We start from the raw sequence: 277,274 nt of genomic DNA, 5'->3' as shown, positions 1-277,274 counted from the left end.
AATAATGTCACAACCTTCTGCATAAGTTTCATTGTTCACTGAATGAAATCCGTAATATGAGTTAAGAAATTCTATTTTTGTCAAGAAAGACACCCAAATATTTGCATGTTTTCTTTCTTCGAATGGACACAACGTCGAGCTCTAAAATGGAATATCTCATTTACCTTATCTTCTAGTAGAACGCATGAAGTCTTATTTGCAGATACTACATGTTTTCGCTATGAACGCCAAGTTTGAATCAAATGGATTGCGTCAGAGATTCTATTCTACAGCTTTTCTCTCGAATCGTGGTATACAATCACCATAATATCATCAACCTATGCTGTGAAACTGTCTGTGAATAAACTCTCTTGTAGTGTCCTTAACAGCAGTTCGATTATGATATTCAAAAATTGGGGCCACACAGTGGGCTCTCTGGGCACAGTTCTATAATTCTCCCTACTATTTTGTCTGTTTTTCTTTCTCATTGCACTACCCTGCCTTGATAGTAGTCTATGAAACTACAGTAAAAACATCTAGGAACAATTGTTTCCCTAAGCCGAGCGAGCAGAGCAGGCCACCATATATTATCGATTCTCTGGCTATATCTGTTATGACCCCAACCACATATTTTATTTGTATGTTGTCAGTAACAGTCATGGCACAATTAATCGCACCACCTATGGTCTTACACTTCCTAAAACCAAACTGGTATTCATTAAGCCCATCCAGTTCTCTACGGCTATGCAGTCTGTTACATAGGAGATTTTCCTGAACCTCTTCTAAAGTATGAGGTTCATTCAAATGAAACCTGGTCAGTGCGTCTACCTTTGCCTTGTCCATAAGGTGGCACCACATAACTGCGGGTGTGGTGGCACCATCTATTGGTAGAGAGACCGGTGCGTGCGCACCGTTTGATGTTGTGTAGTGCCAGTGTGCTTTCACCCGAAACGCCGAAGAGAAGGTGGTCACACAAGTTATCGTCCACTACCGAACTTGCAGGCGAGTAAACAGGAACAACGAGGAGTGATTCGAGTTTTGGCTGCGGAGGGAGTTGGAAGCCGTGAAATGTATCGACGGATGAAGGCTGTGTACGGTGAGTACAGTCTGAGTCGTTCTAGTGTTGTGGAATGGCGCAAACGATTCCTTGAGGGGCGAGAGTCACTGGAAGACGATGCTCGTCCTGGACAGGCTCGTCGTGTCATCACACCGGAAATGTTTGCGGAAGTGAACGATTTGGTCTTGGACAACCGCAGGAACACCGTGGACGAGATCCATCGGTTACTGGGTATTAGCGTGGGCACCGCCCACACCATAATGCAGCAACACTTGAACTTCCGAAAAATCAGTGCCCAGTGACTGACCGCCGAGCAGCACAATACTCGAATGGCGCTGTCTTTGAGTCATCTGTAGCGTTATCATCAGGAGAAATACGGCTTTCTGCCGCGTACTGTCACAGGTGAGGTGACGAAAGATTGTGTCACCATTTTGAACCGGAAAGCAAGCGTCAGAGCAAGCAGTGGAAACATGCGACTTCACCACCTCCAAAGAAATCAGAGGCCGTGAACACCCGTTCTGGTAAGGTCATGATGTCCTTTTTTGATCACAAAGGCCCACTGTTTCTCGAGCTCCTGGAACGGGGAACCACCATCATTGCCCAGCGTTATCAAACCACTTTAAAAAGAACCTCAGACGACCCATCAAGTCGAAACGCCAAGGCATGTTGTCTAAGGGCGTTATCCTCCTGCATGATAATGCCTGCCCACACACGGCCAATGCGGTGAAGACAACATTGCAGCAGTTTTGGTGGCGAACGCTGGAACATCCACCGTACAGTCCTGACCTTTCACCTTGTGATTTTCATGTGTTTTGACCTCTAAAACAAGCTATTAGCGGGCATCGATTCGCAACGGACGACGAAGTGTGTGACAGGGTCCAGGTCTGGATCCGACAGCCACCCACTAGCTTCTTCAAGGATGGAATCGATTGGCTAGTGTCGCAATGGGATAAACGTGCCAACAGTTTTGGCGACTATTTTTGAGTATGTGTACTGTGTATAACTACATTTTTTAGTTAATAAAATCGTTACCGTTACTTTACACTAGTGACCGTGTGTCATTTGAAAGCCCTTTATGTTTTAAGAACATGGTGTCAAACATCTCGCGAATATTTGAGAAAAGACACTATTCACCACCAAGGGCTACTGATAAAAATTTCTTTATTCTACAACCAGTTTCGGTCCACAGAGCGTCTGCAGGTATCATAAATTGTTTACAACAGCTTCCGATTACTGTAGCGAGATGAGTATGTGAGCGAGTTGCTACAACCGCTACTGGTCAGTCCATGGATTACATTAAAATCAAAATGTTGCGTTTCTGGAAGCCAATTATTAAGGAAGCTGCCGAAAACAAGAAGTAGATAATGTAATTAATCGTGATGGCGGTTTGTTATTCTATAAATTCCTGAGCATTTACATCTACATCTGTATTCCGTGAGCCACTGTGAAATGCATGGCAGCGGTACGTTCCATTGGACCAGTTATTAGGGCTTTTTCCCATTCCATTCACGTATGCAGCGCGGATAGAATGATTGTATAAATGCCTCTGTACGTGCTATAGTTAACCTAATTTTGTCTTCGCGATATCTGTGGGAGCGATATGAACGGGGTTGTAATATCAGGGTCAGACAAATGAAAACTGAACTGCCGCCACGACGGGACCATGGAATGGTTCCATTAAAAAGTAACCACGAAATGCGATAAGACATTTGTCTCACTGGTAGACTAGACGATGAATTCATGTTTCTTCGAAGGCAGTCGGCCGTGGGAGGACCCACAACCTCACCAACTCTAGCACTTCTTCAACCGACTGAAAACGACGCCCACTCATATCTTTCTTCAAGTTGCTAAGGATGTGAAAAGCACACAGCAAGAGATCTGAGCTATACAGAGGATGTTGCAGTGTTTTCCAAACAAATCGCTGATGTGTAGCCTTCGCCCCATTGGCATTGTGAGTGCGGACGTTATCGTGCAGCAGGATGATTCCATCTGACAGCATTCCAACAGCCCGAGGACAATCGGCAAAGTCAGCAGTAGAAACATTCCACATCTCCCCCGCCAAAGAAATCCAAAGCTGTTCACACAAATTCCCGTAAGGTCATGACGATTTTCTTCTTCGACTTCAGGGGCCCTCTGCTCGTGGAGTTTCTCGAGCTTGGAACCACAAAAAAGGCGCTGCATTATGAAGACATTTTGCGAAAACTGTGACGCAACATAAAGCCAGAACGCCCAGGAATACTGTCAGACCGAATCATCCTGTTGCACGATAATGCCTGACCCCACACTACCAACTGGACGAAGGCCGCGCTTCAACGATTTTGTTGAGAAACACAACAACATCCTCCGTACAGCGCGGATACTTCACCGTGTGATTTTCATATAGATGGCGACCCAAAGGCAGATATGTGTGGACGTCGGTTTTTGTCGGACGAGGATGTGCATGAATGGGTGCGGTTATGGATCCGTCAGCGGTCGATTGGTTTCTGGGAAACAGAAACTCATAGTCTCGTCTCCCTGTGGAATAAATGTCTTAAAGCTTTTGGCAATAATTTTTGAATGGAACCATTCCATGGTCCCGTTGTGGCGGGTGTTGCGTTTTCATTTAACTGCCCTTTATACACTCCTGGAGATGGAAAAAAGAACACATTGACACCGGTATGTCAGACCCACCATACTTGCTCCGGACACTGCGAGAGGGCTGTACAAGCAATGATCACACGCAGGGCACAGCGGACACACCAGGAACCGCGGTGTTGGCCGTCGAATGGCGCTAGCTGCGCAGCATTTGTGCATCGCCGCCGTCAGTGTCAGCCAGTTTGCCGTGGCATACGGAGCTCCATCGCAGTCTTTAACACTGGTAGCATGCCGCGACAGCGTGGACGTGAACCGTATGTGCAGTTGACGGACTTTGAGCGAGGGCGTATAGTGGGCATGCGGGAGGCCGGGTGGACGTACCGCCGAATTGCTCAACACGTGGGGCGTGAGGTCTCCGCAGTACATCGATGTTGTCGCCAGTGGTCGGCGGAAGGTGCACGTGCCCGTCGACCTGGGACCGGACCGCAGCGACGCACGGATGCACGCCAAGACCGTAGGATCCTACGCAGTGCCGTAGGGGACCGCACCGCCACTTCCCAGCAAATTAGGGACACTGTTGCTCCTGGGGTATCGGCGAGGACCATTCGCAACCGTCTCCATGAAGCTGGGCTACGGTCCCGCACACCGTTAGGCTGTCTTCCGCTCACGCCCCAACATCGTGCAGCCCGCCTCCAGTGGTGTCGCGACAGGCGTGAATGGAGGGACGAATGGAGACGTGTCGTCTTCAGCGATGAGAGTCGCTTCTGCCTTGGTGCCAACGATGGTCGTATGCGTGTTTGGCGCCGTGCAGGTGAGCACCACAATCAGGACTGCATACGACCGAGGCACACAGGGCCAACACCTGGCATCATGGTGTGGGGAGCGATCTCCTACACTGGCCGTACACCACTGGTGATCGTCGAGGGGACACTGAATAGTGCACGGTACATCCAAACCGTCATCGAACCCATCGTTCTACCATTCCTAGAGCGGCAAGGGAACTTGCTGTTCCAACAGGACAATGCACGTCCGCATGTATCCCGTGCCACCCAACGTGCTCTAGAAGGTGTAAGTCAACTACCCTGGCCAGCAAGATCTCCGGATCTGTCCCCCATTGAGCATGTTTGGGACTGGATGAAGCGCCGTCTCACGCGGTCTGCACGTCCAGCACGAACGCTGGTCCAACTGAGGCGCCAGGTGGAAATGGCATGGCAAGCCGTTCCACAGGACTACATCCAGCATCTCTACGATCGTCTCCATGGGAGAATAGCAGCCTGCATTGCTGCGAAAGGTGGATATACACTGTACTAGTGCCGACATTGTGCATGCTCTGTTGCCTGTGTCTATGTGCCTGTGGTTCTGTCAGTGTGATCATGTGATGTATCTGACCCCAGGAATGTGTCAATAAAGTTTCCCCTTCCTGGGACAATGAATTCACGGTGTTCTTATTTCAATTTCCAGGAGTGTATTTCCTAAGAGTTATCGTTTAAAGTTGATTCTTCAAACTTTGTTAGAAGGCTTTCTCGGACCTCTCCTTAGGTATCTCCACAAGAAGACTTCGCAGTTTAAATCTGTTGACCATAAAGTCGTCTTTGACCAGTCAAGTTCTAATCTGAAAACCAGTCAGCAAGGGAAACACATACTGTCTTTATGGTTTGCGTTTTTATACACAGTCACTAACCTGGCAACAAAGCGTGGTCGCTCTTGCGGCGGCATTGGGGTTAGGCAGAATGTGTGCTCCAACCCGCCGATTGGTGGCCGCTGCATTGCCAGACCCAGCCACACGGGCTTCCGGAAGTCCAGGCAAGTGCCACCCACGTACCAGAGCTGCCCTGTGAACCATGTGCCACGTTCCACTTACCAACAAGTGCTGCCTTCGCTTCGTGTAATCTACTGCGCTCATTTCTTAGATAAACAGTGAGTTTCACACTTCCAGAGGTTGTATAGGTGACTTCATAGATCAAGTTTTACGTAGGAACCCATGTCCAGAAATGATCTGTTTCCATGTTACAAGGAAAACGAGAGCTACTCAATCGCGCGCTAGATGTTTCTTACGCAGTTCGCCTGTTATGGTAGGCTACTCACATTCACGAATGGTATGATGATGCGATGTCACGTTATGTCCTCTGTTTCCATCTACCTTGTTTTCATGCTTCCTGGCGTTACGTCAGTTGACATTACGGTGACTAGTACTGCGGTAACAGGATGCCCGAGTGTACATTCACAGAGCACACCGATATGTTGTTCATTTACGGTGCAGGTCGCGTTAATGGAAGAGAAGCTCAACGTCTGTACTACGAGTACTTTCCAAATCGTGTGACCCAGTCTCATCCGATGTTTGCCAGGATAGAACAACAGCTGCGAGAAAGTGTTGAATTCACAAGCAATAGAGTAAACTGTGGTGCTCCAAAAAGGCGGTGCACTGGTGCATTGGGAGAGGAAGTGCTTCATCAAGTTGAAGAGAACCCATCGACGACAACTCGAGCCACTGCACCTGACTTGCATCTGTCTCATTCGTCTGTCTGGCGTGTTCTGCATGAACAGCAGCTCCACCCATATCACCCTCAGAACGTACAGGCCATGCTCCCGCGGATTTTGTGCCACGTGTCAATTTCTGTACTTGACTTTTACACCGTTGTATACATTTTCCTCAGTTTTAAAGACGAAGTTTGTTCACTGACGAAGCGCATTTCGACAGGGAAGGTGTTTTGAATGCTTGAAATAAACACATTTGGTATCAAGAAAACCCCAAAGCCACGTGTACACGATGATTTCCGCACACCTGCGGCATCAATATTTGGGGAGGTACCTGCAATGTTCATGTGATTGGGCCGTATAAACTTCCTCCCCACCTAACGGGTGCCAGGTACCGTATATTCCTGCAACAAGTGCTGGCGGAGTTTTGGAGACGTGCCATTGGACGTTCGGCTTGAATGGTGGCACGGCGGTATATTTTGCAGTTGGCGCCCCCCCCCCCCCAAACATCTGAACGTGTTCTAGGGGGACAGAAGGATATGTCGAGGTGGACGACATGCTTGGCAGCCGCGCAGGATTAGCCGAGCGGTCTGCGGCGATGCAGTCATGGACTGTGCGGCTGGTCCCGGTGGAGGTTCGAGTCCTCCCTCGGGCATGGGTGGGTGTGTTTGTCCTTAGGATAATTTAGGTTAAGTAGTGTGTAAGCTTAGGGACTGATGACCTTAGCATTTAAGTCCGATAAGATTTCACAGACAGAGTTTATGCGAACTCACTGCTCAGATATGCTGCGTGCACCAAATTCTGTGGTCGTCATACAGACCACCTGTTGTAATATGACAGTGAACAGGAGAGAAATATGTACATCTTATTTTCCTTGTATCATGGAAACGAACCGTTTTCGGACATGGATTCGTATGTAAAACTGGATCCACTTAATCCCCTCTACAACCTCTAGAGGTGTGTAACAGGAATTGTGAAACACCCTGTGCATCAGAGAGACAAATTAACTATAGTCTGTTCAAAATTACTGTGAGATTGATAGCTACGACCGAAGCAGTAGTGGGAGAGCTCACACGGAAAACTCGAACCGCATTCCGCCAATGCCACTCACCCTTAGCCGCAGCAGTCACCACAACACTTCATGCTTGTTTGAGTTTCAGACAGCTTCCTGTCCTCTGTGATTGTTGCACCCCGTGATTTTCGTTGTCGATTTTAGTGCTGCAGGATTTGTTGTCATATTTGTTGCTGCTGTTATGTGTCGTATGGTGCTGAACAATGTCAAAAAGAAATGGTTCAAACGGCTCTGAGCACTATGGGACTCAACTGCTGTGGTCATTAGTCCCCTAGAACTTAGAACTACTTAAACCTAACTAACCTAAGGACAGCACAAAACACCCAGCCATCACGAGGCAGAGAAAATCCCTGACCCCGCCGGGAATCGAACCCGGTAACCCGGGCGTGGGAAGCGAGAACGCTACCGCACGACCACGAGATGCGGGCATGTTAAAAAGATGTTAGTCGGAAGTTATGAGTGCAAAAGTTCTGTGCCGCTTACTTGATCAGGGAATTGCCGTACGAGGGCAGTCGAGAGAAATAATTTGCGAGTTACGTGTCTACTTTAAGACTGAAAAACTTAATGACGGCCCGTTTCTCTCCGTTGACAAGGTAATCGATAGCTCTGCTGTTGTTCTGAACATAAACCAAAACAATACCGTGAATATCAACAAAGAAAAGTTCGAGAAATAAAAAGAAGCTGGAAACACTTCGAGGGTTGAGTCTTCTGGGGAAAAAAACTTCATGTGGATAAGAGGATTGCCAATAAACACTGATCAGCCAGATCATTTTGACCACCTACCTAATAGCAGTGGGTCCACCTTTGACACGATAACAGCGGCGGCGCGTCGTGGCATGGAAGCAATGAGGCCTTGGAAGGTCGCTGGAGAAAGTTTGCACCACATCTGCACACAGAAGTCACCAAATGTAAATTCCTGGTAGGAGGGCGATGAGCTCTGACCCCAACGCGGGTCCCACATGTGTTCAATCGTGTTAAGATATTGTGAGTTAGTGAGTCAGTATATCAATTTGAACTCGCCACTGTGTTCCTAGAACCACTCCATCACACTCCTGGCCTTGTGACATGGCGCATTATCTTGTTGAAAAATGGTACTGCCGCAGGGAAACATGATTGTCTTGAAGGGTTGTACGTGGTCTACAACCAGTGGTCGATACTTCTTGGTCGTCATGGTGCCTTGCGCGAGCTCCACTGGACCCATGGAATTTTCCCCAGAATAGAATGGAGGCGCCGCTAGCTTGTCTCCGTCCCGCAGTCCAGGTGTGAAGGTGGTGTTCCCGTGAAGGACGACGGATTCGCGCCCTCCCATTGGCAGGATGAAAAAGGTATTGGGAATCATCAGACCATGCAACGCTCAGCCATCGCACCAACGTCGAGTGCCGATGGTCAGTTGCCCATTTCAGTCGTAGTTGCCGATGTAAAAAAGAAAAAAAAGTGGTGTTAACAGTTGTACATGCGCATCCTTAGAAGCGTTCGGTGCGCTGTGTGTTCAGACACACTTGTACTCTGCCCACCATTAAAGTCTGTTGCTAGTTCCGTCATAGTTCGCCGTCTGTCCTGTTTTACCAGTCCGTCCAGCCTACGACGTCCGACATCTGTAATGAGGGAGGCCGCCTAACGCCCCCCCCCCCCCCCCCCGCCCGCCGGCCACAGTGGTCTAGCGGTTCTGGCGCTGCAGTCCGGAACCGCGGGACTGCTGCGGTCGCAGGTTCGAATCCTGCCTCGGGCATGGGTGTGTGTGATGTCCTTAGGTTAGTTAGGTTTAAGTAGTTCTAAGTTCTAGGGGACTTATGACCTAAGATGTTGAGTCCCATAGTGCTCAGAGCCATTTTAGCCTAACCCCACGACGTCTGGGCGTGGTTTCGCCCCGTGTTGAAGAAGATGACCACAGCGCTCCTCGAACAGCCGACAAGTCGTTCAGTTACCGAAATGCTCGTGCTGAGCCTCCGGGCCATCACAATCTGCCTTCGGCCAAACTCAGGTAGGCTGACCGCGGTGGCCGAGGGGTTCTAGGCGCTTCAGTCTCGAGCCGTGCTGCTGCTACGGTCGCAGGTTCGAATCCTGCTTTGGGCATGGTTGTGTGTAATATCCTTAGGTTAGTTAGGTTTAATTAGTTCTAAGTCTAGGGGACAGATGACCTCAGATGTTAAGTCCCATAGTGCTCAGAGCCATTTTTTGAAACTCAGATAGATCGCACACCTTCCCCATTCCACACATGGACAACACACTCACTGATACTACGTGCACCGTGCGTGTGTCTGAGTAGCAGTCATTCCTCGTCAGATGACGCTGCTATTGCCTGGATGGATTTATATCGAGGAGATCGGTGGTCATAATGTTCTGGCTGGTCAGTGTAGATCCATTTGCTGTGGATGTGATTCGTCATCATATTTATGGTTATTATCGCAGAAAGAAAAATCCGACAGTCGGCAAGGTGCCGATCATCCTTAAGCAACAAGGTTTTTTTCTGGGCAGTTGCACAGTTTTTTTTTTTTTTTTCGTTTCATTAAATAACAACAGGGACAGTTCTAGTGTTACCTGAAGCATCTGTCATAGCGAAGACGGTGATTTCAGTACATTTTTTCTATTATCGCTACAGAAATGGAGTGTAGTCGAATTCAGCTGCATGTTTTAAGTGCACAATTTATAATGGTAAGTACCTACATAACAAATTATGTTGTCGTAACTTTTGACATTTTAATTAGAAGGTCTTATCAGCAGCTAAGTCCAAGTGAAGTTCGTCTCCAGAATTCAGTCAATGTCACACAAAGTAAATGTTACTGTTTACAATATAATTGCTTCAGTATTGAAGCAATGATTTTTGTATCGTTTCTGTTCTTCCTCCAGATACTGTTTGGCGTATTTAAGACACGTTTCCTCACCGCGATAAACACCTGTAAATTTTATAGTTTGTTTTGTTAGTAGTAAGTAGATGGTTCCGAAAAATTAATGACAGGTTAATTATAATCAAAACGATCCGTTTCTCGCAACAATACCATACAGGTGACTGCTTAGTACCTGACGCGCGAGCGGACCATAGTGCGTCACATTTAACAAACTCTGAAAGAGTTCAGGTTTGGAGTAGATAAAAATTTGGTGTTCAAAAAAAGGTTCAAATGGCTCTAAGCACTATGGGACTTGACATCTTAGGTCATCAGTCCCCTAGACTTAGAACTACTTAAACCTAACTAATCTAAGGACATCACACACATCCAAGCCCGAGGCAGGATTCGAACCTGCGACCGTAGCTGCAACGCGGTTCCGGACTGAAGCGCCTAGAACCGCTCGGCCAAAAATTTGGTGTATTCTTTAGATTTAATTCGAGTGTTTCCCCAACTGCAGTAACAAAAAATTTCCTGCAGCTGGAAAATTCGGTAACGCGATGGAAAATGAATTTTCGTGTACCGTCTTAATAATCTACTGCCGCAAATAAAACTAAAATGGAAGCATTGTGCAGCTCTTCCAGAACACACTGGTGCCAGTTTCATATCTGTACAGCGAATAGTTGTTTGTTTGAGTGAGTCGAATGAAACGTTAAATTACGTGACTCTTCTGTACCGGACGTGGCCTCCAAGCGCTCCTCCCGAACTGTCAATCCTGAGGTAGTTTTGAACAGACTATACATGTGTTAGCAATGGATCAATTAAATAACACGATACTCTGAACCGAACAACCCAATGTTTCATAATTTTGCTCGCAAATATTAAGGAGCCATCACAAAATCGTAAAATACTATGATTATCGGTAGTATATACTCTAGAAAAATAAAATAAAATAAGAAAAGACGTTTTACGAAAGAATTATCCAAATGGGGCGGAAATCGATAGATGTGATGTACATATGCAGACAAACAAATGACTATAATTTCCGAAAATTTGGATGATTTATTGAAAAGAACGAGCTTCACAAATTGAGCAAGCCAGAAACGGGCTGGTCCACCTGTGGCCTTTATCCAAGCAGTAATTCGACGTTGCACTGATCGACAGAGTTGTCGGATGTCCTCTTGAGAGATATTGTGCCAAATTGTGTACAATTGGCGCATTAGATCGTCAATGCCCGAGGAGGGCCCAGCCCATAATGCTCCAAACGTTCTCATATGGTGAGAGGTCCTGGGATCTTACTGTCCAAGGTAAGGTACAGCAAGCACGAAGACAAGCAGTAGAAACTCTCACCGGGTGGGGATGGTCATTATCTTGCTGAAATGTAAGCCTCAGATTAATTGCCAGGAAGGCCAACAAAACGGCGTAGAATATCGTCGACGTATCGCTGTGCTGTAAGGGTGCTGCGGATGACAACCAAAGAGGTCGTGATCTGAAAAGAAATGGCGCCGTAGACCTGGTTGTCGGGCCGTGTGACGAGCGACGGTAAGGTTGGAATCCCACAGTTTTCCGGGGCATCTCCAGACATGTCTTCACTGGTCATCGAGGCTCAGTCCGAAGCAGGATTCATCACTGAAGACAATTCTCCTTCAGTCAATGTAATGAGATTCCAGGCCAAAGACTGTCTGGAGACGCCACACACAGAGGTGGGATGCCAGCTTGACTGTCAGCCACCATATGGCCCAACAACCAGGAATGGAAAACTGGAAAGGAGCGTTTGGCGTCATTGGCCAGGAGGCCCCTTGTGGGGCAGGTCCGGCCGCCTTGGTGCAGGTCTTCTTACATTCGACACCACGTTGGGCTATCCGCGCGCCGGATGGGGATAAAATGATGATGAAGACAGCACAACAGCCAGTCCCTGAGCGGGGAGAATCTCCGACCCAGCCGGGAATCGAAGCCGGGCCCGTAGGACGGCAATCCATCACGCTGACCACTCAGTTATCGGGGCGGACACCACCAGGATTGATGATGTGGCTGCCAACTTTTTTTTTTTTTGTTTCACAGCAGAACCCGTTTGGTTGTATTTCGGGGCACCCTTACACAATGACGTGTCGTCAATATTCTACGCCCCGCTTTGTTGCCCTCCTGTCAAGTCATCTTACGCTTTCATATTAGCAAGATAATGCGCGTCCGCACGCCATGAGGCTTTCTATCGCTTGTCTTCGTGCTTGCCAAACCTTGCCTTGGCCAACCAGGTCCCAGATCTCTCCCCATTCGAGAATGTTTGGAGCGTTATGGGCAGGGCCCTCCGACCAGCTCGGGATTTTGTCGATCTAACGCTCCAGTTAGACAGAATTTGGCTCGATATCCCTCCAGAGGACACCCAGCAACTCGATCAATCAGTGCCAAGCCGAATAGCTGCCTGGATAAGGGCCAGATGTGGACCAACACGTTACTGTCTAGCGCAACTTATGAAGCTCTTTCTCTTGAATAAATCATCCAATTTAAAAAAAAATTGCTATCATTTGTTTGTCTGTACATATACATCACTTCTACAGATTTCCATCCCATTCGGATAATTTCTTTGTGGTACGCCCTTTCTTCTGTCGGAGAGTGCAAAAGCATATCCAAAGCAGCTCACAGGACAAAATATTAGTTACTTCCTTAAAGAGGATGCTGGTCGCTTTGCAGCGCTGTAGATAGTGTAGAACTGGTACCACTAGTACCGCGGCCGTCGTAGTCGGTTGCATGAAATCAGTGGGACAAGAATGGCCGGCATGAAAGTGCGACAGAATTTCGGAAAGGAGCTATCGTGTTTAGACTTACCAATGAATGAAGTTGACGGCTTTAATGGTGAATGGACTGGGACTGTACAGCGTACGTACAAGGTGGTGCACAACTCACAGTCATGTTACATTGCGCAAGAACGCTGGTCGTGAAAAGATCCTTATCAACAGAGACCGGAGCCAACTGACACGCCTTGTCGATAACAATCGGTTTCCAACCCAACAAGGATTGCTGCTGTCAGTGAATGCAGTTTTACAACCCAACAAGGACTGCTGCTGTCAGTGAATGTAGGTCAATCTCAACGAGTCTGAGACCGAACAATGCACAGGGAACTGCATGCAGTAGACTTTTTAGACTTTTGAGTCGGGTTCCTTGCAAACGAACATTTCTCATAGTGGCAGAGAATCTGCGTGTCCTTAGTGAGCCAAACAACTCAGAAACTGGATAGTAACTGACTGGACGTGATGTTTAGTGTGGTCCGGAAAGCCGCGATTTTTGGACTTTTTTGATGATGCAAGGTGCCGAGTACACCGAATTCTCAATAGATGTTTTATCCACAGTGTGTCCAGGGTTCTCGTCATGCCACAGGTTGTTCTGTACTTTTTTTTGTACCATGATCTGTTATTACTCATTCATGTTACTGTGAACTTGAACCAGGATGTATTGGGTGGGTATAACTAAACTGATGGTGTTCCGACTGCTGTACTACAGGCTATAAACATCGCAGGACGCTGAAACATTATGTTCATAAATCAGTGCTCTAGCAGAGTATGCAGAAAAAAATAATAGTTTCACTTTCTACCAGCAGGTGAAAATATGGCGTTGTAAGCAGTCAGGACATGGTGTGGGTAAAGATCAGCATGTTTATTAGGATATGGTTACAAGGTACAGCATGTGTTCGGGATGGTCTCCCGATTCAGCAACATGCTGTATCCATAACACGGCATGGTCTACAGTTGCTCGCAGAATATCCGGCGTAATCAGAGTGATATACCATCATAAGCTATGCTTCAGAGCAGCATACTCCGAGAGCGCTCCTATTAATGAACATAACGACGTTTCAGCATCCCGCGGTTTTTGGAGCCAGGATTGCAGCATTCGGAACACTGTTTAATTATAAGCACCCTGTAGATCTGAACGTTATCGGTGTCTGAAAGACAAGGTCTTTGAGATATACACACAACCAGATGTCACAAGGATTTTGGTCGGGGGATCTGGAAGGCCACACATCTTGAAATTGCCTATAAATGATGCAGTCGTTGTCAAAGATTTCTCAAAGCAAATCTTTCACCACGTAAGTCACATGTGGTGTCACCCCATCTTCCATAAAATAGTGTTGTGAAGCAAAGTTGGAATGTGTTGCACAAGGAGGTCCTTATAAATTGCAGATACGACTCTACATTTGACAGGCACGTGGGTTGGCATCTCAGAGTGAGGAAGCTTGTGAAACCACACTTCACATTTACCTAAGTTGAGTGCAGTGGATGTTCGTCCACAACATGTGGTGGAGTAGAACCCCATAGGCGACAGTCCTGTGAATTCAACGGACCGTGGAGAGTAAAATGTGCCTGGTCCACACAAGGAATATTTTCTGGTCACATGTCACCCATTTTCAACAATGTCAAAAAGGAAGGGCAAAGGTCAGGGCTTTGTGCCCAACTTGTGGCTACATTTGGTGTACATTCTGAAACTTGTAGCGGTTACATTGTAAAATGCACCGCAAAATCTTTTGAAATGTCGACCAGAGATGAGGCAATTCCCGTGACGTACCTCGAGTACTGGCTGTGCAATATAAGACGGATGCTGCACGGTCGGCTATAACAGCAGCAACCTTATCAACAACTGCCATGGGAATAGGCCTACTCACTTTCCCCACTGTACCACCTAATCCACCCATTTGTCAAAACTTTGCGATCATATTTATCGACATGGGGTCTCTTCGCAGCTGTTTCTGTCGGTGATATTCTCGCAATGCAGCACTGTTAGTGCTGTCGTTCTTCTCAATAGCCGTTGTGTTTCGTACGGAAAACTTCAACATTCTTAACACTTTACACCAACAGTCAAGTCACAAAAGAAATCACCACACCATACCAACGTCAAAACAGGAAGCATTTCATATTCTGACTGCTCACAGCGCCATATTTTCGCATTGTGACAGAAAGTGGAACTATTATTTTTTCAGTATACCCTGCTGATGAATGCTATGCCGTCGTACGCTATACTGCAGATCAGCATACTCCGTGAACGCACCGATGAAAGAACATGCTTACGACGTTTCACCATCCCTCATTGTTTGAAACCCGCACTGCAGCACTCAGTACACTGTCTGATTATAACCACCTGTTATATTTCTCGGTGACCAAGTGTTGGCCTATCTTTGACATCTTCATTAACGAGTGTGCTGTGGTTCCTCACGGCTCTGGTGAGATAATGATGATGATGTGGGGCGCTCAACTTCATAGTTACCAGCGCCCGTCTAAATTCCGAATCTTTGCACTATCCAGTCTCTCCACTTCCCGAATGATGACGAAACGACTAAGACAACAGAAACACCCAGTTCCTGGGCGGAGAAAATCTACGTCCAGCCCGGGAATCACCCCCTAGATCCCGTTATCCAAAGGTAGCAATGCTTCACTAGGCTCTGCGGATATGCTTCTGGATAGATAAAGACTCAGGCACCCTATCGCATCTCGACTGGCCTGTTACATCACCCGATTTCAGTTTAATAGAAAGTGTCTAGGACTATTTGGAACAGGGGCTGAAACTTAGCCATCAGCATTACTGCAGCTTCATCTAATCAACAATAAATAGCTACAGCCGGATATGGCACACCTGAAGAGACTTGTGATCTCCCATCCTCCTCGCCTAAATGAGGCCATTGTCACGGCTGGAGTCGGAGTTACATACAGTAGTCCTAGAGTGTTGTCTCTTGAGGGGGCTAACTTCTTGTCTGTTGGTGCTTATAAATTCCACGAGTTGTGGATTTTTCTCGTTATTTCATGCCATTATTTATTTATTTATTTTGGACTGATGCATTTCCTTCAGGTGTAACAGAGACAAGAGACAGCGTTGTAACCCCCCTCCTCCCCCCCTTCCCCCCCCCCCCCCCCCCGTTGTTAAATCTTTAGAAAGAGGTCATTAAAGTATCGTCAGATGCAAAGATGGGAAAACATGTTAAACCCCTGACGATAAAAATGTGTAAATGTTGTTATGTCTTCAAACGCTTATAAACTACTGTAACAAGCAAACAGTGCTAAGTGCTTTCTACGCAAATGTGCACAGGTTATTATGGTGCGGTGTACCATGCTGGTGAAATGGCATTTTTAGCGAACAATCGTTTGAAAACAAAAAAAGAATGAGGAAAACGGGTAATGGAATTAGTTAACCAATTGTGCACAGTGCAGCAACATTTTCAAACAATTTAAAATCTGACTCATCCGCACCTTCTCTCTTGCCCTCCGTCGTCCCTTAATCTTTGTAAATGAGCTGCAGTCAAGGCCTACTAGACCGTCTTTCCCGAGATGCTAGGTGTTCTCCAGCACCAATGAGAAAGAAATTTCTGTGAGTGCTGGAAGGAAACAGTACTTTACAGAATCATACCGTTAGTGTGAGTAGGTAACAGCCAATTGAAATGTGGAGTGGCCCTCAAGGATCAATAAAGTTTTTCACCCATTGTGTAAAGCTTTAAAAGAGCGCAAGAGTATGTTTCCCACTCACAGTCGTGGCACTGCTCGTAATCTTCCAGTTTTCTAAGCGAGTATTGTGTTTAATGATTGCATACAGTCGGTATGAAGAGGCCTCAAACGATAGGTGAGCGCTGAGACGACTGCAGGAGTTGTTCTGTGAACGGAGCGCACGTGGTGAATTGTAACTGAAACCAGAAAAATACATTTTCTTTCATCGAAATTTTATTGGGGTTTGTGTTTATGTAAGTTTATCCCTTTCGACTTTAAACTGTTGTCCTGTTTTATGTTTGTGGAGATTATTGCAGGAGGCTGACAGGAAGCTGGAAGTGCTGAGTGAAGGGTTAACAGTGTAAATCTTACAGTCCGTTGGTGGGGTCTCGGACTCTTTCTGAATGTAATTAGATTGTCACGAGGCATTTATTAGTGATATGAGAGGAGCGTCAATTCTAACGCCGCCTGGCGGGTTGTTGAGTGGTTTCTGGCTGCAGCCGTGACTGGGATTTTGCGCGATGCTGCGGTAGCACTGACGATGGATGAAAGGTACTTTTCAAGACGTGTGCCGTATGGGAACTGTCTATTGTTCATTTGTGGATCAATAACTTGAAGTGAAGGCATTAATTTTGTTTCCAGGCATTTAACATTTAGAAAACTAAGCGTTTGTACCTGTGTATATACAGAGAAGTGATCAAATGAAGTGTGCATTTGAGCTATTACTTCTATAAAAATTAACTAAATATGTAATTATTTCGTTTGTAACTTTCATTATTGTAGGAAACTATAGTAAAAACATTGGAAATGTCATGGGTTTATTGTTTATGGCAAACGGTCATTAAATATTCAGGTATTTAAAGACAACACAATGTGGAGAAGGCTTATGCGATGATGGTTATGGAAAAAAGAAGAATCTGAAATATGCGATACTTAAACAAAAGAGGAAATTAAAGCTGTGCAATCACTTTGAAATTTGGCGTACATTGCAAAATTAAACTTTAAAGGTTCAAAGTAGTTCAGTTTCTCCTTCAAAGGTTACATATGAGCGCCATATGTCAAACCCTTGGGACATGCATTCCTTCTATCACTACCAGCCGTGATTTGAAGTCGCCGCCGATGGCTTCCAGCACAGTGACATTACGAGTATTACCACTATACCTATCCAAGATAAACCATTGGTCGAAGACTATCAGCAGCTGGACTAGGGAGCTATTGCCCCATGAATAGGCTGCTGTTACCACCACAATACTAACGGCTGCTTTTGGAGTGGCGTCGTGTCTGGGAAGTCGATAGGCGAGCTTTTCCTGTACCTTCATCAGTGTGCCTGATGTAATAAATGCAACAGTTTATAACACTATCGCTTTATAGTTAAACCTCTAGTATTACACCGGCATGCAGTTTTCCCAGTGACAACTTTCTCAGTCCTGTCACCAGGAGCCACTTACAACACCTACACCCCAACAGAACAAATAGTCCTGTCACGCGACAAAGCCACGTATAATACTACTCGCGCCGCGATAATGCGCCATTCGACGGCCAACACCGCGGTTCCTGGTGTGTCCGCTGTGCCGTGCGTGTAATCATTGCTTGTACAGCCCTCTCGCAGTGTCCGGAGCAAGTATGGTGGGTCTGACACACCGGTGTCAATGTGTTCTTTTTTCCATTTCCAGGAGTGTATTAGGAAGTCACCACAAAATATACATAATTAAATGCTACTGCCCTCCAGTTAATAGAAAGAACTTAACTCGCAAAGAATAAACATTTCACACCACTCAACTTCTTTACAGTAGATCAAAGACATTTTATAATAAAGAATATACATTTTACATCACCCAGAATTAATCACTACAAATTATTTACAATATTGATTGTAGTGTTACAAGCAGCTGCAAGCATATGAAAAAATAACTCCATCTCGGTTGTTTCATGCTCCTTTAACATTCCATCAATCGCGACATACGCCGCCTAGCAAAAAATGTTTTTCAGAGGCACTACGGTGTTACTCCTGGTGTCATGGTGTGGGGAGCCATTTAATATGTCCTCAGGCCACGGTTGGTAGAGACTGAGGGATCGCTGACTGCACAACGGCACGGCACGGACATCCTGCATCCGCATGCGTTACCTCTCATGTGTGGGCGTCGTGGTGCCATATTTCAACAGGAAAATGCTCTAACACACGTGGTACATGTCTCTACGAACTGTCTCCGAGACAGAACATCTGAGGGACCAGCTCGGACGTCAATTCGCCGCAGTGACAGTATCCAGGATGTCAAGGACCAGTTACAGCGGTAGTAGGCTAGCTTGTCTCTATGGAGATATAACGGCTTTATGACACCCTTTCCATCCGAATCAATGCATGCATCCAGACCAGAGGGGGCGGAACTTCATGCTGATAAGTAGGCCCATACTGCCAAATTCTTTGTAAATTTGACTCGGTTTTGTAAAAACTGAAATAACATCACATGTTGTTGTTGTTGTGGTCTTCAGTCCTTAGACTGGTTTGATGCAGCTCTCCATGCTACTCTATCCTGTGCAAGCTTCTTCATCTCCCAGTACCTACTGCAACCTACATCCTTCTGAATGTGCTTAGTGTATTCATCTCTTGGTCTCCCCCTACGATTTTTACCCTCCACGCTGCCCTCCAATACTAAATTGGTGATCCCTTGATGCCTCAGAACATGTCCTACCAACCGATCCCTTCTTCTGGTCAAGTTGTTCCACAAACTTCTCTTCTCCCCAATCCTATTCAATACTTCCTCATTAGTTACGTGATCTACCCATCTAATCTTCAGCATTCTTCTGTAGCACCACATTTCAAAAGCTTCTATTCTCTTCTTGTCCAAACTATTTACCGTCCATGTTTCACTTCCATACATGGCTACACTCCATACAAATACTTTCAGAAACAACTTCCTGACACTTAAATCTATACTCGATGTTAACAAATTTCTCTTCTTCAGAAACACTTTCCTTGCCATTGCTAGTCTACATTTAATATCCTCTCTACTTCGACCATCATCAGTTATTTTGCTCCCCAAATAGCAAAACTCCTTTACTACTTTAAGTGTCTCATTTTCTAATCTAATTCCCTCAGCATCACCCGACTTAATTCGACTACATTCCATTATCCTCATTTTGCTTTTGTTGATGTTCATCTTATATCCTCCCTTCAAGACACCATCCATTCCATTCAACTGCTCTTCCAAGTCCTTTGCTGTCTCTGACAGAATTACAATGTCATCGGCGAACCTTAAAGTTTTTATTTCTTCTCCATGGATTTTAATACCTACTCCAAATTTTTCTTTTGTTTCCTTTACTGCTTGCTCGATATACAGATTGAATAACATCGGGGAGAGGCTACAACCCTGTCTTACTCCCTTCCCAACCACTGCTTCCCTTTCATGTCCCTCGACTCTTATAACTGCCATCGGGTTTCTGTACAAATTGTATATAGCCTTTCGCTCCCTGTATTTTACCCCTGCCACCTTTAGAATTTGAAATAGAGTATTCCAGTCAACATTGTCAAAAGCTTTCTCTAAGTCTACAAATGCTAGAAACGTAGGTTTGCCTTTCCTTAATCTTTCTTCTAAGATTAGTCGTAAGGTCAGTATTGCCTCACGTGTTCCAGTATTTCTACGGAATCCAAACTGATCTTCCCCGAGGTCGGCTTCTACTAGTTTTTCCATTCGTCTGTAAAGAATTCGTGTTAGTACTTTGCAGCTGTGGCTTATTAAGCTGATTGTCCGGTAATTTTCACATCTGTCAACACCTGCTTTCTTTGGGATTGGAATTATTATATTCTTCTTGAAGTCTGAGGGTATTTCGCCTGTTTCATACATCTTGCTCACCAGATGGTAGAGTTTTGTCAGGACTGGCTCTCCCAAGGCCGTCAGTAGTTCCAATGGAATGTTGTCTACTCCGGGGGCCTTGTTTCGACTCAGGTCTTTCAGTGCTCTGTCAAACTCTTCACGCAGTATCATATCTCCCATTTCATCTTCATCTACATACTCTTCCCTTTCCATAATATTGTCCTCAAGTGCATCGCCCTTGTATAGACCCTCTATATACTCCTTCCACCTTTCTGCTTTCCCTTCTTTGCTTAGAACTGGGTTTCCATCTGAGCTCTTGATGTTCATACAAGTGGTTCTCTTATCTCCAAAGGTCTCTTTAATTTTCCTGTAGGCAGTATCTATCTTACCCCTAGTGAGATAAGCCTCTACATCCTTACATTTGTCCTCTAGCCATCCCTGCTTAGCCATTTTGCACTTCCTGTCGATCTCATTTTTGAGACGTTTGTATTCTTTTTTGCCTGCTTCATTTACTGCATTTTTATATTTTCTCCTTTCATCAATTAAATTCAATATTTCTTCTGTTACCCAAGGATTTCTACTAGCCCTCGTCTTTTTACCTACTTGATCCTCTGCTGCCTTCACTACTTCATCCCCCAAAGCTACCCATTCTTCTTCTACTGTATTTCTTTCCCCCATTCCTGTCAATTGTTCCCTTATGCTCTCCCTGAAACTCTGTACAACCTCTGGTTCTTTCAGTTTATCCAGGTCCCATCTCCTTAAATTCCCACCTTTTTGCAGTTTCTTCAGTTTTAATCTACAGGTCATAACAAATAGATTGTGGTCAGAGTCCACATCTGCCCCTGGAAATGTCTTACAATTTAAAACCTGGTTCCTAAATCTCTGTCTTACCATTATATAATCTATCTGATACCTTTTAGTATCTCCAGGCTTCTTCCATGTATACAACCTTCTATCATGATTCTTAAACCAAGTGTTAGCTATGATTAAGTTGTGCTCTGTGCAAAATTCTACCAGGCGGCTTCCTCTTTCATTTCTTAGCCCCAATCCATATTCACCTACTACGTTTCCTTCTCTCCCTTTTCCTACACTCGAATTCCAGTCAACCACGACTATTAAATTTTCGTCTCCCTTCACTATCTGAATAATTTCTTTTATTTCATCATACATTTCTTCAATTTCTTCGTCATCTGCAGAGCTAGTTGGCATATAAACTTGTACTACTGTAGTAGGTGTGGGCTTTGTATCTATCTTGGCCACAATAATAGGTTCACTATGCTGTTTGTAGTAGCTTACCCGCATTCCTATTTTCCTATTCATTATTAAACCTACTCCTGCATTACCCCTATTTGACTTTGTGTTTATAACCCTGTAGTCACCTGACCAGAAGTCTTGTTCCTCCTGCCACCGAACTTCACTAATTCCCACTATATCTAACTTTAACCTATCCATTTCCCTTTTTAAATTTTCTAACCTACCTGCCCGATTAAGGGATCTGACATTCCACGCACCGATCCGTAGAACGCCAGTTTTCTTTCTCCTGATAACGACATCCTCTTGAGTAGTCCCCGCCCGGAGATCCGAATGGGGGACTATTTTACCTCCGGAATATTTTACCCAAGAGGACGCCATCATCATTTAATCATACAGTAAAGCTGCATGCCCTCGGGAAAAATTACGGCCGTAGTTTCCCCTTGCTTTCAGCCGTTCGCAGTACCAGTACAGCAAGGCCGTTTTGGTTATTGTTACAAGGCCAGATCAGTCAATCATCCAGACTGTTGCCCTTGCAACTACTGAAAAGGCTGCTGCCCCTCTTCAGGAATCACACGTTTGTCTGGCCTCTCAACAGATACCCCTCCGTTGTTGTTGTACCTACGGTACGGCTGTCTGTATCGCTGAGGCACGCAAGCCTCCCCACCAACGGCAAGGTCCATGGACATACCGTCTCCATTTCGTGTCCTCCTCCCCTTGTGAACGCTCACCTTTTTGTCAGGCAGTGTATTTACTCCTCCGTCTAGGTGAACCGACTAGTCATCTCTAAATATGAGACAATCATAACAGTCTTATTGATGCATCAGCATCTTGCTTGGAGCCGAGGTGGCGTCTCAGTGGTTAGACACTGCACTCGTATGCCGGAGGACGAGCGGTTCATATCCTCCTTCAGCCATCCAGATTAAGGGGAATGCCGGGATGGTTCCTTTGAAAGGACGCGGCCGATTTCCTTCTCCATCCTTCCCCAAGCAAAACTTTTGCTCCGTCTCTAATGAACTTGTAGTCGACTTATTTACCTCGTGTGGACTTGGATCCCAAACAGTGGTCTACTGACTTTCGACTACTTTGGAACATTGTGTAATATGCGGGCACAGTTAGGCCGACCGTTTTGGCGGAGCGGTTCTACGCGATTCAGTCTGGAGCCGTGCGACCGCTACGGTCGCAGGTTCGAATCCTGCCTCAGGCATGGATTTGTGTGATGTCCTTAGGTTAGTTAGGTTTAAGTAGTTCTACGTTCTAGGGGACTGATGACCTCAGATGTTAAGTCCCATAGTGTTCAGAGCCATTTGGGTACAGTTAGAAGCGTTTCTTGAGATCCTACTTCAGAGACATCACTGCAATTGCTTTCCTAAGAGAATTCTGAGGGCAGACCGCAAAGTAGTCTCTCAAATGTTCAATGTTCGATTTCGACCCACTTGATTTTCCTAGTCACATATCTTTATATAGATAGCTAATATTTTTGAACTGATGATAACGTCTAAAGATGTTATGTCACTTCCGTAGTCACTGTTGTCGTTGTGGTCATCAGTCCTGAGACTGGTTTGATGCAGCTCTCCATGCGAATCTATCCTGTGGAAGCTCCTTCATCTCCCAGTACCTACTGCAACCTACATACTTCTGAATCTGCTTAGTGTATTCATCTCTTGGCCTTCCTCTACGATTTTTATCCTCCAGGCTGCCCTCCAACGCTAAATTTGTGATCCCTTGATGCCTCAGGACATGTCCTACCAACCGATCCCTTCTTCTAGTCAAGTTGTGCCACAAACTTCTCTTCTCCCCAATCCTATTCAATACCTCCTCATTAGTTGCGTGATCTACCCACCTAATCTTCAACATTCTTCTGTAGCACCACATTTCGAAAGCTTCTATTCTCTTCTTGTCCAAACTATTCATCGTCCATGTTTCACTTCCATACATGGCTACACCCCATACAAATACTTTCCGAAACGACTTCCTAACACTTAAATCTATACTCGATGTTAACAAATTTCTCTTCTTCAGAAACGCTTTCCTTGCCACTGCCAGTCTACATTTTATATCCTTTCTACTTCGACCATCATCAGTTATTTTGCTCCCCAAATAGCAAAACTCCTTTACTAGTTTAAGTGTCTCATTTCCTAATCTAATTCCCTCACCATCACCCGACTTAATTCGACTACATTCCATTATCCTTGTTTTGCTTTTGTTGATGTTCATCTTATATCCTCCTTTCAAGACACTGTCCATTCCACTGAACTGCTCTTGCAAGTCCTTTGCTGTCTCTGACAGAATTACAATGTCATCGGCGAACCTCAAAGTTTTTATTTCTTCTCCCTGGATTTTAATACCTACTCCAATTTTTTCTTTTGTTTCCTTTACTGCTTGCTCAATATACAGATTGAATAACATTGGGGAGAGTCTACAACCCTGTCTCACTCCCTTCCGAACCACTGCTTCCCTTTCATGCCCCTCGTCTCTTATAACTGCCATCTGGTTTCTGTACAACTTGTAAATAGCCTTTCGCTCCCTGTATTTTACCCCTGCCACTTTTAGAATTTGAAACAGATTTTTCCAGTCAACATTGTCAAATACTTTCTCTAAGTCTACAAATGATAGAAACGTAGGTTTGCCTTTCCTTAATCTTTCTTCTAAGATAAGTCGTAAGGTCAGTATTGCCTCACGTGTTGCAACATTTCTGCGGAATCCAAACTGATCTTCGCCGAGGTCGGCTTCTACCAGTTTTTCCATTCGTCTGTAAAGAATTCGTGTTGGTGTTTTGCAGCTGTGACTTATAACCTGATAGTTCGGTAATTTTCACATCTGTCAACACTTGCTTTCTTTAGGATTGGAATTATTACATTCTTCTTGAAGTCTGAGGGTATTTCGCCTGTTTCATACATCTTGCTCACCAGATGGTAGAGTTTTGTCAGGACTGGCTCTCCCAAGGCCGTCAGTAGTTCTACTGGAACGTTGTCTACTCCCGGGGCCTTGTTTCGACTCAGGTCTTTCAGTGCTCTGTCGAACTCTTCGCGCAGTATCGTATCTCCCATTTCATCTTCATCTACATCCTCTTCCATTTCCACAATATTGTCCTCAAGTATATCGCCCTTGTATAGACCCTCTATATACTCCTTCCACCTTTCTGCTTTCCCCTCTTTGCTTAAAACTGGGTTTCCATCTGAGCTCTTGATATTCATACAAGTGCCTCTCTTTTCTCCAAAGGTCTCTTTAATTTTCCTGTAGGCTGTACCTATCTTACCCTAGTGAGATAAGCCTCCACATCCTTACATTTGTCTTCTAGCCATGCCTGCTTAGCCATTTTGCACTTCCTGTCGATCTCATTTTTGAGACTTTTGTATTCCTTTTTTGCCTGCCTCATTTACTGCATTTTTATATTTTCTCCTTTCATCAATTAAATTCAATATTTCTTCTGTTACCCAAGGATTTCTACTAGACCTCGTCTTTTTACCTACTTGATCCTCTGCTGCCTTCACTATTTCATCGCTCAGAGCTATCCATTCGTCTTCTACTGTATTTCTTTCCCCCATTCCTGTCAATTGTTCCCTTATGCTCTCCCTGAAACTCTGTACAACCTCTGGTTTAGTCAGTTTACCCAGGTCCCATCTCCTTAAATTCCCACCTTTTTGCAATTTCTTCAGTTTTAATCTACAGTTCATAACCAATAGATTGTGGTCAAAGTTCACATCTGCCCCTGGAAATGTCCTACAATTTGAAACCTCGTTCCTAAATCTCTGTCTTACCATTATATAATCTATCTGATACCTTTTAGTATCTCGAGGATTCTTCCATGTATACAACTTCCTTTTATGATTCTTGAACCAAGTGTTAGCTATGATTAAGTTATGCTCTGTGCAAAATTCTAACAGACGGCTTCCTCTTTCATTTCTTACCCCCATTCCATATTCACCTACTACATTTCCTTCTCTTCGTTTTCCTACTATCGAATTACAGTCACCCATGACTATTAAATTTTCGTCTCCCTTCACTACCTGAATAATTTCGTTTATCTCATCATACATTTCTTCAATTTCTTCGTCATCTGCAGAGCTAGTTGGCATATAAGCTTGTCCTACTGTAGTAGACGTGGGCTTCGTGTCTATCTTGGCCACAGTAATAGGTTCACTATGCTGTTTGTAGTAGCTTACCCGCACTCCTATTTTTTTTATTCATTATTAAACCTACTCCTGCATTACCCCTATTTGATTTTGTATTTATAACCCTGTATACCCCTGACCAGGAGTCTTGTTTCTCCTGCCACCGAACTTCACTAATTCCCACTATATCTAATTTTAACCTATCCATTTCCCTTTTTAAATTTTCCAACCTACCTGCCCGATTAAGGGATCTGACATTCCACGCTCCGATCCGTAGAATGCCAGTTTTCTTTCTTCTGATAACGACGTCCCCTTGAGTAGTCCCCGCCCAGAGATACGAATGGGGGACTATTTTACCTCCGGAATATTTTACCCAAGAGGACGCCATCATCACTTAACCATACAGTAAAGCTGCATGCCCTCGGGAAAAATTACGGCTGTAGTTTCCCCTTGCTTTCAGCCGTTCGCAGTACCACAACAGCAAGGCCGTTTTGGTTAATGTTACAAGGCCAGATCAATCAATCATCCAGACTGTTTCCCCTGCAACTACTGAAAAGGCTGCTGCCCCTCTTCAGGAACCACACGTTTGTCTGGCCTCTCAACAGATACCCCTCCGTTATGGTTGCACCTACGGTACGGCTATCTGTATCGTTGAGGCTCGCAAGCTTCCCCACGAACGGCAAGGTCCATGGTTCATGGGGGGAGGCCGTAGTCACTATCGAACGTAATATGGAACACGTAACAAACAGCAAAACGCAAAAGTCTGTCTGTTTGGAGCCGCCATCTTTGCTACAGGCACTTTCAAGCGGCAGTTAAGAGGAATACTTACAACCACCTCACAACTAAGCTGACATCTTTGTTCTTTTCTCTAGTATTACATCATTACTGGGCGTCACATCGAAGAGGGTTAAGGGTAATAATAAAATCCCAGTATTTCTCCTGAAAGCCTCAGCACAACATCATTGCTCTCTAACCCACAAAAATACCCAAATTTTATACGGAAGGAACAATCACAAATGTTTATGTACCCGTCCCGATAGCTGTGCGTATAAAGCGCCGCTTCTGGACGGGGGAGGTGCACCGGCCCCGGATCGCATCCGACCAGCGAATTAAGGACGAGAACAGGTGCGTCGGTCAGCCTGGTTGTGATGATGATTATGATGTTTGGTTTTGTGGGGCCCTCAACTGCGTGGTTATCAGCGCCCGTACAATTTCCCAACCTTTGCTCAGTCCAATTTCGCCACTTTCCTCGATGATGATGAAATGATGAGGACAACACAAACACCCAGTCATCTCGAGGCAGGTGCCTGGTTGTGGTTTTTAGGTCGTTTCCTACATCCGAATAGGTGAATACTGGTCTGGTACCGAAGTCCTGCCTCAGTTACACGATTCGCAAACACTCCAGAAACTTTCGCTCACTTCATGTCAATAACACTACACACAGACACCTGGGGTACGCATATTTCATCCCGGGGGAGGGGGGGCGGGGCGTGGAGTGGAGGTGTAGAGGCGGTGGTGGGGGGCGAGGGGGAGGAGGGGTCTAACGGAGTGGCAGCAGGAAGGGCATCTGGCCATTTCTTAAACCAAGCTGATCCAGCACCGACGTGGGGCACAGGCATTAGAAAAAGAAGAATGGCCAGTGTTTATGTGCTCATTCCATGAGATACGCCGCGAATGTTTGATATATAACGGAGAGCATTGACACACACTCTGGAGAATCGAAGTTGTACGCTGTCATCTCTTCACTACTTTTCAGTCACAGTTTCCCCGACAAAACTACCTTCACTGCCGGAGTTTTCGAACCGGCTGCTCCCGTATCAAGAGGTAGCCCTTGCGAGTGCTCACCTGTGGGTATGAAGTCACGCGTGGTTGCCAAGTACTGGTCTGCATCCAGCGTGAGCAAGTGGTCCTTCAGCGCAGGCTCTCCGGCATCCTGCAACAAGATATTTTGCGGCTTTAACTCTGCAGTGCAATAGTCAGATTAAACCAACGGAACGAACTCACGTGGAAGGGAAAGGAGGCTCACCTATGCTGCTCCAGTTTGTTATAATTTTTGGAAAGTGTAGCACAGAAGCAGGGCAGTGAAAGTCGATGTGACTAAAGATGAATCGTTGTTGGTTTGCATAGTAAATAAAGAGACTGAGCATTACAGCAAAATATGTAATCAGAGTTCCGCTACTGCTAGATCGGTGTCCGAATACCAAAAACAGCCAGCCAGAGCTGAATGTCGTTCTAGTCTGTGTCTGTCTGCTGAGTCGGCCTTATAAAGCCTCGTCTGAGTAATTTTCGCCCGGCACCATTCGAATCGTTGCTGAACTTCCGACTGTTTTTTCTTTCTTTTTCTATTCTTGATTCCCTACGATAGGGCGCAAGCCGGGAAAATTTTTACTATATTACTATGGTGGTAAAATACAGTACAATAAAAAATAATAAAAATGCATTTCAAACAAGCATGGAGTAAGTGTTTTTATTCAAAAGCATGTATTGCAGCTAATATTAAAACACTTAATATAGAGATTATTTGCACAATATAACGTTTTAATTAGGCGATAGCTATTAAATACGTGGAAAAATTCATGACGACCACCGTATGATTACTTACTTTATTGTAACCAGTATCAGTTTTAAAGCTTAATGACGTTGGTTGTATGATGTGCGCTCTCATAATTACAATATTTTTCCAAGTTAATTCAATCCCAGTGATGAGAAGCTAACAAGGGGACCACATGTCAATCGGGTTTTTGAGTATTTACAACTGTTTTCAGATAGCAGTCTAATTGTTAACAGTCTCTCTCCACCTGAAAAAGGGGGCATCTGAGAACAACATGATCAGCGGAACCTTCCTCCCATATTCAGAAACTGGTGTGTTACTACTAGCCACTTGGTGCAAATGCTTGGGATATGGACCGTGAGCATACCTCGAGTAACGATGATGTCGCGCATATTGAGTCTGCTCCAAATGCTTGGGAATATGCTGTAAACACGCGTTCCAGGTCTCCTAGTGCCCAATCAGACTGCCATTCGTCTAACTTCCAGGCTCGTAAATGTCTTTTATCAGCAATATGCGATCCTGAGAGTTCGTAAACGCGCTCATATTGTTCATGCCCCAGCCAATACAGCGCTGCCCTGCAACGTATCTCGATATCCATCGGACACATCCCGACGACTACTAGTAAACCCTCTAAAGTTGTTGTGCGAGAGGCACCGGTGAGTCTCAGAGGTACGCTCTGCTGAATTTGTCAAAGTATTGTTTTGTACCTGCCTAACCTAAGGCGATGCGCCCAGACTCTGGCAGCGAACCTACAATGGCGTTGTCAATAGCTTCGTGATGTGACGGCACCACATGCAACTGCACTTTATAATCAGCAGTGCCAGCACGGGCAGTCTTATGTATAATTTTCGCCGCTTTCTAAATAACAGATTTTACGTGTTCTAGAAAGTTTCTTTTCTCGTCTAAAAGAATGCCTAAATATCTACAAACAGTGCTGCGTTTTAAGGTATTCCGTCAAACCTCATGGAAGGATTTATGGTAGCAGAAAGTCTTCGTTTCAGAAGTATGTATGTGGTTTTATGAACAGCTATAATCAGTCTGTTTCTCTTGTACCAATTCTGCATTTGTGCAATCGCATGCTTTTCATCAAGTCTCGCCATGGAGTCTGCAGACACAACTGTTGGGTTGTGATCTGCGTATGCAACTACACCTTCTGTAGTGTCTGCCCCTTCTAACACATATAATAGGGGTTCAATACTAACAAGATCTCCAAAACAGTGGACCACTTATGGAACCTTGAGGACAGCCCTTAGTAACCTTTTTGATGATGATGATGTCTAGTTTGTGGGGCGCTTAACTGCGCGATCATCAGCACCCGTTCAATGTCCCTGTCTTTACACAGTCCAATTTTAGCCACATTCACGAATGATGATGATGATGATGATGAAATTATGGGGACAACACAAACACCCAGTTCCCGGGCAGAGAAAATTCCCAACCCGGCCGGGAATCTAATCCGTGACCCCGTGATCCAGAGGCAGCAACGCTAGCCACTATACCGCTAGCTGCGGACTTAGTAACCTTTTTGATTACCTTGCCCCGCAAGCCACTAGACGCTACGTTAACTACAATAATCTGCGAAGCTCTTATACAGATATCTGGGGACCCTGAGACCTCGAAGGCGTGCGAACAGCGCATGCGCCTTCTACGTCAATCATGGGTGCGTGTGCATACTTCGTTGTTGAATTTTCTACAATGTTAAGAGATCTATTAACAGCATAATCCCTTTCCTGAATCCATTTTGTCACTGGTTTAGACCCAAGAGCTCCGGGTGCGTCTGCAACCGATCACAGAACAGAAGGTCCTCGACTCTGGCCAGTCAACATGATAGCACATCTAAAATCTGAAAGGCAAATGCTTAACTTTCAGTCTATAAGATCAAGTGGATGCTCTGAATATCAGAATAATGTCAATACGTCACAGTAAGCATTTCCTCAGTTATAGATAACGATAGGCTTTTATAAATTTAATTAAGATGAACTTCAAATACAAACGTATATAAATAAGATAAAAAAGAAAAAGAAGATAAAAAGAAAAGACAGAATGCAATGGCCACCCCCCACGAGTATCTGGAGACGAGAGGATTGCGAAGGTAGGCACATATCAGTGTGGGTGATGTAGAATAGTGTAGCGAATTAGGTTTAGAAGTAGATATAGTTTTGGTTAGTCGGCAAACCTCGAGTTCTTCCGAGGCTGCCAGTAACATATTTATCAACTTGAGATGGAACTTATTCTCTTGAAACTTGAGTTAATTCTTTTTATTTTACTTTTTTTTCAAATGTTCCGTTTTATTTCGACATTAATATTACTAATGGTTGCTGTTATCATGAGTTGCTGCTACATGCATAATACACAACATCGTATGTCACCATGATTATTGAATATGGACGACCTTTTCAGAGGTTCCAGATAACAGATATAAAATTCATAGCAATAAATTGCACTGAATCGGATGTTTGTAATTTTTTTTATATTTATGGTACGTGAAGTTCAGCACTCAGATGACAATGTCACACAGCAGTTCAATGTGACTCTCAAAAATTCTCCAGCAAAGCGAATTTGAATTTCTTCGAGTGACTAATTCACTCAACGTAAGGCAGTGTTTGACGGTCAGTGTGTCTCTATCGGTTTGCGTAAGACTGTTAATCTTACGATCGCTGGTTCGAGTCTTGCTTTGGACATTATTATTATTTTTTCTTTATTTCCTTTCAGGTCGAGTATGTACTTCATTTAAATATAAAATTCATCAACTATACAATATTTAACACATATATATATCTAACATTTGTACAAAATTTGCATGTGAGTTTAAGGGTAAACATGACACCACAGAACATTACCATACAGTAATATAATATACACTACTGGCCATTAAAATTGCTACACCAAGAAGAAATGCAGATGATAAACGGGTATTCATTGGACGAATATATTATACTAGAACTGACATGTGATTACATTTTCACGTAATTTGGGTGCATAGATCCTGAGAAATCAGTACCCAGAACAATCACTTCTGGCAGTAATAACGGCCTTGATACGCTTGGGCATTGAGTCACACAGAGCTTGGATGGCGTGTACAGGTACAGCTGCCCATGCAGCTTCAAAAAAATGTTCAAATGTGTGTGAAATCTTATGGAACTTAACTGCTAAGGTCATCACTCCCTAAGCTTACACACTACTTAAACTAAATTATCCTAAGGACAAACACAAGCACCCATGCCCGAAGGAGGACTCGAACCTCCGCCGGGATCAGCCGCACCATGCAGCTTCAACACGATACCGCAGTTCATCGAGAGTAGTGACTGGTGTATTGTGACAAGCCAGTTGATCGGTCACCATTGACAAGACGTTTTCATTTGGTGAGAGATCTGGAGTGCTGGCCAGGGCAGCAGTCGAACATTTTCTGTATCCAGAAAGGCCCTTACAGGACCTGCAACATACGGTCGTGCATTATCCTACTGAAATGTAGGGTTTCGCAGGGATCGAATGAAGAGTAGAGCCACGGGTCGTAACACACCTGAAATGTAACGCCCACTGTTCAAAGTGCCGTCAATGCGAACAAGAGGTGACCGAGACGTGTAACCAATGGCACCCCATACCATCACGTCGGGTGATACGCCAGTATGGCGATGACGAATACACGCTTCCTATGTGCGTTCACCGCGATGTCGCCAAACACGGATGCGACCATCATGATGCTGTAAACAGAACCTGGGTTCATCCGAAAAAATGACGTTTTGCCATTCGTGCACCCAGGTTCGTCGTTGAGTACACCATCGGAGGCCCTCCTGTCTGTGATGCAGCGTCAAGGGTAACTGCAGCCGTGGTCTCCGAGCTGATAGTCCATGCTGCTGCTAACGTCGTCGAACTGTTCGTGCAGATGGTTGTTGTCTTGCAAACGTCCCCATCTGTTGACTTAGGGACCGAGACGTGGCTGCACGATCCATTACAGCCATGCGGATAAGATGCCTGTCATCTCGACTGCTAGTGATACGAAGCCGTCGGGAGCCAGCACGGCGTTCCGTATTACCCTCCTGAACCCACCGATTCCATATTCTGCTAATAGTCATTGGATCTCGACCAACGCGAACAGCAATTTCGCGATACGATAAACCGCACTCGCGATAGACTACAATCCGACCTTTATCAAAGTTGGAAACGTGATGGTACGCATTTCTCCTCCTTACACGAAGCATCACGACAACGTTTCATCAGGCAACGCCGGTCAGCTGCTGTTTGTGTATGAGAAATCGGTTGGAAACTTTCCTCACGTCAGCACGTTGTAGGTGTCACCAGCGGCGCCAACCTTGTGTGAATGCTCTGAAAAGCTAATCATTTGCATATCACAGCATCTTCTTCCTGTCGGTTAAATTTCGAGTCTGTAGCACGTCATCTTCGTGGTGTGGCAATTTTAATGGCCAGTAGCGTATAATAAAATAAATACTAAAGTCCTCTCAATAAAGCATATTGTAAGTAAGAACTTCACTTAGAAGTGTGTGAACACTTTTTACATGAAAACCAATTTAGTTTTCAAATGTTAAAGAACTGCTCTCAATGAAATTTGTAATTTTAAATAAAATGTAAAACAAATGTACGATTGGTTTTCAGATACCTACGTAAGAGGTCTATAGTGCTGCAATTATTTGCACTCCTAATTTGTGGCTTACAGTCAATCAGTTGAACTGTGTACTTTAAAGAATGTGGATCCATGATGCATTTAACACGTCATGTACACGTAAACACGTGGACAAAGGTGCACAGTTACGCATTTCAACATGTAACAAGCGTAAGTGGAATGTTAAGTGTGTGGACATCCCTAGTTGCACAGATGGTTTTCAACTGTATTGTTTCTATGGGTGCTACACCTGTTATTATTTTTAACAAACTTGTGTGGAGTGTGCAATATACTATCCACTGTAATGTCAACAAGACGCACGCGTTACAGTCATAACGGAACAGGACATACTACAATAAGTTTTATGAAGGTGTGAAAATGTAGAATTTCCATTTCTCCATTTGTAATGGCAGATATAAATAATGACTATACATGTACTTTATGTAAATGCATCACTTTAGACAGATCAGAAGATGACACTAGTAACTGTTGAAACTGATCATCCCGAATAAACAGTGTTGAATGCGACCTTCGCTATTAAAAATTTCTTCAAAGCAACTACAGATCGCTGCAACTAGTCTCTAATTATGAGAAATTTCTGATAGCACCCACCCTAAAATTTCTATCGGGGTAATTCTCGATGCCTCGAGGAATCGATACTGTATATTCGATACCCTTGTGGGTAAGAAACTTTCCTTATGATACCACTCATGAGGAGGCTATCGATACTTCTTGTTGGGCACCGTGTTCTACCGGCGTAATTCTCGATATATCGTGGAATGGATACTGTATGTTCGACCCCCTTCTGGGTACGATACTTTCCTTATAAATCCAGACATGATGGAACTGTCGATACTTCTGTTTGAGCACCATGTTCTATCGTTTAAGTCGCGGTACATCGGGGAATGGATACTGTATATTCGATACCCTTCTGGGTACGATACTTTCCTTATGATACCACACTTGAGGGAACTATCGATACGTCTGGTTTGGCACCATATTCTATTGGGGAAAATCTCAATACCTCGAGGAATCGATACTGTATACTCGATACTGTTATGGTTACGATACTATCCTTATGATACCACTCATGAGGGAACTATCGATACTTCTAGTTTGTCACCATGTTCTATCGGTGTAAGCCTCAATACCTCGAGGAATCGATACTGTATAATCGATACTGTGATGGGTACGATGCTTTCCTCATGATACGACTCATGAGGGAATTATCGATACTTCTGTTTGGGCACCGTGACCGCAAGTGCGGCAGCGAGTGACTCACGTGGCCCGCCAGATTGAAGGGCAGCGCGAGGCTCATGTCGAGCGGCGTGGGCGCGGTGGCGACGGCCGTCATGTCGACCCACAGCTCCGGCAGCACCGAGTCGCGCGGCAGCCGGTAGGAGACCTCGGCCAGCACGGCGCCGGGGAAGCCGCCCGCGCCGTCCCCGCTCACGTGGCTCAGCAGCACGCCGTCCTCCAGCATCTTCGCCTCCCACAGCGCCTGCGCAAAACACGCCACGTGCACGAACTCTTCAGGACACCTAAACGCCTCAAAACAGATTTTGCACCACTTACATGTCAGCGAACGTCTGTGGATTTACACCCACATCCGCATCCATACTCTCCAAAACTGCAAAATACTGACACGAATTCCTTACAGACGAATGGAAAAACTGGTAGAAGCCGACCTCGGGGAAGATCAGTTTGGATTCCGTAGAAATGTTGCAACACGTGAGTCAATACTGACCCTACGACTTATCTTAGAAAATAGATTAAGGAAAGGCAAACCTACGTTTCTAGCATTTGTAGACTTAGAGAAAGCATTTGACAATGTTGACTGGAATACTCTCTTTCAAATTCTGAAGGTGGCAGGGGTAAAATAGAGGGTGCGAAAGGCTATTTACAAGTTGTACAGAAACCAGATGGCAGTTATAAGAGTCGAGGGACTTGAAAGGGAAGCAGTGGTTGGGAAGGGAGTGAGACAGGGTTGTAGACTCTACCCGATGTTATTCAATCTGCATGTTGAGCAAACAGTAATGGAATCAAAAGAAAAATTCGGAGTAGGAATTAAAATCCATGGAGAAGAAATAAAAACTTTGAGGTTTTCCGATGACATTGTAATTCTGTCAGAGACAGCAAAGGACTTGGAAGAGCAGTTGAATGGAATGGACAGTGTCTTGAAAGGAGGATATAAGATGAACATCAACAAAAGCAAAACGAGGATAATGGAATGTAGTCGAATTAAGTCGGGTGATGCTGAAGGAATTAGATTAGGAAATGAGACACTTAAAGTAGTAAAGGAGTTTTGCTATTTGGGGAGCAAAATAACTAATGATGGTCGAAGTAGAGAGGATGTAAAATGTAGACTGGCAATGGCGAGGAAAGCGTTTCTGAAGAAGAGAAATTTGTTAACATCGAGTATAGATTTAAGTGTCAGGAAGTCGTTTCTGAAAGTATTTGTATGGAGTGTAGCCATGTATGGAAGTGAAACGTGGACGATAAATAATTTAGACAAGAAGAGAATAGAAGCTTTCGTAATGTGGTGCTACAGAAGAATGCTGAAGATTAGATGGGTAGATCACATAACTAATGAGGAGGTATTGAATAGAATTGGGGAGAAGTGAAATTTGTGGCACAACTTGACTAGAAGAAGGGATCGGTTGGTAGGACATGTTCTGAGGCATGAAGGGATCAGCAATTCAGTATTGGAGGGCAGCGTGGAGGGTAAAAATCGTAGAGGGAGACCAAGAGATGAATACACTAAACAGATTCAGAAGGATGTAGGTTGCAGTAGGTACTGGGAGATGAAGAAACTTGCACAGGATAGAGTAGCATGGAGAGCTGCATTAAACCAGTCTCTGGACTGAAGATCACAACAACACTCTGCAAAACACTGTGAAATAAATTACACAGGAATAGTTCTCGTCTGTCTTCAAGAGCCTCCCACTTCAGTTTCTACAGAACCTCTGTCCCACTGATTAAACAAATCTATGACTATTAGTGCTGCCCTTCTCTGTAATTATCTCTAAACGAGAATTGTAACTTACCACACTTTAGACCATAACGCCTGGGGCGGCGCAAGTTTCAGATGTACTCAACGGGACAACGCTCACCAAGTCTACGTCGAACGCGCAAACGACCATCACTTGCGTGCAGGCGGAATCTGTTTTCATCGCCGAAAACCACGGCGCACCGTCCCATCTTCCAAGTGATCCCCTGACACCACCTGTCGAGTCGTGCACGTCGCTGTTATGCGCGACCACAAGACGGGCTAGAAGTGTGCGTCCCCGTAGTCTCACTGCACGTAGTCTCACTCACGGTTCGTAGCATTTCGTGTTGACACGTCTGGGTTCACAAGCCCTCTCACCTTTGGTTTGGTAGCTGCACCATCTGCCACTGCTGCGTGGCCGCTGTGGCCGAGCGGTTCTAGGCGCTTCAGTCCGGAACCACGCTGCTGCTACTGTCGCAGGTTCGAATCCTGCCTCGGGCATGGATGCGTGTGATGTCCTTAGGTTAGTTAGGTTTAAGTAATTCTAAGTTCTAGGGGACTGATGACCTCAGATGTTAAGTCCCATAGTGCTTAGAGCCATTTGAACCTTTTTTTGCCACTGCTGCCCTTACAATACTACGATCCTGGCGGGTGTCTGTGCTGTGTGGACGTCCAAAACCTCGTCTACTGGTGTGAGAATTTTCACGTGACCACTGATACCAGCTTCGTTGCACAACTAACGCAGCACATCCGACTTGTTTTGCAATTCTCCGAAAGGACCATTGCGCCACACCGAAAGTCACAGTTTGACCCCTTTAAAACTCATTCAGTTGGCTGTAAGGAAGCGCGAGTACGTCTCCGTGGCATGGTTGCCTCCTTACTTCACACTCCTGCACCACACTTAGCCTTCTGGCTGTGAGCATTCCATATTAAAGGCTAGAAACATATGACGCTCTGGGCGCTATGCCATTACGCTACGTGTTAGCGGACGACGACTTTGAAAAAACACATTACATGCAGTTCAGAATTTGTAAGGGGTGTCCTACGAGTATGTGCCTAACGTATGATGACAAGCAGCTAGAAGAAGGGAACAGTGTTAAATTATTAGGATTACAGCTTGATAATAAATTCAACTGGGAAAAGCACACCACAGAACTACTGAAGTGTCTTAACAAATCTCTATTTGCAATGCGAATTGTGTCCGACATAGGGGATATAAAAATGAAAAAGCTGGCATACTATGCCTACTTTCATTCCATAATGTCATATGAGATTATTTTTTGGCGTAATTCATCAAGCTAAGCTGAAGTTTTCCGGGCACAAAAACGAGCAGTAAGAGTTATATGTGGTGTGAACTCAAGAACATCCTGCAGAAGCCTGTTTAGGGAAATACGGATACTAACTACTGCTTCCCAATATATTTATTCTTTGATGAAATTTGTCATTGAAAATATATCACTTTCCCAAACCAACAGCTCAATTCATGGAATCAATACTAGAAATAAGAATAATCTTCACAAGAATTTAAAGTCACTTAGTCTTGTACAAAAAGATGTGCATTTTCAGGAACACACATTTTCAATAACTTGCCAGCAGCCATAAAAAGCTTAACAACCAATGAAATTCAGTTTAAGAGAAGCCTAAAGGATCTATTGGTGGCCAACTCCTTCTACTCCATTAATGAATTTCTCAGTAGTACCAACTGATTTGTGTGTGTGTATATATATAAGTACAATATAACTTCTGCACAATTTCAGTGCAGTAATATGTTCATTGTAAATAAGTGTGTGTGTGTGTGTGTGTGTGTGTAAGTACAAACTAACTTCTGCACCATTTCAGTGCAGTAATGTGTTCATTGTAAATAAGTATTATAGTAGTTGTATTACACGTTTATTACCTTATAAATAAATAAATAAACTTTTTTATTTTAAATTCAGTGTATTAGTATTTGTAAAATGATTCTTTCATATAGTGTACATTAAAAAATGACGATCATTCCACTTGTTACCTGTGGGATGGTACATTAGCTTATTTGTTTGAGTTGTAAATATTTGTCATGTATTGTTGTTTTTCTGACATGTTCTACATCCTGGAGGACCTCCTCACTACGGATCAATTGGAATAAAAGTAAATCTAATCTAATCTAATCTGCCCAGGTGGCATATGCCGTCATCGGATCAAAATCGTATATTTCCAGTTGTACCAACTTTTTGGCGGTCGTGTACGTTTAACATGCCCTGCTGGTCCTATTTGGTACAGATACCACACACTTGAGCAATATTGCAGTATGAGTGGCAAGCAATCTCCTTTCTAGACTGACTGCAATTCCCTAATATTCTACCAATTCAACGAAGTCTGTCATCTGCTTTACCTACGACAGACCTTACGTGATCATCCCATTTCCTATTCCTACAAAGGTATTTCTACGAACTGGCCGATTCTGGTTCCGACTCATTAACAATGTAGTCATAGAATACTACGTTTTTTCATTTTCTGAAATGCAAAATTTAACATTTTTGAGCATTTAAAGCAAGTTCTCGATCTTTTCACCATTTTTAAATCCTATCAAGACCTGACTGAATATTTCTGCACTTTTTTTCAGACAGTGTCTTATGATATATAAGTGTATCATCTGTGAAAAGCCTGAGGTTACTATTAAAGTTGTCTGCAAGATCATTAATATGCAACATGAATAGCAAGGGTCTCGGCATACTTTCTTGGTGCACACCACAAGTTACATTTGCCGATGACTACGTCCAAGATAACTTGCTGCATCCTACCTGTCAAAAAATCCTCAGTCCAATCACAAATTCTGCTTTATAACCCGTACGATCGTATATTTAATAAGAAGCGAAAATTTGGACTGCCTTGATCCATGGCTTTCAGTATGTCGTGTGAGTGTGACATGAGTCACCCATGATCGCTATTTTCGGAATACTTGCTGATTGGTTTGGAGGAGGTCATTCTGTTCGAGATACATATTTACGTTTGAGCTCAGAATGAGTTCTAAGATTCTGCAGCAAACCATGTCAATGAAATTTGACATTAGTTTTGTGGATCACTTCTGCCACCCTTCTTGTAGACGGATGTGAGCTGTGCGTTCTCCCAACTACTAGAAACGATTTTTAGTTTAAGAGACATATAGTAGATTGTACTTCAAAGAGGAGCTAACACTGCTGTAAATTCACTATAGAATTTGATAGTGATTCATCGCTCCCTGGAGCTTTGTTCAGTTGTAGCTCTTTCATCTCTTTCTGTACACCACTGACACTGTAGCGTCGCAAGTTTCTTCCGAGCGAACGTTTGTTTTAGGATAGCTAGCTTCATGTAACTTCGGGGGCTGACTTCTGTCAGCCTAACCGGGAGACACACGCGCATCTGTCACTACCTGCCGTGAGAAAACTATCCAGTGTCTCTTACTGGACGCGTACATTCACAACCTATAAGAACCTAAATAAATGATATTGAATATTATTCAATCTTTTTCAAAATCGGTACACTATCTTTTGACATTCAGGAGAAGATTGTATCCAAATTTCAGCGTTACAATTATCATAGTTTCAAGATAGAAAAATTGCTAAAAAAGTCAAAAACCGACACTTAGGAAGCAAAATTTAGTTAGAAAATATAATAGTTTATCTTTTGGTATAATTGGAAAACCTAAACGGAACTCTCAGTGTGCGGAATTAATTAGCTGAGATTTTCTTATTAAAACTTCAATTATTTTTCGTTTTCGCAATATAAAAATCAGACAAAATTATTATTGGTGTCTAAGATTCTTTTGGGAGTAAATGTGAGTGAATGAGAGTGTGTACGTGGGACATTTGTCAAATTTTAATGTTGCATTACATACCGTCTTAAGTAACCAGCAAGAGTTACACGCAAGCCTGTCGCGGGAAAATGTTCATAGGGAATTTACCCACTTTGCTGATGACGTATGTCTAGGTGTGATTGCTATTGTAACAGAGCGGTTAGAAAGTCAGCTGGAGTAATATCTGTATCTAAAGAATATTACCAGATTTACTGCCTTTTCGTTTTCGTTTATTAAAAATTACTTGAATATTTGTATATCAGAATGACGTAGATGCGTCTTTATGTAAGGACTGGTGCAGGCCAGTTTTGGCGCGAGTATGATGATGAGCGAGCATTCTGGTTGGCAGCGAGTGTGGTTAGCCAATCAGAATTGAGACGGTTCCCGCTCGTTACCTTATAGTTATACTGGGAGTGCGAGTCAAAGTAATGTGCAAAACGAAGGAATATTGAGTTCCTCGCGTGTGATACGTGGCGTGACTAACGCTTATGTAGTTACGGACAGTTTTGTGAAATTAGGAAGTTCCAGAACTGTTTAGTTGGACAGATATTCGCGTGTGGCCTTCATAGGATCCTCGTGGCAATGTTGGAGTATTCAACCACTGAGCAATTTTTGGCAAGTAGTTTCTTTTTTGAGAAATCCACAAGAAGGACCGAATGTAATAACTCATGTTAGTAGTGAAATTAATGACTGTGTGAACGTTGTTTAATTCAGGTCAGGTTTGTACAGATTTCTGGCTGCTGTGCATGTGAAATGAGTGTACGAATTGTGAATGTGAAAAAAATAGCCAATAGTTTAAATTTGGACTGAATAGTACCGTTTCTTTTTTTAGATGGACAAAATAAACCTTTTTGTGTGGAAATTTCGGGCATTATTTTCCAGAAGTTGATCCATTTTCTTACAGCCCCATAAATTTTTTTAATGTCAGTTTTTCTACAGGACTTTATTTTATTACTAGAGTTGCGCGGTCTCAGTAATTGTAGGTATTACATGGCGTTTTCTTTATTAACGCTGCTTTTACATCATCTTTTAAGTATCTACGTTGCCGAGAGGAGGAACATCGAGCAGATGCCGTTCTGAGGTAGGTGAATTCTAATTTGCAGCCTACACACGGCAATACTCAAAAGCCCAGCCACGCCGCAACACGAATATCCGTACCGTTCATCTTTGCAGTGGTGCGAAATTAAATTGGGGCAGTACCTTTGCATTTTCATTTCTAAAGAAACATTTGAAAATTGCGACCACCGTTCTTGCTTTTTCTTTGCTAACCTCAGTTTCAGTCCCTGTCTCGTCCATGAGTGTCTTGATATTCAAATGGCTCTGAGCACTATGCGACTTAACTTCCAAGGTCATCAGTCGCCTAGAACCTAGAACTAATTAAACCTAACTAACCTAAGGACATCACACACATCCATGCCCGAGGCAGGATTCGAACCTGTGACCGTAGCGTTCGCGCGGATCCAGACTGAAGCGCCTAGAACCGCAAGGCCACACCGGCCGGCGAGTGTCTTGATATTAACTTGGGCAACATTTATAGACTTTGTAATTATGTGACTAGAATTTCTTTATGTTTTATGAAAGATCGTTCATGCGTTGCCGTATTGACAGCCAAACGTGTTCCACCCAGCATATTCCTATCTCTATCCCTATGATTTATGCAGTAATCTCTGTTCCTTTAGAAATTTCTTTATATTGACTGTAGGCTTAGATTGAAGGAGTAGGGGGAATGCAGTAACATACTTATGAAAAAACATTACTAACAAATAAAGAAAGACAATAACCAAAGTGCACACCTGTGAAATCAAATACTCAAGTGAGTAGCACTGATTACCGTATTGGTCACCATAGTTGGATCCTCTTTGGAATGTCGTCCACTGAGATCATCCAGTGTGCCAGGAGCTTTCCTGCAACGAGGGACTGGATGCTTCAGTTAGCTCCAGACATGCTCGGTCGGGTTCATCTCAGTATATTGCGGTGCTATAAAGTATGTATATAATGGATTTAAAAGGCTGTTCAAACGCAATCGATGTTTACCTATACCCTCACGTATGTACCTGTAGCATAACGGATACGCCCAACACTCTGCCTACAGCATGTGGGACAACATCAGTAGGAACTAAGAGAAATGCCGAAGACGCCGCCGGGTTCGCAACCCGAAATAAACAGAACTAAACCAGGATTAGATTGTTACTTGTTACAGTTATAATGCACCCCAGATAATACATTTTTATTGACGTTTCGGAAGCATTATTTATATCTTACGTTAATTGTTAGCACTAAATTGGCTAGGCCACGAACTGTTCCCGGAGAGAGAAAACGCAACGTCAGTGGAGCAAAGCAAACGATATACAATAAGTCACCAATGTTGTGTACCTCTGTAATGAAATGTATCGACCATCCGCGAGTGTCGAGACAGAAGTCTTGCGCGACCTCTGCCCAGAATGTCCAAGACGATGTGCTTTCGTGTTCGGTATCGTCTTGTTACCAGCTCGTAAAACGAATATGCGTACAAGCTAATCAGGGGACAGTAAACTCTTCCACGCTACTTCAACTGCCAATGTAATTTTATATTAACTGTAACTCTGAAAGAGTGATTAATGCTTCCAGATGACTGTGGGAGACCGACTGTATATGCCTATGTTTCTTGAAATTAGGAAGCAGCTGTTTATTAAATGTACATATATAGTTTAAATGAAGGGTTATGAGTCGTTGACTCAGTTTTTGGTGCATTCTGTAGATGTGCAAGACCGACTAAAACGATGGCTCCCACTCCAGTGCGATCAAAAGCTTTGCCTGGCGTCAGTATGAGACCGGCTGGGTCACATACAAAGAGCTGTTCTCAGCCTGCAAATCTTTTCTCTGCGCTCACCTGCCGGCGAGCTACTTTCCACTTCTGAACCAGCAAATGGCTCTGAGCACTATGGGACTTAACATCTGAGGTCATCAGTTCCCTAGAACTTAGAACTACTTAAACCTAACTAACCCAAGGACATCACACACATCCATGCCCGAGGCAGGATTCGAACCTGCGACCATAGCGGTCGCGCGGTTCCAGACTGACGCGCCTAGAACCGCACGGCCACACCGGCCGGCTCTGAACCAGCACTCACACTGTTTCTGAGCGTAGCCACAGCACCTAACATTAAAATTGTTGTCTCCTTCGATATGTGCCCCGTTCCATTACAATGCACTGTGAGCCATTCCTTTCAGTTTATTCCAGAATCCTGGAGAATGGTGTTCATGAGGCGGGTGCATTATTCTCTTACATTATCGTCTTGAATAACGAACCTATCACCGAAATGTTGGCTGTAGAGCTGAAAATAGGGCGGGGGATCCTGTCTCAACAACACACAGCCCTCAAATCACCCTCGAGTAGCGAAGAAAGGTGTCCGACACTCATACACGGTACAGGCATAAAACGCGTCTGACTCTCGTTCCATCTGAGCACGTGGTACTACGCACCTGATAACTGCATAGTAACTGCACTGTCTCTGCGTTCTTCGACCACCATCAGCTGTCAGATAATTTTTTCACTCGTCGGAGAAGAGGACCCATTGTCATATATTCAGGTTCCGTTCAAGGTGGTGCCTTACACACCTTCTCCTGAGGGGTTTGTACTATTCTTCTTAACTCTAGATGCCAAATTCATCATACATAGATTGTTGTACACTGTCTGTGTCGACGTATTCCTCTCAACTGCCTCCAAAAAGACTGTGCGCAGTTGTCTTGCATTCTCCCGGGGTAGCTAAGAGGTGTAATTTGTAGGCAGTGGTACGCATCAGTCCATTGCCAGACTGGATGTCTCATGGGTTATTCATAATTGATTTAAAATCATTACTATATGAATTCCAGTTCAACATTAATAAAATAATTAACACTTGTAATTAATAAGATAAATGATTGCGAGGATCAAACCATCTGCTTAAACATTAATTTCTTCTCTTTCCTGGTGGCTCTTGTGCACGTAATTCTCTCTGTAGTTTAACTAGATATGTGATGAGCCAGGCTGGGCGCAATGACACAGGTGAGTGACTTCACGTTCGGACCGACCCTCCGGGAGTTGCCGCCCACCTTTCAGAGGAAACCAAAAGGGGATGAGAGGAAGTGGTCGCGCAGGGCAAGTAGAGACCAGCGTGGCAGCCACTGTCAGTGCTTGTGTCTATAAGACGCATTTCTATGGTTTTTCACATAATGTGTTCTGTGCAATATAGGGTTCAAGGCTACACTCACAGAAGTCATATATCCTGAAATGGTGAACGCCTGCACTCGCGAAGAGTGTTAGTTTTTACAAGCAGAGAACTGGCCAGAATACACTGAAAACGGACCTTCTTTGTGCTGACGAGTCGCCTTCCGAGAATGGAGAACGAAGGGAAGTCGATGACAGATGAAAATTCTCGGCATTCCGTGTGAGGTAACAGACCTGCATTGTGGTCAAGAATTCTTTTCTCGATGAGCTGATTTCCTGGGGCCGTTTTTTTTTTCAGGCTGTCTATTTCCTGGCATAAAAAGTAGTGAGAAGGCTTCTCGTTGGCTAATCTAAAAAAATATAGTAAGAGAAGTCACATTTCCAAGAATTTGGATGTATTCGCTGAAGTAGCAAATTTATCTGAGGAGTGGGAGCGTAACTCTGAATTGTTTAAGAACTGTATGCGGTTGTGTGTAATGATTGGGTAGTGTTTTGCTAGGAGCGAGAGAGTTGTCTCGTTAAAAAAAATCATTAGCCAGCATTTTGCAGAACCTTTTTTATTGGCGAACAGGAATTGAGTAGATTTGTAGAAAGGAGAAAGAACTCTGTTTAGTGGAGAGTGCTCTTTGGCTCGGGACACGATGAAGGAGACTCCGTCCGGGGACTGTGATGAGAACACTTGTCTAGAGATTTCGTCTGGAGATCCGATAGAGAGTGATTCGTCGCAGTCTGTGGCAGATCACGCTTCTCTCCCTAGGTTTCACACAGTTGAGGGCTGAATGTGGTGAAAAACAATAGCGTGGGCGAGCAGGATATGACAATTACCATGCGTTTATAAGCACATTGTTAGGTTTGCCACGTTTATCAAATCCAGTACGTTTCTCGAGTGACTGAAGGTTCATTTATAGCTCACAGGGGAACATCCCGAAGTGTCAATAAATGATTTTGGTGAAGTTTGGCGGGTGTGTAGAGGGGACAAAATAATGCAATACCTATTTTTTTGTTTGTGCCCAATTTCATTTTTAAGGGGCAAAACACACCCAAAAGGGTAATTTCGAATTTTAGGTTAAAAAATGGTTCAAATGGCTCTGAGCACTATGGGACTTAACATCTATGGTCATCAGTCCCATAGAACTTAGAACTACTTAAACCTAACGTACCTAAGGACATCACACAACACCCAGTCATCACGAGGCAGAGAAAATCCCTGACCCCGCCGGGAATCGAACCCGGGAACCCGGGCGTGGGAAGCGAGAACGCTACCGCACGTTTTAGGTTCGTAGGGAACATCTTCGAAACGACGATATATAAAAATGTTTGTAATATTAAAGTTGATATGTAATCTTGAAAACTGTATAATCGATTTTTTTAATAATCTGAAGTTTTTCAAAATACCCTATAATCATTAAGTAATTTTGAAAAACGAAAAACAAATTAAAGAAGCTTTCAAGCGACCATGTGTAATAAAGCTGACTTGTGAAATACCGTTTTTGGAAAAATAATCTGTACCCAATGCGCTGTTAGAGTATTTTCGGCATATATAATTAAAATATCCAAGCAATCATCATTAGTCTATTTATTTATTTTACTTATATTTGTTTTATTTTTAAATCGTTATTTTACGTTCGGCATTCCCTTTCTTTTTTGTATTTTAGTTTACCGTTCGCATAAGCGTATTTTGTTAGTTGAAAATAATTAGCAACTCAATATTACCATACAAAATCATTAAAATAATGATAATCTGTAAATAAATGTTTAAAGCATAACTTTTTCTCACACAATGCAGACAGAATGAACGAAATTTCTGCAGGTGATATACATGACGGAGAACACAATATACAACAGAGTTCCGCAGGATGTCAAATAGTCGTAGGTGATCTCTAAATATCCTGATTTGTACCAGGCGTATATCAGAACACTGCTAAGTCCTGGCGAAAACGATTGATTATGTGCTAGCGACTGCATCTCAATTATATTTTTTCTCGAGTGGAGATTGATATCAAAAGCATTCAACAGAACTATATCTCATAATCTTCTCATAAAGTTCTTCTTCCAATATCGAAAGCCATGTACATTTCACAACAGAATCTGTGCCGTCGAGCCCTGTGGGTCACAAGATGAAAAAGTTCCTCGCCTTCAGGTACGATGTTCTATACGGTTCTTTCGTTCTAACAGCCCTGAGAATCTGACTATAATACCGATTTTTCTCCCTCACTAGGAAAGAAAACATGTTTCAAATATCTTCTGACCCAGTCAGACATATGTTTACCAGATTTAAATGCTGTCACAAGGACATTTGAGGCTTCGAATTCTCGGTTCAAACTCACTATTCGTTTTTTTAAACGGGTAGTCAAAGTGAAAAAACCGCTTTGACCATTGTACCTGAGGACAAGAAATTTGCACATCTGGTGATCCCAAAGGACTCGATGTCACAGGTACATATGTAGTACATATACTGCTTCTGAATTTGGAAGAACTTTGTGAGAAGCTTTTCAGATCTAGTTCAGTTGAATGATTTTGATGTCAACCTCCATTTGAGAAAAAATATAATTAAGCTAAAGTCATTAATAATCCTTTTCGCAAAGGCTTATCACTGTACTGATATATGCCTGATACAAATCACGATATTTAGAGGATCATCCGGGACAATTTGAAGTCCTGTTGAATTTTGTTGTATACTTTGCTCTGTGTCATGTGTATAATGTGAAGAAATTTCGTCCATTTTATGTGCGTTGTGTAAGAAAACGTTATGTTTTAAGCATTTATTCACAGGTTATCATTTGAAACGTCCCCTTATAACCATTTATACATGGAACGTCCCCTTTAGAACAATTTATACATATGAAACGTCCACTTAGAACAATTGTACAAGACTGTGCTTAAACTGACACACAATGTTATTTAGCGCAACGCAATCTGACTTTCAATAATCCCTACAAAACAATGGCCCTGACTAACTATAAACTATACCTTTCAGAAATCACTTACCTCACAAAAATCTTCGTTGCTCGAACTACTGCAATACAGCGAGCGCCACTACTGCCAGCTAAATAAAAGATACAAACTACGGAAGGCACTAACTACTGATAGTCTTAGCAAATGAAAGATTCTAATAGAGAACAAACAATGTATTTACCTCAAGATTCATAATATATACAGCAGTTCATGACATTTTTCAAAACTCCGCCATCTCTCTCCCCACATCCACCACTGCTGGCGGCTCACCTCCAACTGCGCAACGCTACGCGCTGTTCACATCCAGCTATAGCAGTTCATGACAACAATGGCAGGCAACAATGCAAACTAGCCACATACTGCACACAGCACAGCCAGTGATTTTCATACAGAGAGCGCTACGTAACGTTGCCAATAAGAAAACCATAAACAGCAAACTTACATAAAGAAAACATAAACAGCCTACTTACATAATGTAAGTAGGCTGTTTATGTTTTCTTTATGTAAGTTTGCTGTTTATGGTTTTCTTATTGGCAACGTTACGTAGCGCTCTCTGTATGAAAATCACTGGCTGTGCTGTGTGCAGTATGTGGCTAGTTTGCATTGTTGCCTGCCATTGTTGTCATGAACTGCTATAGCTGGATGTGAACAGCGCGTAGCGTTGCGCAGTTGGAGGTGAGCCGCCAGCAGTGGTGGATGTGGGGAGAGAGATGGCGGAGTTTTGATAATTTGTAATACTGGATGTCAATTATGAATATTAAGGTAAATACATTGTTTGTTCTCTATTAATATCTTTCATTTGCTAACTATCCCTATCAGTAGTTAGTGCCTTCAGTAGTTTGAATCTTTTATTTAGCTGGCAGTAGTGGTACTCGCTGTATTGCAGTAGTTCGAGCAACGAAGATTTTTGTGAGGTAAGTGATTTGTGAAAGGTATAGTTTAATGTTTGTCAGGGCCATTCTTTTGCAGGGATTTTTGATAGTCAGATTGCGTTGCGCTAATTATTGTGTGCCAGGTTAAGCACAGTCTTGTACAATTGTTCTAAGTGGACGTTTCATATGTATAAATTGTTCTAAAGGGGACGTTCCAAGAATAATTTTTCTAAGGGGACGTTTCACATTATTGTAATGATTTTGTTTCATAGGAATGACTTACTTATTATTTTCAATAAGCAAAATTCATGGATGTGAATAGTAAACAAAAAACAAAATAAACGTAAAACGTAAAATAACTATTTAAAACATAAAACAAATATAAGTGAAATAAATAGCTAGACTAATCATAATTGTTTAGATATTTTAGTTTAGGCGTGTTGAAAATACTCTGATAGCACATTGTGTACAGATTATTTTCCGAAATATGGTATTTCAGAAACCAAATTTATTATACATGGATGTATGTAGCTTGAAAGATATTTTAATTTATTTTGTAACAGAAGTTTTCGTTTTTCACCGCCCCCGGTAGCTGAGTGGTCACCGCGACAGACTGTCAATCCTAAGGGCCCGGGTTCGATTCCCGGCTGGGTCGGAGATTTTCTCCACTCAGGGACTGGGTGTTGTGTTGTCCTAATCATCATCATTTCATCCCCATCGACGCGCAAGTCGCCCAAGTGGCGTCAAATCGAAAGACTTGCACAAGGCGAACGGTCTACCCGATGAGAGGCCATCGTCACACGCCATTTTATTTCATTTCATTAATGGTGGAAGGGGGGATTTACAAAATTTCAAGTTATTATAAAATTTGATTATACAGTGCTCATGAACGTTAATTACGCATCAACTTTTATGTAAGAAACATTTTTTTATATATCATCGTTTCGAAGATATTCCTTGTAATCCCTATATGCCGAATTACCTTTTGGTGTACGTTTTATCCTTTAAAAGGGAAACTGGACACAAACGAAAAAAAAAACCATATTGAATACCTATTGCATTCTTGAGCCCGCTCTATACACCTGCCAAGCTTTATGAAGATCGCTTATTGACACTTGGGAATGTTCCATTGTCAGTCAATAACATTAGCTGCATTTGCATTTTTCATTCCTTTGCCGGATTTAGGCAATCATTGACTGCCATCGCAGATTTCTCTTCTCATATTTCGCGTACAGATTATGATCTTGTTTTATTCACCTTAACTATACAATATCTGCCAAGATATTCAAGTGATATATTTGTACTGTCCCTTGTCAACAATTCTTGATTTCCTTATTCTCTGCTTTTCTTGTGATCGGACTTACCCTGTAATTATTTGTTGTTCATGCATGCCAGCAGGGGACTACCTAATAAACAGGGATTAATGTGGACCACTGTTTCATTTCATTGTTACATGATCAACTTGTTTCTAATATTTTGTGAGGTACAACAACCACGTCTCACGTTTGCTAGGTTTACCCCTGTCCTATTAGTTATTCGTTGCGGGGAACCTTTAATTAAATGCATATAAGCCCACGGGGAGTGATCTATCGGCCAGACCAACCGATGCGGATAGTTTGGGTGTGTCGAAAGCTCAGCTGTACTCCCACAATAGCTGTCAACAGCTGGTGTCCTTGGCAACAGCCGAGCACTACAAAACAATCTTCAGTGTTTAATATTTCACAGCAGCGGACGTCACTCTGATGTACGCCTAACTGGAGAGGAACTTCTTGTCCTGAAAATCCTTCTTGCCATATAGTATCAATGCGGGCACATTCAAAACTTGAGATAACCCTTCACAGGACGCTGTCAGAGTCTGTGGTGCACAAAAGCTGCCTTCTCACGTTTACGACTAGAGACGCCGCACCCTCCACTAAACCCATTGAGAAGGCAGCTTTGCTTGTATCAGTGTTAAGCAGTTGTCTACAGATAGCGATTTCCTGTGGTCATAGGGGTGTTAAAAAAGACATTTCCGACAAAAAAAATGTGTGAGTGATGAGCACGGTGTTATCTTTTTTCAATAGTTTATATTGTAAGTCAACAGGTTCTTTCAATTGATGAACGCGTAAAAACGCATGTCACCCTTGATTGCTATGAAACAATAATTTTTTCTCTTCTTTTTACATATGCAATTATGTTCATTACTCACTGTGACAGATAAAATCGAATACTATGTGAAGATTGTGAAATAATTATGAACTATGTATATATTGTAACCGCAATATTATGTTAAAAATGAGAACTACTTTGTATAACGATCTAGTAGACACAAAAGCAATGTTGTGGACTTTGTGTTGTATAAATCATGAAACAGCCTGGGTGCTAGCATAAAGCAGAAACTTTGTCGTTATACAGGTCGTCGACATGAAACCTCCCTGATTTCCAAGATCAATTAAGATTAAAAAAACTGTCAGACAAAGATACTTGCGATTTGTGTATCGTGTAAAGCAACTCGAAAACCTTTTATATAGATTTTTTCTACATGATTCCTTTTGTTTTGTTTGAACTGCAAAAGATTTACCAGAAATCAGTACAACTCAAGAGAGAACCGGTTGCGTGGTTTAGTATGCGAAAACGGTATCACTCATTGCTGTCCAAAGAAATTTTTGACGTTAGTCTCAAATGGGGTCACCAGACGTTAAGACGATTAAGGCTTGAAGGCTTGGTATGACAAATTCCTGACCTCTGGAAGTGTAAATAGACAGTCAGGTTCTGGCAGAAATAACACATCTAATGAAATGATAGAGGAGATCAGAGGGAACTTCCAAAAATGCCATAACCTGAACGAAACATCTTCGCACAACAGCTCATAAGGTGCAGCATAAACGACTTGGCACGCTCATAAACTCCAAATTGTGCAAACACTGAAATGTTTAAATGTTCAAATGTGTGTGAAATCTTATGGGACTTAACTGCTAAGGTCATCAGTCCCTAAGCTTACACACTACTTAACCTAAATTATCCTAAGGACAAACACACACACCCATGCCCGAGGGAGGACTCGAACCTCCGCTGGGACCAGCCGCACAGTCCATGCCTGCAGCGCCCCAGACCGCTCGGCTAATCCCGCGCGGCCAAACACTGAAATGAAACGACTTGCAGCTCCACCACGAATTTGCTATTGAGATGTTGTACTGGACTGGGAAAAACCTCAGCTATTTAGTAAATGTTTTTTTCTCCGACAAAGCAACCACCCACATATTTGTGGAACGTTAATCGGCACAACTTTCGCACCTGAGCTTCAGACAACCCTCGCTGATTTTGGGAACATATCATATTCAGTGAAAAGGTGAATGTGTGGTGTGCGATGATAAAAGAGAGCGCAGTTGGTCCATTTTTCTTCATCGAGCAAGCAGTAACAGGAATCCTTTATCTGGATGTTCCTGAGGAATTAGTAGTCCCTTAGTGTGTTCCCTTTCAGCCAAACGGTGTACCACCGCACTGGGGTTTATATGTTCGTGACTTCCTAGACCAAAGTCCCGCGGGGTAGACGTGCGGTCTAGGGCGCCTTGCCACGGTTCGCGAGGCTACCTCCGTCGGAGGTTCGAGTCCTCCCTTGGGGATGAGCGTTTGTGCTGTCCTTAGCATAAGTTAGTTTAAATTAGATTAAGTAGTGTGTAAGTGTAGTAGTGTCTGGCGTGAGGTCGGTCGCTTGACGGCGCGTTCGGCGCGACCCGCCCGTTGGCGCGCCTTAAGGCACGGAGGCTCGCACTAGGGCGTATCGCTTCCAGTAGGGCGTGCCGCGGCAGTCCCCACACGGGGAAGTGATGCGTCTCTTATAGTCTCTCCTTCCCAAGTGGCTCTTTCCGCCTTCCCGTGGTGCCAGATGTTAAGCTCGGCATTCTGCCTTGCGACAAAAGGGAGAGCTGCGACCCAACCCGATGCGAAAGAGAAGGGTGCGTGGCACAGGGGGAGCTGTGTCGAGGGGCTGAACACCAGTCGCTCTCTGTTCGCAGGGCACAGACCATCAGGTGTTCTGCATGCTGGAGATCTCGTTTGTCGGCGTGGGATCGCGGCGCGAGTCGGCAAGGGTGCTTCGCCGCGCCCCTGGGTAACCGGGGCGTGTTCTGCCAAACCCAGGAGGTGGAGACATCGCCTGGGCTAGGTTAGATGAGTCCAGACCGCTGAACGACTGGGTGACCGACCCACCACCTGAGTAGGAGTTGGTCTTTGCCCGAGAGGTGGAAGCTCGGGCTAGTAAGCGGCGAAGGGCGAGAGGTGCATCCGCCTCTCCGGAGTGCAGGGTGCACTTGCCGAGGAGCGTCGGGTGAAATCGACGATGACGGAGCCACTGACGGGGACCAGTGCGCTGGCAACGGCGCGCTGAACCCTGCCCTTGGCCTTGGGGCGAGGCCGGTGGGCGAGCTGCCTTTTTGTCCTCCCCCCCCCCCCATGCCAGAGGAGCCGGTCCGGGGTAAGAGACGGGCTCCCATTTTTTATCACTCGTTTATTCATGATGGCGATAATTGAAACGGGTGATTCGTGTGCGTCGAAACGCGCTTCTACTAGGCCTGATCCCTCTCCCCAGGACGAGCTGGGACAGGCAGAGGGTGAAACAGTGACACAGAGGCACGCCAGAATCTCACTGCTCTTAGAGCAAAATGTGAAAAATGGTAAGATAAGCCAGGCGGCTTTGTCTGTCATCAAAAATGAACTTACAGCATGGGCCATTGCTCATGCAAAACTTGAAGGACGGGTGGAAGAGTTAGAGAAGGAAAACAGCAGATTGCGGAACAAACCGGTCAAGACCTGGGCGGCGGTGGCTGCGCAAGCGCCAACCAAGCCAAACACAACTAAAGAGACAATAGACAAAGTAGCCAAGAGAATATACACTGCGGTCCTTCTCAGGACTCTGCCTGGGCAAGACACCAGTGTGAAGAAAATTCAGGAGCTATTCACGAAAACAATCAACCCAGCAAAAGACAAAATCAGAATAAAGAGAATTAAACCAAGCAAAAATTCGGTAATTGTGGAGGTAGCTTCAGTGGAGGACAAAGACAAGTTACTAAACAACCAAAAACTAAATTCAGTAGTCAAGTGTGAACCTCCAAAGAAGAGAAATCCCCTAGTAATCCTCTACAACGTGCCCACCATAATGACCGATGAAGAACTTACAGACACAATAAGAGAGCTAAACTTTGATAACATAAATGAGAAAGAATTTAAAAACACTTTCAAATTAAGATTCAAGACGGGGCCTCGGGGGCGTGATGTTCATCACGTTGCCGAGGTCACGGCACCAATGTGGAGAAAGATCACAGCAATGGACAGATTATACGTTGGCTTCCATTCGGTCAACGTCAGGGATTACATCGTGTTACCGCGCTGCCACAACTGTGGTGACCTGGACCACATTCTAAGGCTTTGTACCAGGGAGTCGGCTTGTACGAAGTGTGGCACAAACGGACATAACCGCAAAGACTGCAAAGCAGCAGCCGTCTGCATTCCCTGCAAAAGCCGCGGAAAAAAGTCATGTGGAGCAACGGGACGTAATTGCCCAACATATCGAATGCTAGAGCATCGATTGATCTCTAGAATCGATTATGGCTGATCACAGCCCACAAAACAGGATGCCAAAGCGCAAATCCCCGAGAAAGAGGAGGCGGGACGCTATGAGGGCAACCAGATTTAAGAACTTCTTGATGGCGCTCTCGGGCGCCACTAAGACAGAAGTAATAGACAAGGCCATCCAAAAAGGGCCTTACATGATTGACAGCAGTATACAGACAGATCTCCCCGCAATGGGCATAGATCCCGCCCCTCAACGCCGGGGAACGAAGCCGACAGTCCGTCTGAAGCGGCAAGGGCATCCTATGACTGTAACAATCCCAACAGGAAATCAATCTAAAGAAACTCAACCTATTCAAGACAATGCAGTCACAAGTACAAGTCTGAAGTCCACAACACAGAGCACTCCAGTGGTCAGATTGCCACCTGTGGACCCGGTAAGGGTGTACCCCAATATCGAGTACACGATGCAACTGGCTAGGCTGGAAGGGCCGATTACCCTGGCCACTGCCTTACGACATGTGGTCCGTGTAGGACATGAAGAGGGTAGGAAGGAGGGTAGGTAATGGAGGCTGTGAACAGAATTCAGCTAATGTCAGTGAATCTCCCCACTGATTTCGGAGCCCTGTGGGACCTGCTAAAGAAAGTCTTTGAGAGACATGGTGAGAAGTTCGACCTCCAGGACATTTACGAACAGGCTGTACTGGCAAATGGACGAATTGCTTTCGACTGGAGTAAGACCTGGCCAGACGACCACATGCACACATACTTCCCATGACGATTGAAATAACAATTGGACAATTAAACACGCACAATAGCCGACTTGTGATGCAGGAGCTCCGTACAGAGGTGGAGGAGAGGAGACTGGATGTGCTCTGCCTACAGGAGCCGTACTCCCAAGCTGGAAAAATAGCTTTCGCTGCCGCAACATGGCAAATTGTCAGCAGAAGGGAGGACCCAAGAGCGGCGATAGCAGTTACAAATAAACTTCTGGGGATCGCCACGCTCTCACAATTTACAACTAGTCACTGCAAGGTCGTGGAGCTTCAGTCCCCAGTGGGAGTAATTATTCTTATAAACACGTACTTCCAATACGGAGACGAGATTGAGCAGCATTTAGAACATCTGGCAAGAGTTACCACGGCGTTGCGGGGACGGAAGATAGTGATAGCAGCTGACATAAATGCAAAATCCCCCCTGTGGTACAGCGGCACCAGAGATGCAAACGGGGACAAAGTGGAAGAGTTTATCATGGCATCACAGCTCGTGGTGGCCAACGAGCCGGGCAATCCTCTTACCTACGCAGCAGGAGGATGACAGGGCACGAACATAGACGTAACCCTAACATCTCCTAATGCAGCAAACCTCATACAAAACTGGAAAGTCGTGAACAATGCCACCACGAGTGACCATAATTTAATAACTTTCACTTTAGGTGAAAGGGAGTGTCGCTGGACCATGGGGTGGGAAGTACAATTCAATTATAACAAAGCGGATTGGGAACGCCTAGCAAGGGAGTGCGACATTCCTGCCTTACCAGAAGGTGACGTACATCAAGACATAGACGTGGACGAAAGAGCTGAGGAACTGGTAGGCGCAGTACACAGAGCGGTGAGGGCCGCTGTACCAACCAGGAGGAAGGCCATGGCGGCCTCACCGTCGCCATGGTTGGCCGAATTAGAGGAATTACGTCAATCTGTCAGGAGGCTAAGGAGGAACTACCAGCGCAGTGTCGTCTGGCTGGAAAGGCAAATATGGCAGTTGCAATATAGGGAGGCCAAGCAGAGATTTCAGAAGGAACTACGCGAAGTAAGAATGCGTAGCTGGGAGAGCTACGTGTTGAACCAGTTGGCTTTAGACCCTTGGGGTCTCCCCTATAAATTAGTGAGGGAAAAAATTCGCTCTCCCCTGGAGCTATCAACAGTCAGGCAGGGGGACAGGATGACGGAATCTTGACAGTAGATTGCAGAGGTCCTTCTCCGGTCCCTGCTGCCTGACGACAATGCGGATGGAGAAACTGTAAGCCAGCAGCAACTGCGAGATGCGGACCTAGAAGAATACAACAACGACATGGCAATCTACCCCTTCTCGGAGGACGAGGTGGCTGCACAAATAAGATCCCTAAAAAGAGGGAAAGCTCCAGGACCAGACGGAATTGTGGCTGAGGTGGTGCAATTTCTAGCACCCCAGCTAATCGTGCAGCTAACTCACCTCTTTAACGAGTGCCTCAGACAAAGGAAGTTCCCCAGGAGGTGGAAAACCGCGAACGTGGTCATAATAAGAAAGGGACCAGAAAAAGACCCGGCCGAAGTCAAATCATACAGGCCAATTTGCCTATTGGACCTGTTCGGGAAGCTTTTGGAAAAACTGCTGGCTGACAGATTGACGGCTCACCGGGTGCTGCGTGGGATGAGCGACAGGCAGTTCGGCTTCAGGCCGGGGCGGTCGTCATCTGATGCTATCGCTCTGGCGGCTGAGGTCTGTGGCTCAACCCCGCATAAGTATGTCGTTGGCATCATGGTGGATATCAGTGGCGCCTTCGACAACCTGTGGTGGCCTTCGCTCTTCTCCTGTCTGTGGGAGAAAGAGTGTCCAGGGCCGCTATATGGGTGTCTGAGGAGCTATTCTAAGGATCGGGAGGTATGCCTATCATCCCCTAGTGGGAGAATTGGGAAAGTAATTACCAAAGGCTGTCCCCAAGGCTCTGTTCTGGGACCCCTTTTCTGGGACATCCATATGGAACCATTGCCAGACAGACTACAGCAAAGTGAAGAAGTGCTAGGCGTGATAGCCTACGCAGATGACCTCCTCCTGCTGGTCGGCGGTCGCAGCCGAGAAGACATCGAACCAAAAGATCGAAAGGGCCATAGAGAAACTGCACCAATGGTGCCAAAATACAAAGATGAAAATATCTCCAAGTAAATCTACATACTTACTGCTAAAAGGTCAGCTAATCAGGAATTTCACTGTTAGAATCGATGGCTCACCAGTTCTTCGGCGACAGGAGACGCGATACTTGGAAGTCGTAATTGACAAGAGATGGAACTTCGGGAAACACATAGAAACCGTAACCCAGAGAGCTCTCCAACTACTAAACAATCTCATCTCCATTGGACATTAAAGATTTCATCTCCCTCCTCATCTCATAAAACTTTATCACAATAGCATTCTAACCTCAGTAGTGGGTTACGGCTCGGGCGTCTGGGCGCACAGGCTCACGCGGGTCGTGCCCGCCATGACAGTGAGAAGAGTCCAAAGAAGCATGATTTTAAGATCTGTGGGGGCTTACAGAACATCACTGGGGGGAGCTCTGTTAGTCATAATGGGGCTCTGCCCGCTAGATATCAAGATACGTCAGCAACGGTATGGTACTGGGCCAAAAAGGGGAACTGGGAGAAAATAATTGAGATCATGGGTGTGAGCGTGGAGAGTAAGAGAGAAATACGAAATAGAGGGGAGGAACTTTGGCAGAGGGCTTGGGAGGAAGAAGAAACGGGGAGAAGAACCTTCCAGTTCCTACCTGACGTAAAAGAGCGTGGGGGCATGAAATATTTTGAACCTACACGAGGACTTATTCACTTTCTTACTGGTTATGAACCCTATCCGACATATCTATGTCGGTTTGGGAAAAGGGCAACCCCCGAGTGTGACTGTGGCGCGGCAGAGGGAACTCCCGACCATCTGGTTTTCGAGTCCCCTCTCTTCAATGATGTCGCGACAACACTCCGAGACAGACTTCCGAACAATGACACATACCATCTACTTAGACAAGAAGACACTTTTCATACTTTGAATGCTCTGGCAGATGAGGTATCACCGAAAGTGTTAACAGAATACCTGAGGGACCAAGAATAGGTACCAATTCATAGACTAACCGATTGAGACCAAGATCCCATTCCCATACCGCCTGTGCGTGGAATGGCCGACTTCCATCAGTTGGAAACCGCCACGTACGGGACTAGGGGGGGGGGGGAGTCAATACCACCGATTGTGACTAAAGTACCAATTATGACGTAGGTTAAGTATTATTTTGTAGGACTTAGATTTAGGACATTAACTTAGGAAACTGCAGCGAATACCAACTTTGGCCAGCCCAGTGCCAGGGGCATGCTCCACGGGGTTAGCTCGTGGAGCCTGGCTATTTTAAGTAGGTTTGTACTTTACTGGCACACCTGTGACGCTGCAGTTAGTGGTTATTCTAGGTTAGATACTTAACAAGTAGGTTAATTAAACTGCCCATTGTTGTAGAAATTTTCCACACTGTAGTAGTTTAAACTGTAGTTCACTAACATACCTGTAACATTAAGCTGCATTATAACCCAATTTTATGTAGCAATTAGTGGTCCACTAACCATGTTAGGAGGAGGGTTAATATGTATAATTAGTATTGTTGTGGAAATAAAGATTTTAAAAAAATGTTGTGTGTAAGCCTAGGGACCGATGACCTCTGCAGTTTGGTCCCATAGAACTTACCACAAATTTCTAAAATTTCCTAGAATAAACCTCTCAATGGGGTTTACATGTTCGTGATTTCCTAGACCAAACCTCTCCATAGCGATGGATAAGACATAAACGACCAATTAAGTGGCCACTGCGACCTCCGGACACAGCTGCTCAGGATTTCTTGCCATGGGATTGTGCAAAAGACACTGTGTGTCTCTCCCCCGTACATGAACTTGGTGATCTCCACAGAAGAATCGTGGATGCAATAGCCATCATCACGCCAGGCACGTTTGTGCACACTTAGGTTGAGGCAGAGTACCGACTATACATTTTACGGGTTACAAAAGGAACCAATTGTGCCTTGACAGAGCAGTTCATGGTACATTTGTTTTTCCTCCCCATCTAGTGTATCACCATGGCTCTTGTGTTCCTGACACCGCTGGGAGCATGCCTATCAGTTGGTTTTGTAGCTACAGCACCGCGCCGAGGTGAGGTGTGACCATGTGGTACAATGGAAGGCAGTCTGGTCATCCGAACTGCAGTGACAACAACTTCTTGGAGCCGAAAGGCGGTGGACAACAGTGGAAAAGTCGTCAGTGTGGCACCAGCGCCATGCATGGCGCGCCGGCCGAGCTTGTCTGTGTATGGGTGCCGCTCGCCCATGTTGTTACTGGTGACCATCTAGACGGAGGAAGGGGCAGCTGCCGTCGCCATCAGATGGCTGCTGTGGTAGAGTAGAAGGCACTTCGGAATGGTCAGAGAAGGAGAACACTACTAGCAACTTGGAGTACGAAAACAACCACCTGGAGAGACAAAGCAGGAAGCATAGGGCAGAGAAGCGTGGTAGCCTGGTGAATGGACAGCTAATGCTGGTGGTAGCTTGCTTTCAACACGAGGCATCGTTCCAGCTGGAGCAGCGGATGATGCTTGGCCCCACAGAACCAGGGAATACAGAATTCTGCAAGAGATGAGATGGGCGCTGTTGTGTGTTTTCGGATACGCCAGCCAGAGGATGTGTGTTTGGTGTGACTAGTGCTAGGTTGCATATGACTGATTCAGGGCTGACCTGCTTAAGTGGTCTTTAATTACGTTTGTGAAATACAGTGTATTGAGTGTGGGCCTAGTGTGTTCAGTTGAAAATGTTAGATTTGGTCGAAGTATGTATAGTCAGATTTCATTTTACATTGCTGTTGGATTTAATTGTTTTAGTGTTCGTATCTTCTGTGGGTAGCAGAGTGTACGTGGGGTTACTTTCACTGTGGATTTTGTCTCTCTTGTATTGCCTGTCTAGTATTAAGTAAGGTGTCGGCTTTGGTTGGATGCATACTAGGATTTGGTTCTAAGGTTAAATCTTTAATAGGCTATTCTCGTATTCTCCTTTCACTGTCTGTTTTTTGTGTAATTCCTGCTACTTTTATTGTAAGGTTGAATAAATTCAGAGGGGCTGATTTACTGATACTCTGTTCTGTTGTATTTTGTATTATAGTGTTGTTGGCTTGGTATATTAATCTGTGTTCCCTTTATTGTAATGTCGATTGATTCCAGTGCGGTAAGTCACTTCAAGGTATATTACCTTGTATTAGGTCTTAAGTGATATTTTGTTAATTTGAGCTCTGAATTATATGGTTGCTTCTTATTCTGTATACACTTTGGGCTGTTCATACTTGTTAATAAATTGAATTACGCTTGGTTTAGAATTTAGTCTCGCACAACTTGCAGCCATTGTCATTCCCGCCGTTTGGTGCGCCACGCCATGTTGAAGTGTATTCTTTTTTTGTACAAACAGGAACAGGACTCATGTCCTACTATCCTGTACGCCGGTCGTCATGCTATGAACGATGATTATTTTATGATTATCAAAGTTATCAACGTTGCCAGAAAATAGAACTAAACTTTTACTCAGCTTTAAAGTTCAGATAGTTCCTATTAACTCATTCATCTAAATTTGAACATGTTTGCAAGAACTGTTGAAAAGAGGACAATCTGACAAATAACAGTAATCTGTTTCGTATTTTATGATACCGATTGATTTTTGTGCGTAGGTTATTTGAATCGATGTCTTGGCTGCCGAATTCCAGTGATGAAACAGTGTTTTAATGCTTATTTGAAGGCATATTTCAATAAATGAATGTTAAGAATGATATTTAAGAATTTAGAAAGATTTATCTATTGGAGTTCGTCACAGTAAGACTCACGACGATGTGCGCAGCATCATTATTGCCGTGTTGCATACAGTAGTTACAGATTCATTTATTACTCTGTTAATCACCATAGTAAGAAATTCAAAACTATATTTCAAAACTATATTCAAAACTAAATTTTACGACCCTTTAAATACAAAATTTGCTTGTGCACGAATAGTGTCTGAAGTTAGCAGTACGAGAATAAATGATTCTGGTGAGAGCCCAGTTCTAATAACAATTAACTGGCTTAAAAGCAGTCTCTTCGCTTTAGGACGTACTCTTTAGTGCTCTTTAGTATTTCACTGAAATACGAATATTAATCAACCATGCTCCCAGCTAATCAATCAAAACAGAATTTAATCTGAGATTTCTTTTGTTAAATCTTTGTTAAGAAACTGTAATAAATTGTCGCTCTGGTGATTATTTCCGCACTTGAACTTATCATTTAGCTTAGAATTCCACGGAATTTATGTCTTGTTGATTCATGAGGTACATGTATCACGAGAAAAATACACTCTAAGTCAAAAAAAGGTGGTTCATCACGGAGGAATTATCCGAATGGAACGAAAATCGGTATACGTGATGTACATGTACAGACAAACAACTGATTACAATTTTAGAAATAAAACTGGATGGTTTATTCAAAAGAAAGAGCTTCAAATACTGAGCAAGTCAATAATGCGTTAGTCCACCTCTGCCCTTAAGCAAGTAGTCATTTGGCTTGGCACTGATTGATAGAGGTTTTGGATGTCCTCCTGAGCGATATCGCACCACATTCTGTCCAATTGACGCGTTTAGGTCGTCAAAATGCTGAGCTGGTTTCAAGACCCTACCCATAATGGCTCCTAACGTTCTCTTTTGGGTAGAGATCCGACGACTTTATTGACCAATGTAGAGTTTGACAAGCACGAAAACAAGCAGAAGAAACTCTCGCGTGTGTGGGTGGCCGTTATCTTGCTGAAATGTAAGCCCAAGATGGCTTGCTATCAAGGGCAACAAAGCGGAGCGTAGAATATCCTCGACGTATCGCTGTGATTTAAGGGGCCGCGGATGACTCCAAAGGGGTCCAGCCATGAAAAAAAATAACACCCCAGGCTATAATTCCTGGCTGTCAGGTCGTATGGTGGGACACAAGACAGGTTGTTATGCCACTGATGTCTGGGGTATCCCCAGACACATCTTAGCTGGTCATCGGAGCTCAGTTCGAAGCGGGACTCATCACTGAAGACAATTCTACCACACCCAATGAGATTCCAGGCCGAAAACGTGTCTGGAGACGCCGTGGGCAGCGGTAGAATACCAACGTGACCATCGCCCGCCATATGGCCAGATAATGACGAGTGGTGGCCTGGAGTGCCGTTTCTTTTCGTAGCAGGTCGCCGGATCTTCACCCTATTGAGAAGGCTCGGAGTATTATGTATTATGGGCAGGACATTCCAACCAGCTTGGGATTTTAACATTCTAACGCGCCAGTGAGACAGAATTTGATGCGATATCCCTCAGGAGGACATCGAACAACTCTGTCAATCAATGCAAAGCCGAATAACTGCTTGCCTAAGGGCCAGAGGAGGATTAATTGACTTGATAAGCATGTGAAGCTCTTTCTCTTGAATAAATCATCCAATGTTTCTGAAATTGTAGTGATCTGTTTGTCTGCTCATATGCATCACATTCACCGATTTCCGTGTAATTTGGATAATTCCTTCGTGATGCGTCGCTTGTTTCTTATCTTAGAGTGTATTTAAGCATAAAGTGGGAGAGTAGCAGGTTCCGACTGTTTGTAAACGGGATGTAATTTATTAATGTGAAAGTTAATAACTTCAGTTTTAAAAATTTCACGTAAAATAGACAGATCGACTTCGAGAATGGAGGCAGAACTTTCACTCTAACGAGTTACGAACAGACACAGAACTGCTTAGCCACGAGAAAAATAGTAACAACAACAAAGACGGTCCAATAGTAAATTGTGTCTGCATGAAACAGGATATTGCAGATTCTGGCTGGCTCAAATGGTTCAAATGGCTCTGAGCACTATGGGACTCAACATCTTAGGTCATAAGTCCCCTAGAACTTAGAACTACTTAAACTTAACTAACCTAAGGACATCACACACACCCATGCCCGAGGCAGGATTCGAACCTGCGACCGTAGCAGTCCCGCGGTTCCGGACTGCAGCGCCAGAACCGCTAGACCACCGCGGCCGGCTGCAGATTCTGTGCTAGAATTTTTGGAGGGGATAATCGTGTATCATATGGATGCAGACGGAATCCATGAATGTGTCACTGGAACACAGTGATTAAAATGATCCAGGCTTTAACTAGCCGAAAGTAAACAAGAAGAATCAGAATAGAAAGGCTTGAATCCATACATATTACAAATTGGATACATTTACGAGCGTATGTATGTTCCACATCTCTTCCTAAACCGCCGGATCGATTTCAACGGCCGGCCGTGGTGGCCGAGCAGTTCTAGGCGCTTCAGTGTGGAACCGCGTGACTGCTACGGTCGCAGGTTCTAATCCTCTCTAACCATGTACTCCTCTTTCCTGTCTCCTCTAATACTCTTTTCTTCCTTTTCTATCCATTTTCCTCTCCCCCTCTCTCTAAGGACGTAGGACGTAGGTTGCAAGTGCCATTCTGAGATGAAGATATTGGCACAGAAGAGCGATTCGCATCATCAAGCAAATCAGAAGACTGATGATAAAAAAAATTTCGTCCGAAATTCCACTAAATGCTTTTACCGAATTTTATTTCAAGGAATTGGTTCAGGAGCCAACGCTTGCGAAAACATTCAGTGACCATTTGTGACAACTAATTCTGAGCAAATTGGGAGCATCATGACGATTACAAGGATTGTTGTAGCGAGATTGAATAACCTAACACCCAAATTCACTGCGAATCATAGAAAAAAATACCTTGGGCATGGATATGTGTGATGTCCTTAGGTTAGTTAGGTTTAAGTAGTTCTAAGTTCTAGGGGAGTGATGACCTCAGATGTTAAGTACCATAGTGCTCAGAGCCATTTGAACCATTTTTTTTTTTTTTCGATTTCGACGAAACTTGATACACATATCACTTACTGTCTGCAGGAAACCACTGTGGTGGTAAGAACCACATACCTATGAAAGGGGTGAGGGTGAAGACGAAGCGTAGCTCACGATGCGCAAATAGCGCCCCCCCCCCCACCCCCACCCCCCCCACCCACCCCCCCACCCCACCCACAAAATTTTGAAAGGGAAAAGGTTATCGCTTAGTATATTTTCGCTGTTCAAGCGGTGAAACTGCCTAATCAGGCATGACTTTTAAATTATTACTTATTTACTGCCACTCTGTTTGCAACACATTTAACAGATAATATTTACATATACCATTGAATGTAGTTCCTGAAATATATCATTGTACGACACATAGTTCATGTGATACGATGTTATAAACATTGGGCTGCGTGAAAACGAAACAGTAGAACGAAATTCGCTACAGATCATGTGAAATATGTATACAAATATGTCTGAAATATGTTAAATATGTGTAAAGTAGATGAAGTTAAGGAAATCTGCTACCTAGGCAGCAAAATAACCCATGACGGACGGGGCGAGGAGCACATAAAAAGCAGATTAGCACTGTCAAAAAGCGCATTCGTGGCCAAGAGAAATCTACTGATGCCAAATATGGGCCTCGACTTGAGGAAGATATTTCAGAGAATGTTCGTTTAGAGCACAGCATTGTACGGTAGTGAAGCCCGCCCGGTTGTCCGTGCGGTCTAACGCACGGCTTTCCGGGCGGGAAGGAGCGCCTGGTCCCCGGCACGAATCAGCCCGGCGGACTTGTGTCGAGGTCTGGTGAACCGGCCAATCTGTGGATGGTTTTAGGCGGTTTCCCATCTACCTCGGCGAATGCGGGCTGGTTCCCCTTACTCCGCCTCAGTTACACTATGTCGGCGATTGCTGCGCAAACAAGTTCTCCACGTACGCGTACACTACCATTACTCTACCACACAAACATACAGGTTACACTCGTCTGGTGTAAGACGATCCCTGGTGGGGGGGGGGGGGGGTCCACCGGGGGCCGAACTGCACAATAACCCTGGGTTCGGTGTTGTGGACCACTGCGGCTGCGGCGGGGACGGAGCCTCTCCGTCGTTTCTAGGTCCCCGGTTAACATACAATACAATACATACAATGGTAGTGAAACATGGACTGTGTGAAACCCGGAGCAGAAGAGAATCAGAGCATTTGAGATGTGATGATACAGACGAACGTTGAAAATTTGGTGGTTTGATACGGTATGCAATGAGGATTTCTCCGTAGAATCGGCGAGGGAAGCAATATGTGGAAAACATTGACAAGAAGAAGGGACGGGTCGGTAGGGCATCTGTTAAGGCATCACGGAACAACTTCGATAGTATTAGAGGAAGCTGTAGAGGTAAAAGCTGTTGAAGAAGACAGAGATTGGAATACATCCAACAAACAACTGAGGACGTAGGTTGCAAGTGCCATTCTGAGATGAAGATATTGGCACAGAAGAGCGATTCGTAGCATCAAGCAGATCAGAAGACTGATGATAAAAAAAATTTCGTCCGAAATTCCACTAAATGCTTTTACCGAATTTTATTTCAAGGAATTGGTTCAGGAGCCAACGCTTGCGAAAACATTCAGTGACCATTTGTGACAACCAATTCTGAGCAAATTGGGAGCATCATGACGATTACAAGGATTGTTGTACCAAGATTGAATAACCTAACACCCAAATTCACTGCGAATCATAGAAAAAATACCTGTTTTAAAAAAGGAGACAACAGTTCGCTTCACGACTTCATAATACATAATCTTTCCAAACTATGTAAGCTTAGACCAGATGTCACTTCAATTTAAAAAATTAGTATCGACAGCAATCGAGCGATTCATAACAACAGATGAGTAACAGACGGAACTGATATCGCATGGCGCACAAAACATGTCACTGTTGAAAAAGAAACGAAAGAAAGCCACGTGAAATTTAAAACAATACAATATCTCCAAGACTGGTGATGTTTTGTAAAAATTCAAAATTTATCGTACGTGGACAAACCCATGAATAAGAAGCTCCTCTTAAACCACCAAACTTGGTGCACATTTCACTTCCTATCTGGAAAGAATTATTGTGGGGGTAAGGACCAGCTAACTCTTATTCGGTTGGATGTGATAAGGTGGAGACAGAAGGAGCAGATTAAGATGGACAGACAGAGTGGGTGAAAGATGAGATGGATACCGATAGGGAGGACTAGGAGATGCTTAGAGAGAGGGGGAGAGGAAAATGGATAGAAAAGGAAGAAAAGAGTATTAGAGGAGACAGGAAAGAGGAGAGAAAGTGGAGAAACGGATGGAGAGGGAGAGGGGGAGGAAGAAATGGGCAGGGAAAAGGGAGATGGACAGAGAGGGGAGAGGAGGAGATAGAGACAGAAAGAGAAGAGGAGGAGATGGACAGAGACAGGGAGGAGGAAGAGAGGGGACAGGACGAGGTAGACAGAGAGAGGTGTAAGGAGGAGATGCACTGATAGAAGACTAAAATAAATGCCTACCCGAGCAACGCCGAGTACTCAGCTAGAGTTAAACAATACAGTGGAGTGGTTTGGAACGCGCAAAATCTAGGAGTCCGTCGGCAGCCCTCGTCGGGTTGAGGAACCAAGTCGTGGCCCTGTGGGACGGAGGTGCTGTTTTAAAACTGTTACCATTTCGGCAGTCTGAAGTTACTGATCCTTCGTGATTAACCATGTGTCTTATCCGGTAAGGACAACCTACATACCATTCGGAAGTGCGATCTCTTGCACGGGCGTTGAACTCTGCTAAGACACTTCCCTGTTTTTCTCAGTGGGTATTGCGGATTAGTGAGGGCGCTATTGTTCGGTGAAAAGAGGCTCCAGAGAATAGATGCGAATCCTTAGTTAGCTGGAGATGGTTTTCAATAAAAGAAATGGAACTGAAAGGGTAAACACCAATTTATTTCATTTGTTGCCTTGCAATTTTGAGAGTGAAATTTTTGTGTGACTTTTTCCCTATTGATTTAAAATGTATTCCTGTTTTGTTGTGGTGGTGATTATCGGCAAGAGATGCTAGTAACCAGTTAGAAGCGGTGTACAGAACTGTTAACAGTGAACACATTCCAATCCAGTGGTTAGCTCTTGGAATCTTGCTAGAAAGTAAGTACCTACCTAGCTGTTATTTATTGACTTTGGAGTGTTGAGAGGTGTAATTGTGTCTCGTAGGCCATTTTGAGACTGGCGATCGTTAATTAGACTGACTTACACGCGTAACAGAGCAGGTTATGAATCTGGGACCGCCAATAAACGTTTCGTATTAAATCTGCGGAGGCGTAAGTCTCGTAATTTGCCTCTGACGCCGCTCATCACAGATAGGGCATGGAGTCAGTATGGCTTCGCACGAGGGCACGGAAGCTGCGAGCCACGGACGAAAGAAACGTTTCAATCTGTATAGTCTCTAATCACGTCTAAAATCTGTTCTTAGTTTTAATAGGGTTACGATTTTGCTTGAAACAGGCGAAACTTTTGTGTCCGGTAAAGTTTCCGACCTCAGCACTGTCATGTGCAGTGCTTTGCGAAATAGAAGTGCCAACGCAGTGGGTGCTGACATTGCCAGGTTCCCACTGGCGTATTGCCGCTAGAAGCAGCCCAGTCCGTCTGCTGTCAGACGGCAATTAATGTAAGGCTTTCTGAAGGTACAAGACGCTCTGCTGTGGTTGTAAGCGGTGTGCTGTCTTAAGCAAACAGTTTAACTTAACCCAAATAAAACTATCTTGCCCTGTGTAAAGAAACTATGCCTTGTAACATAGTAATAACTCAAATAAGACACCTATTAATGCAGTCTGATTTCGATAAGAGAAAAGATATTTACATGAGAGTTAAATTCGTTATGGAAAGGTATCAGATGCGGTAGTTACAACAGTCAGATATGAAACACAGAATAACACTGGCAGTATGAATTAAAATCCGTTGAATGACGACATACACTCCTGGAAATGGAAAAAAGAACACATTGACACCGGTGTGTCAGACCCACCATACTTGCTCCCGACACTGCGAGAGGGCTGTACAAGCAATGATCACACGCACGGCACAGCGGACACACCAGGAACCGCGGTGTTGGCCGTCGAATGGCGCTAGCTGCGCAGCATTTGTGCACCGCCGCCGTCAGTGTCAGCCAGTTTGCCGTGGCATACGGACCTCCATCGCAGTCTTTAACACTGGTAGCATGCCGCGACAGCGTGGACGTGAACCGTATGTGCAGTTGACGGACTTAGAGCGAGGGCGTATAGTGGGCATGCGGGAGGCCGGGTGGACGTACCGCCGAATTGCTCAACACGTGGGGCGTGAGGTCTCCACAGTACATCGATGTTGTCGCCAGTGGTCGGCGGAAGGTGCACGTGCCCGTCGACCTGGGACCGGACCGCAGCGACGCACGGATGCACGCCAAGACCGTAGGATCCTACGCAGTGCCGTAGGGGACCGCACCGCCACTTCCCAGCAAATTAGGAACACTGTTGCTCCTGGGGTATCGGCGAGGACCATTCGCAACCGTCTCCATGAAGCTGGGCTACGGTCCCGCACACCGTTAGGCCGTCTTCCGCTCACGCCCCAACATCGTGCAGCCCGCCTCCAGTGGTGTCGCGACAGGCGTGAATGGAGGGACGAATGGAGACGTGTCGTCTTCAGCGATGAGAGTCGCTTCTGCCTTGGTGCCAATGATGGTCGTATGCGTGTTTGGCGCCGTGCAGGTGAGCGCCACAATCAGGACTGCATACGACCGAGGCACACAGGGCCAACACCCGGCATCATGGTGTGGGGAGCGATCTCCTACACTGGCCGTACACCACTGGTGATCGTCGAGTGGACACTGAATAGTGCACGGTACATCCAAACCGTCATCGAACCTATCGTTCTACCATTCCTAGACCGGCAATGGAACTTGCTGTTCCAACGGGACAATGCACGTCCGCATGTATCCCGTGCCACCCAACGTGCTCTAGAAGGTGTAAGTCAACTACCCTGGCCAGCAAGATCTCCGGATCTGTCCCCCATTGAGCATGTTTGGGACTGGATGAAGCGTCGTCTCACGCGGACTGCACGTCCAGCACGAACGCTGGTCCAACTGAGGCGCCAGGTGGAAATGGCATGGCAAGCCGTTCCACAGGACTACATCCAGCATCTCTACGATCGTCTCCATGGGAGAATAGCAGCCTGCATTGCTGCGAAAGGCGGATATACACTGTACTAGTGCCGACATTGTGCATGCTCTGTTGCCTGTGTCTATGTGCCTGTGGTTCTGTCAGTGTGATCATGTGATATATCTGACCCCAGGAATGTGTCAATAAAGTTTCCCCTTCCTGGGACAATGAATTCTCGGTGTTCTTATTTCAATTTCCAAGAGTGTAGCTCGAAAGACTTGAATAAGCATTGTTTGCCGGGTCGTACTAAACACCTCGAGATATAGAGGGTGGACAAAAATATGGAAACACCAAAAACACAGAACATTACCATGACTAATACTGTGTAGCAAAAATCGTCGGCATTCAAAACGGCTACCAGTCGTCTTAGGACGGATACATGCCGGTCCTGTATTGTTTTTAAGGGAATCTTATAGATTCTTACTGCAAAATAAGGGTAAATTCGTGTAAAGATGATTGAAGTGGATATTGGTCATACACCCATCTCTCCTAAGTGTACCACCAAGGCTCAATAATATTGTGATCTTGTGACGGTGATGGCCAGGCGAGACGCGTACTCACAAATTCACAGCTGTACGATGCCAGCTGTGTGAACAGGAGCCCCGTCGTCCTGGAACACAGCCTCACCATTTAACATTGTACCATGAGATGGACCTGATCAACCACACTGGCCACATTCCTTTGGCAATAGTGCGACCTTACTGGGTACCCATGGGGTGCATGGAACACCGCGATATGGCTGCGCAAAGCACCACCGAACCCCCGCCATGTTTCATGATTGGGACGCAAGCTCGGCCATAAGTTGGAAACAGTGTGCAACAAGGCTCACCAACCAAATGACTTTCTTCCATTGCTCTATTGTCCAGGTTTTCTAGCTTTGCACAGCGTTTTCCTGTTACGGGTGGTTGTATCACTGATGAATGGCTTTAGAACTTCAGCTGGCCCTGCAATTCTCTGTTTATGTGGCACCCGTGGTGTTATTTTGGTGCTGAGTACCTCCCGCGAGGGCGATATTCAATTCTGCAGTGACTTTTGCATCTGTCATCCTCTTATTTATAGTCACAATTCTCGTCAATGGCCGTCGCCCTCGATCACTCAAAATACATATTCGTCCTCATTGTGAGTTAGCGGATGATGTTTTCCGCTTTCACTTTATGCGATATGAGTCTTCGATACGCTACAGCTTGATACGCAAACACCTCGGCTAACTTGGTTACGGAAGCATCCACCATACAAGTGCCAACCACTTACCCACGTTCGAATTCACATAGCTCTGAGTTAATGGACTCACAAATATATGTAACAAGGTGCTGATCACGACTGACACTTGCGATATATTGAGGACATTGCAAAGGTGCCGTTCACTGTCAAATACACTGAAGCGTCAAAGGAACTGGTATAGGCATGCGTATTGAAATACTGAGATGCGTAACAGACAGAATAGGGCGCTGCGATCGGCAACGCCTATATCAGACATGTCTCAGGTGCAGTTGTTAGATCGGCTACTGCTGCTACAAGGTGCATTCAAGTTCTAAGGCCACCGATTTTTTTTCTCCGGACTGGAAAGACATAGAAACATGCGCATTGTTTTAAAATGAGGCCGCGTTCATTGTCAATACGATGGCAGCACCGTACGGAAGATGGAATTTTACCGCCAGCGGAGAGAATGAGAACTGTTTTAAATACTTAAAATGGCGACGTTTTCCTTACTTGAACAGCGTGCAATCATTCGTTTTCTGAATTTGCGTGGTGTGAAACCAATTGAAATTCATCGACACTTGAAGGAGACATGTGGTGATGGAGTTATGGTGCGTTCGTGGGTGCGACAGTTTAATGAAGGCAGAACATCGTGTGACAACAAACCGAAACAACCTCGGGCTCGCACAAGCTGGTCTGATGACATGATCGAGAAAGTGGAGAGAATTGTTTTGGGGGATCGCCAAATGACTGTTGAACGGATCGCCTCCAGAGTTGGCATTTCTGTGGGTTCTGTGCACACAATCCTGCACGACGACCAGAAAATGCGAAAAGTGTCATCCAGGTGGGTGCCACGAATGCTGACGGACGACCACATGGCTGCCCGTGTGGCATGTTGCCAAGCAATGTTGATGCGCAACGACAGCATGAATGGAACTTTCTTTTCGTCGGTTGTGACAATGGATGAGACGTGGATGCCATTTTTCAATCCAGAAACAAAGCGCCAGTCAGCTCAATGGAAGCACACAGATTCACCGCTACCAAAAAAATTTCGGGTAACCGCCAGTGCTGAAAAAATGATGGTGTCCATGTTCTGGGACAGCGAGGGCGTAATCCTTACCCATTGCGTTCCAAAGGGCACAACGGTAACAGGTGCATCCTACGAAAATGTTTTGAAGAACAAATCCTTCCTGCACTGCAACAAATACGTCCGGGAAGGGCTGCGCGTGTGCTGTTTCGCCAAGACAACGCACCCGCACATCGAGCTAACGTTACGCAACAGTTTCTTCCTGATAACAACTTTGAAGTGATTCCTCATGCTCCCTACTCACCTGACCTGGCTCCTAGTGACTTTTGGCTTTTTCCAACAATGAAAGACACTCTCCGTGGCCGCACATTCACCAGCCGTGCTGCTATTGCCTCAGCGATTTTCCAGTGGTCAAAACAGACTCCTAAAGAAGCCTTCGCCACTGCCATGGAATCATGGCGTCAGCGTTGTGAAAAATGTGTACGTCTGCAGGGCGATTACGTCGAGAAGTAACGCCAGTTTCATCGATTTTGGGTGAGTAGTTAATTGTAAAAAGAATCGGAGGCCTTAGAACGTGAATGCACCTCGTACAATGGCATGTTATCAAAATTTAAGTGAGTTTGAACGTGGTGCTGTAGTCGGCGCACGAGCGATGGAGTAAAGCATTTCCGTGGTAAGGATATAGTTGGGATTTTCCCGTACGACCATTTCACGAGTGTACCGTTAATATCAGGAAGCCAGTAAAAAAACAAACCTCGGACATCGCTGCCGCTGGAAAAAGATCCTGCAAGAACGGGACCAACGACGACTGAAGACAATCGTTCAACGTGACAGAAGTGCAGCCCTTCCCCAAAACTGCTGCAGATTTCAATGCTGGGTCATCAACAAGTGTCAGCGTGCAAACCATTCAACGAAACATCATCGATATGGGCTTCCGAAGCCGAAGCCCCTCACGTGCACTCTTGATGACTGCACGACACAAAGCTTTACGTTTCGCCTGGGCGCATCAACATTGACATTGGACTGTTGATGGATGGAAACATGTTGCCTGGTCGCACGAGTCTCGTTTCAAATTCTATCGAGGGGATGGACGTCTACGGGTCACTAATCCATGGAACGTGCGTGACAGCAGGGGACACTTCATGCTGTTGGAGGCTCTGTAATGGTGTGGGGCGTGTGCAGTAGGAATGGTATGGGACCCCTTATACGTCTCGATACGACTCTGATAGGTGACACGTACATAAGCATCCTGTCTGATCACCTGCGTCAATTGATGTCTATTGTGAATTGGTGCATTCCGATTGACATTCCAGCAGGACAATGGAACACCTCACACGTCCAGAATTGCTACACAGTGGCTCCAGGAACACTCTTCCGAGTTTAAACACTTCAGCTGACCACCAAATTCCCGAGATATGAACATTATTGAGCATATTTTGGATGCCTTACAACGTGCTGCTCAGAAGAGATGTTCAACCCCTCGTACACGTAGGGATTTCTGGTCAGCCCTGTAGGATTCATGGTGTCAGTTCCTTCTAACACTGCTTCAGACGTTAGTCGAGTCCATGCCATATTGTGTTGCGGCACTTCAGCATGCTCACGGGGGCCCTGCAGGATATTAGGCAGGTGTACCAGTTTCTTTGGCTCTTCACTGTATAACAGTGCAAACTGCAGACTTGGCTAGCTTCTGCATGCATTTTCGAAGAGCCATTTCTCGCAATGTTTTCATATTTTTGTCAAACCCCTGTACTCTACTTGAAGTAGTTTGTGAGACACGAACAAACACACTTTTGTGGAACCAGCCTCAGCTTCACTCCAACCAGCATTCGTCGTCAGAACCTACATTTGTATCTGAAACTGCGTGCATGAGCCGGCCGGTGTGGCCGAGCGGTTCTAGGCGCGTCAGTCTGGAACCGCGCGACCGCTACGGTCGCAGGTTTGAATCCTGCCTCGGGCATGGATGTGTGTGATGTCCTTAGGTTAGTTAGGTTTAAGTAGTTCTAAGTTCTAGGGGACTGATGACCTTCGCTGTTAAGTCCCATAGTGCTCAGATCCATTTGAACCATTTTTTGCGTGCATGAGATTGGAATATTTATCGGTGAAAGTATGAGGTACCATTTGAGAAGTGAAATATTTACTGGGATTCATCTAATGGATAGTGACTTGTGTGAAAGGTTGCGTCTCATAACTCGCGATCACGAAATGGTGCAGGTCAAACGTTTGTCCCAATTCACACTTAAATACTGAATAAATGAGGCGGGAAAGTAGAAACGACAAATAGTAGTTATACTGAAACTGTACTGTTGACCTAAAACGATCATAATATTGAAACACATGTCCCCTTGGCGTCACAAAGACACGTGATCAGCTGCATCGAACGTGACACCTTCACATGAAATCAATTCCATAGACTACTTACAGTAAACCATTCAGCGAACTAAACTGATGAAATAACGTTTGAAATTCTTGTACAATATTTAGGATTTAGTGACAGAAGTCCAATTCTGTAACCAGGTTCGAATCTAGTGACGTCACACATCGTTAGCTGCATCGCGCGATGAATACATATTCGCTTCGCGATTCGTATCGAGTTTAGCAGGACGAAACCAATGTAAATCTAGCCGTAGCATGAAGAACCTCACGAATAATTTAACAGTGCGTCTTTGCACACGAACAGTCTCTTCATAAACCGAAATACACTCCTGGAAATTGAAATAAGAACACCGAGAATTCATTGTCCCAGGAAGGGGAAACTTTATTGACACATTCCTGGGGTCAGATACATCACATGATCACACTGACAGAACCACAGGCACATAGACACAGGCAACAGAGCATGCACAATGTCGGCACTAGTACAGTGTATATCCACCTTTCGCAGCAATGCAGGCTGCTATTCTCCCATGGAGACGATCGTAGAGATGCTGGATGTAGTCTTGTGGAACGGCTTGCCATGCCATTTCCACCTGGCGCCTCAGTTGGACCAGCGTTCGTGCTGGACGTGCAGTCCGCGTGAGACGACGCTTCATCCAGTCCCAAACATGCTCAATAGGGGACAGATCCGGAGATCTTGCTGGCCAGGGTAGTTGACTTACACCTTCTAGAGCACGTTGGGTGGCACGGGATACATGCGGACGTGCATTGTCCTGTTGGAACAGCAAGTTCCCTTGCCGGTCTAGGAATGGTAGAACGATGGGTTCGATGACGGTTTGGATGTACCGTGCACTATTCAGTGTCCCCTCGACGATCACCAGTGGTGTACGACCAGTGTAGGAGATCGCTCCCCACACCATGATGCCGGGTGTTGGCCCTGTGTGCCTCGGTCGTATGCAGTCCTGATTGTGGCGCTCACCTGAACGGCGCCAAACACGCATACGACCATCATTGGCACCAAGGCAGAAGCGACGCTCATCGCTGAAGACGACACGTCTCCATTCGTCCCTCCATTCACGCCTGTCGCGACACCACTGGAGGCGGGCTGCACGATGTTGGGGCGTGAGCGGAAGACGGCCTAACGGTGTGCGGGACCGTAGCCCAGCTTCATGGAGACGGTTGCGAATGGTCCTCGCCGATACCCCAGGAGCAACAGTGTCCCTAATTTGCTGGGAAGTGGCGGTGCGGTCCCCTACGGCACTGCGTAGGATCCTACGGTCTTGGCGTGCATCCGTACGTCGCTGCGGTCCGGTCCCAGGTCGACGGGCACGTGCACCTTCCGCCGACCACTGGCGACAACATCGATGTACTGTGGAGACCTCACGCGCCACGTGTTGAGCAATTCGGCGGTACGTCCACCCGGCCTCCCGCATGCCCACTATACGCCCTCGCTCAAAGTCCGTCAACTGCACATACGGTTCACGTCCACGCTGTCGCGGCATGCTACCAGTGTTAAAGACTGCGATGGAGCTCCGTATGCCACGGCAAACTGGCTGACACTGACGGCGGCGGTGCACAAATGCTGCGCAGCTAGCGCCATTCGACGGCCAACACCGCGGTTCCTGGTGTGTCCGCTGTGCCGTGCGTGTGATCATTGCTTGTACAGCCCTCTCGCAGTGTCCGGAGCAAGTATGGTGGGTCTGACACACCGGTGTCAATGTGTTCTTTTTTCCATTTCCAGGAGTGGAAGTCGAACAATCTCATGAAGAAACTGCAAGTTCGCGGCAACTGCAATTAACACAAACTAGCTGTCTCTACGAAACTAGGGCGTCGATGACCTCGCTGTTTAACGTCCTATTTCAAAAACCACCACCACCACTATCATCATCACCATCATCCAGGAAGCTCCTAGAACAAGATTATTTGAAAGCAAGTAGGCAGCGTTCGTTCCAATTGCCCGAGTGCCGATTGGTCAGCTCCCCTAAAACACGTGACCAACGGTTCCCCTACTAACACTGAGAGGCACACCACTAAGATCATGATTGCCTGTTGTCGATGACGGCTATAGAAAAATATCTGGAAAGCACTTGCAAATACTTCTCCCCGATATAAAGAAAAATTGAAAGTACCTATTTTAACAGGCATCCTTAAAGAGTTCACCCTAAGAAGAAGCAGTTACGGCGCACCTTGTGGAAGGCGGCGACCCCACCGTCGCGGTGGTGGTGGCCGTCGTTCTCGGTGACGAAGTGGATGTTCTCCCCGAGGCGGAAGCTGGCGCCGCCCACGCGCCCCGACACGCGGCCCATCACGCCGCTCAGCGACAGCGCCGAGTGCTCCACATAGTCTGCGCCACCACAACAACACCTCCACCACCCTCGTCTCATAGCGATAGGGACTGCAAGGCAAATCACTGGGAAGTTCATTGGCGTTTATCTGCTACCACTTCATATCCTTGTAGCTCTCAGTGAGAAACGAATAAATAAATTACGTGCTACATGGCCAAAAACTCTCTGGTCATCCCTCTTGGCGTGCCCTAAAGGATCTCCCAAAACTTTGGCATCATAAATTATGCATCAGAGCCAATTGACAAATACTGAAGTATGAAGCTAACTTTCGCATGACGTGTCACGGCCAATTAGAACGTAGCGGTCGTGCGTTTCCAGACTGTAGCGCCTAGAACCACGCGGCCACCCCGGCCGGCGAGCCTACAGACAGGGATAAATTAAAACGACGATATGAACCACACCGAAGGTCGAAGCTTGTAAGCGAATGATACCAAGTGTTTTTTGAAAGTGACTTCCCCCTCCATTGCCTGAGTTCTTGCCACATAAGGCTGCAGCAGAAGACAGCAGGAGTCATTACGTTTTAGACAAATTTTGATGTTACATAATTTTGCTTTTCCAGTGCTTTATTGCACAGCAGAATAGTAATTAAATGTAATTTTGTTAGAGCCGACTGGAATGACGATAAGTGGAACACGTCCGCCGGGTACGCAACGGCGGCGTAACTAATGTCAACACTAGCAAGAATTAAAGTACAAACAGGCAGAAGGCTTATTATCTCGCGAGAGAAGATCAGGAACACATGATTCAGCACTTAGACGACAGTGCAGAGCGGACACAATGCTCTTCTGTAATGGGGGTGCATGTAGTAACTTCACCAAGGGTTGACACAATAATGTCTTTCAGGCTGCAAACCTTGGCCCTGAAGTTCAACATTGGGTCAGCCAAGAACGCTGATGGGTTTAGAAAACGGGGGCACATTCGGTCACCATTAGAGGGGGAATGACGTCATTGACTGCTGTAAAACCCTCGCCTTCCTTCCACTCTCACTCAGATTTAGGCCATTCCATCTGCATCACTTATACCGATGGCAGGTGAGCTCTATTTTTTGCAGATTTCCCTGGTGAATACAACCAAGAGTCTACAGCCAACACCGTCTTGGAATCCACTGCTATGAATCCTCAGCCGTCTGACTGTGGAAGGAACTTCAACTTTATGAGTTGCACTCCTGCTGATCATAACGGGATATGAATGACGTTGTGGGATTGGACCAATTTTCCGTGAATGAAGAACCGATCTGTCCATCTGCGAGCTGTTCACCTTCGGAGCAGGGCGCCTTTGCTGCCATATTTTGGCAGTACAAGGACCCCCTTACCTGCTGTATGCTAGAACCGCCTCTCGGGCTGCCCTTCATACGACTTATAGGTTTTCCGTTCCCACACCATCTTGACATCTCGCAACAGGGGTATGCTGACTTTTGGGGCTGAGCTTAAGTGCACCTTCATTCAACGACAGCACTGAGGCCCCAGGAGACGTCTACAGCCATGTCAGGCTGTAACAACGCGCTTGTTCCCGGACTCTCCAACGACGAGGCGTGGTACTGACTCAGACAATGCCAGAGTCAATGCCTGCAAATTCCTTGGCGGATGCTGATGTGCTGCCTTGCGCCTTCGTGGACCAGTGGCTCACCACGGGCTGCTGCTAGGCAGTACTGGGAAGAAGACAGAGTTATTGTAAAACTCAGGGAAATATATGTCTGTTAAGTGAATGATGTCTCATTGGCGCCCTGGTGCTCCACAGGACATCACCACCGCACCTCCACTTGTCTACACTCCACTCATGTAGGAGGCCACTTCTGGTAGGCTCTGCAGCATCACGATTATATACGTAATATAGGGGTCAAGAAGAATTTGCGATTCTAACTGTCGGCTTTGACCAGTGATGTAATGGTCATGGATGCTGTGACACGACTTCTTGGTGCTCATTTTGAATTGGATTTATTCATATATCATTGTTTGTTGTTATATTTTAGTTGGTTGCGAAATTGTATTTCTAAAGTCTGCTGTGCATGGGAAACAAAAACTGTCTCTTGTATTTCGGCGCGAATTGAATATTTAGTCGATTTATCAGTCTTCCTTTCATTGTGATATGTTACAAATTCCTATTGTTTACCGTGGTCTCCTTCCTACTAGAACTGTAGTCACTTTTTCCGATATCTACTCTGTTTATTTCTTTTTCGACAAGTAGTTTATTTCTCATGAGTACATATATTCGGAACTGAGTATCACAATCGCCACTTGAGATGTATGGCTAAAGTCTATTTTTCTGTATTAACTTCGATTTATTTACAAGAAAAAGTTTTTTTCAATTTGTATTGTGTATCATGATTTCCACTAGCGCTACAGTCTGTTTTTACGAGACTCGATTCGACTTCTCTCCGACAAATACGTAGTTAAAGCTCTTACCTCTTTTCGACTTGCTACTGAAAATTCTGTATCTTCTACCTGCGTATGGAATTCTCCATTTGCCTTAAATAAGTGAAGAGTAATTCCCGATACTACCCACGATTTATGTAGAGGAAATATTTTTTTGTGCGCACTCCGTCCCTTTAGTCCAAAAAGTCACGCGACCACCACTTAACAGTGTCTCCACACAACTGATTGGTCAAATTTGTATCTCCGATCATAGTTACTGTGTAAAGTGGCTGTAATTTCGCACCTTACAAGCACTCTTCCACATACTCTGCCGCGATCTACAACCACATTAGGTATTATTTGACAGGTAGTACATCGTATATATGAATATTTAAAGGAGACTGACATTGTCACGTACACCTTGTAAATAATTGTTAACGCCTATTGCATGAAAGTGACAGAGTGTCTTTACTACCATACTAGTAGAGGTTGGAACACCAGTGGAAATGAAATGGCAGGCGGAACTCAAGCCCTGGGTGGAAGGCCCACACAGGTGTGTTGGTCCTGCTTAAACACAAGAAACAGCAAGACGGATGTCGTAGCACCTAAGCGCTGGAGCACAATAGAGTTGCGACCGCCCGGTTTTGTAGCCGAACCAGAAGGATTATACTTCGGAAACTACGGAAATCTTGGACGCAGGTGGGAGGAACGAAGAAGCGGCACCTCGGAAACCGCGCAGGCTGAATTATTTCCAAGGATTTCTACTCAGAAGCGTACCATTGTACGAGTATAGGTTTTTCCTCGCAAACTTTCCGCGTTGGATGTCAAAAGACTAGAGTCTGGTTGGTCGGCGTTCGGAAGAATCTGAAGAGAGGGAGAATATTCCGAGGTTTCGGGAATATGGTTCGTTTTCGGAATGACGATGGTGGGGAGCCTAGCCTTGCTGGGAAGCCAGCGTTGGAGAGACGTTGTCTTCCATTTTTGAGCTCCCGGGTGTGACGGTCGCTCAGTATCAGCTTCTTATTGGTACGGAGGGACTTGCTGTCTCTGCTCTCACGAGATTTTATAGTTGGAACTTTTAGGCACTGTACTGTTGTGAGCTTACACGATTCTGGACTTCGCCTCCGGGTTGGAAGTCGTCGTTGAGTAAGCAACGTTCAGCGATTGAGAGTACGTCTTCTGCCTATACTTACGTTGAGACGTTATCCGTCCTTGTGGCTGGGAGTTCGTGTTTCTCGTCTGTAGAACACAGAGAGGAGAAGACAATATTAGAGTATAGTAGTCAGAGGACCGCCTTCAGCCGTCCTACTCTTTGAAAGAGTTTATTTTGTCGCTGGAGTTCTTCCACCATCGCAGACGTGTACGAGAACCATCACTCCGGCGCACCAGACGCAGTACATACGGTGATATTGCTAATTGCTTTGGCTTATTAGGGGCTATATGGCTAAACAGCTGTGATCACGTAGGATTTATTTCCACTAACGTTGCACTCCATTTTAGATCATCTTTAAAAGTAGTGTCTTCTTGTGTTTGGTACATAGATGATGTCAGTCATTTCGCGTTATTTATATTAGATCGCGCAGTCATAATAAAAGAGCAGATTTGTTCAATGGATCAGTAATTTTAGTTAGGAAATATAAACATTTGTAATAAAGATTGTTTTTAATATAAAATAAATGTATAAGCAGCAACAACGTTTATCATTATTATAATTAGTTCCCTTAATCATTCATTTCTGTTTAGGTTGGAATTTATATGTTAAAGAGCATTAAGAGATCCTAAGATATGCTTCCGGGGGTAGACAGACAGGGCCAAATCTTCATTTTAGCGTTTATTATTTTCCGTTGCCCACAGTCATTTAACACCCGCCTGCAGTACATTCTTGGAGCTGCACTCACGTCGCTTACTCCCCAGGAATAAAATCATTCTCGTATCTTTCTGTACGGATGCTTGTAAGATACCAGGTCACAACGTCGCCTAATATGACAGTTTTGACAGTGACGGCGCTGTGTCGTCTGCTGTTGAGTCGTAAACATAGGAGGTAAGTTGCGAGGTGATTGTCGGGCCACACAGATAAGCGCGAACAGAGTGAATGCTGCCTGGAATTCCCGACGAGGGGAGAGAAGAGGAACTGAGAAACCGCCAGCCAAAGTACGCCAAAATAGTGAGTTTGTGGTTGTACTTGAGAGTAAAATATAGACCCACCAAAAATACTAAAATCGCGTCCACAAGAACTACAATAAATCTGAGAACGGTTTTAAAATCGCTAGACACGGACAATTCCTTGAAAATTATTACCGTGTTTGTACCACTTCTACAAAATAAATTATTAACAATTGTACGTAAATCATTCAGTTATAACAATAGATACCAACATTTTGCCTGTGCATGAAACCCGTTAACAAATGAATATGTTCGGCATAAGGGTAAGTTAAACCACCTGTTTATTATAAACAGAATTCTTCGATTACTACTGCTGTGCGCCCAAAACAAAGTTCTCCACATATACACCAAATAGTCAGCCTCTGCAGGGAGAGTTTATACTAATATTTGTCCGTGTTTATTTAATGCTAAATCTGCGTGTTAGTATTTGTAAGAAAGCATTTGATTAACGTAGAGCGGAACCGGCGAGAAAGAATAAAGGAGCACTTTTGACTAGCGATGGCGGTTCCGATTTATGCAACGTTAAAAGTGTAAGTAGAAAATGAGTCATATGACAATGTGTAAATTTAAATACATGTGTACAAAATTATATGCTATATGTACATGAAATATTTAGAGCTTGCGAAATGACTGTGTAAACTAATGATGGTCAGGTATATAGATATTCATTTGAGCAAGGTGATACGTCGCGTGACAGCGTGTAGGGCTGGTATCTTTGTCAATTGGTCTTTTGCTGTTGATAGTTGCTGGGTTAAGATCGACAGAGTAGCGAAGGCGGAGCTCGTGTTCGATGGTGTTCTGAGTCATGCATGATCCTATATACGTTTAGTTAGTCATTTTCCTTACATCGGTTGGTGATTTTGAGACATAGAAACTGCGAACGTTAAGAAAGTTAAATGACCTACATTCAAGTGATGAACTGTTTATTGCAAGGAGCTTTGATTGAATTGGTAAAGTGCTAGGAAATTTGTGGTTTTAACTGAATTTAACAACGCTTTTGGTTTATGGTAGGCATTGCCTTCAAGTGCTCTACTCGCTCTGCTAGAACAATTGTTTCTGATTTAATCTATACTACTGTGAATAGTATTACCCTGTGCAGGGCCATCATTCAGAGAAAATTTGTCTTTTGTGAGTAAATCAGCACTAAAATTCAGACATGTGGTCATCGTACATTATTATCTTGAGGGATTATTACCTTAATTCCCTGTTATTTAATCACTTATATTTTATTTTTGTTATTTACTTATACCTCCCCCCATGAACCATGGACCCTGCCGTTGGTGGGGAGTCTTGCGTGCCTCATCGATACAGATAGCCGTACCGTAGGTGCAACCACAACGGAGGGGTATCTGTTGAGAGGCCAGACAAACATGTGGTTCCTGAAGAGGGGCAGCAGCCTTTTCAGTAGTTGCAGGGGCAACAGTCTGGATGATTGACTGATCTGGCCTTGTAACACTAACCATAACGGCCTTGCTGTGCTGGTGCTACGAACGGCTGAAAGCAAGGGGAAACTACAGCCGTAATTTTTCCCGATGGCATGCAGCTTTAATGTATGATTAAATGATGATGGCGTCCTCGTGGGTAAAATATTCCGGAGGTAAAATAGTGCCCCATTCGGATTTCCGGACGGGGACTACTCAGGAGGATGTCGTTATCAGGAGAAAGAAAACTGGCGTTCTTTTGGTCAGGTGAATATAGGACTATAAATACAAAATCAAATATGCGTAATGCTGGAGTAGGTTTAATAATGAATAAAAAAATAGGAGTGCGGGTAAGTTACTACAAACAGCATAGTGAATGCATTATTGTGTCCAAGATAGACGCGAAGCCCACGCCTACTACAGTAGTACAAGTTTATATGCCAACTAGCTCTGCAGATGACGAACAATTTGATGAAATGTATGATGAGATAAAAGAAATTATTCAGGTAGTGAAGGGAGACGAAAATTTAATAGTCATGGGTGACTGTAATTCGATAGTAGGAAAACGAAGAGAAGGAAATGTAGTAGGTGAATATGGAATGGTGGTAAGAAATGAAAGAGGAAGCCGCCTGGTAGAATTCTGCCCAGAGCATAACTTAATCATAGCTAACACTTGGTTCAAAAATCATGAAAGAAGGTTGTATACATGGAAGACGCCTGGAGGTACTGGAAGGTTTCAGATAAATTATATAATGGTAAGACAGAGATTTAGGAACCAGGTTTTAAATTGTAAGACATTTCAAGGGGCAGATGTGGACTCTGACCACAATATATTAGTTATGAACTGTAGATTAAAACTGAAGAAACTGCAAAAAGGCAGGAATTTAGGGAGATGGGAGTTGGATAAACTGACAGAACCAGAGGTTGTAGAGAGTTTCAGGGAGAACATAAGGGAACGATTGACAGGAGTGGGGGAAAGAAATACAGTAGAAGAAGAATGGGTAGCTTTGAGGGATGAAGTAGTGAAGGCAGCAGAGGATCAAGTAGGTAAAAAGACGAGAGCTAGTAGAAATCCTTGGGTAACAGAAGGGATATTGAATTTAATTGATGAAAGGAGAAAATATAAAAATGCAGTAAATGAAGCAGGCAAAAAGGAATACAAACGTTTCAAAAATGAGATCGACAGGAAGTGCAAAACGGCTAAGCAGGGATGGCTAGAGGAAAATGTAAGGATGGAGAGGTATATATCACTAGGTGTAAGATAGATACTGCCTACAGGAAAATTAAAGAGACCTTTGGAGAAAAGAGAGCCACTTGTATGAATATCAAGAGCTCAGATGGAAACCCATTTCTAAGCAAAGAAGGGAAAGCAGAAAGGTGGAAGGAGTGTATAGAGGGTCTGTACAAGGGCGATGTACTTGAGCACAGTATTATGGAAATCGAAGAGGGTGTAGATGAAGATGAAATGGGAGATATGATACTGCGTGAAGAGTTTGAGAGAGCCCCGGAAGTAGACCACATTCCATCAGAATTACTAACAGCCTTGGGAGAGCCAGCCCTGACAAAACTCTATCATATGGTGAGCAAGATGTATGAGACAGGCGAAATACCTTCTTCAAGAAGAATACAATAATTCCAACCCCAAAGAAAGCAGGTGTTGACAGATGTGAAAATTACCGAACTATCAATTTAATAAGTCACGGCTGCAAAATACTAACGCGAATTCTTTACAGACGAATGGAAAAACTGGTAGAAGCCGACCTCGGGGAAGATCAGTTTGGATTGGATCACGTGAGGCAATACTGACCCTACGACTTATCTTAGAAGATAGATTAAGGAATGGCAAACGTACGTTTATAGCATTTGTAGACTTGGAGAAAGCTTTTGACAATGTTGACTGGAATACTCTCCTCCAAATTCCGAAGGTGGCAGGGGTAAAATACAGGGAGCGATAGGCTATTTACAATTTGTACAGAAACCAGATGGCAGTTATAAGAGTCGAAGGGTATGAAAGGGAGTATCGTTTTGGCATTAGCGACTCTCCAAGTTCATGAAGACCTTCGGTGTTTGATGAAGATTGTTGGAACCAGAGCAGGCCACGGTGTACCAAACTTCACGAGTGCAGCGTGTGCTGACCGTGTGGGGGCGAAGGCACGGCCTGTCACTCGGAAGTACTCGGAACAGTGCGACATTTCATTTAGCATTACAGAGCGGAATTTTTCGGTCGCCAAAACTCTCTGAGAATCGTAGTTTCAGCGCTGTTTGCAGTTCGCTATTTGTTCGTGATATGAACGACGTCCACAGGTCCTGCGGCTGCTTGCAGAAAAAGAGACAGTCTGGAAATCTGTCTTCACAATCAATTAAAATGAATGGGAATGGCAGAACAGGGAGGAGAATTCTAAAATCGCATAAGCGACAGGTACTATATATTTTCTACGAAACGACTTTACAGTACCATGCAGAAAGAAATTAAAGATTTAGTTGACAATGAAAAAGCAAAAAATTGCCAGACAGGTTCCATTATTCTGTACATCAAGAAGCACCATGTGCCAAATTCAGAGGCATTGAACACGTGATGAAATTGGTGTTACGAACAGTAAAATTTCTGAAATCGCACACATTGTCCCATTGCATTTGCAACAGTTTCCAATGGAACTGAGTGAGGGTACGCAGACTTTACATATCACTGCATAGTACGTCAAAGTACGTTGGTTAAGTCAGGGAGCATGCCTCGAACGATTTTTAGACTTAAAAGTAGCTATTGTTGAATTTATGAAGGAAAAAGGAGTGCAGAAAGGAAAATTAGAACATCCGGAATGGATTGCAGACTTCAGTGCACACTGCCCACAGCATGACATTGCAAAGTAAGTATTTTCTGATTTGATGGGAACGCATTTAAAAAGAAAATCGCGTTGTAGGAGGGACACATTTGGTTTTGAGGACACTGTCAGTCTTACATCTATTTTCCAGCTGTTTTCGAGACAGTTCGCCGTTTCAGCTGAAAGCACCCCTTTGCATGTGAAGATGTAACTGACTGACCTGCAAGGTAATTCCAGTTTTAATGACAAATATTTTTGCGTTCAAACTGTTCAGGACGTCTACATTACTTTCTTTAGGTAGAGTTTCCAAGTCTCCATAACAAGGTTGCAAAAGAGCTACTATATTTTGATGGACATATTTATGTGAAAGACCTTTTTTCGAGTATGAAACTAAGTAAGGCACTATTACGTGGCAACTTGAGTGCGGAACTCTGTGAAATCGTCTGCGTCTGTCAATACGCCGACAGTCTATGGCACATAAAAATTATATTATGTTTGCATAGCGGCAAAAGTAATTAAATAATACTGAAAGTTTCCTTCATGAGCCGGCCGGAGTGGCCGTGCGGTTCTAGGCACTACAGTCTGGAACCGAGAGACCGCTACGGTCGCAGGTTCGAATCCTTCCTCGGGCATGGATGTGTGTGATGTCCTTAGGTTAGTTAGGTTTAATTAGTTCTAAGTTCTAGGCGACTGATGACCTCAGAAGTTAAGTCGCATAGTGCTCAGAGCCATTTGAACCATTTTTTTCCTTCATGATCCATATTGTTGAGAAATGTGAAATATAAAACAAGGTCTTATACAGTGCAATTGCAAGGAAATTTAAATGTGCCGAGTTCGCAGCTTCCCCTCTTATCTCTCGTCACGTTGAGACAGCGTGCCGTGGTGAGGGAGGAAACGTGAAGCGAGGCTGATCGTATGGCACTGTTGCCCGGGCACAGCCTGTGAGCCGAAATCTTGACTCGCCCCTGGTTTAAATGCTTTAATCCAGAATGATCCATGTCAGTATATTTGAGAACTGGGAAAAGTGACGAACTGTGATCATTCCACTATCATGCGCCATTTGCATGCAATGTGGAAGGTCAAAAATTGGGCATACGGGTGCCGCATGCCCTAAGCCAAAATCACGAGGATCAGCGGGTGGCCATATGGACATCTCTGTTTTATAGTCATCAGTTGGCTTGTGAACAAGACCGACCATTCCTATCCTGTATTGTTATTGATGACAAGAAATGGTGTGTTTATACTGACATAAGGAAAACAGGTTGAGCCTAAGCAAAGCAGAAATTTTCCATACAAAGATGTGCGCACGTGCACAAAAGATCATGTTACGCATCGAGTGGAACAGCGACGGTGTGATGTTGTACTGCCGCGCCCTTGTGGCCGAGCGGTTCTAGGCGCCACAGTCTGGAACTGCGTGACCGCTACGGTCGCAGGTTCGAATCCTGCCTCGGGCATGGTTGTGTGTGATGTCCTTAGGTTAGTTAGGTTTAAGTAGTTCTAAGTCTAGGGGACTGATGACCTTAGATGTTAAGTCCCATAGTGCTTAGAGCCATCTGAACCATTTGAGCTACTCCACACACTTCTGCTAGACTGACAAAAAGCACTATGCTGGAGTTCGGTTAGGAGGTCGTTCCACATTGACCTTATTCACCTGACTTTACGCCCTCAGATTTTTACTCTCCCCGCTCTCTATCGAACAATCTTAAAATAAGAATGAGATTTTCACTCTGCAGCGGAGTGTGCGCTGATATGAAACTTCCTGGCAGATTAAAACTGTGTGCCCGACCGAGACTCGAACTCGGGACCTTTGCCTTTCGCGGGCAAGTGCTCTACCAACTGAGCTACCGAAGCACGACACACGCCCAGTACTCACTGGTTCGCAGGAGAGCTTCTGTAAAGTTTGGAAGGTAGGAGACAGGGTACTGGCAGAAGTAAAGCTGTGAGTACGGGGCGTGAGTCGTGCTTCTGTAGCTCAGTTGGTAGAGCACTTGCCCGCGAAAGGCAAAGGTCCCGAGTTCGAGTCTCGGTCGGGCACACAGTTTTAATCTGCCAGGAAGTTTCAATATTAAAATAACTTCGTTTTCGGAATAAAATGCTCTCCAAACATGGCTCGACAAGTTTTTCTCTTCAAAGCCACGTGATTTCTACAGTAGCGGAATATAAAAATTATCGAAGGGTTGGCAGACTGCTGTAAACAGTGAAGGAGAATATATAATTGATGACTAAAGTCTGTGTTATGTGTACCTGTGGTGTTTATTAAACTTATAGAAAAACGCTACGAACTTATGCACCAGCTTTCCAAGCAATATTTCTCTTTTTTATATATGACTGATCGTAATAGCTGTAATTCGAACTATCTGTTTTCCCAGTGTAGTAAATCCTCGTACGAAAACTTTCTCTGTTGTTGTGTTTCAGAATATCGGCAGTGGTTTGACTTTATAGCAGTCAAGTTGTTTACCTCGTTTGTCACACGTTCAGTCTGTCACTGGTCGAAGCCGACGGCTAGTATAGCATTTTGCTGTTTATCGTAATATGGTAGACAGTGTTGTTTGCTCTATAACAAACCGCTGTTGTAATTGTGTGGGATAGAAATTACCGGCGGTAATTTAATAGAATGATTGCCCATCGAAGTCGCGGAATCTAATCGATACATATCGAACGTGCGATTGTAAAACGATCATGCGACTCTGGTGGCGGGCGTTATGATCGTCATTTTTATCTTTTTTCCGTCGTTCCCTTAGTTTCTCTAAGTTACATACCTCCGCGAATTATTTGTGAGTCGCTAGGGAAACCCAGACGAATTATGTCGGTAGTGAGTGGGATGTCTGGTGTTCTTGACGTTTGTTCGGCGGATTCTCTCATATGGAAAAATCTAATTCCATGCGTATCCAGCGTAGAAAATTGTTTCACTTTTTGTCGGAAATATGGAGTACTACTGGACGAGGAAAGAAGGTACTGTGAAGACTGTGGTGGTGCGGAGTGTGTAAAACTTCATTAAGAAGCGTTTCGATGCTGAAATCCCGTTAAAATTTCATTGCAGACAGTGCGGAAAACTGAGTACCAGCAAGAATACACGGTTAGAATCTTCCAAATTATCGATACAGACCAGCGTAATTCTTCTATCTTGCTGGATTCGAGATTACACCTTGCAAGGAACAGTATCGGAAACTGAGTTACCTGCTACTGTCGTGTGCGACTATTCCGGGTTTTGCAGAGAAGTGTGTTATGTGGTAGTGGCGAACGACAGTGTACCTATTGGTGGACCGAGTAAAGTTGTTGAAGTGGACGAATCTCACATAGCAAGAAGGAAGAACCATAGAGGACGACCTTCAAAGAGTGAATTCGAACATATTACGCTATTCCGTGGAATAGAACGACAGTGCCGGAAGTGTCACAGTATTGTGCAGAGACAAGATCACTTTAGGGCGTCTGGTGAAGGACTTCATACTGCCTGGTAGCAAAGTCATTAGAGACGGGTTTCAGTCCTGCAAGACACACAAAGCAGAAGGATTCGACCACGAGTTCGTCAACCACTCTGTAGAGTTCGTGTGTTCGGATGACGCCAGTGTGCACGCGCAGAACATCGAGCGACTATGGAAATCCGTGAAGTCTTCCATTAAAAGAGAAGGGCGTTCAGGACAAAGAGACGGACTACACTTGTTTCAGTAACTCTATTTCCAAAAACTGCGTTTGCATGATATTGGCAGAGTTTACCCAGGCTATGGAAAACGGGGAATTGTTCCCGTAGCGTACACATCACACGGACTTTCACATGACGACAACACCGACGACGAGTAAGGTAAGTCGTCTCCTTTGTAATTACAAGTATTTTTGTAACGTTCTTCTCTTGTCGTTGCTGTAGTGACCACCGTAAACATACTCATAACGCCCGCCACCAGAGCCGCAGGATGGATTTACAATCGCACTTTCGATATACAGGGACCGAGCGAGGTGGCGCAGTGGTTAGCGCACTGGACTCGCATTCGGGAGGACGACGGTTCAATCCCGTCTCCGGCCATCCTGATTTAGGTTTTCCGTGATTTCCCTAAATCGCTTCAGGCAAATGACGGGATGGTTCCTTTGAAAGGGCACGGCCGATTTCCTTCCCCATCCTTGCCTCACCCGAGCTTGCGCTCCGTCTCTAATGACCTCGTTGTCGACGGGACGTTAAACACTAATCTCCTCCTCCTCGATATACAGGGTGTCCTAGCTATCTTGTCCACCCAAAATATCTCTGGAACAATAACAGCTATTGGAAAACGACATTCACCGGTATCAATGTAGGGCTGGGGCCCATGAATGTACATATTTGGAAACATTCTAAAACGAAAGCATATGTGTTTTTTAACACAAACTTATGTTTTTTTAAATGGACCTCCTATATTTTTTCTTCAGCAATCCATAGCATGACAAAGAACATACACAATGGCGTTGATTGCATCGCAATATTCCCATTACATCCCGAGATATTGAGACGCGAAGTTGACGCTTGAAACACCCGACATGCGCTGCTAGCGCACGTCCTGAAGCTCAAGCGTGAACCCCATGCTGCCCGTAAACGCGATGTGATTGACATGTGTAATCACACCTCCATACTTATCAAGAGGTCCGAAACGAATAATACGGTCTGCTGCCATCAACTCTCATAAGCACATAATGGTTTCCCTCTTGCACGTTTTACGTATCTACGTACACAATATCAACCAGTACCGATCGGTGTACACCCGTCAGGTTGTCTTATTTATCCTGCATACCCAAAATAAGGTTTATCTAATGCGTTATATGACCCAAAGTGCCTGTCATGTTACAGAACCGCATCACCCCTAGCCTATGTGATAAATACCTGCTGGAATGTACGACTTTAATGCAGGATGGCAGCAGACCGTATTATTCGTCTCGGACCTCTTGATAAGTATGGAAGTGTGATTACGCATGTCAATCACATCGCGATTACGGGCAGCATGGGGTTCACGCCTGAGCCTCAGGACGTGCGCTAGCAGCGCATGTCGGGTGTTTCAAGCGTCAACTTCGCGTCTCAATATCTCGGGATGTAATGGGAATATTGCGATGCAATCAACGGCATTGCGTATGTTCTTTGTCATGCTATGGATTGCTGAAGAAAAAATATAGGAGGTCCATTTAAAAAAAACATAAGTTTGTGTTAAAAAACACATATGCTTTCGTTTTAGAATGTTTCCAAATATGTACATTCGTGGGCCCCAGCCCTACATTGATACCGGTGAAAGTCGTTTTCCAATAACTGTTATTGTTGCAGAGATATTTTGGGTGGACAAGATAGCTGGGACACCCTGTATATCGTTTGACCTCGACGACTTCGATAGGCAATCATTCTTGGAAATTACCGAGGCAGTGGAGTGAGCAGTGGCGGTGAGACCTCGCAGGCTGTCAAAGCCGAGCACGATGTCCTCGACGGCGCCTCGGCGGTCGGGCAGCGAGAGCGCGGTCACGGCGGCGCCGAGAGTGACCACCTGGAAGGAGAGGCCGCGGCCGCTGTCCAGCGCGAAGCGGCGCACGGCCTGCCGCTCGCCGGTCCGCTCGTCCTCCAGCACGCCGAACCGGTCCTCCGTCACCGTCAGGCTCGTCGCCCCCGGGCACCGCCTCGACGTCATCATGCCTGCCCCACGCCTGCCGCTGCCAACGAGCTCTTCTGTTGCCGGGCGACCTCACTTCCAGTGCACACTAATTATTACGCGAATACAGCGAAGCAGCGCCACTGACCCTGTGTCTTTATCCTCGAAGATATGAGGGACAGTCAGCTGAAAAAGGGACAGACGGAAAAAGTAACTAATCTGTTTCAAAACGCATCGCCATAATTGTTACTACATTTATCCCACTGTGAGACAAGACGGTCACTGTCTTCGTGGAAAAATGATTGCGGTTACCTGAGGAATAATGACAGAACCCAGGCTTGCACCTCATCGTCCGAATCAAATCGACGTCCGCGAACGTCTTTCATGAAAGCTCCAAAAATACGGAAACCGAATGGCGAGACATCGGACTGTAAGGAGGATGTGTAAGGGCTTCCCAGCGAACTTGTGCAGCGTAGTCGACATATGTGGACGAGGCCACACGTTGCCAAAGTTATTTCGACTACGCTGCGGAAGTTCATTGTGAAGCCCTTACACATCCTCCTTACAGTCCCGATGTCTCCTCATGCGTTTCCATGTTTTTGGAGCTCTGATGAAAAATGTTCGCGGACGTCGATTTGATTTGGACGATGAGTTGCACACGTAGGTAGATCATGATTCCTCAGGCAACTGCAAACGTTTTCCATGAAGGCACTGACCGTCTTGTCTCACTGCGGAATAAATATACACTACTGGCCATTAAAATTGCTACATCAAGCAGAAATGCAGATGATAAACGGGTATTCATTGGACAAATATATTATACTAGAACTGACATGTGATTACATTTTCACGCAATTTGGGTGTATAGATCCTGAGAAATCAGTACCCAGAACAACCACCTCTGGCCGTAACAGCGGCCTTCATACGCCTGGGCATTGCGTCAAACAGAACGTGGGTGGCGTGTGCAGGTACAGCTGCCCATGCAGCTTCAACACGATACCACAGTTCATCAAGAGTAGTGACTGGCGTCTTGTGACGAGCCAGTTGCTCGGCTACCATTGACCGGAATTTTTCAGTTGGTGAGAGATCTGGAGAATGTGCTGGCCAGGGCAGCAGTCGAACATTTTCTGTATCCAGAAAGGACCGTACAGGACCTGCAACATGCGGTCGTGCATTATCTTGCTGAAATGTAGGGTCTCCCAGAGATCGAATGAAGGGTAGAGCCACGGGTCGTAAGACATCTGAAATGTAACGGCCACTGTTCAAAGTGCCGTCATTGGGAACAAGAGGTAACCGAGACGTGTAACCAATGGCACTCCATACCATCACACCGGGTGATACGTCAGTATGGCGATGACGAATACACGCTTCCAATGTGCGTTCACCGCGATGTCGCCAAACACGGATGCGACCATCATGATGCTGTAAACAGAACCTGGATTCATCCGAAAAATGACATGTTTCTATTCGTGCACCCAGGTTCGTCGTTGAGTACACCATCGCAGGCGCTCCTGTCTGTGATGCAGCGTCAAGGGTAACCGCAGCGCCGGCCGCGGTGGTCTAGCGGTTCTAGGCGCTCAGTCCGGAGCCGCGCGACTGCTACGGTCGCAGGTTCGAATCCTGCCTCGGGCATGGACGTGTGTGATGTCCTTAGGTTAGTTAGGTTTAAGTAGTTCTACGTTCTAGGGGACTGATGACCATGGATGTTAAGTCCCATAGTGCTCAGAGCCATTTTTGTAACCGCAGCCATGGTCTCCGAGCTGATAGTCCATGCTGTTGCAAACGTTGTCGAACTGTTCGTGCAGATGGTTGTGGTCTTGCACGCGTCCCCATCTGTTGACTCAGGGATCGAGACGTGGCTGCACGATCCGTTACAGCCATGCGGATAAGATGATTGTCATCTCGACTGCTAGTGATACGAGACCGTTGGGATCCAGCACGGCGTTCCGTATTACCCTCCTGAACTCACCGATTCCGTATTCTGCTAACAGTCATTTGATCCAACGCGAGCAGCAATGTCGCGATACGATAAACCGCAATCGCGATAGGCTACAATCCGACCTTTATCAAAGTCGGAAACGTGATGGTACGCATTTCTCCTCCTTACACGAGGCATCACAACAACGTTTCACCAGGCAACGCCGGTCAACTGCTGTTTGTGTATGAGAAATTGGTTGGAAACTTTCCTCATGTCAGCACGTTGTAGGTGTCACCAGCGGCGCCAACCTTGTGTGAATGCTCTGAAAAGCTAATCATTTGCATATCACAGCATCTTCTTCCCGTCGGTTAAATTTCGCGTCTGTAGCACTTCATCTTCGTGGTGTAGCAATTTTAATGGCGAGTAGTGTATTACAGTTACGACGGTAAGTTTTGAAATAATAAAAAGTTTACTTAACGTTTTCCGTCTGTCTCATTTTCATTCATGAGAAGTTCTTTGACGAAGAAGGATAGTATCGTACAGTTTGGGGACATGAGTTCTCGGAGCACTGTAACCCAAGGGGCCACCATGATGTCACGGAAGATCCGACAAAACTCGACTGGTAGTCCATCGGGACCTGGAGACTTATTCACAGTATCCTTGTCCAAGGAGTTCCCCAACTCCTCAGGCAAGACTTCCTTCATTATTGTCATCAACGTTACCATGTCGATAGTGTGTGTCACCTATCGTCTACGGCTCTTTCTTGGTAAAGGGGACGAAAGTGATCTTCCGTGGCTTTCACTACAGTTGCTTGGTACGTGCGGGAGCGACCTTTTTGTGTCGTAGGAATGTAATAAACTATCGGCGGTGTCGGTGCATTTCCGCCACATTGTGGTACATGGTGGGGACCTCTGCAGCTGTTCGATCGTGTCGTCTCAAGTGGACTATGGCGCCTTCTAAGCGATAATATGTGAGTTTGATTCAGTGTCGTTCTCATACTCTGTCCAGCGATGGAGGTGGAGCGTCGAGGTCTCTGAGCGCTGCATAGTTGAAGTCCAGGGTCTGCCGGTGCCTGGCAGCTGTGTCCTTGCTGAACTGCGTAAGTGTCTTGCAGATTGTCTATTTGGCACAGTGGAGCCACCGTGTCAAAGTCGAGTGGTATCGGGAGTGACGCCATTCACAGTTAGCCCAAATTGCGGCGACTTTCCGACGGCGTCCTGGATGTGTGCTTCCAGAGGCTGTTACTATGCCAGATTTGCTGAGGGTGTACATGTATCGTTCGTATGCGGCCACTGTGATCAGGAAAGGGCAGAGGCCATTGTTCGGCGGCCACCACTACGTGTGTAAGACCTTGTGGTACCTGTATGTGATGTAGTCGGCTCACTGAATGGGGACACAAGAAATTTGTGTCACAACTTGACCGAAAGAATGGATCAGTTGATAGGGCACATTCTGAAACATCAAGGGATCATCAGTTTAGTACTGGAGGGAAGTGTGGGGGATAAAAATCGTACAGGGAGACCAAGAGATGAATGCAGTAAGCAGATTCAGAAGGTTGTCGGTTGCAGTAGTTATTCAGAGATGACGTGACTCGCACAGGATAAAGTACCATCGAGAGCTGCATCGAACCAGTCCTCGGACTGAAGACCACAACAACAACAACTACGGTAGCAGATGACTTTCTGTCTGGGCAGCAAAATAAGTACTGTGGCCAAAGTCGAGAAGACATAAAATGTAGGCTGGCAATAGTAAGGACAGTCTTTCTGAAAAGAGAAGTTTGTTAACGGAATACGAATTTAAGCATATTTGGCTGGTGTGTAGCCCGGAATTCTTCAGAGAAGAGTAGAACAGTAAATAGAAGATTAGTTGTGTAGATCGGGTAACAAACGAGAAGCTACTGAAACGATTTGCAAAAAAAAAAAAAAAAAAGACGGCACAAGGTGAGTAAAAGAAGTGACTGGTTGACAGGACACATCCTGAAGCAACAAGGAAGGGTCAAATCTCTAATAGAGGGAAGACTGCGAAGTAAAAGTTGTACATTAAGACCACGGTTTGACGCCGTAAGTTGATTCAAAAGGATATAGGTCGCAATAATTATGCAGAGATGAAGACGCTGGTACAGGATAGACTAGTGAGGAGACGGGAATGTAGTCACGTTCGGAGTGAATCCAAATTAAAAGCTACGTGAAGTTCCTGCAATAATCAACAGACGCTATATTCAAATGGAACAGACTTCTAAAAGATATCATGGAAAACAATGAAAACGTGATCAGTATTCTTGGCGGCGCGTCTGGGTTGAAACGAGGAGTCTGCTGAGTATCACTTATCATGCTATACAGAGGAATAGTCAGACCAGCCTTTGACTGTAGATGTGCATACTGCTGATCGACGGGTCAGCACAAACTGATGTTGTTGTTGTTGCGGTCTTCAGTCCTGAGACTGGTTTGATGCAGCTCTTGGCGGTAATCCACGGCGTTCCTCAGATAGTTACAAGCTGTGGGGCACTACCTTCTGAGAATATGATGCTCTTGTCTTGTATAGTTTCGATAGAAGATACGTTTCCTAAGTGCGATAAACCGTAATGTTGCAATAGTGTACTAATGCTGAATCTGCATGTTAACTGCAGAATCATTTGAAAGTAGCTGCAAATCTGAGCGCTTGCCCAGAAGGATATAAAATAACAAGAAAGTTACGAAATCATTATCATGTATACAAAGCCTCAGATCAGTTAAGCATTGTGGCTGTTCAACCAGTAAGCGGCGCGTGACTGCTGAGTGATTGGCATGTTTCTCGCTAACGACCATACTCATTAGTTCGTTCCGTCTCTGGCTAACAGCCACGCTCTTGTTGGCGCTGCCGCCTCAGAGAATCGGTCTCTTGCCAAAAGTATTTGACCACAAAAGTTTCCGTGACGTGATCTGAAACCCTCTGATTACTAATGAAATTAAAGCTTTCCCGAGTGCCATACTACACTCACATTTGAAAAAAATACCCATGATCATTGCGACATAGGCAGCATCCAAGCTTCCATGGACTTCTGAAGGTCTCTGGAAAATCCAAACAGATGCTTGACCACGTCTCCACGACGGTCTCTGGCACCGTGCTTTAAGCATACACAGTTACACTTCGGAGTGAAATTTCACATGCCTCACAGCCAAGAGAACGTCCCCAGGGCGCTGTGATCTATCAGGTCCGGCTAGAAAGGACTAAAATAGTTGCCCCAATTAAAATCCGAATCACATAAAAATTCCTCTGAACTCTCGTATGAACAGGCCCTAGAATGATATGTTACACATTAGCCTCCGACGACTGCAACATCAGAACGAAGCCCGGGTTAACGTGGATGACAGAGGAACCAGATGTCTAAAGTTATATTATATGCTCACACGAGTCAGTATTGAGCTACTTGATGACATTACCAGCAGTTTACATTTAATAAACTGCCTCCTTCTTTTATTCATGATGTAGAGGAACTCGGGCTGTAACAGGATATTTATTTTTTGACAGTTTATGTGAAATAAAGGAGCAGAAGATAACACTACTTAAATGTATAAAGAAACACCTTGTGGTATAGGCTAACATACATTACTTGAAAATAACTCAAAACTGTATGTTATATATATTTTACATTTTTCAAAGAAATACTTGCTTAATTCCTGTGCCATCCTACCCAGGAGGCAAAATGGAACAAGGCATTTTTTGTGAAAGTATTGCTTAAACGTTGAAATTCTTATGGCTATCAACTAGAACTCAAAAAGGATGATTATCAACAATTTAAACAAGGAATATGGGATCCTTAAAGTAATCGTTAATAACACAATAATATTTTATTGCCATTGTAGCGTTACGCGCACATAGGCGAGCTAATCGGGCGCCTAGAATTGGTACGACGGAAGATGAATCTGTTGCACGGCTTAATGCTAGTGGATTTGACAGTAACTCCCATCAAATATTAATACAAACATGAATACATCTATGATCTCAGAAAAATGAGACACATTGAATGATACAACAATATTTCAGTATCTTCAAAACTACAGGAGTTAATATTTCGCACTGAATAAATATTTACACAATGAACCTCTGAATTAAGAAATTTTAAGCGCTTTATGCGATTTCAACACACGCTACCACAGATGATAGCATTGCGCTATAGCTATCATGCCTGAATGCTACGATCTGTATGTATTTTACTTATATGATTGCGATGTCTTTTATATCTGTTTATTTTCAAATATTTGTCACAACTTCGTATTCCCCACAGTTACACAGCAAATGAATGCAGCATGAATACTTCACATTTTGTCATGCTTGTGTTTTTATTTAATGAATAGTTTACTATCGTGCCAGCAACTTTATTTAAATATTGGTTGCAAGAGCTATTAAAAAACTTTGCTAATTTAAACATGGTCAATCGTGTGTGTTAGCGGATACAATAATTGAAAAGAGTGCCTTACACACTTCTGTCAAGAAGGCATGAATAACTGTTTAAGCAATTTTAGCGACAATCTGTTGTCATTTAACGTAAGCGCACTTGTGCAAGGATGCTGGCTTATTTGTTAATAAACAAACCTTTACTTATATGTATTGTAAACTCTCTGAGTGCGACATAATGTTTATGACATTTCTTTATTTAAATGTTGCTGAAATATGTTACTTTAGTCTGGGAAGTATTCACGTCGAATCAAATCGTGTCTGTCGAGTTTTAGAACGATGTATTTTTGGTGGGGATGGCCTTCAGAGTTGGACAGAGGCGGAACAATACTGGCGTCCAGTGGAGATTCTGGAGGACTTCATGTCGAGCTACTGAATATGGCAGACCTGCCTGAGGTAAAGTGCGTAATTCGCTCGTCTAGGTGATTGATTCTGGGCGGTGAACGGTCGCTACCATACTTTAACTTCTGAAGGGATTTTATATTTCGAGAGGTCTGAATGTGCTCCAGAGTAGAACTAACTTTTGCCGCTTGATTTACGGAACTAAGGACACACAGTATGAGTTACTATTCTTTGTATCACGTGCGTCACTTAGCGAACCATCATGTTGAACTCTGAACTGTTTCGAGTTGGTGAATATTTCGTGTACTGTGATGTTTTCGAGAGTCTTTGATGACAGTTTGGTTTGAGGATTTTGCTATCATTCTCGTATCGTCTTCAGCGTAATTTCACCGCATTTGATAAGGGTATTTCCTCTCTGCATTTTAACTGAATATCGCAGGGTCACTTACCGTTGATTTGAGATGTTCTTTCTTGAACAAACATCATTCAAACCAATTCTCTGTCTTCTAAATTAACTGCAGTGTTAGAATAAAACCCTTATAATTAAATTAATCAATTAGCTTTTACTTTTTTTTCGGTGTAATATATTAATTCGCAATTCTAGCCAATGGATAGCCAATGCATAGTCTATTTGACTGCAGGATCACAGCTACAAGTTATTATTTGCAGCGAATTAGCTGCGGGGCATGAAAGTCGAAATGCGCGGCTCGACGCTATGGCTACATCGAGTTACTCTTTTTAAACAGAGCCTTGCATAGCCCCAGTACCTAAGGTACGTGTAACCATAGGTAAAGAACCAACTGGTTTGCTCGTATGGACTGTTGTTTGGAAGAGCAGCTGTACTCAGCAGCAGTAACCGTTAGGTACCATCACACTATTTTTAGAAATATACAGTTATTTTCAGTGCTAACACCAAATTACTGTTCATGTTACTTATTGAATCCCATCGTTCGTGTACCAAAGTAATCCTGCAAATGGACAGCATAAGACGTCTAGTAATAAATCCGATACTCAGCCCTGCCTAGCAAGACAAGTTTCTTTGTCAAATTCTGCTAGATAATACACTAATTATCTGACAGTGATACGTTTCATCGTTGGACTAAAATGCGTCGGGCATCAGTAGCCGGCCGCGACCCAAGCAGCAACATGGAAGTAACCGATTTTGTGACTTTTACAAGTTCCGAGCCAGGAGGAGTGAATTTTATAACATCATCTGTGTGCATTAATAGTTTAGTTTCTTGTGTTTCTGCGTGTTTATTTAACATCCAACAGCCACAGTTCTCGCGTTTTCGGTTGCGTCGGAAAGTAAATCGATTTTGTGACATATTACAAGTTCCTAATGAGGGGCGAATTACACTCCTGGAAATTGAAATAAGAACACCGTGAATTCATTGTCCCAGGAAGGGGAAACTTTATTGACACATTCCTGGGGTCAGATACATCACATGATCACACTGACAGAACCACAGGCACATAGACACAGGCAACAGAGCATGCACAATGTCGGCACTAGTACAGTGTATATCCACCTTTCGCAGCAATGCAGGCTGCTATTCTCCCATGGAGACGATCGTAGAGATGCTGGATGTAGTCCTGTGGAACGGCTTGCCATGCCATTTCCACCTGGCGCCTCAGTTGGACCAGCGTTCGTGCTGGACGTGCAGACCGCGTGAGACGACGCTTCATCCAGTCCCAAACATGCTCAATGGGGGACAGATCCGGAGATCTTGCTGGCCAGGGTAGTTGACTTACACCTTCTAGAGCACGTTGGGTGGCACGGGATACATGCGGACGTGCATTGTCCTGTTGGAACAGCAAGTTCCCTTGCCGGTCTAGGAATGGTAGAACGATGGGTTCGATGACGGTTTGGATGTACCGGGCACTATTCAGTGTCCCCTCGACGATCACCAGTGGTGTACGGCCAGTGTAGGAGATCGCTCCCCACACCATGACGCCGGGTGTTTGCCCTGTGTGCCTCGGTCGTATGCAGTCCTGATTGTGGCGCTCACCTGCACGGCGCCAAACACGCATACGACCATCATTGGCACCAAGGCAGAAGCGACTGTCATCGCTGAAGACAACACGTCTCCATTCGTCCCTCCATTCACGCCTGTCGCGACACCACTGGAGGCGGGCTGCACGATGTTGGGGCGTGAGCGGAAGACGGCCTAACGGTGTGCGGGACCGTAGCCCAGCTTCATGGAGACGGTTGCGAATGGTCCTCGCCGATACCCCAGGAGCAACAGTGTCCCTAATTTGCTGGGAAGTGGCGGTGCGGTCCCCTACGGCAATGCGTAGGATCCTACGGTCTTGGCGTGCATCCGTGTGTCGCTGCGGTCCGGTCCCAGGTCGACGGGCACGTGCACCTTCTGCCGACCACTGGCGACAACATCGATGTACTGTGGAGACCTCACGCCCCACGTGTTGAGCAATTCGGCGGTACGTCCACCCGGCCTCCCGCATGCCCACTATACGCCCTCACTCAAAGTCCGTCAACTGCACATACGGTTCACGTCCACGCTGTCGCGGCATGCTACCAGTGTTAAAGACTGCGATGGAGCTCCGTATGCCACGGCAAACTGGCTGACACTGACGGCGGCGGTGCACAAATGCTGCGCAGCTAGAGCCATTCGACGGCCAACACCGCGGTTCCTGGCGTGTCCGCTGTGCCGTGCGTGTGATCATTGCTTGTACAGCCCTCTCGCAGTGTCCGGAGCAAGTATGGTGGATCTGACACACCGGTGTCAATGTGTTCTTTTTTCCATTTCCAGGAGTGTATATAGTATCACCTGAGTGCTTCGGTAGTTAGGTATTATTAGACACAGTTCCTGCGTTATCGTCAAGGTCTACAATAGAGTTGCGCAGCACGTGCCTATAGTCCGTTTATCTGCATTGTTTAGTTTTCCACGTCTTTAATATGGACAGGGACTGCGACTTTTGTGTGCGGATGAGAGCCGAGTTGGCTACACTTCGCTCTCAGCTTCAGGCTGTGATGGCTTCGGTTACACAGCTTCAGGCTGCAGTGGATGGGCGCCACTCTTGTGAGCCGGCCATGGGGATCCAACGGACGTCCAGCACGTCAGAGTCCTCCGATCGGTCCTCACCGGTGGCCAGCCCAGTTACTGGTCGCTCTGAGGGTGACCCCTCACCTGTGGTCGAGTGGGAAGAGGATAGAAGAAGACGCTACAAAGTCCCAAGAAAACGCAGGTGGTGGATGACCACAGTTTTCAGAAGCAGAAAAAGATAATGTGGGAGTGAGTTGATGGATGACTTGGATGTTGAAAACATACAATTCAAGACATTTTGCCATATGTCCACATCAGATTTTGAATATCTGATAAATTTGGTAGGACCGAAAATATCAAAGGCTGACAGCAAATTTCGGAAAGCTATACCAGTTGCTCAGCAGTTGGCACTTACGTTCAGATACCTAGCAACTGGCGATCCCCACACCAGCCTCAGTTTTTTATTTAAAGTCTCCAAGCAAGTGATATCAAACATTGTTCCTGAAGTATGTGCAGCTCTTACTGGTAGCTTGAAGGAGTTTGTAAAGGTAAGTTAATAAATTATACAAATTTTGTTATTAATGCACTTTTATTCATCAGGTAATAAGCAAAACAAATAAAAACGTTTAGATTTAAAGAATGAGAAACAATTAAACGCCAAGATTATTACTTTTAATTATTATAAATCAAACAGATCCACAAAATGTGGAGAGCCTTGTTCAATGTTGTCACAAATAGAAGTAGATGTCTGCTGGAAGTTGCATTGCATCTGCTCATGGGCATGAACTTGTTGAGTTGAAGGAAGCGGTAAATGTGACGAGCAACTGTAGACGCTGTTGGTTGAACTTGGTCTAGAATGTTCGAAACAGCCGCTTTCTGCTCTGAAAATCGCGTCGGAAAATTCTTTTTTAACAAAAGCACGTGTTGTGTTGTCCATGGACCGTAGAACGTTCGCTATGTACTCTCCATAGCCGTCAAACTCGTCTCTGGTTTTAGATAAAGCAGTTTGTAGTGCATTATATGCCTCTCCTATACGAGGATCTTCGGCCCCTTTTCTCTGATTTTTTTAGGCGAAGCATATACTTTCGTGCGTTTGTTTGGTGTGGATGGTAGTTTTTTGCCTCTCGTTGTTTGATGATCTACATCTTGATTACTAATTTCTTCGCAAGTGCTCGCTGTACCTTCCTTTGTAACCATGCCCGCAACCCTCTGTTCTTCCAAATCCTCCTTAAATTCCACCTAAAACAAAGCGACGAAAAAGATTGATGTAAACAATAGCAAAGCAAGTAAAATAAAAAATAAAAGAATGGATGTAGGAATAGGAATATACACGATAATAATCGTAAAAAAATTAGGAACAATGTCAAGTTGATAAGTGAAATTCAGAATATTTGTTATGATGATTACTACCTATTATTACGCAAAATTACTGATTTTAATTATTATTAATGTTCATAATTATTAGAATGTACATTATTGTATATGCATTTAATAATTATTTATATTATTAGGAGATATTAGTTTCTATTTACTTTTTTGCAGATGCCACAGGCACAAGAAGAGTGGTTACTTTGTGGCAGAGGAATATGAGAGAAAATGGAACTTTCCTCATTGCCTCGGTGCGATGGATGGCAAACATTGCGCAATCCAAAGCCCAGTTAATTCTGGAAGCGATTTTTTCAATTATCAGCCTTTTTTCAGTATTGTTCTTTTTGGTCTAGTGGATGCTGACTACTGTTTTTTGTATGCTGATGTCTGCTGCCAAGGTCGAATTTTAGACGGTTGTGTTTTTCAAAATACATCTTTTTTTTAAGAATATGAGCAATGGTACCATCGTTTTTCCAGACGATCGTACCCTCCCAGGCAGACAGAAAAAAGTACCCTATGTTATTGTCGCAGACGACGCGTTTCCCCTCAACAATCATATCATGAAGCTGTATAGTGGACAACAACCACAGAGGTCAATGAAAAGAATTTTTAACTACAGACTTTCAAGAGCGCGGGGGATTGTGGAAAATGCGTTCGGAATACTTTCTTCCGTATTCCGGATACTAAGAAAGCCTATATTACTACAGCCTGAGAAAGCCCAAAGTGTTATGACTTGTATATACCATCATAATTTCTTGCGAAAAAGTTATGCTTTCAGACAAATTTATACCCCTGTAGGAGCAGTGGATCATGAGGAGAACGGGCATGTAAAGCCAGGAACTTGGAGAAATGAGATCACTCCTGCTACAACGTTTACACGATTAGCGAACATTCCACGACGTTCAACGCAGACTGCCCAAGACATTAGCGATGAATTCGCTGCTTATTTCATTTCCGAAGAGGGAATGTTGCCATGGCAAGATGATTACCAATAATTTATTAAAGAATTTTCAGCTGCTAGCTACGTACGAACTAGTGACTGCCTGACTGCACACATTTCAACTACCTATATATGTGAAGTTTTACCTTTATTAATTCCTATTTTATTATTTTTATTTCCTCAAAAAAAATAATATACAAATAAAATACATATAAATGTACATGTGCTTTCGTATACTGTGTTAGAAAAATAAATGTTATTCGTTATTATTTATTCATTTGTTACTAGCTGAGTACAAAGCGTTGCCCCAGTATGTATTCCAATCTTGTCACTCCATTTCCTCCTTTCCCCTCTGTGACGTTGAGAACTCATTTTGCCATAAACCCTATAATTTTATCATAATTAGAGCTTCTTTTAATTTTTAAATTTGAAAACTATAAGCAATTACTAGCTATATTCCTAATAGAAATTGTAGTAAGCTAAAATAAATATGAAGAAATATCTTAAGAAATGATATGATTAATGGTATATAAGGGAATAACACCAAAAAATTTGAAATTAACAAATGAGCAGGGACCGACATGTAAACTGAGAAAGATAAGAAGTTAGGTAGCCGTGGAGACAGAACCAAAAAGGTACTGAACCCCATTTAGTTTCTTAATAGTCTGTTTATACATTTCCAAAAATAAATATATTTTACTTACATCTGTGTTGATTGTCTCCCGCGGCTGATATTTGCAGTTCAGAAATTCAAATGCTTTGAAAGCGAACCACTTTGGAGCGTTCACTCCCTCAACCCCAGCGTCAGACTTCCCAGGCTCAGTCTTCTTCTGGCGGACTTTCCTGTAAGTGGCTAATAAGCTGGTCTTTTTTTTTTTTAATTCGGCCACATCCACGCCGAGTTCTGTCGCGATGGAATCCCACGCTTCACCTTTTTTAAATTTTATCTTATATTGGGAGTTTGTTGCATCTCGCAGCACAGGGTATTTATGAATTTAACGACAAAATCGTCGGTCCACTCCATTTCAAAAGAAAGACCGATGTCCACAACACAGAAAAAGAATAGTACCGAGACCAAACTGTACGAGTGCAGCGAGCCAACTGGTTAGTGCTTTGTTGCCGTCCACACCACTCGCGCAGCTCGCCGCGCATTCCTTTGATGTACCGACAACAGCAGTAGCCAGACGAGCCATAAGCTCGGGTGGTTCACAGGCCTGTTTCGCGGCGAGCCCTCGGAGCCTACCTCCGTCCACATTACTCGTAAGGCTCGCAAGTCTCACAGGTACACGAGCCACACGAGTAGTGTGGACGCACCTTAAGGGGCTCCGGAAAGGCTCAAAATCATGAAAAGTTCAATTTTTACTTTTTTGCGTTTTCTGAATCTGCAGACTATTACCTTTTAATAGATATATAATTTATTCAATTCCGAAGACTACAACTATTTTTAAATTTTTTTTGAAATGTGTTCTACATGGGCGTGACCCACTGTGGCGCTGTTAAACTGCTGTCAAATGGTGTTATTATTAACGTCCGTGTTCAACAGGTACATTTTAGTGATGTGAGATAAAGTATGTGTTGTGGCTAACCTGTGATGGTTCAATATATATCGCTGGTGTGATTGTCGATTGTTTCATGTTTATTTACTCTGTCGTTATCTCGAAAATATTCGTAATTAATTCTGTTTCTTGAGTCTCTGTTTTGTTGAAGTATAATAATGAGTAAAAGTAAAGTTGCTGTTGCGACTTTCAATGATGGCAACATTGTAAGGTGCAAGGTATTTAGAAATATGGGAATGAAGATAGGTTCTAACATGGTACGAGCGATGCTTGCTTTAGACAAGGAACGCCTTCGGGCTGCAGACAGGGCTGTAAAGAGTCTAGAAATACAAGCAAGAGTAAACAGAAGGAGGAACAAGAGGAAGCTGGAGGAGGAGTTTGCAGAGGATGAAGATAATCCATCCTATGGACCTGGAATGCACTAAAAAGTTAATCCAATCTTTGTCGCTCGATTCCCAAAACTTTTATTTTCTCATACTAATTACATGTTTTCTAAGGATCTTCCAAACATATTTGTTTCAAACTTTCAGTAAATGTTACACAGTACCTTCTGCATAATTTAACACAGCCTTTTTCCAAAAAACTGTATATTTTTGAATATATAAATAAAAAATTGCAAAAAAATGTTGTGAATTTTCATTACAATTGAAAAAAAAATCATCTTTAATAACTGAACTAAAATTTTGTAAAATCCCTGTGTTAAGTTGTAGCCCATATTCCAATAAATAATCTGTAAAAAGTTCAACTTCCTACCTCAAATACTTTGTGAGGAAAGATGTAATTTATAAGCGTTATTTTAACATTGCAAGTATAGGGCGTTCCGGAGCCCCTTAAGGCCTCCCCGGTTTGTCTGACAAACAGGTTCCAGGCGTTGTCTGTGGCTGACGCTCTCGCTGAGTCAGATGCTGTCGCCTGTCCTGTTTCAGAGGACATCTCTCAGCCTGCAAGATCCGGACAATCAGAGGGTGGGATCATTGATTGTTGGGAGGTCCAACGTTAGGCGCGTTATGGCACCCTTTAGGGACATGGCTGCCAAGAAGGGAAAGAAAACCAATGTGCACTCCGTCTGCATGCCAAGTGGAGTCATTCCACATGTAGAACGGGTTCTCCCGGATGCCATGAAGAGCACAGAGTGCAGCCAACTGCAGGTGGTTGCTCACGTCGGTACCAATGATGTGTGTCACTTTGGATCAGAAGAGATTCTCTCTGGTTTCGAGCGGCTAACAGAAGTGGTAAAGGCTGCCAGTCTTGCTTGCAAGATGGAAGCAGAGCTGACCATTTGCAGCACAGTCCACAGAACCTAACGCGGACCTCTGGTACGGAGACGGGTGGAGGGTCTGAATCAGAGGCTCAGACGGTTCTGCGACCGTGTAGGCTGCAGATTCCGCGACTTGCGCCAAAGGGTGGTTGGGTTTCGGGTACCGCTGAATAGATCAGTTGTCCGCTATTCGCAGGAGGCGGTTACACGGGTAGCAGGGACTGTGTGGTGTGGAATGGGCGGTTTTTTAGGTTAGAGTGTCCCGGGAAAACACAAGAAATGCTTCAGCCACAAGGGGTGCAAGCCGAACGCAGGAAGAACGTACATACAGGAACCATCGGTATAACAGTTGTAAATTGTCGTAGCTGTGTTGGGAAAGAACCACAGCTCCAAGTGCTAATAGAAAGCACTGATGCTCAAATAGTTATACGCACTGAAAGCTGGCTAAAGCCGGAGATAAGCTCAGCCGAAATTTTTGCGAAGAACTTAACGGTGTTGCGAAAGGATGGGCTGAACACGGTTGGCGGTGGCGTGTTTGTTGCTGATAGAGTAGTTTATCTTGTCGCGAAATTGAAGTAGATAGTTCCTATGAGTTTGTATGGGCAGAGGTCATTGTTGGCAACTGGAATAAAATAATAATTGGATCCTTTTACCGACCTCCCAATTCAAATGATACAGTTGCTGAAAGGTTCAAAGAAAACTTGAGTTTGATTTCAAACACGTACCCTACTCATACGATTATAGTTAGTGGTGACTTTAATTTACCCTCGGTATGTTGGCGAAAATGCATGTTTAATTCCAGAGGTACGTATAAAACATCATCCGAAATTATGCTAAACGCGTTCTCTGTAAATTATTTCGAGCAGTTAGTTCATAAGCCCATGTGAATAGTAAACGGTTGTGAAAACACACTTAACAAATAATCCTGAGATAATAACGAGCAGGGATTAGTGAACACAGGGTTGTCGCAGCGAGACTGAATATTGTAACCCCAAATCATCCAAAAATGAACGAACGTACACCTATTCAAAAAAACAGATAAAAATTCACTTGATGTCTTCCTGAGAGACAATCCCCCCATCCTTCAATATTAATGATATAAGTATATTCCAGATGTGTCTTGAATTCAGAGAAATAGTATTGGCAGCAATTGAGAGATTTATAGCAAATAAATAAACAAACGACAGAGCTGATCCTCCTTGGTACACAAAACGGGTCAGAACACTTTTGCAGAAACAACGAAAAAACGTGCCAAATTTAAAAAGAAGCAGATTCCCCAAGACTGGCGATCTTTTACAGAAGCTCGAAATTTAGGGCGGACTTCAACGCGAGATGCCTATAATAGTTTCCACAACGAAACTTTGTCCCGAAACCTGGTAGAAAATCCAAAGAGTTTCTGGTCGTATGTGAAGTATGTTACTGGCATGAAACAATCGATGCCATCTCTGCGCGATAACAATGGAGATACTATCGAAGACAGTGCTGCCAAAGCAGAGTTACTGAACACAGCCTTCAGAAATGCCTTCACAAAAGAAGACGAAGTAAATATTCCAGAATTCGAATCAAGAACAGCTGCCAACATGAGTAACGTAGAAGTAAATATTTTCGTTTAATGAACAAAGTAAGAGCATATGGACTATCCGACCAATTGTGTGATTGGATTGAAGAGTTCCTAGAGAACAGGGCGCAGCATGTCATTCTCAATGGAGAGAAGTCTTCCGAAGTAAGAGTGATAAGAGTGATTTCAGGTGTGCCGCAGGGGAATGTCATAGGACCGTTGCTATTCACAATATACATAAATGACCTTGTGGATGACATCGGAAGTTCACTGAGGCTTTTTGCAGATGATGCTGTGGTGTATCGAGAGGTTGTAACAATGGAAAATTGTACTGAAATGCAGGAGGATCTGCAGCGAATTGACGCATGGTGCAGGGAATGGCAATTGAATCTCAATGTAGACAAGTGCAATGTGCTGCGAATACACAGAAAGATAGATCCTTTATCATTTAGCTACAAAATAGCAGGTCAGCAACTGGAAGCAGTTAATACCATAAATTATCTGGGAGTACGCATTAGGAGTGATTTAAAATGGAATGATCATATAATGTTGATCGTCGGTAAAGCAGATGCCAGACTGAGATTCATTGGAAGAATCCTAAGGAAATGCAATCCGAAAACAAAGGAAGTAGGTTACAGTACGCTTGTTCGCCCACTGCTTGAATACTGCTCAGCAGTGTGGGATCCGTACCAGATAGGGTTGATAGAAGATATAGAGAAGATCCAACGGAGAGCAGCGCGCTTCGTTACAGGATCATTTAGTAATCGCGAAGCGTTACGGAGATGATAGATAAACTCCAGTGGAAGACTCTGCAGGAGAGACGCTCAGTAGCTCGGTACGGGCTTTTGTCAAAGTTTCGAGAACATACCTTCACCGAAGAGCCAAGCAGTATATTGCTCCCTCCTACGTATATCTCGCGAAGAGACCATGAGGATAAAATCAGAGAGATTAGAGCCCACACAGAGGCATACCGACAATCCTTCTTTCCACGAACAATACGAGACTGGAATAGAAGGGAGAACCGATAGAGGCACTCAAGGTACCCTCCGCCACACACCGTCAGGTGGCTTGCGGAGTATGGATGTAGATGTAGATGTAGAACTAGTGAAGCAACTTAAATCACTTAATAACAGCAAGTCTTCTCGTCCAGACTGTATACCATTTAAGTTCCTTTCAGAGTGTGCTGATGCATGAGCTGCCTAGTTGACAATCATATACAACCGTTCGCTCGACGAAAGATCCGTTCCCAAAGACTGGAAACTTGCACAGGTCACACCAATTATAGTAGGGGTAACCCACTTAATTCCAGGCCCATATCATTAACATCGATATGCTACAGGATTCTGGAACATATATTGTGTTCGAACATTATGAATTACCTCGAGGAATACGGTCTATTGACGCACGGTCAATATGGGTTTAGAACACATCGTTCTTGCGAAATACAAATATCTCTTTATTCGCAGGAAATGTTGAGTGCTATTGACAAGGGATTTCAGATCGATTCCGTATTTCTGGATTTCTAGAAGGGTTGTGACATTGTACTACACAAGCGGCTCGTAGTGAAATTGCGTGCTTGTGGAATATCGTTTCAGTTATGTGACTGGATTCGTGATTCTCTGTCAGAGAGGTCACAGTTCGTAGTAATTGACGGGAAGTCACCGAGTAAAACAAACGTAATTTCTGGCGTTCGTCAGCGTAATGATATAGGCCGTTGGCTGTTCCTTATCTATATAAACGATTAGGAGACAATCTGTGCAGCTTTCTTTGGCTGTCTGCGGATGATGCTGTCGTTTATCGTCTAGTAAAGCCATCAGAAGATCAAAACAAATTGCAAAATGATTTAGAAAAGATATCTGTATGGCCCGAAAATGGGCAATTGACCCAAAATAATGAAAAGTGTGAGATCAACCACGTGAGTACTAAAAGGAATCCGTTAAACTTCGGGTACATGATAAATCAATCAAATCTAAAGACCGTAAATTTAACTAAGTACCTCGGAATAACAGTTACGAACAACTTAAATTCGAAAGAAGTTGGTTGTTGTTGGTTGGTTTGGGGAAGGAGACCAGACAGCGTGGTCATCGGTCTCATCAGATTAGGGACGGATGGGGAAGGAAGGCGGCCGTGCCCTTTCAGAGGAACCATCCCGGCATTTGCCTGGAGTGATTTAGGGAAATCACGGAAAACCTAAATCAGGATGGCCGGACGCGGGATTGAACCGTCGTCCTTCCGAATGCGAGTCCAGTGTCTAACCACTGCGAAATTCGAAAGAACACATAACAAAATGTTGTGGGGAAGGCAAACCAAAGACCGCATTTTATTGCCAGAACACTTAGAAAATGCAACAAATCTACTGAAGAGAATGCCTATACTAGGTTTGTCCGTCGTCTTTTGGAGTACTGCTACACCGTTTCGGTTCCTCACCAGATAGGATTAACAGAGTTCATCGAGAAAGTTCAAAGAAGAGCACCACCTTCTGTATTATCGCGAAACAGGGGAGAGAGTGTCACTGAAATGATACAGGATTTGGAGTGGACATCATTGAAACAAAGGCGTTTTTCGTTGCGGCGGAATCTTCTCACGAAATTCCAGTCACCAACTGTCTCCACCGAATGCGAAAATACTTGGTTGACGCCGACCTACTTTGGTTAAAGCGTTCATCATAATAAAATAAGGGAAATCAGAGCTCGTACGGAAAGATATAGGTGTTCGTTCTTTCCGTGCGCTATACGAGATTGGAATAATAGAGAATTGTGAAGGTGGTTCGATGAACCCTCTGCCAGGCACTTAAATGTGATTTGCTGAGTATCCATCTGCTGGCCGGTGTGGCCAAGCGGTTCTAGGCGCTTCAGTCTGGAACCGCGCGACCGCTACGGTCGCAGGTGCGAATCCTGCTTCGGGCATGGATGTGTGTGATGTCCTTAGGTTAGTTAGGTTTAAGTAGTTCTAAGTTCTAGGGGACTGATGGCCTCAGATGTTAAGTCCCATAGTGCTCAGAGCCATTTGAATCATTTGAGGTAGATGCAGATGTAGATATGTGATCCCCACTGACTACAGGTATGCTACTAAGGCCTCTTCCGCAAACTTAGCGACCTTGATTTCCCCGAGAGATTCGTACGTCTCATACACTCGTCATCACCAACAGATGTTTTAGAACTGGCAAACAACACGACACGTTATTCAAACTGGAGTACCCCAAGGCATCATGAAGGGGCCCCTCTTGTTTTATCTGTATATTAACGATATTCCAACTACAGGAAACACGATGGTTGCCTTTTACGCAACATTGCCATCCCAGCACAAGATCGGTAACTATCGAACATAAATTTGCGTCTGCAGACAGCACTAAGAACAGTTGAGCCTTGGCTGGAGAAATGGTGTATGAAAGTAAACGTCAACAAGTGCAAAGCTGTTTTGTTTACGAGACAAAGACAGCTGCACAAACACCATCTCCGCAGACAAGTAACACCCCACACACGCACTGTACGTTTCAGTGAAAAAGTCAGATACCTCGGTGTCTGAATGGATCGGAAACTCACATGGGGGGACCATATACAACACGTCGCCAACAAAGCATACACGAGGCTCAAACAACTATACCCTCTGCTTAACAGGCAAAGCACACTGAACAGGAGTGTGTCGAGGTCCATGTACATTATGCTGGTTAGACTACTGATGACACACACTGCTCCTGTCTGGGGATATGCAGGTCCAAAACATCTGCGCCACCTGCAAGCCATACTGAACAAATTGCTACGTCAATGCTCCACGACAAATACGCACCACGGACCTTCACAATGAGTACCGCCTTGAAACCCTCTCGGTAGTATTCAAAAACCTCGCCACACGACTGTAGAGGAACTCGAGATGCTCGAACAATCCCTTCATCCTTAACCTGAGCAAGTACTATCACAGCCACAGCTGGAGGCATAATCGCCCACACACACTTCTTCTTAGGGGTAATTAACCACCTATGCTAAGTTCAATTTAAACACACACAGACAACGCAATGTCGGAGAGCTCCTGCAATACAGCAATTCTAAACGGCACTGCCAGCTGAGTGCACACAGCCGACAAACCGGTACAGAAGGGAAGCCGAACCCCCATGAAACGCGAACAAACCCCACTCAACGTTTAAACAGAGAGGCCAATTTCCTTGACCAAATCGACCATTCAGATGACACTTAGCTTATCACAGATAAATTGAAGTTGGCCCAGAAGAAGTCGTCGGTGCCCACTCACATCGCTACATTTCATGGACCGGATTGACAATCATATGACGAACATTGACTGTGACACTGATATCGAGCATTGCACGATACTCGCTACAAACATAACCACACCCTTGCATGATCTGTTGCAGACATCAAGAAAAACGCTACTGCTCTTATTACCCAACCCACACTAGCTCAGTGGTTTTTTCCCACGGCTGCTTTCCATGGCATGTTTTCCTTTCTGCCCTTAAAACCACTATTCTCTTCTTCAGCGAAGCGCCGAAGAAAATCATATAGGCATACGTATTCAAATACAGAGATATGCAAACAGGAAGCATACGGCACTGCAGTCGGTAACGCCTATATAAGACAACAAGTGTCTGGCGCAGCTGTTACAATGGCAGGTTATCAAGATTTAAGTGAATTTGAACGTGCTGTTATACTCGGCGCACGAGCTTAAAGGTAGCGACGAAGTGGGGATTTTCCGGTACAATCATTTCACGAGTGTACCGTGAATATCAGGAATCCGGTAAAAAAGGATCCTGCAAGAACGAGACCAACGACGACTGAAGAGAATCATTCAACTTGACAGGCGTGGAACCCTTCTGAAAATTGCTGCATACTTCAATGCTGGGCCAACAACAAGTGTCATCGTGCAACCATTCAACGAAACATCATCGATATGAGCCGAAGGCCCCTTGTGTACCTTTGATGACTGCACGACAGAAAGCTTTACGCCTTACCTGGGCTCCTCAACACCGGCATTGGACTGTTTATGACTGGAAACATGTTGCCTGGTCGGACGAGTCTCGTTTCAAATTGTATCGAGCGGATGGACGTGTACGGATCTGGAGACAACATCTTGGATCCATGGACCCTGCATATCAGCAGAGGACTGTTCAAGCTGGTGGAGGATCTGCAGTGGTGTGAGGCGTGTGTAGTTGGAGTGATATGGGACCCCTGTTACGTCTAGGTACGACTCTGACAGGTGACGCGTTCGTAAGCATCCTCTCTGATCACCTGCACCCATTCCTGTCCATTCTGCATTCCAACGGACTTGGGTGATTCCAGTAGGGCAATGCGACACCTCACACGTCCAGAATTGCTGCAGCGTGGCTCAAGGAACACTCTTCTGAGTTTTAACACTTCCGCTGATCATCAGACTCCCAGGCATGAACATTACGGAGTATATTTGGGATGCCATGCAACGTGCTGTGCTCCACCCCCTCGTATTCTTACGGATTTATGGACAGCCCTGCAGGATTTATGGTTGTCAGTTCAAGTATATTTTTGTCCATACTGAGATACAGAGTCCTAAAGTTAAAAGATATGAAGGGCTTATTTCAATAGTGGTACAAGTCCATTTTTGTTCATTCTGAGATACAGAGTCCTAGAGTCAAAAGAGCGCTGAAAAATCTGCAGTTGAGATACCAGAAATATTCAAGCATATATGCTTAAATATTTCTGGTATCTCAACTGCAGATTTTTCAGCGCTCTTTTGACTTTAGGACTCTGTATCTCAGAATGAACAAAAATGGACTTGTACCACTATTGAAATAAGCTCTTCATATCTATCCAGTACATGGTCAACTATTCTTTAAAACTTGAGCCATAGTTCCTCTACATGCTCCTGCCCTGTGCTGAAAGTTTGAAGTTCCTCATTGAGATATTACACTACTAATTTTTTAATCTGGTTTACTGAACAAATATATCTTTCTGCTTGTTCTGGTTGTCCTTTGTACATCATTACTGCTACAAACGCGTCATGGTCACTGATACCAGTTTTGATGTCCTCAAAGAGGTCAGTTCTGTTTTCTGCTATTAGATCCTATATATTTCCATCTTGAGTGAGGTTCTTCTAAGAAGTTTTCAGAGAAATGACGTCACGTGTGCCGGAAGTCTTGTGAAATGAGCATGGTAATGAGAGTTACCCATACAGAACTCGTCAAAGAATAGTTATGTTACCCAGACGAAACAAATTGCTTGTGATGCTGAGATGCTATGCCACTTACGTTGTGAGTCGTAACCTCCTTGTCCGTATCAGCATGATAGGAAGGTGTCGTCTGCTGTTCACTGATGTCCACAGGTATTTTAAAGCTTTAATACTTGTATGTCATCGGATACTTTTCATCGTAATACTCATAACAGCAAGATAAACATATACTATGTTCGTTAGTTTAGTTTATTATATTTATTGGTTTATTAGAAAGACGAAAAGAAATTAATTAATGCTATCTGATTTGAAGCCTTTAGATTTCGAGGTGGGAGAATCTGTTTTGTTTGGTTACTTAGCAAATCCCTCTTTCATAAATTAAGTTTCTGCTTCAAGACAATATCTTAAATGTCTTGCGGAGAACACTGTCAGACTATGTTTATGCTGGAAGCGATTAATACAACATTTTTGTTCGATCCGTCTCCTGAATGTAGCTGGTGCGAGAACTGGCACTTAATCAACGCAGTATCACCAAACTGTTCAGTTGTATGCGTTTCCGCGTCAGATTTCGTCGTGACATCGAGGAAGATAACGAATTTCGCAGCATTCTATCTCAGACGGTAATTAGGTTTCTTAACGGAAGTAAGTGAAAATGTAGGTATTGGTGGAATTTCTTAATATAACTGCCTGAGAACTAAGTACAAGGCGGAATATGAAACAGTCTGGACCGTGAAGATTCCAAGTCATATCTACATCTACATCTACATCTACATGGACACTCCGCAAATTACATTTAAGTACCTGGCAGAGGGTTCATCGAACCACCTTCACAATTCTCTATTATTAAAATCTCGTATAGCGCGCGGTAAGAATGAAGACCTATATCTTTCCTTACGAGCTCTGATTTCCCTTATTTTATCGTGGCGATTGTTCCTCCCTATGTAGGTCGGTGTCAACAAAATGCGAGTACTTTCGCGTTCGGAGGAGAAAATTAGTGACTGGAATTTCGTGAGAAGATTCCGTCGCAACGAAAAACGCCTTTCTTTTAATGATGTCCAGTCCAAATCCTGTATCATTTCTGTGACACTCTCTCCCATATTTCGGGATAATACAAAACGTGCTGCCTTTTTTTGAACTTTTTCAATGTACTCAGTCAGTCCTCTCTGGTAAGGATCCCACACCGCGCAGCAGTATTCTAAAAGAGGACGGGCAAGTGTAGTGCAGGCAGTCACCTTAGTAGTTCTGTTATATTTTCTAAGGGTCCCGCCAATAAAACGCAGTCTTTGGTTAGCCTTCCCCACAACATTTTCTATGTGTTCCTTCCAATTTAAGTTGTTCGTAATAGTAATACCTAGGTATTTAGTTGAATTTACGGCTTTTATATTAGATAGATTTATCGTTAACCGAAGTTTAACGAGTTCCTTTCAGCACTCACGTGGATGACCTCACACTTTTCGTTATTTAGGGTCAACTGCCAATTTCGCATCATTCAGATATCTTTTCTAAATCGTTTTGCAATTTGCTTTGATCTTCTGATGACTTTATTAGTCGATAAACGACAGCGTCATCTGCAAACAACCGAAGACGGCTGCGCAGATTGTCTCCCAAACTTTTATATAGATAAGGAACAGCAAAGGGCCTATAACACTACCTTGGGGAACGCCAGAAATCACTTCTGTTTTACTCTATGAGTTTCCGTCAGTTACTATGAACTGTGACCTCTCTAACAGGAAATCACAAATCCAGTCACATAACTGAGACAATATTCCATAAGCACGCAATTTCACTGCGAGCCGATTGTGTGGTACAGTGTCAAAAGCCTTCCGGAAATCCAGAAATGCGGAATCGATCTGAAATCCCTTGTCAATAGGACACAGCAGCTCATGTGAATAAAGAGCAAGTTGTGTTTCACAAGAACGATGCTTTCTGAGCCCATGTTGACTGTGTGTCAATAGACCGTTTTCTTCGAGGTCATTCATAATGTCCGAACACAATTAAAGTTCTAAAATCGTGCTGCATATCGAAGTTAACGATATGGGCCTGTAATTTAGTGGATTACTTCTACCAGCTTCCTTGAATATTGGTGTGACCTGTGCAACTTTCCAGTCTTTGGGAACGGATCTTTCGTCGAGCGAACGGTTGTATATGATTGTTAAGTATGGAGCTAATGCATCACCATACTCCGAAAGGAACATAATTGGTATACAGTCTGGACCAGAAGACTTGCTTTTATTAAGTGATTCAAGTTGCTTAACTACTCCGAGGATATTTACTTCTACGTTACTCATGTTGGCAGCTGTTCTCGATTCGAATTCTGGAATATTTACTTCGTCTTCTTTTGTGAAGGCATTTCGGAAGGTTGTGTTTAGTAACTCTGCTTTGGCAGCACTCTCTTCGATATTATCTCCATTGCTATTGCGCACAGAAGGCATTGTTTCTTGACGCTAACGTACTGCAGATACGACTAGAATCTCTGGATTTTCTACCAGGTTTCGGGACAAAGTTTCGTTGTGGAAACTATTATAGGCATCTCGCATTGAAGTCCGCGCTCAATTTCGAGCTTCTGTAAAAGATCGCCAATCTTGGGGATTTTGCGTATGTTTAAATTTGGCATGTTTTTTCGTTGTTTCTGCAACAGTGTTCTAACCCGTTTCGTGTACCCAGGAGGATCAGATCCATCATTTGTTAACTTATTTGGTATAAATCTCTCAATTGCTGCCGATACTACTTCTTTGGATTTAAGCCACATCTGGTCTACACTTATATTATTAATTGGGAATGAGTGGAGATTGCCTCTCAGGAAGGCGTCAAGTGAATTTTTATCTGCTTTTTTGAATAGGTATATTTTTCGCTTATTTTTATTGGAATTTGGGGATTACAATATTCAATCTCGCTACGAAAACCCTGTGTTCACTAATCCCTGAATCGGTTTTGATGCTCGTTATTAACTCAGGATTATTTGTAGCTAAGAGGTCAAGTGTGTTTTCACAACCGTTTACTATTCGCGTGGGCTCACGAACTAACTGCTCGAAATAATTTTCAGAGAATGCGTTTAGCACAATGTCGGATGATATTTTATGCGTACCTTCGGAATTAAACGTGTATTTTCGCCAACATACCGAGGGTAAATTAAAGTCACCACCAACTACTATCGTATGAGTCAGGTACGTGTTTGAAATCAAACTCAAGTTTTCTTTGAACCTTTCAGCAACTGTATCATCTGAATTGGGAGGTCGGTAAAAGCATCCAATTATTATTTTATTCCGGTTGGCAACAATAACCTCTGCCCATACTAACTCACAGGAAGTATCTACTTCAATTTCGCGACAAGTTAAAACTCCTTCTGACAGCAACAAACACGCCACCGCCAACCGTGTCGACTTTGTGCCAGATGGGACCACTACTATTCAGATTTCCTAAGGTTTTTATTGTAATAGAGGGTACGAAAATGTAATTCTTTGAACTATTCCACTGAAATGTGGAACTACTCTTACTTGATACTACGGCCAGTAGTAACGAGAGAGGAGGAAAATTTAATATAGTCATCTTTTCTAACATGTTTTTCTTGCAACAAGACTGCATAGACTTTTGAAGAATGAATGTCAATTACACTTCGTCACTTTGGTATAATCGCAAAGGCATTCAATTTCGCAGTAACTCAGAGGCGGTCCACCTTGTCAGAAGCCGCAGCAATCTAGGTACTGGTGGTTGGTTTTGCTTTCAGTTAGGAGAGGTACAAAATCTCTGGCAAGAGTTACATTATGTACCCCCTTTCCCCTCCCCGCCCTCCTATATCCTTTACATTTCGTAGTTAATGTTCGACTCTCCTGGTTAAGTTTTCTGTGCTTTTCCTAAACCTTTTTGGCCAAATGACGAGATGGTTCAGCAGTGGTACGTCCATGTTCGATTCCTCGCCGTATCTTCCTTCAACTGGGTGATTGCTCTGTCTCTGACGACCTCGCCGTCGACGATGCATTAACCCTAGGTAAGATCACTGCGTGAGCAGACATTTATAGTAGGAAGAGTTCAGAATTCTGTCCCCGCGTGGTTCCGTTTACAACTGATTGAGTATTATCCTTAATGTGTTACACCATTTGCAGTCTCACGTACATAATTAAACGTGCGTCGATACTGATAACAAAATTTCGATAAACAATAGAGGCCGAATCACCCAAAAATTGCACTCCTTTTATTTCGTGAACGATTCAGAATATCTAAACCAGGTTTTCTTCAAATGGTAGCACGCAGAGGGACACTAATTTGTTGTACAGCAGTGCACTTAACTCTTGTATCAACCGAGACACTGTAGCAACTATCGTATGTCCCTTTCCTTTTTTTTTTTAAAAAAAAAAAAGGAACACTATTCTGAAACTTTCTGGCAGATTAAAACTGAGTGCCCGACCGAGACTCGAACTCGGGACCTTTGCCTTTCGCGGGCAAGTGCTCTACCATCCTTTTTTTTTTTTTTTTTTTTTTTTTGCATTTTGTTCGTTATTGTTCGTTGTGTTTGGTCGTTGCGGACGTCGCAAGACATCCTGTTCAAGTTCGGTGGTTGATCCTTCCACTCAGTTTTTTATTACAGAGGCCAAACGGCTCTCTGACCGAACACGCTGAGCTACCGTGTCGGCGAACCATCTGAGCTACCGAAGCACGATTCACGCCCGGTCCTCACAGCTGTACTTCTGCCAGTATCTCGTCTCCTACCTTCCAAACTTTACAGAAGCTCTACTGCGAACCTTGCAGAACTAGCACTCCTGAAAGAAAGGATATTGCGGAGACATGGCTTAGCCACAGCCTGGGGGATGTTTCCAGAATGAGATTTTCACTCTGCAGCGGAGTGTGCGCTGATATGAAACTTCCTGGCAGATTAAAACTGAGTGCCCGACCGAGACTCGAACTCGGGACCTTTGCCTTTCGCGGGCAAGAGTGAAAATCTCATTCTGGAAACATCCCCCAGGCTGTGGCTAAGCCATGTCTCCGCAGTATCCTTTCTTTCAGGAGTGCTAGTTCTGCAAGGTTCGCAGGAGAGCTTCTGTGAAGTTTGGAAGGTAGGAGACGAGATACTGGCAGAAGTAAAGCTGTGAGGACCGGGCGTGAGTTGTGCTTCGGCAGCTCAGATGGTAGAGCACTTGCCCGCGAAAGGCAAAGGTCCTGAGTTCGAGTCTCGGTCGGGCACACAGTTTTAATCTGCCAGAAAGTTTCATATCAGCGCACACTCCGCTGCAGAGTGAAAATCTCATTCTGGGAACACTATTCTGTCTGACGGCATTCGAAAGTATTTGAAAAGACTAGTTGAGTGATACAACGCCTGTTGATGGTGACGATGAAAAAAAAAATGGTTCAAATGGCTCTGAGCACTATGGGACTTAACATCTGAGTTCATCAGTCCCGTAGAACTTATAACTACTTAAACCTAACTGACCTAAGGACATCACACACATCCATGCCCGAGGCAGGATTCGAACCTGCGACCGTAGTGGTCGCGCGGTTCCAGACTGAAGTGCCTAGAACCGCTCGGCCACAAAGGCAAGCGGTGACGTTGCAACTTTTGACAGATGTATCCGAGAAAAATATAAACTTGACAGGCAAGATGGCCATAATCGGCTACGGTGATATAAGCTCCGCAAGATGGGGATATCATACCGAGCTTTGACGTTATATGCAGCCAGAGGATCTGATCAAATGTATCCGGACACCTACCTACTGTCGGCCGGAGTGGTCGAGCGGTACTAGGCGCTACAATCTGGAACCGTGCGACCGCTACGGTCGCAGGTTCGAATCCTGCCTCGGGCATGGATGTGTGTGGTGTCCTTAGGTTAGTTAGGTTTAAGTAGTTCTAAGTTCTAGGGGACTGATGACTTTAGAAGTTAAGTCCCATAGTGTTCAAAGCCATTTGAACGATTTTTGAACACCTACCTACTAGTGGACATTTATATAGGGTGTATCCGTTCTTTCGTCTTTCTGACGGCTTGAGCTCTGCTGAGGACATTTTCAGTGATGTATCTGATTGTCCATGGAGGAATGACAGCCCATTCTTCCTCAGAAACTAAACCTGGAGAAGGTAGTGATGTTTGGTGTCGGGGTCAGAAATGTGTGGCTTATGAGAGGCTGTTAGACCATTGTATCCTATGACGATGATGAATTCTTCTCGGGTTATCAGTCGAGTTGTGCGGCGTCATGTAGTAATGTTTCGGTGAATTTCGTACCCATCATCTTCTGGCGAGGTGAAGAAGATGATGTATACAAAACTCATCGAAACGTTGCGACAAGACGACGCCAACACTCGGCTGATAACCCGAGAAGAATTCATCATTGGAATACGCCGAGAAAGACTGCAATCGCATATGCTATTACATCCTATTATATTTAACCCCATACTCATAGTCACTGTGCTAGCTGGATTTCTGATAGCACTTTGGAACTTACGAAAGATTCCTTCAGTTGATTACGTGCAATTTTTTACAGCCACGCTGTGCGATGATCGATGGTCTCAGTCCGCCAGTATATGATGACTTGGGCAGCTGTGTAGACGGGTGGGAATGTACGTGGTGGATTTGTCTAATGGATTTGTTACTCAGGTGACATCCAATGATTTGTCCGCGATCACAGCCATTGAGTTCTCCTGTCCGAGCCATTCTGGTGTTACTGCTTTTCAGCTAACAACTCATCAGTACTCCGCGATTTGCTTTGTACTGGCGGGTTCGAATCTCGTGGCATCTAGTGGCCAGTTTAGCATTACAAGGAGCTGTCCGGGGAGTTTTGATCAGACAATGTAAGCCCACACTACTAAGATAAAACGTATTTCGTCTTGGCACTGCTTTACGTGACATAGATATAGGGGGAGATACAATCACAGGAAATGTGTTCGCAGTTGCGAACATGAACTATCTTCGTCTGTATACTGGAATTACGGCAGTAAAAATTTGTGCCGTACCTGGAATCGAATCCAGATTTTTCGCTTTTTTTTTGGGGGGGGGGGAACAGGAAGGCATGGTAAACAAACAATCTTTATTCGTGCAATTGTGCTGTCCTAGGGATAAGAAAAGTATCGAGACAGCAAAAACAATTTGGAAACCATAAAATGAACGCAAAGGCCGCACTCTTTTTTTTTCTTTTTTTTTTTAACAGGAATAAAGTAAATGACAATCCTAGTCACGGGCGGGAGTGAAAATGAAGTTATCATCTGCATCACAATCCCTGCAGCACGCGGTGTCGCATCATAAACCTGGCAGAAAGCCATATAATCTTGACCATTTCTGCCAGTGTGGGCGGTATTTATTTCTCCTGCGTCGACCATTCGAAGGACCATTATCTGAGGCGGTTTCGGTGTTTACCATCGTTGTGTGTGGTTTTTTTTCCGCGTTAACATAATGCAGTCATAACTGGCGCCAACAGGTAGGGGCCAGTTTTCTTCTCAGTGTGCTATATGCCAATATAATTGAACCGCGCAGTACTGTCTCTAGTCGTTCTGCTGCAGGAGTCTTCCCAGTGCTGGGACACCCCAGCTGTTGGGTGGATTGTGAAAAACACTTCCTAAAAAATTGGAAAAGTAAGTCCTGTATTTCGAATGACGCCGTATGAGCTCGTGTTGTTCTTGTAAATACATCCAATAATCCATCACGGACTTAATATCGTACGAATACAAATATTTCGTCGCATGTCCAGCGATCCAATTGACCGCATACGTCTTTTGTTTGGGAAAAAAGGTCTTGTCCGGTAGAAAAAGTACATCCGATGTGATTTCTGTGTAGTTAGTGCGCCGAAGGAAGGCCAGTATTCGACGCGTCAGCATCCAGACGTCCCTCGCTGCGCCACACACTAAACCATGTTCGTCCGTTGCTAACAGTCCACAGTTTGTGCAAAGAGGAGAATCGACCATATGAATTGTATGTAATCGACTCCTGGTCACAAGTTTACGGTTTATAAGAATATACCACATCGATCTCGCTGCTGTTGACAGTAATGGAGTATGCACTGCACACCAAATGTGGTTCCACGTTCTCGACGGGTATTTGAATTCCATTATGTTGCGGCCATGGTGATCCATCAAGCATCTATAGATCTCCCGAGTCGTGGGTAGTCTCGTCGAAGGTACTTTCAGACGAACATAACTGTAATCAACAAGAAATGAGGCAATGTGTGCAAGAGAAGGCGAAATATTGCCCACCGCAATAGGGGGTTCGTACGAAGGCGGAACAAGTACTTCTATCAGAGCTGACGTTATGGTATGCTTTCTTTGTTGCCAATTTCGTATCATCGCTCGCATGTAAAGCGCCAGAGCTTTGTTTCGCACGTTTGTGAGGTTGAGGCCACCGTTCCGGAACTGTAGCGTTAACGTATCATATTTGATCTTAAATAACATCCCAGTACTAACATAGTAACCAAAGGCAGCCATGAGGCGGTCTGCGATACCCTTCGGTATTGGTAGGATCTGCGCTAAATGGGGCAGTCGTGACGCTATGTGAACGTTGGTGTATGCCACACGTTGGATCATGTCAAAGGCTCTCAGTGAGTTGTTCCGTATCGTCAGACGAACATTCTGCAGAAGCCGCCGAGAACTCGCCGCCGCTGACCGCCGTAGTGAACGGGTAAATGTAATCCCCAGACATCTCAGCGATTCCACCGTCTGAAAAGGTCCCGGTACGTCTTCCAGACTCCGTCCAATGTGCATAATTTTGGATTTCGTCATGTTAACGACACTGCCTGCCGCCGTCCCGTAAGAGTCTAGATGTTCAACAGCCTGACGCACTTCATGTCCTGATCTGACAAGAAGGATCAGGTCGTCCGCATATGCGCGACAAACGAAAGAGTTCTCATTAAGCGCTATCCCAGTAAGTGAGCGCCTCATAACACACATCAGCGGCTCAAGCGCTATCGCAAACAGCATCATGGAGAGTGGGCACCTTGTCGGACTGAGCTGTTAATAGGAATCGAGCCCGCTTCCCGACCGTTTACAATCACCTTCGATGTAGCCCCTCGTATTAGCCTCATAACGATGGAGATGAAAACAGGTGGAATCGCCATTCGGCTCATGACTGACGCCAAGAAGTCATGGTTTATCCTGTCGAACGCACGATCGAAGTCCACAGATATCATCGCTGCTCGCATTTTACACGTTTCCGCCAGGGCGATAACGTCACGGTATTCACTTAACGCCGAGGAGATGTTGCTTCGCATCCCTAGGCAAGCCTGATCAGGGGATATTGTCCTGGATATCGCCAGCTTGAGACGAGACGCTAGTAGTCGTGCAAAGATTTTATAGTCGGTGTTTAGCATAGTGAGAGGCCGATATTGATTAACACTGAGACTCCCCGCCATCTTCGGGATGGGAAGAAGAAAGCCCGTCACAAAATCCGACGGTAGGCGCATGTCCGGACGCATCGCCTCATTGTACATCGACACCAACTGTGGCATCATCATGTTCACGAATTCTCGATAAAACTCTAGCGTAATCCCATCTGGCCCTGGTGATTTATGGGCCGCTCCTTTTGTGAGTGCCACTTTTATATCGTCTTCTGTGAGTGGCTCCATAAGCGCTGCCTTATCCGTCTCTGTCAGTGTCGTTTGCAGATGTTGCAGTATCTCTTCCCCCACCAGACGGTCTGTCGGTGTACCGGCATAGAGGCGGCGGAAGTGCTCTAAAAATTCATTTGCAATGTCCTGTTGTGTTGTCAGTTGACGGCCATCTAAACCGTGGAGCACTGTTACCAATGTCCGGCGGTAACGTTTATGTTCCCGCGACACATGGTGCATCGAGGTACGTTCCCCAGTGATGGTGTCGAGACATCTTGCCCGTATTGGGATGCCATCCAGTCGTCGTCGCGTGATCGATAGGATTTGTGCCTTGACACGATGAACTGCCGCATGATGTTCTGCCGACGGCAACTGGAAGGACAGCTCACGAAGCATTGTGTAATAATAATCAAGAGTGTCTCTTTGCCATCTCGTCTTATCGCGACCATACTGTATGAGAGCTCTTCTTATTGCCGGCTTAGTACACTCGAGCCACCATTGAAGCACGGAGGTATATGTTGGTAGACGGCGTTGACATGTGGCCCATACCTCCTCGACTCTCTGACGACATTCGGGGTCCGCCAAAAGTGACGAATTGAGCTTCCATGTCCCGCGGCTTCTCCACACACTTTGCCTAGGGAGTGATATGGTACAAATGTAAGCCAGATGATCAGTAAATGCCGCAGGCCATCGTTCCGCGTCGACCACCTTATCCTGTAGGCCAACCGAAACATATATGCGATCGAGTCTGCTCGCCGAGTGACTGGTATAAAAAGTATATCCCTCACGGTTCCTATGAATCATGTCCCAGGTGTCGCGTAACTCCAGATCCCGGTAGAGCACATGCAATTCACGACAGGTATTGTAATGTGGAGTCTGGTCTTTTTGGGCTAAAACACAATTGAAGTCACCACCTATAATGAAATGATCGAATCTGCCGGTAAATAAGGGCACAATCTCTTCCGAATAATATCTCGCACGCGCCCGTCTGTTGTCTGTGCCGGAAGGGGCATAAACATTGAGAATGCGAATTCCATTAACAGTTATCGCCAGTCCTCGTGCCGAAGGTAGATAAGCCAGGTCTCGAACCGGAATCCCGTCCCGGACCAATATTGCCGTTGCACTGTCGTTGTTCGAGTGCGGCGAGGTGTAGGAGATATATCCATGGACTTCCTGGAACTCAGGAATGTAAATTTCCTGCACCATCAGTATATCCACATCCGACGCGTATATCATGTCCCTAAACAACTGCTGTTTCACGGGCGATCTAATGGTATTTACATTCACTGTCCCTATTCTGTATACCTGGGGTCGAGTAGCCGTCATCTCCACATGATGTTAAAATGACAAAGTTTCACCGTATCGATAGTCCCTTTGCACATCCGCAGAGGGTCGCCCGACGGACGTGTCCCTGTGACATTAGGTTTCTTGAGATGCGGACGGATGCGAGTCCCCACCAGTAGAATGGTCCGCATCGGTGATTTCGTCGTCCTGCTCATACCAGCTGATATTATTGGGCTGCTCTAAATTTTCCTGTGCGGCAGTGATGTGTGACATCTGCTGTTCTTTCGCAGCTTGAGACTCCACCGCAGAAGGGGTAGCAGGCCCCTGAGCGGATGCGTCTTCTGAGCGACATGACATCTTTTCACTGTCCGAATTCATATGGTCTGCGACATCCGAAGCTTGTGGTTCCAAGTCAGACAGGTCCATAGTGTTAGACTCATCTGGGCTCCGAAGAAGAGAAGGGAGCGTCTCCGCAGAGTTTAGTCGGCGCTTCTTGCGGCGCTTTGGCGAGCGTTGTTTGCGTGCCCTAACCTCGGCTTCTGGTGTTGGCGAATCTTGCATCACCTGCGCTCTCGCTGCCGCCACAACGCCCTGGGGCCGTTCCACTTCAGCTTCCATGACTGTTGTGATGCTGTCATCCTCTTTCTGCACCACCTGTAATGTCTGGGATTGGAGGTTGGTCTGAGCCATTCCTTCTTCAGTGGGGTCCGAAGGCGCCTCAATCAACTGCGGCGTCGGTTCGATAGTGCGCTCCGATCTCGGCGTCACCTCCCCGCGAAGCGCCGCCACGTAAGTCATCGGCAGTGACGTTGGTGTAGTCGGATTCTGGAGGTCTCCGTTGGGGAGTTGCACGAGTCTCCTCTGCATACACGCAGATCGAAGATGTCCTTCACCACCACACCCGGAGCATGTCCGGGGCTGTCCATCATAGATGACAATAGCTCGACAGCCGCCAATGTTGATGTACGATGGCACATGTTTCGTGAGCGCAATTCGCACCTGTCGGACACCATTGAGCACTGGATACGTGCTAAAACTTGCCCAACGTTCGGCCGTATGACTGATAACTCTGCCATATGGCTGGAGCGCTTCAGTGACCAAGGATTCTGGTACCTCGAAAGGCAGCTCGAAGACTCGAATCGTACGCACGCCCAGGCCCGAATGAGCGACTAAAACTTCGCCAATATGACCATCGGAGTGTCGGAACTGAAATCCTCGTTTGGCGGCTTCAATGATCCTATCGCATGCTGCGTCGTCAATCATCTTTACGTAAAGAGTGCTGCTCACGAGTGATAAATGAATTCCAATAATCTCCGTGTAATTAAGTTGCACTTCGTCCCTCAAGAAACGTTCGATTTCGAAAGCCTTCGGTCGTGCGTACTCGTTACAGAACGTGAACTGTATCGGGGTTTTTCGGAAATTGTGTGCCATTGCGTTCGATTCAAACAATAACACACGCGAGTGACGACGGTGTAAACACCGCTTCTTCCGCGAACGTTCGCAGCCGGGACGTAAACAAGTCCGAGCTGCTCCGCGGCTAAAGCCGGACTCCAATCAGCGTTTGGTTTTTAACATCCAGCCATCACGAAACCACTTCGGCCATCCGAGCACGAATGACCACCAGACCCAATACTCGATATGTCGTCATCCACGTGTTACAACGTGCCCTCGTACGTTACTTATATCACTCTTAAGGAAGAACATATTTACTGAGAGTCGAGAGCTTGGTAATTGCGAATAGATACGAAGTAGAAGTGCCTGTATTACACTACTGGCCATTAAAATTGCTACACCACGAAGATGACGTGCTACAGACGCGAAATTTAACCGACAGGAAGAATATGCTGTGATTTGCAATGATTAGCTTTTCAGAGCATTCACACAAGGTTGGCGCCGGTGGCGACATCTACAACGTGCTAACATGAGGAAAGTTTACAACGGATTTCTCATATACAAACAGCAGTTGACCGGCGTTGCCTGGTGAAACGTTGTTGTGATGCCTCGTGTAAGGAGGAGAAATGCGTACCATCACGTTTCCGACTTTGATAAAGGTCGGATTGTAGCCTATCGTGATTGCGGTTTATCGTATCGCGACATTGCTGCCCGCGTTGGATCAAATGAGTGTTAGCAGAATACGGAATCGCTGGGTTCAGGAGGGTAATACGGAACGCCGTGCTGGATCCCAAAGGTCTCGTATCACTAGCAGTCGAGATGACAATCATCTTATCCGCATGGCTGCAACGGATCGTTCAGCCACGTCTCGATCCCTGAGTCAACAGATGGGGACGCGTGCAAGACCACAACCATCTGCACGAACAGTTCGACAACGTTTGCAACAGCATGGACTATCAGCTCGGAGACCATGACTGCGGTTACCCTTGACGCTGCATCACAGACAGGAGCGCCTGCGATGGTGTACTCAACGACGAACCTGGGTGCACGAATAGCAACATGTCATTTTTTCGGATGAATCCAGGTTCTGTTTTCAGCATCATGATGGTCGCATCCGTGTTTGGCGACATCGCGGTGAACGCACATTGGAAGCGTGTATTCGTCATCGCCATACTGGCGTACCACTCGACGTGATGGTTTGTGGTGCCATTGGTTACACGTCTCGGTTGCCTCTTGTTCGCAATGACGGCACTTTGAACAGTGGCCGTAACATTTCAGATGTGTTACGACCCGTGGCTCTACCCTTCATTCGATCTCTGGGAAACCCTACATTTCAGCAGGATAATGCACGACCGCATGTTGCAGGTTCTGTACGGTCCTTTCTGGATACAGAAAATGTTCGACTGCTGCCCTGGCCAGCACATTCTCCAGATATCTCACCAATTGAAAACGTCTGGTCATTGGTGGCCGAGCAACTGGCTCGTCACAATACGCCAGTCACTACTCTTGATGAACTGTGGTATCGTGTTGAAGCTGAATGGTCAGCTGTACCTGTACACGCCATCCAAGCTCTGTTTGACTCAATGCCCAGGCGTATCAAGGCCGTTATTACGGCCAGAGGTGGTTGTTCTGGGTACTGATTTCTCAGGATCTATGCACCTAAATTGCGTGAAAATGTAATCACATGTCAATCTTAGTATAATATATTTGTCCAGTGAATACCTATTTATCATCTGCATTTCTTCTTGGTGTAGCATTTTTAATAGCCAGTAGTGTATTATAAGAAGTACGATGCAATGTTCCTTCGGACATGTATGCATGTACGTACGAGTGCAGGTAGTGACATACAGACGACGACATATGGAAGTTTGGTTCTTGCAGTAATTCGTGCTCTGAAAGCCTAAGCGTTTAGGTGACCACTGGCATAAAGCGTTAATTCCGGGTTCGAGTCCCGGTCCGGCACAAATTTTCATTGCCGTGATTCCAGTACACAGCCGTAGGTGGTTCACATTCGCAACTGTGAATACATTTCCTGTCTTTCTTGATGGCTGTAGTCGCTTCAGTGCCTGTTTCTTCGAACATGTATACACCATACTTCTTGAGAACACAAGCACTGCTGTTTCGTATCAGATACAATTATTGTAAATGGAACCACATGCTAGATTTCTACCATAACAGAAGCTTGGGGAAACAATCTCAGATGCTTGCACATACTAATGTTTAAAGGAACAGCTTTTATAGAAAAAAGTAAACAGTGGAAAGGCTCGATACAACCGAGGAGCCTGGCATTAGGGCACCATTTAGCGATGTTTACGCCACAGCTGCCGTTTCCGGCTTCCATTGCCCCTCAGTTTAGCAAGTTTCTAGGTATATTGCGAAAGGCTTCAACAAGAACATTAGCAATTGTTATATCACTATACTCTTGTTGTCATGAGCTTTCCAATACCTTTAAAAAGCACGTCTTTCGTTAAATAAAACCCATATCTACTTCAATATCTCGGTTCATACAAGAGTTAAGAATGTTACCCATACAACAAAACTACGTGCTGCTCCGCCTACTATTATCTACCGAAAAATTCATTTCTGTGTCCTGAATCGTTCTCGAAATAACAGGAGTGCAAGTTTCAGGTGATTCATTCTGTGTTGTTACGCTAGAGACGGAGGATTCCTCTAGAGAAATACCAATGTTCCACTCATCTCATCTGCCACACTCCAGGAAAATAAAGAGCTCTATTGATTGAGAAACATTCATAGCCCATGAATGTATTAAAATTCATTTCCCACTGTTTGGTAATACGGCGTCAATCTTATTCGCAAAGTAAGGGTACCAATTCCTTATATTCGCAGGGAATTGGTTTCCTGTTGATGTGAGTAAATATTATCTGCTCTCTGCATACAATCTTTCACTATCGCCAAAATTAATATAACAGGAACATAAGATCGGTGTGATAAACTCAGTATTGGTCTGCAACACTGACATTTAGAAGTGTGACTTGACAGCGTGAGCCAACACGACAAATTACAGGAGCAAGAAGAGGAACTTTATCACTATTTTCAACTGACAGTATGCGAATGAAGAAAGTGCGTGAGAAAAGGCCTGTGTTACATCCGTGACAACGAAATATGTAGCACAAGGGCAGAAATTACAGACAACTATCGTGTTCGTAACGATCAGCCTAGTTCACAGCAGGAAATAATAAACTTTGCTGGTTATCGATGACTTCCATCAATCATCCAATCCTCCGTTTGTTTGCGAACCACTGCATGGCCTCGTGATGAACGCACAGACCCGCTGTTTCGCCAACAGCAGGCCCGGCCGGCGGTAGTTCTGCTTTATTGTTGCTATTATTTATTGTCTTTCGGAACGTGCCGATACAGCCATCTCAACACAGGAAATATGATTCTGCAGTTTGTTTTGGCAATTCAGAATGTACATTAGTTTAAGTCGTACCCTGGTTACGAAGTTACATAGGCTTAACAAACGACAGATATCGTAATAAAACAAATTTTACATCCACAAGATACTGAAACGAGTAAACAAGTAAAAAATGAAACACGGGATGCTCAGAGGTAGTATGCTATAAGAATCCTACGGGTAACACAATAAAAAATCATAAAACACCGCTGGTACACGTTTGGGACACTTCTAGTTCAATCTGTATTAATGACTTTGTATCTAAATTAACTGTTAAACATTCTCTTGGATGTCCTTGAAGAAGTGTTTCAAAAACTGCGGATAGATAACAGAATATTTGTGCAGGTTTGTAAGGACCATCTAGACAGAACATGGGAACAGCACGTAATAACCAGGTCTAGGTATTACAGCCATGCGTATAGAAACACTTGCATTCAGACACATACATATGGGAGAAATATAGTAAGATACATTTATAGCCTGAGCGTTCGCATCCTGCTGAACAGCAGGTAGGGGGTTGGTTGATTCAGATGATACACACCCTTCGCACCTGCGGTCCATACTAGTATAGTATTGTTCGAATGTCAGAAGGACTTTCCGTAAAGAATCCATTCTAAGTTTCCATCAAGAGGCATTCATTATCCTGGACCAGAAAAGAAAAACAATAACACTATTTTTTCTTGCAATGGCTGGAGTGACAACACTGTAATGTAGATTACAGACTTCTTTTCCTTAAATGTAGTGGCTTTCGAGCCGCGCCCATTCAGCCATCTCAGTATTGGAATGACAATTATGACGATACGAACTTAAGGACGACACAACACCCCGAGCGGTAATAGTCTCCGACCCGGGCGGAAATCGAACCTGGGCCTCTTCGCTCAGCATTCCGCAGCGCTTACCGCGCAGCTACCGAGGCGGACGTTTCCAAACCTTAGCGACGTGTGATATTCACAAGTCCCTCATGACGTTCTGGGTTCGTAGCACGGCGTGGTAATGAAGAAATGAAGAAGAAGCGCTAAAAACCTTGATCTCCTACTGTTACAACGAAGGATGGTGTCATTCAACGAAATTAAACTCCTAGTGAAAATTGTCGTTTAACCAGCTGCTCTCCAATCATTCGCTAGCTCAGTTATCAGAGCGGTAAACCGTCGAATTTTGTAAGACGATGTCCGTAGATCTCTGGCCCGAATCTAATCTGAAAGAACATTTTAACTTATTTGTAAAATGACTCGACAGTCCTCTCATACGAAAACCTAATCACATTTACAAAACTTCACCACGCCGATCAGAAACAGAATATTATTGTGTTTTTCTTGCTGTTTACATGCGGTTACATTTGCACTCGCTGTTCACACACGCCATGTTCAAACGTGACCAAACACCTTTTACTTTATTAGGAACAATGTTTTTATCTTCGTACTGTCCAGCTAAGATCCCTATTGTTTAAAATTTTACAGATTCATCGTTTTACATAAAGATGACGTAAGTCTGCTTCAGACGCCAACTTTAATTTACACTCACAAACATCACAGCCCTTACATTTGTATCACTTGTATGTTGTACACGCTTTATCTCTTTCCGTATAACATCATCGCCCTACACCTCGTTGTACTGTGGACGTATGGTGATATCTTCACTACTAGCAATCCTTCCCGAAATAGTGAATTGTTTGCTCGCAAAGTAAAAGCATTTATCCTTCGTTGTCTTCTCAGGCTGTCTGCAGCAAAGTCAGCCTATATCAGCTGCTACAACCAGTTCTTGCTAACGCTTTTTCATATTTAGTGTAAAACTTTTAAAAATATGTAACGTCTTTCGGTGCAGTCCAATGCATGCGTTGCGCCACGGAACGCGTGCTGATGTAATAACTCTGCTGAGTGCCTTCTACACAGGAAATCAGCATTATATTTTGCCAAGAATACTTTTGTCGTGCTTTGGGTCGCAGCTTATGAGTGATAGACGACAATTCAGTTAACAATATACGAACCCATTTGCAAATGTTATACAGTTCCTTAGTTTTGAGCGAGTTTAATTACATTGCAGGGAAAGAATGTCCGGCATTGCACATATCGGCGCTCTAAATGACAGGAGCATAAACGTATCAACTTTCGCAAGGCTTCCAACTATCAGCGTTCACAAAATTCCTTTCTATTGTTCCTTAAAACCTGTAATTGTGTTTTCCATCACTAAATAGCTAAACTGTTTGCAGTAAAAGTACGTAAAAACCTCGTAACGTCTGCTAACGCTCCAATAACACAAGTATAGCTTCATATTACTCCTAGCCTGTGACGTCACCAGAGTTATTTGATGAATTTCATAGCATTTCATTGCATCAGCCAATAACAGAGCGTTGTCGATCACATGTACATTGAATTTCAAGCTTCAATTACATAAAAATAACAGATATTTTGTGAGAATATTGACAGCAAAAGCCATTTAAATGTTATGATCAATCAGAATAATAACTATCCGAACCATATTTTTAACACATTTAAATAGCCTATTCTCGGTGACATCGTAAACGTCTGCGACTAAAGCGGTGCACACGCTGGAAGCGAAGTCGTACGACTAAACCGTTGCTTGACATCGTACGATCTGAATCGTGCCAGTTGAGCTCGCTCATTGCAAGCATATTCGTCGGACTACTGCATGTTTAGCAGTGGATATAATCGATTTCTCCTCCATGACAACTCTCTTTTGCTGAGGCAAAGGCTGACATCGGAAAGGGAAGAAGGAACACGTAAATTTGATGTATAAATAAGAGACATATTTGATGAATTTCATAGCATGGCCTAAGTAATAATCAACATAGCTTCCGCAATTGTTTTATAATGACTCTAGACTCTTGTTGTGTGATTCGAAAACCCCAAAATAAGCAGTGACGGAAGATATTTCGAATACGTCATTCAGATATAAAAAAATTGCATCCTGTTCGGCCTGAAATGCGCCCAAATGTGCCTTAGAATGTTCACTGGTGGATGGCCTTCGTCATGGGATCGTGATGAAGTAGTAGCTCTCCCAGCAACATGGAGGGGGGGGGGTATTGTTCGCTGCGTTCGTGGCATTCGATCAGCCATACATGGCCCCAGATAGTGCTAGATGGCAAACACCGTTGGGAGCTCAGCATTCATTTCCTCAGGATGGATTTGGAAAACTCGTGTATCCTGAGCTGGAGACTGGTGAGCGCCCCACTTCTGTGTAACGGTAGGTTCTGTGCATGCTAAGCGACCACCGTGTGGCGTGGCAATGAAACTTCGAGAGTCACGGAGAACTGGGATCTTGGCTTAACCGTCCAGGTAGCGAGGATGGTGAAAACCTCTATAAAAAATCCTTCACTCTCAAGGTGTGGTGTGCGCCGACGTGATGCATGGCTGTCGAGGTAGAACATTCTTTAGTGGGCAACCAATGACGAAACAGCTGCACCTCAGAGTAAGGCTTACCCAGGAAAGCTGGCTTCTGTCTGGGTGGACCTTTATTTCCCTAGCTGCTCATGAGACGGAAATGGAATCCTGGAACTTATATATTTCACTCCTGGTGGAATGGGGCTACCCTTGGAAGGTATCAATGCTCAGCCAAACAAGAGGGATCGTGTCACTAGCTTATCAAGGCTGGTTTCCTTTGCTTAAAAGTTTAGCCTTACGCCTCCAACGCAGCCCGCTGTTTCAAATACCAGCACTTTGGGCACACCACACCGGCGTGTAAGGGCGCAGTTACTTGTGGTAAATGTAGTAAGGTTGCCCACGACGGCGTCATTTGCTTCTTTCCTCCAAAATGTGTAAATTGCCCTGGGAATCACCCTTTCTGAAGTAGAGGCTGCAGTCTATACCTTGAACAAAGGAAGATACAAGAGTTCAAAACAACGAAGCGCATACTACACAGTGAGGCCAAGAAGATCTACAAGACCACGCAATCTCCCACATTCATTACTTCTTTCGCTTCAGCTCTTAGAAGCCTGTTCCAACAGCTGATGCCACTACACATTCGGAGGTTGGTAGCTCAGCACTACTAACTGCATTTGTCATACACTTGTAAAGGTTCTCTTATTTGGAACTCAATAGCACCTCTCAGAACATCAGAAAAAGCCACAGTTGCCAATACTGGGTAGCTCCCAGTACCTGCAAGGCAGGGGTCCATAAACAGACTGCAGTGCCACTACCACTGCTACAGTCGTTCCTACAGAACCTCCTCAGGCAAACAAACCAAATAGGAAGCTTAACCGCAGACGAAGGCAGGAAGTAAACTTTCTGAACATATCAACCTCATTACATGTGATGGTTCTAGTGATGCCGCATTGGAACCAAAAGAATACGAAGTCCATCTGGGGCCACCATCCAGACCCCAGACTAAACCTCCATCCATTGAGAGATCGACACGCTATCAGAGAGGTAGGGTCAAAGTAAAACCTCACCAATAAATTGACTCCCATACGACAGTGGAACATTAATGGGTTCAGGATGCACGTGGAGGACCTGAAACTCCTAGCCCAGGAGCGTCCCCTGTGCTTGTGTTTACAGGAGACACTTTTTAATTTTAAAATTAAAAAATGGTTCAAATGGCTCTGAGCACTATGGGACTCAACTGCTGTGGTCATAAGTCCCCTAGAACTTAGAACTACTTAAACCTAACTTACCTAAGGACATCACACACATCCATGCCCGAGGCAGGATTCGAACCTGCGACCGTAGCGGTCGTGCGGTTCCAGACTGTAGCGCCTTTAACCGCTCGGCCACTCCGGCCGGCTTTTTAAAATTACTTATACCCCTACGCCACAAGGATGACTTTCTGGGAAGTGGGCCGTGTCAGTAACACACATCACTCCTCTGTTCTCTCCTTGGTTAAGGACCCACAAGCAGTTGCAATTGAAGTTCATGTGGGTTAGAGGATCACTATCTGTTCCACAAGATGCAACAGTCTCTGAGGCTCTCACAGATCTTATAGAACAACTCCCCAAACCACCTTATAATTACTGATGACATTTATTCCAGTAGCCACTTTGTACTCGGGATTCACCTACAAGATGGAGCAATCCTTGAAACGTCGCCACCAAGATGGATGATCTGCAGAGCTAACTGGCTGCTGTTTTGCCATCTATCTGGGTTTGACCGCCGAGGCAGCATCTAGGATTCAGTGGAGCACATCACACAAGTGAGCCTCCGTGCCACTGACTTGTCCATCATTAAGTCCTCAAGTCATCTTAGGAGGCAACCTGTACCTTGGTGGACTGATGAATACCACTCAGCAATTGGCTTAGGTGTGCAGCTCTGTGACAGTTTTAAGTGCTCCCCAACAGCAGAAAATCTCATAGTCTTTCGATCAGCGAGGGCCAAGTCTCGATGCATAATCAAGGAGAGCAATAAAAGGTGGTGGTAAGCAATCCTGGAGTCTGTCAACAGCTTCAATTATTCTATGAAGTATGGGAAGCCATCAGGATGATGTCTAGTAAATACAGTTGATTTCATATACTGCAGTGCTGAAATAGGGTGTCTCCAAACAACGCCTGGAGACATTGTCCAGACAATGACAGAGCTTTTTGTGGCGACTACTGTCACTGCTACTCAGGATCCAGCGTTCTGTCATTACCTGTCAGAATGGACAAGGGTGAGTTGGACTTCATGGACTTCAGGTCCTACAATTGTGGGTCCTACAATCATCCATGCTCCATGTGGGAGCTGGATTCGGCTCTGTCTGAGGCCTGTTACACTGCACCCAGTCACGACCAAATCCATACAGCATGCCACAGAACTTGCAAACAGTGTCAAAGGAAACCTTCTTCCAATCTTTTAATTTGATTTGGGCAACAGGCCAGTTTCCCGAGTCGTGGATGGAGCGAATTTTGAGGCATCTGTTCAAATTAGGAAAGGACCATACGTGTCCCAGAAGTTACTGGATCATCGCGTTAATGTGATGTGTAGTGAAAATTTTGGAGCGAATGGTCAACTGTCGTCTAGTTTGGATATTAGAGACCAGGCAGCTTCTTGACCGCTCCAAGTGGGGATTCAGTAGATGTCAGTCCACTGTTGACAATCTTACCTGGCTAGAGGCGAATATCTGGAAAGTTTTCCTGTACAAATAGCATTGTATAAGTATATTCTTTAACATCAATAATATGTGCAACACTACTTGATGACATACTAAGCTAGGAGAGCTAAACCAGTGGGGCTTCCATGGCCACTTCTCCATCTTCATTTGGTCCATCTTTAACTAAGTTTAGGTACCGAGTTGGTCACGTGCTGCCGAACAGTTTTGAGCAGTCGAATGGCATTTCCCAAGGATGTGCTTTAAGTGTTACCCTCTTTACCACATCCATAAACAGTATAACGTCTGCCGTAAGGAGTCCTGTACAACGTTTCTTATTGGTGGACAATTTTGCAGTTTACTGTTCCTCTTCCAGTACTGCAACTGGTACTCTTCAGTTGCAAACTTACAGTGAAGAGGTTAGAGTAACAGTAAGTTTGTGTGTGTGTGTGTGTGTGTTAATTTTAATCATTCTTATTGTTCACTAACTTTACCTGACTTGCATATGTGTGGCACCACACTACATTTTAAAGGCTCAGTGAAATTTCTGGGACTCAGTTTCGATTCAAGGATGTCGTTGTTATCACATTTAAGTACTTGAAGCCACGGACACAGAAAGTACTGAATAAGACAAAGTGCCTTAACCACAGGTCTTGGGAAGCGAACAGATCACGTCTGCTTCAGTTTTATAGAATTTTTGTGAGGTAGCATTTAGATTAAAGGTGTGTGGTATATGGATCCGCTAGATATTCTTGCCTGAAGATTATTGACGCTATCTATCATGAGAGAATCAGCCTGGCCATGATTGCTTATAGGACCAGCTCCATACCCAGTCTCTGTGCTGAGGGTAGGAACCACCAATCAATCTGGTGGCAAATCTGCATGGTGTGTCAAGCATATAGCATCCTCATTGCTCCCAGTTCATTAGCAAATCATATGTTTGTACTTCCAGATATGGAACAAACTTTTTCTCCAACTGCCCATGAGCAATAAGCCCATTTGGGATCCATGTGAAGTGTGTGCCGGAGTCACTTGGTCTGAGGCAAGTACAAGTCAAAATCTGGGGTTTCAATCGACTGCCATCCTAATTACTGAAGAGGCTAAAAGTAATTTTAAATTTATTACGATCCAGGAGATGCTGTATTTGTTTTTACTACATTATTTTGTGACATTTTAAATGCACAACACAACTATGTAGCTGTAGTCTTGGATGAGTCTGAACAGGAGCATTCCGTTGGCTGTTTTGTTGTTTTCCCTGGCCATGTCATCAATTCACTGTCTTCGATTCAGAATTATGTGCAATCTTGAGGTTGCTGGAGCAGGTGAGATATTGTGAATGCTGAATTCCCGGTCTCTTGTGCCTTCCGATGAGTCCTTAAATTCTACAACGCTTGTATCCAGCAGATAAAAGAGTCCAAAATACCCAGAACGACCTTCTCCACCTATAAAGGCCGGAGAAAGAAGTGTCTTTCTGCTGGGTACAAGGGAACATGGGTATTAGGCAGCCAAGGCGACACGTCGCAATCAACAAATAGCTCAGTGTGCCATTCCACTCACTGCATGCTCGTCGTTGGTGTGGTGCAGAGTTATGCATCAGTGGGAAGAAGAGTGGCTAGAGAATAAGCTACCTAGAAAAGTGTACAACTCAGCCGTGTCCTACCTCCTTCCGGCCATGCAGACAAGATGAGATCCTTCTCAATCGTTTTCGCATAGTACACAGCCCTGTCACGCATGGCTTCTTGCTCCGGCAACAGGACGCTCCAGTGTGTGGTGTTTATGCCATACAAATCATGGTGTGTCTACGTCATGATAAATCTAAGCATCATGACGATAGTATTCTCTCTTCAGTCACTGCAAGAAAAAGTGTGTTCAGTGCTCTCAATAATCAGCCCAATGATAAAATGTAACAACCACTATCTCTCAACCGAAAAATTGAAACATTTTATGTTTACCTTTCCACGTGTTGCAATAGGGATCTGTGAGAGATTTTGTTGAATAGGCGAAAGGACACGCGTATCAAGGAGGTTAGCAAGTATCACTGCCAGAAGTACGCACTGTCATCTCTAGCTACAACGCTCTACCTGTCAGAGTGCCCTGTAAGAAAATTTCGTCTAACATAAAACACCGGTAGATTCGTCTTAGAGAAAGCCTAACTGGACAACTTTATGACTTACGTGTATTTGAGAGAGACCAGTTGACGAAGCTAATTGTATGAAAGATACTGAAAGACGGACGAGATTCTGATTCCCCATAGGTCAAGTACAGCTGGGAACATTGTACAATCACCAGTTAAAATGTGTTGTTGCTACTACTGTAACAGATTTGCTTAGAAAGAGAAACAGATCTAATTCAAAATAAATATGAAGCGAGAAACGAGATCGGTGAACAAGGAGAAGAGAAAGCACATGCCCAGATACTGAAAGAAACAGAAACGAAGATGTGAACTCTTGCATAAATTTTTGCCAGTGTCTCACGATGATTTTCATTTTTTGCTGAAATTGGTTGTGGTATAACAATTATGACACAGAAAGAAAAAATGCACGTTAAGTTTAGCATTGTTTCAATCCTTTTCACACAGCTAGAAAACCCTAACTTCAGAGAATCAAAAATTTTCTGCGCCTATTTTTCAACTTCGTCAGAGCCATCATCACTCCATCCTGCTTCATTTTTCTGACTTGCTAATTCATTCGACATTGCAGATTTTGTAGTTTTCTGCTTACTTCCTCAACATTTGTTTCTAAGAACTGTAATAGTTTCAAAAGCTTTTCGTTCTCTGTCTCTTTACTTTTTTGAATCAATATACCGCAACTCTGGATGCATTTCAAACAAACTACATGTTTATTCAGTGTTGCGTACAAAACTTGTCAAATCTCCGAAGTACTTCGGTGAAACATTTGTAGAGCGCCAGGTCTACTCGTAAACTGACTAAAAAAATTAGGCTGCTTTCGCTAAAGTGATGGAACGACGTGCTGCTGCCCATAGATTTGCCACTCTGGCAACGGCGTTAAACTGTCTCGACTCTCTCGTCGGTGTTACACGGGTAGACTCGCCAGAGAGCTCAACCTAGAGCAACTCTTCAGCTACACCCAATGTACTGGCACCTTTACAAATGAAGGGACGGAAGGAATACATGTGACACCTTGTAATGGTCGCCTGGTCGTAGATATTGCTAATTGCTATAATCGCAGTATTTCACTCCCATTTACGGAGCTTGTTAGCACTTTATGTTAGGTTGGCGCCATTAAAATGCATTGTGTTGTAGTAATCGCTGCTACTTGCTGGATCGCTGCTGTCTCTCGATGCTGATGCTGGCTCTACATCTGGTTGTCTAGGGTTAAAAACATGAGGTCCCGTATTTTTTATGTGCTTTTGATGATAAAGAACGAGCGAAACCAACAAATATGTAAACTTCAAATATTTATTACTCTGGTGGCCATCTTAATTCCACTGTCCACCAAAGACCATGACACAACACAAAGTAGTATTTCCGTTACATGTTCTTTGCATTGTTTATCCACCTCAAACAATAACACACAAACACACTTTACCAAAGTGACATTCCGACTGCCTCTCAACCGTTCTTGCTACTTGTATTTATAACATTGTCAAAGAACTACTAAAAAGAGATATAGTTTACAAGTCACATGTACATCTGTTATCATAATTTGTGCAGAAAAATTATTAATTTGCATCGAGTGACATAATTTAACATGTTATTAAAATGACAGACAGATTTGTTGACTTGACAGAATAATTCTTTGTTACAAAAAGGCCGTTTTTTAGAAGTTCGTCAATTGACTTCTCTAATTTGCATAAATAGGTAAATAACATGAATTATTAAGAATTACATTGGTTTTCGTCTAAAACAGGACTGATTTCGTGAATACTGAGTGAAAACTCTCCTAGTGAACAAATAGGTTTCACTGGGTGATTTTTATTTAAGGAGATCCAAAATACCTAAGTTGGCCACTATTTCTCGTACTTCATATTAATTATTTAAGATGAACTTAGTGTTTTTACATGATGACATTTGCTGTATCAGTGATCAAGTGATATAAGCTTTTGTGTGGGTCAGTTACTCAGTATAATTTAATGGGTTGACTGTTTATGCAGACATGTTATGCAATCATTGTTAACATACACAATAACTTTTCTATAATCATAAATACTCGTTAAACTGGTTGAATTTGGAGGGTATCGCATACTTCGGTACAGTAAAGCCTTTAATATGTTCCATTACAATACCCCCCTTGTGTAATATCATTTACAGAATGTTAATGATATTAGCCGACTAGGACAAATGTGTCAAATTCTTAAAATTTGGAAAAGTACTACTTTAATAATTTTTTTTTGTTTTACTATGCATAATGTGTATGTATACAAGGACCGTTACAACGTTTCAAAATGACTTTTTCCTGCAAATATTTTAGTTGTGTTGTTTCAAATGCACTTTGTGTTATGTCATTCAGTGTGACAGCATAATAAAAATATTTAGTAATATATGAAAGTAAAAAAAAAGTTAATCTTTGCTCCTAGTGAGCCACATGGAAAATGATCAAAAACAGACACAAATATATCACATACGATTTTAAGATTTATAAAAAATATATGTAAATTATTTCAAAGTCAGTTCTCATTGAGTCACAGATTAATCAAGATAATAGAAGGAACATAAATATATTACATAGATGGACAGGTCATATGTCCATAGGAAAATATTGCAACTGTCTGCTCTTTTTGAGCCACATAAAAGAAATGAAAACAAAGAACAGAGTTATAAGTATGGACATGATATATAAACACAAACACTAGAGAAATCACATGTATGAGTATAATATGCATTTGCAAAAAAAAGAAGAGTTTTTTAAATATTGTCTCCCATTGAGACACAGTCAGGATAGTACAAGAACATATGAATACCAAAATTGGACACTTAAATTGGTCACAACATAACACAAACATCAAACTTGGTGAACATCTGATTAGCTGTAGAAAATTGTAGACAAATCTTATGCCTAAGAAAAGAATAGTAACAAAATGATGGGTCTTGCACAACAATTTTTTTTACATTGTCTTTTATTTGGTGCAAGTATGTCCCATTTTCAACAATACAAAAGGAAAGTAATAAATGTTTGTCACCTTCTTGCCCGTTGCAAGTAAAGAAGATGTCTCAAAATTTAATATTCAGTAGTGACAAAAAAATACAAAAAAATTCTCTCAGAGATCTGGAACTTTTCCAGGGTCTGTAGGATGAGTGGTAGTTGCTATTTGACACACCCAGTAAAAACTTTGCTGATAACATGCTTTATGGAAAATGGGTAAGTAACTGTATTCAAACGGGAAAATGTGCTTAATCATGTTTATATGGTTTCAATTCAGTGATGTTTCTTAATCCAAATAACCTTCTTGATCTGGGAAAGATAAGTCTATACGCATTAGGATGTGGGCTTTCTTTTATTTCAAATGGACCAATGTCAATGTTTACTTTAACGTATGGACAACCTAGCTCAACATCTTTGTCTATTTCAGTATTTTCAAACACTAGATCATTTTCAATTTCTTTAGTTCCTAAGTCTAATGTCTCTTTCCTACACTTAGACACATCCCTCTCTGTTTGCAAAGCATTGAGATTTAAACACAAACCTTTGTTTTCACCTGTTCCTTTTAACACTGTGTTGTCACTTAACAAACTACTGTTTTCACCCCCTTTTTTATAAAGTCCACTATGGATTCTTGTCCACCATGTAGGATACAAGGTTGCACTTACCTTTGCTAATTCTTTCCAAAAGGCATCTTTGTTTATACAGTTTCCATAGCTGTTCCACAAAACTTCTAAAAACTTTTCCCCTTTCTCTTGAAAACATACATTTACATTCCATCCCTTTATATTTTCTTTAATATTATTATTATTACCATTCTCATAGATTAGTGTTTCATAGTTCCCAATAGGCAATAGCTTGTCGTCAGATACACATTCCCTAGTCTGCATTTCACTTACATCAACCTCATTATTACCTATGTTTGTCACATCACTTACCTTTACCACATAATCACTTTTCAATTCTACAAATACTTTTATTTCTTCCTCCACACTCTCATCAATAACATCACTTGATTTAGGATCATTATTTAAATGTCCCTCTATTACTTCTTCCTCCTCCTCCACAACAACCCCATCTTCAGTTTCCCCCCTATGTATCTGAATCTCAGCAATTGAGTCTTTGGCTCCATTAAACACTTCGTCATCCCCCTTCTTATCAAATAAACCCCCCAAAATAGATTCTATTTGTGGTGTGTCTGAAGTATTTCGTTACATGTTCTTTGTATTGTTTATCCACCTCAAACAATAACACACAAACACACTTTACCAAAGTGACATTCCGACTGCCTCCCGACCGTTCTTGCTGCTTGTATTTATAACATTGTCAAAGAACTACTAAAAAGAGATATAGTTTACAAGTCACATGTACATCTGTTAACATAATTTGTGCAGAAAAATTATTAATTTGCATCGAGTGACATAATTTAACATGTTATTAAAATGACAGATAGATTTGTTGACTTGACAGAATAATTCTTTGTTACAAAAAGGCCGTTTTTTAGAAGTTTGTCAATTGACTTCTCTGATTTGCATAAATAGGTAAATAACATGAATTATTAAGAATTACATTGGTTTTCGTCTAAAACAGGATTGATTTCCTGAATACTGAGTGAAAACGCTCCTAGTGAACAAATAGGTTTCACTGGGTGATTTTTATTTAAGGAGATCCAAAATACCTAAGTTGGCCACTATTTTTCGTACTTCATATTAATTATTTAAGATGAACTTAGTGTTTTTACATGATGACATTTGCTGTATCAGTGATCAAGTGATATAAACTTTTGTGTGGGTCAGTTACTCAGTATAATTTAATGGGTTGACTGTTTATGCAGACATGTTATGTAGCCGGCCGAAGTGGCCGTGCGGTTAAAGGCGCTGCAGTCTGGAACCGCAAGACCGCTACGGTCGCAGGTTCGAATCCTGCCTAGGGCATGGATGTTTGTGATGTCCTTAGGTTAGTTAGGTTTAACTAGTTCTAAGTTCTAGGGGACTAATGACCTCAGCAGTTGAGTCCCATAGTGCTCAGAGCCATTTGAACCATGTTATGTAATCATTGTTAACATACACAACAACTTTTCTATAATCATAAATACTCGTTAAACTGGTTGAATTTGGAGGGTATCGCATACTTCGGTACAGTAAAGTCTTAAATATGTTCCGTTACAACCTATAAATGAAGGTTTGCACGTTCTAGTGTGTGTACGGTGCCGAAGTGCTTATTCGCGTTTCACTGGTTATTTGTGACAACTTGTGAATGTACTTTTAGTACGACCATTCAAAAAAGATTAAATTAATGTTAGTAGCAGTTATGATTAACGACGCATGGAAGTCCTAATTGTAAATTCTAATCAGGTTTTCTACGTTATTCAGCACACAACGTGTCACGATAACTCGAATTTATAGAATGGTTTCCAATCGATTAACGTAAAATATTTCCGGCGTTTATCAGAGCAATTATATAAACTACAAGAAGGTTGCCAGACACCACACTTCAATATTTTACTGAACAGTGACAGATCACGCATTTTTCCTGCATATTGATATATTATTAAAACACACGTCACCACAACATAGATCCGTCCGATCGTGCTGATTTTGAAGTCACTTTATATCTTTGCATAAGGTTGGTATTACTGTTGAACATATGTGATAAGTAGAGCCAAATTTAATTCCACGAACTGTAACCGTGTCGATATATTGTCACACAACATGCAGGACTTGCTGGTTAACATATTGATCCGTAGCATTCTGATATTTGTTCCGCAGGTCAGTTGCGCTGCGGGCATTGCCACTGGTTATTTACGGAAAGCTATCAAGGCCGCAAGAATCTATGGGGCTCCAGCCAGTAACACATTGTATTTTCGATTTGGATGGACTTCTACTTGGTAATTGTTATGAAATAACGAAGTCTACGTAATTTTCGTGTCAGTTACAGTCTTTACTACAATAAATTCTAGAGCTGGTGATGAAACAAGTTTTTCTTTCTGAACAGGCGTCTACGTGATCTCGCTAAATGTGTAACCTTTACATAATTCTCACTATTATGTGTATGAAATACCGGTCGAACTACATGCCGAGAACTGATTAACTATGGAATTTATGTGTCAAAAACTAATATACATACCAGCTACCAGCGTTATATTGAAAGCGTTTTTCAACGCCACGAACATGACTCAAAAGTTATGATAGATTAAACTGCCCATTCAATAAAACCATGACGAGGAGATCTTAGAGACGCAAAAATAATTTTCATATAGACTTTGCGACCTTGTCTGGTATACAGAATCGAATAATGTACTGTGGTGGAAAGATAATAAACAGGCTTCTTTCCAGAATAAACAAAAAAAAAAAAAAAAAAAAATTGGGAATATATAGGCTACCAATTCAAAGGGAAAGTAAAAGCATACTTCATTAACTAACAGACCCAATCTGTATTACAGATGTTTTGTGTATATTTTCAAAAGAGGCTAAACATGATATGTTGGTCATAGACGTTTAATGGTATGTTTTTGGATTGTCACATATTTAGCTTGTTAGATATGAAACTATAGTACTTGACCTTAGTTCCCAACAGTTTAAGTTTCTTGTGATAGTTATTTTATTTGAATGTTTAGAATATGAAAAACCAATGATGCATTCCTTAAAGAAAAAGTCTTTGAAACTCAGCTTCTTCAACACAGACATTTCACAAAATGATGACTTAAACAAGAACAAACAAAGAAATGCTTGTATATCTATTTAAATAGTACATGTCATTTTGCTTATAATAAGCTGTTGTAAGATTGGTTGGTATTCAGGAGTGCCCATAAGTGGGCTAGTGTCCAAAACTAGTCTTGACCCTGTGTGTGTGAGTAGCACTAAGCAAGATAGTGATAGTTTGTTGGTAATGTGGTGTAAATATATAGTTTCTGTTACATCCTTGTTTTTGTTAATGTGTACCTTGACTCATTCCTCATCCCTGAAAGTTGTCCTTATTGCTTAGATCTACAGAACTCCAGGAATGCGAATCTGGACATGCTGGAAAAACAGAAGCAGATATGTATTATAAGGAACTGAAGCACTAATGATCCTTTCACAGCTGCTGAGTGAAATGGTGCTAAAGGACACTTAAGTAAATATTAATAATAAGACTCACCCTATTCTCATTTGGAAGTAATGCAACACTTGTCAAAAATATGCAAAAGTAAACAAGCTTATGTGTGTACAATGAGTGAGGGTAGCTATGTCAGAAGGGACTAGATAGTAAGTATTTGTTTCACACTCAATTAGTGGGATTGGTGTTCAGTTATATTAGTGGAAAATACTGAGGTCTCCAATTGTGGTTGGAAACTAAATGCCTGAGCCAGATGCTACGTTTTAATTTATAATTTTCACAGTAAAGCTTCCAAAAGGATGATGAATTGCCCACAAGAATTTGTTTGTATCAGTGTGGTCAATTAAAACGATGTCCAGTTTTAGCTCATTATGTTTTTTTTTTTTTAAGCACCTTCCTTTTCAGAAACTTTAAAAGATCAGTCTGTGGTGTCCCATGGTTATCACACCACATTGAGTGATTGATCCTTTACTTTTTCAGTTACTTACGGTTACCTGTTATATTGATATTATGAATTTAAGTTTCCGCTAAATAAATTCAGATGAATACCATGAAGACTTGAATATTACCAAATATTTATCCGTACAGTGACATCCGTGTTGTTGAATGTAAAATCATCAACTTTTTTTTTTTTTTATTTAATCCTAGTGATTGCTGGATGTAATACATACCAGCCTGTATTTTCACTGTTGTGTGTTCTGATGGAAGAAGTATCGTCTATGGGTGTCTTTCTATGTTTGTCCAGATGGTCTAATTTTATATTTCAATCACAATTCTCTTAGACTATCAGATGACAAAGAGTTCTGTGCTGTTGAAGAGGTGATAACTAAATACTAGAACTCTCAGTTTTCATATTCAGAATACAGTCCCCCCACTCATAAAACAAGAACCATTACTTCTACTTAGAAAAATTGCTGTGTCAGAAGCCAAATCTTCATCCAGAATACTCGTCAATTCGCTAAAAGGTGTTTGGACCACCACTTTTACTTGTCTCCTAAGCAGAGAGTGCTGGAAGCAGTAGTGTGCTATCAGCTTGTCTGTTATCGTATCCTGAGACAAGCTACCGCCTCCTCCTCCTCCTCCTCCTCCTCATCCCCCACCCACCCACCCACACACACACACACACACACACACACACACACACACACACACACACACACACACACACACATACCACCCCTCACCATCTCCCAGAGCAGCCAACCTTTAGATTATAAAAATAAATGAACATGTTATGGTGCAATGTTTTGCAGAATTGGCACAGAATTTGATGGCAAATTGTTAGAAAGACCAGGTACAGCCTTCTTGCTCATTTTTGAAAATAATATTAATAATCATTAAACATAACATTTTACATGAATAAACACTACTCCCAATGGCTGTTTATTGCAAAGTGCACACTACTGTTATGTAGCTAAAGTTGACAGAAAGTGTAAACATTCCAGAGCGGCTTTGAGTTAGCCAGTTTGCACCGATCACAGAGGGACTAAGATATGTGCAACCTGTATGGGATGAGATACAGTGTTTGTTTGGTGGCTAAACCCAGCTATCCTAAAATGGCTGCCAATTGGGTTGCCCTGTTGCCACTGGAGTGAAATAAAACTGTGACATCTGTTGCCAGTCAGTGTGGGGACATTTCTAGCAAGAACCTTGTGGATGTGCCTGCTTATTTACATAGTGTAGGTGCAATGTAACAGTATGCTGTTGTTAAGCAGTCATTAATGGTAATTTATTTATTATTTGTTTAGTCATCCAGGGTCATCTAAAAATTTTACTGGTCGTAATATAGTGAAAATAAACTGCTCAAGATAGGCATACTCACAGAATATATAAGTAATTTTTTATGAAGATAGAACATGTGGTTGGCTGTGGCCTTTTAAGAAACCATCCCAGCATTTACACAAAATGATTTAGGAAAACCTACATCAGGGTGGCCAGACAGGACAAACTCCTTCCAGAGTCTTCAATGTCAACTGGACAAGGGGTTCGTGCTAGAGATTTTCAGATCTGATGAAACTTAATGGGAATGTTCCACAATGTATTGGATGGTTATGTACAAAGTTACAACTTGATATCTCCTTTGGTTCCATTTGTACAGCGTGCTGCAGGTGGGGGTCCCCAAGTTTGCACCATCTACATGCATGCCAACGTACCAAAGCCCTCCTGCTTTAAACAAAATCAGAGTAAGCAAAGATTCCAGTGGTGATACTGCATTCTCGGTTAATGAATTTAAAGCAGATGAAGAAATTCCATTTGTTTCATCTACAACGTTAAGATCCAGGCAGAATGTTGCCTGTATGTATGATAATGGTTGGTGATAGGAAATGTATATGATTGTTGTTGTTGTTGTTGTTGGTGGTGGTGGTGGTGGTGGTGGTGGTGGTGGTGGTGCTAGTCTTCGGTCCAGAGACTGTAGCTCTCTGTGCTAGTCTATCCTGTGCAAGCTCCTTCATTTTCAAGTAACTACTGCAACCTGCAGTCTTCTGAATCTGCTTAGTGTGTTAATCTCCTAGTCTCCCTCTTAAGTTTTTTATGCTCCATGCTGCCCACCAATACTAAATGGGTGATTCCTTGATGCCTCAGAACGTGTCTTACAAACTGATCCGGTATTATAGTCAAGTTTGCCACAAATTCCTCTTCTCCCCAATTTGATTCAGTACCACCTTGTTAGTTACATGATCTACCCATCTAATCTCCAGCATTCTTCTGTAACACCAGATTTCAAAAGCTTCTATTCTGGTCTTGTTCAAACAATTTATTGCCCATCTTTCACCTGGCTACACTCCATACAAATACTTTCAAAAAGGACTTCGTGACGCTTAAATCAATACCCGATACTAACAAATTTCTCTTCGTCAGAAATGCTTTCCTTGCCATAGCCAATCTACATTTTATGTCCTCTTTACTTCGTCCACCATCAGTTATTTCCCTTCCCAAATAGCAAAATTCTTGTACTACTTTAAGTGTCTCATTTCCTAATCTAATCTCTTTCAGTTCAGCATCAACTGATGCCATTATCCATGTTTTGTTTTCACTGATGTTCATCTTATATCCTCCTTTCAAAGTTGACATAATCTCCCTGCAATATACAAAATTGGGCACCAAAATGTGTTTATCAAATTTGCAGGTTGTTGTTGTTTGTTGTTGTTGTTGTTGTGGTGGTCTTCAGTCCTGAGACTGGTTTGATGCAGCTCTCCATGCTACTCTAATCCCGTGCAAGCTTCTTCATCTCCCAGTATCTACTGCAACCTACATCCTTCTGAATCTGCTTAGTGTATTCATCTCTTGGTCTCCCCCTACGATTTTTACCCTCCACGCTGCCCTCCAATACTAAATTGGTGATCCCTTGATGCCTCAGAACATGTCCTACAAACCGATCCCTTCTTCTGGTCAAGTTGTGCCACAAACTTCTCTTCTCCCCAATCCTATTCAATACTTCCTCATTAATTATGTGGTCGACCCATCTAATCTTCAGCATTCTTCTGTAGCACCACATTTCGAAAGCTTCTATTCTCTTCTTGTCCAAACTATTTACCGTCCATGTTTCACTTCCATACATGGCTACACTCCATACAAATACTTTCAGAAATGACTTCCTGACACTTAAATCTATACTCGATGTTAACAAATTTCTCTTCTTCAGAAACGCTTTCCTTGCCATTGCCAGTCTACATTTTATATCCTCTCTACTTCGACCATCATCAGTTATTTTGCTCCCCAAATAGCAAAACTCCTTTACTAGTTTAAGTGTCTCATTTCCTAATCTAATTCGCTCAGCATCACCCAAGTTAACTCGACTACATTCCATTATCATTGTTTTGCTTTTGTTGATATTCATCTTCTATCCTCCTTTCAAGACACTGTCCATTCCGTTCAACTGCTCTTCCAAGTCCTTTTCTGTCTCTGACAGAATTACAATGTCATTGGCGAACCTCAAAGTTTTCATTTCTTCTCCATGGATTTTAATACCTACTCCTAATTATTCTTTTGTTTCCTTTACTGCTTGCTCAATATACAGATTGAATAACATCAGGGAGAGGCTGCAACCCTGTCTCACTCCCTTCCGAACCACTGCTTCCCTTTCATGCCCCTCGACTCTTATAACTGTCATCTGGTTTCTGTACAAATTGTAAATAGCCTTTTGCTCCCTGTATTTTACCCCTGCCACCTTTAGAATTCGAAAGAGAGTATTCCAGTCAATATTGTCAAAAGGTTTCTCTAAGTCTACAAATGCTAGAAACATAGGTTTGCCTTTCCTTAATATATTTTCTAAGATATCTCGTAGGGTCAGTATTGTCTGACGTGTTCCAACATTTCTATGGAATTCTAACTGATCTTCCCCAAGGTCGGCTTCTACCAGTTTTCCCATTCGTCTGTAAAGAATTCGTGTTAGTATTTGCAGCTGTGGCTTATTAAACTGACTGTTCGGTAATTTTCACATCTGTCAACATCTGCTTTCTTTGGGATTGGAATTATTATATTCTTCTTGAAGTCTGAGGGTATTTCGCCTGTCTCATACATCTTGCTCACCAGATGGTAGAGTTTTGTCAGAAATGGCTCTCCCAAGGCCGTCAGTAGTTCTAAGGGATGCTATCTACTCCCGGATCCTTGTTTCGACTTAGGTCTTTCAGTGCTGTGTCAAACTCTTCACGCAGTATCATATCCCCCATTTCATCTTCGTCTATATCCTCTTCCATTTCCATAATATTGCCCTCAAGTACATCGCCCTTGTATAGACCCTCTATATACTCCTTCCACCTTTCTGCTTTCCCTTCTTTGCTCAGAATTGGGTTTCCATCTGAGCTCTTGATATTCATACAAGTGGTTCTCTTTCCTCCTAAGGTCTCTTTAATTTTCCTCTAGGCAGTATCTATCTTACCCCTAGTGAGATAAGCCTCTACATCCTTACATTTGTCCTCTAGCCATCCCTGCTTAGCCTTTTTGCACTTCCTGTCACTCTCGTTTTTGAGACGTTTGTATTCCTTTTTGCTTGCTTCATTTACTGCATTTTTATATTTTCTCCTTTCATCAATTAAATTCAACATTTCTTCTGTTACCCAAGGATTTCTACTAACCCTTGTCTTTTGACCTACTTGATCCTCTGTTGCCTTCACTACTTCATCCCTCAGAGCTACCCATTCATCTTCTACTGTATTTGTTTCCCTCGTTCTTGTCAATTGTTCCCTTATGCGTTCCCTGAAACTCTGTACAACCTCTGGTTTAGTCAGTTTATCCAGGTCCATCTCCTTAAATTCCCACCTTTTTGCAGTTTCTTCAGTTTTAATCTACAGTTCAAACCAATAGATTGTGGTCAGAGTCCACCTCTGCCCCTGGAAATGTCTTACAATTTAAAACCTGGTTCCTAAATCTCTGTCTTACCATTATGTAATCTATCTGATACCTTCTAGTATCTCGAGGATTCTTCCATGTGTACAACCTTCTTTTATGATTCTTGATCCAAGTGTTAACTATGATTAAGTTATACTCTGTGCAAAATTCTTTCATTTCTTACCCCCAATCCATATTCACCTACTATGTTTCCTTCTCTTCCTTTTCCTACTCTCGAATTCCAGTCACCCATGACTATTAAATTTTCTTCTTCTTTCACTGCCTGAATAATTTTTTTTTATCTCATCATACATTTCATCAGTTTCTTCATATGCAGAAGGAATTAGTTATATTTTTCTATATTTGGTCACAATTTATTTTTAACAAGAATTTGTTGTTAGGACTCCATAAACAAAAGTAAACTTTTAGCGAGTTTTTAATATTTTTATTTATGTTAATTTTGTTGGATTAAGAGACCTTTGACTTCTTGATTCTTGTCATTTCTTGAATTTTGGGTGCTACAGTCAGTAGTATTTTTACCATTCAATAAGATATTATTGTCACATAATATGAGAAGTCACTTGCATGCTGACTGTACAGTCTTTGAAGCTTTATTTTTATTATTTTAGAGATTCTTATTAGTCTTGAGACATTATATGCCAGGCTTGTTTCCTTACATGACATGCAGTTTGCATTTGATAACATGTTTAAAGTTTTTTCAAGTTGGAGTTTTATTACAAGACCGTGATATCATTTTAACTGTTTTTATTGTAAAATTATACATATACTTTGATCCATGACCCACTTACCTGCTTCTGAGTTACTCCTCAATAGGCTATGTTTGTGACTTTTCTACAGTCCTGATATATTTTTGGCAAATTACAGTAATACACGTAAGAGTAAGGGAACTTGGCATTGACTTCAGACCTATTTCCATGCTTTTTTTAACTCTGTTGTGGACTTACACTTCTTGTGTCAGTCAGAGGATACTATAAATGTGCTACCAATGGGAATCATTAATACTACTAGTACAAATTACCATCCGCATATTGGAAGACTGTAATGTAGACAAATCACGTGCTTGTAAGTACAAAACAACACAATACAAATTCTATCACACCCATTATTATACTACATTGAAATTAAATAATGGTATTTAACTATGAAGCTTCTTTCTCTGCTCTTCGCAGGTACTGTGTTGGGGTGATTTGTATCTTTAATTTTACAGACATATTTTTCTTAATATGTTTTGTTATGTATAAGCTTATTATATTTTCTGCAGATACTGAATCAACATATTTGAAATTATATACGGCTATTGCTGCGAAATATAATAAGGAATATCCCTGGTCTGTTCGCATGAAACTAATGGGTACATTGGAAAGAGATTCGGCAAAAATTATGGTTGAAGATCTTGGTTTGCCCATAACAGTGGATGAATTTTTGTCACAACAACATGCTGCTCTTCAGAATGTTCTTCCAGAAGTCGACCTTCTGCCAGGTAGTCATTAGAGCTCTGTACTAATTTAAAATATTATAATGACAAAACCCTGTTTGGAATACTTTCCTGCTCCTCTCCCCATGTAACCTATTTCAGCCAGCCGGTGTGGCCATGCGGTTCTAGGCAATTCAGTCTGGAACCGCTTGACTGCTACGGTCGCAGGTTCGAATCCTGCCTCAGGCATGGATGTGGGTGGTGTCCTTAGGGTAGTTAGGTTTAAGTAGTTCTAAGTTCTAGGGGACTGATGACCACAGATGTTAAGTCCCATAGTGCTCAGAGCCATTTGAACCATTTTGAACCTATTTCAGACTGTGATACGACATCTTCAGATCCAAACAAAAGGAGAAAGAAGAAAAAAGGCCAATCGTACAAAAATAATAGTCATGTGACACAAGACCAATGAAACCATCAGTGTTAGACAATAACACACTGCACAACATCCATAGTTTGTGTTTCATTGTATAACTATAAACATTGTTGGCCAACATTGTCAGTGACCAAACAAAAGCACTGTTCAAACAGAAATTTTTGAAATTATGCTTTAAATTTTTTTTAGCTTCTAGTAACTTTGTGATGCAGACTGGCAGTCTGTTGTAAAGTGTAATACCACTATGGCTTCCATGCATCTGTATGTCTGTTCTTTTTGTTCGCTAAGTATATAGTGCTGTGCTTTTCGGGTATTACAGCTATTAAAGTCTGCTTTTATCTGGAAATCTGATATATTGATTGACGATATAAGAAACGTGTGTGTGTAAAAAATTCAGAAGGAGGCTTTTTGGCCAAAAGCTTACTTGTTTTGTAGTCATTTTGTTGTGCCTGTCTGTAACTCAACATTTCTGTTATAAGGTGAGTAGCAATCTGTCCTTTTCATAATATTGTCATAGCAACAAAGATGATAGATAAGGTAATGTACTAGTTAGACTTAGCTTCTGACATCTCTGCCCATGATATGACATTCTAAATACAGGGTGATTCAAAAAGAATACCACAACTTTAGGAATTTAAAACTCTGCAACGACAAAAGGCAGAGCTAAGCACTATCTGTCGGCGAATTAAGGGACCTATAAAATTTCATTTAGTTGTATATTTGTTCGCTTGAGGTGCTGTTGACTAGGCGTCAGCGTCAGTTGATGCTAAGATGGCGACCGCTCAACAGAAAGCTTTTTGTGTTATTGAGTACGGCAGAAGTGAATCGACGACAATTGTTCAGCGTGCATTTCGAACAAAGTATGGTGTTAAACCTCCTGATAGGTGGTGTATTAAACGTTGGTATAAACAGTTTACAGAGAATGGGTGTTTGTGCAAAGGGAAAAGTTCTGTACGGCCGAGAACGAGTGATGAAAATGTAGCACGCATCCAGCAAGCATTTGTTCGCAGCCCAGGAAAATCGACTCGCAGAGCTAGCAGAGAGCTGCAAATTCCACAATCAACTGTATGGAGAGTCCTACAAAAAAGGTTAGTTATGAAACCTGAACGTCAACTACCCGAGGCGATGGATCGGCCGCCAGGCAGCCCGTGACAGAGCACTTCATCACTGGCCTCCAAGAAGCCCTGATCTTACCCCCTGCGATTTTTTCTTATGGGCGTATGTTAAGGATATGGTGTTTCGGCCACCTCTCCCAGCCACCATTGATGATTTGAAACGAGAAATAACAGCAGCTATCCAAACTGTTATGCCTGATATGCTACAGAGAGTTGGAGTATTGGGTTGATATTGCTGGAGTGTCTGGAGGGGGCCATATTGAACATCTCTGAACTTGTTTTTGAGTGAAAAATCCCTTTTTAAATACTCTTTGTAATGATGTATAACAGAAGGTTATATTATGTTTCTTTCATTAAATACACACTTTTAAAGTTGTGGTATTCTTTTTGAATCACCATGTATACTCCAAGCAGACCACAAGAGAAAAGTCTTACCTAACGACAGTCTTAAATCAACCACAGTGCACTGTGAAAGACTATTCTTGTATACCATGGAAGGCTGTACGCCATGAGCAGGCATTATATGGTACAATCTGATAATTCAGTCATGGATTTACTGCCCTGTTTAATGCCCTTTGCAACAAGTGGTGTCCCTCAGGATTAAAAGTAAATAGAGCCTCTGTTTTCTGGTTGCCTGTAGAACTATGTTGGATACATCAACAAAAACAATCATTTTTGAAAAATATAATGGGATAGGTAAAAAAAATTACTCACTGAGTTGCGGCAAGAGAAAATGCTACTAAAAGTTGAGGAAATGTATAAGCTTTCCAAGCCCAGTGACCCTTCATCTGTCAGAAGGATTGAAGGGGCAGGAACAGGGATGAAGGAAAAGGACTGGTAAGATTCAGAAAATAGGAAGAGTTAATGGAAAAGTCAGCGAGAACACTGTGTCAGAGGAGATCAACCAGACAGGATGAGAAGGAAGGACTGGTTAATGGGGAAAACTGGAGAGTTTAAAGGTGGAAGATAGGGTAATAAGCAAGACAAAGTTTACTGAGAAAACTTCATGCAATAGTTAGTAAGGGTGGGAAACAAAGTGCATTATTGTATTGTATTGCGTTTGGGGGGGGGGGGGGCAGTGGAAGACAGATCAGAAAATAAAAGATGTAGAAAACTAAAAGGGAGTGAAAAGAGGGACAGTTACTGAAAGGAAAGGTTGAAACCAAAGAAGTTAATGTAAATTAGGGCCAGATGGGTGGCGAGAACCAAGGACAAGTTGTAACACCAGTTCCCACCTACATAGTTCTGAGAAACTGCTGTTTGGGGGGGGGGGGGGAGGGTATATCCAGTTTTCATGTGTGGTAAAACGCACCAGCATCATGATTGTCATGTTGTAGATCATGCTCTGCAACAGGATACTGTGTGTTGCCCATGTCATACCCACAATCTATACCCAGTCATCCTAACTGATAAGTTGGTGGTAATTATACCAATGTAGAAGGCCAAATCATTTTTTTTTTTTTTTTTTTTTTTTTTTTTTTTTTTTTTTTTTTTTTTGTAACAGTTGGTATATGACGTGTTTTTTCACAGATGATTCTCTGTTTGGTATGCCAGTTGCAGGATTGGTATAGGCGGTGGTAGGAGGGTGCATAGGGCAAGTCCTACAGTGGAGACACTCACAAGGGTAGGAGCCATAGAGTAAGACTTAAGGATCATAGAGTCTGACCAGTATGTTGTGGAGTTTGAGAGGGGCAGGGGAGGATGATGTAACGGAAAGCTATGCTAGGTATGGTAGGCAAAATGTCAGACAGAGTAGACATCATTTCAGGGCATAATTTTAGGAAGTCATAGCATTGTCGAAGTAGCTAATTAATACATTCAAGACCAGGATAGTATTCGGATAGTACCGAATAGCAAGAGGTGTTCTCCCAAATTATTTTTTGGAGGGATCAGTAGCACCAGGTTTTAATGCGATGCCTGGAAAATCTGCCTTTGAACTAAGCTGGTAGGGTAATTTCGTCTGGTGAAGGTTAATGTGAGAATGGGGGCGTATTGCTGTAAAAGGTTTGCATCTGAACAAATGTGTTTGCCTTGAATGCCTGCTGTATGGCAGGGAAAGGATGGCATCAAAGATGTCATCGATGTCGCTAACCGGGGGCTGAAGGCTAATGGGTCCCAGAAAAGCCATTTCCAAGCAACCCATTAAAATGTTTCCATAGGAAAGGAGCCATTCTTGTTTCCAGTTGTGCCCCGGTTCTATTTATATGTCTGATTCTCAATGGTAAAGTAACTGTTCATAAGTAAAAAGGCGATTAAGGTTAGCAAGAAGGACATCTTCAGGTTTTTGTTCAGTTGGGCACTGGTTGAGGTAATGTTCAACAGCAGATGGACAATGTACATGGTGAATATGGTATAGAGTGGTGACAAGCAAGGTGTGTGGTGAGAGTCGAACGGGCACAGATTTCAGATGATATAGGAAATGGTTGTTGTCTGTAACATAGGAGGGGAGGCTTCAGGCTGTACATTGCAGGTGTTGATCAACTAAGGCAGATATTCATTCAGTGGTGCTTTGAAGCCAGCAACTATGAGGCAGCTAGAGTGATTGGTTTGTGGATCTTAAGAATAAGGTAAGAGGTGGGAGTATGTCGTTTGGGTGGGATAAGAAGTTATATGGACTTGAGATTTTACTGAGGAACTGTAGGTCACTTTTTATCACATGGATGAGATCTTGATGGCAGATGCTGTATGTAGAATTGTCAGAAAGCTGGTATCCACCCATACTTATATACTCCCGCTGGTCAAGAACCACAGTCTTAGATCCCTTGTCCACTGCGAGAATGATGATGGATTCATCAGTTTTTAGGGAACGAAGAGTCTGGAGTTCTGCAGAGGACAGTTTAGCGTCATATTGCAGGGACCCGAGAAAGGGTTGTGAAACAGTGCTGGATATTGGGACTTCTTGGAAAGCTGGGAAGGGATGATTCTGAGGTGGTGGTGCTATATCAAGTTGGGCTTTTGGCTGGAACTGGTCAAGGCAGAGTTCAATGTCAGGTTTGCTGTTGAAAAAGTTTTGACATTGGGTCCCAAAGTGACATTTCCAGTTGACAAGACATATGAAGGAAACTAGGTCCTTAACCATAGCAGCTTGATTAAATGCAGGTTTGTGGCAGGAGGGGAGAGGGCCTTAGATCAGAGGTTTAGAACACTGTACCACTATGACTGGTTCTTGTGATCACTAGTTACCACAGCTCAGGGAGGCACGGAACTTGTGAAGGCTGGGAGATGTTAAGAAGGTTGACCAAGCTTGGTTTGTTGGAGAGAAGTGGTGGTTGATGGTGCAGCTGCTCATGGAGCTGCTGAGGGGCAAGAATGGAAACACCACTTTTGAGGTCTAGGAAAACGTACATAGCTTCTTTAGGTGAAGCATGGCATGTTGTTGCAGTTAGAAGCTTGGTGGATGATACTTTCCAAATAAATATGAGGGGCAGATGATTGCAGGATTTTGTAGGAGAGAAGTCTTATGGAGAGGAAATTGGCAGATGAATCATATAAGTCACTGATGAGGCAGGTAAGTGCAAGATACTGCCATATTTGAAACTGTGAAAGGTGCTGGTGTAGAGTGCATTTATATCCAGAAACAGGAACTTTCAGTGTGAGGCCTTTTGGGGTAACTCCCAGGGGACAAGCGGGTTTCAAGTCAAGTCAAGTCAAGGTCTGGATATAATATGTGATGATATTCATCACGATGAGTTTTAGGAAGCACAAAAAGATAGATGGAAGAAGAGAGCCTTGCTGCTAGGTAGTAGCTGTGGGAGGCTAACATTGCAGTGGGCATTGTGATCACTGAGTTGAGTGGGCTCCTGCTGGCTGTGTTGAAATACCATACAAATGCAGTGCCTGTTGCTACAGTTGGGAGATGAGGATATACTAGACATGGTCTACATCTGAATAGGAGAGACTAAGATAGGTTGGCTGAGCTTCTTGCAGAAAAATGTACAGAGGACTACCATCACAAAAAGCAAGATCCCTGTGGTTAGTGATGTCGTAGGGTTACCTTTTGCATGTAAGAATCAGGATTCAGCACCCTCATGTAAAAGAAGTCAGAATAACAGTAGATATTCACAAAATACTTAAGAATGCACAGAAGAGTAAGGTTAACTTATATCATTAGAATACTAGAGGACTGAATAATAAAGTAGAAAACTTCTTGCCCGTTTTGAAAATTTAATGAGCTCTCAAAAGATAAGACATCCTCTGCCTATCAGAGCACCACGTGACCACATGGTTAGTTTAGATATAGCAGCATACTCATGCAGAACTAGTATGGGAAAACGAGGAGGTGTTACCTATATTAAGACAGAACACAAGTTCAAAAACATTGAGACCAGTAGATTTTGTAGTGATCAGCACATAGAAGTTTGTGCTTGTGAATTAATACTGGAAAAGTAGTTCTTTTAATTGTAATTGTAGGTTGGTCCCCACAGGGAAATTTTGAACTATTTATCAGGATGTGGATTCCTTACTGTGTTCAATGTCTGACACCAGCAAGCAGTTAAGAGTTCGTGGTGACTTCAATGTAGACTTTCTTCAGGATAGTAACAGGAAAATAAGTCCAGGTAAATGTTAGTAGGACTCATACACAAAGGGTTCTGAACAAACTTAATATTGTTACAAACTTAATTGTGTATATAGATTATTCATTCATCTTGGGAATCTAGAATCTTGATAATTATTGCCTGTTATTGGTACTGATACAGGAAAGATATGTCTACCCGTTTCTAAGAAAAAGTTATCTTAAGAGGAGAACAGACAGACAGTTGGAAAATAAATAACAAACAAAATGCTTTTTGCATAATACAATTACAAATTTTTAAGTTTTTCCTTTGCTTACTCAATGAAACTTTGCTTCTTGCCAAATATGATGATTCTAGGTGAATGGGAAATACCATGTAAGTTTTGTTGAGTGAGTTTGCGACTATCAAAATACATGATGTAAATGGCTGTCTTTTGATTGCACTGGCTTGCAGGCTTATATTTATTACATTACCAAGGGACTATAGATTTTGGTATGCAACAAAAATTTAAAAGTTTCATCATGATACGTCTACTCATTCCTGAGAAAAAGGGTTTTTAAGAGTCGGACAGACAGACAGACGGACGGACATCAAAGTGATCCTATAAGGGTTCTGTTTTTACCGTTTGAGGTAAGGAGCCCTAACGATCTGGGAACCTTATTTAGATCCTACAAATTCCAGCTCAGCTATTGATCTTCCAGCAAGGGTGGATAAAGAAAGTAGAACTGTAATTGACAATGATTTCTTTGGTGAAGCTCTGAACAAGAAAATAACTGTTTACCCAGTAACAAATGCTCTCTCTGACCATAATTCACAGCTATTTACGATTAATAAGATGCCTTACTCTGTGGAAATCGGTTAGAATAATTAACGACTCTGGGACAAGTTTTCTTACAAATAGTTTACAGCAGATGACCTAGAATGAAATTTGTAGTGAACCAAATGCTAACATTAAATTTTATCTTTTTCATGATAAAAATTCATATCAATATTTGAAAATAGCATTCTGCAGACGCTAATCAAGAAAGATGGAAACAGCCATATGAAAAAACAATGGATCACTTTAGGGATTAAAGTATGTTTTGAAAGAAAAAGGGAAATTATCTGTTGGCAAGAATGATTAGAGATGCGGCAGTAGTTGCACACTACAAAAAGTATTCAAAACTATTAACAAAAGCTTTAAAAAAATTAGTAATTCTGACAACAGACTTACGGCTGTATGGAATGTACTGAAATGAGAGACAGGATAACCAGGCACAGAATAGCATAAAATCTCTATTGAACTGAATGGAAGGGTTGTAAATGATGAGTTACAGTTAGCAAATGTATTTAATAATCTTTTCTTAAATATAGTCGAAAGTACAGGGACAAACAGTTCAAGTAAAATATCATGCCAGTTTGTTGAAAAAGCAAATCTCATAAAACTCAAACATATGAATACATCACAAACTACTACTCCTGAAATTAAGAAAATTGTATATTCTCTCTGTTGTGACTCGCCGATCTTTCAAAGTGCCGCCGCGCAGTTATGCGCGTCCTCTATATGCGGCGCTGCCTGTTAGCCATGCAGCAGCCACGCCACCTAAGCTGCCAAGCAGCCAGCGGCCGTCAGACTTGGACTCAGTGCTGATTTGAATGTTACCATGTTCACATGTCTTGCTTTGTCAACTTGCTCTGTGACTTACATGTGTTGTGTCTTTTTTGAATTATATGTGTTCAACTTGACATTGTAACAATTGGCGACGAGGTAGTGGATGTTTCCTTTTCATCGTTGACCCACCAGGTTTCCATGGATACTTTAGAGCAACTATTGCAAGGTCTCATTGAACAGCAAACGCTTCTCACATTGGCGATTCGCGATTTCGGCGCGGCATCCATTGCGGGCCGTTTCTTGTCGTAGTATATACCTCCTTTTCCTCCTCACGATGAGACGATGGAAGACTGGTCTGATTACAAAAAATGTCATTGACAGCACTTCTTGGCTTTTCATGTCACGGACGAACAAACATGTAAGTCTCTGTTCCTTTCATGGATTTCACCTCAAATGTATCGATTGTTGTCGCAATTGGCTCCTTTGAAAGATCCTGCGTCTTTGTCCTTTGCTGAAATGTGCTCACTTCTGTCCGTATATTTTCATAAGCAAATGTATGTGGTAGCCTCTCGTGTTGCCTGTTATCGTTGTCAAAAACAACCGAATCAATGCTATCGCGCTTGGGCTGCTGAGCTTCATGGCCTCAGTCGAAAGTGTCAATTTGTTACTGACGTTCACAAAGAATCCTACGCAGATTCCATGGTATGGGATGCTATTATCCAGTTGGCGCCCGACAAAGAAGTGAGGCAATGTGCCCTTCAGTTGGCAAATCTGACTCTAGATGAAGTCATATCCATCGCACAATCTTTAGAAATTTCTCGCGCAGCTGGGGCGCAAATAGAGGCGTGGGGTGACGTCGGGGAAATACAAACTCTGTGCGCTGTTGACGACGCGTGTGGCATGTCCCCGCCGGCCAACGTGGCTGCAGTACGCTCCCACGTGCAGCCTCGGCCTAACCGTAAACAACCCTCTCAGAAACTGCAGCAAAACCCCCGGCAACTTCCTTCATTTCCGCGGTGTTTTACGAAACATTCACGCGAGGAGTGTCCCCAACGTTGGGCCGTGTGTCACAATTGCTAAAAGAAGGGTCATGTGTCTTCCGTTTGCAAATCCAACCGCATACATGATGTTCATGACTGTGACACTGATTCTGCTTCTGTCATATCTGTCAGTTGCACTTCTTCCCTTTCAGGGAAGTTATTCCTCACAGTCCAAATCCTTGGTCGGGATGTTCGCATGCAGGTGGATACTGGTTCTGCTGCCACTATCATTAATTCTCAGACATATTTTCAGTTAGGTTCTCCAATCCTATCACCTGTCACTCGGCAATTACGGACGTACAATAAACAGAAGATATCTCTCTTGTGAAAATTTAATGCTGAGGTATCTTACAAATCCGTCGTTCGCACTGTTCCCATATTTGTGGTTGACCAGAATAACGCAGAAAATCTTTGGTTTCGATGCCTTTTGCCTTTTTTTTTGTTCTCCATAGATGACTCTGTCGATATCGTCTCTGATGCTATTCCTTACGCTCAATTGGATTCCTTGTCGACGACATTTTCGTCCCTTTTTTCTCCTGGGTTAGACCGTGCAAATGACTTTAAAGCTCATATCATGCTCAAACCCACTGCTCGGCCTAAGTTTTTCGGGCTCGGCCATTCCTGTGGCCCTTTATGATCGGGTAAAATATATTGGCCACACCATTAACATTTCATAACCACTTCTACAACCCTTTAGATCACATAACATCAACAGATACAAAGAAAGTAAATTGGAAAAAGAAAACACTACATGGCAAGCACCCGTATCATCTAACACAGTCACACATCGATCAAGACGCATCCAACACGTGGCTAAGAAAAGGCAATATATGCAGTGAGACGGAAGGATTCATGATTGCAATACAGGATCAAACAATAAACACCAGATATTACAGCAAGCATATTATTAAAGATCCCAATACCACAACAGATAAATGCAGACTTTGCAAACAACAAATAGAAACAGTAGATCACATCACAAGCAGATGTACAATACTAGCAAATACAGAATACACCAGAAGACATGACAATGTAGCAAAAATAATACATCAACAACTTGCCATACAACATAAACTAATAAAACAACACGTCCCCACATACAATTATGCACCACAAAATGTACTGGAGAATGATGAATACAAATTATACTGGAACACAACCATTATAACAGATAAAACAACACCACATAACAAACCTGACATCATACTCACCAATAAAAAGAAGAAATTAACACAACTAATCAAAATATCCATAACCAATACAACAAATATGCAGAAGAAAACAGGAGAAAAAAATTGAAAATACATCCAACTGGCTGAGGAAGTCAAGGACATGTGGCATCAGGATAAAGTTGACATTATACCAATTATACTATCAACTACAGGAGTCATACCACACAATATCCACCAGTACATCAACACAATACAGCTACATCCAAACGTATATATACAACTACAGAAATCTGAAATTATTGATACCTGTTCAATTACCCGAAAGTCCCTAAATGCAATGTAACATATACCGTACAGTTAAAAGTAAGTGACGCTTGATCAAGGTCCGCGTCACTTTCCATTTTTAACCAGACATAACGTCTGAGAAAGGAAAGAAATTGTAATAATAATAATAATAATAATAGTAATGATAGTAACAATAGTACCTCTCTGTGCTGTGCATATTGCATTATTAACTTGTTATATACTCAGTTTAATTTCTTGATCAGATGATAAATATTCTACTTGATCATATTTGATAATGCAGATGCATACGAACTTTGTCAGTCTTCATTAGCTCCATGAAAGTCAGCTTCAGTTCCATAGCTACATTTGTAGTTGTTCAAAGTCTGATATCTCCTAAAACTATGCTTTATTTGCTTTCATGTAAAGCTATTTGATATGAGCCATTTATGAATATAATTTATTATTGTCACAATTGCATCATACGTGAAGTTTAGCCCCTGTTCATGATGATCGTTTAATTGGCAAACATGTACCCCTAGGAATAACTAAACAAATTTTTTGGGCGAAGTGTTGTGCACTTATCTACATTCAGAACAAGAACAGTTATAACAGCCTGACAGATTTTTGGGCAAGGTGCTGTGCATGTGTAAACTATCCAAACAAGAACAACTGGAACAGTCTGACAAATGCTGTGAAAATTGTTAAGTGAAATGTGTTGTCTAATTGGTATGTGTGACAGGTCTAAATCAGATTTTATTTTGAGAACCAATAAGCAGACAAATCATAATTATTCTAGTGTTATTATTATTATTATTATTATTATTATTATTATTATTTTGACTGATTCATTTTTACACTGACAGTTCATGTTATAAGTGGAAAGAACATGAGGCCAAGGGGTTGAATCTTAACTGATGCTGTACTTAATATTTTTCTTTACCTGTGTCTATTGGTGGTTCATGGTGTGGGTTCCTGTAGTCATGTCCTAGTTCATGAACCACGGGCAACGTATGAGTGGCGAAGTAAGTGGTCCTGACAGTCGGGATACCAGTTACTTTGGAATAAGGCTGGGCATCTCGGACATATTCTGAGTCGTGGTCACCTTTGTGCTCATACGGCAAAGACTACCAAATCCACCGGTTAGTCCCTCAGCCGTTAGGGGTAAAACCCAGTGGGACTCGGGGCAAGTAAGGCTAGCAACCTGCTTCCCTGGTACTTTAAATATGATGCTGGCAACAATCAGAGCAAAATGCCTCGGACCCTTGGAGGTGACAGAGTCCCACCTCTAACTGACAAACCAGGGACTCCTAAGATACGACTTGGCAAACAATGAGATGGGGAGCTATTAATATCAATGGGGGCTACTCTGGGAAGAAGGTAGAGCTGGCAGAGGCTGCAAGTAAGATGGGGCTGGACGTTTTAGCTGTTAGTGACATTCGGGTAAGGGGTGAGAAAGAAGAGGAAGTGGGAGAATACAAGATCTACCTGTCAGGAGTCAAAGCAGGAATAGCACATTAGGGTGTAGGGCTTTACATCAGGAAAGAAATGGAACCCAGCATAGTTGCAATAAGGTATGTAAACGAATGACTGATGTGGATAGATTTGACAGTGTCTAGCAAGAAAATTAGGATTGTGTCAGTATATTCGCATTGTGAAGGGACAGATCAAGATAAGATGGATAGTTTTTATGAGGCACTCAGTGATGTAATTGTTAGAGTAAAGAACAAGGACAGTGTTCTGCTCATGGGTGATTTTAACGCCAGGATTGGAAATCGAACAGAAGGGTATGAAAAGGTTATGGGTAAATTTGGAGAGGATATGGAGGCCAACAGGAACGGGAAACAACTCTTGGATTTCTGTGCCAGTATGGACTTAGTAATCACAAACTCCTTTTTTAAACATAAGAACATTCACCGGTATACTTGGGAAGGCAGGGGAACCAGATCTGTCATTGACTATATAATAACAGATCAGGAATTCAGGAAGGCTGTGAGGGACACACGTGTATTTAGAGGATTCTTTGATGACACTGATCATTATTTAATCTGCAGTGAAATTGGGATTGTGAGGCCGAAAGTGCAGGAGGTCAGGTCCTTATGTAGGAGGATAAGAGTGGAGAAACTTCAGGATAAGGAAATCAGGCACAAGTACATAACAGTGATCTCAGAAAGGTACCAGTTAGTTGAATGTAGTCAATTACAGTCATTGGAAAAGGAATGGACAAGGTACAGAGACACAGTACTAGAAGTGGCTAAAGAATGTCTTGGAACAGTAGTGTGTAAAAGTAGGATGAAGCAAACAGCTTGGTGGAATGATACAGTCAAGGCAGCCTGTAAAAGCAAAAGGAAGGCGTATCAAAAATGGCTACATACTAGAACCCTGGTAGACAGAGAAAGTTATGTTGAAGAAAGAAACAAAGCCAAACAGATAATTGCAGCATCCAAGAAGAAATCTTGGGAAGACTTTGGAAACAGGTTGGAGACTATGGGTCAAGCTGCTGGAAAACCATTCTGGAGTGTAATTAGCAGTCTTCGAAAGGGAGGTAAGAAGGAAATGACAAGTATTTTGGACATGTCAGGAAAACTGCTGGTGAATCCTGTGGATGCCTTGGACAGATGGAGGGAATATTTTGAAGAGTTGCTCAATGTAGGTGAAAATGCAATCAGCAATGTTTCAGATTTCGAGGTAGAATGGGATAGGAATGATGATGGAAATAGGATCACATTTGAGGAAGTGGAGAAAATTGTCAATAGATTGCAGTGCAATAAAGCGGCTGGGGTGGATGAAATTAAGTCGGAACTCATCAAATACAGTGGAATGTCAGGTCTTAAATGGCTACACAGGATAATTGAAATGGCCTGGGAGTCGGGACAGGTTCCATCAGACTGGACAAAAGCAGTAATCACACCAATCTTCAAACATGGAAACAGAAAAGATTGTAACAACTACAGAGGTATCTCTTTAATCAGCGTTGTGGGTAAAATCTTCTCAGGTATTGTTGAAAGGAAAGTGCGAGTATTAGTTGAGGACCAATTGGATGAAAATCAGTGTGGGTTTAGGCCTCTTAGAGGTTGTCAGGACCAGATCTTTAGCTTACGGCAAATAATGGAGAAGTGTTATGAGTGGAACAGGGAATTGTATCTCTGCTTTATAGATCTAGAAAAGGCATATGACCGGGTTCCTAGGAGGAAGTTATTGTCTGTTCTACAAGATTATGGAATAGGAGGCAAACTTTTGCAAGCAATTAAAGTTCTTTACATGGATAGTCAGGCAGCAGTTAGAGTTGACAGTAAGTTGAGTTCATGGTTCAGAGTAGTTTCAGGGGTAAGACAAGGCTGCAACCTGTCTCCACTGTTGTTCATATTATTTATGGATCATATGTTGAAAACAATAGACTGGCTGGGTGAGATTAAGATATATGAACACAAAATAAGCAGTCTTGCATATGCGGATGACTTAGTTGTGATGGCAGATTCGATTGAAAGTTTGCAAAGTAATATTTCAGAGCTAGATCAGAAATGTAAGTACTATGGTATGAAGATTAGCATCTCCAAAACGAAAGTAATGTCAGTGGGAAAGAAATATAAACGGATTGAGTGCCAAATAGGAGGAACAAAGTTAGAACGGGTGGACGGTTTCAAGTACTTAGGATGCATATTCTCACAGGATGGCAACATAGTGAAAGAACTGGAAGCGAGGTGTACCAAAGCTAATGCAGTGAGCACTCAGCTACGATCTACTCTCTTCTGCTAGAAGGAAGTAAGTTCCAAGACTAAGTTATCTGTGCACTGTTCGATCTTTCGACCAACTTTGTTGTATGGGAGCGAAAGCTGGGTGGATTCAGGTTACCTTATCAACAAGGTTGAGGTTACGGATATGAAAGTAGCTAGGATGATTGCAGGTACTAGTAGATGGGAACAGTGGCAGGAGGGTGTCCACAATGAGGAAATCAAAGAAAAACTGGGAATGAACTCTATAGATGTAGCAGTCAGGGCAAACAGGCTTAGATGGTGGGGTCATGTTACACGCATGGGAGAAGTAAGGTTACCCAAGAGACTCATGGATTCAGCAGTAGAGGGTAGGAGGAGTCGGGGCAGACCGAGGAGAAGGTACCTGGATTCGGTTAAGAATGATTTTGAAGTAATAGGTTTAACATCAGAAGAGGCACCAATGTTAGCACTGAATAGGGGATCATGGAGGAATTGTATAAGGGGGGCTATGCTCCAGACTGAACGCTGAAAGGCATAATCAGTCTTAAATGATGATGATGATGATGTGTCTATTATTGAAACCTGTGCTTCATGTAAGTTCCAGATGATGCCACATTACAAGGTCAGTTCAAAAAATTCTGGAACACTTTTTCACAAAATTTTTCTACTCTTCTCTTTCACTTATTGCGCACTGGCTCCTTTTAAATACTCACCTCCACAATTGATACAACACTCCCACTGCTGTTCCAACTTCTGGGAGCAGTCTTGGTACGCCTCTTCATCTGCGGATTTTCTTTTAGCTTGCCTGTCATTGCAAATCTTCGTCCTTTCAGTAGAGCTTTCAACTTCGGAAATAGAAAAAACTCCTGCAGGAACAAGGTCTGGAGAGCATGGAGAATAAGGCAGCACAGTGATTTCGTTTTTTTGTGCAATAAGCTAATCTTGACTCATGAGCTGTGCGACAACCTTGGCAGCAACATGATGTATTCCAGATGCTGTGTCAGGATATCATGACATGATCCAACTGAAATGTTACGTTCTTCTGTGTTCTTTCGGACAGTCAGCCTTCAATTGGCATGCACAATTTCATTGACTTTACTGACATGAGCGTTGTTGCTAGACATCAAAGGGCATCCTGAACAAGGGTCATCTTGAACTTCTGTCCGGCCATTTTTAAACTTCGTGAACACTTCGTAACACTGAGTGAGTACAGCTCAAGCACTCTTCATCATAGGCTTCCTGCATCATTTTGTGTGTGTCTGTAAAGTCTTTATTGACTTTCATGCAAAATTTAATGCTCCTTTAACTCTGCCATCTTGAAATTCGCCAAGTGTGTGTTACAATGCTCAATACAGCACTAAACAATAACTAACAGACATACAACAGGAAACTTGTGGCAGTCACACATTAAACACAGGCGTGTGCAGGTATGCCAACCACATTTTGCTCCAGCACATCATTGGCACGAAATTACAAATGTTCTGGAATTTTTTGAACAGACTTTGAATGTGAGATCTGTATTTATCTTTAAAAATGATTGTGGTTTAAGTCGGAAGCACTCACAAACCTACATGAAAATGCCCTTTGAAAGGATGTTGTTGTTTAATTTACCTTAGAAAAAATTTGATATGGCTAAAAATGGGTTGTTCTGAAGCTCCTCCTTCATGAAACTGAGATTATGACATGTGTTTACCCAGCCATCACATTCTGTTAATCACGTAATGCAGGAGAGCCTTCCTGGATGTGCAGTGAGTCAAATTATTCATTAACAGACAAAAGCTGGCATTGCACTCAATTTCTATTAAGCACACCATCAATAAATTATGACTACTGCTGATCTACTTACACAAATAATTACTTTGTACTTATTAGGAGTACAGAAACTGTTTTGGAAAAGAAGTGACTGCTCATTCTCTGCTGTTTTTTTTTTTTTTTTTTTTTTTTTCCTATTTTATAACTGCACTGCTCTCAGGGACTACTATCAACTAAGTAAACTGGAAAAGTTTGTAACTCATTTTCTATGATGATTAGTGTTGGCCAGTATTTACACCACTGAGTTCTACTACTCTGATAAAGTATTGGTGGAGTTTCCAGTAAAGTACTGTTTTTTAATGGCGTTTTGTTCAGTGTGCTCACGATTCTTATCACTAGCAATCATTTCAAATACATTAAAGTAGAAAACACAGGAACAATAAAGAATAAAAAATTGGTCAAAAGCCTAGAAACTGACAGTTACATGCAGTGCTAAGTCTTTAACAGTGAAAGCTGGCCAAATCACTCCTCATCTGCAATATATTATCAGGAAATTAGAGCTCGCACAGAAAGATACAGGTGTTGGTTTTTTGCGCGTGCTGTACGATTTTGCAATAATAGAGCATTATTGTCAAGGTAGTTCGATGAACCCTTTGACAGGCACTTAAATGTCATTTGCAGAATATCCATGTAGATGTAGATGTTACCGGTCTACATAAATGGGAATGAGCATTCAGTATTCACTCGTGTCTCAACGTGATTTTATTGTTATTCAGTGATTTTAATGGGAAAAGTTGATGTTATTTAACATACTGTTTTCAATGTAAAGAGAAGTTCTATAGGTCAACTAAGGTGCAGTAATTAGTGTCTGCTTTTGCTTGAATAGCTCTAAAGCTTTTTTACATGTTCCATTCAGTGTTTACTTTGTTCAATTTTTTATTCGCTGTACAAAATGCATGATTTTGGCTTTACTGATTATAGGAAATTTAGTTAAATATGAGTGTTTAATTTAAGTGTATTGCTTGGTTTCTACTAGCTACCTAGATGGAAGAGAGTAGAATTATAAAATCTTATTGATTGCAAAATAATTATAAATGGAAAGACTAGTGGAAGAAGTGACCCTTGCCTTCTTAAAGGAACTGTCACAACATTCACGTGACATTGTTTAGGGATATTGTGGAAAACCAGCCCAGGATGGCTGGATGGTGATTTGAACCCTGCACCTTTTGCGTAAGTCCATCTTTTTAACTGCCATACAACCTTGCTCACTTAATGGCTCTATGTTTTAGGTAAGTGTAATTCTTTTTATGGATGGAGTTATGTGCCTTTCTCATTTTCATGTGTGTAATCTTTTCCTTGTCTTAAGGGAGACTTGGATTCAAGGTTCTTGGAGGAACAAATTCAACGGTGTAGTAAATTTGCAGCTGCCAGTTGTGTTACGTACATCTCTCCTCTGTTCTTATTAGACTGTATCAGAGTATTAGCGAATTGTTGCTTATGTCTGTGTGTCCATTTGTGGACAATCAGTTACTAGTTCCATGTTGGCAAGTTTTCAAAATTATGACGTTAACAAAATGAACATAGAGATACTACACTTTCTGAAAGTGCTACAGAAGTATTTAATGTTACATGACAATGAACAGACATAATGTTATCAACATTGATGGAAAAGGAGAGATGCATTTGTGACCATGCTGTTAAACTTGGAAGAAAATAATCAAGAATATAAAAAAGTTGTATGTTTCCTCCAAGTGGTAAATTGTGATGAATAAACCTGCTTAAAGGTGAAAAGAATGTGTTTAGTCTTCATAAAATTTAATAGCAGTTTGTGTCTGTTTCATATCCGTATGAGGGTTGCATCTCCTTCTGCAACCAGATCTCAAGGAAAGATCTTTGAAAGAATCCCATAAAATTCTGATCCTGTATAAAATTTCTTAGCAAAACAAAAGCACACTATGGAATCATTCATTGATGAATTCAATGCATACAGCAGAATATCACATAAATAATTCTGTTTTTAAAAGTTACTTTAAGCAAGAAATCATACTGTACCATCACTTTTGACACTACCAAAGAAACACGCAAAAGGGTGGTGTGCGAAAGAAATTGATGCTGGTGAAAATTAATAAAATTCTGAAAATATTGTGCAAAATTAGTAATTTTTTGCTTTTATTTATAATAAATTGCGTGTGCAGTGAACAGACTGATGCAGCTAGAACAAAATAAACCAGAGTAAAGAAAAGATCGACCGCCTTTGGTATTCAAAAACATATTCTTGGTTTGAATACGATGATTCCAGATATTTATCAGGAACAAAGGAATTGTTAAGTGTGTCTCCAAGAAATGTATGAGAGACAGTTATTATGGGAGAAAGGGTTATGAGGAAGGGATGGGGACATGTGGTTTGTCATTCTTCTTTGATGAAAGAGGTCGGTTTCGTAGCTGAGCTACAAGCACCAACATGTGATTTACAAGCTTTATTAGTGTTCAAGCTTCATCTGTTTTCTTATGCCATCTCCATTCCAACACCACTCTCAACTTACATCCAGCTTAGACAGTTTATAGTAGTTTTCACACCTATCCATTTTTTTCTTGTCTTCATTTTTCTATGTTTTATATGAACCAATGAGATGCTGGATCCTGAAAGTCTAGAGTCTGAAGTTAGTCAGATAAAGTTATGTTTACATTTCCTATTGTTACACTTATAACACTGAACCTGTACCCATAAGGAAGTTGAAATATTCTATAAAACGTACCAATCATGAGAATTTTGCTGTTTAGACAGTGACAACTTGTCTTTATGCACATGTGTTTAAATTTTATTTTAAACTAAAAATAGTATATGTAAATTAATTGTTAATGCTTACGTATTTGGATAAGACTGAAGATAAAAGAAAAGCATTAGAAACCAGCTGCTGATGGTCTGTCAAGTGTCATTACTGATTCCTGTTACTTCACATAGAGAGAGTGTGTGTGTGTGTGTGTGTGTGTGTGTGTGTGTGTGTGTGTTTGTTTGTTTGTTTGTTTTGGTCCTTGGTTGAAGTATCTCATTCAGTTTTGCTGTATGGAAACACTCAGTGTCATTGTTAGTCGTACTGATTATTTACAAGTTCTCCACGTTCTGGATGACTGCTTATGATATTTACCCTTTTATATTGCTAGAAGTTTTGTACTTAAATAGCTGTTGCTGTGAAAGTTTGATTTCAGCATATTAGTGCAAAATTGTCAGTCCTTGTGGTCTAGTGGTAAACATTAATTAGCAAAGCAGAAACTTGTCGGGACTAGGGATTGATGTTTCAGTGGGTTGACTGTAGTGAGGAAGCCAGTTAAGTGTCAGATGAGATTATCCCATGGAGCTGTAGATTACCTAATGTACGCAAGCTGACCTGTACGGTGATCAGTATGGTTGAAAATGAACATAGTCTGTACATTCCAATTGCAGTGTAGATATTTTTATTGTTCCAAGACGACCAGTTCCCACAGTCTTATGCTCCCATCATATGATCTTGTGGAACTTGTCATGAAATTGCCATGTTACATTACATGAACTTAAAGCATAAAATGCATTCTACACACACACACACACACACACACACACACACTTTATTTATATATATATATATATATATATATATATATATATATATATATATATATATATACCTAAAAACAAAGATGATGTGACTTACCAAATAAAAGTGCTGGCAGGTCGACAGACACACAAACGAACACAAACATACACACAAAATTCAAGCTTTCGCAACAAACTGTTGCCTCATCAGGAAAGAGGGAAGGAGAGGGAAAGACGAAAGGATGTGGGTTTTAAGGGAGAGGGTAAGGAGTCATTCCAGTCCCGGGAGCGGAAAGACTTACCTTAGGGGGAAAAAAGGACGGGTATACACTCGCACACACACACACATATCCATCCACACATATACAGACACAAGCAGACATATTTATATATGTGTGGATGGATATGTGTGTGTGTGTGCGAGTGTATACCCGTCCTTTTTTCCCCCTAAGGTAAGTCTTTCCACTCCCGGGACTGGAATGACTCCTTACCCTCTCCCTTAAAACCCACATCCTTTCGTCTTTCCCTCTCCTTCCCTCTTTCCTGATGAGGCAACAGTTTGTTGCGAAAGCTTGAATTTTGTGTGTATGTTTGTGTTCGTTTGTGTGTCTGTCGACCTGCCAGCACTTTTATTTGGTAAGTCACATCATCTTTGTTTTTAGGTATATTTTTCCTTCGTGGAATGTTTCCTTCTATTATAACCATATATATATATATATATATATATATATATATATATATATATGGTGTTACAAAGGGGTACGGCCAAACTTTCAGGAAACATTCCTCACACACAAATAAAGAAAAGATGTTATGTGGACATGTGTCCAGAAACGCTTAATTTCCATGTTAGAGCTCATTTTAGTTTCATCAGTATGTACTGTACTTCCTCGATTCACCACCAGTTGGCCCAATTGAAGGAAGGTAATGTTGACTTCGGTGCTTGTGTTGACATGTGACTCATTGCTCTACAGTACTAGCATCAAGCACATCAGTAAGTAGCATCAACAGGTTAGTGATCATCACGAACGTGGTTTTGCAGTCAGTGCAATGTTTACAAATGCGGAGTTGGCAGATGCCCTTTTGATATATGGATTAGCACAGGGCAATAGCCGTGGCGCGATACGTTTGTATCGAGACAGATTTCCAGAACGAAGGTGTCGTGACAGGAAGACGTTCGAAGCAATTGATCGGCGTCTTAGGGACCACGGAACATTCCAGCCTATGAGTCACGACTGGAGAAGACCTAGAACAACGAGGACACCTGCAATGGACGAGGCAGTTCTTCGTGCAGTTGACGATAACCCTAATGTCAGCATCAGAGAAGTTGCTGCTGTGCAAGGTAACGTTGACCACGTCACTGTATGGAGAGTGCTACGGGAGAACCAGTTGTTTCCGTACCATGTACAGCGTGTGCAGGCACTATCAGCAGCTGATTGGCCTCCACGGCTACACTTCTGCGAATGGTTCATCCAACAATGTGTCAATCCTCATTTCAGTGCAAATACTCTCTTTACGGATGAGGCTTCATTCCAAAGTGATCAAATTGTAAACTTTCACAATCAACATGTGTGGGCTGACGAGAATCCGCACGCAATTCTGCAATCACGTCATCAACACAGATTTTCTGTGAATGTTTGGGCAGGCATTGTCGGTGATGTCTTGATTGGGCCCCATGTTCTTCCACCTACGGTCAATGGAGCACGTTATCATGATTTCATACGGGATACTCTACCTGTGCTACTAGAACATGTGCCTTTACAAGTATGACACAACATGTGGTTCATGCACGATGGAGCTCCTGCACATTTCAGTCGAAGTGTTCGTACGCGTCTCAACAACAGATTCGGTGACCGACGGATTGGTAGAGGGGGACCAATTCCAGGGCCTCCGCGCTCTCCTGACCTCAACCCTCTTGACTTTCATTTATGGGGGCATTTGAAATCTCCTGTCTACGCAGTCTTCATGCTCATATTGTGGACGTCTGTGATGCAATACGCCATTCTCCAGGGCTGCATTAGCGCATCAGGGATTCCATGCGATGGTTGGTGGATGCATGTATCCTCGCTAACGGAGGACATTTTGAACATTTCCTGTAACAAAGTGTTTGAAGTGACGCTGGTACGTTCTGTTGCCGTGTGTTTCCATTCCATGATTTATGTGATTTGAAGAGAAGTAATAAAATGAGCTCTAACATGGAAAGTAAGCGTTTCCGGACATACATCCACATAACATATTTTCTTTCTTTGTGTGTGAGGAATGTTTCCTGAAAGTTTGGCCGTACCTTTTTGTAACACCCTGTGTGTGTGTGTGTGTGTGTGTGTGTGTGTGTGTGTGTGTGTGTGTGTATATATATATATAATAGAAGGACACATTCCACGAAGGAAAAATATACCTAAAAACAAAGATGATGTGACTTACCAAATGAAAGTGCTGGCAGGTCGACAGACGCACAAACGAACACAAACAAACACACAAAATTCAAGCTTTCGAAACAAACTGTTGCCTCATCAGGAAAGAGGGAAGGAGAGGGAAAGACGAAAGGATGTGGGTTTTAAGGGAGAGGGTAAGGAGTCAGACCAGCGGAAAGACTTACCTCAGGGGGAAAAAAGGACGGGTATACACTCGCGCGCACACACACACACACACACACACACACACACACACACACACACACATCCATCCACACATATACAGACACAAGCAGACATATTTAGGATGGATATGTGTGTGTGTGCGAGTGTATACCCGTCGTTTTTTCCCCCTAAGGTAAGTCTTTCCGCTCCCGGGACTGGAATGACTCCTTACCCTCTCCCTTAAAACCCACATGCTTTCGTCTTTCCCTCTCCTTCCCTCTTTCCTGATGAGGCAACAGTTTGTTTCGAAAGCTTGAATTTTGTGTGTTTGTTTGTGTGTCTGTCGACCTGCCAGCACTTTCATTTGGTAAGTCACATCATCTTTGTTTTATATATATATATATATATATATATATATATATATATATATATATATATATATATATATATATAAAACAGAGGGAAACATTCCACGTGGGAAAAATATATCTAAAAAGAAAGATGATGAGACTTACCAAACAAAAGCGCTGGCAGGTCAATAGACACACAAACAAACACAAACATACACACAAAATTCAAGCTTTCGCAACCAACGGTTGCTTCGTCAGGAAAGAGGGAAGGAGAGGGAAAGACGAAAGGATGTGGGTTTTAAGGGAGAGGGTAAGGAGTCATTCCAATCCCGGGAACGGAAAGACTTACCTTAGGGGGAAAAAAGGACAGGTATACACTCGCGCACACACACACATATCCATCCATCCATCCATCCATAGGGATGGATATGTGTGTGTGTGTGTGTGTGTGTGTGTGTGTGTGTGTGCGCGAGTGTATACCTGTTCTTTTTTCCCCCTAAGGTAAGTCTTTCCGTTCCCGGGATTGGTATGACTCCTTACCCTCTCCCTTAAAACCCACATCCTTTCGTCTTTCCCTCTCCTTCCCTCTTTCCTGTCGAAGCAACTAATATATATATATATATATATATATATATATATATATATACTCCTGGAAATTGAAATAAGAACACCGTGAATTCATTGTCCCAGGAAGGGGAAACTTTATTGACACATTCCTGGGGTCAGATACATCACATGATCACACTGACAGAACCACAGGCACATAGACACAGGCAACAGAGCATGCACAATGTCGGCACTAGTACAGTGTATATCCACCTTTCGCAGCAATGCAGGCTGCTATTCTCCCATAGAGACGATCGTAGAGATGCTGGATGTAGTCCTGTGGAACGGCTTGCCATGCCATTTCCACCTGGCGCCTCAGTTGGACCAGCGTTCGTGCTGGACGTGCAGACCGCGTGAGACGACGCTTCATCCAGTCCCTAACATGCTCAATGGGGGACAGATCCGGAGATCTTGCTGGCCAGGGTAGTTGACTTACACCTTCTAGAGCACGTTGGGTGGCACGGGATACATGCGGACGTGCATTGTCCTGTTGGAACAGCAAGTTCCCTTGCCGGTCTAGGAATGATAGAATGATGGGTTCGATGACGGTTTGGATGTACCGTGCACTATTCAGTGTCCCCTCGACGATCACCAGTGGTGTACGGCCAGTGTAGGAGATCGCTCCCCACACCATGATGCCGGGTGTTGGCCCTGTGTGCCTCGGTCTTATGCAGTCCTGATTGTGGCGCTCACCTGCACGGCACCAAACACGCATACGACCATCATTGGCACCAAGGCAGAAGCGATTCTCATCGCTGAAGACGACACGTCTCCATTCGTCCCTCCATTCACGCCTGTCGCGACACCACTGGAGGCGGGCTGCACGATGTTGGGGCGTGAGCGGAAGACGGCCTAACGGTGTGCGGGACCGTAGCCCAGCTTCATGGAGACGGTTGCGAATGGTCCTCGCCGATACCCCAGGAGCAACAGTGTCCCTAATTTGCTGGGAAGTGGCGGTGCGGTCCCCTACGGCACTGCGTAGGATCCTACGGTCTTGGCGTGCATCCGTGCGTTGCTGCGGTCCGGTCCCAGGTCGACGGGCACGTGCACCTTCCGCCGACCACTGGCGACAACATAGATGTACTGTGGAGACCTCACGCCCCACGTGTTGAGCAATTCGGCGGTACGTCCACCCGGCCTCCCGCATGCCCACTATACGCCCTCGCTCAAAGTCCGTCAACTGCACATACGGATCACGTCCACGCTGTCGCGGCATGCTACCAGTGTTAAAGACTGCGATGGAGCTCCATATGCCACGGCAAACTGGCTGACACTGACGGCGGCGGTGCACAAATGCTGCGCAGCTAGCGCCATTCGACGGCCAACACCGCGGTTCCTGGTGTGTCCGCTGTGCTGTGCGTGTGATCATTGCTTGTACAGCCCTCTCGCAGTGTCCGGAGCAAGTATGGTGGGTCTGACACACCGGTGTCAATGTGTTCTTTTTTCCATTTCCAGGAGTGTATATAAAAAGAAAGATGATGAGACTTACCAAACAAAAACGCTGGCAGGTCGATAGACACACAAACATACACACAAAATTCTAGCTTTCGCAACCAACGGTTGCCTCGTCAGGAAAGAGGGAAGGAGAAGGAAAGACAAAAGGATATGGGTTTTAAGGGAGAGGGTAAGGAGTCATTCCAATCCCGGGAGCGGAAAGACTTACCTTAGGGGGAAAAAAGGACAGGTATACACTCGCGCACACACACACATATCCATCCACACATACAAGACACAAGCATGTCTGCAAACTTAAATTTTTTCAAGGCTGTCCCTGACTTGTCAAAGTATTGGATAAACTGAACCCTGTCGAAAGCCATGGCTATAGTGATGTCAGTTTTATACTGAACTCATAGACACAGCCAATTCCTCTTTATGAATTCAAAGGTAAATTCCTGTCAACAAGATGAGATTGAACACAAAATCAATGATGTACTTTGTTTTCCTCTGTGCATTTAAAAAGCGGAAACCTTAGAGTTTTAAGAGTGAGACCATAAAATCTCTGGTCCAGAGCAACACAGTGGCTCATCAAATCCTCCTCCTGAACTTCAGTAAAAGTTGCTTGAAATCATCCAAGTTTGACACCTCCCCCTTTCTTCACTTGTTCCCACTGTTTATGGTATCTTGTTGAAATGTTACTTTGGAAAAGAAAGAGTATATTTCATAAGTAGGAAATAACAGCCTCCTTGTAAGCATTTTCACATTGTGTGTGCAGTATTGTTTTCATACAAGACTTTTCTCAGTACTATATCCCTGTTGTGTATGTTACATGTGCATATTTTATATCCAGAATGAATTTTCAGTCTGCAGCAGAGTATGCCCTGTTTTTAAGCTTCCTGGCAGATTAAAACTGTGTGCTTTACCGGGACTTGCCCGAACCTAAGACCTTTGCCTTTTGTGGGCAAGTCCTCTATGGACTGAGCTATCCAAGTGTGACTCACTAGCCACCACTCTTACAGCCTTACTTCTGCCAGTACCCCAGGGGGATTAACACTCCTGGAAGGTAGAAATTGCGGAAACATGGGTTAGCCGCAGAATTAATTTACACTCTACAGGGGAGTGTGTGCTGATTTGAAACTTCCTGGCAGATTAAAACTGTATACTGAATGTGGACTCGAACCTGGGACCTTTGGCTAGGTCACAGGTTTGAGTCCCAGTCCAGCACAAATTTTTAATTTGCCAGAAAGTCCCAAGACAATGTATATTAGTTGCATTATGTATGATTATAAAAACTACATTGCAGGAGCTGAGAGGCTTATACGTCATCTGCATAAATCCAAAATACCAATTGCTATTGCAACAAGCAGTGGAGAAGATAGTTACAATCTTAAAATAACTCGTCACAAAGCAGTTATGAGCATGTTCCATCACAAAGTGTGTGGGAGTTCAGACACAGAAGTTAAAAAAGGAAAGCCAGCGCCAGACATATATCTTATATGTGCTTCAAGATTTGCTGAGAAACCAAAGCCAGAAAAGGTAATTAATTTGTAGACAAATATGTCATGTAAATCTTGTGATGATTGAAATTTTCCATGAATGTGAAATATTGTTTCAGTGCTACTACATAGGCAGAAAAGACTCTTCTTTTTGTGCGCAAACGGTAGAGCCACTATTTATCTGTCATTGTCTATTTCAGATTTTTAATTTTACAGCCAAATTTGTTGATGGGAAACAGTTATCTGTGTACAGATAAAAATCTTGCTTGCCTGCATTGCCCCCTACTGTGCTAAGAAGGATAGGGCTTCATAGTCCCATCGTCAAAATTTTCTGATTTTTAGGAGTGGCAAATGAGTTCTTATTTTTTAAATGTGTGTCTTCTATCAATTTCCATAATCTGTATGTATGGTTAATTTATGGAAAACTAGCTGACCCGGCTAACTTCGTACCGCCTAACAGTCAATGAATGTCGTGTTACCTTTTAGCTGAACTAATTTAGGCTTTGATGAACGTAATACAATGATACAAAATAATATTAATATAGATAGAAATATAAAAGTATTTTATTTTGATGAATGATGATGAATACATACAGAATGAGAATAAAAATTAAAAAATAATAATAATTAAGTATTTCAAACACGTCAGAAAAAAATCATTGAAAACTATGTTGTGCAGGTTGGGATACACTCTGATTAATTCATTAATCGGATTTTCATTCAAGCACCTTGTGGTAAACGACATTCTTTGTTTTTTGGTCAGAACAAATAATGCGGATGGTTTGCCGACACGTGAACATGCCACGTACAATTGACCATGAGAAAAACACGCATTTTCTAGATTGAGGCCACAAATAGTCAAGGATTGGCCCTGTGATTTGTTGATCGTCATGGCGAAGGCAAGACGAATCGGGAATTGAATTCGTTTAAACTCAAAGGGCATATCTGTTGGGATCATCGGAATCCTTGGAATAAGAACTTCCTCATCTTTAAATTTTCCTTTAAGTATCGACACGTGAATCACATTGCTCATCAGTTTTCTTATCACCAAACGCGTTCCATTGCACAGTTTTGGTTGGTTTAAATTTCTAAGCATGATGACTACCGAGCCTATCTTCAGTTGTAAATTGTGCGGTGGTAAACCAGGCACATCCAAGGAGTTCAAAAATTCAGTTGGATAATTAGTGGCTTCTTCTTCGTTTGTTACACAGTCGATAGATTTGAATGAATACAGAGTACCTACGATTTGATTTTGAATTACAAAATTGAGGTCATCTACATCTTTATTTTTAGCCGCCAAAATTGCTCGCTCACTTAACCATTTAGTATTTTTGTGGTTAGCAATGATATCCGGAAATACTTTGTTCATAAGCTCGTCTTTTGATGAGACGAAATTGCAAAAATTTGGAGGAAATGAAATCAAACCGCTCGATTTGTCAACAGGAACACGGCCATTACCGATGGTCAGCAATTGCTTCGAGAAATCATCAGCAGATAGATTGTTCAACAAAGCAACTCTCATATTTACAGACAGTTGAAGTTTGTTTACATATCGCCACAGATTTGATGCTTTGAGGCAAGCGTTTATTTCGTCGGCAGCAGTAGATCTTGGAATTACTGGTAGTATTTGTCGGAAATCGCCAGATAATAAAATCATTGAACCACCAAAACATCTCGAGTCATTGCGCAGATCTTTTAATGTTCGGTCTAGTGCTTCCAATGCGCGTTTGTGCGCCATTGTGCATTCGTCCCATATGATGATTTTTGATGCTACTAAAACTTTGGCGATTGCGGAGTGTTTCGAAATGTTACATGTCGATTGTTCAGTAGTTTGAAGGTTTAATGGCAATTTTAACGCTGAGTGAGCCGTACGGCATCCGTCTAACAATGTGGCCGCTATTCCAGAAGAAGCAATTGCTACCGCAATTTCGGATCTCGCACGTACAGTGGCCAAAATCAATGACATGAGGAATGTCTTCCCATTTCCACCGGGGGCATCCAAAAAAAATAAGCCACCATTTCCATCATCAATTGCATTAATCAGTGTATCATAGACTTCCTTCTGCTTAGGATTCAACAGTGGTACATTCGTTTGAACTGATTGGATTAGTTCATGTGGATCATATTCACGTTCACGTTCCAATTCTCTATTAAATGCGTCATTCATTCCGCGATCTGGCACTGGCATTCCTAACCTGACTAACAAACTGCCGCACATGAGGTAACACATATCTTCGATCAAGAGCAAAGCCTGGTTATGCATCTCCTCATTCGCCTCAAGATCGGGATTTCTTGAGCTGACACGAATTCGATATAAAATGTCTTCTGACATGTTATCTTTGTATTTGTTCCACAGGTCACGTGGGTTCGATGGGAAGCATGTCGAAATGATGATAGCAAATAATGTGCGTATCTGACTTGGAGATGCAGAAATAATTGCTTCAGCAATTGTCGTGTCCCAATGAGTATCGTTTTCAAGCAAATTCAGCTCTTGACATGCTGCACGAAATGTGAGGCACACTATACCATTAACAGTTCGTAGTGATTCAAATGATGTTGGCCCTGGAACATGTACCAGCAACAACTGCAAATAGAAACATTCATCATTCTTCGGACGACCAAGAGCATCAGCAGAACGCATATCTGGATGACCAGGAACTGCATCGCCTTGCTTCCAACGTTGAAATTTCTTCGATGTAGCGTTCCAAGTGTAATAACGTGGCATTTCCGAGTAAAGCAACGTTTGTGCGAACGGATCGTTTTGACAAATCGCAAAGAAACTGGTCAGTGTTGTCGCCGGAGGTGTTTCGGCACGTTGAGCAGCATTCGACGCTGTGAAATATACTCTGACCGTTCTCTAGATGCACCCCCAAATGTACAACAGTGGGATAACGTTTGTGAATAGGGAATGAGAATATACGTCAAATTGCTTCATTGCAGTTCACATATCTACCAACTTGATAGCGCATGATTTCATCGTTGATATTGGATGTTTGGATACCAAACACCGCCATGTCGCTCCCTTTCGTGACATATTTGCAAATGTATTTAATAGATTTGACCGAATTGCAATACTCAACATTACAATGTGCCTTGAATGTTTTGGAAAGAAGTGGCGAATATGGAACAATTCAACTGTTGTCAACTATGAAATCGTTTCCTTTCACTTTAGTTGTGATAGTTCTACCATTATCATCGGGCGATCGACGCCAATACAATGGATAACCATCGTTGCCTGTAATGGTCTCTGCCGTGAATTTTCGCGCATACCGTTTGGAACACTTGCCGTCGACCATGCACGGTGATTGGCGGTTGATAGTGCCACATGGTCCATGAATCATATTCGTGATTACAACATCATGTAGGTCTGGATCGGTTTCAGGAGCAGGAATCTCCGCACATATGATGTCATCTATTTGATCTGGCCGAATTCTGTCTACTAACCAAATTAGAATGTGAGCATGCGGTAGGCCTCGTTTTTGCCATTCGACTGAATACATCCAGCATCGAGTAATCCCAAAGACGTGTTGCTTAACAATGTAATTTATTAGTGACCGAATTTTTTGCTTGAAAACCCGTGCGGTGATGTCGTGTCGATCACTTGATGTTTGTCCGGGAAGCAGAATTGAATAATTTCCATCCATTTCGGACTACATGTAAATGTAATGAATAGATCTGGCCGACCATAATGACGAACATATGCCATTGCATCTTGCGCATATTCATGCATATGACGCGGGCTACCTGTGTATGTCGCTGGTAAAATAGTCAATCGACCAACATTTTCTGAATCTCCTTCTGTGCTTATTGCATCGCGTAAATGAATATACTCTTCCGAGCGCAATTTAGCTTGATTCAACCGGTTGAAAGTCAGGCGCTCCGTTTCGATTTTAACGTACATGTCAACGCAGTATTGTTGAAGCAGTCGACGAAATAGCAACAAATAATTGTCAGAATTTTCACGAATCATCAAACGATATGCGTAATAATTCATCGAACTAACCTTCTTGGTAGTTTCCTCACCTGAAACAAATACAGTAAAAATTGTATTTTAGAACCTTAATAGGTTAACGACTCTTACAGCTACTCTCTACTAAATTAGGAGTGACAACTTTTTGTGTGTACCAAAAGCAAACAGAATAAAATGTATATCAAGTTAAAATGAAAACAATGATATTGATCTTACCATTCAATGGATTAATCATTTTGATATTAAAGTGATATCCATCGTCTCCTTGCCAAAACATCAGCGGGTATTGTAATGCGCCATATGAACGGTGTGTTTCATAAATTCTTTGTAGTTGCCCAGTATTGCGTCGTGTAAGCACAATATCACGTGAAACTTCCTGGCAGATTAAAACTGTGTGCCCGACCGAGACTCGAACTCGGGACCTTTGCCTTTCGCGGGCAAGTGCGGCAGTTTTAATCTGCCAGGAAGTTTCATATCAGCGCACACTCCGCTGCAGAGTGAAAATCTCATTCTGGAAACATCCCCCAGGCTGTGGCTAAGCCATGTCTCCGCAATATCCTTTCTTTCAGGAGTGCTAGTTCTGCAAGGTTCGCAGGAGAGCTTCTGTAAAGTTTGGAAGGTAGGAGACGAGGTACTGGCAGAAGTAAAGCTGTGAGTACCGGGCGTGAGTCGTGCTTCGGTAGCTCATTTGGTAGAGCACTTGCCCGCGAAAGGCAAAGGTCCCGAGTTCGAGTCTCGGTCGGGCACACAGTTTTAATCTGCCAGGAAGTTTCATATCAGCCCACACTCCGCTGCAGAGTGAAAATCTCATTGTGGGACAATATCACGTGTTTCCAAGTTTTCACCAACAATCAGGATTGCCACTTCATCGATTGTTGGAGCATTAAATGTGCGTTCATGTGTTCCAGCTGGTCTTTTATCTGCTCTGATTACAACTTTATAGTCATCACTTGGCATGCGCTCTAAAGCAGTCTTGAACAGCCTGACCAATGCATGATGTTCATGAAGCATTTGCTGCAAATCTTGGAGAATTGCTCTTTTCGTAGCTGTGTTGATCCCTTGATGCCGGTCAAGTTGTTCTTCCATATTGCCCATGAAGTACATTTGCAAGAATTTGTGCTGTGCACCTTCAATAGGTTGCAATGATCCAATGCGATGGCAAATCTGGCCTTGAATCTGTAAATTCAAAGCCATAGTTATAGTTAGATTTACAAACACTTTTTTTTTCAAATAATAACATACCATTTTTATTTTAGAGACAAATACAGAAATCTAACAAACTACATTCCAAATTTTTTTACAATCATAGAAAATAAAGTTTTTAGCGTAAATTATCTTAAATGTCGGATTATATCCGTGTTCTTCGATAATTTCCGCCCCAATTGAAGTCATTTGGAAACAGACATTGTATTTGTGAGTGTTCGCTAGAAAATGTCATGATTCTAGTGTTTCGTCATAAAGCAGGGAACGCAATGGCTCTGGTGGCGGGACCACTAATGGCAATGTCACTTTACTACTAAGGCAGCACAAACCAGGCGTTTCACCAGCAAACTTCAATGCGCCACAATGCTGGCAAACAACGTCCATTGGACCAATGCAAACTAAACTATGCAAGCTGTGGTCGATGGTGCAATCATATCGAAACGCTGCTCGATTCAAATCAATACTTGAACCATTTCTTCTTGCACTTCGAAGATTATTCCTCTGTTCATCTGTACGATAAGCTCGACGATTTCTCGTTTCTAATCTAGCCGTTTCACGGGCTGCCTCTCTTTGCTCTTGTGTTTGAGAAGCACGAATTAAGGCCCTTCTTTGCTCCATCCTAACGCGGCGCTCTTCTCGGGCAATTTCTCGTTCTTCGTCAGATAATTGACTCGCGATATTCCATTGCCTAATTGCATTACGGCTCCGCTGGGAAAGATTAGATCTTCTAGGACGCGGCATTTTTATTAATAGTAATACTGAATATGCACTCGCACAAAACCACATAAAACAATCGAGACATAGACAATAGCTTATCAAGAAAAATCATAGACAACCTATGAAAAGACATTTACACTTTTGTTAACCTGTAGAATAAATCTTTAATTAATTTAATAAATAATTTACACAAATTAATGTCTAAAACAAACAAATATAACAGTACCTACCTAACTTTCGAGACATTTTACACAAAATAAATTTCTGAACGCACACATAAATAGTTGTTACAGTATTTGACAGGATTGGACAACAAATGTTTGACATGTAATAAACAAATGAGCATTTATTGAAATGATTGAGTATTCATTACACATTTCTGAACGCATGCATAATATTTTTCAATCTTTTTTTTTTTAAAAAAATACGCATAATAGTTTATTCATCCATTTTAAATAGTTTATGAGCACATGCATAAATGTCAATCATTACTTACAGATTTTGACAAAAAAATTTGACAGCTCCGAAACTAAATAACTTTTAGGGAAAATAACGCATTTTTCAAGTATTCGTCAATTTTTCATTATTTTTAAGATGTATTCTGCTATTCGGGGCGGAGACAAATCCAACAAATCAAAAACCATGAAAATTTTGATTCGTCAATTTTTCATTATTTTTAAGATGTATTCTGCTATTCGGGGTGGGGAGAAATCCAACAAATCAAAAACCATGAAAATTGGTCCAGCAGATCTCGAGTTATAAGTGTTGTAACAAACCCGACTTTATTTTATATATATAGATGTCTGTGCAATGAAATAAAACCTCACTCTGAAACTTAGATGGCAATGAAAAGTTGATATGAAAATTATGTGGATATCTCTTATTGAAGTGGTTTAAATGTTTTAACTTTTACTGTAGAATCACACTGAAATTCCTGAGATTCTGGTCCATTGTGACATTCCAAAAAGAAACATGTGGATGAGATCTGATCTAGACTGCAGTTGCAGTTTTCAGTAATATGTGACTGTTAAAAACACAGAATTTCATTCTCTAACTCACACAGTGTTCTCTTGATTTAAACCATGAAGCCATGAGAAACTCTCATGTTTGTTTGTAATTTCAGAGGAGGTTGAGCCTTAAGAGTGATTGTGATTGACATTTGGAAATTGTCCTCCTCCAAAATCAGTGGTATTTCATTGGCTCAGCTATTCAGAAAATAAAGTAATTCTACAGAAGATGAAAGTCTGATTCAGTATCAAGTAAGAAATGCTATTAATGATAACATGTGGTGTCTTCAAAGAATATAGAAGTGGACACTTTTTACCTCAACAGCATACTCAAGTATTCTCTAAGTAGAATCAACAGCAATGTTCTGTATCTCCCAAACAGTCTTCATCCATTGCATGGCTTGCATATCTATCACAGGCTGTAGTAATATACCTTCTGTTGTGAAGCTGTTTTGTAGTCAGCCTGTTTGATACATGCAGTTCTATTGTTATAAATTATAAGTTTTGTAGTGCTTCCCTTCTAAAGCTGTTGAACTGTTAACAGCTCTCCTGTCACATATGGGTGTGCCTATGACAGTATTCTTGTAACAAAACTATCCTAATACATAGTGCAAGAGTACAGCATATAGTAAATATAAGGCACCATGTAGATTGGGGTACATTAGTAAGTAGGGATGATAAAGTAATTACAGTTATTAAACTGTACCATAATGCTTGGAAGTTGATTTAAAGAATGTGTCTTGCACTTTGTACAGAACCTAAGTGAATCAAAAATGAAAGCTACATGCTACATGAAATATCAATAATACACTGGTGTCCAGAATTAAAGCAACAAACCAATATTTCCCTGTCCTGTGTCTCATTCACGATAGAATTGTACCAACAGTCAACAGGTGTACATACGGTCATGTCCTGCCAGTAGATCAACAGACAGCCACACCAACGATGATATCAGGGCACCTATCAAACGGGATAGCGTTTGCTGGGTAGTCCAACAACCACAATTGCTGTTTGCACAGTCACAGACTGCACAGTATGACACAGAGAAGACACCTACCAGAATCTCTGTAGTGGAGGGCCATGGGAAGAATGGAAGCCGGTCAGTCACAAACTGATGTTTCCCAATGGCTTACTATGAATCGTTCTGTTGTTTTTTGGATGTGGCAACAGTTTATAGAGATCAAAACTGTATCCCAAAGACCAGGGCGGGGCCAACCACATGTAACATCAAAAAGAGGGAAGCATTATTTGGCTGTAAGGGCACAAAGGTACTGCCTTAGTATTTCACGGAAATTGACATCTGACCTCGCAGCATCCACCGGACATGTTATAGTGAGGCAAACGGTGTACAGAAGGCTTCGCCAGAGTGGCCTTCATTGTCAGAGACCTGCTGTACGTGTACCTCTGATGTGTCTTCACAGAAGGGAATGTCTACAGTGGAGCCGTTCACGTGCCACCTGGACTGTCAAACAGTCGGCCAATGTTCTTTTCACATGAGTCCCAATTTGGTCTGTATAGTGATTATCAATGGATTTGCATCTGGAAGGGACTTGGAACATGACTTCAGGTCCTAGCCGTTGTGGAAAGAGACTAATGTCGAGGATGATCTCTAATGGTGTGGGCAGTGATTATGTTCACCACTCGAACACTCCTTCGTGAAACTGTATGGTTAAACTGGAAAGGTTGAACTGCTGTCAGATATGGAGACAAGATCTTGGGACCTCATGTGTGGTTGTTTGCAAGGTGCTGTGGGATCCCCAAACTTTGTATTGCTGCCTCAATATGAGATTGATGACACCATTTACAGCATGCCCCATCATTTGTCAGGCCTGTATTGTTGTCAGAGGTGGTCACACCCCATACTGAGCACATTAACCAGTTGTGCAAGTAAATTCGTTAAGTTGGGAAAAAACGAAGAAATTTTTTGTCTACTGTTATGCACTTTGCAGTTGTTTATGTTCTGTATTCTTTATACTGTTTCTACTTTACTGTCACCTTATTTTAATGTTTGTGGCAAAATAAATGCAACCTTGCAATATCTCAGTTTGTTGCTTTAATTTTGGACACCAGTGCAGTTTGATTTCTTGGAGTACAGGAAGTGCTTGCACTCTAAAGCTTTAGATGAGGTACTTCAGATATGTATCAGTTATTGGAAACTAGATTTGTTGTGACAAACCATACTTTTTGAGCCTCTACATTATTAGGTTTGGATTTTGCTTATATTGATGAAATTGTTTTTGTGGTAAGTGGTAAGTTCCTATGGGACCAACCTGCTGAGGCCATTGGTTGATGAAATTGTTGCTCAAGGACTTCCAAATTGAGAAAAAAGGCCTACATGTTAATCAGACTGGATTGACACTAGTCTTTGTCATACATCTGATGGTGGATGAAATATTTGATACTGGAAATAATTTGTAGAGGAAATGTGGTGACTGTGTAAGTAAGCCTTACACTGAGGTGACAAAATTCATTGGATAGCAGTATGTACATATGCAGGTGGCGGTTGTATTGTGTACACGAGGTACAAAATTGCAGTGCGTTGGTGGCACTGTCATTTTTACTCAGATGATTCATGTGAAAACTTTCCAGTCTGATTATGGCTGCACAATGTGAATTAACAGACTTTGAATGCAGAATGGTAGTCGGAGCTGGACATATGGGACGATTCCATTTCAGAAATCGTTACTGACATCAATATTCCGAGATCCACAGTGTCAAGAGTGTACTGAGAACACCACATTTCAGACATTACCTTTACTATGGACAGCGCAATGGCTGACGGCCTTCACTTAACAACAGAGAGCAGTGGCATTTGAGTACAGTTGTCAGTGCTTACAGACAGGCAACAGTGCCTGAAACAACCACATAAATCAATGTGGGGCTACGACAGTTGTATCCATTAGGAGAGTGTGGTGAAATTTGGTGTTAATGGGCTATAGCAGGGGACAAGCGACCCGAGTGCCTTCGCTAACGGCACAACATTGCCTGCAGGGCCTCTCCTGCACTCATGTCCATATCAGTTTAACCCTAGATGACTGGAAAACTGTGACCTGGTCAAATGAGCCCTGATTTCTGTTTGTAAAAGCAAATGGTAGGGTTTGAGTGTGGCACAGACCCCATGAAACCAAGTTGTCAACAAGGCACTGTACAAGCTAGCGGTGGCTCCATAATGGTGTGAGCTGTCTTTACATGGAATTGACTGGGTCCACTGGTCAAACTGAACTGTTCATTAACTAGAAATGGTTATATTTAGCAACTTGGAGACCATTTGCAGCCATTCATGGATTTCATGTTCCTAAACAATGATTGAATTTTTATGGATGACACTGCACCATGTCACCAGGCCACAATTATTCTCAATTTGTAAAGAACATTCTGGACAATTTGTGAGAGTGGTTTGTCCACCCATATTGTCCAACATGAATCCTATCAAACATTTATGGGACATAGTTGAGAGGTCACTTCATGCACAAAATTATGCACCATAACACTTTCACAATTCTGAACAGCTATAGAGGCAGGTATGGCTCAAAATTTCTGCATGAGACTTCCAACAACTTGTCGAGTCCACGCCATATCAAGTTTCTAAAGTATGGTGGGCAAAATGAAGTCTGACACGATATTAGGCAGTATCTCATGACTTTTGTCGCCTCAGTATAGAAAAATATGAACTAAGTAGAATAGTTAAAGATTGCAAAGATAAACTGCTGAGCCAAAACATTATGACCACTGCCCACCATAAGACTGAATGCCACCTAGTGGCATTGTGGGCACGTCGCACACTAAGAGAAGTGTATAAACGAAACAAGGTGAGTGAGGACTTCTTATGGCCCAGCACCTTGGAAGAAAAATTTGTGTGCCACTGTCATAGCATCTGTGGAATAAGATTGAAGGATGGTGAAAACCACCCATACCACACCTAACAAGAAAGTGACCAGAAATGACCTATATGCCACTTACTTTTTCTGTTGCAAATTACTAAAATCTGCCCTATGATTGAATGTAATAAGCAGTCTTGAACAGAACAGGCTCACCCATGAATGCAAAACACCAGCCTTGTGAAAATAAATTTTTATTCCTTACACATGTTATTGCAGCAACTTTAGGTAAAGGTGACCAGTCAGATTCATTGTGTTGTATTTCAAGAAGCTTTTGATTTAATACTGCTCTAGCAGCTACTACAGAAAATAAATTAATATTTGATATGCAGCCACATTCATATCTTAAATAGTGTGTCCTCCAAAGATATGTAAGTTTTTTCATATGTTCCCCAGGGAAGTCTAAAGGATTAATGCTATTGATACACATGTTGTTTTCTTTGACATCAGACATTTTACGATGTTTAACTTCAAAGAAGTGTTTCTGCTAAAATAATTGAAGATAGCATACACCTCCCATAATCTGTTAATATTGTTAGAAATCCTTCTTGTTTCCTACATATGACATCAGTTTAATTACCGTATTTACTCGAATCTAAGCCGCACTCGAATCTAAGCTGCACCTGAAAAATGAGACTCGAAATAAAGGAAAAAAATATTTCCCGAATCTAAGCTGCACCTGAAATTTGAGACTCGAAATTCAAGGGAAGAGAAAAGTTTTAGGCCGCACCTCCAAATCGAAACAAAGTTGGTCCATTGTAATATGAGACACAATTTAGGTCGAATGAAAGACGATACAGCTACAGTAGTTTGGTTCGAGTCGTAAGCTTAGCAGTTAAGCTTTACCAGGTAGCCATTGCTATGCGTCAGGCGCTCCGTCCGTATTTATACGGGTACCCTTCCTTTTTCACGTGCTTCGTCTGGTTTGAATCGATTGCTTATTTTGCTTTGATCTGATAAGTGCCGTTTTCTTTGTTATAGGTGTTTACGTCACTCTAAGCTGAAAATGCATTACTGTACTGTGTCGTGCATTGTTTGTCGCATTCTGATAGTGCATATTTACGGCCTGTCGCCGCTCGCGGCATGACTTGCTTTATGCGCGCTACTGCCGCCTTTTTTTTTTTTTTTTTTTTTTTTTTTAAAAAAAGAGGAATCGTCTCATTAGCGAAACAATGGCAAGAGACTGCTATTTGTTGTTACTTACACTGCTGCTTTATTTGATAACCAACAAGAACCAAATAATAGACTGCGTATGATAGAACATGTTCTGAACGAGAGTTAGGCGCAAATTTTTCTCCGTTTGAAAATGTTTGCGGCCGCTTATTTAGCACATCATATTCTGCACAGAAATTAGTCATCTTTCATTTAAAATCGAGTCAGTTGCCGTGCTTCATTTCTGACAATATCACTATTAGGCATAAGAATAATACGAATATAAACATGACACGATACGTATGTTCTTCCGCGTTTGCTGTTGTTTCACTCTAGTTTCGTAGTTTATTAGGCATGCAGGATTTAAATGAGATAGCAGCAATCACGAAAGAATACATGGCAAAATGTTTATTTTCGTATTATTCTTATGGTGAAGAGAATACTGCATGTGATTCACATTTCATTAGGTTCCTATTAGCAACCATCTCTTCTCACAGGTAGGAAAAAACTCGGAACGTAGAGTTGGCCATATTGACAAACATCCCTAACAGTCTTGCCAGTCAGATTTTCGTAGTACATTGAAATTCTGCTACATTCGAAGATGAACAATACGGAATTTGTAATTACTTCGTTGGATAATGTAAGAAAATGCAGTGGCCGAAACAAGGGGCGGAGAAGAAAAGTTTTGGCGCCAGTATTTATCTTTGTGCCCACAAAGCATGCTTGTGTAGCGCTACATATATTCGACGGCAGAAGTTAGATGTGGCGGCACCTACCAACATTTTTCAGAACCTCCGCTTGCTTTGCACTAGATTCTAAGCCGCAGGCGGTTTTTTGGATTACAAAAACCGGAAAAAAAAGTGCGGCTTAGATTCGAGTAAATACGGTACAAGAGTAAAGGAAGCAAGGAAGGGAAATTAGGGTGCAACATTCAGTGATAGTAAGCTTACTAGAGACAGAACACAAGTTCGAATTAGGCAGTGATATTAAGAGAAATTGGCCATGTTCTTTCCAAAGGAGAGATCCTGTTGTTTGCTTTAGGTGATTTGGGGAAACCATGGAAAACCTAAATCTTTATTGCCAGATAGGGATTTTAATGCTATTTCTCATGAAGGCAAGTCCCATATTTCATACATTGTGCTACCTTATTTGATAACTACAGAATTAATGAGTTCATGATCAATTGTAGATATAAGTGCAATGTAATAATGACATACAGGTAAGTGCACGGGGTCCAGGACAGTGATTTATTGAGGGAGAGACAAATTGTGCATGAAGATGGGGAGTGAAAAATATTGATTTGACAGAAAATTGCTGCAAAATCTATCTTGTAATAAATGAAGACACTGTCACACCAAAACTATTGACATTATGAGAAGAATAGTCTGATAACAGATCACAAAAAGAGCTATAAGCAGCTTTATTTCTCCACCCTACATGTGGTCTTAATAATAAATTCTGTTTTTCTTGTGACTGAATTTGTTGGATCAACCGTTTTTCTCGTCATTACTAAGATTCAGTTTGTGAGTATTTTGAAGAATTTTCTGGATCATCTATTCATTTTGTTGTTACAGTGCCTCGTTTTTGAAGATTCACCAAATGGAGTGAAAGCTGCACGTGCTGCTGGAATGCAGGTTGTAATGGTTCCAGATGAACGAGCTACTGATATTGAGAAGAAGGAAGCTACAATTGTTCTTCGAAGCTTAGAAGATTTTAAACCAGAACTGTTTGGTATTACTCCATTTTAAAATTCATGGTAAATTAGTCTCCTGAGACTACGCAATATGGTGCTTTTATGCAGTTGTAATTTTGGAATTTATAAAAATAATTATACTAAATGGAGAGTTGTAGCTCTAGCTCTAAATAAAATGCTGCTGCTGAAGTTAGTTCAATTTCTGTGAATTTGAATAATTGCTTCCTTTATTTAACATTCCATGATAGTGTTATGACAAATACAAATCGAAACTATTATAACTACTACTACTACTATTACTACCACCACCACCACCACCACCACCACCACCACCACCACCACCACCACTTCTGTGATTTGTAATGTCATTTCAGACTGGTAAAGTCTCAAATACATAGTTAATGATTTAACTTGCCAGTATGATGCCTATGGGATGGAAGATTTCATTTTGTGTTAAGTAACTTGAGAATAGTTGGGTACAACACTAAAATAATTACAACATAAAAGCAGTAATGACTTTAATGCATGGCTCCAATAGCAGGACAGCTGCTGAAGTTTCATCATAATTCAGCAACAGCATTTTTGGTAGCAAAAAAGTTACATTTTTGTAGCTAAATTAAATTCAATAAAGATATAAGAAACTAAAAATGTTCCATGACAAAACAAAGTGCAAAATAGCTGTCCAATTGTGTCATTTCTTCGGTTAATTGATCCATAGCCAGAGTTCTCAACCACCATACACGGATAGAATAATACAATTACTTTACTTTTTATATTTGATGACACAAGTCAAGGAATTTGATTAAGACTGTTGACTGGGGTAGTTTCGAGTAATGTGTCACCAACCCACTCACCTAAATAGGAGAAGTATATTTTGTGAGAGAGTAACATCTGACCAAAATTAGTTTAGCCAGACCACTTGAGAAGATAGTGCTCTGAGTCACTGTGTACTATCTAAAGGTGGCCATCACATATGATAATTATAATCAGTCTTCATCAATAGAAATAAAAGAAATTATTATTTAGACTGTTGCTATTTGTTCTTCAGGTGAACTACTTTAGTGTTCAACTGGTGAAGGCTTTTATCATCCTACACCAATGGTTCACATCTGCTCTGAGACCATTGCACGTTCTTGTACCCTCACCTACCCCTCCCTGCATCATCAACAGCAACATTAGTGGCTTTTTAAACATTAGAAAGAAAAAGAATTTTTTGAACACTTTCATTTTTAAAATGGTGAAAGATAAATGGCTGTTTAGCTTTTCTAGGTGTTTTAATAAACCACAAATTAATTAGTCAATGAGAAAATTGGTACTGCTTGGTTCTAATAACCTTTTATTATACAGAGTGTATCAGAAATAATCATCCAATTTGGCATGTATGTATTTCCGAAACTAATAAACATATACAATGAATTTTGCTTTTTGGTGGACGGGAAATTCAAAAAGCCTCTTTTTCAGGTGTTCAATATGCCTCCCTTGAGATGCATAACATATGTCAGTGCGGTATTCAAATTGTTCCCATACTGCAGTGAGCATTCTTTTGTTACTGCTTTCACAGCTGCTGTTATTCAAAGACTCAGTTCATTCATTGTTGTTGGTAATGGAGGCATGTAAACAGAGTAATTTATAAACCCCCACAAGACATAATCACATACAGTCAGGTCTGGTGACCTTGGAGGCCAGTAATGTAAGGTTGAATCATTTGGTCCAATGCAAGCAATCCATCGTTCAGTAATCCTTTGATTTAAAAATTCCCACACTTCCAGACTCCAATGTTGCGGTGCCCCATCCTGTTGGTAAATGGAGTCGTTCGAATCAGTCTCCCACTGTTGGAAAGGAAAGTTCTCAAGCATATCAAGACATGTGCTTCCTGTAACAGTGTTCTTGGCAAAGACAAATGGACCACACACCTTTTCCCATGAAACTGTACAGAACACATTAAATTTTGGAGAGTCCCTCTCATGTTGTACAACCTCATATGCTTGCTGTGTACCCCATATTGTGATGTTATAATGATTCAGCTTTCCATTTAAATGGAATATTGCCTCATCGCTATACATTAAGCATGAAAGAGAAAGAAAACTTATCACCCTCAATCTTGCCAAGAATGAAATTACGGAACTCCACACACTGTACTATGTCACCTTCATGAAGAGCTTGCAGTAGCTGAATTTTGTATAGTTTCATGTGTACACGTTGATGCAACGCACGTCAAACAGACGTCGGGGGCATGTTGAGCTGTCATGCTGAATGGTGAATGGATTTTTGCAGACTCCTTGTGAAACTATGGTGGATGCGTTCAATATCTGTATCGGACAGTCTGGGATGGCTGGTGATTTGCCTTTACACAAACAACCTGTTTCTCAGAATTGTTCATGCTGTCGTGTAGTGCTCTCTGCTGTAGGAGGATCCACACCATACCTACTACGAAAATCGCACTGAGCAGTTATTACTGACCTGCACTAGGCAAAACAGAGAACACAAAATGGTTTCTGTTGTCCCTACACCAATTTTGCTAGAACTGAAGTGGTCACACACTGCTACTACCAAGTGGGAACCATGTAAAATTCGAGGTTTGCTCTTTCCAACAGTATGTTGTTCATGCACACACATATATCAAATAACATATAATTATGATTTTTTAAAATCAGACGATTCTTTTTGATACGCTCTATATACTGATGAAGTGATTCTCAGTGCATCTCAACCAGAAAAGAAAGCTTACAGTTGTCACAGTAGAGTACTGTCCATTACATAGTTAATTACACAGTTTATCAGTTGAGAAGTGAATAATTAAACAATTTTTGGCTGATTTTCGGAATGACCTTCAACTCTAAGTGGGCTTTTGCATGAGATATTTAAGCATATGCAACATATAGGTCTCAGTTTTGTTGTAATAGATGCATGGTAAAAACTAGAAAGTGTGTGTAGTATGTGGGCTATGGGAGGAAGATAGTATTCGTACATTCGTTTCACTAGCTGCAACCCCACCACATGGTGTCATGCATTAGGCTAGCATTGGAAAAAGAATGTAATTATTGGTAACTTATTTAATCAGTATTACTGTCTTATGAAATAGTGGTAACAGTAATGAACAATTATGAAAAGGATAGATTGCTACTCACCATACATATGAGATGACGAGTTGCAGACAGGCACAACAAAAAGACTGTTACATACTAAACTTTGGTAAAGCCTTGTTAAGAAAAGAAAGGAAAACCCAAACATATTCACACATGACCACTATCTCCGGCTGCTCTGTTAATATTCATCACTTAATAAATAGTAATGATCTTTTCAAAATAGCGTTGTGACTGAAACACAATGAAAACTCCTTGTATTTACCCCTCAGAAAATTTCATTTTGCTCCTCAGGGGGTAATTACCCACGGGCTGAAAACCACTATTCTTCACAGTAATCATCCGCACTGTGTAATTTATGAATGTTTTTTCTTTGAGGAGATTTGGGGGGGGGGGGGTGTTGTTGAACCAGGTTCCCTGAGCCATATGAGACCAAATGAGGAGCTACTTGAATAAAGAAGCAGTGGCATCATTAGGCTTCATCTGCTGGCGATAACTGCTGGAGGGATTGGCAATGTACCATGATCACAGAGCGCTTCTTGTATTATGATATTTTTTGTTTGTTTTCTGAGTTGGCAGTTTCATTTTTTGGACAAATACTTTAACCACTGACCTTGTTCTGTGCTCCAAGGAGTGACAGTGTATGTGCTCACCCAACTAGATTGAGGTTCTGTTGCCTAGTTTGAATCCAGGGATCACTCAATGTAAGTTCATTACCTTCTGCCCCTTGTTTCGGGCGACTTACAGCTTCTCATTGTATATCAGCTCAAATGGCTGATGTGACTGCTAAAACCTTAATGAGCTGGGTGACAGATTCCAGAGCTTGATTAAATTGGAACCTCCATCTTTGTTTATAAGGTTTCCTGATGTCCTTTCAGAAAGATTCCATAATTATGATTTCTCAGAAACTTGAAGCCTACACCACAGTACTTGCTTTGTCATATCTTGTTTTGTGATTATACTCCAGGCAGTACTTGGTGAGAAAAAAATATTTGTGTGACTTGTTTCAGCCAGGTGGCCTTCCTCAGCCTCCTCGCCCTCTCAGATTTCATTATATATTGAATATTAGGATGGACAGAATTTTGGTATTCCAAGAACTGTGACAGCTCATTCTCTCCCCTCGTTCTCATATCTGGTTGTTTCCTTTCATCAAAAGGTCTGAGTGATATGACTCTTCTTCTCACTCTCTCCCTCTTACCATTGTGAGGAAGAAACCAACAGTCCTTAAAGCTAAGAATAGTTTTTTTTTTAATTTTTTAGTGTGTCTGCTGGTGATATTGAAATTTTGCATCCTGAAGGTAAGTACGTACCACCAAGTCTGCACCTTGCAATTTTGTAATAATACTCTTACGCATTTACTTAATGCAAATGGCTAGACTTTCCCTGATTCTCCTAGTGTGTAGATGAGTTGCCATTTGTGATGCATTAACAATAAAGCAAAGCTTATTACTTGCTTTACTTACCGTAATAACTTCTGCTGCAATTACTATGAGTTCACATTGTTACTTTTAGTTACCTGCATTGCATCTGTTATTTATTGTGTAATCACATTATTTGATATTTATTAGACCCAGATGGCTAGTATCTCCCTATTTTAGAACAATTTGTTAGTTTTGCGTGATGGGGAAATGAGAGTTTGTGCATGTGTTTAACTTTCCTCAGAATAACACTTTGTTTTAAGTAACTGTTATTTCTGAACTTCTGACAGTAAGGTTACAGCTGATATCTGCTAAGTTGTAATTGATGGAAAAGCCAGTAGTGAGATATAGTAGATTCATTTTAGTATTTAGATCATTTGTGAGCATCACTGTCAACCCATTTATTGTGTTCTGTGAGGATACAGTTGTCTTTATTCTGTGTGTTTTTTTTTTTTTTTTTTTTTTTTTTTTTTAAAAACTGTGCCTTAAGAAACTAGATACTAACAACATACAATATGCAGATGGTAGTCTGACTAGATGTTTTATGATCACTGGAAATCTCTCCTTCGTATATCATGTCCTGTGAACTTTGATGTGAAGATAGGCAACCCACAACATAAAAAAAGGTTGAACATATAAAGACAGTTTTTTGTTACTGTAACTCTTGCTGTCAAATGTGAGTTCATCATTTTAATTATATGTTTTATGTATGTATCAGGTGCTCAGTTGAAATAAGCAGTTCACATATTATGCAAAAAAACTGGTGATTTCTCAAACTGGGGAACAATCAAAAATGTGGTGCCGTAAGGTTCGGGCTTGGGTCCTCTGCTGTTCTTAATATATATTAATGACTTGCCATTCTATATTCACGAAGATGCAAAGCTGGTATTTTTTTCCGATGATACAAGTATAGCTATCACACCCAACAGACAAGAATTAACTGCTGAAATTGTAAACGATGTTTTTCAGAAAATCATTAAGTGGTTCTCTGCAAATGGGCTCTCATTAAACTTTGACAAAACACAGTATATACAGTTCCACACAGTAAATGGAATGACACCATTAATAAATATAGACTTCAATCAGAAATCAGTAGCTAAGGTAGAATATTCAAATTTTCTAGGTGTATGCATTGATGAGGGGTTGAACTGGAAAAAACACACTGAGGATCTGCTGAAATGTTTGAGTTCAGCAACTTATGCTCTTAGGGTCATTGCAAATTTTGGCAATATACATCTCAGTAAATTAGCTTACCATGCCTAGTTTCATTCTCTGCTTTCATATGGCATCATATTCTGGGGTAACTCATCATTGAGTAAAAGAGTGTTCATTGCATAAAAGTGTGTAATGAGAATAATTGCTGGAGCTCATCCAAAATCATCCTGAACACACTTATTTAAAGAGCTAGAGATCTTCACTGTAGCCTCACAATATATATATTCACTTATGAAATTTGTTATTAACAATCCGAACGAATTCAAAAGTAATAGCTGTGTACATGGCTACAACACTAGGAGAAAGGATGATCTTCATTACTCAAGGTTAAATCTAACTTTGGCTCAGAAGGGGGTAAATTATGCTGCCACAAAAGTCTTTGGTCACTTACCTAATAGCATCAAAAGTCTGACAGAAAGCCATATAGCATTTAAAAGGAAATTAAAAGAATTTCTGAATGGCAACTCCTTCTACTCATTAGATGAATTTTTGGATATAGTAAGTGGGTAATTTCCCCAACCCCTACAATATTAAAAATATTAAGTGTCATGTCATATTTTGTGTAATGTAATATCTTGTATAGACACCTTTTATTAACCTGACATGTTCCACATCATTACGAAGTGTTGTATTAATGATCTATGGAAAAAGTACTAATCTAATCTAACCTAATCTATGTATGGCATGCATTTGTTTCTGTACACCTGTGTTTGTATTTCAATCTGACAGGCAAGACTACATTGACTAATTGCATAAAACATATTTTTTATGATATGTCATGACTGTTAAAAAGTTATTATGGAAGGAATGAAGAGAAAGAAAACCAGTATCCGTAGAGGAGAACATTTTTTTTATGCATGTACTTCAGTGTTTACAATGATGGCAGAGACTGATGTGGTATTTATGCAAGCAGGATCTCCTCGTAGGGTACTTTACTGGTGAAACTGGTGAGTATCCTTTCAACAACCTGCACAATTGTCTCCTCTATGGGTGCACGAATCTCTTCCATCACAATTCGCCAGTTTTCATTGATGAACTTGTTCATTGCATCTCCTGTAAAAAAAATTCAGCAATATGAGTTAATGGTGTTAAAACTACTGATGCTGAGGCTAATAGGTGGGTGGGAAACTTTCAGCCCTGCCAAATCGCAGGATGACTTTAATGATTCATTTGCTAGCATAGGTTGGGCTTCAATGCATGTTTAGAAACTGATACTCTTAATAATTTGTAAAACATCATTCTTTTAGGAATTGTTAATCATGCTGAAATTGAGAACGTGACACCATTTACCATGGTAACAACACACATACTTGATGATTCATGTAAACCAAGAGAAAGGGAACCAATCACCTGTAGTGGACTGATGTATGAAGAATGAAAACACATAAAAGGAAACAATGTCCACACCACTGAAAAGCTAGTTTCCTGATAAGTGTTTCTGTTCTCCACACACCAGTCCCCTATATGTGAATGGCTACCTTCCATTAATTTACTTATTGCTTCATCCAGGAATTTGTAGAATAGTTACTTGATCATTTCCTTTTTCATTTTTTTTCATACATTTAGTAATTCGATAATGTGGTAGCAGTGTGCTAGCTTAACACAGATACTGTGTACACAGCTCGCTCATGTTCAACAGTGTTCTTCCAGCTACTTCACTACAGTATTGCAGGATCTCAAAGATTGGCGAGGGGATGCTAAAGCAGATTTGATATTTGACTGAAGACTTTCAATTTTGGTGATTTCTGTTGACTGAGGACTGGAGCAATACTGATAAACTGCTTATTTATAGAATAATGCCTGAAGTGGAAAACAGATTTTGCATACGTTAAACCATTTCACCTTACTTTAATTTCCTGTTATTAAATCCCTTAAGTGATAGTGCTGTATCTCATATTGAAAAATCTGCAGTTGATTTTGGTGCCAAATACGACATATATATTGACACTTTGGAGCTATTTAACTAAGTAGCTATTTGAAAATTCCAAGTGAAAGAGCTGATGGAGAGCACTGACATTCCTTCCTATTTGGATATTTTGAAAGCTGTTTTCAAAATGTGGCTTAGAATATGTATTGAATTATTGAAACAGTGTTGAAGACATTCATGACAATGGCAGTGACTGCAGAATGTTTTGAAAGCAGTTCCTGTGCATTAAAGATAATAAATAACTACTTAAGGTTGAATATAAGTAAAAGAGTGTCAACTTTAGCTATGTTATCAACAGAATATGACACACCTGTTAAGCTTGACTTCAGTGACATAATCAATGAACTGAGTTTGCTGAAAGCAAGGAAATTCAAAGTAAAATTATAATAACAACACTATTCCTGGAAAGTGATAGTTTCCCAACTATTCATTGTAATGCTTTTTCCTTAATTTGTAATTGGTAATTTACACTATTTATCATTTATGAGGAACAAATAAAATGTTTTCATTATTATAGATCATACAAAAAACAATTTACAGTAGCTCTAAACATATTTATATTTTTAGTAAGTTTATACAAATCGTAATTCATTTGCTACAGTGACACATTGTTGTGTGAAGTATTTCGTATAAATATAGTTCCTTTAAGTAATATTTTTCATTTATACTTCATTTCTATTATACCTATGAACAATACAAAAAGTTGCTAAATCTGTGCAGCAAAACATTTAGAAAGATATTTTATATGTAGGGGGTAGGGGTGCGGTTTTGACAGTTCTGTCAGGGAAACAGGATCACCTCAATACTACTCTTTCCTTCAATTCCTATCTTCATACAGGTCCTTGAAACTTTTTAGGTAGAACTGTGCAGGATGGACAGAAACTATCTTCAAATGTCTGCCATTCCAGGTTTCAGCATTTCTGCAACACTCTCGCATTAATCAAAGAAACCTGTGACCATTCTTGCTTTCCATATTTATATACATTGAATATCCTCTGTCAAACCTAGTTAGTATAGATGGCAAACATTTGAGCAATATCCTAGGATATTGCTGTTGTAGAATGACTGCTTTTTCTTAGGATCCTGTCAGTGAACTGAAGTCTACTGCCTGCTTTACCTATAACTCAAACGTATTTGATCATTCTGTTTCATATCTCCACAAATAGTTAGGCCCAGGTATATATAAGTATATTATCTGACTAATTCTAATTTAATTCTTTGATATTGTAGTTATAGTATACTATATTTTCATATTATGTAAAATGCACAGTTTTACAATTTTGATCATGTAAAGCAACTTGGCAATTTTTGCACAACTTCGAAATCTTGTAAAGATCTGACAGAATATTTGTGTAGATTTTTCAGATAGTACTTGACTATTGATAACTGCACCATCTGTAAAAGAGAGAAAAAGGGGGGAGTGGGGAGAGACTGTGGTAACTCTTAACGTTATCTAGTAGGTCATTAATGTATACATGTACAGCAAGTGTCCCAAACCACTTTCCTGGCACATGCATAAAGTTACTTCTACACTTGTCTATAACTCCATGCTTTGTCTTCCCTGCGAAGAAAACCTCAGTCCCATCACAAATTTTGCTTGATATCCCATATGGTCACACTTTCATTAAAAATGTTGGTGTGGTATCCAGTCATAAGTTTTCTTAACTCAAGAAATACTGCATCTATCTGTATGTCTTCCAGGATGTCATGAGAGAAAAGTGCGAGTTAGGTTTCGCATGACTGTTGGTTTTTGTGTAACTGTCAATGGTCATTCAGTTCCATGTAGTTCATTATTTTCAAAGTCAGGATATGTTCTAAGATTCTAATATTGAACAGCAGTTTTGTGGGTCACTTCTGGTACACTTCTTATAAACAGATGTGACCTGTTCTTTCTTCCAACTATTAGTCACAGTCAGTCAGTGTTTTTGCAGCTGTATCACTCACCTTTGCAGAAATGTGAAAATAAACAGTGACAGGTCTTCTGTGCCTTTCTTTTTAAAAGAGTGTTTGACAATGGAGTACTTCACTTTGCTACCCTCAATTGTGGTTCGTGAGTCCGCCAGAAGTGTTTGGATATTACATTTTAAGCCATTAACAGCCTTGACCAATATTTCTTTAGTTTTGTGAGAGGTCTTTCAATAATATTCTTCTACAGTAGTTCTTGAAAGGTTTAGATATTATTCTTTTGACAGCCAAATGCTTGTCATTTAGCATATCTGTATCTGTAGCCCTACACTTTGTTTTACACATGTTCTGCAATAGTCACTGCTTACGGAGAAGCTTCTTTGCAGACACTGTATGCCCTGAAGGATCTCTCCCATCATAAACTGTTCTAAAATGTTCATACGTATCCAGTGTTTGGTGTACTATTTTTGTAATCTTAGTTCCTCTATTTGTTCATGCTGAAAGGTAAAAGTATTAATTTTGTCCTTGTGATACAACACTGTAACCTCTTTATCTACTTTACTGAGCATCTAAATCCATCTACTTGTTATAAATTCCAGTTGTGCTTTGGTGATAATTGTTGCTACAACTGCATCATGGTCACTCATTCCAGTTTCAATGTGGACATCCTTAAACAGATCAGGTCAGTTTGATGCCATTAGATCTGATATATTTCCATCATAAATGGCCTCCCAAAGTATGTGTTCTCAGTAGTTTTCATAAAAAAAAAACCATTTAGTTTTGTATCATGGGATGTCCTGTCATACCCACCACATATTATCTTCGTCAACGACAACAGCATCTACCACAATACACTTATCAATATGTCTCTATTTTCCCCAGTGTTCAGCTTTGTGGAGTAGCTGGCCCCATGTTTGGTGGGTCTTCTCTTTTATCTGATGTATCCATCTTCTCAGTGGCCGTCCCTGTAATCTTTTTCCTTCGACTTCGCCTTGGATGATCATCCTTTCCAAGTTATCCCCCTCGTGTTGAATTATATGATGAAAGAACTGCAGGATTTACAGGAAACAAATACTGGATAACCTCTTCTCCACTCTCGATTCTTGAAGGATTAATTTGTTGGTTTGTTTGTCAGCAACCTCATATATGTCCACATCTCAAAAGCATCAATTCTTTTGCAGTCCCCTTCAGTTACTGTCCATGTTTCAGCACCCTAAAAGAAAACTGGAAACACCATAGATTTCAGCTCTGTCAATTTAGTATGTATAATTAATACTCAGTCTTCCCAAATCACTCTCAGCTTCAATGCAGCATCCCTACAGAACAATTCTTCATCTTATTTCCTGGGTAGAACCCCACCCTCTTTCTGAACCACTGAGGCCAGGCAGACGAAGTGATAAACTTCTTCATATTCTGATCGTTCATCAGTAGTTGGTAGTGACTCACCTCTATCAATTATTATGATCTTGATTTTTTTTCGTATTAATTGAAAAACCAAGTTTCTCACTTTCTGTCTCAGCTCTATTCAGTATTTCTTTCATTTCCAATTGTTACTCTGTGCACAGTGTGCTGTCATCAGCAAATCGTAAATTGCTGATTCTTTGTCATCCAGTTTGGATTCTGCCAGTACAGACATGAACATTTTTTCTCTTAACATATTCCCCATGGATGTTAAATAGAACTGGTGATGGAATACACCCCTCTCAGACTTCTTTTCGTGCTTTAAAAGGAGTTGAAATAGTTTCATCTAGTCTGATTATTGCCTTACTATCAGATGTCTTGAGGACACCTTGGAGTCACCTACAGTTGTCATTATCTGGACTGCATGGGTAGTTGACTAATGTAAAAAAAATCCTTTGTGTGTGTACCTCACACAGAATGTTAGTAGTCCCTGACCCATTTGGGAAGACCATACAGTTCTCAACCCTGTAGTGCAAGTCATGAAAATGACAGCTATGCAGGTCACAGAATCTTCAAAGTCTCCGGTTGAGGCCTTCCAAAGAACTCAGAAACAGAGGTCACCAGGGGTGGCTTCTGAGACAGTGCCACTGTGCAGTGGCACCACTTTTATAAAAAAGAAAGGAAGAGAAATCTATCCAAACTGTGCATAAAACATTGTTTCGGAGTATGTGTTTTCTGATCTGAAGAGGCGCGTTTCACCGCGCGCTCTCTTGGGGTAGTTTTCTGAAGCTTGGAGCCAACTGCAGATTGGCATCATTTGCCCTCATAAAGTTCTGTGAGAAAGGCTCAGCCGTTGGTTTCTACATGCTTCTTATGGCAGAGATGGAGCCACAGCTACTCTTACTCAGAGCTTTACATTCCTTCTGCCAGAGAGCAGTAAAGTGCAGAACCTACAGAAACATGATCTGCCATCTAGCAATCCTGTTAGAATACTTGTAATCCAGTTTTACAATCTTTCTGCAAGTTAATGCTAATGCATTCCTGAATGCTAATTAATCCTTAATTAAATTGAATACAGAAATAATACACTTAAATAGTGTTATTTATAACGATATGTAATTTGAATATGTGATCAAAAGTATCCCGACACCCCCAAAAACATAGGTTTTTCATATTAGGTGCATTGTGATACCACCTGTCAGGTACTCTATATCAGTGACTTCAGTAGTAATTAGACATTGTGAGAGAGCAGAATGGGGTGCTCCGCCGAACTCACCAACTTTGAACGTGTTCAGGTGATTGGGTGTCACTTGTGTCATACGTCTGTACGGGAGATTTTCACACTCCTAAACATTGCTAGGTCCACTGCTTCTGATGTGATAGTGAAGTGGGAATGTGAAGGGGCACGTACAGCACAAAAGCATACAGACTGAAGAAAACAGTGCTGTGTTTTGTTTTCCTTGTGTGTTTTTTGGGGTTGAAGTTCATTGGTGTAAGACCGGAATTACTGATATTGGACATATATGGTCCAAAATGAAAGTACAGGAAATTTCAAAGTGACACACAAATAATGTGCTTAGTCTTTTATAGCTAGGCAAAACCAACATTCAGCAGAAATCAGATTCACAATATAGACAAACAATTGACAGCTACAACAAATGTGTAGAAAAGAATAGATGTATATTGAATTTCATTGTAAAACGTATTCGGTTCTGTGTTTTGGAACTGGCTCTCAGGGGCCACAATGAATCTGATGGGCTCAAAATATGGGGGTTTTACGAGAGCTTGTTCAGTTCATTGCGGAACAGGATAAAAATCTTAAAGTTCATTCCATTCAAGCATCAATGTTCAGAGGCATTTGTAAGACTGTTCAGAACGAATTACAGCAATTCACGTTGGAAGTGTACCATGATGAAGTTGGTCAAGAAATAAAACGTACCAATTATGTTGCAATAATCGCGGATTAAAGCATAGATTTGTCCTGCAAATTTCAGTTGTGGACTTGTATGAGTTATGTTCCATTGTGATCATGAAATAAAGAAAACTTCCATAGTACAAGCTGGTCAGTGATCGAAAATAAGGGGGAATATTGCACTAATCCCGTAATGCTTTCTCTGAGAATTACTTTGAACAATTAGTCCATGAGCCCACACGATTTGTAAAAGGTTGCGAAAACACAGTTGACCTCTTAGCTACAAATAATCCTGATCTAATAGAGAGCGTCATGATGGATACAGGGATTAGTGAACACAAGGTCATTGTAACGAGGCTCAAAACCATATCAACCAAAACCACTAAAAATAAACGCAAAATATATCTATTCAAAACAGCAGATAAAAATATTCTTGATGATGCCTTCCTAACAGAGTGTCTCCATCCTTTCCAAGCTAATTTTGTAAGTGTAAACTACATATGGCTCAAATTAAAAGATACATTATCGACAGCAATAGATGGGTTCATATCGCATAAGTTAATAAGAGACGGGACTGATCCACCATGGTACACAAAACACGTCAGAACACTGTTGCAGAAGCAACGAAAAAATCATGCCAAATTCGGAATAACGCAAAATCCCCAAGACTGACTAAGTTTCACGGAAGCTCGAAATTTAGTGCGGACGTTAATGCGAGAAGCTTTTAATAGTTTCCACAATGAAACATTGTCTCAAAATATGGAAGAAAACCCAAAGAGAGTCTGGTCCTTCGACCATAAATATAATAGACTGGCCCTGACGTCATTTTCGTGGCTCCAACATCTCTGGGCTGAAGTCACGTGAATGTTGGCAAAACATGGTAGTTTCGTGTTGCGCTTATGGCTGTACTCAGCGTTTTGTTGGGGAAATAGCATTACATTTCACGTGTAAGTGTGTCTAAGATAGTGCAGATGCGTTTATTGAAATCTGCTGAAGTGACTTTTATATGTTTTTTACACTTGAAATAGAGTATCACGTAAATTAAAGTGTTGAAAGTGATGCCTGTAAACTCAGACTCATATTACATTTTGGAAAGTATCTGTGATGATTCGGTTACAGAAGTAAGTATAACTGTTTCTCGTTCCGACTCATAGGTTCTGTAAGGATGAAAACCGAAGGCAGCTTTGGATACAGGCCTTGGAACGGAAAAACTTTAAGCCGTTTGCACATACGCGCCTTTGCTCGAAGCACTTCGAGGAGAAGTGTTTTGATAGGTTAGTTATTATTTACAATGTATATCTATAATTTGTATTTACAGTGTCTGTCATTTTTAAACCTAGGCTCCAAAATTATTTTCTGAAACTGCAAAGTCTCACCTTTCATCTAAAATATCATTTTTTTAAACTAATAGTTTAAACTTTTGTAAAAATAGTGGGAACTGAACCTTTGAAGTGCACCTAAAATTGATACTTTAAAATGGACCTGCTCCTAAAGTAAACAATTTTGACACCTATAATTGACATAATTCCCATAGCCCATTTTCTTTTATAAGTGACTAAAGCTCGAAACGTGGCGAATACAATGTTTAAAGTTTTGACACGAGCCCACTCTTACTGTTTAAAAGAATTTTAACGACATTTTACTATAATTGATAGTTTATAGTAATTTCGTCCCACTGCCCACCAGAGTGGCGTTCGATGTATCTGTTAGATTTTATAAATGGTACTTTGAACAAATCCAGGTCAAATGTAGTTCTGGCATAATTTTTCACAAATAAGAAAGTAGTTTTTGTTGGAAGCGTTTGGCAGTCAATTGAGAAATGTGGGGAAAATCCGATACAAACATAGGATGGCAGACCGCTGATTTGAAATCCCGCCACGTTTTGCCAACAGTCACGTGGTTTATGTTGGAGCCACACCAGCCGTATAGCTTCTGCACAGCAAGGCCAGTCTACTAGTATCTATGGTCGAAGGTCTGGTCGTATGTAAAGTACACCGGTGGCAAAAAACAGTCAATACCGTCACTGCGCGATAGATACGGAAATGTTACTGATGATGGTGCCACTAAAGCGTAGTTACTAAATACAGTTTTCCGTAATTCCTTCACGAAAGAAGACGAAGTAAATATTTCAGAATTCGAAACCAGAACAGCTGTTAGCATGAGTGACATAAAAGTAGATATCTTAGGTGTTGCGAAACAACTCAAATCACTTAAGGAAGGCAAGTCTTCCAGTCCAGATGGTATACCAATTAGGATCCTTCCAGAGTATGCAGACACAATAGCGCCTTTCTTAGAATTCATATACAACCACTCACTTGACGAAAGGTCTGCTCCTAAAGACTGGAAAGTAGCACAGGTCACACCAATATTCAAGATAGGAAATAGGAGTAACCTATTGAATTACAAACCTATATCACTGACCTCAATTTGCAGCAGAATTTTGGAGCATATATTGAACTCGAACATTATGAATCACCTTTAAGAAAATGACTCATTGATACATAAACCAACACGGATTCACAAAATATCGTTCTTGTGCAACACAGCTAGCTCTTTATTCCCATGAAGTAATGAGTGCTGTCGACAAGGGATCTCAGATCGATTCCATATTCCTAGATTTCCAGAAGGCTTTTGATACCGTTCCTCACAAGCGACTATTAATCAAATTGCGTGCATATGGAGTATCGTCTCAGTTGTGTGACTGGATTCGTGATTTCCTCTCAGAGAGGTCACAGTTCGTAGTGATGGACAGTAAATCATAGAGTAGAATTGAAGCGATATCTGGCGTTCCGCAAGGTAGCGTCGTGGGCCCTCTGCTGTTCCTGATTTACATAAATGATGAAAGTGATTATCTGAGCAGCCCCCTTAGATTGTCTGCAGATGACGCTGTAATTTACCGTCCAGAAAATCATCAGAGGATCAATTCCAATTACAAAATGATCTAGAGAGAATATCTGTATGGTGCGAAAAGTGGCAATTGGCACTAAACAAAGAAAAGTGCGAGGTCATCCACACGGGTACTAAAAGAAATCCAATAAATTTTGGGTATACGATACATCGCACAAATCTAAGGGCTCTCAATTCGACTAAATACCTAGGAATTACAATTCCGAGCAACTTAAATTGGAAAGACCATATAAATAATATTGTGGGGAAGGCGAAACAAAGACTGCGCTTTGTTGGCAGAACACTTAGAAGATGTGACAGACCCACTAAAGAGACAGCTTACATTACACTTGTCCGTCCTCTTGACGGAGGACATCGAAAAAGTGCAAAGAAGGGAAGCTCGTTTAGTGTTATCGTCCAATAGGGGTGAGACTGTCACTGGTATGATACACGAGTTGGGGTGGCAGTTACTGAAACAAAGGCGGTTTTCTTTGTGGCGAGATGTATTTACGAAATTTCGATCACCAACTTTCTCTTCCGAATGCGAAAATATTTTGTTGACACCCACTTACGTAGGGAGAAATGATTATCATTATAAAATAAGAGAAATCAGAGCTCGAACGGAAAGATGTAGGTGTTCCCTTTTCCCACGCGCTATTCGAGAGTGGAATGGTAGAGACGTAGTATGGAAATGGTTCGACGAATCCTCTGCCAGGCACTTGAGTGTGAATTGCAGAGTAACCATGTAGATGTAGATGTAAATACAGGGTTACTAAAAAGGTTCGCCACAACTTCAATGTGTTATAGCACCCAAATTAATTGAGATATTCTCACAATATTTGATTTATGTGACAGACAAACGCTGTTTTCTGAATGAGATTTTCATTCCGCAGCGGAATGTGCGCTGATATAAAACTTCCTGGCAAATTAAAAGTGTGTACTGGACCTAGACTCGAATTCGGGACCTTGGCTTTCTGCGGCAAGTGCTCTACCATCTGAGCTACCCAAGCACGACTCACGACCCGTCCTCGCAGCTTCAATTCCACCAGTACCTCGTCTCCTACTTTACAAACTTCACAGAAGCTCTTCTGTGAACCAGGCAGTACTGTCACTCCTGGAAGAAAGGATATTGCGGAGACATGGCACAGTCACAGCCAGGGAGATATTTCCAGGATGAGATTTTCACTCTGTAGCGGAGTGTGCGCTGATATGAAACTTCCTGGCAGTCTCGGTCCGGCACATAGTTTTAATCTGCCAGGAAGTTTCATATCAGCGCACCCTCCGCTGCAGAGTGAAAATCTCATTGTGGAAACATCCTCCAGGTTGTGGCTAAGCCTTGTCGCCGCAATATCCTTACTTCCAGGAGTGCTCTCGTTCTGCCTGGTTTGCAGAAGAGCTTCTGTGAAGTTTGGAAGGTAGGAGACGAGGTACTGGCGGAATTGAAACTGTGAGGACGGGTCGCGAGTCGTGCTTGGGTAGCTCAGATGGTAGAGCACTTGCAGTAGGCAAAGGTCCCGAGTTCGAGTCTCGGTACGGCACACAGCTTTAATCTGCCAGGAAGTTGCAAACTCTGTTTTGTTTGTGTGTTTCTTAGGTTGCCGTGAGTGAAGCACAATGGTAATGGTTCATGAAAAGACTCAGCGTGTGGAATGGTCTATTCAGACCAAATCGGACATGCACGTTCAAAGGAACTTCGAAACATGGCATAGAAAGCACTCATCGTTGCAGATGTTGACACACAGGCTGTACAGGCCCTACCAACTACAGCTGTTACGTGCATTGAAACCAGACGACAAGCCACAACATATGCTATTTGCTGTTAGTGTTCTTCAGCGTTTAGAGATGGATGGAAATAATCTAAACAACCTGGTGTTTTCTACTGAAGCGACATTCCACATTTGTCGTAAGGTAAACAAATATAGTATTCACATCTGGAGCGCAACCAAATCATATAATGTGATGGAAGAACTATGTAAGAGCCCAAAAGTAAACGTGTTGAGTTGTTTGATGGTTGACAGTATTGTGGGTAAATTTTTTTCCTCAGAAAACAACAGTTAATTCTGATAAGTTCCTTGATATGCCAGAGCTGTTTGGGAAGAACTGGCAGACTGCCAAGACATACAGTCTCCAACAAGATGGTGCACCGCCACATTGGGCTCTGACTTTGCGAAATGCTCTAGACCAGGCACTTCCAGATTGGTGGATAGGCACGGATGATCCCATTTCCTGGCCTCCAAGGTCGTCTGACATTGCACCAATGGACTTCTTTTTGTGGGGGTATGCTAAGAACCATAGACCTTGCCGTTGGTGGGGAGGCTTGCGTGCCTCAGCGATACAGATAGCCGTACCGTAGGTACAACCACAATGGAGGGGTATCTGTTGAGAGGCCAGACAAACGTGTGGTTCCTGAAGAGGGGCAGCAGCCTTTTCAGTAGTTGCAAGGGCAACAGTCTGGATGATTGACTGATCTGGCCTTGTAACAATAACCAAAACGGCCTTGCTGTGCTGGTACTGCGAACGGCTGAAAGCAAGGGGAAACTACGGCCGTAATTTTTCCCGAGGGCATGCAGATTTACTGTATGATTAAATGATGATGGCGTCCTCTTGGGTAAAATATTCCGGAGGTAAAATAGTCCCCCATTCGGATCTCCGGGCGGGGACTACTCAAGAGGATGTCGTTATCAGGAGAAAGAAAACTGGCGTTCTACGGATCGGAGTGTGGAATGTCAGATCCCTTAATCGGGCAGGTAGGTTAGAAAATTTAAAAAGGGAACTGGATAGGTTAAAGTTAGATATAGTGGGAATTAGTGAAGTTCGGTGGCAGGAGGAACAAGACTTCTGGTCAGGTGACTACAGGGTTATAAACACGAAGTCAAATAGGGGTAATGCAGGAGTAGGTTTAATAATGAATAGGAAAATAGGAATGCGGGTAAGCTACTACAAACAGCATAGTGAACGCATTATTGTGGCCAAGATAGATACGAAGCCCACACCTACTACAATAGTACAAGTTTATATGCCAACTAGCTCTGCAGATGACGAAGAAATTGAAGAAATCTATGATGAAATAAAAGAAATTATTCAGATAGTGAAGGGAGACGAAAATTTAATAGTCATGGGTGATTGGAATTCGAGTGTAGGAAAAGGGAGAGAAGGAAACGTAGTAGGTGAATATGGATTGGGGCTAAGAAATGAAATGGGAAGCCGCCTGGTAGAATTTTGCACAGAGCACAACTTAATCATAGCTAACACTTTGTTTAAGAATCATGATAGAAGGTTGTGTACATGGAAGAACCCTGGAGATACTAAAAGGTATCAGATAGATTATATAATGGTAAGACAGAGATTTAGGAACCAGGTTTTAAATTGTAAGACATTACGAGGGGCAGATGTGGACTCTGACCACAATCTATTGGTTATGACCTGTAGATTAAAACTGAAGAAACTGCAAAATGGTGGGAATTTAAGAAGATGGGACCTGGATAAACTTAAAGAACCAGAGGTTGTACAGAATTTCAGGGAGGGCATAAGGGAACAATTGTCAAAAATGGGGGAAAGAAATACAGTAGAAGAAGAATGGGTAGCTTTGAGGGATGAAGTATTAAAGGCAGCAGAGGATCAAGTAGGTAAAAAGACGAGGGCTAGTAGAAATCCTTGGGTAACAGAAGAAATATTGAATTTAATTGATGAAAGGAGAAAATATAAAAATGCAGTAAATGAAGCAGGTAAAAAGGAATACAAACGTCTCAAAAATGAGATCGACAGGAAGTGCAAAATGGCTAAGCAGGGATGGCTAGAGGACAAATGTAAGGATGTAGAGGCTTATCTCACTAGGGGTAAGATAGATACTGCCTAGAGGAAAATTAAAGAGACCTTTGGAGATAAGAGAACCACTTGTATGAACATCAAGAGCTCAGATGGAAACCCAGTTCTAAGCAAAGACGGGAAAGCAGAAAGGTGGAAGGAGTATATAGAGGGTCTATACAAGGGCGATGTACTTGAGGACAATATTATGGAAATGGAAGAGGATGTAGATGAAGATGAAATGGGAGATACGATACTGCGTGAAGAGTTTGACAGAGCACTGAAAGACCTGAGTCGAAACAAGGCCCCCGGAGTAGACAACATTCCATTGGAACTACTGACGGCCTTGGGAGAGCCAGTCCTGACAAAACTCTACCATCTGGTGAGCAAGATGTATGAAACAGGCGAAATACCCTCAGACTTCAAGAAGAATATAATAATTCCAATCCTAAAGAAAGCGGGTGTTGACAGATGTGAAAATTACCGAACAGTCAGTTTAATAAGCCACAGCTGCAAAGTACTAACACGAATTCTTTACAGACGAATGGAAAAACTAGTAGAAGCCGACCTCGGGGAAGATCAGTTTGGATTCCGTAGAAATACTGGAACACGTGAGGCAATACTGACCGTACGACTTATCTTAGAAGAAAGATTAAGGAAAGGCAAACCTACGTTTCTAGCATTTGCAGACTTAGAGAAAGCTTTTGACAATGTTGACTGGAATACTCTCTTTCAAATTCTAAAGGTGGCAAGGGTAAAATACAGGGAGCGAAAGGCTATTTACAATTTGTACAGAAACCAGATGGCAGTTATAAGAGTCGAGGGACACGAAAGGGAAGCAGAGGTTGGGAAGGGAGTGAGACAGGGTTGTAGCCTCTCCCCGATGTTATTCAATCTGTATATTGAGCAAGCAGTAAAGGAAACAAAAGAAAAATTCGGAGTAGGTATTAAAATCCATGGAGAAGAAATAAAAACTTTGAGGTTCGCCGATGACATTATAATTCTGTCAGAGACAGCAAAGGACTTGGAAGAGCAGTTGAATGGAATGGATGGTGTCTTGAAGGGAGGATATAAGATGAACATCAACAAAAGCAAAACGAGGATAATGGAATGTAGTCGAATTAAGTCGGGTGATGTTGAGGGTATTAGATTAGGAAATGAGACACTTAAAGTAGTAAAGGAGTTTTGCTATTTGGGGAGCAAAATAACTGATGATGGTCGAAGTAGAGAGGATATAAAATGTAGACTGGCAATGGCAAGGAAAGCGGTTCTGAAGAAGAGAAATTTGTTAACATCGAGTATAGATTTAAGTGTCAGCAAGTTGTTTCTGAAAGTATTTGTATGGAGTGTAGCCATGTATGGGAGTGAAACATGGACGTTAAATAGTTTGGACAAGAAGAGAATAGAAGCTTTCGAAATGTGGTGCTACAGAAGAATGCTGAAGATTAGATGGGTCGACCACATAACTAATGAGGAAGTATTGAATAGGATTGGGGAGAAGAGAAGTTTGTGGCACAACTTGACCAGAAGAAGGGATCGGTTTGTAGGACATGTTCTGAGGCATCAAGGGATCACCAATTTAGTATTGGAGGGCAGCGTGGAGGGTAAAAATCGTAGGGGGAGACCAAGAGATGAATACACTAATCAGATTCAGAAGGATGTAGGTTGCAGTAGATACTGGGAGATGAAGAAGCTTGCACAGGATAGAGTAGCATGGAGAGCTGCATCAAACCAGTCTCAGGACTGAAGACCACAACAACAAACAACAACATGCTAAGGACAGAGTGTCCTAAACCCTTGTCATCCACGTCAATGATTTAAACAACCGAATTGTTGCTGCCATTGTCAAAGTTGATGCAGATATGTTGTGCCAGATGTGATTAGAGCTGGAATACAGACTGGATGGTGTGTGTGCCACCAGAGGTGCACTTGTTGAAAGTGATCGAATTGCATATAACCGTTTTGAGACAGTGTGTCGCATAAGCCGAACATGGCCCGAGTACCTTAATTAGTTTGGGTGCTATATCATATTCAAACTATACCGTACCTTTTTGAGACACGCTCTTGCTACTAAAGTTAATGGAATACACTGATATAACTCACAACATCGGTTTACTGCAAAAGAAGCTTTGCACAAAAATTGAAAGATACCGTAACTTCTCAAAAATATAACTAATTTCGCAGATGTATTCTGAAATTAGGAGGAACGATTATTTGAACGAGGAGACAACTGCAGAAAATTGTAGAAAACACAAGTATAGTTTGTAGCTAACAAGAGGTGCTAATTTTACACATCACTTGCAATCGTTTCAAATACACGATTTATCACAAATACAGTTTTTAATACAATCGATGAAAGATATAAGGAAACGACAAGAAAATTTTAGAATTTCGAATGAATTTCCCGCTCGTACAAGAAGGAAAAATAAGAGTCGTCTTATCTATATTTAGCTAAGCCTACGAAATACACCAATTTTGTACGTAGGTGGTTTAGTGACAACTTCTACAGCAGCTTACGGAAGATGTAGGCTGTATCGTTGGTAGTCAGTTTGTACCATTCAAAGCCGGCCGAGGTGGCCGAGGGGTTCTAGGCGCTACAGTCTGGAACCGCGCTACCGCTACGGTCGCAGGTTCGATCCTGCCTCGGGCATGGGTGTGTGTGATGTCCTTAGGTTAGTTAGGTTTAAGTAGTTCTAAGTTCAAGGGGACTGATGACCTCAGAAATTAAGTCCCATAGTGCTCAGAGCTTTTTTTTTTGCCATTTAAAACATTGAAAATCAGAGAGCACAACAAAGCATATGATGTTTGTTACAGGATTCTAGTGACAGTCGTTTACGAGGTATCGTAGTTTGAGAGGTTCCAATGCTGAAACTTGGCCATACCTGTGGTAGCACACACTAAAAAACAGTATAAGTGAATACACTAGTTATGTGGATTCCGACCAGTGACGAGACAACTGACCGTCACAGGTTGCGCTGAAAATGTCCAGTGACAGCAACAGTACACGCTTCCAGTCTGGTAGGGAACGACTGCTGCACACGTGCTAGCGTTTCAGAGGAGATATCCGAGCAGGCTGGAGTAATAAGTCATTGCATATCATCGGATGTAGTTGGTAGGGCCTTGTAGACAGCATCTTTCAGCTTTCCCCACAAAAAAATCTACAGGCATAAAATCCGGGGAACGGGCCGGCCAAAGTTCAGGTCTCCTGCTTCCGATCCCCCATCTATTTGGAAACAATTCATAAAGACATGCTGTGGTGCTCCGTGCACTATGGGCTGGACAGCTGTCATGTTGGTACCACAGGTTCCTCCTAATCTGTAGAGGAACGTGGAAGATGGTGTATTAGGAGGCTGCAATACTTGTGCGCGTTAAGTGTTCCGTCTATGAAAAACTATGAGCTGATGGTTCATTATCCCACACCACACATTTACACTCTATAGACGTTCCACCAGACGAAGCCAACGGGGATTATCAACAGACCAATAGTGCATGGTTTGGCGGTTTACCTCGCCATAACTGGTAAACGTGAATTCATCACTGAACAAGCTACATGTTACTTCTGGAGTATCCTGTCTTAATGCCTTTGTGTAGAAGTTAAACCGATTCTCATAATCGTTTCCATGCAGCTTAAAATGTTCAAATGTTTGCGAGTTCTGAAGGGACCAAACTGCAGAGGTCATCGGTCCCTAGACCTACACACTACTTCCTAAACTAACCTATGCCAAGAACAACAGAGGGCGCTTGCATGAGCCATGCCACTTCCTCATGCGACTGTGTGGGAGCTAACATGCGGATGAACTGCAACAGCAGGAAGAACCTTTATTTCGCCCCTCTTCTTTCGTCACTTGTTTTCTTCTGTTACGTTGTCTAGGTCCTACACTACCATTTTTAAGTAGCTGGGTGAAGAAGTTGATAAATAAATGCCGAGATGGTTGATGTCTATATCCTGCAGCATACACCGTACAAGAACAAACTGCATTCTTACTATACTCTCCATACAACATGAGCATGTCAGCTTTCTATGCATTGGTAAATCCCATCGTTCCCAAACGACCTACTGCATGGACTGTCGTATCTGACTGACTAGCAAGTCACAATCACAATGCACTCAAGGAACAAAACAAGTTCGCTGTAAGCAAAAATAACATTATCATACCTAGCAACTACGCAGGCTGAATAGCACAAAGAAGTGTCGGTGTGGAAACTAAAAAAAAAGAAAAAAAAAGGGTATCTCGTAAACTACTCGCTATAGAATCCAGCAACAAACACCACTGACATTCTTATTTACCCTACTTTTAGTTGTTAATATGAATAGGGATTGTTCATTTTTAAAAAGTATGTTTGCACAAAAAATACACTTTCTAAGTATTATTACGAAGTTTATTGGCAACATACGAGCCCTTGACTACCAATCCATTCTGTGAAAACCACACATAAACAGCACTTTCCATTTCCGCAATATTTGAGGTGCCCGTTTTAAGTGATTCACTCTGTATATTCTTAAAATATATTGAAACGGGTTCTTCACCGTGCCCCAGTGAAGCATTTTGATATGAAGGCGTTTGTGAAAATCTTTTTAAGGCTTGTGTTAATGCATACCTACTACATGAGTCCAACAGTTTGTAGTTCGTCTACGCTCAAAATGCACTTCTGCTGGCAAGAAAGGAAGTCTGTATAGCTTGCGTAAGATATAATGACGTAAGGAAAAACTCGGGATAAATTGGAAAACACGATGAATCACATTTGAATGAATAGTGACGTCTATTTGGCCTCGAAATCCTAATGAAAAAAACAAGTGATGATTATTAACACAGTGAACATGGCCTTAGAAGTCAGTGAGAAATTCCATTTGGAATATGAATTGTGGCACTTAAAGAAAACCTTGATAAAAAATGTTGAAGTAAGCACACCTGACAAAATACTAGCCAACCCCTTACAACAGTACACTATAGTCGCTTTGGAGCACTGTAAATGGCGTAGAACTTGTTCTAGGAGGTCATGTGACATTTCACAGCTGACTAAGTCATTGTAGTGAAGTGACGTTTATTTCCAATCGGTTGTATGCAGTCTATGTAGTAAGAAGAGTCGCTGTGAAGACCTGACAGAAGAGACTAGCAGATAGCGAAGTTGGAAGTGCCCATGACCACACTGTGAATGAAGTTGCCCGATTCGTTAGAGTACCGACGTGGTCTGTCCAACGTTTAGTACAAGAAAACCAGCCATGTAATACGGTGCAAAAGCAGTGGAGATGTATACAACGCCTTGGCAATGATAAATAATTGGTATCAAACCCAACAGAGAGACCTGCTGTCAGTGAAAGGAGGTCCATCTGAACCAGTTCCCAAACGAACGTTGCGAAGGAAACTGCTTGCAGTGGACATGTGGAGTCGGAGTCTTCGCAAAAGGCCATTGCTCAGGCAGCACATAAAGCTCCACGCCTTCTGTGGGCCAAACAACACAGAAACTGGTTGCATGTAGTGTGGTCTGACGAGTCGAGATTTTGCCTCTTTTCAAATGACGCAAAGCGTGGAGCGGACCGATGGCCCAACGAGACATTTAATCTGTAGTGTATGGAAGGTGTAGTGCAGACCATAGATAATTCTGTAATGTTTTGGGGTGATTTTCGTACACTGACTTGGTCTTACTCATTCAGGTTAACGTGAACACGTACCAAGACGTTTATCTCAACATTCTCGGCGTTGTCCTATCTTCTACAACTTTATGACGAATACACTGTGGGCACTCACGTCAGCCGAGACGATAACAGTGATGTTCACAGGGCTGCAGACATAGTTTCTGGTTCGATGAAGGCTTAAGTATCCTATCGCTGCTCGACTGGGCCACCAAATCAGTCAGTGTTAATCCCACGTACAATGCCCGAGACCGTTTGGAACACCGGCTCAAATGCAGCAAACAGCATCCCCGCAATTTGGTAGCTGTTGGGGATCTAATCATCAATGAGCAGCTTTAGTTGAATACGGCATCCTTGAAGAAACTTGTAGACTGTCTCCCTCACAGAACCGAGACTATAATCCAGGGCGGAGCCTGAGACCTTGTGTCTTTAACTTCAGAGGTAATTGACACCATGCATATCACTTTGAGAGAAACAAATGTGTACCGCAGCCATATAAAGAGTACAGTGATTGGAGTTAGTCTGTTGCAACAGTTAAGTGTTGCCTCTGATCAGTACGTAAGCAGACTGCTGCAACAACATTGCACATCATATGTTGTCATCATTTCGAGGGGTGGAGATCAGGAATCCGTAAGACTTTTTGATGACAGATGCCGAAGCCACGTCAGAACTACTGCGCTGAAGGCCAAGGAGAACCTACACTGTGTTAATTAGGTGGTCATACTGAAGTGCTCATTTAGTGTGTGTTTAAGGAGCTGAAGTTTCAAAACTGAGCGCGCAATTTACCCAATCTTTTGTCGCCGTTGAAGAGGTTGTCCAGGTGCGCACTGCCCCAGCCAGCAGTCAGCGTCAGTGAGTTGTTCTTACCCCTGATGTACTGCTTGCCATCAGCCTTCCTGACGAGGTCGTGTTGGAACGTGTAAGACACACGCACGTCGTCTGAAAAACGAAGGAAACATGGGGCTGCTTATTATCTCAGAAATCCGTGACGCCAAGAAACTACTTTTCTGAGTTTAGATGTAAGTGCAGGACGGAGATTTACTTACCAAGGGTTATGTTTGCGTTTCCCTTTCCGGTGATGGGTAGTACCATTATTTTCCCCTTCACTACGTATTTTCCCAAAATTTCTATGTGCGGTACAGTAAGGTTGACAATCACGGTGTCCTTGGGAAGATCAAGGCTAAAATACAGAGTAAAAAAAAAATCGTTATTAGATTGTGAAGTTACAAACGACAACTGCGAAATCAGATACGCGAAGTTCTTTTTAAGACTCAAACCATATCGAGAGCCTACTTTCTCATTGCGCTGAATAATTATGGAAGTTCGCAAATTACTTCATGTCCTGTAAACCACATGCATCTCAGCAGAAGTGCCTGAAATGGCAGGAGTAATATAACCGAAATAGGCTGTAGTTTGACTTCTCCTGTCACCAGAGTATGTACCTCTTCGATTCAGTCGACGCATCTAATTATTTGACACATATTACCAATAGTCAAGTATCCCTCCATTTCCTTGCCCACAGTAAACATGTCTCATGCTGTCACATGCTCTCTGTGTCTCAGCATTTAGAAGACAGCGTTGTTTGTAAATTTGATGGTAAAAAATTCGTAAATGTAAATGGTCCATTATTTCACGTATCTGGCATTGTTATACATAAGAGACATGTCCACGTTGTAAAGATCATTGCTTCCTCTCGTGTTTCTTAAGCTATTGTCACGCTGTGGCAAAATTTGTTAATCATGGTCAGTCGTCCATTCGTGATTTGAACCATTTATTTTATTTTGTGTTTAATTCTTTAGTCTGTCTGTCTCTACAATAGGAAAGTAAAATTGTGTGTCCTTCCCGTCTGTGAACTGTATGACTTTTGTTCAGTATGTCTTCATATTTTAACTGTTTGTTTTTTGCGTCTCTGGGGTCTAAAGACTGGAAATCCCTCTAAAAATACATTCCCGTTTACCACACAAACGGTTGTTAAAAAGCAAGTGGATTTGATCAGTGTCGTGCAAGTTTACTTGCTGTTGTTAAGCTAATGCATGTACATTACAGACTACTGGTATGATGTATTTGGCTTCAATGCAATCTTTTTCCACAGTCGCTTATAGAAGACGTACGTAAGAAAGGTGTTAAGGTTCCATTACTGACTGCACTAACTCCTGCGTAAAAACTGGACAGAAATGCATCTAAACCTGATAGACAAACACTTGAAGGGCAAAATCTGGCTCTACTTAAAATTAGTGAAAGGACAGTAGGGCAGAGCTTTAAAACATCATATAAGTAACACATTACTCGCCGCATTTATTTATTTATTGCAGTCACAAAACTTGCCTTCTGTGTGTCTAAAACAGGATGTAGGAATCAATACAAGCAGTAGGCTACACCAAAAATTCTCTACTTAACAGTACACATTTTTATTGACTCTAATAATGTAATGTTAAGATATTAATTTATACAATATACTTACACATATAGAAAGAAACTATAATTATTTGGAAAGAATATAAAAAAATGAGTATATTACGTTACTTCTCACGTATATTTCTCTAGCTGACCTTCGGATTGCAGTACCTCGCGAGTTTTGTCTACGCTGAGTGGAAAAGCAGCCTATTTCCTACGTCTGTCTGAAATATTTAAAACTATAATTACAATGTGGACCCTCTAAGTTACCTTCAACGAACTTCGAATTGATTCCGACAAAGTGACGAACAAGAATATCTTCTCTCTTCCTTGTCCAGTACACTAAAATTTTCGAATGTCGCTTAACACCACGGAAAGCGGAGGCAAAAGAGTAATGCACAAAGAACATTATCGTTGCAGCTTAGTTGTGCTGTGAATTAATCCTAGTAAAAATCAGTTGTACAAGTATATAGTCTGCCTGGATTATGAAGCTGTAAAACTAACACTGGCAATTGGCGAGATAAAATGAGCAAACTGTTGTGTCAGAACCGATAAAAAACTAACGCCTGCGTGAAAAATGCACAGAAATGCATTTAAACTTAATAGACAAACACTTTAAAGGCAAAATATGGCTCAACTTAAAATTAGTGACAAGAACGTAGGGCAGAACTGCAAAACACAATATAAGTAACCTTGTTCAAAGAAATAGCTGTCAGACTTCACGAGTGTTCTGATTGTCCAACTGCTTCGCTGAGCGAGCTACTTCGACAAACGATTTTTAGGCGAGCTTTGTTAACAATGGAAGTAATCAACCTCAGAGTAAAATACTGTGGTGCAAGTTCACAATAATTCGTGGCAGACCATTAACGGGACAAAACATGTAAATAAAACTGTTTTGACAATACTTTGCACATAAAATGCTGTTTTAATGAAATATACTTACGTCGAATGTATTTTTCACATATTCGAAAAAATACCGTCAGTCCAAAATGTTTCTGAGCCTACGTTAATAAAACACAGAGGAAAGTTAAGATGACGGGTTTAATGCTTCAGGTGTTCTACGCAGCCTCCCCCCTTCCCTCCACTCCCCTCCTCACCACCTGAGTACAATGCACAGGCCCTTCATAAAACCATGTGAAACTGTCAGAAGAGTCCTTCAACTCGCACTTCACATTGGCGTGAATGTCGGTTATGTCGCCAAAGCGTTTAGCTTTCATCTGAATTTCTGCACTTTGTCGTTTTGTGGTAGGTTCATGTCGATAACACCAAGTATCGTCATTGTTTTTGTTCGGTAATCGAGGTATGTTCGCTAAGGAGTTGAACGCACATCCGTTGTTTGCAGTCATTAGTTCAAGACGCCGCTGACGTCGCGTATATGCTAGGAATAATATCAGTCAGGTAACTTTTTGGACTTAGGTTGTGCACAGAGTTTTATGCCAACAACCTGTTATTTCCACTGCTTTAACAATATTGCTCAAAATTCGCTAAAGGTTAATTTTCCCCCAGACAAGCTTGGTGGAGCGGTTGTAGAACCCATAACAGCGTGGGATGCGTATCATGTTCCGCCTGTGTTATTTGAACAAACCACCTCTGCAGACTACTTATACTGACTAATTCGTAAGCTCCAGAGTATCGGCTGCAATCGGGCATAAGGTCTTGGTCCAAGGCATAATTCTCTGCCTAATGTTTCGTCTTCCATTGCTGGAGACATCATCAGAGGCTTTAACGACTCAGAATGCAGTTACAGACTAACAAGGTCAGCAAGATGAACATGTATCTACTCAACGGTCGGTTCGTGCCGTCATCAAACCACAGCCTAAGTTGACGAAGGCTCGCTGACATACACTATGGAACCTGTTATGCAGAAAAGTTTGCACTGTTGTATTTTACACTAAGGCCCACAACTTGTTTAATTTCAATCCTTTTGAATTTTTATGGCCTTCTAGGGTCGTAATTACTAGATCTTATTAAACCGACAGTGTCAGGGAAACGAATTTCGTAGTTTCACGGTCCTAGTGTATGATCTGCTACTGCTGATTTATCCGTCTTGCCCAAGCGAGAACTGCTCTTGCGTCCCTTAAGGCGGGTGTTACTGCTTTTTGTGTTTCCTATGTACACCTGGTCACAAGTGCAAGGGATTTTGTGTACTTCTGCTGTGGCAAGCGACGGGTGTTCGGTTCAAATACTGGATGAACACCGTTTTTTTCTGACTGCTTTGCTGATGCGATCTGTGACAGATTTCAGAAATGGAAGGAAAAATTTTCCTTTAGTTGATTCTTTTTTATTAGAAGCTCTACATTCTAGACCTTTTAGGCTGTAATGCCCTATTTACCTCTTTGTCAGAGCGGTCGTTTCTTCTGAAGGCAATTCTTAAACTATCGAGCTCGCCCTCCAAGTACTGTGAGTGTCAAATTCTTTTATTCCGGTCCACCAATGATTTTATCACTCCCCTTTTCTGCCTGGGATGGTGACTGGAATTTTTGTGCAGACAACTGTCCGTCTGATTGGGCTTTGTGTTGATTTTATGCCCTGCAGTGGCGTCACGTTTTCTAAGTACCTAAACATCCAAAAATGAAATTTGACTTCCTTTCTTTCTCTTATTCCACAGTGAAATTTATCTTATAGTTAATATTATTCAGAAAATTTAGAAATCGAGAGAATTCTTTTTCTACACGAGGCTATATAGAGAAAGTATCATCCACATGCCAAAAACAACATGAGGGTATCTTCTTCGCCGTCGGAAATCTCCGCGGTCTGATGACGTCACGAACCGTTGTTGCGTGGGTATATACACAGTACACAGTTAGGCATACTGATATGCTTCTGAGTCGTTAAAAGCCTCAGACGATATCTCTAACATTGGAAGACGAAACGATAGGCAGTTATTTACGCCTTATCCATAAAACAAGGATCGGGGATTACGCCAATACCGGCCGCGGAAGCCTGTATTGTATGATTGTCACGTTATTGTTGAAGGAGCGTTTGATATCATGTCGGCTGTGCGGCGTATAGGGAAATGTCGGGCTTGCTCGACGGCGGGCATCTCACACTATGTTGGCAACAATATAAGGTTTGTGCAGGTACTGACCGGACGCTGTTGATGTCGGTGGCGTGCAGGCCGATGACGTCGACGTCTCGGAGAGCGAGGCTGAGCCCGCGGCCCTGCTCCAGCAGCACCTCCGTCAGCCGCAGAGGATCCAGCGGCTGCACGCCGAACTTGCGGTCGCCTGTCGGAAGAACGCACGCAATTAGGTAAACATTGTTACCTGCCCATATGGTATCAGACACAGTTAGGTCGTTGCCTCTTCGCATCAAGCGTAAAGAAAAGCAGTACGTTATTTATTGCAGTTCAAATCCACTTAATTCGGCTCTGGAACTGAGTGGTAATATTGATGAATTGCGAAATGGAGGGCTCGGGTTTGATGTTTCTGGTCGTTTGAGGAATCGAAAGTGATCCAACCAGCATCGTGACTACAAATGAGGAGCTTCTTGAAGGAGAAATAGCAGCTCCAATTTGGGAAAACCGACATTATAAGTAGAATGAGAGCTGTGTAGTCGCAAACTCCTCTGTTTTAATATCAATTGACGACTTCAAGGCCCTTGTAAGCGATCAAATTTGATTGTAAAATTCACTGTTGGCTTCCGACACGTTTATCTACATCTACATCTACATGATTACTCCTCAATTCACATTTAAGTGCTTGGCAGAGGGTTCATCGAACCACAATCATACTATCTCTCTACCATTGCACTCCCGAACAGCGCGCTGGAAAAACGAACACCTAAACCTTTCTGTTCGAGCTCTGATTTCTTTCATTTTATTTTGATGATCATTCCTACCTATGTAAATTGGGCTCAACAAAATATTTTCGCATTCGGAAGAGAAAGTTGGTGACTGAAATTTCGTAAATAGATCTCGCCGCGACGAAAAACGTCTTTGCTTTAATGACTTCCATCCCAACTCGCGTATCATATCTGCCACACTCTCTCCCCTATTACGTGATAATACAAAACGAGCTGCCCTTTTTTGCACCTTTTCGATGTCCTCCGTCAGTCCCACCTGGTAAGCATCCCACACCGCGCAGCAATATTCTAACAGAGGACGAACGAGTGTAGTGTAAGCTGTCTCTTTAGTGGACTTGTTGCATCTTCTAAGTGTCCTGACAATGAAACGCAACCTTTGGCTCGCCTTCCCCACAATATTATCTATGTGGTCTTTCCAATTGAAGTTGTTCGTAATTTTAACACCCAGGTACTTAGTTGAATTGACAGCCTTGAGAATTGTACTATTTATCGAGTAATCGAATTCTAACGGATTTCTTTTGGAACTCATGTGGCTCACCTCACACTTTTCCCTGCCACCTGTCACACCATACAGCAATCTTTTCTAAATCGCTTTGCAACTGATACTGGTCTTCGGATGACCTTGCTAGACGGTAAATTACAGCATCATCTGCGAACAACCTAAGAGAACTGCTCAGATTGTCACCCAGGTCATTTATATAGATCAGGAACAGCAGAGGTCCCAGGACGCTTACCTGGGGAACACCTGATATCACTTCAGTTTTACTCGATGATTTGCCGTCTATTACTACGAACTGCGACCTTCCTGACAGGAAATCACGAATCCAGTCGCACAACTGAGACGATACCCCATAGGCCCGCAGCTTGATTAGAAGTCGCTTGTGAGGAACGGTGTCAAAAGCTTTCGGGAAATCTAGAAACACGGAATCAACCTGAGATCCCCTGTCGATACCGGCCATTACTTCGTGCGAATAAAGAGCTAGCTGCGTTGCACAAGAACGATGTTTTCTGAAACCATGCTGATTACGTATCAATAGATCGTTCCCTTCGAGGTGATTCATAATGTTTGAATACAGTATATGCTCCAAAACCCTACTGTAAACCGACGTCAGTGATATAGGTCTGTAGTTCGATGGATTACTCCTACTACCCTTCTTAAATACTGGTGCGACCTGCGCAATTTTCCAATCTGTAGGTACAGATCTATCGGTGAGCGAGCGGTTGTATATGATTGCTAAGTAGGGAGCTATTGTATCAGCGTAATCTGAAAGGAACCTAATCGGTATACAATCTGGACCTGAAGACTTGCTCGTATCAAGCGATTTGAGTTGCTTCGCAACCCCTAAGGTATCTACTTCTAAGAAACTCATGCTAGCAGCTGTTCGTGTTTCAAATTCTGGAATATTCCATTCGTCTTCCCTGGTGTAATGGAACTGACAAATAGACGTCATTTTATTTCATTATTCATTTCATTATTTATTTCATTATATACTAAAGTCGTGTAAAAAAAAAAGGTTTCACTTAAGATAATACTAAGTTAGGTGTTGCGATCAATATTGGAATTGTATTGTATTGTATGTTCTTTGTACTTTATGACTGCGATCTTTGGTCGACAACGGTTTTTCGGCCACTTGTGTGTTGGCCGCGGTTGAGTGTGGTTGTGCATATAGTTCTTGCAATAAATGTGTTTGATACAAAGAAACCGTGGAATACTGCGTCATTTTTCGATAGTCCAGTAATAATTAAAAAACCCGCACCTTTTTCTTGGACCCAAGGCAGCCAAGGAATCATCGCCTAGACAACAAGAAGCCACAAGGACAACGCAGACACAGCAGCATCAACAAAGGAGACATCATGGCCAGCTCTACTAAATTACTTTACAGCCATTAGCCACACCGTAACGGTGTCCTTATGGAATTAGCTTATCCTGCAAAGTAGAGACGGTTCGTGACAACTGGGGGCTCGTCCGGGATCAAGACATTGATATGTACTGGATTGACGAAATCTGTTTTGCAGAAGTCTAATGACCACGTGGTACGAAGAAGTGCTATACATGGAAGTAAAGGGAGACGAAACGAAACAGTAAAGTGGACTAACCACACGAGTGAGGACCCAGACTGAAAAGATAAGTACATTTGTTTAGTGCTGTTTATTCCTTTTATTATTTTGTGTGTGAAACTTCACGAAAATGACCATTGTGAAAGAGGAAAGTGGTGCTGAATCCGAACAGGATTGTGAAAATTTGTTAGTGTTTGGGGTCGTAGACATGCCGGTAAAAACGGAAGATGAGTCAGTCAAAGAAGCGGATCAGAGTCTTAATTCATCAAAACGTGAGACGTCGGACATTAAATCACTATTACAAATGATGGAACAATCGTTAGCTTTGAATCAGACTGTTGCAGCCCGCTTACAAGCTAATGAAGAACAATTGCAAAGCATGAATCAGACGGTCGCGGACAGTTTTCGGGTTATAAATCAGAAAGTGTCGCGTCTAGAGGGAGCTATGAACAAAAAATTTGATAATGTCTTACTTTGGGGTAATAAACTTCGCAACGATATTTTAAAGATAGACAAGAAACTTAGCAAGGCAGAAACAAAGATTTTGGCGGTAGAATCTAAAGTGGGAGAAGTAAAATCTAGTCTGAGTAACAAAATTCAGTCTGTAAAAAATGAACTGGTCACAGACAGAGAGAAAAATGCAAAATGTTTTGTTAATGTTAATAATCAAATAGATACAGTTTGTGTAAATGTAAAAGCTATGGCAGTAGATCTTGAAAGTAGAGTAGATTCTAAACTAGATGTTGTGAATGATAAAGTGGAAACAGTCAGTAACACAGTAAAACTCCATGAGATTGAAACTAAGACAGACGTTAGTGAATTAAAAAGTAAAGTATCAGAGTTAAACCAAAAGTTTGAAATATTTAGCAATGATGTAGCTAACAAAAATTTTTCTATGAACACATGTACCTTAGTATCCAATATTCCAGTTAAAAACTTTTCTAATGAGTGTAGTTTGCATCCTGTTGACTTTCTGCAGAGTTGTAGAGACAATTTTTTGCCCAATATGAGTGAAAGTGTCAAAATTAAGTTTGTTAAAAAATTTTTGGAGGGAGAATCTTTGTCATGGGCCAATCAAAATTTTTCTATGGACATGTCTTATGCAGAATTTGAAATTGAGTTCTTAAAACGGTTCTGGTCTGAAACTGAACAAGCCAGGATAAAGAGTGAGTTCCTGAATGGGCCAAATTATAGAGAAACACAGGGGACTATGAAACAGTTTTGTAAGAATCAACTGAAGAAACTTGTACATTTGAGCAAACCCTTCGATGAGCTCACACAGATAGATGCTTTAAAGAGAAGGTTGCCAGCAGATGTGCAATGGGACCTAGTGTATGGACCAGATGACAACATTGAACAATTTCTAAACTATGTGGATAAACTTGACAGGATTATAGACAAAGTGGGGAAACCAAAAAACTACTTCAATCATGCACAAAGAGGTGGGGATCATAGTTGGGGAAACACTAGTTTTAACAGGAGGGAAAACAGTAGGCCCAACAACCATAGTTTTCATCATAGGGAACAAAATAGTCAGAATATTAATAATAATTTCCATTCAAGGGAAAACTATAATTTCCATTCAAGAGGACAATCTGGGAACAATTGGAACAGAAGTAATTACAGGGATTCTGAAAACAGGAATTGGCGTGAACATAGTGACACCAGGAGTCAAAATGCTATGGGAAGTCATGAAGTAAAAAACTAGCATGCGCTCCATTGTCGGTCCACAAGGTAGGGGCGAAAAGCATAGATAATAGATGGACCAATAACAGTGACTACGTTGCACCAAGAGATACGTCTCAAGTAATGAGTAGTTATCTTATGAACGTGTACTACCCTCTAAACACAGTACCTGTTAAGGATGAACACATTGGTTGTAATAAAGAGCCAGAGAAAATAATTGACTTAGTTGAATTTTATGAATGGGCAGAGGCTTGTAGTTTGTCAGAGGACCAGCAGATTAATGATTTAAATGATTTAGGAATTGATGCACTGATGAGGAAACCAAGTGAGCAAATTGTTGACACTGATTTAACGAGCAAAGAATCAGAAACACTTGGGTGTGAAAGCAACGTTTTAAGTTTTCGGGAGAGAGAGGTTGATGATTGTAGTATTTGGGAAAATGAAGATTTAATGATACATGATGATGGTGAAAAATATTTTGTTTGCTTGAAAGAGGAAATGGAGGCATTGGGTGTTGTGGGAGATACTGGTATGCATGTTGTAGATGTACCCAAGGATGTTATTAACAGTTTAAGTGGTGTTAATGCCAGTGTCACAACCAATAGGCTCTGTAATCCAACATCTTATGAAGGAACCTGGGCAGTTGATAAAGATTCCCTGAACAGTAAAACTGACTGTGCAAGTAGGCTACCATTTGCAATGAACAAAGGTGAATTATTTCTTTATAATATGTGGCTAAATAGTGATGCAATTAAAAATGATAGCAATTTTAGAAAAATGATTCTTAATATGTCTCAAATTTTATATCCTGATTGGTGGCAAAACACTAAACATATTATTGTTGAACAACTGAAGGATAAATACCTTAGTGGTGAACAATGTTATATGGGTGAAAATATTTGGATTAATGAAATTATCAATGCAAGTGACAGTGCTAATGATGTGTGTGTTAATGTAATGACTGTAGATAACAAAGGTGACAGCAATATAGATATTTGTAAGTCAGAAAGTCATTGTTTCAGTGAAATCCAAAATGATTTATTGTATGAATACGTTCAGCCTGAAAAAGGTGATGACATAGGTAGTCCGTTCATTAGAGCAAAAGTTGGTACCTGGGAAGGCAAGTGCCTTATAGACACAGGGAGTCAGGTCTCAGGAATATCTGAAATTCTAAGCAAAAAGCTGAAGTGCGAGAAAGATTACATTGAAATGCCAGTCATTGGGGTGAAAATAAGAGGGGCTACAGGAAAACATAGTAAAACTGTGAAAAGACAAACTTTGTTATCTTTTACAATTGAGGGAGTCACATTTACACATGGATGCCTAATTATACCAGGCCTCAGTGAGGACTGTATTCTTGGGATGTCATGGATTCGGATTGTAGATGCAAGATTTGACTGGGGAGGACAAAAACTTACCATAACAACACCAAATGGGGGGTGTATCTCCACCAAGTTTGTCAGATCAAATACAGTTTTGTGTAATGATAAATTTAACACTATAAATCTTGTAAAGGAGAAAAGATATGTTGACAAACACATAACGGAGCTAGATTTAAGTGAAGTAGATTTCAACACTCTGGTAAACACTAAGATTTCAGAAGCTAGCGGCCTAAATGATGAGCAAAAACAGGAACTAGAGTCTTTGTTATGGGAATACAGTGATGTCTTTAGCAATATTCCAGGGAAAGTTAGGGGTTACGAATGTACTTTGCTAGTAAGACCACATGACCCATTTTTCATAAAACCGTATGGTGCGCCCATAGCAAAACGTACAGCAGTTGAGAAAGAATTACATAAGATGGAAGTGTGTGGCATTATTGAAAGGAGTATCAGTGCTTATAATAACCCACTGGTAGTTGTGTCAAAAAGGGATGGTGGAGTGAGAATAGTTCTTGACTCAAGGCCTTTAAACAAGATCTTATACAGAGAAACAGACCACCCTGAAAACATTGATGAGCTGTTGCACAAGTTCAAGGACATAAAATTAATGTCAAGTCTAGACTTAACCTCAGGCTTTCACCAAGTACCCCTGGCACCCAAATCTAGGAAATACACTGCTTTCCTTTACAATGGCCGTTGCTATCAGTATTGTGTAGTCCCATTTGGCTTGAACTCATCGGTAGCAGAATTCATTAGAGCTTTAGACCATGTGCTTGGGCAGGAACTTGTTTCCAAATTAGTGATTTATGTAGATGACATTTTAGTAACGGGACAAGATTGGAATGAGCATGTTGGGCTTTTAAGACAGGCTTGTGAGAAACTTAGAAGAGGGGGAATGACACTAAATCTAGAAAAGTGCAAATTTGCAGTACCTGAATTAAAATTTTTGGGACATGTCATAACAGAAAAAGGAATTTTGGCTGATCCAGACAAAATTAAAGCTATTGCAGAGTTTCCTATACCCCGTAACAGAAAACAACTGAAATCATTTTATGGGCTATGTGGTTTCTACAGAAAATTTGTAAGTAAACAAAGCTTAAACACACCCTGTCTAAGTAACTTGTTAAAGAAGGACACTGTTTGGATATGGAGTAAAGATTGTCAAGAGGCTTTCGACATAATAAAAAAGGAACTGAATAACCAGAACCTGTTACACAGACCAGATTTCAATTTACCTTTCTGTTTACATACTGACAGCAGTGATTATGGTCTAGGTGCTGAATTATTTCAAGTAAAAGAAATCAATGGGGAGACAGTTCATGCTACAATTGCATTTGCAAGCAGAATGTTACTGAAGCATGAAAAGAACTATACAGTAACAGAAAAAGAGCTATTAGCCATACAGTGGTCATTTTCAAAATTCAGGAACTATTTACTTGGACATAAGGTAATAGTGTACTCTGATCATAAAGCCTTAAGCTATATACAGGAATGCAAGCTCTATCATGATAGGCTTACAAGATGGGCATTGTATTTACAACAATTCAACTTTGAAATTAAGTATATTAAAGGCACTGACAACATAGTTGCAGATGCTCTATCAAGGCTACCAGTAGGAGGGGAAACAGAAATTTTTGATCAGAATGAAGAAAAACAGTTTAAAATGAGGTATATTAAAGGGGTCACAGATGAAAAAGTTGTTAGATCATTGTGTGATAAAATCAGGAGGAACCAGAACCGTGATGCAAATTGGAAATTAGTAAAGAGCTGTTTAGGGAAAAAGAACTATGAAAAATTAGATAAGTACTATAAGGTGTTTAAAGGTACTCTGTTTAGGAGAACTGACTAAGACTCGGACAATTGGAAACTATGCTGGCCTGAGGAGGAAGCTGAGAGGTTAATTAGATATACTCATGAGAGCTATGGTCATTGTAGCATACAGAAGTGTATGCAGAAATTACAAGAAAACGTATACTTCTACAATATGGCCAAGAAAGTTAGAAAGGAATTGTCAACTTGTGATAAGTGCCAACGAGTCAAAGTAAGTAACAGAAAATGTCAAGGTGAAATGCAAAACATTATTCCTGCACAACCTCTAGACTTAGTCGCTGTTGATTTCTATGGGCCACTTCCAAGGAGTAGGAGTGGGCACTGCTACATTTTTGTCATGGTGGATGTATTTTCTAAACTAATCAAGTTGTATCCCGTCAGAAAAGCCACAGGTAAAGAGATAGTTACAAAAGTTGAAAAAGACTATTTCTTAAATGTTGGGAAACCAAAAGCAATCTTGTCAGATAACGGTTCTCAGTTTTTGTCAAAAGTTTGGAAAGCCTTTGTTGATAAATCAGGAATCAAACATGTTCAAATATCTGTATATAATCCATCGTCAAACCCAGCTGAGAGGTATATGCGCGAGATTGGTCGTTTATGCCGTACATATTGCAGTCATAAACATCCTACATGGTACGACCACGTACGAGACTTTGAAGATGTTATGAACAGCTTGCAGCACACTTCCACAGAATTTTCACCTTATGAAATTATGTTTCATCTAAAACCAGGCAACATTATCACTGAACTCGTAGAATTTCCACCATGCACAATGATGACTATGCATGAACGTGAAGCCATAGTCAAAGAAACAATGATAAAACAGGGGGAAATTAGAAAAAGACGACATGATGGCAAGATCAAAGCAACCAAGTTTAAAGTAGGAGATTATGTTTTAGTAAAATCACATGAGAAATCAAAAATTCTAACTTCTGAAATAAAGAAATTCTTTGATATATACATGGGTGCATTCGAGATTGTAGAGAATCCACACCCAAATGCATACCTGTTGGTGTATCCTAAATCCAGGAAAGTTCTCGGACTAAGGAATATTGTTTCATTGAAATTGTATAAACAAAAGGGGTAAGACTATTCTGAGAAAGTTAAAAGGTGACTCAACAAAAGTTTTTAACTTGAAATTTTATCTATAAAAAATTGTCTGATTTTGATACAGTTTCGTGCCCTTGAAAATGTTTATTATTTGTTTAATATGTATTCACTGTATGAAGTGGTTGCAATGAATTTTCTGTGTAACATGCTAGCCATGTTAGTTTTTGATATTTCTGTATGTTTATGCAATTTGATTGATGTTTGATAATTTGTGTAATTTTAGTTTGTGTAACTCTCACACAACACTTGTTGAGACGTCATTTAAAATGCAAAGTTTTTTTAAATTTTTTACTCTTAAAGGCAGAATCCTAATTACTACACACTTAAGTGCTTGAAATGTCCAACTCTACAAGGAGACAATCATTTTCAGTAAACTACATGAATTACTGTATATTTCTCTCTCAACCACTGCAAATGCATAATATTTTTTAATTTTGATAGATGCATACCATTCCAAAACTTTCATTCATGATTCCACCTTTGCATTTTTACTGTGAAAATGAACCCCTGTAACAAGCTGCCTGTAACTTTACTTTTGAAAACAATTTAATTTTTTATCCTTGGAGTAATGTCTTTGTGATAAGATATTTTACACCCAATATGTTAATGCATTTGTATTACATGTTTATTGAATTTATTATGATTTGAAGAATCTTTTTTTGGACCAGTTCATATCTGTGTGGTATCACTCAGACAGATACTGTAAACTTCTCCCACTAGATAAACATTACCGGAAGGTTAACTATGTATCCTAACCATGTACTTACATATATACATTATGTAACCAAAAGGTGATCTCTGTATGTGATTTTTAGATAACATGGCATTATAGTCAATGAAGCTATACAAACAGCTAAGCTTTGGAAACAGACGCACTGCAGGACAAGCAGAAATCAGACCTTTTAACGGAAGTCACCTATGTGCAGATGGACAATGTGGGACAGACTGTGAGTAGTGTGAAAAGTGGGCAACAAAAGAAATTAAAACAAGCCTGCAGTTAAAAGTTACAGTCTTTCAATGGTTTCATGTGAAGTGCTACAACATTATGGGCTCTTCTAAGTGAAAATTGTCAATCTTCTTTCGTATTTCATTTACTCTAAGGTTAAAAATTGTGTGTTTTCCCTTACTGAGTATAACAATTTCAGTGTTAGAATAATTCAAAGGAAACAGTCCTATTAAAAAATTTAAATTTATTTAAAATTATATTCTTGGTAGTTCCATTATTCTGGTGTCAGAATTTTGTTCGTATTTTCATACTTACAAAATTCTTGGGGGGCTATTGTAATGGAACTGACAAATAGACGTCATTTTATTTCATTATTCATTTCATTATTTATTTCATTATATACTAAAGTCGTGTAAAAAAAAAAAGGTTTCACTTAAGATAATACTAAGTTAGGTGTTGCGATCGATATTGGAATTGTATTGTATTGTATGTTCTTTGTACTTTATGACTGTGATCTTTGGCCGACAACGGTTTTTCGGCCACTTGTGTGTTGGCCGCGGTTGAGTGTGGTTGTGCATATAGTTCTTGCAATAAATGTGTTTGATACAAAGAAACCGTGGAATACTGCGTCATTTTTCGATAGTCCAGTAATAATTAAAAAACCCGCACCTTTTTCTTGGACCCAAGGCAGCCAAGGAATCATCGCCTAGACAACAAGAAGCCACAAGGACAACGCAGACACAGCAGCATCAACAAAGGAGACATCATGGCCAGCTCTACTAAATTACTTTACAGCCATTAGCCACACCGTAACGGTGTCCTTATGGAGTTAACTTTTCCTGCAAAGTAGAGACGGTTCGTGACACTGGTGAAGGAATTTCGGAAAACTGCGTTCAATAACTCCGCTTTAGTGGCACAGTCGTCGGTAACGGTACCATCGGCACTGCGCAACGAAGGTATTGGGGTGGATTTGGAAGAAACCGTATTGAGCCTAGCTACAACGACCTTGTGATCACTAATCCCTGTATCAGTCATGATGCTCTCTATATGCTCTGGATTGTTTGTGGCTGAGAGGTCAAGTGTATTTTCGCAACCATTTACAATTCGCGTGGGTTCGTGAACTAACTGCTCGAAATAATTTTCGGAGAAAGCATTTAGGACAATCTCGGAAGATGTTTTCCGTCTACCACCGGTTTCGAACAAGTATTTTTGCCAACATATCGAGGGAAGGTTGAAGTCCCCACCAACTATAACAGTACCTGAAACCTATTTGTCAGATGCACCGGGGAGGCTTTCTGATCAGCCTCCGGGGACATCTTTCGCTGCCTGCCACGCCTTGGAACGACCTCCCAATCAACCACAGGCGAGGGCTCAGCCCCACTGCGGGCAGCAACCGGGGCAACCACAGCGGCAGACCGATCTGGGGACAGACGGGACGAGGTTGACATCCCTGTGATACCCAAGTCCGGCTCCCCACAGTGGTGCCCATTGGCAACAGCCTCAATCTGCGCGACCGAAGTCAGCGCCGCCTGCAGCTGTGAGCGAAGGGATGGCAACTCAGCCCTCATCCGAACACAGCAATCACAGTCCCTGTCCATTCTAATCGATGTTGAACAACAGTTGCTGAAACACGAGTCCATGCCTAGATAACGCAAGGGAAACACGCAAAGAATGTATGAACTAACCTGTACAAATGCCTAATGACTGCGCTACAATCTGCCTGAATTTACGATTACAGTAACTAAAACTCGAAATTACACCTCCTATACGAAACTCACACGCAATTTAAGTAAGAATCTACGAAGTAAACACAGAAAAGAAGCTATATACGTATCTTTGTGCGCTGTCGATGTGCACCAACTGGGAGCTCAGGCCAAACAAGTTTGCGATTGTATGAGCACAAACCAAGTTTATCACTTTTGAACCAGTTCTCGCGCTGCTTGTGCCACGCTGTGTAGTATTTTGACACAAGCTGGAATGGCAGGTAATGCAGACAAAGCATTTCTTCCTTTGCTTTTGCACTGTGTATAAAGAAAAAGAAAACAACACGCTGGTGCAGAGAATGATTGACAGTGAGAGGTAGATGCAATATATCCATCAAAAGCTGCTAAAAGAAAAGTTGTTACACTCAGAATCTGATGATTAAATGAACTCCCACCGAATGGACAGTCAAACTTTTAATAAGTGTCTCGAGGTAATTTTGAGCATTTTTTAGAGAGTACTGAATTGTATGGGTTGGCTACAGTGACTGAAAGATCCTGACACTGAAAATCGGATATGTTTTTGCAGTTCTACGTATATCAACTAACGAGAATTTTTTGAGAGTTGTGTTGATTATTGGGAATATTAGTGATGTTCATTCGTTTAATCAGTGATTAACGACTTCCGTAAACTGTTTGGACTTAATTCCATGTAACAGGTCAGCGACCAATTGAGTGATTTAATTCATTCCATTTGGAGACGTACAGTTTGATATTATGGGTATGAAGAAAGTCATTGCTCCCACGACAATTGTTGTTTTCAGGACACTTTTGCCAGAAGGGCGCTACAGACAGCATCAGATTGCTTCCAGGCTCAGGATCTCGTAACAGGCAATGAATAATATTAAAATCTGTAAATCTAAAAACTTTGTTGATCAACAGCAATGCGTCGGCGGATGTCAAAGAAAACCAAAATGGAGTCGTAAAGAGATGAGAAAACGGAAAAATCTGGTCGTTTCCAATCGTAAAGCTACAAGTATGGAACTCTGCGTGCAGATGGAGGATTATGGAGTAATTGCGTCAGCTAGAACTGTGAGGAAAGTGCTGTGCAATGCAGACCTGCCAGCACATCGACCCCCACTTAACCCGAAGCTCACCCCAGGAATGGCCTTAAAGCAGTTAAACTGGGGAAAACCCCTACAAAACTAGACTGTTGATGACTGGAAAAAGATATTTACTAAAAATTTATGCATTAGTACACATTTCATTAAATAAACTGATTTCCAGATGATGCACTTCAACAATTTATGCATATGGTCAACATGACTAGCAAAACTTGCCTATGGATACAATAAAAAAATTTATTATTGCAAAGTGTGGTAGTAACAAAAGGTTTAATATTTCTTCTAGATATGTTTCAGTGATGAATCAGTGTTCTGCGTCACAGACGAAAGCAGCCAGTATGTGAGGAGCAGGGAATCAGAGGAGTTTCTCACCAAGACTGTGTACGCGAAACTGTGAAGCACCCCACTTCAGGTATGGTCTGGAGTGTTTTCTCAAGGGTGGATACAGGAAACCCATACATTGTTGAAGGTTCTATGAATCAAGGGCAATAAATCGAAGGGTAAATAGACAGACCGCTGCCTCAGACTAGAGAATGATTTAGTGGTGAAGATCATGTTTTTATGCATGATGGAGCACTACGCTGTATGGCAAAGAATGTGGGAAATTTTCTGGATGAAAATTGTTTTACTGTGCTCCAGTGGTCTGGGAACAACCCAGATATGAACCCAATCAAAACTCTACGGGAAATAGTTAAGAAAATGATAAGAATACAGAACGTCACAACGAAGGAGTGTTTGATTAAATTGCTGGCACAAACGTGGTTACAGGACCGAGATATTCAAACCAGTTGTAAAAAAACTAATGGAAAGTATGCCTAAAAGAACAGAGATGTTAATAAAAGCTAAAGAAATGCAAAGAAAGTATAAACAATTGTAAATGTACACATTTATGCATTCATCTTAGTTTTCAATAAAAAGTATCAACTGAATTTGATTCACAGAAGTGAAATGAAAATATCAATGTGGATGAAATCAATGCAGATGCAATGACATGAAGTGATGAAACTTTCTAGTAGATTAAAACTGTGTGCTGCACCGAGACTCGAACTCGGGACCTTTGCCTTTCACGGACATGTCCTGTGCCAACTGAGGTACCCAAACAAGACTCACGACTCGTCCTCACAGTTTTACTTCTGCCAGTACCTCATCTCTCTGAAAACGTGAAATAATGCCAATGAAAATATTTCAGAAATGCTAAATGTAATGAACATGTTGATGTTTCACAAATTTTCATTAGTGAAGACATATTCATTACGTCTCGGGTTCGGCATGACATTGCATTTTAATTGGTTTCATCCCAAACGACCCTTTGCCTTCATTTCACTGAAACTAACTGAATTGCTCTTCTTATTTTGTCGAAGCAATTTATTTGGGTTTTCGAGTCAAAGAGGATCACGATCCAGATATTTCTACCCCTGAAAACGCACTCAGCATGAATCGAAAACAAGAGCGCTCGCTAATACGTCAAGGAGACGATAAATCGAAGCGTAAGTTGAAAGAATGAGGTGAAAGCTGCTCAGCGGTACATATTTGATCTTGGCTTCCTCCTTACCCACTATTATCATTGTGATTTATTTCGTACAGTGCCGACAGTGAGTCTTATATTGTTAATCCGCACATTTTTCAATAAGCTAAGTGTAAGACATTAGTCTACTTAATCGGGAGATTTTAGTCATCAATAAACTCGTGACCTACGTTCCTGTTATGTATAGCTTTCATTATAAGGTGGAATTACACTACTGGCCATTAAAATTGCTACACCACGAAGATGACGTGCTACAGACGCGAAATTTAACCGACAGGAAGAAGATGCTGAGATATGCAAATGATTAGCTTTTCAGAGCATTCATACAAGGTTGGCGCCGGTGGCGACACCTACAACTTGCTGACATGAGGAAAGTCTCCAACCGATTTCTCATACACAAACAGCAGTTGACCAGATTTGCCTGGTGAAACGTTGTTGTGATGCCTCGTGTAAGAAGGAGAAATGCGTACCATCACGTTTTCAACTTTGATAAAGGCCTGATTGTAGCCTATCGCGATTGCGGTTTATCGTATCGCACCATTGCTGCTCGAGTTGGTCGAGATCCAATGACTGTTAGCAGAATATGGAATCGGTGGGTTCAGGAGGGTAATACGGAACGCCGTGCTGGATCCCAACGACCTCGTATCACTAGCAGTCGAGATGACAGGCATCTTAACCACATGGCTGTAACGGATCGTGCAGCCTCGTCTCGATCCCTGAGTCAGCAGATGGGGACGTTTGCAAGACAACAACCATCTGCACGAACAGTTCGACGACGTTTGCAGCAGCATGGACTATCAGCTCGGAGACCGTGGCTGCGGTTACCCTTGACGGTGCATCACAGACAGGAGCGCCTGCGATGGTGTACTCAACGACGAACCTGGGTGCACGAATGGCAAAACGTCATTTTTTCGGATGAATCCAGGTTCTGCTTACAGCATCACGATGGTCGCATCCGTGTTTGGCGACATCGCGGTGAACGCACATTGGAAGCGTGTATTCGTCATCGCCATACTGGCGTATCACCCGGCGTGATGGTAAGGGATGCCATTGGTTACACGTCTCGGTCATCTCTTGTTCGTATTAACGGGACTTTGAACAGTGGACGTTACATTTCAGATGTGCTACGACCCGTGGCTCTACCCTTCATTCGATCCCTGCAAAACCCTACATTTCAGTAGGATAATGCACGCCCGCATGTTGTAGGTCCTGTACGGGCCTTTCTGGATACAGAAAATATTCGAGTGCTGCCCTGGCCAGCACATTCTCCAGATCTCTCACCAATTGAAAACGTCTGGTCAATGGTTGCCGATCAACTGGCTTGTCACAATACGCCAGTCACTACTCTCGATGAACTGCGGTATCGTGTTGAAGCTGCACGGTGCGGCTGATCCCGGCGGAGGTTCGAGTCCTCCTTCGGGCATGGGTGCTTGTGTTTGTCCTTAGGATAATTTAGTTTAAGTAGTGTGTAAGCTTAGGGACTGATGACCTTAGCAGTTAAGTTCCATAAGATTTCACACACATTTGAACATTTTTTTGAAGCTGCATGGGCAGCTGTACCTGTACACGCCATCCAAGCTCTGACTCAATGCCCAGGCGTGTCAAGGCCGTTATTACGGCCAGAGGTGGCTGTTCTGGGTACTGATTTCTCAGGATCTATGGACCCAAATTGCGTGAAAATGTAATCACATGTCAGTTCTAGTATAATTTATTTGTCCAAAGAATTCCCGTTTATCATCTGCATTTCTTCTTGGTGTAGCAATTTTAATGGCCAATAGTGTATTTTGCTTGTTCTGGGTAGAATGTTAAATAGTCACCTAACTCAACTACTGTAGAGCAACGAGAATAAGAATTGAAACAAGTTGTATTACTGTATTACTTCTACGACTGCCTAAATTCCATTCGTGATTCAGAGAAACGAGTTTTACGAATCTCATTAAAATCTGCACGTATCGCCGCATAATTTCATTAATAGTTGGAATACTAAAATAACAAACGTTTCGGTCATGTTGCAGAGGCATTCCCCTGAGCATAGAATTATTTAGCTGAGGTTGCGTGCTACAACAAATTATCTTTCTAACCATATTGTAAGGCCATGGAACTTATTGTATAAGATTTTATTTGCCCTACAGTATCACTGATCACTGGTAGAAAGGAAAGAGGAATTGGTATCCCACCGCCATTAGGTGAGAAGCTTCTGGGGGCCTTCTTTTTCCTGCTGTTATTCGCGGAGAAACGACTCCAGTTCCCGTCTCGAAAAGCTGAAGAGCTAGAGAAGGAACTGAAATGGGTTTTACGTTTCACTTTATACCCATACACAATACGAAGCACACACTACTAGCAAAATTGTAGCGTATACTGTAATTTTCCTGACAACTCGTTAGTTACAGATAGCATTTCGTATTCCTCCCACTTTGCACTTGTTTAACTCTGGTGGTACGTCGGAATACGACTATGAAGTGGAAGTAAGGGTTGGTATGAACCTGAGGAGGGCACATTGCAGCTTCTTGATAATTGGTAAAGAACAAGACAGTTTGAAGAGCTACGGAATTTAACACGTCATTGTGATGATTAGAAATGTTCGCTGGCACCTCTGCAACTTACAAGTGAAGCATACACACAACGGATCACCGATATTGCTGATCTTCCGCACGATTGTAGTACATCCAACGACGCGCTTGTCATGCCTTTTCAAGAGATCGAAGTTCAAAGATTTACAAGGCTATTGAATACTATACGAGAGGACCAGGCGCCGTGTTGCGGTATAAGCGCTACTCAACAAGATTAAGGTGGCAGTTTGTACTTACTGTGTTCGAGTCTCGTCAGTTGTTTTTTAGTATCTTCCATTAAGCCCTTGTATCGCTAATAAACCAAGCGTTCTCGGAAAGCAACAACAATAGTAATGCCAATCATCGCGATTCATTCGTCGCTATGTATAATCGATGAAAAGTAAGGAATAGTGGCGAAAGGAATATCTCTTCATCAATACATTTATGCGCGTGTATCGTGGTGAGGTTGTGGAACATGTTTCATGCTCAAGAATTAGGACATTTTTGGAGAGCGAAAATATCTACATAAAAATCAACATGGATTCTGTAAACACAGATCTTGCGAAACTCAACTCACTCTGTTCATCTATGAGAGCCATAGAGCTGTACACAGTGGCACTCAGGTTGACGACGTGTTTCATAACTCCAGGAAGGCGTCTGACAACGTCCCGCACTGCCATTTCGCGAAAAAAAAGGAGGTTACCGAGTATCGGACCAGATATGTGACTGGATTCCAGACTTTCTTGCAGATATAACTCAACGCGTCGCTCTTAACGGAACAAAACCAACAGCCATAAAGGTAAACACCGGAGTACCCCAAAGAAGTGCGATACGACCGTTACTGCTTACAATATATATAAATAACCTAGAAGAAAGCGTCGGGAGCTCCTCAAGACTGTTCGCAGATGATGCGACTGTCTATAAGAAAACAGCAACCCCAGAAGACAGTATAGTTTCCCTAATTACCTTTAGAGGATTGATGAATAGTGCAGGAACTGTAAGATCACCCCGAACGTAAATAAGCGCAACATACAGCTCATACATGGGAAGAGTAATTCACGTCTGTATAACTGAACTATCGATGACAAATTGCTGGAATCAGTATCTGCTGAAAATATCTAGGAGTAACTATCCAGAGAGACCTTAAGTGGAGAGATCACATAAAACAAATAGTAGGAAGACAGATGCCAGTCTGAGATTCGTGGGAAGAATCTTGAGGAAATAAGGAAGTGGCTTACAAGGCGCTTGTTCGACCGATTATTGAGCACTGTTGATCAATCTGAGAAGGGAAAAAATGGTTCACATGGCTCTGAGCACTATGGGACTTAACATCTGAGGTCATCAGTCCCCTAGAACTTAGAACTACTAAAACCTAACTAACCTAAGGACATCACACAAATCCATAGCCGAGGCAGGATTCGAACCTGCTGCTGTAGCAGTCGCGCAGTTCCGGACTGAGCGCCTAGAACCGGTCGGCCACCGCGTCCGGCTCTTACAAGGGAGGACTGATAGAAGATATAGAGAAGATCCAACGAAGAACGGCGTACTTCGTCACGGGATCGTCTAGCTGAGAGCGTTGCGGAGATGCTCAACAAACACCAGTGCTAGACGTTACAAGAGAGGTGTTGTGTATTACGCAGAGGTTTACTTTTAAATTTCGGGAGAACACTTTGCAGAAAGAGTCGGACAACGCATTACCTCCTTCCACATACATCTCGCGAAATGACCACGAGTGGTAAATTGGAGAAATTAGAGCTAATACAGAGGCTTATGAACAGTAGTTCCTTGTATGCACTATTCGCGGGTGGAGCAAGGAACAGGGTGGGAAGTTAATAATGCCGTAAGTACCCTCCGCCTCATATTGTTAGGCTTGCGGAGTAAGATGTAGATGTAGGTAAGATCATGCCGGGCTGTAACGGCTTCGAATAATGTACACTGTATTTGTGGTGCTTTTGGAGCATCAATAGAAAGCAGCTGTGTCCCCTATCTGGGGTATGAGGCAGGATTGCCTGCTTTCTGTCTGTTGCGTTGCGGGCCACGTCATTGGCATTACTTCAGTCAGTTAATGCCGACCCATCTCAAACAATCTGCGAGTGAACACAGCGAAGGAAACTGTATGCAATTAACATTTGTAGTCGGGTACCTCGCAGAAGCCCATTGCTCACGGCGGGACATGCGAGGTGTGGCTATAAAATAATGGGACTATTGCTGTAAAAAATGTTTCAGAAACATACATACGAGGTGTGATTGGAAAGTTTTAAGAATGGACTTGTAATTGTACAATGGTCGTACTTACATGTTACTGTGATACATATCCTTCAAAATAGTACCCTTCTGACTGAACACGCCAACTCCAACGAGGTTTCCACTTTTGGAAACATTCCTGAAAATTTTTTTCCTGAAGTGTGTTAAGGACACTCTCCATATTTGCCAGGATGTCTTCAATCGAGTCAAATCGCTTCCCGTTCAGTGAAAATTTCAATTTAGGAAACAGGCAGAAGTCCGCAGAGGCCAAATCAGGGGAATATGGCAGTTGTGGAGGCACACGAATTTTGAATTTGGTCAAAACTTCAACGATGGAGAAGACAAGACGAGCCGGAGTATTGTCATGGCGTAGCACCCAACTCCCTTTCCACAACGCAGCCCTTTTCTTCCGCACCTTTTCGCGCAAACGTTCAAGGACATATTTTTAGTATTCCTGGATAATTGTCTGTCCTCCAGGGGTAAATTCATGATGCACAATACCGGTAGAATCGAAAAAAATTGTCTTCAAAATGGTTCAAATGGCTCTAAGCACTATGGGACTTAACATCTGAGGTCATCAGCCCCTAGACTAAGAACTACTTAAACTTAATTAACCTAAGGACATCACACACATCCATGCCCGAGGCAGGATTCGAACCTGCGACCGTAGCAGCAGCGCGGTTCCGGACTAAAGCGCTTAGAAACGCTCGGTCACAGCGGCCGGCAACATTGTCTTCACCTTCTTCCGACTTTGCCGTGCTTTTCTCTGTCGTGGTGAATCTGGAGTCTTCCACTGCGAAGACTGCACTTTTGTTTCAGGATCATGTCCTTAGACCCAAGATCCGTCACCTGTAATTACCCTGTTTAACAAATCTGGGTAATTTTTAGTCCCATTAATCAGTTCTTGGCGTACTTCAAGTCGGTTTTGTCTCTGGTCACGTGACAACACTTTCGGAATGAATTTTGCGGACACTCGACGCATGTTCAGATCTTCGGTTAAAATTGACTGAAGTGCATAGAAACTTAAGTTCATCAGCCATCTCCTTAATTGTAAGTCTACAATCAGAGCGCACGAAGACGCGAACTTTCACAACATTTCCATTCGTTTTTGAGGTGAAAGGACGGCCGGACCGTGGTTCATCTTCAAATGATTCGCGGCCATTTTTGAATATGTTGAACCAGAGAAAAATATTTGACTGGCTCATACAATTATCTCCAAAAGCTGTTTTTAATAATTCGTAAGTGTCAGAAGCTGATTTCCCGGTTTGAAAACAAAATTTCACACAAATTCGTTGCTCCATTTTTACGTCCATTTTGATGCAGACTGAATCCAGGAACAACCTCTAACAGGCCCGCACTCAACCAGCTGCCGCAACGAACTGAATAAAGGCAACGCAGTTTCCTGTCAGAGGGCGTTCAAGAACAAGGCAATGACTCACTGAGGAGTGTACCTGCCCGCCAAACTAGTAATATCCCGAGCACGGGGTCCCGGGTTCGATTCCCGGCGGGGTCAGGGATTTTCACCTGCCTCGAGATGACTGGGTGTTTGTGTTGTCCTCATCATTTCATCATCATCCAGGAAAGTGGCGAAATTGGACTGAGCAAAGATTGGGTAATTGTACGGGCGCTGATAACCACGCAGTTGAGCGCCCCACAAACCAAACATCATCATCTCCAAACTAGTAAGCAGTGGCTCTGAGCACTATGCGACTTAACGTCTGAGGTCATCAGTCGCCTAGAACTTAGAACTAATTAAACCTAACTAACCTAAGGACATCACACACATCCATGCCCGAGGCAGGATTCGAACCTGCGACCGTAGCAGTCCCGCGGTTCCGGACTGCGCGCCTAGAACCACTAGACCACCGCGGCCGGCACTAGTAAGCAGTAGCGCATCCATTCTTAAAACTTTCCAACCAAACATTGCATTTAGTCGCCCTCAATATACTACCCTTATCTATCCCCAAAAAAGCTACACGAGAATTTTCCATTGATGGAAACAGTGCTAGAAGTTTATCTCTGTGAGCTCCTTCATGATGCATGCCGCTTTTCTCCCCATTACGTCAACGGAGTGAAATCTTGTTCCTTTTAATGTAGATTTGACCTTGGGGAATAGATAAACGCCACATGGTGCTAGGGCAGGCGGATGAGGTGGGTGGTCTAGCAATGGGACGCTGTATTCCACTAGAAACATCGTCACAGACAAAGCTGTTTCGCGTTGTCTTGATACAGAATCCATGTCTTGTTATTCAGCAATTCAGGGCGTTTTTTTCTTATTTTCTCTTGGAGTTGAGCAAGAACCTCAAGGTAGTAATGATAATTAATAGTCGGACCTTCAGGAACCCAGTGAAGATACAGAATTCTATGAATATCGAAAAAATAGTCATCGTTGCTTTGAATCTTGATTTGCTCATTCGAGGTTTTTTTGCTCTGGGTGAAGTTTGGCCCTTCCAGTGCGTGGACTGGATCTTAGTTCTGGATCATAAGTGAAAACCCATGATTCGTCAAATGTTATCACGCTTGCCAGGAAATTTAGGGTATTTTTCACTGTTATTCAAAGTGTCAGTATTTTCATGAGCTCCTTTTTGTTCGATTATGAAAATTTTCAGTACCATTTTCGCACACACTTTTCTCATGTTAAAACTGGTTATGTAAAACTCGCCTTATGCGTTCTTTGTCAATTCCTACAGTTTCAGCAATCGATCAAATACTTAACCTACGGTCGGATGTAATCAGGTTACTTACTTTTTCGACATTTTCACCCGTTTTTGATGTTGACAGGCGTCCCGAGCGTGAATCATCTTTGACGTCATCTCAGACATCTTGGAAACGCTTGAACCACTCAGAAGCTCGCATATGCAATAAACAGCTTTTGCCATACACTTAATTTAGTAAAAGATAGGTTTCCTTAGCAGTTTTTCCAAGTTTCACGCGAAACTTCACGACAAGTTATTGTTCTGTTATTACACTTACCATTTTTCCTGGAAAACAAAGTAACGGCTGTTACACAAAGGACGACCACGGCCACATTGATTGTCTGCGGTCACTAGAGATGCCTTATTCGACTGCGAAGGCTTGACGCTTCACAGCTATTCGTCTTTCATCTTTGACTCATGCATAATTACTTTGCGGCAGCATCAGTCCCCTTATTTTATAGTCATGCCTCGTATACGATGGGTCAAACAACGCAGGAACTGGCCGAGTCGTGATTCTGCGTGTTTCTAAAGTGATGCGTGAGCGTCGAGCGCTCCGCCAGGCCCGATGAGGTGTTTAACACACAGTGTAGGGAGGGTGCAGGCAAGGCTGGAGACGGTTTTATGATCTTTGGGCGTGTTTTTCGTACCGTGACCTGGATTTCTATGAACGTGATTCAGGCTGTTTATTTCAACACTCTCGGTGGCGAAGTACGAACCCACCAGGGTAGCCGAGAGCGCTAACGCGCTGCTTCCTGGACTCGGGTAGGCGCGCCGGCCCCGTATCGAATCCGCCCGGCGGATTAACGACGAGGGCGGATATGCCGGCCAGCCTGGATGTGGTTTTTAGGCGGTTTTCCACATCCGGCTAGGTGAATACCGGGCTGGTCCCCATGTTCCGACTCAGTTACACGGCTCGCAGACATCTGAACACTTTCGCACTATTCCATGGATTACACTCGACGCAGACTGTTGGGGTACACTAATTTCGTCCCGGGGGGTACGTGGTGGCGGCAGGAAGGGCATCTGGCCACATCTTAACCATTAACATGCCAAATCCGATTAACGATGGCTGACCCTGCGTAACTGTGGGACAAGGCTCAAGCGATAGATAGATAGATAGATAGGTGGCCAAGTACGATTATTCTAGAGACTCGCATCTTCCAAAATAAAAGGGGTGCATTTACAAGTTTCTAGTTGGACGTACATACAGGTACCACATCGCACCTCAGCTGACCCATTAAATGACACGAACTCAAGCCCGTGGGAAATGTGTGGAACGGTTTAGAGCAGCGGGTGAAAGAGGTGGTCAGCTTCCCCGTAATATGCTAGCTCCATGGGGTCTAACCATCAGTGAGTGACTTAGCTGAAGAAACTTGTGTAAGTTCTTCTTCGTCGAACTGAGGCAACTATTACGGGTAGAGGCGAAGTTACACGGTATTACTGTGACTCATTGTTTGTTCGATGTGTTAACATGTAGATGTTCACGTAGATTTGCGCTGGTGCTCACCTTTAATGATGCCGGGCAGGGCGGCTCGCGCGCTGCGAAGAGCACACTCATCCAGATGGATGTCGTTCTGGGAGCATGGCTTTATGTACGGCGCTGCAACACAACACAACACCTCTGAGAAAGATGAGATAAATCCAGCAGTTTTTGCATATGTAATAAATAAAGTAATACTTATTTTGAAAAAGAAATTAGTAAACTGTATACTACATACACTGAGGTGACAAAAATCATGGGATACTTCCTAATAATGTGTCGGACCTCCGTTTGCCCGGCGTAGTGCAGCAGCTCGACGTAGCAAGAACTCAACAAGTCGCTGGAAGTCCCCTTCTGAAATAATGAGCCATACTGCCTCTATAGCCATTCACAACTGCGGAACTGTTGCTGGTGCAGGATTTTGTGCACGAACTGACATCTAGATCGTGTCCTGTAAATGTTCGATGGGATTCATGTTGAGCGATCTGGGTGGACAAATAATTTGCTCGAATTCTCCTGAATGTTCTACTAACCAATTGCGAACAACAGTGGTCCTGTGACATGGCACATTGTCATCCATAAAAATTGCATCGTTTTTTGGGAACATGAAGTCAATGAATGGCTACAAACGGCCTCAGGTGGTAAACTCAGCCGACATCAGCTTGCACAGTGCCTGGTTGACAACTTGGGTCCAAGGCTTCGTGAGGTCTACGCCACATGCGAACCCTACCGACAGCTTTTACCAACTGAAATCGGGACTTATCTGACCAGGCCTCCGTGTAGGGTCCAATCGAAGAGGCCACGAGCCAGGAGGCGCACTGCAGGCGATGTCGTGCTGTTAGCAAAGGCATTCGCGTCGATCGTCTGCTGCCATAGCCCATTAACGCTAAATTTCGCTGCACTGTCCTAACAGATACATTCACGGTACCCCCACGTCGATATCTGCGGTTATTTCAGGTAGGTCGCTTGTCTATTAGTACAGAACAACTCTACGCAAACGCCGCTGGCCTCAGTCGTTAAATGAAGGCCGTAAGAGCTAATGATTGAAATTTCCTGTTATCGGCACACTCTTGACACTGTCGATCTCGGAATATTGAATTCCCAAACTATTTCCGAAACGGAATGTCCCGTGAGTCTAGCTGCAACTACAGTTCCGCGTTCAAAGTCTGTTGATTCCCCGTGCGGCCATAATGACGTCGGAAACCTTTCCACATGAATCACCTGGGTACAAATGACAACTCCGTCATTGCATTGCCTTTTTATAGCTTATGTGCGTGATACTACCGGCAAAAAAAAGTGTATCTCTGGAATTACGAATGCACAATGAAAAGTTGATTAACAATAAATCCTCTCTCATTTCGATGCCCTTTCACGCAGTAACAATTAATTTTAGTCAGTCTGTAGAGTTTATCTACATTTTACAAATCTCGTTTTTTTCAATAATTTTAGACAATACTCCTACGGTCGTCAGCGAATGATAATTAAAAGCTTAATCTTGAAAGTGTCCAGGTCGGATTTCTTATTTATTCTTGGTGTCTGATTTTGGTTAAACTGTCTACAAACCATCTCTTACACAGAACAATCGAATAGGTCATAAAATGTGAGGCATGGATAGTGTCGTATTGCACCGCCACCCATCAATCCAGTGGTCATGAAACTCTTTTGCCCCCAGAACCATTGGTGCGGTGTCTCGGAGCGCATACGTACCGTCTTATTATTAATTGGTTACCTGCACAAATTAGTATGTTATGAGCCCCCTGTATACTAGCTATAGTAAACGCACGATAAACTGACCACTGGTCATCAAGTACTGTACAAGCACTATTCGGAACATTCCGTACGACTTTTCCGTTTCAAATTAATGCCACCTTCGACGACCACGAAGCTGCGACGGTGTGATTGCCTAACGAAGTGCTGTTGTGTCGTCTGTGTGAGCGGATTATTAATTGATTAACGCTTTGACTGCCCACCACGTAAGTGTTGCCGTTTCTTAGAATGCCGGCTATTTTTATGTTTTTTCAGTATTTTTTTTTTTTTTATCAAGAGCACTAGCTAACATTTAACTGTGATTCCAACCTTTTAATAAACCTTGAAACTACTTCTTCTGGGTCACATATATAAATTGTTACACATTGTTTCCATATATATTTTATGTTATACAGTTTGTAACAAGGTTTCTTGTACATGGCTATTGTGCACTAGATGCAGTGGTATGCAGTGTCTTTTCAGCACCCCGTCCTGCCTATACCAAATACAAAAGCGTTCTATGGTTCGGAAAATGAAGAAACATTAGAAAACAACGCAGTGCTTCGTCCAACGTTTTACGAGATCAAAATTACATGTTCCTCGCAACACAATGAAGACCGACTGAGCCCGCCAAGATACATGTTGCGCTGCCATTTGTCGGGATCGGCAGTTTGCGGAAATTTTCGCGTCCCATCAAGTTACGAGACTGGCAGCCAGAGTATTTATAACAGTAATTGTATTTATTTTTAAATGCAGGGTGCTATATGAGACACGAACACAGATGTTTCCTAAATGTTTTGAATGTAATTTTTTTTTCTACTCATTTCGTTGCATTACAAAAGCCTTAATTTAATTTCACATTCCTTGTTACAAATAAGTACTGTATATGAAGATGACTGTCTCTACAACGCGCATTCACGAGTCCATGTTACTTTCAATTGAATTAATGTCATAACGGCTGATCGGTACGTGGCACATACGCCAGTGAGTTGTCAGCACTTCCAGTAACTTCCGGTAACCTCGCAGTGGCCGCGCTACAGAGGTAAGCGGCCAACTTTACGTAGCTCACGGCTAAATTCACCAACGTCAATTAAAATTAGTCACATCTTAAAATTTTACTTCCTCTGTAAGTATTTTTGTTTGTTACTGAGCATGTGAACTACACTCTTAAGAAGCTCATAACGTTATTTGACGTTTTTGAATTAGACTGTTCGTTCTTACATGGATATTGTTAAAAAATCTGTCTGAGAATAGCAAGCAGCACAAATACTTGTTTGGGGCCGTGTGCAGTTCGCAGGCTGCAGTCTGACGACCAGTGCATTAATCTGTTTAGCTATTTGATTCTCGATAGCGTTTGTGTTGCTAGTTTTACTTATTTTTCCAATGGATTAGATACTCACGTTACATCTATGATGCATCCGCAATTGTCACTCGAGACAAACTAGAAGATATGTAAAGCCACCTGCATCAGTGTCTGTTCGATTCCATACTTCAACTTCGTTGGGTGCACTCTCGTTAATTTTATTAATATTCTGTGAGACGTTTTGTAAGTCTAATAAAAGGTGACTTACACAAAAAAGAATTCGACTTATCTATAATACTTGTAAAAAGTTACTCACCTATTCAAACCAGTCCTAGTAAAATGCAAAACGTATTGCAGCAACTGAAGGATTATCGTAGTCAACTTTCTAAAGTGATAAAAAGATTTTTGTTGACATCAAAACTCACATGTGTCAAAAATGGTTCAAATGGCTCTGAGCACTATCTGACTTAACTACTGAGGTCATGAGTCGTCCCCTAGAACTACTTAAACCTAACTAACCTAAGGACAACACACACATCCATGCCCAAGGCGGGATTCGAACCTGCGACCGTAGCGTCCCCGCGGCTCCAGACTGTAGCGCCTAGAACCGCTCGGCTACTCCGCCCGCCTCACATGTGTCAGAGGATGAATGCGTGGGAGACGACAAGCTAACTGGAGGAAATTTTAACTAAGGATTTAAGTAACGCTCCTATTGAGCAACACGAAGTACTGTAAATCAACTTTGGCTTTAGACATTTTAAATATTAAACATACCTTGCAGAATATAAAATACAATTTAGAAATTCTGCACATAGTTCCTAAAACTGTACTGTTTAGCAATCTGAAATAGGAAGAGAAATTAACAACCACCATAAGAATAAACCTGAACGTTTGTTAAATGAGAAAACTCAAAAATGGTTCAAATGGCTCTGAGCAATATGGGATTTAACATCTGTGGTCATCAGTCCCCTAGAACTTAGAACTACTTAAACCTAACTAATCTAAGGACATCACACACATCCATGCCCGAGGCAGGATTCGAACCTGCGACCGTAGCGGTCACGCGGTTCCAGACTGAAGCGCCTAGAACCGCACGGCCACATCGGCCGGCTAAATGAGAAAACTGACTTCAGAGAAAAAATCTAGAATCTTCTGTCTGATTTACTGAAATTCGTATTTTAATTTCAGTTGTTAATAGTTGCTCGTTCGTCTTTCTTTTATTAAATTACAGTTTATATATAGTTCACCTATCTTTTTACGTTACATTCTCCTGTAAGCAGGCACCAGAAACATCCTTTATAAACCGTTTTTAGGGGCACGACAGGTATTTACACATCTTTACCGAGCGAGGTGGCGCAGTGGTTAGCATACTGGACTCGCATTCGGAAGGACGACGGTTCAATCCCACGTCCGGCCATCCTGATTTAGGTTTTCCGTGATTTCCCTAACTCGCTCCAGGCAAATGCCGGGATGGTTCCTTTGAAAGGGCACTGCCGACTTCCTTCCCCATCCTTCCCTAATCCTATGAGACCGATAACCTCGCTGTTTGGTCTCTTCTCCCAAACAACCTACCAACCTACCTACCCATCTTTATCTTAAGAAAATTCTTTAATAGTGAATCGTATAGGTAGCTGATATTCTATTATGATAAAAATCTTATTATATTTACTGCCCCGAAGATCTCATCTCAGCAGCGTTTTGTGACGCTACGATATCTGCAATAGCCTCAAAGTGTTGATGGTCCATTCTAGGTAGTTGAGAAACATCCTAACATCGAACATCTTTACTTCACCTGTCTCGTAAAGTCGTCACTATGGTAATCACACAACTGTCTGTTATCAACTTTTGCCGTAGCCAGATAGTTTGCCGAATTTACATCAGATGCTGCAGTTGAGCGTATACTACACAAACAGCAAAGAAGCGCCAATGTACATTGTAACCCAGGTTAAAGAAAACTGGTAGACCCGGTAAGAGAGATTCGATTAGTACTCTTCAGAGTACTGAGGACAAAATTCTCTGAGCTATCTACGTATACACCACATCATATTTACTTGCGGTAGAACTAGTATACTCTCGCTTCTGTCGATTTCGCTCACTGAAAACGATTTACAAGGTGACATTTGCTGAAAAAGCTCTTTCGAATTGCATGCCACGTGCAAGGTCCCGAAAATAATCTCGGCCGTGGAAGTAGCTGGCTCGAAACCCATTGGTAGAGAAATTTTTGGCTCCGATATTTCACCACAGTAAAGAGATACGGTGTTGAACTATGGTCCCCCAACACAAGATTGTACGTAAAAATGCTGCCTTATATCCAGCCTTCATGACGTGACAACATGTGATAGTCTTCTCAGCGTTACACTCCTTGGATGGTTACCAAGCGAGATGAGGGAATGCTGACTCGCATTCGAGAGAACGGTGGGTCGAATCCCTTTCCAGTCGTGCAAATTTTTATTTTCCGACCTTTCCCTAAATCTATTGACGCAAATGCTGGAGTGATTCACTTTAAAAGGACACGGTCGACTTCCTTTCCCACCCTTCCCAAATCTCTAAGTTCGGTTGCGTCGTTGCTGCTGTTCACTAATAATGGAAATTTCAGCGTAGATATATCTTGTACCGTCTTTTCAGTTCACTGACGGTTCATAAAAATCCAAGCACTTTACAAACGCTTTCAAATATACGCTGTATACACCAGACTGAAGAAAGGAGAGCGACCCTGCCTAAATACACTGTCACATCCAAATCACAGTTAAGTCCAAATCCGAAGCCAGCATCGTCAGTGAAGCACAACACCTAGGAATACATGAAATGTATTCGCAACTGTGAATATGGAGAACCATCAGCTCCATAATGGAACGTCGACAGCGAAAATTTGTGCCGGACTCGAACCCGGATTTCCCGCTTATCGCGAGTCATCGCCTTTCCATTTGGCTATCCCCGCCCGACTCACAGCCATATCCAAACTTTCATATGTTGTCAACTACGTGACTACAGCCTGTACTCGTACATCCGTTATATATATTCCCGTACAGGGTGTAACGCCGGAAATGCATATCCTCCTATTTCCATCTATTCCACTGCAAATTTTTTTCCTTATTTTGTTACCTGAAGATATAACATTTATGTGTCTTTGTATATTGTAATTGTTTTACTATTTGTACATATATGCATTTATGTCGATGTATAATTGGTTTGTTTTGTGAATATTATTTGTATTTATACGCTGGGTCTGGCCTAGGGAAAACTATGCTATCGAACGAATACATCGATAGGTCGTGTGGAGAACCAAAGTGTTTAGGATCTTTGGTAGTGTTAACTCTGCCGCGTGGAGTGCGGGCAGAGAGAGAGTCTGGCTGGGGTAGTGCGGCGGAGCAGGTGTGTTGTGTGACGCTCCCGCGAGTTGCCGCGCTTTTGGGGTTTGGCGGCATGTAATTGCGCTCGACTTGCTATGATAGTTTCTGACACGGTGTCGCGGACGGGAAGCATTAGCTGGCGCACATCAAGAGCCCGTTTCGCCTGGTGACCGTGTCGAGAAGAAGGCGCGCCAACATCCAGCTTCTGCAACAGCGACGGCCGACAATGAGTGACTGTCGCCACCTCCTCGATCGACGGCTTCAAACCTTCAATCAACCAACAAAGAAGACTGGAAGCACGTAAAGTTTCAGACCTGTATGGCAGACCTCAGCTTTTCAAACTGTTTCATTTTCATAACAAAATTACAGCAACATAGCATGAACCTTTGTTGCTCATTGTCCCAATTGCATTACCAAGCAGGATCCCTTCCTTTTCCGGAATGAACCCGAGTGTCGTTGAAATTCAAACGCCAGCATCATTCGATTTCACTGCTTTAATTTCAAAGTTCAGCTAAGGTATTCACAGCTGGCTACAATATTTAGATTACACAAGCACAAATTAAGAGTGCGAGTTTTGTTACCATATTTTAGCTTACCTGTGACTGCAGCTCAGCTTGGTACGTACTAAATTTTACTATTGTTAATTGTTCAGAATCATTTAATTCAAGTTCAAAGTTAAATCTCTTATTTCTAAATTGCGTAGATTCAAGTAGCTTTTGAAATGATTGTTGAGGTAGCCCAAGACTAACCGTATTTTACTGAATTTCGATGTGCTCACTATTGATTTCAGTCACTAAATTAACTTTCAGTTTTCCGGTTTATTTAATTCTTTTGCTAAATTAAGTCAGAGTGTAGCGAAATTTATTACTTCTGACAAACATTCAGTTTTCACACAACACGTGTCAACCTTCAGTTGCCACGCTTTTAGTGCTAATTGTATGTGCATTAACCTTTCTTTTTCAGTTACTATAGTAATTGTCCATAGGACTGGCGACCGTAATTTCCCCCAAATCTCAAATATCTAATTACCGCTAGTTAATTGTTAACGTAACGGCCGCACATTTACTTTCTGTATTAACTTTACCCCTTTTCAAAATTAATTTCCATCAGTTTCATTTGCATTTTTCCTTTCATTTAGATGTAACCCTTTCCTCCCTCTTTACCGACAGATTAACTTCGGTGACGATTGCTTTTCCCAAATTTCCATTAGGTACACGTGGTTTAATTTTTCACTCTCATTAAGGTCGATAAGTGAAGGGGAGGTGAAAATTTGTGCCGGAACGGGACTTGAACCCGGATTTCCCGCTTATCGCGAGTCATCGCCTTTCCATTTGGCTATCCCCGCCCGACTCACAGCCATATCCAAACTTCAATATGTTGTCAACTAAGTGACTACAACCTGTACTCGTACATCCGTTATGTATATTCCCGTACAGGGGAGACGTTTTACTTGGAAGTCGCTCGCCCGGAGTCGGCGGATAAATACGATGTTAGCAGCGCCTGTGTTATATTCCCTATTACAACGCAATATGCCTTCGGACATGCTGGACGAGCGAAGTCAAAGTAAAATGCCTCCCCCGTAGGGGACTATACATATGGATGTAGGAGTACAGGTTATAAACACATGGTTGGTGACATATGGAAGTTTGGATGTGGCTGTCAGTCGTACTCTGATAGCCATATAGTAAGGCGACCTTTCGCGATAAACGGGAAGTCGGGGTTCGAGCCACGGTCCGGCACAAATTTTCACTGCCGACACTCCATTATACAGCTGACAGTTGTCCATATTCGTAAATCCGAATATAATTCATGTATTTCATAATGGCTGTAGACGACGTATGCATGTCCGAAGGAACATTGCATCGTAATTCAGAATAACACAGATACTGAAATATCGTACATTTTACAAAAGGAAGCACGTTTATTACTGACACAAACGTGCTGACAGAACAGAACTGATCTGCTGGATGTAGAGTGCAGCTATTTATACAAACATCGAATATTCCATAACGCTGGCATTTATATAGATATCGAATATTTCAGAGTATACAAAAAAATAAAGATATTTAAGAACCTCCCAGAAAAGATAAATTCTAAAAAAAAATATTCGTGATTGTTTGGATTTGAACTGGTGTCTCTGACCTGCAACAGGCCGGCTAGCGACGTTAACGACTACACCACACAATCACTACGGCAGCTTTTGCCAATAATTCAATAAGTCACAGGGACGTTCGTTACAACATTAGGGATTAAACTGATCAATACTTTAGCAGTTCACAAAACTCAACTAAACGGAGAAACTGATCTGGTGGGAAGAAGAAAAGGGCGTTGTACCTCCAACACATGAATGTGCAATTTAGTACTGTGACATTTAAAGTACTCTTTGCTCTCGTGACTATCATAAATCAAAACATGCTGTTTTGTGGAGTGGTATTTTTGTCTCTAACTGTATCATCATCCTCCACTACTGCAGGTCCTCTACACTGGGATATCCGATTTGAGCCCTGGTGATGGAAGAAATTGTCACTACCAGTATTTGTCCAGTAAGGGAAGAAGAGAATCCTATTTACGAGACGCCATTATTCTGGATCACGCAGTGTATAATGGAGTGAAGTGGTCTTACACTATTGATGGTAAAATGGAAATGAGCGTTTGGCGTCATTGGCCGGGAGGCCCCTGACGGGGCGGGTCCGGCCGCCTCGATGCAGGTCTTATTACATTCGACGCCACATTGGGCGACCTGCGCGTCGGATGGGGATGAAATGATGATGAAGACAACACAACACCCAGTCCCAGAGTGGAGAAAATCCCCGAGCCAGCCGGAAATCGAACTCGGGCCCCTTACAACAAAAGCCGTTACGCTGACCATTCAGCTATCGGGGCGGACACTATTGCTGGTGAAAGTTGGTCAGATGGGGACGTTAAGACCGATGCTGTTCGAGAGGAGTAGCCTATGGTCCGGCACCAGCTATCACGCTCTCCGTTCCCTCTTCATCACACAAGACGAACATGAGATCACGCTAAACACACAAACATTACTTTCGTCTTCACTCAATGGACACACCAGAGACAGGTCTCATGCAACACACGGTTTTCATGGGATCATTGTGCGGGAAAACCATTACCGATTAAGTGGCTGAACAACCCTACTGGGCCTCCCAGCCAAGAAAGCCGCAAGACTCTTTGTAGCCGCATTCTACCGTGGTTGTTGAAATATTACCTTTTGGACGTACAATGGCTCTCGATAATTCCAAGTTCAAAGGACTTAACAAAAAGCTTCGAAAGACTGAGAGTTCGAATTCAAGCGAGTTTGACTGATTTCAGTAAAATTTGGAAATAAAAGTTTAAAAAATGGAACAGCAGTTTCAATAACATAATTTTCTTAACGAATAGGGAAGCGGAAAGTAACAACTGGAGTTCAATATAAACTTTTTTTACCAGCGTTATTATTTTATATTTATTTTAATATCTCAAACGAAAGGTACACAGATGTGTCCAAAAATATGCAAGGAAAAATCATTTTACATTCTGAACAAACTCTCGTAATACCAAGGCGAGAGTGGGAAATTTTATACGCGCCTTTTGAAAATATTGTAATCAAGTGATGTACTTTATACCTTAAGATTTTGAAAAAAAATTGTTGTTTTTAATGACTTCTTAAATCAGATTCCATAATTACTTCGAATTGTCTACCCCCGGTAGGTGAGTGGACAGTGCGACAGAATGTCCATCCTAAGGGCCCGAGTTCGATTCCTGGCTGGGTCGGAGACTTTCTCCGCTCAGGGACTGGGTGTTGTGTTGTCCAAATCATCGTCATTTCATCCCCATCGACGCGCAAGTCGCCGAATTGGCGTAAAATCCAATGACTTGCACCCGACGAACGGTCTACGCGACGGGAGGGCATAGTCATACGACATTCTTATTGCTTAGAATTTTCCAGTAAAACGTAACACAAAAAATTTAAGCCTTTTAAGACTTTTCGCAGCAAATGTCATATTCAGATTTTCAAGCCATGGACCATCGTTACATATCTATATACATTTAAACAATATATTGTGAATAAATCTCAACGATAATTAAGGAAATCTGTATTTTTTAATTTTTTGTGATGAGCATTAAGTACCTTCCGTGCATATTACAGAAAATACGTTGGCACTACTAAGATTCTGCTAAAAGATGTTTTCGGTTTCTGGACCCTACGTTTAATTTATTTTGTCGTGGGCATAAAGTACCCGCCGCCCCACCGTAATACGACTTATGGAAAATAAGTAGATGTTGTTAGGGTTAGCGCTCCCATTTTCGACCACAAAAGCAAAGATAAGCTCCGCGTTCTGGCCCACACGGACCATCGTGACCAGCCGACCACCGTGTCATCCCCTGCCAATGGCGTCAGCATACCGCTCTCCCGTCCGCTGTTGGCTTTCTTGATCTTGGAGCCGCTATTTCTCACTCAAATAGCTCCTAAATTGGCTTCACGAGGCTGAATGCACCCCGTTCCAGTCCTCCCAACAAGGCGGTACTGAGAATAGAACTCGAATCCTCCGCATAGCAGCCAGAAACGCGGACTACGTTTTTTTTAGGGTTTTTGTATCTCCGTCAGTAAAAATGGAACCCTTATAGGATCGGTTTGTTGCCCGTCCGTCCGTCTGTCTTTCTGTCCGACTGTTAAGAATACATTTTTCAGGAACGGGCCGACGTATCAAGTTGAAATTTATGTCACATACTGAGGTCTATGGTCTCTCGGTGGAGCAAAAAACTTAAGTCAGTGAATTTAAAAGATACGGCCATTTATATCACATAGTTTGATACTAGTAAACTCACTCATCAAAATGTATGCTGTACTTCCCGTTGACATGGAATCATGAAATTTGGCAAGAAGCAAGGTTTCACAGTACTACTAAAGAAAAAAAGTCCGAGTCCGAAAATGGTTAAATTATAATTGATCACGCAAAAATATCTTTCTGCCATTAAAACTTACATAGCATTCATAATCCGTACAATTCACAAAAGAATTATATTATAGCATGCAAATATAATGCCAACGGCCGGCCGGTGTGGCCGAGCGGTTCTAGGCGCTTCAGCCTGGAACCGCGCGACCGCTACGGTCGCAGGTTCGAATCCTGTCTCGGGCATGGATGTGTGTGATGTCCTTAGGTTAGTTAGGTTTAAGTAGTTCTAAGTTCTAGGGGAGTGATGACCTCAGATTACAAGTCCCATAGTGCTCACAGCCATTTGAACCATAAAGCCAACGGCCATGCCGCAGTGGTAACACCGGTTCCCGTCAAATTATGAAACGTCCCCTTAGAACAATTATACACGACTGTGCTTAAACTGACACACAATATTTTTAGCGCAACGCAATCTGACTTTCAAAAATCCCTACCAAAGAATGGCCCTGACTAACATTAACCTATGCGTTTCACAAATCGCTTACCCCACGAAAATCTTGGTTACTCGAACTACTGCAATACAGCAATCGCCACTACTGCCAGCTAAATAAAAGATTCAAACTACTGAAGGCACTAACTACTGATAGGCATAGTTAGCAAATGAAAGATTTTAATAGAGAACAAACAATGTATTTACCTTAATAATCATAATATATATGCCATCCAGTCTTACAAATTTCAAATCTCCAACATTTCTCTCCCCACATCCACCACTGCTGGCGGCTCACCTCCAACTGCGCAACGCTACGCGCTGTTCACATCCAGCTGCCGATGCCCAACACTACAATGGCAGACAACAATGCAAACTAGCCACAGACTGCACACAGCACAGCCAGTGATTTTCATACAGAGCGCTACGTGGCGTTACCAATAAGAAAACCTAAACAGCCTACTTACAAAACTACTGAACTTAAGCGCTGTCGGGCTGGGCTAGCACTGGGATGGGTGACCATCCGGTATGCCGAACGCTGTTGGCAAGCGGGAGCGACTAAGCCCTTGTGCGGCAAACTGAGGAGCTACTTGACTGGGAAGTAACGGCTCCGCTCTCGTGAACTGGCATACGGCCGGGACAGAGGAGAGCTGACCACATGCCCCTCCATATCTGCATTCAGTGACGGCTGGGGGCTGAGGAAGACACGGCGGTTGGTCGTTACCGTTGGGCCTTCTAAGGCATGTTCGGACGGTGTTTATTTTAGTTTATGCATATATAAAAAGTAAGTTGTAGTCATGTTTTAGTAAGTAAATAAAAATATTTCATTAAATTCTCTCTCTCTATGCATACATAAACTGAAGTCCCCTGCTCGCTTTTCTTTGTACGTCCGGACAAGTCTTAGGAGATACTGTAGAGATTTTGATACAGTCTTGGAATTCCTGGAACTGAAATTCTGACAGAATCGATATCGATTAGAGGCAAAAATGGTCGATTCCCTGGATGGGTGACCTGTCTGTATACATAATTAAGTTTGTACGGAAACCTCAGTCTACGAATCATAATAGCCTTTAGCCATTCTTTTTTTTTTGTCGTCTTTCTTTTGTTGGTTGATTCGGGGGAGGGGACCGAACAGCGAGATCATCGGTCCCATCGGATTAGGGAAGGATGCGGTAAAAATTCGGCTGTGCCCTTTCAAAGGAACCATCCGGCATTTGCCTGGAACGATTTAGGGAAATCACGGAAACCTAAATCAGGATGGCCGGACGCGGGTTTGAACCGTCGTCCTGCCGAAGACGAGTCCAGTGAGCTAACCACTGCGCCACCTCGCTCGGCCGTCTTCCTTTGTATACGTTTCTGCGCACCGTTCATTTTTTCGTCAGTGGTTTTGTGTGGATGCCACATGACTTCTTTCAAACTCCGCCGGTGAAAGCTTCAATCAGTTTTTATATGATCCGTAGTAGCAGCGACTCTAAGCTACGGGTTGTCAACAGAAGTGTTAAAAACAAAGTTATATTTTCCTTAAATCCAGTGAGCTACTCCTAACATCTGTCGAACCCTTCAGTGCCCGCACTAAGAGCGAATGCCACAGAGATTTTTTCCTATTACCTCCGACAGGTACACTAACGGGAAAAAAATCGCAACTCCAAAAAACAATAAACCTAAAGAAATTTCGGGAATACATTTGTTGAGATACAATAGTTAAGTTCCCATAAGCTTCTTCCTTATTCCATATCTAAGTGATTAACATTGCAAGATCACGGGTTAAGGTCAATATAAGAGCGTGAGAAGCAAATGTGAAATGTTGGTTCATTAACAACCAGTGTAACCGCCAGAATATTGAGCGCAAGCATGCAAATACGCATGAATTGTGTTGTAAAGGTACCAATGTCAGTTTGTGGGTTGGAGTTCCATGCCTGTTGTACTTGGTCGGTCAATACACAGACAGTTAATCATGGTTGTCGATGACGCTGGAGTTATCGTCCGATGATGTCCCATATGTGCTTCTTTGGAGACAGGTCTGGTGACTGAGCACGCATAGGCAACACCTCTACACTCTGTAGAGCTTGTTGAGTTACAATATCACTATTTGGGAGAGCGTTATCCCGTTGAAAACTAGCCCTGGAATGCTTTCAGGAATGGCAGCACAACAGGTCGAACACCAGACTGACGTACAAATTTGCACTCGGGGCACGTAAGATAACCTCTAGAGTGCTCCTGGTGTCATACGAAATCGGACTCCAGACCGTAACTCATGGTGGAGGCTCAGTGTGTCTGGCGCGCAGACAGATTGGCTGCAGGCCCTCAACTAGACTACTCCTAACTAAAACCACAGCCATCATTGGTGCCGAGACAGAACCAGCTTTCAACAGAAAATAAGACAGACCTGCACCCTGCCTTCCAATGACCTCTCGCTTGACCCCACTCAAGTAGCAAATGGCGGTGGTTTGAGGTCAGCGGTATGCACGCTAGAGGGCTCTGAGCTCTCTTTGAAGTAACAGATTCGTAACAGTTCGTCCTGTCACTGTAGTGCCAACTGCTGCTCAAATTGCTGCTACAGATGCAGTACGTTGCTCCATAAGCCAAACACGATGGTCTTCCCTCTCTGTAGTGCCACGTGGCCGTCCGGAGTCCGGTCTTCTTGCGACCGTACATTCTCGTTATCGCCGCCGCCAGCAATCGTGTACAGTGCCTACGTTCCTGTCAAATCTTTCAGAAATATCGCAGAAGCAACATCTAACTTCTCGTACCTCTATTACACGACCTCGCTCAAACTCAATGAGGTGCTGATAATGGCGTCTTTGTCGCCTTAAAGGTATTCTTGACTAACATCAACCCACTACGCCCATCTCAAATGTAACTAACACTCACGACCGTTATAGCTTGCACTTAAAACTCTGAGAAGCTCATCTGCAGAAACCAGCATGGTTTTAGGAAACAGCGGCCATGCGAGACACAGCTGGCCCTCTTTGTGCATGATATACAACATGCTCTAGATACCGGCTTCCAGGTTGATGCCATATTTCTCGACTTTCGAAAGGCGTTCGATTCAGTTCCGCACTATCGCTTGCTCCAAAAAGTGCGCGCTTACGGTCTATCCGATGACGTATGCGGTTGGATAGAAAGTTTTCTAACAGACAGGGAGTAGTATGTCGTCCTGAACGGGGTGACTTCAACAGAAACAAGCGTAACTTCAGGTGTGCCCCAGGGCAGCGTTAATAGGTCCGCTGCTTTTTACGATTTGCATGAACGATCTGGTTGATGGTATTGACAGCGGCATTAGACTGTTTGCCGATGATGCTGTAGTCTACAGGAAAGTAGTATCACACGAAAGTTGTGAACAAATCAATGAGGATTTGCTGAAAATAAATGCGTGGTGTAATGACTGGCAGTTATCTCTCAATATTAGTAAGTGTAACCTACTGTGTATAACAAGGCAAAAATCCCCATTAATGTACGAGTACAAAATAAATGTCCAGTCTTTGGAAGCGGTAACATCCGTCAAGTACCTGGTGTGACTATTCGAAATGATCTCAAATGGAATAATCAGATTACACAAGTAACGGGTAAGGCAAACTCTACATTGCGGTTTATTGGTAGAATCCTGAAGCGATGCAGTCCTTCAACAAAGGAAATAGCTTACAATACGTTAGTTCGTCCAGTCTTAGAGTATTGTTCGTCTGTATGGGACTCTTACCAGTTGGGTCTGATTCAAGAGATTGAGAAGGTTCAAAGAAGAGCGGCAAGATTCGTGACTGGTACATTAAGCCATCGCGAGAGCGTTACAAATCTCATAGAAAGTTTGAAGTGGGACACACTTGCAGATAGACGGCGCGCTAAACGGAAGGGGCTGCTCACTAAATTCCGAAATCCGATTTTCACCGAGGATGTAGAGCATATGTTATTACCACCAACTTTCAAATCGCACCATTCAAAGATAAGGGAAATAAGAGCTCGAACTGAAGCGTTCAGACAGAGGGGGGGGGGGGATATGACTTTGGCGCGAATTGTGCCCTCCGCCACACACCGCTTGATGGCTAGCGGAGTGTATATGTAGATGTAGATGTCAAGCAAACCTGATCTGCATCCTCGTAGTGGCGCTACTAGCGACCCTCTTCTGCGACTGGCACGCAGTTGGAATAGACATCATCTTTCATACGTACAAATACGCCTACCAGCCTTCGTTCATGTCGCCTAACTCCTTGGTGTTGCGATTGTTTTCCCATCATTGTACGTTTTCTCCTCTATATTGGCTAAGTCATTTATTACCTCCGACATATACGTTTTTTCCTCCGCATTGACTATCATCCCATTTATTACCTAAGACAGATACTTTTTTCCTCTGCGTTGACTAACACATTTCCAAAGCATTCCTTAGGAACTGGAAACTCACCTTGCCGGATCCGTTTTCTCCCCCCCCCCCTCCCCCAACCCTACACCCCAGTGATAATTTTCAAATTTTCAGCAATCTCATCTTTCTTTGACTCCACATTCCATAGACTGAATTACCCGTTTCATTTTTAAGAAATTCAAACAACTTCTTTGAAGACGTTTTTACAACTGTTTTATGTTGTTCGTGATACTTTATGCATTTTTTGGAAATAAAACCATCTAGATTCCTTAACATATTTCTTTATTTATTAGGCCGTTTCGGCTGTTGGAATCAGCAGATCTGTGTTTAAGATTTAAGTCACGTAAAGAACTACGCGCGCTTGTTACACATTTTCAAGCTACAAAAGATGAAATATTGTCAAGTTTAACAATTTTAAAAAGTTGGTTCACCAAAACTTGTAATTTGTAAAACAAGGTTCAACACCAGTATCAATAAAATCTATGCCTAATCGGGTCGCCAACTATCAACTAGGCTCAAACAATTGTACAACCATATGAATTCTAGCCGACGGGTAGCGCTAATGTGGTGGACGCTGCCTTCAACTTCTTTTCTCCTTCATAGTTATAAAATGACAGACAGTTTTAAAATTACAAACATTCAAAGTCAGATTACAAGACACGATTTAAAGGAGTACTGTTGCTCATTTATAAAATAATTTGACTTTGTGCTGTCCCTTATACTTACCTCTATGTATAATTTTTTTGAGCCAAGTTGACAGTTGACCCCCCGATTAGGGAGAGCTTTTATTGATACTGACACTGAAATCTACTCTACTCTGTAGGAATCAGCATGGGTTTCGAAAAAGACGATCGTGTGAAATCCAGCTCGGGCTATTCGTCCACGAGACTCAGAGGGTTCCCACGTAGATGCCGTGTTTCTTGACTTCCGCAAGGCGTTTGGTAGAGTTCCCCACAGTCACTTAATGAACAAAGTAAGACCATATGGACTATCAGACCAATTGTGTGATTGGATTGAAGAGTTCCTAGATAACAGAACGCAGCATGTCATTCTCAATGGAGTAATAAGAGTGATTTCAGGTGTGCCGCAGGGGAGTGTCGTAGGACCGTTGCTATTCACAATATACATAAATGACGTGGATAACATCGGAAGTTCAATGAGGCTTTTTGCGGATGATGCTGTAGTATATCGAGAGGTTATAACAATGGAAAATTATACTGAAATGCAGGAGAATCTGCAACGAATTGACGCATGGTGCAGGGAATGGCAATTGAATCTCAATGTAGACAAGTGTAATGTGCTGCGAATACATAGAAAGAAAGATCCTTTAACATTTAGCTACAATATAGCAGGTCAGCAACTGGAAACAGTTAATTTGAAAAAAAAAAAAATGGTTCAAATGGCTCTGAGCACTATGGGACTTAACATCTATGGTCATCAGTCCCCTAGAACTTAGAACTACTTAAACCTAACTAACCTATGGGTGTCACACAACACCCAGTCCTCACGAGGCAGAGAAAATCCCTGACCCCACCGGGAATCGAACCCGGGAACCCGGGCGTGGGAAGCCAGAACGCTATCGCACAGTTAATTCCATAAATTATCTGGGAGTAGGCATTAGGAGTGATTTAAAATGGAATGGCCATATAAAATTAATCGTCGGGAAAGCAGATGCCAAGCTGAGATCCATTGGACGAATCCTAAGGAAATGCAATCCAAAAACAAAGGAAGTAGGTTACAGACACTTGTTCGCCCACTGCTTGAATACTGCTCACCGGTGTGGGATCAGTGCCAGATAGGGTTGATAGAAGATATAGAGAAGATCCAACGGAGAGCAGCGCGCTTCGTTACAGGATCATTTAATAATCGCGAAAGCGTTAGCGAGATGATAGATAAACTCAAGTGGAAGACTCTGCAAGAGAGACGTTCAGTAGCTCGGTACCGGATTTTGTTGAAGTTTCGAGAACATACCTTCACCGAGGAGTCAAACAGAATATTGATCCCTCCTACGTATATCTCGCGAATAGACCATGAGGATAAAATCAGAGAGATTAGACCCCACACAGAGGCATAGCGACAATCTTTCTTTCCATGAACAATACGAGACTGGAATAGAAGGGAGAAGCGATAGAGGTACTCAAGGTACCCTCCGCCACACATCGTCAGGTGGCTTGCAGAGTATGGATGTAGATGTAGATGTAGATGTAGAACCTTGTTTTAGAAGTTACTAGTTTTGGTGACTGAACTTTTAAAAAATTTTTAATTTTATTTTTCATCTTTTGAAGCTTGACTACGTGTAACAATCTCTTGTCGTTCTTTATGTTCCTTTAATCTTAATTATAGATCCGATAGCAGTAGCCGAAACGGTGTACTAAACAAAGAAATATACAGTGCCCAGTGACATTAATGTGACCGCCTATCAAAAGCCTGGATAGCCACCTTTTGCAGCGTGGACCGCTGCGAGATATGGAAGAAGGGAGTCCATGTGGTTCTGACGTTCTAACAGGAATGTGGAGCAGTGCTGACTAACAGGGCCATGGCCAGCTGCGCTGGGTTACTCGGTTGAGCATCCATGGCGCGATCATCCCGATCGAGGTGATCCAGCAGATTCTCGACTGGGCTTAAATGCGGGGAGTTTGGTGGCCAGGGGAGTACGGTAAACTCATTCCTGGTGCTCTTCGAACCAGGAGCATACACTGCAAGCCGTGTGACCCGTTGCATTGTCCTGCTGGTAGATGCCATTGTGCCGAGGAAAAACTACATGTAATCGTGTACATGGTCCCCAAGGATAGATGCATGCTTGTGTTGATCCACTGTGCCTTCCAGAATGACGAGATCACGTAGGGAATGCCCTCTGGCCTTGACCCTTCCGACGATTGTTGCAGGGTCTTTGCATTCAGGCGTTTCATGCCGTACATGCCAACAGCCCTCTGTCATAAAGCGTGATTCATGTACAAAGACCACTCATCGCCACTCAGTGGTCGTCGAGTTGCGGTACTGGCGCGCAAATTCAAGCGTTCGTCGCCGGTGAAAAGCAGTTACCACGGGTGCATGAACCAGACTCCTGCTGAGGAGACCCATACGCAACAACGTTCGCTGAACGCTCCTTGAGGAGACGCTATTGGTTGGATTTTGGTTCATCTGGGCGGTCAGTTGCTCAACCGTTGCACGTCTATTCCTCCGTGTCATCTATAGCCTATGGTGCACCATATGCGCTTCGGCGCCGATTTTGGATAGCGTCATTTTCCCATACACGGCATACTTTAACCACGGCGACACGCTAACAGTTACAAACTTAGCAGTATCGGAAATGTTTCCACCCTTGGCCCGAACACCAATAATCATGCCCTTTTGGACTTCAGATGAATCTCTCCGTTTCCGCATTGCGACAAGGACTGCACTGTTTTCCGCGTCCCCTATAAACTTTATATACCCTCCACTGCTAGTGCTGCCGCCTACCGTCTGTGAGTGGTTATTGCACGATGACACCGTACACAGGCGGAGGTTATGTATTAAGCGATCTAGACCAGTTCTATTCACAAAACATTCACAAAGGTCGCGGACTCGTACAGGAAGTTATACACCGTTGAGCAAACAAATGAGTATCACGAAGAGTTGAATGACGAACCAACCGAACCAATTTGTATTAGCGAGTGTTGGATAATCGCTGACGTCGAATTATTATACGGTGTCCGCAGTGCGGTCTGCAATGACCGTCGTTTCCATTTCACGATTCTACGGAAACGCATGTGACTTCTTCAATTTATCGAGGCTTTTTCGAGGATATTGGCAACCGGTTCGATTTATCTAGTAATTAGATTCGTAGAGTTTCGAATTAGCAGCAGTCGACTGTGCGACAGTTTGCAACAGAAACAATAAAGAAATGTTGACGCATGAATGAACGGTTGATGTGTGTCCACTTACGCAGTTTGTGCGAGGCGAGGACGGCGGGCACGAACGCCACAACGAGGGCGGCGGCGGCCAGAGCGGTGAGCGCGGTGGTCCTCTGCCGGGGAGACATGTTGACGACTGGGAAGAGGCGGTGCGCCAGCCGGCCTTTTATTGCGTACCGTCTCTTCTCGCGGGAGCCTGCCACTCACCCTGTGGCGATCACTGATTTCACAACGCGACGCGACAGCGCAGTCGCCGCTTCCGCCACATGAACGCGGCGGCACTCCACACTCGCTACCGCTGAGGTTATCTAGTTTCCTCTACTTTTCTTCCTGATCGGTGGATACGGGCCTGATGCAAAAGCTCTTAACGTTTCTTGGAGCGGTAGTTATTTTGTATCGCGTTTTGGACACGGTAATACCTTATTGCTCACAACACCTATCGACACCCAGACTTGCAGCTTTCCGCCCATGGCTGCACCCTCTCATGTCTGTTTCCATGTCCAAATAAGATTTCAGAGCAGAGTTACATAATTAAATTGATTTCCCCTTCTCTATGCTCTCTCTCTGTTGCTGCTTCCAACGCCTGCAAGAAGTGGTGTACAATCCCATACCTAGGACAGATATCACAGAGCATAGCAGAAACATTGAAATCCTGCAAATATACGAGAATGCCACAGCCCAGTATATTTTCAATAGCGAAGGTAAGACCTAATTACTAGTCAACAATGGGCTACACAGAATTATTTGTCGTGTGATAAGTTTTGTGTTTCTAGAATGAAATTTTCACTCTACAGCGGAGTGTGCGCTGATATGAAACTTCCTAGCAGATTAAAACTGTGTGCCAGACCGAGACTCGAACTCGGGACCTTTGCCTTTCGCGGGCAAGTGCTCTAACAACTGAGCTACCCAAGCACGACTCACGCCCCGTCCTCACAGCCTTACTTCTGCCAGTATCTCGTCTCCTACCTTCCAAACTTTACAGAAGCTCTCCTGCGAACCTTGCAGAACTAGCACTCCTGAGAGAAAGGATATTGCGGAGACATGACTTAGCCACAGCCTGGGGGTTGTTTCTAGAATGAAATTTTCACTCTACAGCGGAGTGTGCGCTGATATGAAACTCTCCTGCAAGGTTCTCAGGAGAGCTTCTGTAAAGTTTGGAAGGTAGGAGACGAGGTACTGGCAGAAGTAAAGCTGTGAGGACGGGGCGTGAGTCTTGCTTCGGTAGCTAAGTTGGTAGAGCGCTTGCCCGCGAAAGGCAAAGGTCCCGACTTCGAGTCTCGGTCCGGCACACAGTTTTAATCTGCCAGGAGGTTTCAAGTTTTGTGTTAGTTACTCAGACAGTGCAATAGCAATATATTGGTTGAACATGAATGCAGCTAGAGGCTGCTGAAGTATGACTCCTCATTTGCAGAGGATGTACTCAGCGATGGCCGCAGCCACCAGCCACCGTCCTTCATCCTACACTTAGCAAACAAAGGCCAATAACTCATCCTGTTGGAAGCCCTGGAAATCAGCAAACATCTGGACCATAGTCCATATTTAATACTAGCTGTACCCGGCCACGCTTTCTGTGGCTCAGTCTGCTTAATTGCAAACGAAAGAAAAGAGAAGGCAGATGTTTCCAGTATGTATGGACATTGAATATACTTCCTCATCTCCTTCTCTCCCCTGTCTGAGTCCGCTTTCCCCTTAACCTGTCTTTGTCCATCTTCTCCTCCTCTCCCTGTCTCTCTCCTCCATCTCTTCCCCTATCTCTGTTCTCGGATGGCTAGGGCAGTTGCGAAGTACTGCCAGATGCTTGGTCCACAGTACGGCGATTCTCCCTAGCGGTGCTCAGGTGTGGCCGACCTGAACCTCACTGTCCCATGCAGTCCTACATCCGGCCACTGTTACACCCGAATGCCTCACAAATCTGGACATTACAGGACTCGACCACCCGCCCAAATGGAGACTCATAATGAGACCCCTTTCATATTCCTGGCAGTTGTTGTTAACTTTGTCTCACAAGAGTATGCGATATCTTCAAACTTTTCACAGTGATTATTGAGCATATGGCACTGTTCACGTTCCTTACAAAACCTATCAGGCCTGATAAGAACACTAAACAGGAAAAACACTGATGTACGAGGTCTGTTCAAAAAATTCCGGAACTTTGTCCACAAAATGTTTCTACACTTACCTTTTACTTATTGTGCATGGTCTCCTTCGAAATACTCTCACCAAAATTGATACACCGCCCCTAACGCCGTTTCTACTTCCGGAAGCTGTCGTGGTACGCCTCCTGCTGGATCGTACGAAGCGTCGTCTGCGGATTTTCTTTTATCTCGTCTGTCGTTGCAAATCTTCGTCCTTTCAATAGGGTTTTCAGCTTTGGAAATGAATAAAGGTCCGTAGGAGCCAGGTCTGGAGAGTACAGAGGATGAGGCGGCACAGTGATTTCGTTTATTGTGCAGTAGTCACGCACCAACAAGGATGAATGTGTGGATGTGTTATCGTGATGCAAGAGGCATGAAATGTCTCGCCTCATTTCAGACCGTTTCCTTCTCACATTTTCTCGCAAGCGTCGCAACACGTTCCGATAGTACCACCGATTAACAGTTTGTCCCTGTGACATGAATTCACGATGAACTAATCCTTCGAAGTCAAAGAAAACTATCGGCATGGCTTTGACATTTTACCTGACCTGACGAGTTTTTTGGTCTTGGAGAGCCTTTCCCGATCCATTGCGAAGATTGAACCGTGGTCTCAACATCATAACTGTCGACCCACGTCTCATCACCAGTTGTGATTCTCTTAAGGAACAACTCGTTCTCATTTGCACCATCCAAAAGCTCTTCACAGACCGCGAAGAGAAGGTCTCTCTGGTTTTGACTCATGAGGCATTGGACGAACTTGGCGGCAACACGATGCATTCCGATATGCTGTGTCAAGATTTCATGACATGATCCAACTGAGATGTTAGATTCTTCTCCAGTTTCTCTGACAGTCAGTCTTCGATTGGCACGAACAATTTCGTTGACGTTCCTGACATAAGAGTCCTCGGTAGACGTCGAAGAGCGTCCTGAACGAGGGTCATCTTTAACTTCCGTCCGGACATTTTTAAACCGCGTGAGTCATTCGTAACACCGAGTACGGCTTGAGCACTCATCACCGTAGGCTTTCTGCATCATTTGGTGTGTTTCTGTAAAGGTTTACTGAGTTTCCTGCAAAATTTAATGCGGACGCGTTGCACCTCTAACTCTGCCACCTCGAAATTCGCAAACCGTGCGACACTCGACACAACATTCTACTCAATACAGCTCTGAACTATTACTAACAGACGAACAACAATGAAACTTCCAGCAGTTACATATTAAACACTGGCGTGTGCAGGGATGCCAACTGTATTCCGCTCCAACGCACTGTTGTTGTTGTGGTCTTCAGTCCAGAGACTGGTTTGATGCGGCTCTCCATGCTACTCTATCCTGTGCAAGATTCTTCATCTCGCAGCACCTACTGCAACCTACATCCTTCTGAATCTGCTTAGTGTATTCATTTCTTGGTCTCCCTCTGCGATTTTTACCCTCCACGCTGCCCTCTAATACTAAACTGGTGATCCCTTGATGCCTCAGAATATGCCCTACCAACCGATTCCTTCTTCTAGTCAAGTTGTGCCACAAATTTCTCTTCTCTCCAATTCTATTCAATACCTCCTCATTAGTTATGTGATCTACCCATCTAATCTTCAGCATTCTTCTGTAGCACCACATTTCGAAAGCTTCTATTCTTTTCTTGTCGAAACTACTTATCGTCCATGTTTCATTTCCACACATGGCTACACTCCATACAAATACTTTCAGAAACGACTCCCTGACAAATATATACTCGATGTTAACAAATTTCTCTTCTTCAGAAATGCTTTCCTTGCCATTGCCAGTCTACATTTTATATCCTCTCTACTTCGACAATCATCAGTTATTTTGCTCCCCAAATAGCAAAACTCCTTTACTACTTTAAGTGTCTCATTTCCTAATTTAATTCCCGCAGCGCTATTGGCGCGAAATTATGGACGTTCCGGAATTTTTTGAGCAGACCTCGTACACTTGTGGCCGTTCTACCTATTGCTGAGAATTGTAACTCTAATCCTTTACATATTCGCCTATGGGGCGTACGTGTTGGAAGTTACACTGATGTCTGACCAAATCTTCTAGGTGCTTCACGTTCTATTCAGACAGTGTACGTATTTTTGTTATCATTTTTCCAATTTCCCTTAAAATATACGCGTGGTCATCATGCAGTACTTTCCTAGTAACTGGGTGAAACATCAAAGAAAGGAGCAAATGAAGCGCTGGGAAGACCGTAATGTTATTCAGAGGGCTGCAGTTGCAGCACTCCAGAGCGGCTTTGTGGGAGATGTGCATGACATTTTTCATCCGAAGTGATTTATTAATCGGACTAATTTAGTGCGTCGGTACGAGCGAGATATTTTCTTGCTTTCCTCCCATTCATTCAATTGCAGCGGTACCTGAACAACACTTGATCAATATATTATGAAAACTGATGGATTAAAGAAATTTATGTATGTTTCTGTTTCACCTACATTGCTTGTAATTAAAATATAAGAATAGGGTTGGAATGCATGAGCGATGAAACATCAGGCCCAAAGACAGTGTGATGACAAGACCGCTCAATAGATCCCGTGGTTAGAATGTGAAGTCCGTTACTGAGAGTATTCGTACCTCATATTAGTTCGTGAAATACTTGAAGTGTTGACAGGAATATATGATCACTTAGCCTTTAGTGTCTACAGTGTAAATTCAGTAATCAAAGACTGAGGAGTCTTAGAACAACTCTGTTTATTCCATTTCCCACAAGGTATATACAGAAACGCCTGTGAAATTTGGAAAGTAGGAGTGGTGTTCTAAGAAAGTGAGGCTATGGATGATTTGGCTGGGAGAAGCGGAAGGGTTGAGGGAGAGGGGGAGGGGGGGGGGAATGGAAATTGTGAGTCTGCCTGACTAACTCAGTCAGTAAGAACATTACCTGCGAAAGGTAAAGTTCTGGATCTCGTCACGGGCCGGCACACAGTTTTAATCTGAAGAGAAGTTTCAAACGTAGTTATTTTTCGACAGGCTGCCTTAACTCCGTACACGGCTCTCGTAACTCCTATGCTAGGTACTGCTTGGGCAAAGCGCTTTCCAGGTTTCCTTTTCTACTTTGTATCATTTACGGTTTGTTTTGTTCTTTTACTATGTATTTTTTCCATAGCAAAATAACATGAGATTAATCGACAACAGCTATTAATCGACAATCGCTATGAGAAACTAAGCCGGCCAGGGTGGCCGAGCGCTTCTAGGCGCTACAGTCTGGAACCGTGCGACCGGTACTGTCGCAGGTTCGTATCCTGCCTCGGGCATGGATGTGTGTGATGTCCTTAGGTTAGTTAGGTTTAAGTAGTTCTAAGTTCTACGGGACTGATGACCTCGGCTGTTAAGTCCCATAGTGCTCAGAGCCATTTTTTGAGAAACTGGATTTGATACGAATCCCTGCTTGTCTCCTACAATAATGACGGCGGCACCCCATCCGAGATCGAATGCCTAAACAAAGGAAATGCTGTACTCCTGTATGTGTGCATGTTCCCTCAACAGCGATACGTAACTCACGGAGATTACCCGGACAGACGGCGCAGACTTGGCGCCCGACGGCACACCAAATGTGCCAAAATGTAATAGATGTCAGGTGGCTTAGAGGACCACTAGGTACCTTCTTGTTGAGGGGATCTGCACTGAGCCATTCCATCAAAACGCGGCAGAAACGCCACAGTGCACCGTCTTGCGAAATGCACATATCTGCAGCAGTAACAGCGCAATGGTGAATGTCATTTACTACAGCATTTGTTTTTCCAGGTGCATTGCCCTGTTGAAAGTATGTATCTACAACAGTAGTAATGTCGTAGTGCATTTTATTGCTGAATGAACAAATCTAGTGCATTAGTTATCCAGCGCACCACTGTCGCTTAAACGGCTATGGCTGCTGGCAAATTACAGAAAATGTGTGTTACTGAATAATGGACTCCTTTATTAATGAAAGCAAGCGAATTCAAATTTTTATGAAGGTTACTCTTAGTTTTGATAGTGATTCCATCAACAAGGCTGTCGCTTTGAAAGAGATATATATTATTGATGAGACCTTTCGTTAAGGAGTCAATGTATTGGGAATCAGTAACTAGCAACCACAGTTCTCTGCATGACGTTCTTGAGTTCACACCGAAAATAATTCATACTACACGCTTTTGGTTTAGTGGCTTGCCCTTCATGAGTTACGCCAAAAAATGATCCAGGATGACATTATGGAATGAAAACAATCGAAGTATGCTAGATTTTTTATTTTTATGTCACCTATGTCAGACAACATCCACACACTAAATAAAGATTTGCTTAGGCGCATCTGCAATTCTGTCGTAGGCTGCTCCGAACTGAATTTATTAAAATATTTGATATATTCTTGTTTTACACATGTTCTACATTCTGAGGATCTCCTCACTATGGAATCAAAAGTACACCTAATTTAATCTCTGTTGGTGAAACGACCAGTACAAAGTGTCTGCAGACACTATTGTAATGTTTTAATACAGAATCACACCGTATATTGAGAATATACGAGAGCGTGCTGAAAAGTAATGGCTCTGCCTTTTTTGTGTGAAAGTTCTTTGAGCTTTTTAAGCGAAACAAACCTTATTAATAATATGCATCCTTGTTCTTCACATCCGCTTATTTATTTCTCAGCATAGCCATCCTGGCGACGAACAAATTTCTCCCATCGCTGCAGACTTCATTGGCAGAGCCACAACCTCACTTCCGTTTGCACAACTTCATCAGTATCAAAGAGAAGTTCTCGAAGTTGTTATTGAACTTTTGGAAACAGATGAAAATGGGATGGGTCAAGTGGGGACTGTGGGGAGGATGATCGATAACAGTGAACTCATGTCGTCGTATTGTTGTGGACGTCGCAGCGCTCGTGTATAATCTGAGATTCTCATGCTGAAGGAGTTGAACGTCCCAGAACACTGTGAGCATGACTTTGCCTGCTAATGGCAGATCTTGAACTTTTTTGGCGTCGGTGATCCTTTGTAGCGGAATTCCATTGATGGCCTCTTGTTTTCGGGGTCAAACAGGTGACCCCTGCTTTGATCACCTGTTGCGATGTTGATAATGAACCAATCACGCAACGTTTCCTGTGATTAGACACTCGATAATAGAAAGCTGTTTCTCACACACCGACATAGTTACACTACACAGAACCATGTTACGCGCTACAACTCGATGGCCTCTAACAGCAGAGGGTTGCAAATTGCGTCAGCGAAGAGGGAAAGACGACCGAGTACTATGCATGACACACAATACCACAACCAATACTGAGAACAGAATAAAAAGTTCGGAGACTTTGTTTTTCAGCGCGCCTTCACGTATCTGTCAGCTATTCACGAGTGTAATAATCGCTTAAAGTGATTTGACTCTCTCTCAGCATCATTTGTTATAAATGTAGCGATTCTTGTCGACTGACGACGTTTCGATATTGCTAGGAAATCATGATTAAGATACGACATTAATTTCACAGGTCAGAAATAAACATAAAAAATTACGAGTCTTTCAGATTAATCTAAGGACATTATTATCACAAAACTAGTATTCTATGAAATGAATACGACTCGTATAAAGAGCGTCGTAGAATGCGCCTAAATTACTGTTGGAAGTTTTCAGTAATGTTGCATTCCACGGTGATTTACAGAGAACAGATTTCCTCGTAAGTAATTGTCTGGAACAGTGTTAAGCAAAGATGTGTGCTAAAGCTATAAACTTATTAGTGATTTTTATTCGAGTGTTCTTTACATCGACAAGAAATCGAGTGACACATGTGAGAGATACGAAACATTGTTGTGACGAAGAAACGAAGACTATCGATAATTTATTGAAATTCAGGACTCAGCATCCGTTACGACTGTAGTTTAATGCAGAAATATGTATTATTGCGTATAGACTGACGATACCAGGCACCTGTAGTGATTAATGAGAAATGGAATATCGAATGAACTAGTTTACAGAAAAGGAGGCGACAAAGGTAGACAGGTGAAGAGAAGAACGAAGGGAGAAAGGGAAGTCGGAGGTAGAGGGACAGTGGGGCCCTTCTGTTTCTTGGTGATCGCTTCCGTGGTCTTGAATGCCCTTTTATGCGGAAAGTTCCTAAGCTGGAAAAGTTATATGCCTGTTAGCTGTCATCATATACACATTCAGTAACTGAGCGGAGGTTTGGTTCCTTTAATTACGGGTGTAGTTAACGACATCCACGTTCATTAGGAGTAGCGTCTCCTGAAGAGGTGGAAATGCATTTACAAGCTGTTACTAATTATACACAAGCTGTTGATTATGTACGCAAAGTCTCTCTTATTTAGCTGTTAGTATAATATGATATGACACGATTTATTGAGAAAGTGCAGTGAAATGTGCGCTTATATCTTTTCAGGCTAATTCTGCGATGACGCATACAGCAAAAATACATTAATTTTCTTCTCAAATTATGGCGCAATTGGTTCTGGAGCTTTGTGTTTAGAAACTTCATGTTAATCTCTTGACTCCTGAGACAAAAAAAAGCAAGAAATTTTTCTTTTCATATTTTCCAGCAAAGTGATAACCGAGTATGACTTAATTGCAAATGAAATATATTTTTGGTGATTCACTAAGGCATAAATGGAAGTTCACGCTTGTGGACCACAAGCCTCACTTACCATGAGAACATCCTAATCTTGGCTTTGTATTTTATTTCCCCTTTTTTTAATATCAACATTTTGTTCAGTGATATATAATTTTATTTTGGAATAGTGAATTGTATATGCTAATGCACGCAGAAAAAAGGGTTATAATTATTTATATTTTTTCGAATATATGATTTCCAATACAGGTTTTTGTTGCCACTCTAAAAAAACTTAATAAATGCAAGAAAATAGTAGTCATACAATACTTTCTGGCAAATAATAATTTGCTACGGCCAGTAAATAAATATTTGTGTTACATTTTATGATAAGCATCAAAACAATTATGTTTCGCAATACATAAATAGCCAGGTTTGCCGCATTTGGGGCATTCCTTGCCTCAATAAATTTTGCTAGTTGGTCAAGATTTTAAAACTTAACTTCTGAAACTGGTTGCAACACAGTTCTTCTAGAATTTTTATTCACTTTTTCTACATCATTCACATCTTCGCTGTCAGAAGAATACACTGTACGGGGACGTCCTCTTCTAGCAACTAGCAAGACACCGTAACGTTCTTACTGTTCACCAGTTAGTTTCATCAAACTCAGCAGGACAATCTTCCGTCAAAAACGAGATTTCGTCGTATTCCCAATCCGATAATTCCACGTTGCTATCATTCAGAAGAGCTTCTAATAGCTCACCAGTTAATATTTCATCCATTGCTGCAGAATGTAAAAATAACTGTTATTTAAGAATTCCATTATCGAACGCCAAATTGAAATGAGCAAATATGCATTATGACATAAGGTACACGTGCGAGGACCTTCAGAAAATGCGTAATTTCATAATAACAAACAAAATTTAAGCGAGTCTCAACTAATTCTCAACATCTAGAATAGTTAATGAATGTTAGGTAAAAAAACCAGGTTCTCAGTCTAATATTTAGGAATAATAATTATTTACATGCCTCTACGATTCGTAGAAGTAATCATTTTCTGCGTGCAACCAGCTGCAAAAGAACGCACCAATCGTTCCTTGGAAGATACTGCGTTCTGGTTTTAAAACTAAGAACTAGAAGGCCCACTCGCATGGATCTTCGGTCTATAAACGGAAAAATACATCTGCTTACAGAGAAAACAGATGAACGAAGGTCCACATGTGTGGACCAAGGGGATGAAGAGGTTAAGGGGATGATAAACTCTGACTTTCTTACTATTTTCGTCTATGATGGAAAAGGAGCAACGTTAGGTTTTAATTCCCCGCCGACGAAGAGATAATTAGAAACTGAAATGAAGTTCGGATTAGCGTAGTATGGGAAAGAAATGAACCATGCCTATTTCAGTGAAACCAAACCAGAAGTCGCCTCGATCTATGTAGAGGAACACCCAAACACGAATCTGGACGGTTGGAGAGATTTTATCTCACCCATCCAGAATATGAGTCCAGTGTCTTAACCAATGTTCCATTTCACTGGGTTCCAAAATTTGCTTTCCTGTGAAAGTAACCAGTGAAAATATAAATTTTTGTGGACGAATCGAAGATTTTAAACACACTGAAGTTCGATTTCTAAAAACTGAAACCAAATGCTGAAAGCTTTTTACTGATATTTAAGTCTGTCGCTTTACTTATCTTTTTGAAGTCGATAATAAAAGTCTGTCACCCCAATCAGTATAGCACAACTATTGCACAAATCCAGCTGGTGGATTTCCTCAATGTAATGTGATGGATTTGATGGCTGCTGCCCATTCCAGGTCTTAGGCACGAAAGTTCAGTTTTGTAGTCACGCCTCATAAGTATTTGCAATGTAGATGTTGATACATCGAAACACGTCTTTATTGTTTAAATTCATTTTGACAAACAGTTGCCAGAAGTCGCTTATGACTAATATCGGACATGACTTTACATTGCTGACAGTTGACATCTGGTTGACATTCACAAAAATTAAAAATATTGCAAGTCTGCATGTCCTAGCACTTCATCAGTTCACTCTCAAGTGACGGTTGGCGCCCACACAAAATGAATTGAAAGAATCCCTCTCCCCACAAGTTTTCAGATTGTGATATTACAAAACAAAGCATTTAATTGTATTACTGAGCCGCCAGAAGGCTATTTCTGTTTTCATTTATATTACTAACAACTTAACTTTTTCTGTTGCATATTAAGTGTGTCTCAATATATGTTAATGTGGTAGCAATCACACTTGAGTCCACTATTATAACCTCAAATCTGTCTATAACCTTAGAAAAATAAAATGAGTGAAATTTTTATGAAATGTACAACGACTGAGAATTAACGTTTAATATGTCCCATCGTAAAGTCATGGATGTCTTAATATTCTGATTAATATATTATTAATACATGATCCTTTGTCGTCTACAATCTACTGAATAAAAGGTTCTTCTCAGAATAGTCTTTTAATTGAGTCTGAATATTACACAACATATTCCTTTTTTGTACGTGATACAATTTTGGGACTAGCCAAATGATTTGGTCCATCCTGAAACCTGTTATGCTATTCTGGTCTTTAGGTGCTCTAGATCCTTAATTCCTGATATTAAAATATGGGATAACGTATTAAAATGGCTACAACATTCGGAATACACATTCCTTACATGAATCCTGACTTACAGTGAACTGTGCCTATTGTTTGCTCTGTTGTTGGTACAAATTTTCATTCGTCGCTTCAGTCTGCATATATACGCCATAGATGTTGAGACTTGAAAAGTTCTCTGGGACCATATAGTTTCATTTGATTTAATACTTTCTGATTAATATACAATATAATTGCACTTTTCCAATTTCTGAATACATTAATGATACTGTATAGATGTAAGAATTAAGAAAAGCTGTTGAGGCCGAAAAGGTATAGATAACAAAAACAAATATATACTTACATTGATAGATGTTTTCAAGTCCCGCAACTCTCGGTGTTTTGAGCATTCGACGTCAGCATAAAGTGCAGCACGTTGTTAGTTTTCATTTTTCAACTCACAGCTTGGCGAACGCAAATTGTGTGCCTCTTGATGACGGCAGGTCTGTGCTTCAGAGGGATACATAGTGGTTCATATGCTCGTCGTAAATGTACATTTATGTAGTTATTGCTGCTAACGGATTGAACTTGCAGTCTCTTGACCTAATGCAGTTTGTATAAAACAAATATTGTACAAATATTAAAGCATACGTTCATACAAGCATTATTTGATCTTAAGTAACTTGGATATAATTAGAATAAAGTATCTTAAGAACTTATCACCTATCCCCTCAAAACTATATATTAGTATAGTGTCACTTTGATTAGCTGTGTCATATGCATATATATGAATTAGGACCTGGTATTCCTGGAGCAAAAAGCCCTCCAGCGCTCAGAATCTGTACTTAAACATTCAAAGAAATTAAAGTTTAACTGCTCTCGATAACTACACATATTACTGCAATCAGAGTACTGCTAAATTATTCTGTTCTTTCTTTTCCTTAGCGTCTATCCTGGATACTGTGGATTTAGCTTCTTCAGGATTTGGCAAATTTTATTTCATTATTTAAGTTTATGGATCAGTTCCCTTCCTGATGCCATATTCTTCAATTAATCCAAGGGAACGAAGACGTCATCTGTCTGTGAAAGAAGGTAGCGTGGGAAACCACTTAGAAACCACTCACTCTGGTCGGTATACCCGGCCACAGTCGTAAATCTTCCCTGTCTCACGAGCTAGCACTTAGCACGTTACGCTGAACGACCAGGTGTTAATAAATTATTCTGTACAATGTTAAATTATCGGTTCCACTAGATATCTTTATGACACGAAATTGTTTCTTTCTCTGAGCGTGGGATGGCTGCCGTGTCATCAGGAAAGTTTCCCTGGTGTCACATCGGTGGCTCTATACCCTCACAGTGGGACTATGCCAACATCCATCCCAGTCTATATTTAATAAATTCATCACATTCAAAAAATACATTCACAGTTGCATGTGTGTGACCTAATCTTGTTAATTCTACGTAAATATACGGGATATGGGCCATGTCCTTTAAAAATCATGGATGCTTGGGAAAGAAGCTGTGCACCCGCCGTGCTGTAGGGGGTTAACACCCTTTTTGGGTGTGACACTTCTCAGAGAGATATTTCTGCAAATCCATGGGTTGTCGGTGGAATAAACGACTTTCCACAGGTAACATGCAGGCAAATGGCCCTCATACATGGGTGGACTGGTCAGCCAACTCGTCTGCCTAGTGGGTCTGCCCCAACACGCTCGCCGACCTTGGGTCGGGACCCTGGTCCATGTGCGTCAGTTTAACCGGAGGACCCCCTTCCGTCAGCACAGGCAGATAGGGTCCGCCAAGCAGTCGCTGGTGTCCACACATAGTCCGATAGGTTGGCGAGCGGATCGGTGGACGGTCAGCGGGCCAATTGGGCTGTGAATGGGCGCCTTTTGGCTCCACTGAATTGTCAACGCATTCCACTTCCCTACAAGTGCCACTCCACATGATTTTCACAAACTTGTGCTGTACTTTACATGTTCCAGTGACACTGTCATTCGGCAAGCATCCATTCCTATACTTGGGTATTGGCAGTGACGTACTGGCAGTAATGTCTTGTACTCTTATTAGAAGATTACCTCTCCACATCCTAACAAGACGAAGAGTGCTTTGGCAGGCGGTTGTACTGAAACCGCCTGTCAACCTGAGCCATATTCGTCTCTGTATGCGGCGCAATTTGTATGCAACACGCTCACTTCGTACTTGCGAGCCCCATACACTCGCGGGGGCGAAGCTAATTATTGCTATCAAAATGGCATCGTAATGTACCACGCGGATATTCGTATAGGTCGTGCAGGATAAAATGGGCGATGCGCAGTGTCCAGTTTTCGTCCAAAGAGCTGGGGGAGTTCATTCATTTGTTCAGAAGGGGAGGTCGACAAGCGTTTGCCACCTTTCGACCGGTCGGCGATGTCGGACCGACGCGCACGCCCTACAGTCTTTCTCAAACAATTTTACAGAAGCTATTTGGTACAAAAATTTCATTTTCGCATTATTTGTACCTTTGTGTGGCAGGTTCATTGCGATGTGCCCATCAGTTCGTTAATGGTCATAGTAATTGCGATATTTACAGGAAGTAAGATACAGCGCGAAATTCGAAAAAGTTCGCAATGAAAAATAGGGGTCGCTATGACTTTGCGTCTGGTGTATGTTACATAGTATGTTGCTGCGTATGAAATGTAGCTAACATGTTCAATTTTTCCTTAGATGTGGTTGAAGGTCTCCGTCACCAATCTTGAAAAAACTGATCTGACGTAGCGCATTCATTTGCGATCGTACCGCCCCAACGTTATAGCCAGAGTGAAATATCCACAACATTCTCCATATTTCATAAACGGTTTGAGATAACGAAATGAGATTTTGGCAAATGGTAGCACACAAAGAGGGAAGTATTTTGCCATGTGGTTATTGAGCAAAACTTCATTATCTCCCGTTCATTGCACTAACTACAGACATTTCCGATGAAAGAATGTAATTTTTAAGAGCCGTCGACGGTTGGTGAAACGAGAAATGCTATGAGTTTTGGAACAATGTAAGTGAAGTCATTGCACGTTTATTTTGTACCGAGGATGTGCTTTTTCATAAAATGCTGACCTTACTTTTTTCAGTTCCTCACTTATTTAACTTAATAAACCACTGTTCCAGAATCCTCTCGCGATTGCGACTGTGTAAAATCCGCTGAGTTTTGGAAAAAGAAGCACATTTTAACATGGCAGCAAGAGAAATGTGTAGGTTTTACTCAAAATTCCCCACTCGTGACTGAAAGCTACAAATTGTTTACAAACCAGGCGAAAATAAATCGCTGCATTTTCGACGGAATTCTTTTTAGATACTAACCAAAGAAGAGGTGCCAGATCTTTTTGAATGGTCACCGTGCAAGTGTGGGCGTGGAGGCGCCACGTTTAATATTTACCAAAAATGGGAGTGTAGGCTTCAGTTTAGAACGGCATTTCCCCTACAGCTTCTGAGCGACCTCCCACCTCAGGTGCTCTCCTGTGCTTCTCCAGCCAACTGCGCACCTAGCGGCCACGACATTTTGCGCGCACTATAGCCGGTGTTTCTCTGTAAATAGAGTCACAATCTTCTGCATAGGTTCCGTAGTTCTCTAATATTGGTAGTATGAAATACGTTAAGAATGACACT

General features: G+C 42.5%; 3 protein-coding genes, 1 non-coding gene and 1 pseudogene across 6 annotated transcripts; 2 read left to right on the top strand and 3 right to left on the bottom strand.

The window, feature by feature from the left end:
* Positions 1–5,120: 5,120 nt before the first annotated feature.
* On the bottom strand, positions 5,121–89,312 carry LOC126155272 (galactose mutarotase-like). The gene is made up of 6 exons (XM_049916217.1): positions 89,078–89,312; positions 74,770–74,927; positions 34,067–34,285; positions 27,461–27,548; positions 5,292–5,442; positions 5,121–5,181 (listed from the first exon to the last, which is right to left on the bottom strand). Exons 1-6 carry the CDS (start codon positions 89,310–89,312, stop codon positions 5,121–5,123), a joined length of 912 nt encoding a protein of 303 aa, XP_049772174.1.
* On the top strand, positions 87,628–87,700 carry Trnaa-cgc (transfer RNA alanine (anticodon CGC)). The gene has a single exon. It is a non-coding gene; the product is annotated as a tRNA-Ala (tRNA).
* A 10,339-nt stretch (positions 89,313–99,651) lies between the features above and the next one.
* On the bottom strand, positions 99,652–102,304 carry LOC126155255 (uncharacterized; annotated as a pseudogene).
* A 38,717-nt stretch (positions 102,305–141,021) lies between these two features.
* LOC126161993 (probable pseudouridine-5'-phosphatase) lies at positions 141,022–188,836 on the top strand. Of its 3 annotated transcripts, XM_049918194.1 has the most exons (5): positions 141,022–141,142; positions 141,286–141,404; positions 149,223–149,441; positions 174,831–175,063; positions 188,525–188,836. In XM_049918194.1, exons 2-5 carry the CDS (start codon positions 141,350–141,352, stop codon positions 188,696–188,698), a joined length of 681 nt encoding a protein of 226 aa, XP_049774151.1. In that variant the 5' UTR covers positions 141,022–141,142; positions 141,286–141,349; the 3' UTR covers positions 188,699–188,836. The 3 variants fall into 3 exon arrangements, with proteins under 3 accessions (XP_049774151.1, XP_049774153.1, XP_049774150.1); XM_049918196.1 differs by lacking the exons at positions 141,022–141,142; positions 141,286–141,404 and adding an exon at positions 141,150–141,285; XM_049918193.1 differs by lacking the exon at positions 141,022–141,142 and having other exon boundaries at positions 141,168–141,404.
* A 6,424-nt stretch (positions 188,837–195,260) lies between these two features.
* Positions 195,261–262,504, bottom strand: LOC126155239 (protein takeout-like). Its single transcript, XM_049916216.1, has 6 exons — positions 262,408–262,504; positions 242,382–242,474; positions 219,309–219,447; positions 214,873–215,006; positions 214,613–214,765; positions 195,261–195,412 (listed from the first exon to the last, which is right to left on the bottom strand). The coding sequence occupies exons 1-6, from the start codon at positions 262,502–262,504 to the stop codon at positions 195,261–195,263; spliced, it is 768 nt and encodes a 255-aa protein (XP_049772173.1).
* Between the last annotated feature and the right edge of the window lie 14,770 nt (positions 262,505–277,274).

The sequence above is a fragment of the Schistocerca cancellata genome, chromosome 2 (assembly GCF_023864275.1).
Source record: "Schistocerca cancellata isolate TAMUIC-IGC-003103 chromosome 2, iqSchCanc2.1, whole genome shotgun sequence".
In the NCBI taxonomy this organism is placed as follows: domain Eukaryota; kingdom Metazoa; phylum Arthropoda; class Insecta; order Orthoptera; family Acrididae; genus Schistocerca; species Schistocerca cancellata.
The sequence above is the reverse complement of the archived record's forward strand: the minus strand, read 5'-3'. Positions and strand labels throughout refer to the sequence as shown.

Bases quoted from the DNA above. Each gene is read 5' to 3' on its own strand.
- LOC126155272 (XM_049916217.1), bottom strand. From the start codon at position 89,312: ATGACGTCGAGGCGGTGCCCGGGGGCGACGAGCCTGACGGTGACGGAG. The intron at 27,549-34,066 runs GTGAGTCACTCG...ATCTTGTTGCAG, and splicing joins CCTTCAATCTGGCGGGCCAC to GATGCCGGAGAGCCTGCGCT. The intron at 5,182-5,291 runs GTTAGTGACTGT...TATGGTCAACAG, and splicing joins CGACCACGCTTTGTTGCCAG to ATTTAAACTGCGAAGTCTTC.
- LOC126161993 (XM_049918194.1), top strand. From the start codon at position 141,350: ATGGGGCTCCAGCCAGTAACACATTGTATTTTCGATTTGGATGGACTT. The intron at 141,405-149,222 runs GTAATTGTTATG...TATTTTCTGCAG, and splicing joins TTTGGATGGACTTCTACTTG to ATACTGAATCAACATATTTG. The intron at 149,442-174,830 runs GTAGTCATTAGA...ACTACATTGCAG, and splicing joins AGAAGTCGACCTTCTGCCAG to GAGCTGAGAGGCTTATACGT.
- LOC126155239 (XM_049916216.1), bottom strand. From the start codon at position 262,504: ATGTCTCCCCGGCAGAGGACCACCGCGCTCACCGCTCTGGCCGCCGCC. The intron at 242,475-262,407 runs GTAAGTGGACAC...GTTGTGTTGCAG, and splicing joins CCTCGCCTCGCACAAACTGC to CGCCGTACATAAAGCCATGC. The intron at 214,766-214,872 runs GTAAGTAAATCT...TTCGTTTTTCAG, and splicing joins AAACGCAAACATAACCCTTG to ACGACGTGCGTGTGTCTTAC.